Source organism: Coturnix japonica, chromosome 1, assembly GCF_054131305.1.
Source record: "Coturnix japonica strain WE chromosome 1, WE-NBRP24, whole genome shotgun sequence".
Classification (NCBI taxonomy): Eukaryota; Metazoa; Chordata; class Aves; order Galliformes; family Phasianidae; genus Coturnix; species Coturnix japonica.
The window spans coordinates 13,401,536-13,657,966 of NC_140663.1; the positions used below are offsets into that span (position 1 = coordinate 13,401,536).

The 256,431-nt window shown below is 40.1% G+C and overlaps 3 protein-coding genes across 23 annotated transcripts; all 3 read left to right on the plus strand.

Annotated features, from left to right (window-relative positions):
• The first annotated feature begins 16,340 nt into the window (after nucleotides 1-16,340).
• On the plus strand, nucleotides 16,341-90,399 carry KIF21A (kinesin family member 21A). Of its 20 annotated transcripts, XM_015851680.3 has the most exons (37): nucleotides 16,341-16,477; nucleotides 42,327-42,549; nucleotides 43,903-44,085; nucleotides 45,781-45,930; nucleotides 46,759-46,893; nucleotides 47,477-47,644; nucleotides 49,695-49,810; nucleotides 52,337-52,532; nucleotides 53,281-53,470; nucleotides 53,920-53,983; nucleotides 54,556-54,753; nucleotides 58,010-58,048; nucleotides 60,370-60,454; nucleotides 60,637-60,754; nucleotides 62,023-62,211; nucleotides 62,778-62,977; nucleotides 63,383-63,490; nucleotides 63,996-64,064; nucleotides 64,175-64,386; nucleotides 65,063-65,216; nucleotides 65,581-65,781; nucleotides 67,083-67,184; nucleotides 67,785-67,950; nucleotides 68,467-68,487; nucleotides 71,827-71,887; nucleotides 72,100-72,154; nucleotides 73,741-73,958; nucleotides 77,876-77,986; nucleotides 78,571-78,699; nucleotides 80,287-80,325; nucleotides 82,346-82,482; nucleotides 83,985-84,165; nucleotides 84,513-84,677; nucleotides 85,343-85,460; nucleotides 86,187-86,357; nucleotides 88,180-88,379; nucleotides 89,115-90,399. In XM_015851680.3, the coding sequence occupies exons 1-37, from the start codon at nucleotides 16,434-16,436 to the stop codon at nucleotides 89,206-89,208; spliced, it is 5,010 nt and encodes a 1,669-aa protein (XP_015707166.2). In that variant the 5' UTR covers nucleotides 16,341-16,433; the 3' UTR covers nucleotides 89,209-90,399. The 20 variants fall into 20 exon arrangements, 19 of the variants coding, with proteins under 19 accessions (XP_015707166.2, XP_015707112.2, XP_015707139.2 ...); XM_015851626.3 differs by lacking the exon at nucleotides 80,287-80,325; XM_015851653.3 differs by lacking the exon at nucleotides 78,571-78,699.
• Nucleotides 90,400-91,353: 954 nt separating this feature from the next.
• Nucleotides 91,354-137,928, plus strand: LOC107308092 (sucrase-isomaltase, intestinal-like). The gene is made up of 23 exons (XM_015851689.3): nucleotides 91,354-91,399; nucleotides 93,590-93,815; nucleotides 94,257-94,359; nucleotides 94,434-94,579; nucleotides 101,246-101,414; nucleotides 102,086-102,182; nucleotides 102,985-103,097; nucleotides 108,552-108,677; nucleotides 109,239-109,370; nucleotides 114,438-114,551; nucleotides 114,674-114,790; nucleotides 114,872-114,956; nucleotides 117,875-117,992; nucleotides 120,904-121,072; nucleotides 121,603-121,719; nucleotides 124,147-124,295; nucleotides 127,188-127,272; nucleotides 128,969-129,025; nucleotides 130,690-130,820; nucleotides 131,325-131,413; nucleotides 131,988-132,037; nucleotides 134,892-135,050; nucleotides 137,768-137,928. Exons 1-23 carry the CDS (start codon nucleotides 91,354-91,356, stop codon nucleotides 137,825-137,827), a joined length of 2,658 nt encoding a protein of 885 aa, XP_015707175.2. The 3' UTR covers nucleotides 137,828-137,928.
• A 14,427-nt stretch (nucleotides 137,929-152,355) lies between these two features.
• On the plus strand, nucleotides 152,356-234,589 carry CPNE8 (copine 8). Of its 2 annotated transcripts, none has more exons than XM_015851701.3 (20): nucleotides 152,356-152,793; nucleotides 164,430-164,470; nucleotides 170,945-170,991; nucleotides 180,539-180,642; nucleotides 182,819-182,858; nucleotides 183,630-183,706; nucleotides 192,585-192,648; nucleotides 196,591-196,694; nucleotides 197,592-197,696; nucleotides 200,290-200,331; nucleotides 205,878-205,953; nucleotides 210,816-210,869; nucleotides 212,950-213,011; nucleotides 220,876-220,922; nucleotides 221,646-221,827; nucleotides 222,699-222,826; nucleotides 223,868-223,970; nucleotides 226,237-226,294; nucleotides 228,276-228,349; nucleotides 232,591-234,589. In XM_015851701.3, exons 1-20 carry the CDS (start codon nucleotides 152,654-152,656, stop codon nucleotides 232,777-232,779), a joined length of 1,737 nt encoding a protein of 578 aa, XP_015707187.1. In that variant the 5' UTR covers nucleotides 152,356-152,653; the 3' UTR covers nucleotides 232,780-234,589. The 2 variants fall into 2 exon arrangements, with proteins under 2 accessions (XP_015707187.1, XP_085368126.1); XM_085512000.1 differs by having other exon boundaries at nucleotides 152,391-152,793; nucleotides 181,104-182,858.
• The last annotated feature ends 21,842 nt before the right edge of the window (nucleotides 234,590-256,431 follow it).

Sequence of the window (256,431 nt, forward strand, 5' to 3'; positions counted from 1 at the left end):
AGGATGATGTAAGCTTCCCAGGTGTGGATGAAAGCCAAAAGCCTTTAGTTATTCCTTGTTGTGTAGGACTGACATGACTGATAAGCAGAGGGGAAAGAACTATTGGGGAAAAAAAAAGAGAAAAAAAAAAAGAAACACATCTAAGTTTCCTTCTAGTCAACCCCAGCAGTCAAACCGAAGCTGTCTGCCTTTGCAGAAACCAGATGCAGTCAGCTGGGAAGCTCTCTCATGTTGCCTAGGGCATAGCTTTGATCAACCAACCTCAGCTTGCCTCTCACAAAGCTTTCTTCATGCACCTGATATAGGATCCTGCCTGAGATAATGAATCATGATGTATTTAAAAGAAATTAAAGGATTCGTGTTGAGCTCTGTGCCTAACCCAAGCCAGCAGCCTGATCACTCTTCCCATGCTCAGTGTGCAGGACAGTGACAATCCTGATCACGGACAGAGCACCCACAAATGTAGGTCACTGCAATCCGAGAGGAGGAATCAATATTTCAGGGTGCACTGCTCCCTCTAGCTTACAAGCTTAATTGAAGGGGAAGGAGAGGTAAAATGAATTTTTAAACAACCTGTCTAGAGGGCAAAATCATCTTAATTAAATCTCATTCATTCTTCCTCTAATCCAGCAGGCAGATGGTGTTTCCCTGCTGCACTTTGAAGAGGTTGGCCCAGAAAGGCTTCCAGAGAAAACAGATCTAAGGCCGACAGAGCTCCCCTTCAGACAGATTTCCACTGCGGGGATCACTGGCGCTGCCTGTCTGTCCCCAGACTGGCGGATTTGAAGACGGCCAGAATTAGAAGGAAAAGGTTCCTGATGCTCCCAGCCCGATTCTTCCACGGCAAAGGACAGAAATACAGGGGGGCAGCTATTTTGGGAACATATTTTTTCCCATTATGCGCAGTTGTTTGTTCTTCTTTTTACTGACTGAGTTTTGAGTCCCACTGCTCACATCCAGGCTGGTTTTCTTGAGAGAGGAAGTGCTACAAAAGGTGCCCCTAACAGGAGGCTGCACCAAAACAGCGGCAACACGCACCCACCTCACCATGCTGCGTTGGTTTCATGCTTTCAATCTTTACTCTCTGGCCATGAACACAGGCTGCTTTTTTGCTCTTTATTTACTTCCACAGAACTGGAATTCCAGGAAAAAAAAAAAAAAATCCAATCATCACCAAATTTGAGATCAAAGAGTTGAGAACTGGCTCTGCTCTCAGCCTGGCCTCTCGCTGACTGCCCTGTCCTCTTGTCCCCAGCAAAGAACAGGGCAGAGGCCAGCAGTGGTAGCGGGTTGTCCTTCTGCAAGACCCCTGAGAGCTGAGGGCTGCCAGTGTCCCCTGCTGCCTGCTGGGGCTCTCTGCCAAGATGGAAGCAGCCAGCAAAGGAGAAATACATGGGTCCCAGTTCTGCGCTGGTGAGGTTAAAGAATGAGCACCCAAAAGGGGATCAGAGGAGAGGAGAGAAAAGAAAGTGAAGAGGCTGAGGGAAGGGAAAGGTGAAGGAGGGAAGCCAGGGAATGCCAGCCCTCTGGGGGCAGCAGCAACGTCTTTCTGAAGGCCAGAAGCAGTGCATCTTTGAAGTTGTTTCAAGCTGAGTACATAAGAGCTCTGGGGGTGTTCACATAACAGAGATGCCTGGCAGTGCTGCCAGGGATTGTGTAAGGGTTGCCATAAAGTCAAGCAAGAATGGGATAAAGGAGCCACTCCCCAGCTAGTAGAGAAGTGAGACTGCCAGGCAGGGCTCCACTTGCTAACCAACTGCAGAGGTGTGGTAGAACAGCTGGAAATCCGCTCCTCTGGCCATGGGGAGATCTTGTTTCTACCCTACATCAAGCCTGTCCACCACCTGCAAATCATTAGAACAAGGCTGAATTCAAGATGCTGATCCACAGAGCAGTCATCAGTATTGCTCAGGCCAAAAATAGTTTAAATGTCTGCTTTTGAACCCATGTGTGGAGCACATTTAAAGCTCTGGTCCTTATGGGGACACCAGACACCCCCTGAGAACTTCTGCCCACATCTGACCATGACCATGGAAACACCATTCTGAGGTGCTATTGTAATGCTTCCAGCATGCTCACATCGTGTTAGAAAACAACTGTTCCAGGCCTGCCTCCTGATCCAGCCACAAAAACACAGAACCATAACATGTCTGAGGCTGGCATGGCCCTCTGTGTCCCTCTGTCCAACCCCTGCCCCAGCAGGGACACCCAGAGCTGAGTGCCCAGGGCACTAACAGGCTACAGCAGCTTCTGGATCTCCAAGGAGAATATCCACAGCCTCTGAGCAGTCTCTCTGCACAACCAGCCATGAGTGTGGTGTGTGTGGGGCATGGGGACCAGCCACCCTGACCATCCTCAGCAGCTTGCTCCTCTCTGCCCTGAGGAGACTGCCCCCAGAGCAGGACATCAGCTAAGCTAATAGGTGGTGCAAAGAGGGCTCCTGGTGCATTGACCACTATCTCAAACTGATGTGAAATTACTTTTCATTTGTCCTACAATAAGGCATTTTGAGATGTACTGTTATGCCTCATGTGGACACAGCACCACTCAGCAATGAATTACACCTGTATAAATCTTTACGAATGTCCCATGTTATTAAACATGTATCCTGAATGCAATGGCAAGACAGGAATGTTCCTACAGTGCTGCTTGCTGCAGCCTGGGAAAGAGGCAAGTGAAGTTCTTTGGTGTCTGTCTTTTTGGCAGAGCCTGCCTCATGCATCCAGCAGACACAATTGTACACAGGACAATGAAGAGGATAAAGGAGCACTTGGCACGACTGCTGAGACGTGTCACCTGTCCTGCATCCAAAAGCTCCCAAGGCATGTCTTTCAGAGCAGTGCTGCCACATGTACAGTCATCTGGCCGTGCGACTGATGGGACGTGATGTAATGTTTCCCTGCATATCCTTACCCAGGTGTATTTTGATGCCATTTCCCTGGTGATTCAAAACCTGTTTCTTCATGCTTCACAACTAGGTGCTACTTGGGGACGACTTGCATCATCTGTTTCCATTTGTGATACTGAGGTGAGGAGGAATGTAGTAAGATTTCAGGTTTGCTAACACCACACTTCAAAAATCTCTGCTTGAAAATAGCAATCTACATCCAAAACAACAAAGATTGGATATTTTTAGCTGTGTATTTTAGATTTCTGAGCCTTCAAAATATGTTTCCAAATATATTTCCACTTTGTGAATATGAGTATTGGATACTTTCTTTTCCAAAAATCAAAGATTCACAGAATGGCCTGGTTTGGAAGGGAGCTTAAGGATCTCCAAGCCCCCCGCCACAGGCAGGGCACCAATCTCCACGTTTAATACTATTCCAGGCTGCCCAGGGCCCCATCCAGCCTGTCCTTGAACACCTCCAGGGATGGATGGGGCATCCACAGCCTCTCAGGGCAGCCTGTGCCAGCACCTCACCACTCTCATAGTAAGGAACTTAAACACAGAATGGATTTACTCTTGTGTAATTATGAGCATGCAGGAGCTGAGGCATTATAAAAAACATCAGATCTTTGGCTTTCTTGATAAAATTACAAGAATGGCAATGCTGACATTTAATAGAATAGGAAAACCTTTATCTGTATCTATGTCATTTAACAGTGACAATATATCTTTGAACTGAGCCAAGACCGGCAAATTTCAGTCTTCTTGAAGAGATTTTTCAAGATTTTGCTGGTAATTAAGAAGGGGGCTGTGTCGTAGCACATAAATCACAGTGCTTGCTACCCACAAATCAGTTTATAAAGCATGCTGGGCAACAGAAGATAGCAAAAGGGCTGAAGATAGCAACACAGATAAAAGTTCAGATTCATCTGAAAGAACATGATGGATGGGTTAAAATAAATGCTATGAGTTCAGGCAGAAAATCTACAGGGAGGGCAGGCCACATAACGGAGTATCCTGCAGAAATACGTGGTTGTGCTTAAGTCTGAGTTGCAAACTGGGCAGTGGTGTGCAGTCTGCATTTGGGTGCCAGGCCCACAAGCACAAAGCACAACACTTTCGTCACCTCCTAACTTAAGGGTTAGGCAGAAAAGGCTTTACAAAGGCTATCATGGCAAAGGGGCTTAGAGGCAGGCACTGCCCTCCAGGTGAAGGGCAGCACGCCCTGGGTTCCTTTGGCTCCCATAGCACTCAGGGTTTGCTCAGTGCACGAGGGGCTGCACTTTGTTGGTGTCTGAGGGGTTTGAATGGACTCTGAATGGCTGGTCAGAGGCTGCCTTAGCTGACACCCTGTTGACAGTTACATCAAAATTTGCCCATAGGGGACATTTTCTATGATGGCAGTTATTGGCTACGCAGCTTGGACTTTGGCATCTGTATTTATTTATCACCGTTAATTATTACTCTGCACTGCAAAGTACAGGCAAGTAGCAGCTCAGCCGCTTACCTAACCCAGCGGGAGTACCTTGCACAGGAAGTCCTTGTCGTCTTCTGAATATTACTTTGGATTTTGGTCTGAGGAATATCTCACAGCAAGGGACCTCTGTGGTTCAGAGAAAAAGCAAGATGTTTCCCATTCCCAGGCCTTCCTGTCATACATTTCATCATGAAGAAAGCGGCAGGTGAGGCAGAACTTTGCCCCACAGTTCACCCAGCAGTAAAATGTGGTCAGTTTTCCCAGGTAAATTGGTTAGTTCAGTGTTCAAATACTGACTTAAGGCCTTCAGTCTAGAAACCTTAAATCCTGTAGTGAAAGGTAGTGGAACTGAAATGGGTATGGAAATATCCTTTATAGAGCCTTGGGGCTTCATCGTGTCCCACACCCATCAACCATCCCTGCAAACGTCTGCATAGAGAGCAGGTTTAATTCTCTGCAGTTTGCTTTGTCAGCCAGAAGCACAAGCACTAAGAGGTTCTCAAAATAATTTCTACATCACTGTTGTTGTATTATCCTACCTGCAAAATTAGATCTCTGCTGAAATAAGTAATTTGGAAGGCGAAATGTCAACATATATTGCCTACGTATTTTATTGCCATAAATAATGGGTCTTATTATCCAGTGATAATGAGCTACCTCTTATTTTTGGCTGGAGCAGCAGCAGCAGTTCCCAACCAGATGGGCTGTGTGACTGCCTGCCAGCACTCTCTGCTGCTGAGCATTCAGCCACAGGTTTGGTCTGTGCTTCAGCATTTGTCAGCATCATCATTTTGAAATCCCCTGTGTGCTGAGCTTCAGGAAGCCTAGGACGCTTCCTGAAGGCTTCTAATGAATGAAAGGCTTCTGCCACAGGACAATCTAAGGCCAAAATTGAGATACCATCCTGGCTCAACATCTGCAAGATGGGTATTTTCCCTGCCCAAACATGAAAAGAAGGATTTAACAGGCATACGCTAATTGTCAGCAAGTGTTACTGTCTTATTTAATATTGTTGTAATGTGTGAGCTTTAATGTTTCTACGTGCACTTCCGGGCTCATGAAAGAGCCATGGTGTGCACTGTCAGTGCCACCAGGGGTACAATATGCCACTTGGATCAGTTTTAAAGCAGCCCAGCTTTCTGCACAGGCCTCCCAGACTGTGTTTCAAAGCCACACTTGGGAACCTGAGCTGCTCCAGTCATTGCTCAAGCCAATGAGAACCAGCTTGTTCGAGGTGTGGTTACACACACCCTGTTCTGCTCTATAATTCATGGTAATTATATGCCAGCTGAAAACACAGAACAAAACCATAACTAGAAACAGATAGTCTGGGAACAAAAAAATCTTTGGTCTATCACAGTTTTTAAATAGATGTCACTTGTTTCCTCCTGCAAAAGCTGTGGCTAAAGCACAGCTGGACTCCAATTACTTGACTGCAAAGGGCCTCACCCTTGCAGAACCTCCCCCATAGTTGGCACAGGGAAAGAAAGAGGTGTCCTGGGAACCCAGCCCTTCCAGGCTGACATTAACACAGCTGCTCTGTTTTAAGAGACAGAGGTTTCTTTCCCCAGCCCCTGGTGATGCCTCTGGTTTATGTGTGGAGCCAGCAGACCCAACCAGGCAGCAGGACCACTCAGTCTGAAGGGCAGGGGTGGTGGCTTTGGTTTCCTTGTAAACCCAAACCTTGGTGTCAGGCTGTGGAAGGCAGTGCTGAACCCTTGGTGCCAGCGGGGACCTTGCCTGCTCCTGGCTACACACTCTGCACCCTGAATGAGGCCATAAACCCAACCTTTGTGCAGTTGCCAGTCCCTTATTGCCCCTGGTTTAGTCATAGCAGGATATGAATTGGCTTCGAATTGCTGCTTTGGTTTTTATTTCCCAGGTGTTTGATTCCTAAGGAGAAAAGCATGAACTCATAACTCTCCCAGAAAGAAGTACACAGGCTACTTCATTTAGTGTAGCTGCAATACAGTATTTTTAACAATTAGTCCTTACTAATTAGCTAATTATGTTGTCACTAGTGCAACAATGAATAGATGTTAAATTCTATTGCTCAGTGCAATGACAGAATCAAACCCACGTGCAATGAGATAACAGTCCCTGCAGTCACTCCCAATTTCCCCACAGTTGTTACTACATGAAAGATGCAAAACCGGAGCCAGCCTTTTCCAACATATTTCATCCCATGACATCAAGTAGACACTATATCCCTTACAGAGCCACAGTGTCAACCACTGCTCACCCACAGACTTCAGCACAGCCACAGTGGATGGAGCTTCTTGGACATGTTGGGTCAGAAGTGTATATTTGGTGATCTGGACATGTGTTCAGCTCTGTATGTGTCCCATGTCAGCTCAGTGTGAGCTCTTGGGAGCCCATTTCACATGTGCTGCATGCATGGAAGGAGCAGTGCATCCTTGGGAATGCAGTGCAGTATGCCTGGCTTGTAGTTCCCATTAACCAGTAACTGGTAAATGCAGCTACAGACACCAGCCATATGTATATGTGCTCTAATGAACATATATCCATGACATGACATGTCTTTGTTCTAGAGCCAAGGAGTCCTGACACAATGAGAATGTCCTTCATGTAATATCACACACATATTTTCAAGAGATAAACCTGCCCAGTAGGATGGTTACAGACATCCTGCATCCACGGGGTCCAAGCAGTAACTGGACACTATATGGTCACGAACCATTATTTCATAACAACTCACACTTCATACAACTCTCATTTAACAGTCTTCATCATCTTCCAGTTGGAATGTATGCTGCAATGCTGAATGATTGCATAGGTAGAAGGCATAATCCCATCACTAGATAATTGAATCTAGCCATGGTAGCCTGGGTCATGAAGATCACTTAGGAAACTCAAAACTGTAAATGGAAGAAGACATTTAAATGACATTTTACTATAGACATACTGATGTAAATTAACCCACGTAGCCAATGCTGCAAGTATCTTCAAGTCTGGATCTATTTGCATAATACATAACGACAGCTGATGCAGAATCATTCTGAGTTGATTTACCTGTTTCTTCCCTCCTTGTGATATTTTAATTACACTGTGACAGAAAACGTGAAGCTGTGAGTCAGAATGGAAGGTGTTCAATGTTAAACATATGAATGCAAACATTATACGGATTAATAACCAAAAGACATAAACAAAGGCAGCAAGGTGGATTTTAACACTAAATGCAGAAGGAGAAGAATTAAGGTTACATGGGATCCATCTTAATGACAGCAAAGGTAACTCTCGTGCAAAGAAATGTTGCCATTGAAGATCTCCCTCCTGTGGATTTTGATTTAAAATAAGGCAATAAGAAAGCATAGAGCTTTCACCTGCACAAAGGCAAGCTTAGAAGCTTGCACGAGTGTAGAATCAGAAGGTAAAGGCAAAGAACACCACCTATTTTTCAAGGTGCAGGAATCTGGTCATCTGCTTTCCCAAGCCTGCTCTGTGAGCATTGATTGATGTTTTCAGTCCAGTGAAAGCAGCGGCGCCCATCAGTGAGGCACAGATCTCCTCTGTGTGAGTAAGGGCGGTAGAATCTGGCCTGAATGAATCAGACCAGCCACCATAATTATGCTAACCGGGTGCCCGAGGCACTGCCTTATTCAGGCTGCACAGAACGGAGAGATGCCGGGCTCTGGGCAAACCAGCTGCTCTCCTCTCGGGAGCTGGGATGCTCCTTGCTGCAGAGCAGAACAAGGTGGGAGAACGCTGAAATCTGAAGGAAGAAGGGCATAGGACACCGCAGCATCACCAAACAGCGCATAGCACTAGGTGGTGCTCTTTTCTCTACTAATTTGCTCCTCAGTGGGTGTGAGAAGAATGGGCTTTTTTGGTACTCTTTCTTTATTATTATTATTATTATTTTAGTGACGTTGTGCCCCATTTACTCCAGCAGGACCTGACTCAAACAAGTGAAAACCCATAAGCAGAAATATAAAGTGGAAACCAATGCATTTCTGTGTTTATTAGTCATCTCCTGTAAGCCTGGAGACATCCATCAGGCCGTGCAGTCAGGTTGCTTCAGGTTATTTGTTCCCAATGCTGTTTGTAGTGTCCTGGCAGTGGAGGAATCTTACTTCTGTGGAGAGATTCTCTCCTATTTGCACTGTTAAGAAAGCTGTTCCTGGGTCCTACATGTTGCCTTTCCCTTTATTCTCTTCTCAGCCATGGTCTGCGTTCCACCCTAACCCACCCTTTGTTCCCTCCCTCCATATGTTTGTCTATTTAGTTGTGTTCTCTCTGGCTGTTATTTAGTTGGGTATGCCTATATATATAAAGTTATTCTAAGTCTTTTCCCTTGTCATTACAATGCTTCCTCATTCCTGCTGGCTTATTATAGGCAGCCTCTGGTTTGTCAGTGTACAGATCTGTCAGTGCTGTTATCAGCAGCCTCATGAGAATCTTTGCTGAAATCTGTAGTTTCCACGAGAAGGCAGACAAAGGGATAATGACTCCAGCAGCGACAAAAAGATGTAGAAAGATCTCCTAAGACAGAGCAACCCATGGATAGCAAGCAGTAAATATCCATGGTGCACCTCATCAACACTGAGCTGGAAAAGCTGCTGAGAAGAGCCATAGAAATGTTCAGAAATGATGAGAGGAGAAGTTAAATGGCATCAGACCCTTCTGCTGGAGAAAGGTTGCTGCAATGTCATGGCTGGTTGAATGACTGCTCTTTTTTTTAGTGTCAAATAAAGGAGTATCTGATTTTGTGCACTTTTTGGAATGAGCCCTTTTGGTGTTGTTCCAAATTGTCCATCCAAATAATTATTTAACTCCTAATGTAGCAAAGTATCTTCTGTTTTTCTCCATCCCTTGGTATCAATTATTTTTCTGAGCCTTATGGTTTGTTAAAGCCAGTTTCCTTTCAAGCACATTGTGGCTGCATGAGACTTTGGTGGGAAGAGCAGCATTAGGACCAGCCAAACCACAGCAGATGGATGTCCTGCTGGGTCAGAACAGAACCCAAAAATGCCACCCGTGCCCAGCACTGGTGATGGTCCTGGCACAGCTGCACAACAGCCTGCACAGATCTGGCTGAGGCACAGATCTAAGGACCCAGATAGGCCTGTGAGGTCCCTTCACATGCACCTGACCTCTTCCTCTGGCCCAGACTGTGGAGATCACAGGCATTGACCTGTCTGTTCCTTTTATTAGCTGGTAATGGAGATGTTGTTCACAAATCTTGTCTAATCCCTTCTGATGCCTGCTAATAGTCTGCTTCCCCAACCTCCTGTGGCAATGGATTCCAGAAGTTCATTGCTGCAGCGCAGGGACATGTATCATTTCAGCAGCAAACCGTACACTTGCATCTTGTCCAAGAGAACAAACTGAAATAAGATTCAGCCTAATACCATTTCGCCCAAGCATTCCCAAACGATACATATGCAGTGAGTGATATGAAAACTACTTTGAATAAGCATTAAGGAAAGCAAAGCTCAACATGTTGCATTCTTCCAGAGGAAGGTGATGCCTCACCTCTGCCTTGGGTAGGAGAGCCCAGCACAGAGCTGGAAGCACAGATTTTCCTGGCAAGTAGAGGTGAGCTTTGCAGGCTGCCACAGAGCTTGGAGCAGTGGCTTCTGTTGCTGCCGCACCACAACACAGTTCTTTCCTTACAGCAGTGGTCCCTCCATAGCAAGCTCTACCTGGAAACTCCTTTATGAAGCTTGTCACACCTCTGTTGCAACTACTTATTTTAATTTCATGAGTTTGTGAGTGTGCCAAGCTGGGCTGCATACATATGGAGAATAAAACAACTTGTGCCATGCTTAATTTACAGCTGTCATCCCTTAATTTATAAATTCCATGATGCTATCAAGCTGAGGACTCTCAGTTTGTTCTCGCAAGACCCATTCTTTGCCTGCCCAACCCTCTGTTTTGCAGGTGACACACCACCCACTTGCTCTACGCCAAGCTCCTGTGCTGCCTCTGGCTTGTGGTCCCAGTATTGTGCAGGCAATTAGGCATTTCTTCACCCGCCTTCCCTCATTTTTTGTTATTACTATTTATTGTTTTTATTGTGATAATTCTTAAGGAGGCCAATTAAGGAAATGGGATTTCATCTTTAAAAAATAAGGTAAAACAAGCCCAAGCCCAAGGAACTCACAACTTAGGGCTTAGACACACTGTGTCTTCGGAGTGCATAAAGGAGGAGGTCTGTGAGAGCAACTCAGAAGGCCAGGGCGATGCTAAATATGCCCACTGAGCTCCCTCTGCTAGTAGCCATCAGCAGGCTCTGCAGGAAAATGGAAACATTCCTGACCTCATTGGAACTAATTTCATCAGAGCATTTTCCCAGAGGTGGAGAACTTCAAATTGATTTAATCTGGAATGTGCCAGTGTTTTGATGCTTGCTATTTAAACACGTGAGCTATTTTTTTCCATCTTATCTAGAGCAGACTGGCACAGCTGTTGACAGGAGGCCTCCTTGCCACCACAGATACTGTGTGTATGGGACCTTTTGGTACCTTCTGCAAGTGCCGTCTGAACCCCAACCTGACAGCGTGGTGATGATGGGGGAAGGGTGAAGGGCAGAGGAAAGATGAGGATACTGTTGGGAGGGACATTATGAAAAGCCCATCATGTTGGGTAACTGTATCCTAAAGGCAAGATTGGTATTGTGCAACTCTGACACATTCAAGTCTGAACAGCTGGCTCTGGTGAGAGGCAGCAGAAATGAATTTCCCGTGCAGCTTTTGTATTAATAATTCATCTCATTAAGGTGTGGTCTAACAACACAAGCACAGGCCCCTGAATCAGCCCTGATACTGGTTCTGACAACCATTTCTTCTATGGATATCTCCAGTTCTCCTTTTCTTCTTGCCTCAGTTTCCCCGTGCAAGGAATGAGAAGAACTCTACTTGCTTTGGCTCAAACCTGTAAGACAGTTGGCCTAATATGCTGTTCCTCAGAGATTTTTTTAGACTTTCCCATTAGCACAAAGAAAGCACAACACTGTCATCTTGATCTAGCAGAGTTTGGGCTTCTGACGAGACATCAGTGAGTCAGGCCCAAGTATCAGGCTTAGAAACACAAATTTCTGACCCATGGTACAGAGTCCTCTGCAGGGACTGGTAACACACTGGAAGGTGTTTAATAGCCCAGAACCACAGTGAGAGCTCATCCTTCTCAGACTTGGGCTATAACCCTCCTAATATTGTGCCAGATTTGAATAGTGCTATCATAAATCATTAAAATGAATTACATTATTATATACACAAATGTCTGATCTATTTTTTTCTCTCCTCCATCATTTACATCCTTTCTGTATTACCTGAAAGAACTTCCAATCAACAGGGTGAATTTACAGGATTTTGCTGTCAAAAGGTGATTCCAACCTTCAGTTAACAAACAAATCCTTTAAACACTGTGACACTGAAGGCAAATTCACCCTAGACAAACCCATGTTGGTGAGCCATGTATCTGTTATGATCCCTCCTGAGGAGGATTTTCTCAGAGATGTATTTCAGCCTTCTTCCGTTTTTATCTAGTCTAGCAGTGGTGATACATGTGTGCTACACAGCTACATGCAATGCATACATTTATATCAAAATATTTACCTTGGTATAAGCATCTTAGTGTAGACTACAGTTGCACTAGTGCAAGCTACCTCAATATTGAGGTCCTGGAGAAAGAAAAACAAGTGTGTATCAGCACATCTTTGTTACACAGGGCAAACACAGTGAGCTGCAAAGAGAATGACTGTTTTGTTACAGTTTCGTACTGTTTTGTTAGCAGTGGTATGGTGATACAGTGCAGTTTTTGTGCACAGAAAGCACTGAATCATGAAGAAATTCTTACTTCTTCATTGAACACAGCTGTACAGCTGGCAAGTCTGTTCCCACTGAATCTCCTTCTCAGCCTGATATGCTCCCTTAGCCATGTTTCTTTCTGTCATATTTTCTCTTTTCCTGTTTATTTAGTTTCTGGAAGGTAGATAGGAAAGATCCATCTCCTTTTTTCCTGCTCTGGAGGTTCCTACTGCTTCCTGAGCTCCAGGAACAACCCTGCAGAGCCATCACTTGGCTTTGACTCCAGAGATCCCTCTTCCTTCTCCAACCCATCCCTTCTATTTTCTCTACTACCCTCTATCCAGAGTTGTCTATGCTAAACCAGCTTGTTTCCTTTCCTTATCTGCTGCTTCTCTGATTATGCAAACATGATCTTGCACTCCCTCCTTCCTTCTCAACTCTGAATGTACCTTCCCCCATCCCATCGTGAGCCAAGAAACATTTTTCTTCAGCAGTTTGTTTTCAGCAGTTACTGGAACCAAAGGCCCACATGGTACCTTCCTGCTTATCACTTCAGAGTGGCTTCTTTCCTCTGTGCTTTACCAAAAAATCTCTGTGAGTGATGAGAAGGAAACAGAAAACATTTGAGATGTCTTTGATAAGATTAAATACTTTTAAAGACCTGCACTTTGAAATAAGGAAGGCAGTGAAGAAGAACCTACTTCAAGGAAATCCATCAAAATCAAGTTGCAACAGTTTCTAGAAGTTCATTTTAGCATGGGGAGAAGATCTTTGAAGAGCTGGCTGTGGAAAAGCTTCAGTTTCATGAAACCCTGAGGCATCACATGGGAAATGCAAACAGAGGTTTGACTTTGCCAAGAATTAACCTGGAAGCACTGTATTCTTCAATGTTAAAGAGCTTAATGTTCATTAAAATAGAGTGATTACTGCTAGAGAGTGAATATTGCTGACTTGATTTCAATCAGCAACACCTGTTGAAACCCAGTTTCATGAGAGTCCAGTCAGCCCTCCTGTATCAGATCATGATGGAATAACCTCTAATTGTTGGGTCATAGGGTTTGTAGGATTATGACAGACTTGGGCAAGGAAAAACCTACAGAGAAAATCTATGATCACTTACATGAGGAATAAAATATCTTCATTTATTAATTTTTTCCCCCCCACTATCATATGAATGTGGAAAAAAAAAAAAAAAAAGCTCATTAAAATGCATATTTTCTGTAGGGTTTGCATATACATTTAAGCTCCACAGTATGTGCTTCCAAAATTATGGAACACATTGTGGGTGGTGAGCAGTTAGTTTATTTATCATACAAGTTCAAGAAGAGAATATTCATTAACAAGATGACATCCTAGTCATTTCCACTGCTTAGGAGAAAAAGCATCAGAAGACACGACAGCTATATAATGAACGTGAGGCTGTTATCTGATACAGTTTTCATAGAATCACAGAATGGCCTGGGTTGAAAGGGACAACAATGATCATCTGGTTTCAACCCCCCTGCTATGTGCAGGGCCACCAACCACCAGACCAGGCTGCCTAGAGCCACATCCAGCCTGGCCTTGAATGCCTCCAGGGATGGGGCATCCACAACCTCCTTGGGCAACCTGTTCCAGTGCGTCACCACCCTCTGTGTGAAAAACTTCCTCCTAATATCTAACCTGAACCTCCCATCTCAGTTTAAGGCCATTCCCCCTTGTCCTATCACTATCCACCCTTGTGAACAGATGTTCCCTTCCTGTTTACACACTCCAAGTACCAGAAGGCCACAATGAGGTTTCCACAGAGCCTTCTCTTCTCCAAGCTGAACAAGCCCAGTTCCCTCAACATTTCCTCATAGGAGAAGTGCTCCAGCCCTCTGATCATCTTAGTGTCCCTCCTCAGGACCCGCTCCAAGAGCTCCATGTCCTTCCTGTACTGGGGGCCCCAGGCCTGGACGCAGTACTGCAGATGGGGCCTCACAAGAGCTGAGTAGAGAAGGACAATCACCTCCCTCTCCCTGCTGGCCACCCCTTTTCTAATACAGCCCAGAACACAGTTGGCCTTCTGGGCTGCAAGCACACACTGCTGGCTCATGCCCAGCTTCTCATCCACTAGGACCCCATGTCCTTTTCTTTTTGTACAATTAAATCTTAAATAAAAACAAAACAATATTGAAGTATTATGAAATAGATCCTCATGGTTGTGAAACGTCAGGACAAACTTCTCTGACACATTCTAGTACTTCCACTGATGGAATCTCTTCTCAGAACTAAATGGTACTTTCAGTGGGTGAAAGCAGATACTGTTAACCCCCTTAGCATGGCCCTAACTAAACTCCTAAACTGGCTTAGTGAGCACTAGAAAACTGTCACAGCTGGAATACTTAAAGTGAAGGCTCTACTATTTCAAGTGGATTTATGGTACTCTAATTAGGTTGTTTCAGAGTTAACTGGTACAGTGTTGACGTGGCCTAGACAAGTAATCCACAAACATGACATAGTTCAAGACAGACCTTGGACATGTAGGTGGGATCTGTTTGGCATCAGGGTGGCTGATTGCACTGCAGTCTATTGAGCTGCTCTTTGAGGTCATGTACAGCTCACAATTTAGGCTCTACAGTTCTGATGCTTGCTTGAGGAACAACATGAGGAAACTCGGCATCTGGGCAGTGTGTGTGTATGTGTGTGTGTGTGTGTCAGTCATAGCCCTTGCCCTCCCAAATGCAGCTCTTTCTTTGGCTGCCCCAGTGAATGGCACGTGGCACTGAGTCATGTGGCAGCAGAATGGAGGGGGTGAAAGTGCACCAGCTGTGCCACAGTGCTGCTGCCAGGAGGGCCGGCCCTCACTGTCCTCTGAGCAGGGATCACAAACAGAAACTCTCCTGCTACTCCCTGGCACTGCAGTTTGTGCCCTTTATGGGAACAGCTGATCTGGAGGTGAACAGATGCACGGGACCCATTGTGGGCATGGCAAGGAGAACCAGGAAACGGGATTTCCACAGCTCTTCCTTTTGCTTTGAGATTTTACAAGTCTGTAAGCATTATGATACAGCTTTATTAAAGATAAACAAGACAATGCTGATATGGCTGTATACTTACACAGTGAAAGAATGGGACTGATTGTGTCTTATTTATCGGGGTCAGTCCTTCAGTGAGGTAAATCAGGTGCTGGAGAGCAGAGGGCACACACACAATTTAGAAGTGTTTTACCACCCAAACTAGCTCCTATAGCCACCTGCATCACTTTCCCTTTAATCGCTATGTGGACAACAAATCCTCGTCATGAGGTTAAATCCTTTATCACAGAATCACAGAATTATCAAGGTTGGAAAAGACCTAGAAGCTCATCTAGTCCAACCATTACCAATACTTCCCATCCCAGTTAAATCATATTCATCAACACAACATCCAAACGCATGTGGTTTATGGTCCGTTTGAGGTCACTGACCCACCCGTAGTAACGCTAAGCTTAGGAGGAGCTCTGCCAGACTCAGCTTAGTACATTCGTTTCCAATGCAGAACACAGAGGAAGGGATGCGGTCAGGCTGAGATAAGCGACCAGAGCCACGTGTGCTCAGGGCGAGGCTTCACCGTGCCGGGGCCTACCCGGCAGGAGATGCAGGAGATGCTGCCCTATTGCAAATGTGACTTTAATGCCTTTGTTACATTAGAGCTGTGTCAGCAGAAAAGCAGCATCAGATACATTTGGATAAGAAAGTATCCACTTTACTAAAGCCGTGAGAGCCAAAGCGTGATAACCTTCGCGCTTGTCGTGTTTCCTTAAGAGTTATTTTAATCCTGATTTGTAAACGCGATGTAAATCATCGCTAAGAGCCCAACGACGCCGCTCACCGGGACGGGCCGCAGCGGCTGTGGGCAGCTCAGCCCCACACCGGAGCGCACGGCCGGGCTCCTCCCCAGCATTCCCGGCAGGGATGCTATTGCATTAGGAACGAACGCTGCCCTCCCACCCGGCTCGCAGGGTCCCGGCAGCCCCCACCCGCACTGCCTGCTGCCTGCTGCCGGCTGGCGGCCCGGGGCGGGGCCGTGACGCATTGCGGCTGGAGCGGGCCCGGGGCTGGGGCCGGAGCCCGGGGCTCGTCCCCCGGCCGTCGGACCGTAGGAACGAGTGGCGGAGCGCCGGAGCTCCCCGCCCAGGGACGGGCGGGGGCAGAGGAGCGGCGGTCCCGCCCCGAGCTCCGCGGCTCTCTCTACCTTTAGCCATTCCGGCACCTAAAATGGCTGGAGCGAGGCGCTGCGGGAGGTGAGCGGGAGCCGCGGCCGCTGCCCTCAGCTCCTCTCGCTCGGCACCATGTCGGCCGGCCAGGACGAGAGCTCGGTGCGGGTGGCCGTCAGGTAAGCGGGGAGCTGCGGCTGGGGGAGCGGGGCGGCGCTCCGCGGTGCCGCGTCCGCCCGGAGCTCATTGCGGGGCCTCCGTCTGGCTTCTTTTTTCCCTTGGAAGCGGCAGAAAGGCGGACAAACGCTTCCCGGGGCCGCCTGACCCGTCTAGTCATTCTCGGCCTCTCGTTCTCGGCCGTGTCTCTGCACTCATTCCCGCTAATGACAGCCCCGGAGCCGCTCCGCACTCCGATCCGTGCGGCCGCTGGCAGCAAACGGGAATTAGTGTAGGAGCCCTGCTGGGAACGGAGCTTCCATCGTATTATCCCATTCAAATGACGCTTTTTATATCGGAGATAAAAATCTGGTGTTCGGCAGCGAGCTCCTGGCTCTCCTCGGCTTTCTACGTGAAGATGTTACGTTTGAAGAACTTCCAGATTAGCCCACGGATGTCTTAAGTTTCAGGATGCCTTTACATAATTCAAATATAAGAGGAAACAGAGCTGCACGCATGCACACGTACAGCGGAATGCGCATGGTTGGGTTTGGGTCGTGGTACTGAATGGGGATTGTGGGGTTTTGCCCCCCTCTAATGAAGGTTCTCAGCGTTATGTGATGCTCTGATGCCACACGTGGTCACACCTTGGGCGAGCTCTGTCTCTCCCTTTTGGGTTTTGCAGCCACCGCATGCGCTTCACCTTATGGGATTATTGTAGGGTGCTGCGCAGGAGGACAAAGCAAGGCAGGTGGTTGTGCTGTACAGGGCGTAGGAATAAGCCATGCTGCTGAGAGCTGCTGCTGGTGGGTGTGTTGGGGGGGAACAGCTCAATAACAGTTTTGGTAAACAGGCACCGCCCCTATGTGATAACATGGATGTAGGCTGCAGTTGTGCTGCCTGTGCACAGAGATGCTGCTGTGGGACTGGTTTTCTGCCTGAGCCTTTTTCACACGGAATTCAGGGAGGTATTAGATAAAACAGGCTGTGTATTTAAAGAGGAAAATATGAGATAGGTGTGATCCCCAGAATGGAGCGTGTTGCAGGTTTGCAGGCTGCTCTGTCATCTGAAGAAAATATAAAATAGCCTCCAAGCCAAGAAAAATAGTGGCGTTCATTTGAAATACAAAGGGTGGTTGTTACTGGGAATAGACTAAAAGCTGCTGGTGCAAATAGGTTTGTGGTTGTGGACGTGTGATGATAAATAGGTTAGAAATAATCTATGGCAAAGTGTTGATAAAAGTGAGTGAACGTGGCTCAGCTGCATTACAGTAGATCACAGTAGCTCTTGAAAACAAATCCCCAGTGTTACAAGGCGTATTTCTGTAACATAACTGGATAGCTGAGGTCCTACAGCTGGGTACAGCTTGCTAGGAATGAGCTGCAAGACCAATTGTATCAGCACAGCACTGTGCATTATGACAACTACCGAACTCTGTTTCCTTCTTGTTTTGATTCTTCAGTTCTTTTGGGGGACTTGAGCTGAGTTCAGCGTCAGTCTGTGCTGTTATAATGAATTAGTCTGTTTTTACGTGTATGTTTTCTGATCAGGGCTTGCCCAGCAGGGTCCCTGGCTTTTAGGTTGCGACCCACATGGTAGTAACTCAACTTTGATGTTTCCAAAGCATTTTGCCCTGAGCTTTCTGAAGAGCTGCCTTAGCTTAAGCCTTAATCACAAGCTGTAGAACAGACATTACTGAAATGATTTAGCAAATTGTTTTGGTTTTTTTTTCCCCAGAACCTGGTTATTTCACCTAATCGTAGACAACACTATTCAAAAACACTTCTTTCTTTCCAACCAGCACCACCTCTAAGCTATCATTTCGTATGTTAATTGCTCCCCATTTTCTTTAGTGTAATAATGGGTTTGTGAGCAGTGAGCTAAATACTGTTTAGCCAAGCATGAAAGCTGAAAAGAATTTGGCAGGTAATCCCGTAACTAAGGTTAAATTCCCCAGTTAAGAAAAAAAGTTCTTTCTGTATTGCAGCCTCCACTGAAAGACCAGTGGACTCAAGATTTTGGTAGCAGAGTGGATCTTCAACACAGAGCTTTGTTGTGTAGTGTCTGTTTTCAGATGGAGTTGGGGAGCCCTTGTGATGGCTGTCTGATCTCCGTTTTCTTTTACACATGGAAAGCTGCTCTTTTGGTAAAGCTGAAATGACTGCCTGCCTTCTGTCCATGCCTTTGCACCAGATGAAGATTCACTTTTGCTGGGGAAGCTGTGAAATGCTGCAGGCCATCAGATGGGTAGATCTGGAATCGAGTTTACAAAGGGATGTCAGTTATGGTTTAAGTATTTTTGAGTGTCTTGCCACGTGAGTGCTGTCCACAGTCACGATGTAGTGTACAGGCTTCTTATGGGTTGGGTAGATGAGGTTCTCACTGACTGCAATCCTTCCTAGCCACAGCATGTGTTGGTGTTGCATTTAGTTATTGTGTGAGCTATATGGGGCTTGGTTGGGGTCACAGGACTTGAAATGTCTCCAGCAGGAGAGGTGGCAGTGCCTGTCCTTGCTCTGTATGGCTTGTTGCAGCATTCCAGGGCTTGGAGCACCTGGTCTAATGGGTGGTGTCCTTGCCTAAAGCAGAGGGTTTGGAATGAAATGATAGAGGCCCCTCCCAACCTAAACCATTCTGTGATCCTACCAAGGGTGATCTAAGCATGCAGAAAGTTGGATTTAGGTCCTTTGCCTTTTTGAACACAAGCTAAATGAGGGAACTCTTGAAGAGAGTAATAATGAATGGATGGAGCTCCTCAGAAGGCTTGCTGGAGGAACTTGCCACTGCTGGAGTGTGAAACAATGTCTGTTACTTGTATCCTGTTATAAAGAAAACAGCAAAATGATGGAAAATGGAAATAAGTGTCGGTCTTCTAGTCCTCCATAGAAGGATGGCCTTAATTCATGCTGAGTCACTGAGAGTCTGAGACATGAAGATGATAAGCTTCAGTGTTGATTGGTAATGCAGCCTTGATGCTGTGTGAAAACAGAAGGGGAAATAATAGAGTTTTGTGAAAGGATGAATTGCTCTGGAAGCTGACCAGCAGCCAAGTACAGGTTACAGCCCTGAAGCAAAGAGAAGCTGTGGGATATGGCCACCCACATTTCCCTGAGTCATCTCAGATGTGCCCTTCTTGTACCCGTCCTGGGTCTCTGCCATGCACTGTAATGCTGCTTCACCACGGTGAAATCTGATGTCTGCCAAGTATGGCAATTGTGTGCACAAAATATAAGGCATCTGTCAGGAAACTTTTTAAGTACCAGTTAAAGTAATAACTGTACCTTATGAATTAAATTTTCTATTTCTGGTTTTCCAAGAGGGGAAGTATGTTGATTAATAATTCAATTTCAGCATGTTTACTTATTTAGTTACTTAGTTATTTCCCCAATAATCGAGCTGCTTGTGGCCTGAAATCAGGATTCACTGTGAACTTCTGATAAGGCAAATAGGATGTGTTCATCCCTTGTAACCTCAGCCTTCTGCTGCACAGATTTCTTCTGGGTGCAATGGGTTTGTTCCACCCCTGTTCCTGAGCTACACAGTTGGCCCTCTTCTGCACTTACTGCTCCTTTGCTTCTGTGTTTGTTTTCCTCCTCATCTACTGTTTGAGCACCTTCCCATCTTTCACATTCCTCTTCTCAACAGTTATTTCTAATAGCTTTTGCACAGAAGCTCTTGGATCCAGCTATTGTAACCAGGAAAGATGGAGCTGAGTGGAACAGGCTGCCCAGGGAGGTGGTGGAGTCTCCTTCTCTAGAGATATTCAAGACCCGCCTGGACGCCGAGCTGTGTGACCTGGTGTAGGGAGCCTGCTTTGGCAGGGGGGTTGGACTCGATAATCTCTAGATGTCCCTTCCAACCCCTACAATTCTGTGATTCTGTGGAAGGAACCTGCCTTTCTTATAGGTGTGCTTTGAAGCACTTTCTCTGTTGAAATTCATTTTCTTTCTTAGGCTGCTGATCTGCAAGCACTTTCTGTTGTGTTTAGGCTTCCTACCATGAATAGCTCCACAAATGTCAGCTGAATATCCGTGCCTGCTGTGTTATATATTGCAGGCTCTGGAGGGCAGAGGTACTGGTTTCATGCTTCCCGTACAGTGCTAAGCATCTCTTGCTATTTAAATCGTTCTGTAAGTAGATAAGCAACAGAATAGATTACAGTACTATCCACTGGATCCTAAAAATGAACCAAGATTTTCTTCATTTACAGTCCATCTGTACTGATGTAAGGATGTGAAAGAGCAATATCTGAGAAAGTGAAGTATGAATGAAGTTCAGCAGCCCAGCAGGATGCAATTATGCCCCAGCGAGGGCAAGAAGTACAGTTGCTTGGCAGTATTAAATAGTGATTTTTATGGGGTCAAATGTTGGGAAATATTTCTGTTGGAGCGTCTGTTAGTGGAAGGATACCAAAGAGTTTTTGGAGAGCTCACATTGCATGTCTTTTGTAAGTTTTCATGTTACTCTTTGCACCGTGACTTAAACAAACATTCCCTTGTCCTTAGCTGAAACTTTATGCCACCCCATCCATATGTTTTGCATTTTAGCTGGGGAAAAAAAACAAAAAACAACACAGCACCATCTGCTGCTGAATTAATTCAAGTTTCATCATATCTGACTCGATCATCCGTAACTGATATTGCTTGGGGCAGGCTGGGATCTGTGATCTTGCTTTCTAGGAAATAAACTTGCCTTTCCACTGCTCGTGAGGTAACCACAAACTCATTCTTTCGTGGAGGGGAAAGAAAGCCTAGTCAGGCGTTTCCCTTCACGTTATGTATTCCTTGCCAAAAGATGAATGTGTCTTGAATTATAACAAAACAAAACCCAACCAAAAGTGGTATTGGTTTGTCTGTGCTTGCAGGTGGATTGTATTTTGAACTCGAGTAAAGCTTATAGACTTGGGAATTTAGTTCACTTGGAAAATCTGGTTTCCATTTGGTGGCGTTTTCTTTGCTGTGCTCTTAGTAGAGACTTAAAGGAATGTCTGTGCGACAATATAAACCCTGTGTCTGAGCTCAAGGCTTCACCTTTTCCTTTTTTCTGTGCCACTCCTGTGAGTTCTTCTACAGCAGCTGAATGACCCTTGTGCTTGGGATGGGGGGAGCCTTGCTCCCCCCCTCTGCTTTCTCTTTTGCTCCAAGTGCTTCATAGGCCCTTGCTGAGATGGCTGCTGGAGTTCTCAGTTTTCTCTTAAGTCACGTGATTATTGATAGGAAATAAAGCTATTTTAGGTGCATTTTTTTTTTAGCTGCTTGAGGAGAAGATTCTTGATTCTGTCCTATCTGGGTCTGCTGGAGCAGAGCATTTTTTTGTTACTCTAATTTAATTCCTGTGCAAAGTACTTACGAGAACTTAAAAGTATTGTTTGAACTGGAGAACAAAAAAACTTAATTAGAAATCAAACACAACCTGAACGAGTCCAGCAAGAGCAACTACATGATCCGTGCCTTTTTCTTGTGTGCTCTTTCCCTTCTTCTCTAAAATTATTTTAAATCTGTGCTCATTTTCTTTCTGTTATTACTTTTTTTCTTGTAGTTCTCTGTGTTACTTTCCAGTTTTCCCTGGTGAAACTTGGCTGGGATAAATGTCTGCTTCATTGTGACTAAAGGCAAAAACTCAACCTTATTTTTTTTTTTTTCCTCCAACAAGTTCTGTAGTTTGGTGCATTTACCATAGCAACAACATGCAAATAGAGACCAGTGGATGAGTTTTAGGGTCAGTGACTTTGATGTGTAGAGAAGGTCTCTCCAGTATATTTTTAAATGTTTAAAATGTGAACTTGCTTGCATTGCCTTTGAAAATTCATGAAGGGACAGATGTGTCTGAAACCTTTCCATCCTTGAAGTTGTTCTTATTAATTCTGAAAATAGTAACTTTTTTCAACATATTCATTTCTTGTGTGATGAAAACAAATTGTGGTTATTTTGTTTATTTTTACTTATTTTTCTTTACTTTATGACCTACAAGAACCTCCCCGTATGCTGCAGGATCTGTTCTGAAGTGCTTACTGTGGAGTGTATGCAATTGAGATGGGTGATAGTTGTTTATGGTGCTCATCTGGTGTTGTTTACATCCATACTAAATGTCCCATGTTCAGTCTCTGGCCATAAGCATTGCTGTCTACTCAGCATCAACCACAGCATGATTTTAACAAGATTTTTAAGTGTAAGATTAGTACTGCTGGAAATGGACCAGTTAAGCTGCTGATTCAGAGCTAGCCACTAGGTTAATGTAAAATCCAGTCTATCTCTTGGATAGACTTCGGGAATCAGGAGTGAGGAGCGGGTACCATTTGGTCCTTTTTGTTGTTGCCTTCAACAGATTTGATTGTACGTTTAAGGCAGATTCTATATACTTCAAGTACTCCAGGTTTCCTGAAATGCTATACAGTAGATTGAAGGATGCTGATTCTTTTTTTTCCCTTCCCCCTTCATTTATTTTCAACATAATCAGTCCTTTAAAACCATCAGTAAGACACAGTTCTTGAGGTGGATAAGAGTTAAAGGACTGCTGTAGAGTGATGGTTTTGCTACAAGAGCTGATATAAAAGGATGTGACTGGTAGGACCGTGGAGAAAATGTTTTTCTTTCATGGATCATCTCAAAGTCTGCTGAAATCTCTTCTGCTGTAGCTTCTATTAATAATGGAAAATGTTGATCAAACAAACTTCTCTTTGACTGATCAAATCTAGGCTGGGGTCTTGAACGGAAGTCTTCCACACCATGGGTTGATGCTGTACCACTTGGTTTTTGTCTCTGTCAAGATCTTGCGGCTGCTCATCTTTCATTCAGTTGTATTGACCAAATAGTTCTACCAGCTGCAGCAGTTCCTCATCTTTAGTTCGTGCTTGATTCTGTCTGGAATCTCTGTGCCTCTGTCTTTACCCTTATGAGTTTGAGTGGTATGAAGGTATGTAGTGAGCCTTTCTTTTATTTCACTTTTTCTTCTTTCTAATTTCCCTGAGCTCTGCTGGTGCTTCCTATTTTGTCACCTCAAAATTGTCTTAAGTTCCTCAGGCCAAAGCTACAGCTTTAAAGCGTAGTAAGCACTTACAGAGTGATATAAATAATACATAATGTAGTCTAATGAGGAAAACAGCTGCTAGTAAAATGCCTTAGTCATTACCTCCTGTGAAAAGTGTTACAATCAAAAACTTCTGTTTTGCTGAAGCACCCATATGGCTTTGTTTCCAGAACCCTTTCCTCATCCCTCCCCAGATTTATTATTATTTTAATGTGAAGAGAATAGAATCTAAAAAGCTAATTTGAGACACTGATCCATAGGAAATGGCTGACTGGTCCTAAGCAAACAATGCTTTTCGTTGGTTTTTGCTCTGTAGCAGTTGTCCAGGTGAGGTGTCTTTCAGTCCTTGGTCTCAGATGTGTTCCTTTTGAAGTTTAAATGTAAAGCCTTTATCTGTAGGCTCTGGCTCTGTAATGTGATGCCTTTGAATATTGTGTTTTGTTTTTGTTGTTTTTTTCCCCCTAAGTATGACCCATAAATGTTAATTTGTAGACTGGTATTACTGATATTTCCCATGCTTCCTCTTTTTCTAGCTATATCACTAGAGAATGATCTGTGCATTTAAGAAAGGTTGATTTGTTTAATGAGAAAATGATGTGAAATACATTGAGAACCATAGAATATTTTCGTGTAGGGCTGAGGAAGAGCAAATATCAGAATGTATCTTTTTTTATGCATATGAGGAAAGAGAAGGGCTAACATACTTACAGTTTGGAGTGGTGGCAGGTCAGAAAAAGGGCCACCTGTTCAATCTGCATTACCTATAGTGAGATTTACTCTTCTGTCTGATCTAATCACCCAGCCCATCACTCAGGAACAATACAGATCTGGGGTAGGAGTGAACTGCTATTGACAGGTAAGCCATTTGGCACTGAAGTACACTGATTCTTAATATATATATATGTTTTAATACTCATAAAAGTTGATTCCTCCCTTCTGGCCCACGTGATGTTGGCTGGTCATCTGGTAAAACTGCTGTTTTGGTTCTGAATTTTGAAGCTACCTGTAGATCTGTTTCGTTATAGTTGCTAGCAAAGCCTTTGGGGAACAGATGGGCTTTCATTGTTCATTAAATGTCAACGAGTAAAGCCTTGCTAGGCCCAAAATAGGAATAAACATTCTACAGTTGAGAGCCTCAGATGAAAGTGCTTTGTTCTGTGCTGCCAGGCCTGAAAGCAGGGCTGGCCCATGCCAGGCTGATTCTTCTGTTGATTTTTAACCCTTGTGCCTGTTGAACACCAAGAAGTTTTTTAGAAGGTAGAGAGGGGTCTTACATCAAATGGTGTTAGCCTACATCTTGGATGATGGTTGACTGAAAGTAAAGGGCAAGTGCATTCTGTGCTGTTGTTATAGGCAAGTGATTTTGAATGATATATAAAAATTAATCATGAAATGGAAGTATTGTGGCAAAAAAAAAAAAAAAAAGAAGAAAATTAAACTTTAGAGAAAATGGAGTTTTTATGCAAGGCACAAAGTAATCCATACCCTGATAATGTCTTGGCTGATATCCAGTGTTCCGTTTCAGTTCAGTTCAAGAAAAATGCAGACTAATTAGAGGGAATTGAGGAGAGAAGGGTGATGACTGGGCATCTAAAAGCAGGACTGGTGAGACATGAGAAGTGAAGGTTGCTAACAGCTGTGTTTTGAAATACCTAGTGCAAATGCAAAGTAGAAGGGAATAAATTGTTCTTTATGTTCTAGCCAGGTTAACAGGCTTAACCTCCAGTAAGAAAAGAGAGGAAGGAAGTATTTATCTGTAGTTAGGATGGATGTCCTGGAGCAGTTTGCGGAGATGGGAAATCATCCATGGGAGAGACTTCTAAAAACAAATCAAACTGATATCTGTCAGTAATGTTTTGGACATAGATGATAATGGTACAGAAAGGTAGAGTGGGTAAGTAATCTCTATGACATTTCCATGTCTCTTCCATCCCTATTGCCTGCAGTTCCATGAAGTTGCATGCCTGTTGTCAAGGCTTGAATTCAGCACAGTTGAACCACAGAATGGCTTGAGTTGGAAGAGATCTCAAAGGTCGTCTAGTCCCAGTCCCCTTGCCACAACCAGGATTGCTGACTGCTAGATCTAGCTCTAGACCAGGCTACCCAGGGCCCCATCCAACCTGGCCTTGAACACCTCCAGGGACAGGGCATTCACAGCCTCTCTGGGCAGCCTTGGTAATATTCTCAAGTATTTGGAAGAGAGCAAGCAAGGTCTAAGAGCTAGCAAGTTATTGTAGGGTCTGTGTCGACAGTCTGTTGGGAAGGGTGAGCTGCGTGGGAGAGCTTCAGCAAAGGGACCACAACCTCTTTGGATGGGTTCTGAATGTGACGAGCATAGCGAGGTGGTAATATGGCTGCTGTTGGGAGGTAATGTGTTGAAAGAAGACTCAGCATGGAATACTGGAGGGTTTTGTTTTGTTTTATGTGGCTAATGGATTCTTTTTGTTCTGAAGTCTATTTCCCACCCACCACCGTTGCACCCCTGATCCTGAAGATCACTTGGTGATAGATGTAGTGTTGCTGCTGTGGAAGCCTTTGGAATGTGATTCAGCAAAGGGTAACAACGTGCTTCTCTCTCCTCTCTGCAAGAACACTTGGCAGTCATCTTTTGCCTGTTTTCCTTTGCCACAGTTTAAGCTCATTTATTTTTTGGCCAAGCTGACTAACAAGAATAATTAACCTCCAGCGCTGTTACTGATTCCTTGCTTCTTAGATATTCATGCTCTCCTTAACCATCTCATAGAATAATTGTATCACTTTCCCTCTCCTGCCTGTGACAGTTTGTGTTTTAGAATTCTGGTTTGTTTGGCAGTATATATTCTTTAAGTCATAAAGAAATGCATGTAGTTAATCATTGCTTTATCACGTGAAGCGTGTGATAACCTTGTGAATACAACCCAAAGCATCAGTTACTTATCTTGGAACAGCTTCCTTTGACTCTTAGGGAATTAGTTATAGTTTGTGCCCTATTAGGTTTTGTTTTGTCTCTGGACAAATGGATTCTAATATCTTCAGGAGTATGATTTAGTCACTTATTTTCTTTCCCTCATTCCTCTGGATCTGTGTTCCACGTAATGAATGTGGAACACTAGATAGTTAACGTTCAGTTTGCTTTATGTTGTTGATATCCACCTTGTATCTGTGCAAGTGTTTTCTGGTTGAAGTTCAATCTATTTAAAACAGGAATATGTTGTTAGACAGAGGGAAGTATCTCGAAGGTTGTATCATCTGCATCTTTTCTTGACCGTATCTAATGCTCAGGATTTCTCAGACTGCAACTAGGGAATGTTACTGCCTCCCAAATTGTATCACACGTGTCAAGGAAATTTTACAAACTGTAGTTGGGCCACTACAATGTTTGTAAGTTCTTAATATATAGGTATGTATATATATATATTTTTTTTTTTATTTTTTAAAATTTTTTAATGTGAATTCTGTAATTTATACTTGCTTTCTTCTTCTCAAATTAAAACTACAGAATCACAGAATTATCAAGGTTGGAAAAGACCTAGAAGATCATCTAGTCCAACCATTACCAATACTTCCCAGCTAAATCATATTCATCAACACAACATCTGAATGTTTCTTGAACACCCCCATGGTCGGTGACTCTACCACCTCCCTGGGCAGTGCATTCAAATACCCTTTCCGAGAAGTAATAATTCCTAATATCCAGCCTGAATTTCCCCTGGCGCAGCTTAAAACCATTCCCTCTAGTTCTACCTGAGGGTAGGCTGTATATCTAATCAACGGGCCAGTGGCACAGAGCACTTGTAGCGTATTGCTTGACATCATTGTAATGGAAACAGCTCTCCTGTTTTGTTGCCTGTTTTGTTGTCTCTTAGCTTCTGAATCCCACATCGCTTAGAATTGCTCTTGTGGGGGGTGACGTTCAAAACTAATCAGTTTAAGGCATGATTTTAAGGTATTGCCATAGCCCAGGATTTATGCATTCAATTGACTGTAGGACATTTTCCCTGAGTCACTCTTCTTCTAGTGCAGTATACAAATTAGATCATGGAGGTTTATTTTCATTATCTGTTGTTCGAGGCTGGAAAGTTGATCTCTGGAGATCTTAGAATTAGATGAGGGGAACATCAGAAGAAAATCTGGTAGGCAAAACCAAACATCAGTGGAATGATTAACATGTGGGCACTACCGCTGGCTGACTTAAAGTGATACTGGATGTAGAACATACAATGTGCTGCTGGGATAAATAGCTGAAAGAGCTTTTGTTTTCAAGAGAGAGATGTGCTGTAGTCGTTACCAATACTCGGAATTGTCTGGCTGTATTATTTGTCTGGGTAGTGATGCCCCTGGTACAACCTATATACAACAGTGTCCCGTGTTCTGTGTGCCAGCATGAGCAGTAGTCACAGGCTGTCTCTCTTGTCTCTCTTTTTCCTCTTTTCCTTCTGCTGCTGCTTCATTCAGTGCAGGACTGAGCTGTCAGGCCTTGGAAACCTGCTGCTGTTTGTAGGGTCAGCTCTGTCATTAAAATATCAATATACTCATCTCCTGAGTGTTCATTCAGTATGAATGCTTGGGAGAATCCATTTACCTACTGAGTTAGGTATTATTGGGGCACAAATGCAAGGAATGTGGTCAGGTAGTTTGGAGAGTTACAGACTAAGAGGGGACATCTCTTATGTAGGATGTAGGTTTGTTGTTATTTTTTGTCTTAATTATTTTCTTTTTGTCAAGTTTTCCTCATTTGTGAGCCCTGGTGAAGTTCAATTTAAATTGTTGACTGAGGCATGTCGTGCTGTGACAGCAGGTTTGCGGTGCTGTGTCACTGCTGTGCCGTTTTCCAGCTGCTGAGGCTGTGTTGCTGCATTTGTGCTGCCTCTGCAAGACCCCTCTGCCAACAGTGCTGCTGTGGATTGGAAGTCAGCAACCCAAATGTGCTGCTTTGCAGTGTCTGCTTGGAAACGCAAGGCTTAACTTATTAATACAAATACAGTTTGTGGTTGCGGGACCTCATGACATGACAACAGTGTTGAGCGGTAAAGACACAAATTGTGTACATTTTAGATTCATGGACTCTGATAAGATTATCTGGCATATTGTATAACACAAGGCAACAGGATTTAATTGAGAATCCTATTACGTGTTTAGTTACAAACATGATTGTAACCAATCCTGACCTCAAACTTTGAGGCAGGGAAATCTCATTTTATTAGTTCCAGATAATCCTGCTCCCTCTTTTGAATCTGTGGCTCGTTAGTTTCAATTTATCTTGCTAACTCTCAATGGCCATTGGTTTTTAATTCAGTGGTCAAGTAATAGTTAACTCCTAAGTATGGTTGGGAAATAATCCATCTATAGTTTCCTTTGGGCCTTGCTAATTATTCATGTGATGAGGCTTATATAAGGGCTGCACTGCAGCTGTACTTCGTTTGATGTCAGTGTTCTGTATTTCTGTGCAAACAAAAGTCAGGTGATAAGGCATGGGCAAGCAAAGTCTATAGTTGAAATCAGGGAGAAAGCAAACTTTTCTGTGAGGATCTTAAAGTGGTACCATCTGCTGAACTGTCACGTTTCTCTTTCAGTAAGTTAGATTTCAGTTGGCTTTTAGAGGGAAGTAGATTTCAGATTGGGAATGCAGAGTTGGATTTCAGATAGGCCTTTGTCGTATCTATATGACTTTTTTGTGTTTGTTGAGATTCATGATGAGGGCAGTGGTTAGAATGTGGTCAAAGCCGAGAGCACCCACTGAGTGGAAATGATGTTCTTTGTGTAGGTGTGGGAGGCAATTGGCTGATTCACAGCAATTAGTGATGCGAGGTTTGTAGTTTGCTGTAACATCACGTGGTCTGACTTTGTGCTAGTAAGGAAATAGCTTGAAATGGCTCTAATAAAGTATGTGTGACCCTTTCTGGAAACCTGGTGTAGGCCTTAGCATTCTGCAAGGCTCAATAAGGCAGGTTGATGGTTGCCAGTAAGCCAGTACCACATTGTTTCTTGTGAATGCCTGTAGTTTCTCTACTCTCAGCCAAGTATTTGTTATATTTGGTGTTGATCCTGGCAAACTTTGTGTCCACCTCCCTTTCTACACTGACCAACCAAGTCCAATTTAAGCCAAAGAACTCTTTATCTTACTCAGTGTTAAAGGCTCTTTGGTCCCGAGTGTTGTGGCAGGGCTGTAGCAAGCTAAATTGGTTTAACTGATGCCCTGTTGTAAGGGAAATGAACACCTTACATTTTTAAGGCCATTTGGAAGAGTGGAAGAGTTTGTATCAAAACACTTGTGCTGAAAGTATCTGTGCTACCTTCAGTGCATGCGGCCACTACAAACTCTTAGGCTGACAGACCACAAATAACTCACATCAATAGTTTCTGAGAGCAGCTGGGACATGTGTGGTGCCAGAAGTATTGTGTGCCTTTAAAAAAGCTGATTGAATTCAGGGAAGACAAAGAAATGGGCTCTGATCCTGGAGCAGTGTGTCTGCACAGACCTTTCTTTCGGTCCCCCAGGAGCCACAGTGAAGCGTTGGGCAGACAGAAGGGATCACGGGATCAGGTGCTGCTGCTTTGTGTGTGAGGGGCTGAGGGTGCCCGGCGGCTGTGTACAAAGGGGAGGTCTATAGCCAAAGGCTGAGCCTCCCCTGTGTGCAGTGTGAGTGAAGGGAGCTGGTTTTAATGTGTTTGAGGTTTGTCAGCACACGATTATTTGTTTTGAAAAGTGACTTTGCATTTGGAGTTCTGTTTGGAATTGTAATCTAATCTGAGCCTTAATGAAAAATTAAGCATCCAGCTAGAACATAAAGGAGAAAGCACTCAGCCTCACTGTTAGGCTTGCATCCATGTTAGTTGTTTAAAGGAGACACGAGTGACTAGTTCTTTTTAGACTTTACTCGTAATGTGTATTTGAGCTGAGGACGTAGCTGACTTGTGAACCTGTCAGTTTGCGTTGCAGTGCAGTACCATGGTGCACTCATTTCTAGGACATGCTGTATCCTGGAGCTGAAACTTTGCTGAAACAATGTTACCGGTATTATTTTTAATAGTGGTAATTCTGTACACTGTAAGTGCAGTGAGGTGTGTATGCTAACGGCAATTAAACCAGGGCAATGACTGCATTTGCACAATGATTTCCACACTAAATTTGCACAGCCAGCGAGGACTATCTGGCTGTCTGTGTAACTTAACCAGCAGAAGACTGAGCAGCCTTTTCTATTTTATTTTACCAAAAGTCAGGAATGTGAAATTAGCCCATGCTTTCCTGGTGAGGTAGAAGAGCATGTGCTGTCACTTTCTGATGCCTCAAAATCTCTACTGCCCACTCAAGAGGTACGTTGGGTATTACAGTCAGTGAGTCACTTGGATGGCTCTAACTCTTAGTGAAGACCTGAGAGATGTAATAGCAAAGCATTGTATTTTTAACCTCAGTCAGGTGATGAGCGTCAGCCGGTTTTTAAATGATGTAACAGTTTTCTTAATCTAGTCTGTAGTATGAGTGTGTTTCCATAGCTTTATTTAGAGGATGCTCTCTGCTGACAGTGGGGAAATGTAATACTGCAATGTACAGGCAGCTGAAGTGGCTCCAGCTTTTTGCCTACTGTAAAAATGCTAGCCCCAGTCAGGCAAATAAAACACTGAAATGTTCAAATTATTTCTATGTTTAATAAAATATGAAAAGTTAAAAAATATTTAGAAAATATTTCTGGTTTATCCCACCAGCTCAGGCTGCCCAGGGCCCCATCCAACCTGGCCCTGAGTGCCTCCAGGGATGGGGCACCCACAGCTCTATGGGCAGCTGTGCCAGAGCCCCACTGCTTTCTTGAGTGAACAATTTCCCCTCACATCTAATTTAAATCCTCCCTCCTTTAGTTTAAAGCCATTCCCCCTTGTCCTCCATGTAAAAAGTTGCCCTCCCTTCAGTTTATAGTCTTCCTTCAAGTACTGGAATACCACAGCGGGATCTCCCTGCAGCCTTTCTTCTCTAAGCTGAATGAGGCCAACTCCCTCAGTGTTCCTTCATAGGAGAGGTGCTCCAGCCCTCTATTTTGTTATTAAAATAGATTTTCCATTTTTCCCCCTCTCCTCTCTCTGCCACATAGGAAAAACTGTGCAATCAACAGAAAAAAAAGATTATAGTTAGTCCCAATTTTTTGCCTGGTTGAAACCATGAGGTTTCATGCGGATTGTTGTTAGAATTAATACCAGGAGATTCCAAACTACCTCAGCTTTTGGAGAAGATAAAAGGCTTGGGTCAGTTCATGTTTGCCTGAAATGCTTGCTTGCAGTAAAAGAGCATCCAGCATTGTATTGAGCGATCAGTTTAGAGCATGGCTTAGAGTGGAAAATGCTACCTAATGCATTTCTAGCATAGTTTCTTGAATTGCTGACTTCTAACTAACTTTAGAGGTCTTCTGAAGTGTCATCTGAAGCCGCCCAAGAGCAGCAAGGTGGTGAAGTTTTCATAGGGGTGGCTGAATGCAGTACCACTGCACAGGGGAATGAGGATGGAGGATCTCTAATTCTTTGTTCTTGCAGCCAACATGGATTTGTTCTGCAGTCGTGCAAATAGATGTGAAGGAAATACTTGAGATTTGGGATTTGAAATTCAGACTTATGAAGATGTATAGTTGAACCAGAAGGACTGAAGGAAGTGCATAGCATTGTTCCTTTCTGTCTTGCAGGTTTTAAAACAGGTAGTACTAAATAACGTGAGTGGGTATTTTTCCCTTACCACACTGTTAGGATTTACCAGCTCAGAGCTTTCAGTCATTGCATGGAACAGTCTACCTTCTGTTTTGAAACAGAGCAACTTCTGTTCATTGGAAACAGTCAACAATAAATATGAAGAAATTTTCTGTAGTTTGCTTTGGAATGTAGTGTATTGGGTGTTGTGGATACAACACTGGTGGCTTAGTTACTTATTTTTAAATAAGGAGTGGCATGGAAGTCACACAGTGTTTTTTGTTCCAAGAATGCTGCGCTGAGAAATGAAGAATGAAGGCCTTATTCAGAACAGATTATTAAAACACTGTTTTTTAGCTGTCCTGTCCCATTGTGAAGTTTGTGGTTGTTATTTTAATGGTGTTAGCTAAGCAGTCATTTCAGTAATAATTAATGACAACTAAATTTTCTTTTAATTGACCCAATCCTCCTTTTCTTTAATGGTGTTATTTGACTGTAATTTGAGGTAAGTGAAGTTGATGAAATGTAACTCTTGGAGCTGCTGTTCTGCCTGTAGGACAAGGAACCGCCCTAAGTGCGTATAACTGAGGCGATATTTGTCGTTATACAGAGAAATAATTTTCTTTTAAAATAGATTTCTAAGTCTTCTGTATTCCTGGCATAAACATGTCATGATTTCTGTACTTTAGCTCTAAAAGCTGGGAAAGTAAGGGCGTGTGGGTGTGTGTGTGTAGGTGGGTATTTGTGAGAAGGAAAAGCAAATCTGAGTAAAGGAGTCTATAAGTAAGAGTAACATCTGCATCTTTGTTGCAGATGTTGGAAGCCTTTTAACTTAAATTAAAATGATAGATGCTCTACTTCTAAGAATTTAGCTATTTTGATGAAATAGAGGAATTAAAAAGTGGGCTTGCATTTAACAGGAAGAAATTGGACAAAGCCTGGTGTTGGCATGACTGATAGGTTGGTTCTTTTGGTCATCTCGCCTTACATCAGTTTGTATTGTTTATATTCAAACCTGTAGTGAGTAACTATTGCTTTGTTTGCTGCTTGTTACTGAAGTTACTTGTGGCACTCATTCCTGATCTGCCTGGAAGCATTGGTAAACTGGAATATTGGGATTGTCCTGAATGTATACACTTATTTTCTTTCTTTAAACTAATTCATTTAATTTCTTTGAGTATATGTTTTGTTCTCAAGTTATTCCTTTGGCTTTACATGCAAACACACTGGTTGGTTTTTTTTTTGGGGGGGGGAGGGCAGGAGTTGAAAGGGGGATTAGTGCAGACATGATGTCATTGCCCTGAATGCAGGAGAGTCCAGCTTTTGAAGCAGAAAGCTGCAGTTGGTTCTGTACCTTTAATAAAAAATACTGTGTGGGCACTACTAGTTTATTTATCCCTGTTACTGTGATGCTGTGGGCAATGTTTTTGAAACCAGAGTGTCGCAAAATTATATCTTTATTAAAGTTTGACGCTGGTAATTATACCATAGCTACAAATGTGCCGTATAAAGAGCTGACAACATTAACACTGGTGTTGTGACTCAAATACTGTTTATAGCTTTGTATTTAGATGTTGGGCCCCAGCTTACAAGAAGTGCCTGAATTACCGCCTGATCCCTGAACTCGAAATGAGGCTGACTTTAGGTTCTTTGGCATTCAGACTGTGCTTTTGCATCCCTGTCTCTTCTTCCCCTATGCCTAAATAAATGCTGTGCTGTAGCTTGGTAAAGCAGAAGTGACAGTGCTTCTTATTATTATGCCTCATTTTGGGGCAAGGCAGTGCATTCTTCAGCAAGGTTACCTTGAACTCTTTCAGCTAAGCTTTTCATCTTAAGTTACATAACATTTGTTTAGCAGATTTGATCTCTATTAAGTGTTCAGCTGTACACCAGAAAGATGCAACAAAAAGTGTACTCCTTTTCCTGATACTGACCTAATTACTTAATACCAAGGCTCTGGTTTGACAGCAGCATGACTTGATGTTAGATGTTAACTAAAATGAGCCAGTGCTGTCTACGTTTTTGCTGTTTTTAAAAGGTGAAAAGTATAGTTTAAAGGTTAAACCCTTCTGTTGGAGTTGTTTGTGGGTGTGTGACTAGTTTGGGTTTGTGCTCACATTCTGTATGGCATGGTCCCCAGACCTGCTAATGCCAACTGAGCTTTGTGTCTTACTGCATTGTAACAACAGAGATGCTTACTCATGCATCTCGTTTTCTAAATTTACTCATTTGTGCTTCCTGATGAGGAGAGACAGCCTCTTCGGGCTAATGAGCTGTGTGGGCATTAGGTGTCTGTAATCCTTTCAGTACCAGAGTATGTTTAATTGATTATAGGAAGGACCAGGGTCCTTTGCGACTTTATTGTGTGGTGCAGAAGTACATGTATTCCTGTCTGTTATGACATTAATTGAGGTTTAGGAAGACAGAACTCTGTTTCATTTCTTGGTAACAAACCATAGCTACTTCAGGTCTTAATTCATACAGCTTTGCCTGATTTGCTTAGATCTAATTCTTTCTAATGCATTATTATTTCACTTTCTCAGACTGGTGAGACAGGTGTAATACTGAACGTTCAGGAAAAGAAACCAAGACAAGTGCTACTGTAAAATAGTTTTTTTTGAAGTCTGTTTGCCTTAGAAATGTCATTTCCATGATCAGTTTAGCCGTAATCAAATTGCACTTGGAGCTCTGCCAGGTGTGCGCTTGGCAGGCATGGGGAGGCTTATGGTCATGCTGCTTTTCCAGCACTGCTGACCTTGTCTTGAACCAGAAATAACCGAGGCCTGTACAAATCCTGCAGTACGGTCCTTCTCTATCTCACTCAAAAGTCAAATTGTTCTCAAAAGCTGTGGATTTCTAAGCTCCCTGGAGAGTAAATGAGTGCGGGAGAAGGTTTGGATGAAAGAATTCATTCATGTTGTAACAAAATATGTCAGAGGCCTGCCAGTCTTTTATGAGGGTCTCTCATCCCTGCTGTGGGAGTCAGGTGTGGGGAGGGAACAGCAGGGTAGCAGGACTGCATGAAGCAGGCCTGGCCTTTTCCTTCCCTGTGTTTTCTGATCTGTGCAGCAGCTTATGATGGCATCCTCACATTGACAGGCAATCTGTGCCGCGTGGCCAGCTCGCTCCTTACAGAACCGCACAAGAATTAACATGAAATCATACTGCTGCACTGTTTTCTGGCAAGCAGAAGTGAGTGCCCACAGATGCAGCTGTTGTGCTGTGCTCCATGAGACAGGCATAGCAGCGGCCTGTGGGTCTGCCATGGCCTGGTACAGTGAGCGTCATGCCTGGCACCAATAGCTTTTGGTGTGGCAAGCTGCTGGGAAAGGCACTTGTCCTGTGAAAATAAAGTGGTGTGTAAACAGAGGAAAAAAAGATGTAGCTGATGAGGTAGATTGAATGCAGAGTGGAAGAATTGGCCTAATCTGCTTACAGCCATGGTGTACTTCCTCAGCTAAATCTAATTCCAGCCCTCCATTTGCTGTCATCTTGTTATTTACAAGTTGGTCATGACAGTTTGCAGCACAGAAAAAAGTATTCTGTCTTCATGTTTATAAAGAGATTTCCTTATGTTTTATCTGTAGTGAAATAACAGCTATTAATAACATGGCATCTTGGAGTTTTGCTGGGCGCTTTAAGCTAATGGTTTAGAGGTCATGCTTAATGGGTACATGTGGATGGAAGGGATGCTGATTCCTTATCAGCATCTTATTAAGACATTGGAATAAAATCTTGTCCAGTCTTGCATCTGATGCGGTTCTTAACCCTTGGAAGTAATCATTTGTTTTGTGGGATGTTTTTATACTCTGGTACTGCCAAACTTGCATCTGCAGCCTACCTGACATGCCTGAGCACTTTCTGATGCCTCAAGGCAGGAACCACTGGTGCACACATAGAACATCTGCTTCGCTCAGTGCAAGTTTCTGCTGAGTTACATCTAGACCTTGGACTTTTGTGAGCTCCAGGCACATGTAAGACGAGCTCCATGTAGGCCACAGCAGCCATAGCAACTTTGCAGAGAAACACTGATGGGAGCGGTGCCCAAGCCTTACATAAGACTGATAGGGTTACCATCGTCTGAGCTGCTGCTTGTTGCCCAGGCTGGGAGTGGGTGCATGGCTCAGGGGTGCACAGGCTTGTGGGGTTCCAGATGGTCCCTTTACCTTGGGGGTGACCTGGGGCTGTGCCAGGTGTTTGGCTGCCGTAGCTTTGCTGCTGGACAGCATAGTACTAAATCCTTGTAACTTCCTTATTTGTTACTGCATTAGCTTGTCCTTTTTACATCTTAATAGCAGTAGTTGTAGTAGCAGCAGTTGGTGCAACTCCACATTACTGGTATGATTAGCCAAAGCCACTGAATACTAATAGTTAAGCATTCAGAAACAGTTACTTTCAGCAGAGACAGCACTGTGTTACGAGGGCCCTCTGAGTCTGCCGTATGCTTTGTTTGCCTTTGTTTATAAGGCGGGCTGTCATTCATCATGCATTCAGTAGTTAAAGTGCTTCATGAAGGCTTGGTTTTTCTGCCATTGTAAGCACCAGAGACAGGCAGACAGGGTTTCACTCATCGAGGGCTACCAAAGCTACAGTGCATTTATGGCTTGATCTGAGAAAGCCACCTCACTGGCACAAGACAGTTGCCTGGGGCTTCACCTCCAGGTTCCCCTGGCTGGCCTTGATGGGAGGTTGCTGTGCAATAGTAGCTGTGGGCTTTGGGTTTGAATTAGGTTTTTCTTTTGTGTTATTCTTAAGTAGTTAAAAAAAATATATGTATAAAAAAAAGTTATTTCCTCAAAGAGAGGTATTGCCTTGTAATACTTCTTTTCCTTTTAACAAAATGTTGGAGTGTAGATACATGCGTATGTTTCTTTGGGTAAAAATGCAAGGCAAAATCTCTCTAAAATACTTCTTGGACTTCTCATACTTGTTTCGTTGGCTACCAGCAACTTCTTTGGAAATGCTGAGAAAGACATTATGGAGCTATATCTGCACCAAAGATTAGTGAATGACAGCTCGCCAAATAAAAGCATTTTTACACATGCTCGTTACTTAGCACCATGGTGTTTACACAGGAAATGGAAATGTGTTGGTGTTGTGCTCAAATGTGCTGGCAGCTGGAATGGAAACTCAGAACTGGTGCTGGTGGGAGGTGGAAGGTTTGTTCCTGGGTCCTTATTGCTGTGGTAACGAGATAGACCTGGCATTTGACATGAGACAGCTTTTTTCATGCCTGTAAACTTCATTGAGATGTAAAGGATGGATATACTGCTAGACTGGTTCAGATGAATCACTTGGAGGCTATGGTTGTGGCCTCATTCTGAAGTTCTGATAAACACAGCAACAAGCAAGCCTTCTGTGTGTGCCAACAAAAATAGTGAAAAGGAGAAGTATTTACATGTCTTTGGGATGAAATCTCTTCAGCTTTCTTTACTACTTCCATGTTGAAGGAGTATTTTTAATACGAATGATTTAATGAGTGTAAATCATAGAATCATTAGAATGGTTTGAATTGGAAGGGACCTTTAGGATCGTATAGTTCCAAGCCCCCTGCTACAGGCAGAGACACCTCCCTCCAGACCAGGTTGCTCAGAGCCCCATCCAGGCTTTGGATGTAGTGTAATAGAAAGGGCAGGGAATTGTGAGGCTGAAATAATGGCAGGAAGCCGTTTTCTCTTTTTCTGGTTCTGGAGAGGTTTTGTTTCTCCATCCATATTGGCTGCCACACCTCATTAAGTGTTTTATTTGGTGCTCCTGTGTTTAATATTTCATATGCTTGCAGGTGAAACTTAATGTGTGACATTTAGTAAGCTCCACTTATTAAGAGATGAGTGTTGGAGAGTCTTGGGTGTAAAGTTGGTCAGTTGGTTTCCTGCATAGAACCCTGTGATTGGATCTATATGTGCAGTTATGTTTTCCAGACCAAGGCAAAAATTGTTCCTCCCCCACCACAGTGTTTAATAAAAAGAAACTTCAGTGGACATCTTCAGCATCTTTTCTCCTTTCCAGCACTTAACTTTTGGCTTTTAAAACAAGAATAATTTGATTCTTTGCTTTTTCTATGTCACTGATAGAGGTTCTTTTTAGGTTATTGGTATTATATTCTTGTGCTGAGGAAGTGTGTGGTATCTGTGGTTATCACCCTTAGTTACAATAGAGTAAAGTTTATAGTACTTAACACAGTGATGCAAGATTTAAAAAAAAAAAAAAGTCAGTTTCTTTAGTATATGAAAGAAGAGATTACAGGAGGGTTTGATCACAGATCATTAGTTCTGTGACGGCTTCTAGGGGGAAAAACAGATAACAAGGAGATTCTTCACTGAACAGGCAGAGAAGATTGTTCAGTAGTTGAAATATGTGTCTCTATCTGAAACAAAATACATATGTATGAGATCTGTGATGGTGTGTGTATATAATATTGTGTGTATTATAATTTTATACATAACTCTAAATCACTGTGATTATTTTGATCACTGAAAATAAACTAAGACAGGATAGTTTCAAAAAATATTATGGTGTTATCTAATTTAAACAGGAATTGATAATGGAAAGTTTGATGGCTTGCATAACACGGGGTATTGACCCCCTGAACTGTATAATCCGAGTCAGTTCCAGCTGATGATACTTTTTAGGAGAGGCATTATGCACCTATTCTACTGAGAGATTAGTTCCAGGACAATGCAGTGCCTTACCATGCCATCACTGGATATTTTAACCCTCTGTAATTAGGCAGCTTGTCCCAATGTGCTGAGGCAGAATAGATTTAGGGGATTAAGTTTCATGTGTGTGGCCTGGAGGCTCTGCAAAAGTACATAAAAACAAGGGTTGGGTGCATTCATGCTTTGGAGAGGAGGTGAGGAAAGGATGTGCAGTAAAATGTTGTTTGGGAAGTTGCCACATCTAAGGAGGTGTGATTGGAAATAGGCAGAAAACCTCTGATTGTATACAATTAAGGGAGTAGCCTGAAAAACAGGCGGAGTGGGGTCATACAGAAGACAAAATGAGCCAAGTCGTATTGGTCCTGGAGAAAATCCTAGTGGCAGACTGCCAGGCTGGGATCTGGGCAGGGAGAAGTGACCAAAATAAACTCATTCACATCTTAAAGTGTGGGCACTGCCTGCTTTGCAAGCAGAAGTGACCACATTAAGACATGAGAGTAGGAAAGGTCTGGTTGTAAGCAGAAAAAGAAAAGTTTTCCTATTTGATGTGTTGGGCTGGGAAGGGAGGAGGAGATTTTTCTGTAGGCTGTGCTAGAGCAGAAATCGACTTGCACGGGGACTGAGACTCCCTGGACCACACACTTAGTGCAGATGGAAAGACTCTGAGGGCTATGGATTTCAGGTAATCCACTTGGGTGATTCATAAGTCAGGTTGAAAGTGAGGCATTTGTTGCTCACTCATTAAGCTCATCATGCTATAGCTTGATGCTGAACTTATCAATAACATTACGATCAAGAAGTGTCCCTCGAACACATTGCAGGTTGGCTGGCGAAGGTCTCAACTGCACATCGGTTTTGGAAAGACATCTCATAATTGCATGAATCCCTCTGTGCAGAAAATTAATTTTGAAACTTAAAGCACCAGAAAAGAGTGAAAATATAAAGAAAATGTATTTATTATTTATCAATCTTCATTCTACAAGATGGTACTAAAAGCTTTTTGGAACTATGGGTCAAGTTGGATTTTTAGGGTGCAGAGAAGGTTGCGTGATTTCGAGAACACGCTTTCCATCTTCATCTTCTGCAAAAGCCATTTAGGCTTTATTGTAGTAGAAGGCAGGGTGAGAAGCATGTCTGGAACTTCAGAAACCCTCAAGCTTCATGCTTGGAGGAACAATCCTGCTAATCCAGGGCAGGCAGCACAGAGGCAAAAGAATGAGCATTTAATTGCTCTCTGGCTGACATAAAGGCATCAAAATAAGGCATAACCCACCCAGCTGGTATTTGCTAAACATTGTTTGCTATAGGTGATGTGCTATAATGTATTTTGCTCTGCTTTCCAGTTGCGTAGGATGCTTTTTGGAAAGGTGTATGATGAACATCACCTTGAAGACTGTCGCTTTTTACTTCAAAGTAAAAACTACTTTACTTACAGAACGTTTGTTAATTTAGAAGCAAGTAACTTTATCACAAGCTTATGCACTCATATGCTAGCCAGGTTTTGTGATAAGTGTATGCTGCTGCTAGTGGATCGAGTTTGTTAGCAAAGGAGCTGTGTAATTCCTGAATTATTTTTCTTATTTTGCTTCAAGAAAAAAAGGATGATTGTGTATTAGAGAGAGAATCTGTGACCTGTTTTATTCGCTCCTCATCCTTAAATGCAAATACTATCTCTAAAGTATTTATATCTGTTTTACACATCCTATAGTCATTCCTCTAATGATGTTTTTCAAAGGTTTGCTTGATTCCCACTCCATACCAGAGGGTATGCTGACAAGGGAGACATTTTCTGCTGCTAATGAACTTTCTGTAAAGGAATTAATGTGTAGAAGGCCTTAGGATTGAATTAGGGCTGTTCTCTGGAGTGTCACATTGTGGGATATAATGAAGCCTTTAGCATAAAATATCTGAGAAATACTCCTAACAGCGATGCACATCCCTGAGTTGAAAAGCTCCTTATCAGCAATAAAAAGCTGATAGTGCTTTGTGCTGGATGTTCTTAACCTGAATCAGAATATGTTTCTTGTGATATAATTTGAATGGGCTGTGGCTGTCCAATCCGTTTCAGAGTCTCTCAACAACCAGCAGGCACTGGCATGGTCACAGTGGATCAGTAGGCAGTGTTTGGACCCTTGTGTTTCCATTAGCTTCTGGAACAAGTTTCATGTGCCTGCAGAGGAGTGTTTTGGCTTAGTTTCCTCTGAAAGGGGTATAATTTGAGCACGCTGCGGGTGCTCCGTGATCCAAACCAACATGTGCCAGGTGAAGATATTGTGGCAATTTTCTTCAAAACAATGCAGCTTCTCCAAACCAAACACTACTGTAGATGTGGCCTGTAAAGCTTCAGGTACAAAATATGCTGCCTGAAGTGCACTATGCTTATACAGATCTTCAGTGTGGCATAAATGAAAGTGGCAACAGTGAAGGAAACAGATTCCTAAAGTTCGATTTGAATGGAGAACCTATATACACAGTTCCCTGCATGTTGCTATACTGGTAATGCCTTCCCACCCTTACGTATAGCCTTACTTTTCCACTGTCTTTAAGGCTGTGTGTGTTGAAATTATGTATTTCTTTGAGAACCTGGAAGCGCTTATATCTTGAGAAGTCGATTCAGCAAACAAATTATTAGTTAATTACAGCTGGAATAATATGCTACTATGTTGGCCACAGGTTTTTCTTCCTTGTAGTTAACTATTAAACAAATTGAGTCACAAATTTCCACAGTCTGCTTTAGTCATAGAGCTAGTTCATGAATTCAGTTCTGACAGCGCTGTGGGGCTGTGGATGCAGGGAACCAACACATTTGTAGTACAAAAGAAGGCTGGGCCAGCTGCGCTCCTCAAACTAGTTTATCAGAAACTGAGCAAACTGAAATAAAAGCTGGAATTTCTCAGTAAGGAATTAATGAGGAATTAGGACAGTCTTACTTTTGTAACTTGTTAAAAATTGTTCTTTCTTGGAGGATGTGCTTAGGTAAAATCAAGTATTACACAGAACTGTTCTTTTTCTGTGATAAGAAGGCTCTTGTTTCTTCCTTTACTTTCTACCATAGCAAAGGGGCTTTCCTTTCAGATAGTATGTGGGCTTTGGGTTCACTGCTGCCAAATTACTACTTACAGGGGTGGGTGTTTTTTTTTTTTTTTATCTGTATTTTTGTTGCTTTAAAAAAGTCGTGTTACAATCAATACAAGAAGTCATCAGAGTAAACTAGAAAGTCTGATTTCAAGGTGTGAAACAAATCGTGCAAGTTACTCTTGTGCACCCTGTATGTACAGAAACATCCAAGGTTACAGGCTGGTTGTCAGGTTGAAGTTAAGAGGTGAACCTTCAGGTTAGGTGCTGTTGTTTGCATAAATGTTTGTGTGAGTGGGGCTGTGTCACTGTACTCTGGCTCAGACAGCAGGAATTTTCCTGTTTTCCAGAAAAATGAGAATTTTTCAGTCAGTAAAGAATTAATTTCAGATCTCTTATGTTGTTTGTACGCTCTTCTTTCTAATGATGAACTTTTAATGACTCTTTTTGTCTCTTTTAAAACAGAATTAGACCACAGCTAGCCAAAGAGAAGATTGAAGGATGCCATATTTGTACGTCTGTTACGCCTGGTGAGCCTCAAGTGTTCTTGGGAAAAGATAAAGCCTTCACTTTTGATTATGTGTTTAACATTGACTCACAGCAAGAAGAAATCTATGTACAGTGTATAGAAAAACTGATTGAAGGTTGCTTCGAAGGCTATAATGCAACTGTCTTTGCTTATGGCCAGGTAAGCTTTGCAATTTTACTGTAACTATTTATTTTGAAATAAACACAAACTGTTCCTTGTAATTGATCTTTCTCTTAAGTTTCACAGCACACGAACCTGTTTTTAGTGGCTTGGTTTTAATGTGAACAAGATATTCCTTAGAATACTGTTTAGGAATCTCTGTGCTTAATGCTTTAGGAGACTCTGTCCTTAATGGCAACTGGAATGCAGCAGACATGTATAAGTAGTAGGCCTGAATTAATAGTAGTAGTAAAAATAGTGTGGGTCCAGATAATTCCTGAATTCACCCTTTAATGCAGGAATACAAATTAATGACTTAATCTATTGATTTATAGAAGTAGGCTTTACTGAAATTCTTCCTGAGTGGTTTTCAATCTATCTACAGTTTCAGATGCTTTGGGGAAGGGGATGTTTGGTATCTGTTAATATATCCTGGAGAACTCCAGGCCTCTCTTCCTCTCTTTTTATAGGGATCAGAATCCAAAGTCTTTTCCTAGAGAACGGATACCTCCCCATCAGTAAACTGGGCACAATTTCTTAGCTCAAATGTCATTTCTTAGCTGAAGTGTCCTTGAGCACAGAGAATACAGTGTTGTCCTCTGAATTGTCCTTAAGGAATTTATTAAATGGAAGTTGATCTTAGCTGAATTTCAGTACTGTTAAATGTCTTATCTCAATTTAGCTAGGTGAAGTCTAGTGCTGGTGAAACAAAGCAGTTGGTAGATCCAGCTTAGTAGATTATGTCTGACAACATGATGTTATCTTGTCTTGGACGTGACCTGCTAATTAAATAAAAACCCCACGCTATCTTGTTTTCTATAGGACTTTGCTTTTAATTAAGCTATTTTCCTGGTCAGGGTACAACTTGTATTCTTAGATGCTGTGTCTAGGTTGAGAACAGTGGTAATATTTCTTCTGAGTGATATTCAGACATCATAATTAAGAGAACTGTTTAATTTACTTCAGTAGAGAACTACAGATGCTGATTTTACTATTAAAAAAAAAAAGAAAAAGATTTAATTAGCAGTCTCATTTGAAAACATGAACTATTCTTTTGACCTCAAATGATAACTCAAGGCTGATGTAAGCAGCTTAGGGAAAGCTTGTAGGAGAAAGGTTATTAAATTTTGAACTGGTCCCCATCTCTGTTGTATTTGATCCATAGATCAGCCATTCATTGAATTCTTCCAACATCTACAGTCTACACATTTTGCAAAGTGGCATTTTTGTTGTACATAGTATTGTAAAAATGACAAAAACTGTCTTTGTAATCTCTATTTAGTACCAATGTTCAGAAATCATGTTTCACTGTGATAATCCATATGTTCTAGTGAGTATTACTTGTGTATTTAGACAGGCGCTGGCAAAACATACACCATGGGCACTGGATTTGATGTCAACATAACAGAAGAGGAACAGGGCATTATATCACGTGCTGTTAAGCATCTTTTTAGATGTATTGAAGAAAAGAAACAAGCTGCTATTAAACAAGGACTTCCACCTCCAGATTTTAAAGTAAACGCACAGTTCCTTGAGGTAAGTGTGATCTGTGCATATGTATGTGTTGGTGTGTAAAACTTCATGTATTTTGCAAAACAAATGAAATGCTTTTTTTTGGTTACTAGTTTGACCCCTCTTTTCTTTTCCCACAAGATGTTCTGAATTAATTTTCAAGATTTCAAAAGGAAATTCTATATAGTTTGTTTGCTTTGTTGTTGTGTTTTGTTTTTCTTTAATTTATGAACAGATCCTTTTTATCTTATTCTAATTATCATAGCAGCTTTCTTTACAGGGCTATTTTGAAGTGTAGAAATAATTATGGTAGCTGTCATTTATCCTGTTCTATAGCACACATTTACTCATGGGGGCTACTGCTGTTGCTTGTCTATTATTCTTCATGAAGTTTTCAAAGCAAGAAATCAGTAATGCTTTACATCTTGAACCATGCTTAGCCTGTTTGTGTAACTTTCCCATAGCCTTCTTCAGCCTTCAAAATATGTTCTTGGTCAATTCCTTTAATGAAACAAGAAACTTAGCATAAAATACTTTGTGATTCTCAGCAGCTTAGAACTGGGCTTCTGAGTCACTGCTGCTTCTTCCAATAGGCTCAGAGAAATCCCAAGTCAGTGCTGCAGAAAAGCAGTTCCCTTTGTTCTGGTAGACACAGCTACTAATGAGTGGCTGTAACTCATGATCGTACTTTTGCAGCAGCCATTGGTTTAAGTTCAAGGAAAGACTCGATGTTGTGTTGAGGGACATGGTTTAGTGGGAGCTATTGGTAATAGGTGATCGGTTGGACTGGATGATCTTTTAGGTCTTTTCCAGCCTTGGTGATTCTATGATTCTAAGTCTTACAGCTTTTGTTTCGTGACTTCTTCCAATATATCTATCTTCTAGGTTGATTGCTTTGAATATAACATTTATGTTCTCTGCCAGTGTATAAAATCTGACACTTAAATGATATTGACAGGGAGAATCGATTTCAGGAAAAGTTTGTTTAAATGTGAAGTATTTACTTCAGTATTTCACAACTTTATCAGCTGTGGGGGGGAAAAAAGCACCACCACATAATCTTTTGTATAACCTAAGAGACAAGCTGTAGGTTTTATTATTGCTGAAGTAAACTAGGTCTTCCAGTATTCTGTACCTGTAGGTGTTCTAAAGATTAACAAACTGCACTGATTCGTCTCTGTTAACCTTAAGCAGAGATTTTAGTCCCTCTAGTTACTGTTTGCCTAGAGAGAATTCTGAGCTTGGGAAAGGCAGTGGAAATGCTGTTCTGTTATGTTCTCTCTCAATTTGAACACGAGGAACTGCAATGTTGTTTCTTCTTAGGCAGCTGCAGTAGTAGTAGTGTAAGGGATAACAACAGTACCATTTAAGTGTTGTTTCTGAATTCTTTCTGGATGTCTGTATTATGTCTTAAAAAGAAAACAATGAATCATTGCAAATGTGACTGCAGAAGTCCCCAAATACAGACTGGTAGTTGAATATTACAGTGTAAAGGTACAAGTTGCTGCAGTGCTGTAATCCTGATTTGCAACCATGCCAACACTTTTCAGATGAAATGTATGTGCCTGTGCCAGGAACAGTCCTGTTTCTCTTAAATAGAGAGATTCAGTGACACACAGACATGTACACACTGTATGTGAAAGGGACATGGGGTTATTATGGTAAAAGGAATTCTTTTCTAACTTACTTTTTTTTTCTTTTGCCTTTTTTTCTCCTCAGCTTTACAATGAAGAAATTCTTGATCTCTTTGATACCACTCGGGATATTGATGCAAAGAATAAAAAATCAAATATTAAAATACATGAAGATTCAGCTGGAGGAATTTATACAGTGGGAGTTACAACCAGGACTGTGAATGGAGAATCAGAGGTGACCACTGAAAATAAAGTTCTCTGTAGCATCCTGAATGTGTTCTAAAAGTGTTACCTGTATGTTTTGCTAAACATCATTATATCTTTCACGTTTCATTCTTTCTTTTGATCCTGATGCAGTAGCGGTTGTAACACTGTACTAAACTTAATTCTGAAGAAACCTTCAAAAACAAAAAGGAAGCAAATATAATTACGTTCTGTTCAATGAACAAATAAAATAGGGATTACACTTGCTAACATCAACTTTCTGCCTCTTAGACAATTTGGGTACAAACTGAGTTGAAATTTTCCTTTTGTTCTCTGTAGACTCTAATATAATGTCTAATATCAGTGTTCCCTTAATTCCAGAAACAGACATTTCCCAGTGGAATAACACTGTTTGCAACAAAGTTTTGAGTTATGTAAATCTAATCTCCCAAATCTTATATGTTACTTTTTCCCATGGCAGGAAATCTTTGCATGATGACTGATGTGAGGTAAACTGCCATTCAAAAGTGTCCATGCATTGCAAATCTGGTATAGTGTCATTGTACTGTATGTTTTTGTACAGAAGTTGTATATTTTTGCCAGAGATTAATGGAAGATTGCCATGTTATTACCAGGAGGCAGTAAAAAGAGGAGCACGAATATTTAAATGGTTTCTTTTAAAACGAAACAACATCAAAAACCCCTTATTTAAAAATCTTACTATTTTTTGCATATGGGAATTGAAATGATAGCAGGGAGAAAAAGCTTACTTGTATTTAAACCAGTGTCATGGGTGTTACAGAAGCATGTTCTGTTTAAATTGCAAGCCATGCAATGTCCTTCTTTGTCTGTTTTCCAGATGATGCAGTGCTTGAAGCTGGGGGCTTTGTCTCGAACCACGGCCAGTACTCAGATGAATGTTCAGAGCTCACGGTCGCATGCTATCTTTACTATACATCTATGTCAAACCAGAGTTTGTCCTGCTTTTAACACTGTATGTGTCTTTGCTGTGATTATATTTTTTGCTGGCTTCACTTTAACTATTTTTCAGAATGTGAATATTCTTTTGGCAGCAATTGACATTTGAATTGCACTGACTAAAGACGCTATAGTCATCATCGTGCTCAATGAATTTGTTAAGCATTATAATAATTTGATTTAATCTGTGCATATGTAACCATCTTCTAGCCAGAGGCAACAATAAATTGCAGCCTCTTACATGAACCTGCCCATTCTCCTCTAGCATTTTCTTCACTATTTTGTTGCAACATACCCCAGACACCAAGTTAAAATATAATTTGTTTTTAATTGGAAAAGTGTTTTCAAGTATCTGAGCAGTTAGTGGGCTGAAGGTTGTAGTCAGCTAACAGAAAGTGCTGGGAATCCCAGCTGAAATGCTGGAGCAAGGAAAAGCATAGGATTCTGATTATTAGTGTTTTTATTTTAGATATATCTGTTCATTGTTTAGATGCATTGTAACGTTATGCAGTTATTCCTGTAAATAATTGTTGGTTGAACTTTGTGGTAGACTAATGTAAAGAATCTTACCAAGCTTTGTGGATTCTCCTTCATTTCAGGACAACACCACTGATAACAGGATATTATCTGAATCTTCTGAAATGAATGAGTTTGAGACTCTTACTGCTAAGTTCCATTTTGTTGACCTAGCAGGATCTGAAAGGTTAAAGCGAACAGGAGCTACGGGAGAAAGGGCAAAAGAAGGCATTTCCATCAACTGTGGACTAGTAAGCATTTGCAGTTTGTTTCCATGGGTTGTTGCTACAGTCTCTATTTCTCAAATGCTTGTGATAATACCTTAAGTTAGAAATGCTCCAAGTGCAGAATGAGGCCTAAGATGTAACAGTACATATTGATTCTTACCAAGTTCCAGCTTGCTCACTTTTCTGGGTTGCACTAGACCCTAAATAGAAACTTATAGTGCTTACAGTTGTTGTGTAATATATATAGTTACTCCAACTTTTAAAATACCTTGTGGAGTTCCTTCCACTTTTTAATTCTTTAAAGTCCATTAAGACTCAAACAATTGAAGAAAATTGCAAGTTGTTTGCAAGCAGCACAGACATGGAAAGCATGGACGATGGACAAGTTTAACTGATGACTAAATGCAGTTTCTATGTTACTGTTATGGAATGTAGTTTAAAACAACCCTAGGCAAAACATTTCCAAGTGGAAATAAAATGTTTCAATTGATAGCATCACTTCATATTTATTTATTTATTTATATCTGCATGCTGGCTCTTTATGCCTTTTTTTTTTTTAATTAGCTATTAAATGTTGTACTTAATTATGCGTACATTAGAAAAGTAGAACTTGTGATTATCAGTGAAGATTGTGGTGTTGCACCTTTGTTTTTAGCTACGTGGCTGTGTGTAGGCTCTGTGCAGTTCCTCTTTGAAGACTCAATAACACAATTGAGTGTGTTCAATTGTTTGTTTCATGTTTGGAAACATATTTAAATTTATTTCTTTTTTTCCTGGTCTAGTGGAAACTTTCAGGGATGCAACAGGAACTTCATTGGTGATTCTCTTACTATGGGGATAGTGGTTATATTTTGTAACCAGTGGAAGAGAATTCCCTTCAGTTTCATCCTTGGCATAAGCACGGAGTCGATAGAAATTTAGGGTCTTATTGAAATAAACGTATCCTCAAGAAACTGAGATACAGAATGTCCAAGGGTGAAAATGGAAGTGGCTGAAGTAGTGTTTTACATAGGCACAAAACCTTCATTTTCCCTGAATTCCACCCCTCAGATTTGGGAAATACAGGAAAAAGTGGTTTAAACAGTTCTGAACATTTATAGAAAGTGGAGTATATGCGTTTCTGTCATCATTGGATGCAGTAAAACCATTTTCAAGACTGTATTTAGAATCGATTGTGCAGGTTGCCATCTAGAGGAGTGTGTTTTAATTTGCATTGTGAATAATCCTGTTAAAATATGTGGAGCTGAGCGTTAAAAATAACTTTACAGGCAGATGTTTGGCTGTTTGTAAATATGAAGTAACCCATTTTTAGTAGTGCGATTGCCATTGACTACATAATTTAAAGCCTTAAATACTTGAACTAATTTGCATTTGAAGATTTATATCCATAGAGCAGTAAATTGTGTCTATCATAGTAATGCTCTGTATATTATTCTAAACTATCATAGAGCAGCTTGGTAAAAATCATTTTTGAAAAAAATATGGCTACTGTTAGAGGCATAGATGAGCTTTAATAGTCACTGAAACAAAATGTTTGTTACGTGGAATCCTAGGATCCTTAGAGATGTACGGAACCTTTAAAGGTCATCTAGTCCCACTCCCTTGCAATGCAGGGACAGCTACAGCTCAGTCAGTTCTCAGAGCCCCATCCAGCCTGACCTTGCAAGTCTCCAGGGATGGGCTTCCACCACATCTGTGGGCAACCTGTGCCAGTGCTTCACTGCTCTCACTATAAAAGACTTTTCCCTTATATCTAACCTAAATCTACCCTCTTTCTTCAAGTAGTTCTAACTTTAGTTTGTGACTGATGTGAGATATCCACAGACAATGCACGCTATTGTGCTAAGCTCTTTTCTCCTGAGGATACAAGACTGCGAGTCATTTGATTCACTGTTAGCATGGAATTTGTAAAGTGTACAACATAAAAAGCATTCAGAAATATTTGTTTAGTATGTTAACTTTCATGGGTGTCCTTTTTCTTTCAGTTTATGATCTCAGCTTTTAACTTATTTTAAAACAAATCTACTCAGGAATTGGGTCTGACTTCTGTGTTATGTGATTTGGTGTTTTATAGCTGGCACTTGGCAATGTGATAAGTGCGCTGGGAGATAAAAGTAAGAAGGCAACTCATGTACCATACAGAGATTCAAAGCTTACAAGACTACTTCAAGATTCTCTTGGGGGAAACAGGTATGAAAATGATTCGTGGTGTAGGGAACCTGCTTTGGCAGGGGGGTTGGACAAGGCAGCTCAGCACATGTGCTGTCATCTCTTACCATGGCCGCCTATCTCAGGATATTATGTACATGTCCAATTGTCTGATGGTGAATTAGCACCTTATAATAATATAATAATAATCGCTAGAACTGTTCTTGTGAAGCTGCTCCATGTGTGTGCTCTACAGAGATGAGGAAGAGAGGCTTTGCTCTGGAAAGTTTGAGCAAACGTGCAGAATGAGCACGTAGAAATACAAAATCTAGCGCGGCTGAATACGTTTTAATAAGATAGTATGCTTATTCATCTATTTAGTGTGATAAGGCTGATTGCTGTCTTTAAGAGGGTGAAAGTGTTCTGTTACACAGAAGAACAGGGAGAAAAAGAATAGAGGAGTGATTTAACTTCAGTTAACTTCAACAGCCTGCAGCATTGCAGTGTGAGAATCGCAGAGACAGCCAAAGTGATTAAAATAAGGGCTGTGATGTTCATTAGTGTTTAAGGGAGGACAAAACCCAGTAGTATGGGGGAAGAAATAATCAGGAAAGATTAAGTATGTATCTCTAAGCCATTTCTGGAATTAATTATTGACTAATATCTTGATTAATTATATATGAAATACAGTAGTTAATGGTCATTTTTGTAACACGTTTTTACTAAAACACTACTTTGACTCAAACCATTTTCCTGTTTTCTAGCTCAATTGCTCCCTCTCCTGTGTTTCAGGAGAAATCACAGTTTACTGTAAAAGCTCAGTTAGCAAATGCTGTCCCAGAGCATTTACAAGAATATTAAGAAATATTTTTTGTCTGTTCCTGACTGATGTTAAATTTTTTCTCTACTCCCACTCTTCCAACCTCATTTTTATTATTTAGCTATTATAAGTAAGGTTGAATTAGCAGTTTGCTCTTAAGAAGATGTTATATAGCACAATTTAAATAATTTCATATCCACGCTTTAGCAAACAAAAACTGTGGGAGAGCTCAATTTTAATAAATATGCAATTTTTCCTCTGGGAAATCAAGTTAGATTAATAGAAATGTGTTCCTTTGCTTTCCAAATCCCACTGTAGATATTATAGTGAACATTATTCTTTCTCTTTTGCAAGCATTTACTGGTTATGATTCAAGTTACCTTGCAGTCAATCCTGAGCGAATGATGGTGAAAGGATTGTATCAGTCTACTATTCTCACTGTAATCCTGATTTAATTATAATTCTGTAGGAATTGTGAAGGTGCATTTAAACAATGATTATAAGTTACTTTAGTAACCTAATTCCCTTAGGTTGAGAGGAGGCATTCTAAGGAAATGCTAAAATTAAAAGTGTAGAAGTGTTTAAAAATGAGTCTCCTATAAAATACAGTTCAGGAAGTAGAGTTCAGATTAATCAGTTTTCAAGGTATATAGCAGAACCAGTTGTCTGAGGTCTGGAAAAGTAATCACATTCTAAACTGATGGCACAATAGTCTTAGTCCTGTACATTCTTATCTTTAGAACTAAACCTCAGCAGTCTGTGGAGCTGACACAATGATGTACAGGAGGTATGAGGAAGACTTGCTGAAATTCATTCTTCTGCACTGAGTTTTTCCCATATCCGCAGGCTAGTTGCTCTTTCCAGTTTAGGTTCCAGTGGTGAATATAATCACCTGGCTTGGAAGGATTGCAAGGAGTAATTTGTTTGTCTAGGCTGAAATTACAGGAGATGAAGATCAGAACCCAGTTTGTCTAATGCAGTCTGTGTACTCCTACCACAACACCTAAGCTTTCATATACAACAAAGGAAAGCGTGTTCCTCTAGAGCCTGATGGGGACAATTCAGTCTACCCAAATATAGGTGTTTCCCCGTCTGCAGAGAATTTAGGGCGTATTGGCACCCTTGGGTTGTGATCTACAGGTGGAATGCTGTTTTTGACCCCTCTGAATTGTTCTCTCTTGATGTGAAATGAGCGCGAGCTCCAGGGATTAAGGGTAGGGTGGGACCTTGTTCCTCCTCCTCACAGCTGATTAACTAAAACATTAAGTTGGTAAGAAGGTTTTTGTTTGTTTTCTATTGTAGTTGCCCTGGTTCTTGCTGCTCTGTCTGCTCCATCTCTTACTTGGAGTATGCCGTGTGTACTCCCCCTGTCCTGATGACTGTATGATCCAAATCACTATTTGAGGCTTCAGCTTGGCTTTAAGAATTTAAATCTCAGATCATATTAAATTACAAATTATTTAACTACTAGGAAAACATTTCTAGGAACATCCATTAATTGCTTTTGTAACTTTACACGTAGAACAATTAATGATCTAACAACTCCTATGCTATACTAGAGTGATTTAACAGTTCTGGAACTTTGTGGTAGACAGTCTTCTACAGTACTTTGTGTTATGTCTAGAATCTTTACACAAATGTTATAAAGTCAAAAGCTCTTGTTTCACCTTCTACTTGAAGACCTGTTAGCCTGTCTGTTCTCGTTTGGTTCTTGATTTGTAAAGCTAACCTGAGTTTGTAACTTGCAGTCAAACACTCATGATAGCGTGTGTGAGCCCTTCAGATCGAGACTTCATGGAAACCTTGAACACATTGAAGTATGCAAATCGAGCACGAAACATCAAGAACAAGGTGATGGTTAATCAGGATAGGGCTAGTCAGCAAATAAATGCTTTGCGCAATGAGATTACGCGGCTACAGATGGAACTTATGGAATACAAAACAGTAAGTGTATTCTTTTAGGATGTCTTCTGCTTTTAAATGATTATAGTTCTACCGCTGGTTTTCTTTCAGCTAGCTCTGCTTTACAAGCACTTAAATATATATATATAATAATAATGCTAATCTGTAAAAAACTTCCAGTTATTTCCAGATATTCTCATGGTCATCTATGAGAAATAGTCACTTCCAAAGTGAAAAATGATTGCAATTTAGATTGTTCACGTGTTCAATCATGTACCAGTTAATGTATGGTGCTTTTAAATACTGATTGAGAGCTAAAACCATTGTGCTTTAAAAATGGGTTTTCAGCTATACAGGCCAGATACTCGTACTACACAATGCCTATTTCTTACTGAAATTTTAATCAAGGGATACTGTTTTTAGCAATAAATGTGTCTACCATTGTTATCTCTCTTTTTTTTGAGGCAGTATCCTGATCTAATAAAGAATGGCCTTCTCATTTCTAAATCTCTCCAAGAACTTGTATTTCAGGCTCATGTGGAACTGTGCAGGGAGGACCAAAATACTAGGATCAGTTCTTGCAGACATCAGTGCTTTGACAACTTTCTGTACTGCTTTGAAATCTCTGTAAGAATGAAATCTTTGAAAGAATTATCTTTTGCAGTGAGCATCTATGTGGAATTATGAGCAGTTTGTGCATCATCTTTGCTAGATTTGAAAAATAATACCGAAAATGCTTTTCTACAATTTTTTTTTTTATTACTAGTAATAATTTATGTATTTACTTAAGGGTAAAAGGATTATAGATGAAGAAGGCGTTGAAAGCATCAACGACATGTTTCATGAAAATGCTATGCTGCAAACAGAAAACAATAATCTGCGTGTTAGAATTAAAGCCATGCAAGAGACTATTGATGCACTGAGAGCCAGAGTAACGCAACTTGTGAGTGATCAGGCCAACCAAGTTCTAGCCAGAGCAGGTATGCTGTGGGTGCATTGCCCTTACTTAGGAATTACTTGTGTACTTAGTTATACGTGTACTTATATATTTAGCATTGGGTGAGGCCCCAGAGATGGGCGACTGTTTGCTTTTCTCTTCATAAAATAATCAACTGATAGAAATACCATACGTATGCTGTTCTTCTAGTCCATTTTGTTAGCATCTTTTTTGATTTATGATGTGTCTGTTATTAAAAGTTATTTATGTTGGGGGTGGAGGGGGGAATAGAATAGAAGACATTACTTATAATAGTCCTGATCACAGAACACAACGAGGAAGCAAGCTCATAATTCAGGTTAAAGAAAAACACATTTCATGAATCAGATAAGATCTAAATGAGTAGCCCATCTGTTTGTTTCTCTTTGCTGGTCCGTTGTGCCAAGTATCTGTATGGAAATATTAAATGTTATGATTCCCCTCTCTCCCCAGGAGAAGGAAATGAAGAAATTAGCAACATGATTCATAATTATATCAAGGAAATTGAAGATCTCAGGTATTTATGTAAAATGTCTTTGAATCATTTTCATTTAAAACAAATACTGGTAATGTTAGCGGCTGAATAATTCACTTGACTGATCATTGTGCAAAACTTGACACTGTTGTTTTGTGATAATATCATAACCTGTTATAAATTATAGTACTGAGAAATTACTCTTAAAAAAGTTAAAGATATTTAATACTGTAGACACTTGTCTGTCTTTTATGGAGCTACAGTGTTGCAAAAAAAAAAAAAGAATATATATATATATATAGCTTCCCCACTTAGTATTAATGCTATGCTATACATTAGCTCTTGTGTTATGAACATACATATGTACATGCATTGTATATATCTGTTAATATAGTGTGTCTCTGTATATTTGTAGTTGTTCAATAATTGTTCATTTAGAATTTATGTTGATGAAATGTGTACAGCTTCATAGCCATTGTGTAAAGTCATATGACCAGGAAATTGACCATACTTGCATTTCATATGATTTCACCTTGTATTGTATTTTCTTCTTAAACTGAAGATAACGCATTACAATTGCAGATACTAAAGAGGTGTATTTGCTTTTTTTTAAGGGCAAAACTATTAGAAAGTGAAGCAGTTAATGAAAACCTTCGGCGTAACTTGTCAAGAGCTTCAACAAGATCCACGTACTTTGGTGGACCATCAGCATTTTCTATGCTTTCTTCAGAAAAAGAGACACTGGAAATTCTAGATATAGCCAAGAAAGATCTAGAAAAGCTGAAAAAAAAAGAGAGAAAAAAGAAAAAAAGGTGGTGTATGAATAATAGTTTTATTTTTTTTGTATTAGTATGGAAGTGCATGTTTTATTTTTAGTTGTTAAATTTTGATAATTCAGAACACATCTTTGCTGTTTGTGTTTGGTTCCTAAACTAGTGTTTCCACAAACCCTTTTCACATCAAAGGAATAGCTGTTTTTCATCTTTTCTTCCAAAGGGATATATGTTATTTGTAGAATGAATGTTCCTTATTTAAGAGTTCTTTTTCTTATGTCATAGTTATGCACAACTGTAAAAGCACAGGTAAAAAAAAAAAAAAAAAAAAAAAAAAGCCCTAAATTTTAAGCATCTGAAATTCAAAAAGAGTTTTCAAGAACAAAAATTAGGTTTTTTTCCTTCTGTGTGTCAAAAAAAGATATTCTGAATAGCTGGGAATTCTTTGGTAGTTCCTGGAATGGCTTCTTTTGCTTTCTCTACCTTCTGCTTCTATGAATGTTTTTGATTTGAGATTTCCTACTTTTTTTGCAACGTCACGCTTAGCCATTTTTTGTTGTCCAATTTCTCATCTACTAAAATGCTCATATACATTGATATAAATGCCTGTTCAGATAGCAGCTAGTACAGCAGGAATCTGTGCACTCCAAGACTTTGATTCTATTACAGATCTTCTTCCTTCCAATTCTCTGTGCTTCTGATCTATTATCTACAAATTAACAGTAAATTTAACAAACCTAAAATGTGGTAGAACTATAAACTATCTTTGTGTTGGTGAGATCTGCAGCTTGGAATCTTATCCATAAATCCATACATTATACACGTCTGATACTTGTGGAAAAGACCCCTTTTAATGATAATCAAATTCTTTGTTGCATCTCATTTTATCAGGACGCTCTTCCATGAGTATTTAAGTTGATTTTGTGTGTTACATTTGTAGGAATTTGAAGAGAGGGTGGAAGTATTAAATGCAAGCAGCAGAATCTTCTGGCCTCGCTTCAGACAAACACTTCAATATGTTCTTAACATATTGAAGAAAATGATCTGCTTTTGTATGATTTTAAAATTAAGCATGCATTAAATACATGCTTAGAGCCCCAGTTGTTTAGTTGGTGTCTGAGTATTTGGTGATTGTTGACAGGGTTGTGACCAGAAAACTGATAAAAGTTACTACACATACTGAGTAATAGATGTTGCTGTAGTAGATGTTTACTTCTAAAAGAAACACCCAAACCAAAAAAAGGGGCACCAAAGGAAGTTACCCATAAGAAAAACAAAACAAAACCATTTAGACGTTTTTTACAGCAGTAAATAAAAGAGGTAGGTGTTAATTTCGGTCTTTTTCTGGAAGATGTGTCTATGAGCAGTGATGCTTACACCAAGATGATAATCTTGTCAGTGGGATAGCCTAGTGGTCTGACCCAAGGGCGACTAGTTGCAATAAACTTTGCATCGTAGAATTGGAGAACCAAAAGAGAATTTAAGTTCAAAGAGCCCTTTTGAAAGCCCAGCCTACATTTCAAAATGGGTCTTATGATCCCATTGTATAGTGTCTTTTTCCATTTTATAATCTAAAATACTGGTAAGGATTGGCCCATCTGCAGGCTGCTAAATGGTTCTATATTTCTGAGTTGCGTGTATCAGTGAAGTAATTCCATAAATGCTAAGAATTAGAATTTGAGAGACTGCACATTTGCAGATTATATTTCATCAGTTAGATAGAAGCAAAATCTGTTTTTGGGATACATCATTGTTAGTTTTTATTCTGTGAAAATTTCAGGTGTTGGAAATAAATATACTGATGTATTGCAAAGGGACCATTTACTCTGTAGTTTGGCAGGGATTCTTTGCTCTGCTTCTGTTTCCTACAGGTATTTACCTGCTTTACTGTACTACTCCTTTATAGGGTTGATATTATCTTAAAGTTGTCTAACTTGTGTTTTCTTGTAAAAACAGGATTTGCAAAACTAGTTAGTAGCTCTGCTCCTACTACCTTTCTTGAGTTGCTCATTTCCTGTGTAAGGATCAGTGTGATTGATTAAAGGTGCACAGTTTTAAGTACATGCAACTTACACAAATTGTTCTGAAGTAGCCTGAAGATCTAAGAGTTAGTTTTGAATGAACAGCAGGTATGTGCTGCTTCACATCTGTAGCCTTTAACAAGCATGCATCATAAAGATTGTTGGAAACAGTTTACACCCCAGTAATGTTTTAACTACCCAAATACTGACATATACTTCCACAAACTGTGTGACCTGCTCGCTACAAGACCCACAGCAAATCTCCTGTGCCTCTTTCAGTTGTTCGTCAACATTACACATCTTGTAACCTTTTCTGACTGTTGTCTTTTGACTTCCTAAAGCTTTATTAAACTGAATCAGTGATAACATTACATGGGGTTCAGCATGTTAGCACCTAGCTGGCACTGAAGGAAGGTAGCAGGCAGCGTTAAGCAGAAGGGCTCACACTCTCAAAGCTTGCTTACAATAGGAATGTGAAGAATATAATTTAGGCCATCTCTTCACTTAACTTAAGTTATCCAGGCACTTCTTCACAGCTACATTGCCTTTTGTTAAGGATGATAAAGTACAAGTAAAAATACTAACTTTTTGTCCATCTCATTGCTTTTGATGCTTTTTTTTTTTTTCTTTTTTAATAATAACACTGGAATGCACTTCTGAATCCCAGGAAAAATAAACAGCTACAATTCTCTTCTTAAAAACAGATAAGAAGACTCTAAACAAAAGAAATAATTGCAATTCAAAGAGAGTTTGAATTATATTCAGAATATATGACTCAGAATATTATTGCTAAAGAAAAAGATCTTGTCTTTGTCCTGAGATGTTTCTGAAGATAGATAACGTCAGTTCAGTGGCTATTGGATTTTTCAGCATTTTACTTTCCAAGTTTAACAGGAAAAAGTATAGAGGATTTCTTTGGTTTTGTTTCTGTGGGTTTTTTTTTAGAACTAAGAGATTTTTGAACCCACGTTAGAAATACTTCTCAGAGTGAAATATATTTCTTCACTGCTGTAACTTGAATTTCTAATCGTTGACAGTGACAGATCAGTTAACCAACAAATGCTACTGCTTTGTTTTCTATTTACTTTCCAAGTGTTCACAATGTATTGCCTTTTTACTACTTGTTGTCTTTTGACAGTGTTTTTTAAAATTTTGTTTTAAAACTCCACAAGCTCATATATCATTTTTTTACCTTCTTATCACTTTCGCTTTTCACTGTCTGGTTTGTCCTTCATTGACTTGGCCTTCCAATACTGTACCTCGTGCTTTTGAAGGCTACAGAAACTTGAGGAAAGCAGTCAAGAAGAAAGAAGGTTGGAATATTTCCCAGGTTTTTAATTAACTGTCATTTCAATTAACTGGTTGTCATACAAGGAAAGAAGTAGGGTAGATTCTTAACCCCAAGAGTAGTTCATTCGGCTCTTCTAAATTCTGTCCTGTGTTTTGGCTTTTGGCAAGTGCTTTAATAGGAAGAAATCTCTATTGTGGAACTGAGGTTGACTTTGGGATTGCAAGCAGTTGTGGGACGGTGATGCCTTTGGGAATCGCTGTAGATTTTGGTAGTTTTCTTTCTTGCATGGCCTGGCCTGTATGGGATGAAAGGCAGGAGGAAGCACTGTAGCTCATGTAATATAAAATATTATAGCAGGCAGTATAGCAACTTAATAATTATAGCCTGTGAGTTTGGGCCTTCACACTTCAGTTAAGTATTCACAGTCCCTTTAGTTTTATTTATTTATTGAAATTGCATTTCTGAAACCTTGACCATTCTTTCAGTTCAATTTCAGCCAAGGTAGTAGATATATTTGATAGTCACAGAGAGCAGTCACACTGAAGGCTCTGAAAGAGAAATATGCTGTTAAAAGCACGTGGTGGAGCTTTTGTTTTTCAGCTATCTGCTTCAATCCCCAAACCCCACATTGGATTCATGTAAAGTGATGATATGAACCTACAGAGCAGTAGAACACCCATCAGGCAATGTGGTTTTGCCTAGAGGAGCTGCTGGCTTTTCTTCCTCCTGCCTTCTTCCATTCATTAGGCAGAACACAAGTTCTCTAGTGGTGAGCTCTGTAGTGCCTGCAGGAGAAGGGAATTTTATTGTCATTGTGCATGAAGATTGCAACTACAACTAGGATCTGTTAGCATTTAGGCTTGCTGTCCAACATAAACCAGAACATGTGAGCTGAGTGAGATAAGAATCTGTGGAAATGAGATTGCATGGTTCAGTGTTCCTTGCCTGGTATTTGTTTTCTGCTCTAATCGAGGCAGGCTGCTGCCCAAGTGAAGGCACTCTGCCTGCTTGTGGTCTCTGTGTAACTGCTGGGGAGTGGGGCGGGGGAGCCATCTAGCGTTGATCCGCTTAAAAAGCGGTAAAAAGAGAAAAAAATAGTAAACACTGGGGCACTCTCTCTTAATTAGCACTGTTCAGAGTAGAGCTCTTTTATTTAAAAGTGACTTTTAGGTTTGAGTAGTTTCTCAAATCTTCTGAACGTTTCTTGTCGCTGCACTGAGTACTGGATTTATCAGTTATATCTCTCATCTGAGCTCCTCTTGGTGTCAGTAGAGAAAGATGAATGTGCCTGGTCAGTGACAGCACATACTTGTGCCACCATTATGCAATGGAAATTGGGTAAAGTAGAGTCCACCTTATGAGATCAAAACCGCATTTTTCGTTATTACTCCTTATTGTGTCCAGAGCTGCTCTGTCGCAATTTCCTTTCTATTGAGAATCGTTTCCATTTTGCATGTGTAGTTCTAGAAGGATTGATAGTTTGTCCTGGACAATTTGCAGAGTGCTGTCAGTGTTAGAGTTTTAACATTTGCATGTTGCATCTCAGCTGTGCACTTAAAAGTTAAGAAGCCATCCTAATGGCTAAAACACCAAATCAAAACTGCTGCAATTAACACAAGCCCTCACTATGGTTACAGTCCAAGTCCTCAAGAGAGGAAAGAATGTAAAAGTACTTGTCAGTTACATAAGTTTTGAATCATACTCGGAAAAACAGAAACATAGATGTATACTGAAATATAATTTTGATTGTTGGGAAAGTGTCTTTTTGAAACATATCCTTATTGCAACAATTCTGTTTTTCTAAACTATTTTTGTTATATTAATGCCTTATTTTGAGCTTGATGTCTAAGTAGACAATTGATCCAAAAACTAGTTATAATATGGTAAGTTAGGAAATGTGCATAAACCTTAAAAGAAAATGTAGGCATGGTAGATTCTCTTATAGCTTGAGGGCATGTATCTATAACATGTATTGTACTTGTGCATAATATTCTTTCTTTGTTTAGTAAAAGCTATTTTGGGTATGCTACAACTTCCATGCAAAAAGAATACAGCCGTGGTTTACAAACATTTATATTTTGATTGTCCCAGTTCATGTGATATGGTGAAAACATTGTAATACTCATTAATGTTACTGTGCAAACTAAGATTAAGAGCAAAAAAGCATTATTTTTGTTGTCTGTAGGAGCTTGGAAGTTGTGTTTTACCCATGCACAACGTGTATACTTTGTTTACACACACTTTGGTTTCATCTTTATTTTGAATTAAAACTTACTGTTTTGGGGGATGGGAAGTACTTGCTATTTCAGTCTGTGAATATTTTGCCTGTGCCTTTTCTACTAGTGTTAAAGATGACAACACAGATAATGAGCAGGAGAAGAGAGATGAAAAAGGCACTTCGGAGAGAGCAAATAATGAATTGGAAGCAGTAAGTATTTACAAGTACTTGTGTTGATTTGTTTATTGCCTGTGTACTGGTTTATATGGTTGTTGTAAGAAAATTAGGAATGAATGAAGTGAATATTGCTGCTTCCCAATGATTGTAGGAAGTGAATGGAACATGGAAAAGTGTGGATGCATTTTAATGTCTTTCCGCTCCACATTTTGTAGGAGGAAATTCAGGAAGTAAGTGATCATGAAGATGAAGAAGAGGAAGATGATGAGGATGAAGATGACATGGAAGTTGTTGAAAGCTCAGATGAGTCAGATTCTGACTCTGATGAAAAAGGTGATGTCAGTTCAATATTTCTGCAGGTTTTTTATATAAGGACTGCGTGCCATTCTTGGTTTTGTGTGTGTTCATATTTTTCTCTTTTGTTTGGCAGAGAAGATGGCACGTTGTCAGTGCTGTTCATAATGCTTTGTTTATTGCATGTCCAGTGAATTCTTTGTGAGAGATGGTGCTAAAACATACATCTGATCAAGTGTCTCTTTGATGGCTTTAAGATTAAACAGAAGCTATCAAGTGCTTAATAAGGCATTTCTTCTTTAGTTAAAATATATGAAGCAAAAGTACTAGGTTGTTTTTGTATCTCAAGACTAATCGCCAATTGACAGCTCCCATTTGGCTAATTTGGAAGAGGGTGAAGTTTAATTTCAAAATGCTGGAAGTCCATCAACCTTCGTCACTTTGCAGATGTTGTGGCTATTCATGTAGAAGCATCAACAGCTGGTGTACTTGTGGCATGCAAATTAGGATTGTTAGAGTGAGAGTGAGCATTACCAGCAATTCACTCGTGAGTTGGGCCAAATAGGCAAATCAGGGCTGTTGATTCCTGCTTGTTTGAGAGTCACATAAGCAATTAGCAACAGTTGCAGAACCTGGAATAAATCCACAATTTACAAATTAGTTCTGGAGCACGTAATCTTAAACAAAAAAACCCAAAACAAAACGAAGAAACCTGATTGAACAAAGCAATTAATTAAACATTTATGAATTTTGTGCGGGGATTAATTCTTTTCCTTTTCCCTCTAACTCTTCTCATTCCTCCCCTCATTCCACTTTCATGAATACTGCAGCTTCTCTTATGATTTTGACTTCATTTTTCCAAATAGTAGAGAAAGGAAGTTCTCCCATTGGAGTCTGCCAGTAGCCAAATTTTCCTTTTATAACCTGCTGGGTTTCTGAATGAGAGCTATTCTGCAGCCCTGAGGTGACTGAAGTATCACAGCCTGTATAACTTTTAATGGGGAAAGACAAATAGCTGTTGTTGAGATTTAAATGTAAGGAATTATAGAAGCAGAGCAACTATGCTCCAGTGAAAGATATCTCTTCTTCCTTCTTTCCCATTCATGGAATGGGGAGTGTTTAGAGGAGATTGATTTGCAGATAGTGGTTTTGGTTGCTGCATTGTATTTTGTGTGAAGTTCTCATGTGTAAAATTACATGCCAGGAAATGGCCCTAACATTGCAGGAGGAATCCATAGTTATGTGGTTCTCACTGTTACGTTAGCAGAAATCTTCATTTTTTAATTATCCAAATCTTTTTATTTCAGAAAATTATCAAGCTGACTTGGCAAATATCACCTGTGAAATAGCCATTAAGCAGAAACTGATAGATGAGCTAGAGAACAGCCAGCGAAGATTGCAGACACTGAAAAAACAATATGAGGAGAAACTGATGATGCTACAACATAAGATTCGAGACACTCAACTTGAAAGAGATCAAGTTCTTCAAAACTTGGGTAAGAATTATGAATTTATTCAAATTGAAATGTTTAAGATCTGCTAGTTGAATTGTTTCTAACATCCTGGCTTCCTTTTGCAAGCTTTTTAATATGAGGTGGTGTTAAGATGAAAAGTGAACTGTGGCACTGGAAGTTGTGAGCCACAAAAGTTCAAGTTTTGGGAGAGTGCTGGACGAAGGGCTTTTTTGATTTGTTTTGACTGTTTCACACTAGAAATGTAGTACATATGCTTTATTGTTGTGCATTTAATATGCTTCCACTACTCCCTTATTCTTCCTTAGACTTTCCTTTTCGGTCAACTCAGAAGGTGATACTAGGCTTGATGGCTCTTGAGATCTGATTTGAGTAATCTTATTAGCTTGTGCACATATGTAAACATGCATGTGTGTGTCTGTCTTCAGATATTTGGGCATTGAAACAGTGCAGGCGACAAAAGAAAGAATATACAAAAGAAAATTTTCAAGCATATTGCAAAAAATGCTAAGAGCAGAGGGAAGTTGTTTGATGTCGCAAAGTAAAAATCTCTTAAACAAAAGCAGATTAAGAATTCTCTTTGGCTCTAGGTTCTGTAGAGACATATTCAGAAGAAAAGGCAAAAAAAATCAAGTCAGAATATGAAAAGAAACTCCAAGCCATGAATAAAGAACTTCAGAGACTTCAAACAGCTCAGAAAGAACATGCACGACTGCTTAAAAATCAATCTCAGTATGAAAAGCAACTGAAGAAACTGCAGCAGGAGGTGACAGAGATGAAGAAAACCAAGGTATATCTCAGTATGTTGGAGTGTCAGGCAGTGACTGTTCACTGGAAAATAAGTTAAGATCACCTGCGCATTTATCCACTGGATAACCCTGTTCATGCTGTCAGCTGCTCAAAGGACTGAAAACAGGAATAGCCTCGTCTTCATAATTTCTCTGTGTGCATGAATGTGTGGGGAGCCCTTTTAGGTTTAATTAATGGAAATTACTGCATGAAACATGCAGAGCTGCTTGTGCTGCTTATTACCTGTTACTCAGCTCTGAGTGAAGAAGACATTAGATAGAAGTAAATTGCTAAAAGCATGTAATATGCTGCAAGATGGCAGTTTGGAGAAAACTCTTTAGATAAATGGGGGCAGGGAATAGCACTTCAGTGCAAATGGCTTTTCTAAGTGATGACTTCTTTACAGGTTCGCTTGATGAAACAAATGAAAGAAGAGCAGGAGAAAGCTAGAATGACTGAATCAAGAAGAAATAGAGAGATTGCACAGCTTAAAAAGGAGCAACGCAAACGAGAGGTGATTTCACAGATAACCTGCTTTTGGGATAAATGGCTGTCATTCAGATTGGCATGAAATTGAAGGCATGTGCCCTATGTATATGCATTGAGGCACATACCCGGTTATTTTTGCAAATCAAATACGTGTAATTTGGTTTGACTTCTGTGATCACGCAGCTCCTAGTTTCAAATGCTTAGTGTAGCAGAAAACAAAAGACTTACTGATTATGTGTATCAATATTATTTTATCACTGAATCTTTACAATACCATTGCTACTGCCTTACTTTCCTGCGAGTGTTCTTTTTGGTAGAGTAACTTTATTGAAACTCTCATTTTCATTCTGTCCTAGAAAGACCGAGAGAGAGCTGCAACGTGTCGAGTCATTTCACAAGAGTTCTGCAAACTTAATTTACTGTGCAAAGTTGTTTTGTTGTTATTTTTTAATTTATATATATATATATGGTAAATTTCTTGTAACAGAAAATGGAGGAAATACTATGTGCTGTTTATGTTTCTTCCACAGCACCAGCTCAAGCTTCTGGAAGCTCAGAAAAGAAATCAGGAAGTTATCTTACGTCGCAAAACTGAGGAGGTATTGTCATAAAACAGTAATGCATCTTAGACAATAGAAGATATTATATTGCTGCAACTTTGAACGTAGGTTCAGGGAGAGGTAACCGTGTCTTTGCATTCTTGTTTCAGGTCACAGCCCTTCGTCGGCAAGTCAGGCCTCTGTCTGATAAAGTGGCAGGAAAAGTGAGTCGAAAGCTGAGTCTGCCTGAACATCCTATTCAAGAACCGAGTTCTAGCTCATCACTGGAGCATGATGGTTCAAGGACAGCAGCGCAGCAGAAAATGAGAATTCCTGTTGCAAGGGTTCAAGCGTTGTCTGTTACTGCAACAAATGGAACAGGGTAAGGATTAAAACTCATTAGAAATTGTTAAGAGAACTGAAAATTGCATGAACTTTATAGCAGATATTCTTTTCATGATACTTATTTCACTTGTTGGTATTTCTCAAACTACAGTCGGGTAATGCTCGTAAAATGGATTTTTTTACCATTATCAAATGTAATTTCAATGTTGTGGGCTTCATTGTGGAAGAATGTAAAGCAACGTTGAAGGGCAAATTGCACCAAAGTTTCAAAATCCAGTTAATCTGGTTTTAAAGAAAGGTCCTTATTGATCCAAGACCTGTGATGTTTAAATTCAAATAAAATCTTGTTGCAAAACATAGTTTAATATATTAATTTTACCGATGATTTTCCTCTGCAGTTTCAAGTGCATTTCTTTGTTAAGCGGGGAATGATTCTTAGCTGTCATTTTAGTTCAGTTGTGCATCATAGAAGATGCCAGGGTTTGATACCTTTTTTCGAACGCTATATATTAGCGTATAGTAGAATTTGGTGTGGGAGTGCAGATAGGTGTCCAGTGCCATGACAAACTGCACAACATTTTGCAAGATTTATTTATTTATTTATTTGTTTATTTATTGAACTTATCCATTTAAAAATACTCTGGCCTGATTGTTTCCACATTCAAATCTGAACTACTTTAGCTTTATGTATGTTTCTCCTGAATTTATCACAGAAAGAAATATCAGCGGAAAGCGGTGACAAGCAGAGTTTACTCCTCAAGGGCAGCCAGGATGAAGTGGCAGTTACTTGAACGCAGAGTCACTGATATCATTATGCAGAGGATGACCATTTCCAATATGGAGGCAGATATGAATAGGTTACTTACGGTGGGTGAGCTGCTATGGACTATGAGCTATGTGGTCATATTGACTATAAAGAGATCACTGTGTTTGTGTTTATTATAAATGTGTTGCCGTGATGGTAGCATAAGCAGTGACTTTGAATCCCTTGCTGTCAATGAAGTTTTAACTTCAGTACACATTTGGTTGATGGGATTTCTGTGCTTAGCAAGGAATAAAAACACATAATGGGTTAATGTGTAAATATATTAATATACTTAAGTGTAGAATTTCTTTCTTCCTGTGGAAATAACGTGTTAGCTAAATTTTAAAAAGGAAAGGAAAACAAAATGAAGGCCTTAAGTTTTTACTAATTACTTTTTATGTAATATTTTGTCCTTGGGAAAAATAGCAACGTGAAGAACTTACAAGAAGAAGAGAGAAGCTTTCAAAGAAAAGGGAGAAGCTCATCAAGGATGGGGGTGGCAGTGAAGCAGATAGAAATGTCCAGAACATAAATGAAGAAATGGAATCACTAACTGCAAATATAGACTACATTAATGACAGCATTTCTGACTGCCAAGCAAATATTATGCAAATGGAAGAAGCAAAGGTAGGTGAAATATTAAATTAAATAATAGAATGGCAGAAAAGAAGCAGCCTTGAAAATGTGCTTATTTAGAAATGAATTTTATTTTGATTGTAGTTACTGAACTTGGAACTAGAAATAAGTTTCTACAACTGGACTTCTAGATATGAATCGTGGTGTTAATGTTGTTGTGCAATTTAAATACTGAAGGGTGCTTAAACATCAAAATTGATGCTTTCTGTTCTGCTGGTGTCAAACTGAGTTACTGGGATCAAAGGTTGCCAGGTAGCGCTCTCTTTCTGCAGCTGTTGATATACTTCTACTCTGTTGTATTGTTTTTGTATGCTTTAAATATATGTAAGCAATTTTGTATGTCATCACCTACGTAAATTCTTTTTATTACATTGCATTTTTGTAAATTTTCAATTATGGAACAGTCACTATCTGTAATCAAGGAGGCTTTTCAGGGAAAGTTGCTTGAGGTGAACTTTTTAAACAGACAGTTTCCCATTAAATTGCTATTGTGATTGATGTAGAAACTTGGGTGTTATCAAAAACAGTGAAATTCAGATGTGAAAACTTCATGTGCGTCATACTGTACATGATCCAGCATGAAGAACACACCAGACGGTCTTTTAGATCTCTCAGTGCATGGTGGTATAAAGTCTGAACTGTAACACCAACTCTTTTTGTTATATAGCAGTTTTTGAGTTCTCCCTCTGCCACACTGGGCTAATTTGTGCCTTAATGCATGTTACATTGCCAGCAGCTTTTACTGTTTTAATCGCATCAGGGTTCCTTGAATTTTAGACAGCATGGTGTGAGGTTACTGGACTTTACACTACCAGTAAAATGGTAGCGAACACAAAAGATTATTCCTAAGGGTACCAGAGTGCTTAATACTAACTGAGAGTAATCAGAAGAATGTTGAAAAGACTGCTGGGAGAAATCTTCAAATATACAAAGGCTGCAGAGATTAAAGAAATGCACTTAATTCTGTATGCACTGTGAATAGCTCGGCCTGTAGAAAGAAGGACTCTGAGTTAGAGATTGTAAGAATGTTCCAATAGGAAAGAAACAGAAGGACTGCAAGAGACTTGGAAGGATGTGGAATATGTACCATGAGGTAGTTTGGGGATAGTTTGGAAGGAAAAAAAAACAGACACAAAAACCCAACAAGATGAAACTGTGTGGCATAGTGTAGTGGTGCCTGAGGGAATAATTGGGTGATGTTGCATTCTCTTACTGTTTCTGTTTTCAGTGATTATGGTTAGAAAAAAAACTTTTATTTTTCCCCAAATCTGTTTTTATTGGTGAATATGTAGGAAGAAGGAGAGACCTTGGATGTAACAGCAGTGATAAATGCTTGCACTTTGACAGAAGCTCGATATCTGCTTGATCACTTCCTCACAATGGGCATTAATAAGGTAATGCTGAATATGTGTGTGCAACAAGACTATTCCATGCATCATGAGCAGAACTGATAAAGGCTGGTAAAGGTTGGCTGATTTGAATTTGTGGCTATAGAAAGTAAACACAAACAAAGCAAAGCAGGTCAGCACTAATGAGTTGCACTGGTTCAGAGTGGAGACCCTTGAGATCCTTTGTACCATTCCAGCTGTTATCTGTTTTTCAATCCACTGAGGAATCCACTGAACTCTATGACAAACTAGTGCTGTTTTAAGAACAATATGAGATAATTAGCAATCAAATTCATACTGTCTTTCCCTAGTTTTTAACAAGCTCCAAGGTGCTGCTCAGGGTGGTTTTCTCTATTCCTTTTTTTTTCTTGTTTTTAATTTATTTAATAGGAATGGCACAGCAGCTTTCTTGAAAATACAGTGCATTTTTAATATTACTTTCAAGATAGAATAATATTGTTGCATGTCATGCTTTGGTCAGACTTTGGCTTTTGAGAAGAGCAAGATGGGCTTTTTATGAAACTTTGGGATGTCACGTTTTCAAAACGAGTATTTGGCACCTCATAACAACGCACATATGTATCACATACTTGTTTTCTCTTGTAGGGGCTCCAAGCAGCTCAGAAAGAAGCTCAGATTAAAGTTCTTGAGGGGCGCCTTAAGCAGACAGAAATTACTAGCGCTACTCAAAACCAGCTGCTGTTTCATATGCTAAAAGAGAAAGCAGAGTTGAATCCTGAGCTCGATGCTTTGCTGGGTCATGCTTTGCAAGGTAATTTTGTCATCTTGTATTCCAGATAGTCAGCTGCATGTCACGTTGCCTTTCACGCATGCTGTACTGGGCATTCTAGGTTGTTTCTTTTCTGAATAGATGCTGTATTTTAGCATATTAAATTTTAATTATTTCACAATTGATATGCATGTATGTCACATTTAAGTATATCCACTCAGCAGTGAAATGTAGGGAATTCAGAAGCTTTTTGTTATTGAGGCTTTGAAATTCAAATATTTCACCTATTACTTTTATAAAAGACTGCTTTTACAGCTTCATATGATTTTAATTTTTTGAACATGAAATTCTAACCGTGTGATTCTGTTCAATCATCATTTGTTAGTGGCTTCCAAAGTGTCATTGTATATCTGCTACGGCATCTATTCCGCTTCTTATGAGATAGTATTAAGGAAAAGTATAGGATACATTTGGGTACTTTTGTTTTATTTCTCTTTATAACTGGATATGTTTTGATTGGAGTGTTGCTTTTGTTTCCTTGTTGCTGTTATTACACAGACCTAGATAGCATACCACTGGGTAAGTATGTTTAGCTTTCTGTGTACTGTACAGCTGCATGAGTTACTAATTCATTCATGTTCACTAACTGGTATATCTTAGAGTTTGTGTGTGTGTGTGAAGTTTGCATGAACTATGCTGTAAATGTACTCATTTATCATGAGCTTAATGAGCATTTCTTCCTTTCTGAAACCACCTATAGCCTCATGTTATCTCTGTTAGACATGAATTTGACTGAGGAAAAAGAAATAATTCTTAAATGCGGTTCATTTTTGGTAAACAAATTATTTTGTAAGGTAAATAATTTACAGAATGCGGATACCTCACTTTTTCAATTGGATTTAGTTGCTGACCACTCATTTTGAGGAGATGAATCTTTTGTTGCTTCTAAATGATTTTCAAGTAGATGACACGTTTTCTCATCTCCGTGGACTCCTGGTCACAAAATTGACTATTTGAAACCTGAAATATTCCTAATGTCAGTAACAGATTGTTTTATGCCATCTCCTGTTCCTTCTAAGCCCATGAAGCTTTCCAGGAACATATCATATATAAGACTTTCTCTTGAAGCATGTGGGTCATTGCCTGATGTGAGCTGGTGAGAACAGTTACAGCTGTGCAATGTCCTGACAGGTGACACCTGATGAAGGTGCCAGGGCATGCTGTTGCATTTGCTGAGTATTTCTTCAGATGCACCAGTGGTTGTTAGTATTGTAGCTTGTCTAAAATAGCTTCTGTATTGTATACATGTGCATGTGTGTGCCTGTTCACCCCCGCTGGAGTGAAAACAAGGCTTCTCTAGCCAGGATCCTAATGTTAGCATTTCCTGTTAGCTCTAGACAGGCCTTTACTTGTTAACAGCATCTAAAACAATCTTTTGAAAATACTTTTGTTAAATGCATGGAAACAGTAGCACTGTTGTAAAAATAACAATAATGATACATATTTTCCACATTTTTTGTAATTTTTATGTTAAAGAAGCTTTTCAATACTCTGCAAGCCTGAGCTTTTAGAACATGTCGCTCAGGACAGTGTTATCACTTGATAGGATGGAAGCTTCACCGTGAGCGTATCTAAATGGAATATGCCATATAAACCTCAGTCCACACAGAAATTCAGCCTTTTGGTAGTTTGCATTTTATAGATCACTTGTGGGTAAAGCTTTTTAGCTGAGACTGCCAGCTGCGTGGCTGGGGCTCTCTGGGTGCGCAGGGCTCCCTGGTAAATCAGTTATCTCAACAAGCTGCCTGGAAGCTCAGGGGCGGTACTGAGCTCCATCCCAAACAGTAACCGTACCTGCAGAGTGCTGGTCATTAGCTGCTCTTGCCTTTGCCATCTTGCAGCTCCGTGGTCTGTATGTTTTTAGCAGTCTGAACACACTTGGCTTGGAGAAGTACAGGAGTTCCCCAAGGTAGCTGTACACCTGTGTTCAAATGTAGAATGAAGAAAAGGTTTCAGTCTGCAAATTACATCACAGGCTCAGGTGTTTATCTTCAGAACAGGCTTCTTATGCATGCCTACCTTGTGTGCGGATGAACTCTTCACACTTGTGAAACATTAATGTGACCACAAAGTTGGGTCTTGAAGTCACTCCTTTCTGAAGCACCTTCCCACTCATGACATCTGGGTGTGCCTGGTTGTGACTCACAGCTTTGTATGTGCAGATCCTGAATGAGCAGACCAAATGTCATCTCCCTTAGATGAAATTGCTGGTTTGTTGCACTGTGCTGGCACTGTTCTTTATTCTCTGTGCGAGGATGAAGACCTCATCATGAAGTCATCAGAAAAGCTCTCCACTGGTCGTTGATCGCTGGTTTATTAGCAGTTATGTCTTCTGCTCCTCACAAGCAGTACTGCCTTTCACTGGCTTAGTTGTTTATCTCCTCTTGCTCAGGACTTCTTGCAGAATCTTGTTCTCTTCTCCCTTCTCGTCTCTTTTTGTTGGTTCTCTGTGCTGTTTTCTACCTGGGAGCTTCTCACAGGTTTCCTGTGATCCATTGCAGATAAACTCAAGAAAAATATTGATGCAGCATGTCAGGTCATGTTAGGAAGAATCCACAAGTGAAATCCCATCTTTTTCAGCCATACTGCCATTTTTACCTTTCACAGGTACAGCGGAGTTGCCAGAGTTGATGACAAGTCCTTTATGAGAAGGCCATGACTTTTCTAGGAAATGTTTTTTTAGAGATAGCATAGACAAGAAGGCAGCATTTCCCCTTTTTTCATTTCTTTGGACAATTCAGCTGGGGAATATATTTACCTTCCCCCCCTTTACTTTCTGGCAGAGCTATTTAAATAATCTTAAAGTGCTCAAGCAATAAGGAAGAGGCTTTGAGAAAAGACATGAGAATATTATTTAATCCCTAATATTTAATACATATGTTCAAAAATATGGAACCTGTAGAAGTTTAATATCTATATCTTTAAACTATGCATAGGATATATTATATTATACTAACATGCAAGTAAGATAATTGGTTTTCCCAGCAGTTTGGAATTGTTGTACATATGTCCTGGACTGATCCTCTTAGCTTAATGTTTTGCACCATTTGCATGCAGACATGCATCGATCTGATGTTTGATAGCATTACAGTGTGTGACGTGCATGCTGGGTTTGTCTGTTTGTGAACAGCGTTGTGTACCCATTTTTCTTCAGGATCGTTTTATGCTGAACAACTTTCTGCAATTAGCTTCAATGCAATCAATATTGTTTAGAAGCAGTTCCAAAGTATTACATGGTAGCATCATCCTGTTTTGAAACAGGAAATGTGTTAGTGAAGTGCTTGTTTCTTGTCAGGCTGATGTTGCAATTCTTTATTAACTGAGTCTGAGACTCAACTCACTTGCGAGTTAAAAATGCCTTATTTCTTTCATTGTAAAAGATTTGATGCAGTATTGGAGCAAGATGAAAAAGGAGTCAGAACAGAGATCCTCACTGTCCGTTGATTTACATATTCTCTTTCATGTCTTGCAGATAATGTCTTTTGCTTTGTCTTCTTTCTTTCTTCCAGATTTCATTCTACAGTTTATTTCTCTTTCTCTGTCATCCATGTTGCTCCACTACAATGAATAGAGGACAACATCCGGCACTGTATGCTAAGGTCTATGATTTCTGTAGGCTGTGTGTAAGAACTCAGGAAACTTATGAGTGAAAAGATTGAAGAAAAAATACATAGAGAAAACCAGGAAAATTCCATGAGAAATGACTAGCAAATAGTGAAATGTATTTGTAAATCCTTACTTTTCACGTGCTGGTCATCTACATTCAATGCTGTCTGAATTGTTTTGCACAGTATGCAAACCCCAAGTGTCCTTTTGTAGTTGGGCAGGCTAACAGTATTCTTTTGGTATTTTTTCTAGAACATTTGGAAGATAGTACTGATGAGGATGCTCCGTTGCATAGCCCTGGGACAGAAGGAAGGTGAGCGATCTTTGTTAACAGGTAACTGGGTCTGGCTCTAGAAAAATTAACATCATTTCTTCTTTTTGTAACACATTACATGTCCATCAGAAGATACCTGGGATGTGTTTTCCTTTCAATTTGCCTATCAATTCAATAGGAAGAAATCTTAAAATATGCATTCTGAAAATATGTCTGTTTTCTTACTAACTGTGCTGCAATTTTTCTCCTAGTGCATTATCTTCAGATCTTTTGAAGCTTTGTGGTGAAGTCAAACCCAAAAGCAAGGTATGCTATAGGATAATTATAATTCATACTTTAATGGCATCTTCTAGAGGATGCTATTGCTTTGCTCTAGAGCCATAAGCGAGCAAAGACATACAGAAGGTGAACTGAGATAATGTTTGTATGATTTGTATGCAGTGTATTTTTTGTGTAATACTCCTCTCTGTGAAGTAATAATAAAAATGCATTGTTCTTCACTATCTTGTGGCTGAATTTTCACACTTACAGATGGTTTCATAAATTAATAGAATTCCAAACTGAGTAAATTGGCAATTTAGTATTAATTAACATAATGAAGGGTAGGAGTTCAGGGTATATTCAAGTTGGAGATTAGGAAGAGATATGTCACGAAGGGATAACTGGGCATAGAACAGACTGTGCAGGGCAGTGGCATGGCCCCAGGCTGCCAGAGTTTAAAGAGTGTTTGGACGACACTCTCAGACACATAAAGTGCTGTGTGAAGCAAGGTGTTTGGACTTGATGATCATTGTGGATCTCTTCCAATTCTAAATATTCTGTAATTCTACAATTAATGAGGCTGCTGTTTAATATCAATATCAGTGGGAAGAGAAAATGTGTTTTTTTTCCTTTTTTTTTTTTTTCTTTTTAATTTGCTTCTGTGGTCATAGGAATTTAAGGAGTTTATAAGATAAAGTTTGACCTTTGGGTTCTAAATGAAAGTTATCATTGCAGGTAGGTAGGCTGCAGTTTAATATTAATGGCAGTGGGAACAAGAAATGTGTACCGTTTATGATTTGCTCCTGTGGTCATAGGAGCATAAAGCAGTATTGTAAAGTTAGTAGAAGTTCTAGCCTCTATGCTTTGAACTACAGTTGACTCTGGAGGACTATATCTAAGTTGGCTGTTGCATTATTGATAGTGTTATTTGGCTGCACAGCTCTTTGGGCAGGTAAACCGAAGGAGTTTAATCTGAAAATGTTGGCATGAAGTAAACGTCATTTTTGTGAGGTCTGTGTTCATGCTGGGTCTTTCCCAGAGGTGTTTCTTTCCTTAAGGAATAGATTTTAAGTTTGCAGCAGCTGAACTCCTAATATGCATGACCAGTTTTCTAGCAATGACAGTGCTGCACAGAGTTTGGCTTCTTTGTGAGGCTTTCTGCTGTTTCCTAACTGTTGAAATTCTGAGAGAATCTTAATTGATCTTAGCTTTTGTCAATTTAGAAGTAGTTTAAGCCAAGTAGTAGCTATTTTTACATCAGAAGAAGCATCATTGTAGGAAGTTACTTCAATGTAATTGTTTTAATTTAAATTCACACTTTGTATTACTCTTCTGCTTTATAACATTTCATTTAGATAAATCTTTGGGAGTAATAGATGCTTATAGTTGGTTTCCAAGGGCATCCTTTCAAACGATTGCCAAGTCAATGTTTTCTGGTGTTGAACTTGACTTACCTTCTCTAAAATCATTTCCAAGGAGTATAGATGAGCTTCCTAATTTAGTTTCTAAAGGAAGCTGCCGAGTGTTTTGAGGAGAATGCCATTTACAAGCTAATGATAATCTTAAATGTAATACTCTTGAAACTTTCTAGGAAGTGATTAAGTAGCATCTTGCTTTTTGTTTGTCTGCAGGCCCGCCGGAGGACCACTACACAGATGGAATTGCTGTATGCAGATAGCAGTGATTTAGTCTCTGACGTTAGTGCTGCAGAATCTACTTTGCCTGGCCTTCTTGCATCTGCTGCAGAAACCCAAGAAAGTGGGATGACTGCTGACACAAATGATACTTCTGCTAGGGACAGAGAGTTTATTCCCCCACCATCTGGCTTACCTTCTAAGATAGGCAGCATGTAAGTTTGGCCATGCTGTACTAATTGTGCTTTGCTTTTTAAAAATGCATGTTGCCAGTTTCCTGTAATCTATTATTTTAACTTTACAAAGGAGGTTAATACACTTGAAGCTTACTAAATAATACTGACAAAACCTTTCTTTCTTCTCTGCTATCACCACTCTAGACATTAGAAACACACTGCTGAAAAGAATGTGCTGCTTATTGGGGGTCCAAACTTCTCTTGTGTTTTGTCATAGTGAAATCGTTGCCTTTTCTCTAAATAGTGGGAGAAAAATCCATCTGCTACCTCAGATATTCTGTTTCAATAGTGCTGTGGGAAATTTGCTTTCTTGGAATGCAGCAAAAATATGCTTAGAACAGCAGAGAGACCAAAATAAAACCAATGCAAAACAAATAGCTGGCAACAAGAAAAAATGAAATCGTGTGTACCAGCAGTACCCGTGTGTGGTCCTTGCTGTCAGGTAAAGTGTTTGTGGGAGACTTTGTGCAGACCACACTTAACCTGAAGAAATCTTTACACTTGCATGCTCAATTAATGTAAAGCTTATACAGACACAATTAATACTAGGAATCCTCAGAGATCCTCTCCAGATGCAGACTGTGCTTACCAGCTGATCAGTTTTACATATTGAAAGTATTACTTGATGCCAAATTAAGCTCAAAAAATTGTTTTCATTTTTTTTATGATGAGGCCAATAGTTGTCTGTCGTGTACTCCAATGTGTTTTCATTTGATCATGATGTTCTTTTTATATCTTGTGATATTACTGGTGGTTATTAGCCATTCACTGCTAGAGATGCTAGAGGCCTGTATTGTGAAGTACTAGCTCCTGTGTTCCATGAACTCTTGAATAAACTGCACATATTGTATTCAGTGATATGGAAAAGCCATACCCCATAGCCATCTTCATGTCACAAATGCTGGAATTAGGCATCTTTCACTATTCACTTGTCCTGTTTGTGTAATATTTTTATAGTGGTTTCCATCTAATGTACACTTGCAATTTTGCGTTATTTCTACCGCGTGTTTCTGGCATGTGCTTGAAGTGGCAAACATGAACCGTAAAACACTGCTGACAGCAATTATTAACCCATACTGATGGCTTCAGTGCATTTCACATGTTCAGTCTGCTTGAAAATAATGCTCTCGGGGGGTTAGGATATGTGGGGAAACCCACCTATTTTAGCAGTTAGCCTGAGTTCGCTAGAGATTCTTGAAGCTTCAAGATTTAAAACATCAAGTGTTATGGCCTGACATCCAGGACTCAGGTAATAGCAACTTTTGCTTAGCTCTGTCTGCTTTGTGAAAGTCATCTAGCATGTAGCAAAACAGCATTTTTCTACAGAACTGTATTCTGGGAGTATTAGATAGTTGTCAGTAAATCAGTTCAGTCAGCAGCAGGCCTCACTTCTAGTGTTTTGTTATTGGTCAAAATTGCCACAATCAGCCTGACCTATACTGATGTCCTTGTTGTAAGTGAAAGGGTGTTTTTCTGGCTTCTTTTCTTACTTCCTTTTTTTAACAATTACAGCTCAGTATACTTTCTACAGCATGGCTGCTTTTGCAGGTCGTTTTTGAAGAAAGGTTTTCTTTGTGAGCCACCTGGCCTTCCCGTTTGAGCCTGTAGTGCTCATAGCTATTGTAATAAATGACATTCTACTGAAGCAGAGTGTAATCTTACCCACAATGATCATTAACTTCCTTGTGCCACTGAAGTGGCATTCAGAGATGTGGAAGTAATAAAAGTAATCCAAAATATGCATCCTCTGGAAGTAATAGTTATTTTATGCTGAGATGTAAAGTTAAGTGTCTGCTTATGCACAAACGTTGCCGTGGAAACTCAGTTCTGTGATGATTCCAAGAGGCACCTAAATGTTCATGGCTAACACTGAGCCCCAACAGTCAGTTTAGTTGGAGTTCTGTTTTACAGGCACAGATGATTCTGTTGTCCTTTGATACTCCCTCTTTATTTCAGTAGCATCTGCAGAGCACAGTGGTCTCCTGTAGGTCGTGTCTGGTTTCCCAGCTCTGTTCAGATGTCTCTGATATTGTGGAAGGCTTAAAGGATGTTAAAAACCTATAATTAGATGCATCTTGCACTTTTTTGTTCAGCTGATCAATAGGGATGCATCAGATCAGGGGTTTTTTGTTCTTACATCTGTACTTAGGAAGTTCACTCTGGTAAGAATGCTCCATTTCTATAATACCTGCATTTCCAGGTTTTCAAAATGGATTCTCAATATAATAGTGCTCTTTATACCTTCTGAGGATGCATCACTTTGGAGCCAGAGGTGGGAGACTCAAGGGAGATGTAGAGAGTAAGCAAGAGGGAGCTGGCTCTACACCCGACTGTGCAGCATTGTGGTGTGAGGCAGAGGAGTCTGGATTCTGATTATGGTGAGGCTTATTTATTTAGCAACTACGCAGGATACGTGTAGGCAACCAAAGCAGGAAAGTCTAGCTCAAGTTTTTCTTCCTTGCTGAGAAATCTGTCTATTGGGCTGATCATAGGACTTCCTTGTATTCAGAACTTCTTCATTCTTAAATACATACTGGCCTGATGTAAAAAGAGGGGAGAGAGTGTGTTCTGTTCCCCCTTCATTTGTGTCCTTTGCAGAATCTGTTTAGAGGTAAGTAACATGGAGTGGATTGAACCTATCTGTCCTTGTTCATGCTCTTTAATTGCTAGTCTTATACGCAAAGCTGTAATAGTTGCTGTTACCTCTCTTCATTCACCTGCCTTGTGAAGGCCCCGTTTGTTTGCAGCTGGGGGGCAGTAAGGCCTGCATGCAGCCTTTGGCACTAAGCTCTACAGGTGGGACCTTCCCCTTGCTGTGAGTGCTTGTGTTCAGTGTACATGTGCTCACTCAGGACAGTTTGGTCAAGTAGTTATTCTTGGTTATGTTTTCCATTTTAAATTATGTTACCTTGCACGCCAGTCCCCAGATGGATTTTATATGATACTGACTTCCTCTCAAGGAAGTAGCTTTTCTCATGGAGAAGTTGCAGATAAGTAGATTCAGAGACTATAGAACAATGTTATTATCTATGTCAAGATGGTTGCCTGTCCACTTGACCTTGTCTGCTTAGAAGCACCTTTGTAATCCACAGAATTGTTTTCTTCCTTTTAGTAATAATTTCTGATCATTACACTGGTAGAAACAACCTCTAAACACACCAAGAAAACATGAATCAAAGCACATATGGCTTTTCTGTTTGCCCAGCTGGTGAGAAACAGGAGTAGAGACCTTCCAGATTCTGTTTTTCATTTGTGCTGAAATGATGACACTTGAATGGTAGCATTAGTGATGCGCACTTGATCATTTGCTGTTTTTAATGGGGAGTGAACATTGAGATGAAGACCACAGTGACTGGGATTATTTTGGAGAAAGTGGTAGAGGGGCAAACAGAAGGGAGAGTAGGAAAAAAGGGCCATAATGGTAGACTCTCAATGGAAAATGCTGGGTTGTTTTTTTGTTTGTTTGTTTGTTGCTTTTTTTTTTTTTCTTGCTGATTGTGAATTTAGTATCACTTCTTGAATACATTTGTGAACAGCTGAATTCATTCTGAAGAGCCATTATGGTTTCTCTCCGTGTCCATTTTAGGTCTCTCTCTGTGATCCGAATTTGAAATACATGCTCCAGCTATCATTATCTCTTTTTTTTTTAGTCAATCTCTTTTATTGTTGAATTATTAGATCTACTGTTTGTTTTCAGTATCTTCTCTTGATATGTCGATGAACTGTGAAGGTTAATAAATTTGGTATATTTTTGTATTAAAATGTGAGAGCAGATATAGACTCGGTAGTCTCAGGAGATGCAATAATTACTTGCTTCTGAGAGAAAGAATGACAGTTAATATAGGAAAAGCAATTTTGTCAAGAGTAAAGTAAGGTGACAACTCCTCTGTCTTTAGTTCTAGACAGCCGTCTTTGTCAGAGAAGAAGATACCTGAGCCTTCACCTTTAGCCAAGAGAAAAACATACGAGAAAACAATGGAAAAGGCAAAGGCAAAAGATCCCAAACTGTAAGATTTCTCTAGAATTTACTTTCTCTGAAATAATTTAAATATATATTTTTGAAAAATAAATCTGTATTTTCTGTTTCTTCAATTTTAGGGCAATTTTGTATTGTTGGTGGTAAAATTGTTATTTATTGTTCAATGTCTATGTGTGTGTTTTTTGTTTGTGTTGCTTGTTTTCCCCCAGAGTATCCTTCTATACACAAATAACTCTGGGCTAGAGCTCTAACAAAACATCCTTTGGAGCATTTGGAAATGATTTGTTGTATTTTTTACTAAAGGGAAATTATCAGTTTCTCCATGAAACTGCGGTTCTGTTGTCACTTTTCCATTTTACATGTCTGATATATTATTTTTTTTTTCGCTGCACAGAGCTTCCACTGTTAGCAAGTAATCTTTGACCATTTTGCCACCTTGCAATCTGCAGCAGTTTGTAGCCTTAAGTTTATTGCCTTCTTTGTGAAACATCTGTACCAAGCGTAATAATTTTATTTGCTTAAAAAAGAGGATCTAACATTTTGAGGCATGTTGCATTTAACCTCTCTAACCATTCACAATCTGTTAAAGAAGATGTTCTTTTTTTCTTGTAGCTCAGATTCTGGAGCCCCAGAGGCTAGTCTGTCACCTCCTACTTCCCCACCAAGCCGGCCCCGTAATGAAATGAATGTTTTTAGTCGTCTTACTGTTTCTCAGGGAAACACATCAGTTCAGCAGGATAAGTAAGTCACTGAGGGAAGCCTCAGCCCCCAACCAGGGAACTGCAAAGCACTCTTAAGTTACCAGTGTAGTATCTGTTAGATATTCCGTCTTTCATCACCTACAAAGCAGGAGGAAATGCTTCTCCTGTTTTTATGTAATTTTTTTGTTTTCCAAGTAAAATACTCGAAACTTTCATGAAAGTGCAGAAAAAAAATTCAAGAAAAGCAATTTCCTGCTGAACCTTGTTTCCTCTTTTCTAGGTTATGTCTGGTATCTGTAGTTGTAAAGCTTTCAGATGTGACAGAAAAGAGATGTAGAATTCTTAGATACGTGTTTTTGTGTGTGTTTGCACTTGAAAGTAGGATTTAGTTAATGTAGGAAATCATGCTTTTGACATTTTTCCCAGTTATCCCATCTCTGAGCGCTGTCACAATAGCAGTCTGGATGGTGGAGTGCTGAAATATCTAGAACAGTTGCTTAGGGATGATCCAAATTATTGAACAGACCAACATTCTGGGGTGGTTTGGAGGAGCAGGTGGTGCTGATATCCTGTTTAAAAGAAGTAGAGCTCAGTTTCCTACCATGATAGGCATCTGTTTCTGTAGAAGCTGTAGTCCAAATTGCAGCAGCCTTGAATTGAACAGAGTCTTTACTGCAGGTTTCACTACTGACAATAGTGCCATGCAGCTCTTAGTGACTGCAACTCAAACTCAGGATAAACCTCTGGCTTGGACAAAAGAGACAAAACAGGTCTCTCTATGCTACTTTTTTTCTCTTTTATAAAGCTTTGCTCTTTTTTGGTGGTCTGCAGAATCATCAAATGCTAAGCAATAGCTTACAAGGCCTCCAATAACTTAACCGTGCCTCTAACTTCTGTATCTTAGCTGCGTTATCTTATTGCTAACTCTCACTTAACTTTTTTCATTTTCTCTGGACTGACTTTGAAATAAAATGGAAACTGCTGAATCTGATTTGGGTTAGAAATGAAGGATCTCTTAGGACGCTGCAAATGTTTGTGTCTTTTCTTCTTGTGTGTTTTCTGTGTTTTTATTGTCATTTTTAAACCCTTTTCGAAAAGGAGAGGTAAAGTATTTTGAAGTAAGAATAATTTTCAAATTGCTGTTCCTATTTTAGGGTCCTATCAATATATTTAATACATACATCATTTCCAGAATAACAATTTATGTTTCTTCTACACTTAGCAGGCATTGATCTTTTTATTTTTCTTTTTTTCCTTTCCATACTTTCATTAGTAATTATATCGCAAAGGTTAAATTTTGTTCCCATCTTCTCCTTTTGTTTTGTTGTCTCCACTTTGTAAGAAAAAGTGGGGGAAATAAGATAAGGCTTAGCAGGTGTTATTCAGCTTCTTGGTTTGAGATAGCTCTCTGGGCAGTAAGTTACATTCCTAGACTATTTTATGACTTCCTATTTTCCCTAATATTATTATGAGCTTATGGTATATCCTGAGCAATACTGCCTACTGTGAGTTTGCATTGCTCTTCTGAATTGGCCATGCTGTTGTTTGTTCTTCTTGTATGGAGGCTTTACTTTGCTGCTGATACCTATATTCTTTCTCCTCACAATTCCACCACTGTTGATTGTAGGTCTGATGAAAGTGATTCCTCTCTGTCGGAGGTACACAGGTACTCTCTTTCTCTTTTCTGTATTCCCGGCATCTCTCACTGAAGTTAAACCAGCTGTTAGGAAATTTCATTTTGCTGCATGAATTTTCCTGATCTTGTGCACCATAAAAAAAAAATATATATATATTGTTTTGCTTTTGCCAGAGGGTTAACAATGTGAAATTTTGCTCAAGCATGTCTTCCCTGCCTTTGCCCCATCTTCCTTTATTTATTTATTTTTTGCTGTTCTTCTCCTTGAGCATGTCAGGTGTTTCTGTCATTGTGTTTTAACTGAAGGAGGCCGTACAACTTTCCCCAGTCATATTCTTTCAGTCTACTTTATTTTTGAAAAAGAGATAAATGTTTTCTTGCTTTTTCAATGCCTCTATTTAATTCCTCCTTGTTCAGTTGTATGCTTTGGTCACTAGAAATCAAATTCTAATGCAAATAAAAAATAGATAGGTTCTACCATGTCTTTTCTGATAGGATCCATAGTTGATCCAGAGACTAAAGGAATGTCTCTATTCCTGTTCCTAAACTGCAACTTAGCATGTTGGCACTCAGTGAAAAATTGGACTTTATCAAGAAAAGGGCAGTCAAAGGGCTAATAATAACATGATGGTGGCTTTGTGTAGTCATAGTAGCATCTGCAACATATTTTGTCTGCAGATTTCAAAACACTGCACACGGGTAGATAAATAGCTTTGGGACATGTGTTTTTTGCCTCTTGTCAAGGGAGAGAGTGGATAAGAACAGCAGTAGGAGTAAGTTTCAGCACAATCCACTGGAGAATATTATAGAGAAAAAATGTTAGTTCTGTATGGTGTCAGAAAACAAAAGCACAGAGACCTAGAATAGTAATGGTAAAAAGAAAGTAAACTACCTATTCTGTAATTCTTGAAAACACTGTATAAAGGTACAGATCGGAGTACAGCCTTCTTATCCCAAAATGCAAAGTTAGGAACTCTGAATGAAGATGTCCTGTGCAGTAAAGATGTAGTAAAATCATAATTTCTAAGACTGTACCAGATGAACAAGCTAATTGCCACAAAGTTGGCTCTTAGCAGTAGAGGCTTTTGTCTTCTTGTAGCAAGCTTCTGTGGGGAAGTATTATTATTATGATTATTATTATATATATATATATATATATATTTACGTTTTCCTAAAGGTGATAATTTTTGTGAGTTAGGGTCATGACATCGTGGCTATTTCTTGTAATTACGAATGCAGTCCCCAGCAGAGCGTGGCAGTGAGTCCTAACTGTGAGCTGGTCAGGTCACAGCGTTCTGTTGCGTGTTTGTGGCCATTTCTAGGGCCAACAAGGCAGGCTTTTCTGCACTTCACAAAAATAGATGAGCTCCCTCTGTGCATGCAGTAGCGTGCATAGGACTTTAGACTGCTTAATAATTATGATTTGATGATGAATCATTCAAATTTCTTTTTTTTCTTTTTTTTTCCTTTTCTTCCAGGCTGAGTTACAGCCTTTTTGTGCCATTACAGAGTTAGCTACAAATGACCTGGGAAGATTCCACTGGGGTATCTGTATTCCCACCTTGCTCTTTTATAGCCACTGGAGTTTGGCAGTGGGTACAAGGTGCAGTAGGGACCCTTACTCAGGTGCACAAGTTAGCAGTTTTCTCGGCTTACCTTTAGAAGGAAGGTAGTGCCAAATGGCTTCTGAGTTTGGAACTGGCTGTGTCCATTACACTGACTACATTTTTCAGGCATGCTGTTTGGACTAAGTTGTTTCTGCAGTTTGCAATGTTACGTTTCTCCCAGTGAATTCAGGAGCTTTAAGTATCTTGCATGTACCCAGCGCTCAGCATCTTGTCTCTTTGTATTTCATTATTGTTGTATGTGATTTCCTGTAGCCCAATTTTGACACTTATTAAAGCTAAATAGTAAAAACCCTTAAATAGTTCATGAAAGGCGTTCAGCTGTTCTACCCTCATGTAAGACAATGAAATTTACCTTAATGTAGGGGAAGAATTGGTTAACGTGAACTGTCTATTACTCACACTTCCTTTTTTTTTTTCTTTAGGGGGATAATTAACCCATTTCCTGCTTCAAAATACATCCGAACTTCCCCACTGCAGTGTATCTATACAGCTGAAGGACATGCCAAGCCTGTGCTTTGTGTTGATGCAACAGATGACCTTCTTTTCACTGGATCCAAAGGTTGGGCAGTTCTTATGTACCTGTGCATATGTAGGCTGCTTTTTCGTCTTTGGTTATTGCGAAATTCCAAATTTTTGCTTACTACAGTGAATGAAGTGGAAAATTGTGAGGGCCTATTATGCAGCATAAGCTGAAGAAGGATTTACTGCAATTATGTACAGGTTTTTAGTCTTACTGTTTAGTTTTTAGATATTTATTTGTAGCGGAAAAAGTAGCTCTCAAGAACAACATTAATACTTGTTGAATGATGTGGTAACAGGTGCTCATGTGATGTGCAATGCAATGTAGGATCTTAGAACAGAATCATGGAATTACCAAGGTTGGAAAAGACCTCTAAGATCATCCAGTCCAACTGTCTATCACCAATATTTCCTACTACCATGTCCCTCTGGTGGTGGCTGTGAAGAAGTTAATGCCTCTAACAGAGGGACTCTTCTTCACACTAGTGCACATAATGTATAAGTTCTGAAACTACGGAGCATCCTTATTTACTCCTATATTAACACAGAGAGCACTGTCAGAGTAGATCTTCCACTGCTAACATTCAGATGGTGTGGTGGTTTGTAGCTATCCTACTACCTGTATATCAAGTATACCAAGACACATTGTTACGGTAAATTGGCAAACTTTTGGCCTTCTAAGTTTTTAGCCAAGGTTTTAGCATTTTGTGGCTACAGGGGAGAAAAGGCTGTAATATATTTATTTTTTTAGCACAGGAATGCTTGCAGATGTTGTAAATATTTGCTTTCTGGTCATATGGTAGCTTCTCATGCTTGCTCTGTGGAAGCATGGGAAGCTTCACAAACTACACTTGTGGTTAAGAGCAGAAGAGTGTAGACAGCTGTTTAATTATATAAGACTAAATCTTTTGGAAATTATTGCTGAAGCAGAAAGCTGCAGCTGATTGACAGCATTATAACACTATCAGTAGTGCCCATTCAGGAATGCTGATAAGCTGCCTGGTGCATTACAGATACTGAACTTTGATCTTGGCAATTGAGATTTTTAAAGCAGCTGACCAGTTCTTGGTGTGCTTACCTTCTTCCTGCTGCTGTCACAACTGCTAACACATGAAGTTTGCTCTTCGTGCTATCAGTATTTATTCCAGTAAAAATCTACTCCCAAAATATAGACAGTGATTCTGACGTGGTGTAACAAGGAGGGTTTCAGGTGTGGGCTCTGTTCATGTTGCAAAATTCTTAAACTTCCATGTGTTTTTACATATTATTGGAGCTAGTGTGTATATATCTTGAACTTGACATATAAGGTTTAATCTTGCTTTGTTTTGATGGTGGTGGATGATGCCCTTGTATACTATTTAAGACCAATTTAGTACAGCCATTTTGTGCAGTGCATATCAAAAGAGGGCAATATATTTGAGTGCAAATGGATGTATGGATTTTTTTGTTTATTTTAATTACTAACCTTTGGAAAAACATGACTTCTTTTTAATTCCCTCCTCCTTTTTTTTGTTTTGTTTTGTTTTTCTTGACTTTATGTAGACCGTACCTGTAAAGTATGGAATCTTGTAACTGGACAAGAGATTATGTCTCTCGGTGGTCATCCAAACAATGTTGTTTCTATAAAATACTGTAACTACACAAGTTTGGTCTTCACAGTCTCAACCTCCTATATCAAAGTGTGGGACATCAGAGATTCTGCTAAGTGTGTTCGGACATTGACGTAAGTATGTTAAACTTTGAATACCAGGAGCTCAAACGACTTTTAATCTAAAATTAAATTAGATTAAATTCAGTAGTGCATAGTGCAACTCAAATATGCTGTTGGGGCCACAGGCTTTCTTTGCATATCTGAGTTAAGTCTGTGTGGGGTGTTGATATGAAAACATGAAAGAGTTTGCTTGTATGCATGCCTGTAGTGTTTTAGAAGCTCTTTGGCATTTGTTATTGGCTTTATAGTCTTTTAGCTCAGGTAAATGGGTTTATTTTAAACAAATATGTAAAGTAATGAGAACATCATGTAGTTGTCTTACTAATTTCTATTTTTTTCTGCTCCCTCCCTTTGTTTAGGTCTTCGGGCCAGGCAATGCCTGGTGATGTGTGTTCGGGAAGTACTAACAGAACGGTCACTATCCCAGCTGGAGAGAATCAGATTAATCAGATTGCACTGAATCCGACTGGTACATTCCTCTATGCAGCTGCTGGAAATTCAGTGAGGATGTGGGACCTGAAAAGGTACTGAACACCAGTGGTAGAGCATGTTCCTTGAGAGGTCACATGCACATACGAAGTAAAGTCAGTGAGATATTTCCTGTGTGTGGTAATATCCATATCCATGAAATATAGCCAAGAAATAGATCAGCTAATTTTTGCTACAGTTGTTACTGAGATAATGGTGGAAGAGCTCTTTATTCCCTGGTGTGGTAAGGTTATGATGAATTGTTTAAGTAAAAATTAGTGGGGGGAAAAAAGAAGTACTGAAGAATGGTGTGATAAATGTATGTGTCTGCCAATGAGATTATGAGAAGCTAGAATCGTAGAATCACTCAGGTTGGAAAAGACCTTAAAGATCATCAAGTTTATCTACTGATGTAATGCAATATAACATATGGCTATGATCATTACTAGATAGCTTTTTTCCAAACAGAACCTGCACCCAAAGAATGCATTCAAAATATAGTGGATTCTTTAGGGGATCTGATGTGTTTGTTTGTTTTATAACATAGAAGCTTTGGTTTCCACTTAATGTTGATTTAGCATTTTTATGTGGGTATAAGGAGTAGAGTATGTAGCCAGAGGATAAGTTTGAAGATCCATTCTAGCAGAAACTGTGTTATGGCTTGTGTTGGATACACAGAAAAGAAGAAAATTCTCAGTCATTTCTTCTCTTGTTCTTGAAGGTTTCAGTCTACAGGGAAGCTAACTGGTCACCTGGGTCCTGTCATGTGCCTTACTGTGGATCGAATTTCCAATGGACAGGATCTTATTGTCACTGGTTCAAAGGACCATTATATAAAGGTAACCCATTAGTATTTGCCTTTGTACTTTAACTCCTAACATCAGTATGAGTTGCAGGCTTCAGCAGAAGTGATCCATATCTGAAATCTGCTAACCAAGACGGAAATTCTTCTATTATAGGTTATGAATAATGTTTAGTCTTAAGAACCACCACTTAAGTGATTTTTTTTTTTACCATGTGATGGATCATTCTTGAAAACATTGTGGATCAGATTGTCTTTAGTTCATCTTTTTTGTTATCACACCTGAGGTGGACTTCAGATGTGTGAGCTCTTAGAGAAAGATTTGTAACACTTACTCCTTAAGTGCTTTAGCAGGCTCAAAGTTACTTCAATGAATGCCTGTGTTTTAGGGTGCAGACATAGTTCCCTTGGCAGAGATGTTCTGTATACTCCCTGTAGATTTTTGCTTAAGCATTACCCAAGCTGTGAAGTGGGAATGGAAAGAGAGGTGTGTGCACCTCAGTCTGTGTGTTTAAGTCTTTTATGTGATTCATTAGCATGTACTTCTTGATTGCTCTGAGTTGTGTTAAAGCACAGTGTAGTGAGATTATGATGCTTTCTTGCATGATTAATTTCATTCATGTTAAGGAGTTTGTTCTTTGTAGCCTTTTTTCAGTACTTCAGCCAGAGTGTATCTGAACCCACAAGCTCCACTGCACATCTCCAAGCTGATTAGATAGTAGATAATTTTGCTTGTCATATTTCAACATTTATTTTGTTTTAGATGTTTGATGTAACTGAAGGGGCTCTTGGAAGTGTAAGTCCTACACACAATTTTGAACCTCCTCACTACGATGGCATTGAAGCACTTGCTATTATGGGAGACAACCTTTTCAGTGGATCCAGAGATAATGGGATTAAGAAATGGGACTTGGCTCAGAAAGACCTTCTGCAGGTAGTATAAAAATCACTACTAATGTGACAGTCGTGTTTAGTACGTTTTCTCAGGCTGTGTAAATGTTCAAGTTTAGATAACAGCTAAGGATTTAATGTTCAAGTTTAGATAACAGCTATTAAAAGGACAAGAAGGTGATGGGGAGGTAGTCAGCATAGGTTCATGAAGGAGGATAGGTTCATGAAATTATACCCAGTCAGACCAAAGCCTTTTCTGACTGGCTTGATGGATGAGGGCGAGAGTCTCATGTTGTTTATCCAGACTTAAGGCATTTTATGCTGTCTGTGATAACACACTTATTCACAGACTTGTTAAGCCTGTGAAATACTGGAGAAGTGCACTGTGAGATGAGCTAGAAACTGTCTGAACTTCAGAGCTAAAAAGATTATGACTGGCAGCACAAAGCCCAGTCACTAGTGGTGTATCCCAGGTGTCAATATTGGGAGCGATTCTCTTTAATATTTTCACTGATGCCCTGGATAATGCAACAGAGTGTAGTCTGAGCATGATTTCTGGTGATACAAAACCATGAGGAACGGCTGGTAGAGCAGATGGTTGTGCTGCCCTTCATAAGGGCTTCGGCAGGCTGATACAGAAGAGCTTCATGAAGTTCAACAGATGTCAATGCCAAGTCTTGCATTCCATAAGGAGCAACTCCAAACACCAGTAGTAGAGGCTGCTGGCCAGCCAGCTGCGAAGTGCTCCTGCAGCAAGTGTACTCCCGGACTGCATTAGGATGAGAGTTGATGGGGTGCTGATCCTTCCCATCTGCTCTGCGCTGGAGAGATGCATCAGTCCAGTGCTCCCCAGTAGAAGAGAGATGTGGACAAACTGGAGCAAGTTCAACAAAGTCCTGAAGCTGAGCTTTGTGCTGAAAGAGCTTTAAGAGGATTAAGGAACTGGAGCCTTTCTCATGAGGAAATACCATGAGAGCTGGGTCTCTTCAGCCTGGAGAAGAGGAGGCAGAAGGGGATATTGTCAGTATGTATAAATACCTAAAATAGGTGTGAGAAAAGATGATTCTGCTCAGTAGTATCCAGTGGAACTAAAATAAACTGGGCACAAACTGAAATGCAGGAATGTCAGTGGGCTCTCACTAGAGAAGAGTAGAAGGGCAGAATCGCCTCCCTTGACCTGTTGGCTGAAGACATCTGTAGTTCAGTTATTTTTCAGTAAATGTAGATATAATTTTGATTTGATCATGTACATGGTAACATAGTAGAATGCAATACTGCAGCTTTCATCTGTATTCCTGGTATTCCTGCACATGACTGTTTTAGATAAGGATCAGACCCTGAAATACAGCTGAATCTGCTTCAGAATATCAATAGTAACATTCTAAGAGAAAATAAGAAAGGAGGAAGACAAATGGTTTTCTGCTTCCCTGGTATATTTTTTGAGCAGTGTGTTGGACTTTCTTTCGCTTTCTAAGATTTACAGAAAGACTTGAAAATCACACAGAAACCATATGTGCAAATATGCATTCAAATATGCATTTGAACATATGTAGATTTAGCATTATCCCAAAGTAATTTTCTGTTCCACCTCATGGCATCTGTGCATATTGGGTTTTCTTGTTCTGTAACACTGATTATCAAAGGGGAAGAAACCCAAAGTGACTCATATAGAAGTAGCCTCATGGAAAAAAGGCAGCTCCTTACTCTGAAGAAGTAGCAGGCAAGGCTTAATGTAGGTAATTGACCACAGGATGGGAATTGGGCTTAGAACTCGGGATTTATTTTTTTTTTAGTTTCTGCTTCTGTGCTTGATCATCTATAATTCTTTTTCAGCCTATGAGAGTCACCTGCTTTCTGTTTTTCAGCAAGTTCCTAACGCTCATAAGGACTGGGTGTGTGCTCTGGGCCTGGTGCCTGGTGCTCCAGTTCTGCTCAGTGGCTGCAGAGGAGGAACCCTCAAGCTCTGGAACGTGGATACCTTTGCACCAATTGGGGAGATGAAGGGACACGACAGTCCTATAAATGCAATCTGCACCAACTCCAGTCAGATTTTTACAGCATCAGAGTGAGTTTTTCTTACCCAAAAATCTTTATTTAGTAGATCCCCCTATGGTTTTGCCCATGCAAACGCATTTAGATCTTCAACTGTGTTAGTCACTAGAAGAAGTGAGAAGGGTCCTTGCCTTTAAGTGTCAGTAACCTACAGCTATGGTGTCTGAAGTGTGGTTTGTACACTGCATGGGATTAGAAAGGTGATCCGTTGGGATGGGAGAAGAAAATGTTGGAACTTTGGTGCATATGTGTAGTTGATATATTGTTATATGAATAACAGTAACAATGCAACAGTAAAAATTAGGCCATGTGCAAATGAAATTTATTACTAGCAGAAAATTCCATCCTGTTGGGACTTGTAATACTGTGCTGAAGGCCTCCAGAACTTGCGGTATTTGAGTCAAAAGAATTCTGTGCTGTCTGAAGCTCTGGTCTGAGTGCTGCATCCTGACGTATTTCTTTGTTCTATTTCTTATTTCCTTCTCCAAAAACAAACAACAGGAGTTGCCATTTGAGGCAGTCTTCTCAATAGTAAGCACCTGAGCGAGTGCTTATGCTTCATAGTGTTTACTTCACCTTCACAGCATATATTGCTATTTAAGGAGACAAATTCCTCGGTTTTCCATCAATGCCTTTCTGAATAAGGCACCTGAATCTTTTTTAAGGAGCCTTTTTCCTCCTGCCTCACTCCCTCCTTCCCCAACTTAATCACCTAACTAGAGTGCTGTTTTGGTTTCTTGTTTTTCAGTGACAGAACTGTGAGGATCTGGAAAGCTCGAAATGTGATGGATGGTCAGATCTCTGACGCGGGAGATGCAAGCGAAGATTTGGCCAGTAACTGAGATGATGGGCATAAACAAATATGTTGATGAAGTGCACTCTATGCGGTTTGCTGCATACTTACTAAGTGAATGCTGATGACTGTAATAAGCTGGAAATAAGAGTGAACTCTTCTATTAGACCTGCTGTCCTTAAAGTATGTACTGTATGTAGGGGACAAAAACCCAAGGGTAGCATTCTTGTATCTCAGTGATCGTGTATGTATGTCTATATATAATGGCGGAATTTGTGTGCACTTGTGTAACACTTGCAGTTTGAGTTAACTGGAAGTCAGTCTTCTTTAATGACCATCTCAAAATTATAACCAGGAATATATTCAAAGAGTGCTCTGCTGTATTTCACTCACAAGTATGATCAGCTGTGTCGCATTTTAGGGTACCAGGGGACTGATGATGTCCTACTAATAAGCCTTTGATTATGACAGACGTATTTTCAAGATTTTAAAGGTCACTTACCCTGTTGTTAGGGAAGTGAAGTGAATAAAAGATGGGAGGAAGCTGTTAGGGCAGATCGCTCTGATATAACTGTCCTGCTAACAGCGAACGCTATATGATTTGTGTTAATGTTAGCATATAATCCGTGTTGACCAAAGCTGTGCAGCTGTGTATACTCCGTGCTCAGGACTAGAACTAAAATGCTCATAGACTGGTATGTTTAATTAGTGTTTGGCCTATAATCTGTAATGACTAGATGTTCTTAACGTCATCACAGAAGTTTACCTTAATCTATTTTTCTTATGGATTTGTTTCTATCATCTCACTTTTCTTTACTTTTTTTTTAATTTTAAAGCAAAATATCTTTCCTTTTTATCTAATTTTATATGCTGCTAAATGTATTTTAAATACACTGTTTTGCAAACCTTGGCAGTTACTTTGAGAACTGAACCACGTGTATTGGAAAAGCTATGTAAATAGACGGTTGTATAAAGAAAATATCTTATCATGTGCCTGTATGACTTTTAAAGTTCCTAGAATGTGGATATTGAGGGAGGATGTATAATTTAGCCAACTGCTCTGAATATTAATTTGTAAATTCTGCAGATTTTGAAAACTTGTGTAGATTCAGATGCAGTGTTTGGATGTCGGGGCTTTTTGTTGTGTGTCGTTTTTGTTTTGTTTTTTTCCCCAGAAAAATAAGAAGTCTGTAAATGACAGCTTGTGTAGGTAACACTTAAATAAAGATGTGAATGTGAACTATTTCTCCTTGTGGTTTTCTTCATGGTTTCTTCTAAACAATTCAGTTCACTTCCAAAGGCCCCTCACGTAAGCATGCGCAATGTTACGTGATGCAGTAGAATACCTTGCTGGGTAATTCAGCCCACGGGTTGGTATCCCAGCCCTGTCTTCTAGTTAGCCATTGTTTCTGTTTCAGTGGTACTCTGGAACCTTAGCAGGATTCCCTTGTACCAAGTACAGTACAGACTTCAAATGGAGTAGATATGTCCTGTTCTCAATAGATCATTTCCTACCTTATTACACAATGTCAAGCAAAAAAACCTCTGAAGCTCCTAACTCAGCTTTGAGAAGTTATTTCCCCCTCAGCTCAGCTGGAAAGCAGATGAAACTACGTACTGCTTGTGATTGGAGTCTGATTTAGCCCAGGTTTTGGCGGAAATAAGTAATGATCTCTATTGTTAAGCAACATACAAGTTAGGAATTCAAACAGTCACTGTTTGGTATTGCTGCTCTTTACCTCTCATACTTTTGAGGAATTTAAAGGGTGCCTGCACATGTGTTAATTGGGACATCACACCACCTGAGGAAATGGAGAGTGGATTAAGGCTGTTCTGCCTTAATGGACTGTATGGTTGAAGGCCTGTTGTTGCAGCAGTCTGAGTTACAGACACTTCTCTCTTGTAATGCTCGGTAACAGACATTTTGTTTTATGAGGCTATCTTGTGGGTAGCACCAATATATGGAGGGGGTTGGAGTTGAGAAGTTTATCAAGGTTTGTGGACAAATTTGTCACCAGCCCTATCTTATCTGCTTCTTCACAACAGGAAGGCCATGTGTTACAGTAACCTGAATTTCTTGGGTTAGATTTGAGAAATGTCTCATTAATAATCTGAGCAAGATAATTGAGGTGCATGTTGTGCTTTGGTCTGGTATAAAAGGCTGCAGGCTGCAGCCAGGCGTCAGCATTCAGCCATGGATGGGGTCAGGCGGCTCTGGCTCTTGGTCGCGGTGCTGGCAGGTATGTGTGTGGGACTTCTGTTTGTCACGGCACTTAAAAGTGAGATCTAAACGTGGTGAGAATAGAAGAGCTATTGGGGTGGGAGCTCTTCTTTTCACACAGAAAAGGAGAGGACAGGCATAGGCTGAACTCCACCTAAGGTGACTCTATGGGAAGGCAGCAGTGCTGGCTTGTTTTATAAGTCCAATGGTGTGTTCTGCTCTTGAGTGCCAGAGCAGATGGACTGAGGTCGCTCAGCTGCTGAAAGGTAATGTTACCTGGGATAATTTGCTTCCTGGGATTTCTTTTACCCATGTATAGTTTGGTGAATCAGTCTGGGGTCTAATAAAGAGAGAATAGAGCTAATTCTCATTGTGTTGAGAGATAAAGACAGAGGGAAGCAGCAAACGAGAAGGTGATCCCTAAATGCAAGGACTTGTGAGTTAGAAGGAGTGTGGTGATGTTTTAACTCCTCACTTAGTCCTTATTGCAGCACCCTCCAAAAATGCTGCAGAATTAAAGCCAGGGTTGCCAAAAACAAACAGGGATGCTTTTTCATTTCTATCTTTCAAGCTTCCCCTCTTTAGTTTCTGTTCCCATGGAAATTATCAGGGAAAAGGAGCACGTAGCCCCAGCTATTGAGTTTGGCTGCTCTTTTGCATTTCATTTCAACACATACTTACAAACACAGGGAGTAAACATGAGGGGAATACAATGCAAAGGCTTTAAAATAAAAATAAGAGGGGGGAAAAATAAGAGTAGAAGAAGGAATTTGCACTTTTTCCCTTGCCATTACATGCTATGGATAGGAGAAATTTGGGGAACAAGAGGTGAAGGAGGCTTCAGCCCGGGTCAGCTGCTCAGACCTGAGCTTGTTACCAAAACTTCCAGGAAAGCTTCAACTTCACACAGAAGGGGGAGGTGGGGGGGATTTCCTTGGCTCTACAGAAGCAGTTATTTTTCCCCATCAAACTTTCAGTTTGCAATATCCTTAAGAAGTGTTTTGAAGGCATTTCATGATAGAGATAAGTTGATAAGAGTCTCCCGTGAGGTGTTAATAACCTGCTCTGGCGTGTTCAGTCGTGTTGTAAGTAATGAAAAGAGCGATGCTGCATTTTATTCCTGTTGGGGAAAAAATAATAGCAAAATGTGGTGGTCTTTCTCTCCTCTGTGCTCCATCCACCCTGATGTTAACTGGCATGTGTGGGCCAATTCCACACTTTGGCTTCATACGCACCACTGTATCACACCATTGTGTCAGAGAGCCCCTCTGCTGCCATCTGTCACACACAAAATGTAATGAAATATTGGTGGGAAGGTTCAACCTCTACTGCTGTACCACCAACATCTGCCTCTGATGCTGCGGGCAAAGATGTGTCATTGAAATGCTCCTTGCAGAAAAAATGGCATCAATGCTGGTGCAGACTGTTATGAGCGAGGCATGCAGGCTCTTGTTCATTGCTTGTGATAGTGGGTGCTAATGGGGGTGGCTCTGTTGAAAAATAGAGTTTTATAACTGAGAATTTGCTCTATCAAACAGTGTTATTGTGCTTTTTGTAACTGTTGTAGTCTCCGTGGAAATAAATAGGATGCATTACTTTCAGAGCGACCTCCAAAAGCTCTGACATCACCAAGTGATGCAATTTCCTAGAGAAGCCATAGTTTTTTGTCGTAGTTTTTTTCAGTATATGCAATAATTGCTTGTGCACATTTTCTTGTGGACTTCCTTCTATGGGAAAACTCCAGACTGTGTCAGCAATCACATTTTAAGCTTCTGGGTATGCACCAGTCCATATAAAAAATGTGTGATATGAAGGTGTCTGTCATTTTATGGAACAGGGCAATTATTTTTCAAGTAGTTTTAATCTCTTGAGTTTTCATAGTATTATTAAGGTTGGAAAAGACCACTAAAATCACCTAACCCAACTGTTAACCCATCCCCGCCAATACTGCCCGCTAACCCACATCCCTCGGTGTCACATCTCCGCATTTCTGTCCTGCATGGGGACAGAACCTCTTGTTTTGCTCTTGTTTTGTTCACCAGTAGGCATGCAGCTCTGAGGACATCTCAGCTAAGGGAGTTGTAGTGTTGGCCCCAGGGTGAGGCAAATAAATCTTGGCCAAAGAAAAAGAACTGCAGAAGGTCTCACTGCTTGTTCTGTAGCTCTCTGTGTGTCATCCCATGCTCTCTGACTGCTGTTCCACTCTCAGCCTTAGGCCACAGCTATGGCTCCAGCACAGAGCAGTGCACGGTGCCAGTAGCGAGACGAGTCGACTGCCACCCCCAGCCTGGTGCAACCCAGGAGAACTGCGAGGCACGCGGCTGCACCTGGTGTGCCACTGACATCCCCAATGCTCCATCGTGCTTCTTCTCTGAGGACGGTGGCTATGGCTACTCCTTGTCCAGGAGCATAGAGAAGACAGCGAAAGGCTGGAGGTAAGCTGGCAGCGAGCTGTTGTGCCTGAGTCTGGTGTAGGAGGGGTGGCAAGTGTGTTTCTGCCCCATCTCTGGAGGCTCTCAGGGCCAGGTTGGATGGGGCCTTGGCAGCCTGAGCTGGTGGGGGACAGCCAGCCCATGGCAGGGGGTGGGGCTGGGTGGGCTTTGAGGTCCTATCCAACCCAAACCATTCCATGATTCTGTGATTCCGTGATCCACAACAACTGTGCTGGGAGCTCAGGCTTCTACTGCAACCAGCAGTCCAGTGCCACCAACTTCACCATGAGGAGGTTGATCTCAGCAAATGGGAGATTAATCTCAGGTTTTCTCTCTCTCCAAATCAGTGCTCGGTGTATTATTTCTAAGAACTGATGTAGAAATGCTGGGCTGTTTCCCTGCACCAAGAGGTGACAGTGGGACTGAGGCAGGTTTCTGTCACAGGGTGACGCTGGACAAGCGCAGCACAGTGTCACTGTTTGGCGATGACATCTCTCCCATTGTTATGGATGTGGAGTTCCAGACGAAGGACAGGCTCAGGTTTAAGGTGAGTATTTTGGGGGAGGATGCCGTTATAAGGCCAACCCCACACTAGCCAACCATCGCCCTTTCGCTGCCCAGGTGTACGACCCCAGCCGGGAGCGCTTTGAGGTGCCCCTCAGCATTGATGCTCCAGGGGTGGCCATCGAGGATGCCAACTATGATGTGGAATTCTCACCTGACTCCTCGCGCTTCCAAGTGAAGAGGAAGAGCACCGGCACAGTGCTGTGAGTACAGAGTGCTGCCAGCTCCGCGCTCTGGAGGCAGTAGGAGCGACAGGCCAAGTGCTGGCTGCTTCCTCGGGCTTTGCTGTGTGACACTGCCTCAAGCACAAACCAGCATAAACCCAGTTGTCCTCCCTGAAAATCCTCATTATTAGTAGGATATCTGTCTGTCTAATGAGTGATTATCCACAGGCATGCAGGAATGATTATCTGTTAAGCCAAATTAGCTTTAAGACCGCTAGTTTCTGGGCACACGGCTTGAAGCATTGCTGTTCTGAGGCTGTGGAAGCACTGAAGCACTGTTTTCTGAGATACGGGGTCCTGTAACACACCAGAAGCTTAGCATGAGCTCATGTGCCACTCTCCAGCTGTAGGCCTGAGAAACTGAAGCTCAGGTCCTCGGGGGCCTGCAGGCTCCAGCTACCATTGGTTTCAATGGAAGCAGGAGATGGTGCAGGTGGGTCTGGTCTGTCGCTCTGTGAGAGATCACTTCTGCATCACTCAGGTCAGCAGAACAGAGGCACAGGGCATTGAAATGTGGGCACCATTTGAATCAGAACCTTGCGAGAGTGGAGCAAATTGTGCTCTGCCCATGGGAGGCTGTTGGTATACCTGTATTAGTACTTTAGTTCAGATCAACAGCAGATGTTGAGGCAAAGTTCCTGACTACACCCACCCCTTTGTGCCTTTGTTCCTTGGCACCAACTCTACCAGTGCTGGAGCAGATGAGCCTTTTGCAAATTGCACTCCCAGGGGGTCCTTAATGTCCAAGTGCAACACCAGATGTGAACAAAGCAGGTCACATCATTGGTACGTGGTTTGTTTTTTTCCCAGGAAGGGAAAAAAAGGAACTCTTTATTAAACAGGTTCAAAAGATAAGCATTATCTGTGCATTAAATGTAAGGATGGCTTCATATGTGTGATGCGATGCAGCCTCTGGATGGCTGCAGATGGAACCACTGCACTGGGTTTTAATTAGCTGTCTGTCCTTTTAGCTGCAGCCGCATGCCGTCTCTTTTTGGGCACTGCAGCCAATGCTGTAAAGTTTTCCTCTTGCAGGCTGTTATAGAGGAATGTGTTATGCATTGCCCGATAACAAAAATAATTTAATTCCTTGTTAGACTTTATGAACAGCTTTGTGAAAGCGGTGAGCTTAAGCTGAAGACCCAGTTCTCTTTGTAATGAGAGATTTTGGCAGAGGCTCATTAATTAAAAGGGAGAGGTGCCTGCACAACGACTAGGGCTGGCACAGAGCTCAGTCCTTGTGGTGACCCCAGGTCTCAGGGTTAGCCTCTGAGCAGCACTGCTAAGAAAAGATCCTCGACAGCAGAGAGGTTGAGTGTTTTGCTTAGAGAAGGGGAAATTCTGTGCTTCTGGGGTCTTTTGTTTCACTCAAATGGCACTGGTGGTGGTTATAGGATGAAGAGTCACCCTGGCAGGAGTGCTGAGTAGCTCAAGTGAGCACAGAGAAGAGCAGTGAGGCTGGTGGAAGGGCTGGACAACATGAGTTATGAGCAGTGACAGAAAGATGTGGGGCTGAATAGTCTGGAGGAAAGGAAGCTGAATGGAGACCTCATCGCTCTTTACAGCTATCCAACAGGAGTCTGCAGTGAGGAGGGTATCAGTCTCTTTTCTCTGGTGACAAGCGATAGGATGTGAGGCAGTGATCACAAGTTGCCCCCGAAAAGGCTTATAATTTCTTCATGGAGAAGGTGGTCAGCTGTTGGAATGGGCTGCCCAGGGAAATGGCAGAGTTCCCATCCGTGGAGGTGTTTAAGAGATGTGTGGGCATGGCACTGAGGGATGTGGTTCAGAGATGGGCCTCATTAGGTCAGGTTGATGATTGGATTTTATGATCCTGAAGGTATTTTTCCATCCTAGATGATTTTGTAATTCTAAGCTGCAGACGCAGGAGCTGTAGGATGGCAGGACAGCTGGTGGCAAGCTCCCACTCCATCTGCTTGACATAAAAGCCCATCCCAGCTCTGCCACTTGTGCTCCCACTGCCTCGTCCTTTGAGGAGCAATTTATCACTGTATCCACAGCATTGCAGAGGAGAGCAGTGGAGACTTGGAGTCTGCAGAGATTCCTGAATGTGATTTACAGGCATTCCTCCCAGCTGCACATAAGGAGCCCCTGTGATAGCTGAGCCACCTGAGTGCTGGCTTCAGGAGGGCAGGATAAACCCAGAGCTTTGTAATCATGACAAGAGGGGAGAGGAATGAATTATGTCAGGGGAGAGCCATTAGTAGCTGATTGCAAACCTCATGCGGAGTCCAGATCAGGAATAAAACACCAAGTACAGCCACATTTTCAGGTAATCAAAGATAGGCTCTGCTTTGTCTGCATGGACTGAGGATCAGATGGGGTCAAGCAGGGAAATGATCCAGGTGCTGCTGGTGGGCAGCTCTTGTGCTGCCTTCGTTTCTTTTCCTTGTCTTTCCTCCCACTTACCTCTCATCTTCTCATTCACTGCTTTCATTTCTCTGTCCCATTGTTTTTACCCTCTTTTGCTTTCCTGCTGTGCTATTAGTGGTGAGGGCACGTCCTCCCCGTGCCAAGAGCAATCAGAAGCTGTGGGAGGGAGAGGTGCTGTCTCTGTCTGCCAGGTTGGATGAGACCTATTCCTATGCAGGTGGCAGATGTTCTCCATCTTGCTGGAGATGTGACCCAAAGCTGCAACAAAATGGAGGGCTACAAGTCCTAGACCTGAACCATGATGCACAGGGACTGGGGCCAGGTCTTCTGCCCCGAAGGTGAAGTTCCCAAACCTGCTCCTGTTAGCTGGCAAAACACCTATCTCGGCAGAGTGGCCCAAACAGGCCAAAAATTAGCAGTCACCATTAGTTGCATAAAGCACTGCTCATGCTATCCTAGCTGATCTTGCAGCTCTGCTAGGAAACTGGGCTGTTGTTGGCCAGGGCTCTTTGCAAATGAAAACAGGAGAGAAAATGCTGGGCTGTAATAAGACAGGTGAGGGAATGGATAGGAGCCTCTGTATTGTTAGTGGCACGCTCTCCCAAGCTGAACGCTCTTCTCCTTTCCACTCCTGCCACAAACAAGAACAGTCGCTGTTGGTGGTGGTATGAGGCATGAGGCTTAAAGAAAGCTCTGATTTCTGTAAGAACAGAGAGTAAAAGGCCACAAACTGCTTTAAAGCAGCAAAACATAACAAAGACATTCTAATTTTGCAGTGTGTGATTCCTCTGCGGGACTCGTTGCCCCAGGGCTGTGCTGACACGGGAGAGTTAGCAGGATGCACATTGATGCATAATAGAAAAATCATCAGTACAAAAAAAACCCGTTTCTGTCTCCGTGTCTCACAACATAAGTTAATTCTATGAAAACAGCCAGAAACTTCCCCTGTAAGCAGATTATTGCAGGGCTGTCTCTGAGTGACATCTTACGCCTCTGTGATACCTGGCACGGGCTGTTGCTGAGAGCAGGCTGCAGGAGGATGGGGCATTGATTTGATTCTGCACTTTAATATCTGCTCTTCGAGTGAGTTTTTCTTCATGATGTCACATGAATAATGGAGGGCAGAGCATTTTCCCCAAGCCACGTGAACACTCCCTTCTCTCTATTAAAAGTTAGGAGTATTTCGTTTGCACTTGGGAGGACATGGCACAAATAACAAAAATCTAATCAAGATTTTCCTTCATTTCCAAAAAGGCTGCTGTAGAGTTCAGCTGCTTTCTTTATTGATTGTGGTAGTAAGCATGGATGCCACTTACCGTGAAGATGTTTTTACATAGGCAAGGCTATTAGAATGATTTATAATGCTATTGTCTTAAGCTGAAGTTTTGCTGAAAGCAAAAGGAGCAAATTGTACGTGTCATGGGTAACTTGGATTTGATCCTGCTTTGCAAGAGCCGTTATTTTACTCTTCTAATCATTAAGATTTATGCTATGTAGGTGAGAAATATTGCAGGCATATCACTTATTCAAGTGTTTTTCAGAACAAAAATGAAGCATTATATATCCAGCCACTTACAGAAGATGCCCTGATACCATGACGATGAATTCAGTAGAAGAAGTAGAGCAGAGCTATGTCAGTAACAGTAAATATACCCTGCAACTTGTTTTTTACAATGTCACACTTGTGGAAGATCTGTTGCTGGCACTGCCTTTCTCCTACTCATCTTAAAAGTAAGATAAACATAAAAAATATATATTCTTGGCATACCTTCTGCAGGCCAGTGAGTCTTCCCTGTAGTTAAGAAGTAACGTGGCTTTTGTGAAGCACTGGAAACATCTTTCAGAAATCTGAGTGCAGTTGAAAACTGGGGAAGCCTGGGCTCTGCACTGGTGCCCAGAAGTGTGAGTGGGGAGAGAGATTTGAGTATCACTATGTGCATTTCCTAATGAAGTATTGTGAATTTATTCCAAGGTTCTGGAGGTTTTGTAGGACATCCCAGCTTGTGCCAGCAGCTGTCTATCTCTGAGGAATGTGGCTCAGCCAAACCCTTCAGCCAGGCAAAGCACCTTAGTATCACCTAAGACCTGATGATTCCATTTCTAAAACCAATGTCTCGTAGTCATCTCCCTCCAGTGTTGTGAAAACAACCTCCAGTGCAGGCAGCGTGGGATGTTCTACCTGTGCCCTGCCCAACCTCCTCAAGCATAGTGCTGTTGTCCATCACAGCACTGCTACTGTTTGCAGAGCTGATGGAGGAGAATCATGCAGATACCTGCAGGCACAGTGTCATTTTATGCTCCCTCCTGTTTCATTCTTTCTGTCTGTGTTTAAAAAGCAAAGAGGGGAGGGGGGAGAAACCTAATATTTCCTTTTAGTAAATCCGAGTGCTTGAGGAATGTCAGACATTGTTTTTTCATATAAATGATTGGTCTTTGCCAGCAGAACATAAGCAAACATTGCAAGAAAATAACTGAACAGACAACCACAATGCACTGAGGGCAGAGGCTGGGGATGGGAGGCAGGAGAAATGCCAGGGAAAAACCTGACCACACTCTTTTAAATGGAGGAGATACGATGGTGCCTAGAAAAAATGCGAGAGCCATAACCTGTGTTTTTTATGTGTTTGTTAATGCTGTATTTAGTGTGTAGTGCTGTGTTGGACAGAGGTTGATAGGACCGTGCTGATGAAGAACCATGGCTGAAATGGGGCTGCAGGATGGGACCCAGTTCTGGGATCTCATGCAGACACTGAGCTCATGGCAGTGCCGTGGGGAAATGCATGGCATATATTAGGGTCTTTCCATACCATTGCAGATTTGCTGGGGCAGAGGGTTTGTTCACAGGGCTGTGGTTTGCAGCACTTCATACCTTCCTGTCCAGAGGAGGGGCTGGCAAAGGGGAAGGAGCACTTCTAATGCTATGGTAGCACTGTGCTTGGCGTGGGAAATGTCAGTGCCACAATGCAGTTGTCAGAAGCCTCTCACAGAAAGAACTGTTTTCCAGGGACTGGGCCTGGGTCTCAGGAATACTTTGTGTGCATTAGCCTTCCTATGAGAGAACAGCTTTATTTAGCGCTGTTCATGGATAGAGAAGGTGCTGGAAGGGAAGGGGAGTTGCTGCTGGTGAGCAACAAAGTCAAAAGTTAAATGCAAATAATTATTCTTCTTCCTTATCAAAGAGGCCATGTTTTACAGATGGCACACACCCTTCCGCACCGGTGTGTGACTTAGGGCTCATCTGGGATTATAGCAATAGATTGTGCCCACCTTTGGCAAGCAGAGACAGAGGGTCCCTAAGCAGGTTGGTGGGTGACAGGCAGGGCAGTGTGGTCCCCTCACAGCGTGGTGTGTCCTCTGCTACTCCGATTTACTGGTTAAATTGATCAAACATTTAATTTTGTCAAAGTCATTGACAAAAGATCATTAAAAGGAGAGTTATACCACTTCTACGCTCTGCCGCTTTGGCTCATTTATTTTAATTAGCTGTAACACATTCATGGTTAAACAAGGCTCGAGAGGGTGCTATCTAAATGTGGTACTCATGGCACACAGCACCATTAATGAAACACTTCTCCACAGCTTGACTATGCCCTCCCCCATCTAGATTTCTGCTCATTATAGCACTGGAGATAGGAAACAGAATGCAACACCTAATTAAAATGTGAGCCTGTGTCCACAGACGAGTCAATAGAAATAAAGGTACTAGGCTGGTGAGAGAAGCAAGGGAAGATCCATCACAATATAAACATCTTATTCGAGCAGAGTCTGGAAGGCACTGTCATTCTGCTGCACTCCACATAAAATTGGAGTAACAAAAGCATCTGGTCCTGATCAAGCAAGGCATTAAAAAGTTAAAGCAGATAACAACCAAGTGCCTGTTGTTCTCACTATGCATTCTGAAGCCCACTGTGTAATAACAATTTTTAGCCTGCCCCATTGGTTGTCATAGAAATAGCACAAGCAATGACTTATTTTGGTAATAGGATTATGGATAGTGTCTTCTCTTATTTCAGTTGTTCTTTTCAAAATTATACTGAGGCATTTTACTGTGTAAGTAGACAAGATGTCTGCAGCTGCTGCAAGGTGAATTTGATGTGTATTTGGTTAAGTACATCAGCACGCATAGAGCTCAACATTTTTCATATTGTTACTCTCCAAAGTACAGAAATATCATAAATAACTGGATGTGTGCTTAAAATGGTGCATACCAAGGATGAGCAAACTAACCATGTTTCCCTCCATTTGTCCCAGGTGGGACAGTCCCCTGGTTGATATGTTTTTCTCCAACCAGTACCTTCAGATTACCACAGCTGTGCCATCCACCTCGGTGTACGGGTTTGGTGAGCAGGAGCATGTGTCCTTCAAACACAACATGGACTTTGTTACCTACGGCATGTTCAGCAGGGACCAGGCACCCACGGTAATTCACTTCGGGCAGCGCTTTGTCCTGGGCTTCTATCACAACAAGGCAGAGCTGAGGCAGAGCTCTGCCCAGGGAGTGCATGATAACACTGCTGATGGGAGCTGATGGCTAAGACTGAATGTCGTGTGTACTGCAGGTGTCATAAGTTTTAATTAAATGACAAAATCATAAGTCGTTTTGAGGAGAATTTGATGCTTCTCATTCGAGTCTTTCTCGTGGTGCAGTACTTATCAGAAAAACAATGTTTTATGTATCAGAACCTTGAGTCAGGAAAGCATTTAATCTTGCTCCCTGATCGATCCCCATTCACCCAAACAAGTTGGGCTTCAGCAGGATTTATTAAAAGTTTGGCAAAACTGAGGTCAACGGATGATGAATAATGTCACTACAAGAGCATGTTTTCCCTTGTCTTTTCAGAGGGTTTAGCAGAACACAGAAGGTTGTGTTGAGAGGCTATTAAGGAGCACTGTATTGAGGCAGAAAAGCAGCTCTTGTTCTATCAGTTTGACTTCACACCAGTTTAGATGAAAAAAATCTCCAACCTTTTGAAACAAGTCTCTAACTATGAATGAATGAATTTTCTTGTCTTTGAATACGTACCTGGCTAACCAAAACTCTGTAAAAAATGGCAAAAAATAACTATACTTAACATGTTTCTTTTGTTTCAGCCGCTTGCCAATCTCTATGGCGTTCACCCTTTCTACATGTGTGTAGAGGACGACTCCAATGCTCACGGTGTTCTCCTTCTGAACTCCAACGCACAAGGTAGGCAGATGTGCAGATTCCCTATGCAGACTGCATATAGAAAGGCAGTAAATTAGTAAATACAGAATCAATAGATAAATAAATAAATAAGCTGTTTCGGAGATTGCTTTTTTCAATGTGGTACAGTACAACAGAATGCTGCATAATGGAGATTCCAGTAATTGCTACAAAGTTTTCAAAGAGATTCCATCAGAATGGCTGTGAAACGAGATAAGGCGTTTTCAGGGAAAATATATGATTATTTTTTTAAAAAATAGTTGCATATACAGGAAAGGGAGAAGGTAGAATAAATTTCCTCTGGGACTGGCATAACTGAATCAAATCAATTTAGGTTAGCCCTGTATTTTGTCTGCAGCAAGTATTTTGTGTGTTGCCATGGTCACCTTACTGTGTTAATCCAATAGTATAATTTCAGAAAAGGGGAATCTTCATTCAGTCTATAAAATCAGCTTCCCCTGGCAGGCAATGACTTCCAATAAGAAGATTAAAATAGCACAGAGGAACCCTAAACACAAGCTTGTGGTTCCTTGCGATATAAATGAAACAGACAAATGATTCTGAGCAATCTGTGTGGGTTTCTGTGATTTATTGCTGCATGAAGCCAATCAAAAGATGCAGATTGCAGAAAGTCTGGACAATTCCTAGCCCAGGTACAGGTCCTGTGTGCCTGTCTGGTCACATGGTAAAGTGTCAGGGAATGACCTCCATGCACCTCTACCTGGGGGGCACACTAATGCTTGGAAAAAAGCAGCGTGCTTATGCCAGGGTAAGTTTGTTCTGAGAACCTGTTTTTCCCTTTCAGATGTTTCTCTGAGTCCAAACCCATCCTTAACTTTCCGCACTATTGGAGGGATCCTTGACTTCTATGTCTTCCTTGGTCCAACTCCTGAAAACGTCATTCAGCAATACACAGAGGTTGGTAGGAAGTGCTTAGGGCCATGTGGGGCAGTGCCTTGGAAGGAGCTCCATCGGTGCTGGGTTAACAGCAGGCAACTCAGCCAAAGCTTGGTCCTGCCTCTCATACACAGTGACAGCTGATGTGAGGGCAAACAGCAGAAAAAAATCCTATCATACATCAGTATTAGAGGAAGACTAAGGAGAGCACAAACTGTTATCAGTAAGAAAATAACAGAGGATGGACTGAAATGCATTTTTGCTGAAGCCCCCCTTCTGCACAGTTGTGCTCAGCTACTAGGCATGAAACTTTAAACAGGGGAACAGTAGCAGGCTTCTTGTAGTGAGAATGGTGATTGCTTGCTCCTTGTTTCCACTGGGAATACGGCGCTACCTTAGTCTGCAGAAGATGAACATTTAGAGGCAGAGAAATCCTATAATAGGAACGGAATACTTGAACAGACCATCAAAGGAGGCTGGAAATGTCCCCTGCCAGAAACTGGTAAGAACAAGTTGGCCAAATATTGATCTGGATTTGCCTCAAAGCCAGATGTTGATGTTGTGTGACGGTGTGCTGATGTTCAGGTGCTCCTCAAACCTTCCTTTCATTGGTATAGTCTTATTATAATACATTCTTCTGCTCCATGATTCTCATTAATCAGTACATTGAAAAGTAATATGGAAAGGCTGATAGGCAGAACATTGTTAGGAACTGATAAAAAACCAATTGTAAACAAAAGCCTTCCCATCAGTACCTGGTCTACACTGTTCATTACTACAGCGGAGGTGTTTCCCTATTGCTCCACCTCTGGGATTTTTCCATAAGGGAAAGATAGTTGTGTATATCACTGGATTCTGATTGTGTTGCCCACTCTCACAACATATGAACACTATCTATGATATAACCATCCAAGCATGTGGCTGATAGTGTAGTTTTCTCCTTGTTTTTCATTTTGTATTCTGCTGAGGGTGGTGGACAGATTTTCCAGCCCTTTCCCTTTTGTTGTCTCCTTGATTTGCATGAATCAGAGAGCTTGTGAGAGGAGGAAACAACAATGAGGAGCTTAGTCTGCTCTATTAACATGATTAAAGCAGCTGTTTTTTCCCCTTAGTCTAAATCAGCCTTCTTCTTTTTATTATTATTTTTATTTTTGCTTCATTTGCATGCACAGAAAGAGCCCTCATGATTGTTTTGATCTGGTGCAACTTCTTCACTCTGGGGCTTCCAAAGGCTTCTTGATGACAGGGAGGTGTCTGGCAGCAGTCTGACTGCTAGAAGGCAGGATGAAGGAGATTGGGGGTGATTTGAGTTGCCCTTCCCTGGTCTGACACTGACTTTTACCAAATGTGTGGGCACCTTGTGTTTTAGAGCTCTTGGGTGAAAATGGCCAAAGTTTCAAACCCTGCTTGAAGAGGCTTCTGCACCAAGAGATGGTTTGTATTGCTCCTGCTCTGCTGCAGAACTGGGAGCAGGAGGCATTAAAAGGATGCTGAGCGCAGATGGGAATGTTTGGAAGCTTTATTGCTGCTGGACTACTGAGGTGTAGAATGAACTTCAAAGGCATCAAACCTGTGCTTAGCAGGAGAGCTGCGTATTGATTCTGGTCCAATTAGTCTGTGTTTCACTAATGAAAACTCATGTATCTGCATTTGAGAGCAGAGATGTGGAAAAACCTTATTTACTCCCGTCTCACAGAGTATAGCATAACTATTTGCTTTTCAGCTGCCCAGTGTTTTCCAAATAACTGAGAATACATGAGGAAATTGCTGGTTTGGGAGTGTATAAGCAGTTGTTACCCAGCGAGAGCTATCTGTACAAACATGGCAGGTGACAAGTTCCTCCTGGTCACCAAATGCAGCTGATGCATTAACTGGGACCATGCATTAACCAGCTCTGTTTTAAGCAAGGAAAGTGCTGCTTTACTTCCTCCTCTCAGACCTGTGAGACAGTTCTGGGTGAGGGGACCTCAGGAGCTCTCCAGTCCCACCTCCTGCTTGAGCAGTAACACGGAGACCTGCCTTTTACTATATGGCATTTATAATTTAGTTCACATCATCCATTTGAAATGCCCATAGTAATAATGTCATCTGTCCAACAGCCCAACACAGGGAGAGGGAATGCTGTTCACCTGCTTCCTGGGCACGGCTTTTAGCTGCTCACTGAGCTTTGCTCTCACTGAGGAGACCTCCTAGATGTATCTGCTCTCAAATACATCTGAGAGAGCTTCAGAAATTACATAAGGCTAAGTTATGCAAACCCGGGTAAACTGACAGTGAATTTATTAAACACCACTCAGTTATTTATGAACCAAGTGCAGGAGGAATGGTGGTATCAAAAATAGGATCTTTTTTTCTACTTCTGCACTGCTGTATCTTTTTTTTCCTCCCTTTTTGTCAGTTTGGATCCTCCATATGTTTGCTGTTTCTGCATTTCTCATGTTTTCCTCCCTCAGTTCCCCCTCTATACCTCATTTACCTTTTCTGATGCTTTGCAAGTCAGTTTTGCCTATCAGATTTTCTCTGTGCACTGCATTTTGTGTTCATTTGTATGCAGAATGCAATCTATATGAATTAACTAGATCCTAAATATGTAGCAAATCCAACCCAACTTTCAGGTTTGCAGAATCTCATCTCTGCCCCTGCCAATCCATCTGCACGTAGGTACCATATGCCACTTACTTTATCAGGAAGCTTCAGGGGGATCCATTAGAGAGAGTCCAAAGTATAATTAGAAGAAAGAACATTTGTTTTCCCAGCTGCCCTGTTTTCATCCTTCCTCTTCAGATGTTCTCTTCATTCCGATTACGCTTACCGTAGCTGCTTCAGCCTGGCCAACCTGGGGAACTAATTGCTTTAAAAGTTAATATCTTGCTTGCAAGGTAGATTTTCTTCCATTTGTTTAACTGTAATCCCGAACTCCTCAAGGGATGCTGTCACAAAATACCGCTTTGCTTCAGGGCAGCTCTGAGGTCTGAGGTCAGATCTTGGCTCTGCAGAGCCAAGGTGCAGCCAACCCACATCATTCCCCAGTGCTGGGGACAAGGCAGTGCCCCAGGGGAAGGCCCTGCCTGGTGTCTGGATGGCCACAGCCTCATCTCTGCCCAGCTGCCAGTTCAGCACATAGGGCACTCAGTGCAGCACAGGGTGGAAGTTAATCCCCATCCAGCTCTTGGATTTGGCATGGGAGATGTCCCAATCTCATCAGCACATCCAGGAGAGACCTGAGACATTGCAGGGCTCCCTCCAACTGTGTCTGGACTGATGGCAGCCAGCTCAGAGGATGACTGTGTGCTGGTCTCTGTGCCATGCAGGCATCTTGCCAGGGCACCGGGCTCTGCATCCAGTAGCAGGATTAATATTTATCAACTGTTTTTCCATCTTCCTCTTATCCGAGGGAAGAAGCCAGTACACAAACGGTTTTGTTTCATCAGGGAGTTCTTTTGTTTTGTTCTGCTTTTTTAACCTTTATTGGAGAGGTCATTCTCTGTTTACTGTCGAGAAAACATGGGCAGACTGTGCAGCTGTTTTTGGAGCACAATGGTGGGGTTCACAGGGATTATCTTGCAGCATGGCTGTGTTAAAACGAGTTCTGCTGCCTCCTCGGATGAATATGTCTGTGATATGGTGAGTGCAGTTGTGATAGAGGAGCAGACTTGCCCTGAAGGTGCTGTGCTGGATGCTATAGTGCTATGCTGCAGGTGCCCAGGGGATAATCCTAAGCCATTTCTTCTGCCCAGCTCTCCACAGGAAACACCAGCAGAGCTGGAAGGATGGTCTGAGGGATCAGGTGCATCTGGGGAGACTGCACTGCGGTGGCAATAGCACATCTCTGCCCATGGTGTCCCCATATGTGATTTGAGGCCACAGACATCTGTCCAGGGCCTCTCACGGCAATGGTGCAGTGCCAACCTGCTGGTAGCTGTGCTTACTTCTTCTCTTGGCTTCATTTCCAGCTGCACACAGGAGGCAAGGAGGCTGAAGAGGGTTGAATCTGGTGGAATGGGACAAGGAATAGGCACATGAGGGGTGCAGTGCTCAGCCAGGACTCAAACCATTAACCACCAGGCGTTCTGGCCGCTTACTGCTTGCCTTAGGCAAGAGATCCCAATCAGTGAACATATACTGTGCAGCCAAATCTGTAATGCTGAGTGTATGAAGTTGACCTGTCTGTTCACAAACCATCCTCAGTTACAAACATGTGACCCTCAGCGTTCTCCCCTGAAGTGCTCAGGGGCATTAAAACACCCACTGCTTTTCCTCGATTTATTTTTCTGTCCACTGCAGCTTGCAGTTCCCATCACCTCTACAGTCTGTGACATCTTCTAGAGCAATTTTAAGTCCAGCTGCCCCTGGTCAGATTCTGTACAAATTCATGAAGGAAGAGATATCTCTATGCATTGAAATATCTGGAAGGCTTAGCTATGCAACTGATAGGAATTGCTAGGAGTGTATCCTTTTATCTAATTAAAGTTGATGGATTTTAGCTGCCAATATTCAAGTTTTATTCTTTTCCACTTCCTAGCATAATTAGGTATGGAGATTCATAAGGAAACAAGGGAGGAATGGTTACTTAGCCAAAGGGAGTCAATAGCTGTGACTGATTAATAATCATGGGTGCTTACTAGCTACTAGACTTTCATGTGTTGCCTGCAAGGGTCTTAGAATCACCGAACAAAAGCTAATTTCATGGGACCTAACTGTTTAAAATGGGAATGTGGCTTTTGAAATATCTACCCCAGAAAACAGCAGTGTATAGCAATGAGACAAGGGAGGATTTCACTATCTTTCTCAAAGTGACCTGCAGTTGTTTGATGCCCCAGCAGCTTCCCTGGCAAGCAGACCAGGATACCTCGCACATCCCTACCTGCAAACAAGTTCACTCATGCAATTTGCAGCTGAATTACATGGAGCAGGTGGAAATCAAATATTTATGGAGTAGTTCTTAACTCATAACTGTGTTTCAGTTCAGAATTTTGATGGAGCAAATGGTAACTCTGACCTTGAGGGGATTTGTTGACACCTGGCAACCCATTGCTGTGGGCCAGCAATATCAGCAGTCAGTCATGAACAACTGGATTTCATCAGGGAGGTGTGCAAATATGATTAAAATTTCAGAGAGTTCAAATAAACATCAGATGAATTAGTTCAGCTGGATGTGGCAAGAGAAATCAGCAAAGCAGACATTGCGTGCAGTGCCAGAGATTTGCTGTCTGTTGACCAAAGGGTTAGGTCCACTAGGAGAAACTGCTTTAAAGCCCGTGTTAAAGCGAAGTATATTATACATTTTACAATGAATTATGTGGTGCAGTGAGTTGACTGAGAAAGTAAGGGGCATTTCAAGTGTGTGTGATACTTGTGTTCTGGTCTTTGTGGCTTAAATGAGCTGGGAGCCTCTCCTGGTCTTTCAGGATGATTAATCTCCCTAAAATCTTCACCTCAGCTTTTGAACTTCTGTATTCCTCATTCCTGCTCTAGGCCATTGGACGCCCGCACATGCCTGCCTACTGGTCTCTGGGATTTCATCTGTCCCGGTGGGGTTATCCCAGCCTTGATGTTGTAAAGGAAACTGTTGAACGCATGCACCAGTATGATATCCCCTTTGTAAGTAAGAATCTTTCTCCATTTGTGCTCATTTCGAAATCTGAAATGAGATGAATAAAATTATATTAGGGAAAATGTGATGATCCCATGAATAGAATCGTAGAACAAAAAGATGTTCATAATCTGTAGTGGATTCACAAGCCATTTCTGCACAATATCTTTACAAAGCTCAGAAGAATGTTTAGAATGGGCTTTAAATATGAGATTTAAGTGCTGCTTCTGGCTGTGTTGCAGGCAGGTTGGGCTTGGGTTTGCTTTAATGCTGTGATAACAATTTATTGGTGTATGGCAGTACAAGGTGCTGGTATTTTAAACACAAACTATGGCAGAGCAGACAGATATCACTGCCAAGTAATTGCTAACCTAGGACTTCCATGTATCCATTTTGTCCATTGCTGCCACAGAAATTTATAGGGGCTTAATTTGGCCTCAGTCAGTTACAGTGATTATAATCAGTCTCTTAGGTCTCATTTCATAGGTTAATTCCTCCCTAGGAACATGGTTGCACCCATTCTGATTTTCTTTTTAAAATACATCAACGTTTGCTTTTAAAATGCTTAGGATGTCCAGCACTTCGATATCGACTACATGGATCGTCGCCTGGACTTCACCTATGACAAAATGAATTATGCAGGTCTGCCAGAGTACATCAAAGAGCTGAAGACAGAAGGAATGCACAGTGTCATTATTCTGGTAAATTAAAAACATTGTTAATTATTTTTCCATTTATAAGAACTATTTGCATCACAGTGCTCATGGCGGTATCCAGGTGCTAACGCATACATGCTGTTGTGGAACATATTCTATTTTTGTCATTTATTGAGGAGAGCTGAACAACAATTTCTTGCAGACGTCACATTTAAATGTGCTGCATTTATCACATACCTGTGTGTGCCAGTATTATCTCTTTACCGTAACATCAATTTTCTTTCATTTATTCCACTCACCTACAAAAAAAAATTGCCTCTTTTCAGGTCTGAGTTGAGATAGCATTGCTTTAATGCAGTTCTTTTTCTGATAATGAACAAATGAATTTAACGTGCAGACAGAAATAGCTGAATAGTGGAAAAGATCTACTCACAATCAATGAGTATAGCTGGTAACTATAAATCACGTTGCCTTTATGTTTTCTTTTCATCTGAATTAATGTAAGAGAAATCTGTTTGCACAAAACAATTTTCCATCGAGGGAAACTCAAAAGAATTAATTTGAGCAGAAGTGAAAATCAGAAGTTTCCATTTTCCCTTGTCAGATTTTCCAGCAAGATTGCCATCTCCCCCCAGCAGCCCCCATACATGTCCTTGAACTGAAATCACTTTCCTTTCGAAGTAAATATAGAAAATGTTAGTGGTGGTAAAGAAACTAGAGGCGAGAAAATTAAATAATAGTCTTTGATGAGTCCATAAGACATTGCTCTGCAGGGCCCTAATGCAGCACAGTACTGCACAGCCTGGCTAAGTCAGGGGTGGTAGCATGACCTCCTATTTCTGTGATGGGAAAGTGCAGGGATGCTAAGACCCAGAGAAAGGAGCAAGTGGGCACAAAGTGCTGCTGAAGAGAACAGAATCATGATCTATTCACTGTGATCACTAGGGACAGGGTTAGAAAAAAAAGTAACTTAAATTGCAGCTATAAGTAAATAAATAAACATATATATATAATGTACAGTAGGTTGAAGTGACCCACAGGATGCAATGACCCTGCAGGGACATCTCCAGTTCTTTTCTGCTGCCATTCCCACCTTTTATTTTCCAGCCTAAGTGGTCAGCTTATACCTTTCATTAGGTTCTTATATAGCTCAAATTGCCAGTCTCACATCCTGCTGTTTGTGTTCTTGATATACTTATTTGCAGAAGCTTATTTTCCCTCAGCCCTTTTTCTCCAGTTTAAATGAACAACGCTATTTTACTCCATTTTCATGGGGTGTGAGCTTCAGATCTCTTTGTAGTGGCTCCTCCTCACTGGTGCCTGGGTTTGGACGCAGTCTGTCTAGTAAATACCTGGATTTCACTGTCTCCAGACAATGTTCCTCCAGTGTTTGGAGAATGGCAGTCATATTTCCCTAATTCTATCAAAAATGTCTCATATGACAAAGATCTGCATCACTTTTGCCTCCACTATATTGGTGGCTAATCTTTGTAATATTACCAGTTAATCCAGATGAATTGAGACAGATCACAGATGTTTAAGCCCTAAGCTGATCCAGCCTTTTAAAAATAAGGGTCATATTTCTCCCTTGATCAATGGTAGTGTCTTCAAAGGCTTGAGGGGACAATACACTGAACAGCAGAGTCCAAATCTGTGGGATTATGCCTTTATTACCGGTGGTGGTATGTTAAACCTTTCCTGAAGCTGAGGTAACCAGGAGCTTCTGCAGTTTCCCAATCTAAAAATCCCAATTTTCTGTCAAATAGCAAATCAGAAGTGTCTCCCTGGTCTTGTTTTCCCCCCTAGATTTGTTGGGAAGTTTAGCATACTGCAGAGGGTGGGCCAGGCATTCCATTCTTGGAGGAAGCTTCCATCCTTGGAGGTCTTAAACACTAACATTATTAAGTCACTTTGATGGAGACCAATTTCAATAAAAAAATAGCCCCAAATTAACTGGATACATCTTTGTAAGTAGCTTGAGAACATGTACTTGAGCACATACATAGACAGGAGTGAGTGCTTTCTCCAATTGCTCTGCAGTTTGGGCTCCCTCCATCTTTCAACACCTCTCTAAAGATCACCTAACCTCTTAGAGGTTAAACACCTCAACATTTAAACACTGCCTGCTTATTTAATGAGTTATCTTAAGTTTGTGAGACATGAATATAGAGTAAAACACTGAGTTTGAGGTAGCTCTTGCCCTTTGGTAAAGACATGGTAATCACTCCTTTCTCATCAAACTTAGGATGTCTCCAATTGTTTCACACTTTCTGCTGTGTAGGAAGCTACAAGGATGAAGTCACATTATAATGGGTGAGGTACATTATCTTCTTACTTGGTGAACTTCCACAGTGCTTTCAAAGCACTTTCAGTTCCTCAGAGCTTGCTGGAGCAGGGCAAGTAGGTGTTGTTATATAAATCTGAATTCAGTAGTTAGGCAGATACAACGAATGTAGTAATCATTCTTCAGTTATACAATATGTCCATGTGAATACTAACAGGAGCCCCTTCTCTCCCCCCTCAACTAATCTGTAAACAAGGAATGTCTTTTGCTCCATGTCTTTAGATACACTTGTCATAAAGAGCACAGGCAAGATCCAGTTTGCTGTCCATTTCTGAAAAGCTCCTGGGAAGTCCAGGTTGCACTCCTAGTGACATTTTTTGCCTTCACTTTATTATATACAACTACCATTACTTCTGTCAAATTTTGGCTGTTACTTTTGTTAGTGATCTCCATCATTCCCATTGGTTGAGTCAGGAGCTGAAACAATAGGAAAAGTTTTGTTCCCCAATGAGGAGAGCCATGCTAACCGCAATCAAGACAAGTATAATCGAGTCTGATACAGAAAGAACTATTTTCTGTTTAGATCCCCTTTGGCAGTGACAGTAATGAGTAAGTTGCCCAAGTGCAGCAGACTGTTGGCTACCTCATGTTGATTTCAAGAAATGTGCTCTGATTGCTGTCACTTCATGTCATGTAAAACCTCCAGTGAAAGAGCTGTGAATGGATTCCGCTCATCTCTATTTGGTCTGCAGCTGTTGCCTCACCATCCAGAAGCCTAGCCCTCATTGCATCCAGTGCTGAGAGCTCTCCATGCCTATGGCTACTTTGGTAGCAGCGGGGCTTCTCTCAGTGTAGCCCCTCAGCAGTTCTCTCTCCTTCTGTCTTTCAGAGGCAACCTGCATGTAAGGGAGATTTTGCACAAATGTCATTACTTTGTCATCATTGCTGTGCTGAATAAGGTGCATAATTTGGCTGTGACTTGTTCTGAGTCAGAAGAAACATTTAGAAACAAAGGAAAGTTCTGAAAGTAAAAAATTATTAGAATGAAAAATTATAAACATTATTAGTGGAGAGGAGCTCTAAATAAATACCTTCTATACCTTCCATTAAAACACACCAACAATGAAAACAGCTAGAGATGACATGAGTGAGAATTTCTTTTTTTCTTAAGAAAAGAAGTCAGTGCAAACATGATCATGATTCAAAATAAGACTTAATGGCTTTAACACTTTAAAATCCAGCTATATGTACCTATAGAGGCAAAAATTTCCAGAAATGAGATTTTATGGATATGCATTAAAGTCTATATTTGAGACCATAGGTGAAACTGTGCTGGTCTGGGTAAGTGCTAGGGGACGTACAGGTTTCAGAGCAGCCAGGCAGAGGTATGGTTGCTCAGCATCTCCTCTTTAAGAGCTGATAAAACATGAATTAGGGAAGGTTTAACAGATATGAACTTCCTTCTCCCATAAACAACCAATGGAATGCAAAACTAGGTCTGGGAGAGTTTATTTCTCTTTAGGACATAGCCAAACCTGCATAATATATTAGATTTATGCACAGGAATAACCTTTCGGCTGAAGGATACCAGAAGTTTGGATTAGGAGTAGCTAATTAAACTGATTTCTTCCAGCCTTTGAGTCTCTCGAGAGCCATATTTTCCACAATAATGAGATAATTACTGCAGATGGACACTTTTCTCTTTTCCAAAACTGAACTATTCAAAGAGTTAAAAACACTATAGACATTTACACTCTTTAATTATGGAAGTGATGTTGGAGCTACATAGTTAAAGCTGAACTTTATTTTGCAGTTAAAGTGAGGGTTTAGCAGGGGCTTTTGGTTTTGATACATGAAGAATACAATTTCCTGACCAGGGCAATAGCTGTTGTAGGGCTGACAAGTAAATCAGACAATTAATTTAGGCATTAAATTGAGTTTTAAAGCATGTCCTTAAAGGATGTTACCATTTGAGATCATATATTCTATGTCCCTCAGTTTTGTATTTAAACTCCAATAAATTTTTAATTAAAATTCCTTTGAATTATTGCTCAAGGAAGGGCTGTTTCAGTTGCATTTCTATCTCTTGTGTGTAGTAACTGAAAGTTTTTTTTGGTTTTGTTTTTTTTTTTTTGCCTTAAGCAGAACCTGAGGGGATAACATTTTCTAAGAGAAAGGGGAAGAATTCCCTTCTAAAATGGCTGCAATCTTCCTTCATTCTAAATAATACAAAGCAGATAGCTGCTCCCAATTAGGGGCATTCCACTAAGCACACTAACCTCCTTTTATTCACAGTTGGCTGCTGAGCAGAGTTCTTCACTGGCATCTCAGAGTTTTCCAGCTATTATTACTTCCTGGTATGGAAAGCCACCATTCTACCCAGGCACAGTTTAGGCCTCCCTTCATTGAGCTCAATGGCCATTGATGGCCATCCTGGGAATAGAAACTAGCAGTTTCCCTGTAACTGGCAGTGGTGGGATTACCTTTGGACCATGATGGTGGCAGGAGGGGTGGGCTGCAGGATGTGAGCTGCTGGTGATTTCACATCCACGGGGAACAGAGGAGTTTGGCCACTTGGTGAGGAGAACTTGAGCTACTTTGCACCAGGCTGACATAAAACATCCTCAGCTGACATTGGGTCTGAAGAGAGGACTAACAAGGTTGGATGTGTCCCAACTCTGGACTGGATGATCTTTTAGGTCCTTTCCAACCTTGTGATTCTATGATTCCAATGTTTTTGCAGTGTGCGTTAATAACATCAAATTGTTCTAAAATGTAGAAGTAGAAAACATAACATGAGATAAAGGAAGTGTAACCTCTGTTTTTAGGATCCGTTTATAAGCAAGGATGAAGAACCAGGTACTTACAGGCCATATGACCTCGGACAGGAAATGGGAGTCTGGATAAACAACTCCGACGGCGTAACTCCTGCTATTGGAAAGGTCAGTCTACTAAATTCTCTTAAGTGCTCTTAAGTGCTTAATCTGCTGTTGCTTGAAAGTGTTAAAGAAGAAGTATAGCAGAAATGAAAAAGTATCTGAACATTTGTACTTCTGTACTCTAGTCCTTGCCTCCTGGATACTCAGTGTTTCCTGACTACACCAACCCCAGGACAGTGGAATGGTGGACCCAGCTGTGTCTGGAGTTTAAGGATGTCCTTGACTACGACGGGATCTGGATTGTAAGTCTGAATATATTTGCCTTCCTTTCTTTTCAAAACAGAAAACATGGCTTTTGACGTGTCTTGCTCTCTTTATTAAAGGATATGAACGAACCATCCAATGACTTAACAGGCCAACTTCCTGGATGTGCTGCTAATGATATCAATAACCCTCCTTACATTCCTAGTGAGTAAAGTTTTTTTTGCAAATATCTTTCATAAACCCTTGGGAAAATTTTCTTTCTTTTCTTTTTCCAAGTGCATTGCTACAGATTCATTCAGGACACAATTGTCTCAGCTTCAGCAGAGTATCAAAAATACCTTCTTTGGTCACCAGGGCAGCCTTGCAACAGAACTAGAAGAACAGCCTTCCCTGATGAGCAACAGGTCTGCTCCATAGAAAGGGAGAGATAGCTATAGACTTAAATGGAGATTGATGGAAGGAGTAACTCCTCTGTCTTGCCATCATCTCTGCGGGTCCCAGGGCTGGGCAGGCCCTGACTTTTCTACAACTCGTGACAAGAAAGGTTGCATATCCCCAATGCCTTCATTATTTTTTCCTTCAGGAAAAAAAATTAAATAAATAAGTAAATCCAGTCCTTTATTAGACACGAGCTATAGGCTAAAATTAAATTTTAAAATGCCCAGGCCTATGGGAGTCTGTTAAGAAGGGAAACACCTCTTCCAGTAGCTGAGATAATGGCTCGCTCATTATCCCTCTGGAAGCCCTGAGTGCTTACAATTAGTGCCAGTGCTCCAGCCAACATTACTCCAAGAAAGCCCTGCTTCCTGATCAAGGCTAAAGTACAGCAGGAAGCTGGGACAGAAATGAGGTATTGACAGCGAAGTACAGGAAATGTCCTCTTTTCCTCTTCAGACTGTTGTAATGTCATGTGAATTCCTCCTGTAATTTATGAAAGCTCATTTCGCTCAGTGTACAAAAAAAACCTTAAACATAACAAAAGCATGACATAAAATAATAAAAACATCGTAAATTATTGAAACCAGAAGCAGAGCTTTGAAATACAAGTTTGATGTTTGTTCCCTTCTGGGGGAAGCTGTTGGTTGTAATGGCCATATTTCAGCACTGTAGGTCTTGATCAAGTTCTCTTGTGCAGATGCACCTCCTTCTTCTTGCAGTTCATAGTGTTGGTCTTCGTTCTGCAGACAGAAGCCTGAGGCATTTATTCCAAGGTGTAGGAGGGCTGTTACCTGATGTTTTCTATCAATACTTAAGTGCTTCCTATTGTTTTCCACTTTATGCCAACACTGTGTGTGCCCTCAGTTGTCCACACCTCTGTCTGGTGCAAGTGTACAGTGGTGGGACCTGGGCAGCTCAGCCCAACAAGAAGTTAGAAGCTCCCTAAGTGGGGCTTTTGGAGCTCACTGTTGTGGTGGGCACCTGACCTTGCAACAGTCCCACTCAGTGCCTCAGGTGTTTGGCAATGCAGCCTTCAGTTTCCTTTTCTATATCATAACCACAATCACTTGGACCCATGGTTTGACCTTCTGAAAACAAAAGTCCTTCAAATCAATTTTCTTTAAAACACTTCAAAGTGGAGCTTAATGTGCAGTCTGTGGTACTGAGGCAGAATGGAGAGTATTCAGAATAAGAAAGAAACACAAAGATATGACTTATGCGGCAGCATTTGCTTTCACATTCAGCCACCATTTTACAGGGCTCATAACTGAGTGTCACTAGGACATTAAGTGTAACTTTTGCTGGAATCTCAGTGTATTCTTTAATACTGTTCCAGTAAAGGATTCTTGGAAATTGCCTACAAATAAAAGTATTTCTGATGCAGATCAGCCACGCTGGAGCCTTTTTGTCTAAAGATCCAAGCACAAGGATTCCAGCATTGGTGGCCCAGCAGAGCAGACGGGCTAATGGGGTTTCAGGTGCAGAGAAATGCACTTTGTAGTAAAGAACTGCAAACATACAAAGTGTGATTTGGCATCAAAGTTTCCTGCTCATTGATAAGTATTTACCATAGTGCTTGCGCTCAGTTAAGTATGCAAAGGAGATCTATTTGACAACCTCTTATTTATTTATTTGTGTGGTAGAGGATTTTGTAACACTTGCAACCCCATCTCTAAAAATAAAGCCACTGTATGACCCAAACGTCTGACCTGCCCAATTCCTGCTGAATTGCATACGGCATTTTCAGGGTGGCTACCTGCAGAGATGAGAATCACATTTTCCACACCAAATGGGTATTGCCAGCATCTCCTTAATGTGGGATCAAAGACCTGGCAGAATCTGTGCAGGCAATTCATATTTCTTCCCTTTGGCTCAGCTGGATCGGAGCTGTGCCAGCGAGGTCAGGGCTGCCCCTGACTGTTACTGAAGGCAAAAAGCTGCTGCTGCCTCCAGTGTCTGTGATCTGCTGATGGAGAGTTACTGCATAACCCATCCATGTGTGAATACATTCATTATGATGTCCTTGCTCTCTTCTGTGCAGAGTATCAAACCATAGCAGATGGCCTCCCAGGGACTGCTGCATTTCATGCTATTCCCTCCCCTGACAGTCCCTGCTCATTGCTCACGTGCTGCCTGGTGCTGTGACATCAGTCCTGCTGCCTTCTAAGTCTTAAGGGAAAAAAGAGCCATGAGTTTTGCCACAGCAGGGCAGGGTCATGATGCCTACCTACATGTGCAGCTGAGCACTAATCCAAGCCTGGATGTCATGATTTTATGTGAACACACAAAGTTCTGTTGGCATCTGAATTTCTGTGATGATTTTGGTTTTTTAGTTATTTTTTTTTTCCTTGCTATTATGGAAAATCTGTAACCACGTGAAGAATATACATACATATTCTTACCTTAGCAATGCAGAAGTTTTCTCTCTGGCTATTACTGAGTACGTGATGCCTGTACAGATGTTCCAAATTACATAGAACATAGAATTCGAACCTCATTAGTAGGGGTTACTCCATACTGTCAGGTCACTTTTGCCTACAGCTGCGTGCTAACCTCCAATTGGTGAAGATCCCGCAGTTCTTCAGCTTTCCCTCTTTCCAGGTCCCTTGACATTTTCACTCCTAAAAGTGTAGAAACACAAAGAGATCTGAACTGTGACATGCAATGTTTTGTGTCCTTCTCAGGCATTACTGGTCGCTCCCTGTCTCAAAAGACTCTGTGCCCCGACTCCAAGACGTACCTGGGGGAGCACTACAACACGCACTCTCTGTTTGGCTGGTCACAGACTGCTCCAACTTTCCAGTAAGTTCTCTAAGTATTTCAGCGAGTGGGTTTCAGCTGATGGTGAGACATTTTAAAACCAGCTGCTGTTACCTGAGAAGTCTGTAATGGTAACTAGTAAGAAGCAGCTACACGTTTCACATGGCTGTTTGTCGTTAAGTATTTCAAGAAAAGAGACAGCAGAGGAAGTGGAATCTTTTCCACTTCTATTTTTCTCAGCTATAATCAGCTCTTCAATTGCTTCTTTCCTGCAAGGAAAGCAAGATGTTCCCATCCAGTGTTAGAGCTGTTCCCATCACAGAGCAGCACCAGGGAGATTCCTCCATCCCTTCACTACCGTGGCCCAAGCGGAGGAGCTTCGTGGCTGCTGGTGAAGGATCTGTACTCAGCTTCCCAGCTGCTGCTGGAGCCGCCTCTGATCTTGGCAGGCAGCATTTTGCATCTTGCCTGGGGCTCTGTGGTTACATGGCTGAGCTGCACTGCAGCAGGGTTGTTGTAGGCTACTGTAAAGCTGACCCTTTGCTACGGGGAAGCACGCAAAATGGGCTTGCACAGTCAGACTCCACTGCTGCCGGGCTGGAGTGACACGGAAACTGACTGATTAAATCAAATGGACAAATCACGCTTTTTCCAGCAGAGAGCTAAGACATGGATATATTTAATGACAGAATGTAAGTGCCAAAGCAGGGGTCCTTGGGCTGGTTTATTTTAGCACTTAGCGCACATTTGCACCAATTGTATTGTGGAGGCATCCAGGGGAGGTGGCTAAGTGAACCTATTTAAGGTGTTGATGCACTTGCAGCTCTGTGCCAAGCCTGGGGGAAGGAGACCTCTGGGAAGAAGCCAGAAACAATCTGCTGGCTCCTGTGCAGCCCAGCTTCACTGAGCAGAGCAGAAAGCTCTCAGCCCTTACCCTTGCTGGCCATGCAGCCCAGACTTCCCAACATCCAAAGAGGTTCTCCCATCACAGGAGCCTCCACCGGGGCTGTCTTTCAGCCTCTTCCAAGGTGGTGAATATTTCTTGTTCCTGTGCTGCTTATTTTATTCTGCCTTACTTCCTTCAGGAGCAGAGAAAGCCATGAAAAGCACCAGTAGAGACAGGATTTGCTGCAGAGCTATGGAAATCTGATGAAAAATATTACATATTCATCTGAGTTTCCTTTCACGGCTGGTTGTATACCATTTCTGTACGCACTCTTCACCAATAATATAGTAAATTAAATTACTGATAGGAATATTTAGCAAACCAGCATCAGCTGTAGGATATTGGCTGAGATAAATGACACATTCACAATTGTATACAAAACAATTCCAAGAATTATGCTAATGAAGCCAGAGAATAGGAAATGTGTCATCTCACCCATGTCTGCAGTCAAATGGCTTGAATTTGTATACAACAAACTAACTACAATCAGCCTGTGCATAGCTTAGGGCCAAGAGCTATTCACACATAATATCCTGTAAGTAATTTCAGTCCACAAATATATTTGAGAACATTAGAATCACTTCAGCAATAATTCATGATAGATTGAAAATTATCCAATCAATTACGCGCTTTAAATTGTTTTGCGCAGATCTGGGTCATAGTTGCATTGATCCAATATTACCCTCATTAGCACCTACTTTTGCAGGCAGAGCCAAATTTGTACTGTACAGACAGAGCAAAGGACTGGTATGCAGGACACCCTTAAAAAGGTTCAGGAGAGATTCCTGCCCCCGCAGTGCTTAAAAATGCAGTTTATGCACAACATGGAGTTTCATGCAGTCACTGGGCTCCGTGGTGGCCCTACAACACAAACCAAGCAGGTCCCACTTGGTCAAGAATTGGATCTCTTGCTGTACTCAGCCCATAAGTATCATCTTTGTAAGCCTATATGGAAGAAGTTGAGTTTAGTGTGGTTTTGTATATTATTTGTGTTCTTTTTTCCTATGGAAGCAAATATTGATACATTTTAAAGCCCCCGTGCCACTAAAGAAGCAAAGACAAATGTTGGCCATCACAAACACGGGTGAGAGCTCTTGCACAGATCTCATTAAGCAAAGTGAGAAGGAAGTGGATGGTGAGCAGCACGGTTAATATTCCAGACTGGGATTTCTCAGATGACCTGAGGAGTTTTGTTTCCCAAATCCTAATAAAGCAGAATTGAACCAGAGTTATGGCAATCTATAATATTGCAATATCTAATTCCATGCAAAGATTATCCTATCTTGATCAACTTTTAAATAGGTTTGTTAATAAGGCATATTTCACTTCATTCATCATCTGATAGTGCAGCAAAATCACTTCTAAAAGGTGAGGAAAAATTCATTCTGGCAGCAATTCTGTAATGAAACCTCATAAATCAAATGATGAAGGAAGTCAGAAGAAAAAGTACAAGAAAGGGATGACATTTTGAAAGATTATGTGTTTGCTTTCTGTATTGATTTTAAATGTTGGTTTGGTGATATTTCTTTCTTTTTCCCTCTAACTTTTAAGTCCAGGATATTAGGACTTTATTTGCCAATACAATTCTCAAGATAAATCTTATATTGGGAAAAAAAAAAAAAAAAAAAAAAAAAGTGTATATTTTACTTCTTAAGAAATGGTTGGTCACTAAATAAAATGAGTTAATATAGAAATAATTTCGATTTAAATTTTCACTTTGAGACAATACTGAGAATAATTGAAGTGCAAAATAGTTTTTGGGAAGCCCAGGCATATCTGACACAAAGCGTTTCATGGATCAGATAGATTTTAATTGTTTGGTCACTGAGTAAAACTTCTCGTTGTTTGCAGCTTTGGAGCCACACTTTCACATGACTCATGTTAGAGCAGTGAACGTTTCAAGAATAACACCATCTCAGATGAAACTGTGCTGGAAAGCTCAGGCTGATCATCTGACCTTTTGGTTACCGCTCTCATTTTTAACCACCTTGTTGCATTTTGTCACAGCGTTGTCCAGCAGGCAACTGGGAAGCGGGCGTTTGTCCTGAGTCGGTCTACCTTTGTCGGCAGCGGGAAGCACGCTGCTCACTGGCTGGGTGACAACAACTCGAAGTGGAAGGACATGCACTACTCCATCATCGGCATGCTGGAGTTCAACCTCTTTGGCATCCCCTTTGTGAGTCTGAAGTCCTTCAGGCAATTGCTGGCTCGTCCCCAATATCACTTTAAATTAACTCAAATGTTTTCTAAAATAAGCTGCTTGAGATGGCCAGCACTAACAGCCTGCGCGGCGTAAGGAACTGTGGATTAGGGAAAGCTAAATGTCATCAATCTTGGCTGCTTGAAGAGAAACAAAAATAGCACTGCCAGCTTCAGATTAAATCACCGTGTGCCACCCCAAACAGACCTCATTACATGAAGTGTTTTATCGCTGAGCTACCTCTGTAGGTTTTTGACTGTGCAAGCTGGGCTGGAGGATCTGTACAATTACTGAAATATTTCAGATCTTCCATGGCGATGTGATGGCTCAAGGAGCCACTGCAATCTCAGTCCCAGCAAAATTTGTCATCACATCCCAAAGCATTCTCAGGAAGTCATCAGAAATCAGTATCTCTTTCCAACACATTGTTTTTATTAAGAATCTTCTGTGGGTTCTCAGTTTGGGCCACAATTACAAACACTTACACGATGGTGTTTTCTCTTCAGGTTGGTGCCGACATCTGTGGGTTTAACTCCAACACAACCTACGAGCTCTGTTTGCGCTGGACGCAGCTTGGCTCCTTCTACCCATTTTCCAGAAACCATAACGCAGAGGGAAATGCTGTAAGTAAATGAAGTTACGCAGAGCTGTAGCCTATTATTGCTATACTGACAAAGATGATCTGTATTACTTTCTCAGAAATTAACCTGTCATTCATGGGTAAGCTTAACTGGGTTATAAGGAGTGCTGCAATGCAAAGAGGAACTACACAGTGAAGTACATTTTTCCTATCCATAATTCAAACATTAGTTAGGAATTCTGAGAAAATGTGTAGTATCTAACATCTGAAAGCCCTGTAGAGGTAAGATTTTAGTGGGAGCAATTAGTAATAGGTGAATGGTTGGACTGGATGATCTTTTAGGTCTTTTCCAACCTTGGTGATTCTATGATTCATCTTCTTCATCTTGTATGGCATGAAATAATGCAGCCTCAGACCTGAGCTGTGGCTTCAACTTATCATGGAGTCCTTTCAAGTCTTGTCTCAGACAGAAGTATTGTCTTGTTTCTAATGATGAACTTTATAAGCACACTGTGTTACATGCAGCCTTGATGGAAAGTCTGTGCTCATTCCATAACTGCCCTTTTATTATTATTTTTTCCTTCTGTAAACTGGTCTGTGCAATATTGGGGTTAAGGTTATTAGCTAACCTTCAGCTTTCTTTACAGTCCTATCATCAAAATGTTGTAAAATTTATACCTCCCAGAAAGATCTTTTCTGCGTGAAAGTATGATGTCCACCCAGAAACAGAGCAAAGCAGGAACAATAACTTACAGTGATGTCCTTAAGAGAATCAGAATTTACTCTGTTGTGGAGCAAAGGAAGGCAGGAGCAGTGCCTTCTGCTGGGGTATAAGCACTATGGAGTCAGGGAAGATGACAAAGGAAAAGGAGCTCACCCTTCCTGATGAGTTGTGACAACTCAAGAAGAGTGTAATCTCTATCCAGAGATGCTGCTGACTCCTAAATGAGAGTAAGGAGGGTTTAGCTCTGTGGGTGAGCCATGCCTCTCATGCTCAACCACTGGTTCAGGCCGTGACCTGGCAGTTCCAGTGCACCTGTCATCTGCAATAATTCCTGAGATGTGCTGGTATTTCTCTCTAGGAGGATGAGTGGCTGTAGGGCTTTAGGTGCTGTTACAGATAACTATTTTCTATTTACTGCTGTTTACTATAATCAAAGGACCCTTATCTGTGTAGGTCCACTTGTCCCTTTGGGCATGCAAACTGGGATGTGACCCGGGCGAGTGAGCGTTATTAACATTCGCAGGATTTAATAGGCAATTTAATAGGGAAAGTGAGGAGAGCTGCGACTCAGCTCTGACCTAATGACAGGAGTATCAGAGGATACATTGGGTTTTATTGGACCACTTAAAGCCATTTAAAACATCGTGTTCTCTGACAGAGATGAACACGGCGTTTTGGTGACTCAGCACCACCTCAGAAGTCTGTTTTTTTCCTGAACTTTGGCAATATTTGTACAGTGTCAGATTTGCTACAGCAAAAATACACTGGAAATTTGGAAAAAGCAGATGGGTGTTCCAGAGCTCGGAGACAGCAGGAAAGATAATTCCAATGCAAACGTAGTAATGGAGAAATTTAATCTAAATATTGAGTTTAATTAGCATTAAGTTGAATGTTAAAATCAAACTGTAAACATCTACTTTGTCTATTCCACTGGGGATTTCAAATGGTTAATATTTTCTTGACTGAAAGGCACTGGATAGTATAAAAAGCTCCAGTGCTTCTGTTCCTCTTCTGTTCCGTTATCCTTGGAATATGTTATACACTGTGTGATTTGGATGAGAAAACCAAATCTCATGGGAGAATTTTGTGCAGGCAAAAGGGAGCTTGATGCCTTATTGCTAAGGCCAATTTAGGGCTGGTAAACTTAAGACAAAGGGATTGGAAGAGATAAAGCCCCAGCACTACCATGGGCTGTGTGCTCCATGTCAAGTTGCAGGGGACAGACAGCTTGGCTTTGAAATGGATCCAAAATGTCTGCCTGATGGTGGGATCCAGCATGCACGCCCTTTCTGCTCCAGAGAGCATCTCCGTGCATGGGGGATGCAAAGTGATGGGCACAGGAGGAGATCCGAAGCTGAGGTTTGTGTGTTCAGAGAGGATTTTTCCCCATTGAAGGAAGCAGTTTTGGTCTTTCCTATTAACTTTTGCAAGGCCATGAGTTTACTCCCACTTTTCATCCTTGTATATACAAATATTTGTATATACAAATATTTATAAAATTATGATGTTTTTGCCTTTGTTTGCAGGCTCTCTTCCTTCTCTTTTTCCTCTGTTTCTCTTTCTCTGTACCAAAGGGCAGTTGTAGTTCCTAATGCATCTTCCAAATCATCATTTTTGCTTATATAAATATTCACTTTCATAGGATTATACCAGCAACAGCTTCCCTTTGAATGCACTCGGCTTCCTCTGTTGAATTTGCATCCATTGTTATAACTCTCACTGCAAATCAAAGCTTTTCCTTCACAGGCTCAAGATCCAGCAGTCTTTGGAGCACAGTTTGCCAAGATAGCTCGATCTGCGCTCCGGATCAGATACTCCCTGCTACCGTACCTCTACACCTTGTTCTTCGAGTCTCACGTCCATGGCAACACGGTGGTGCGGTCGCTGATGCATGAGTAAGTTTGGAGTCTCTCTTTCTTATCCCGTTTTACTCACAGTAGTTGAGCTTCTGTGAATTAACAACTCGACGCCTGCCTGATAATAATGATGGCAAGATCATTGCATGCTCTCTCTTAAAAAGAGCAATTTAGAAAGGAAATCTAATCTGAATATATGCAACAGAAATAACTTTTAATAGATGTGATGGGTATGAATTAAAATATTGCCTATATATGTTTCTACTGAAAAAGAGCTTAGTGAAATAGTAAGAAAGTTCTAGTTCTAGGCAGACATGCAGTCTTCTCTTTTAAAGTTAGGAGTCGCATACCTATATTTTCTGTACTTGAATCAGATCTGTGACATCTGTGTTCTGGCACAGAACATCAGGAAAGCCTCATGAAGAGAAGGCTCCATTTTCCAATCATCTTTCAGTTTCTCATTTGCATCTGCATGCTATGTGTGATACCTGCATCTGTGTCCACAAATGGCACAGGGAAAACAGAGACATTAAAACATAGAAGCAGGTGCACTGAGAAGATTAATAAACACGTGCTGAAAAAACACTGGGAAAATGCAACCTCAGTTTTTGGAACAGCCCTTTTTTTCCTTCTTCTTGGAAGAATGTGAGGTCTAGTTTTTCTCTTGGCACCTTTAATTGGTTTTCTACCTTCCTTTGGTAAATTTTCTATTTCAGAATATGTTATGCAAAATCGTGAGCAAAAGGAGTGCAAATAGTGCATGTGAAAGGCTACTGCCCAGAGCTCTGCCACAGTTCATTCGTATCGGTGCAAGTTACATCCTGATCTATTTAATGTTCCTTTTCCCTTTGGGTTAAAAACATTTTGGTTAAAGGGTAAGGCAGTTTTGCAAATTAAACTGAGATTACTCTAAAGTGCAGATCATGCTAATACAGAATGATAATGCACGAAATCTATTTTGCCTACTCAATGTAATTGCAAACTGATTGGTTTTAAAGTCAGAATCCTTCCTCTTTTCAGTCTGCTACCTTATTTGAGAGCGTAACATCTGAGAGCAGTTTGGTAGGGACTCCTGTCTTATGAGAGGTTTTATGTTCTTTCAAGGACTCATAATAGTATATTTGGTTAATCAGATTTATGTGAATATTGGGAATGACCACGTTACTTTGGGAATTGTATTAACTAATCTCTGCTAATAGTGCATGACTTCAGTGATGTTAAGGCTGCCCATCTGTCCATTCCCCGTCTATTTTATCTGTACTCTACTTGGGCTCATCTGAATTACTGAATTTATAAATGTGCTTTTATTTCCATTGTAGAACAGCCTCAGAGGCACCAGCTGAAACTCCTGTTGAGTGAGGCTAAGCCAGAAGATGCACTCCCACCATTAACTGACCATTAGCTGCCATTAGCTGTGGTACCAGACTGAGATTTTTACTGGAAGTAAAACCTCTAAAAGGCAGGAAGGGAGTGCAGAGATCATGAGATCAGTGCAGACCTGTCCTACCCAGGTCCCATCCTAGTGGCCGTATCACTTGCTGATGTTGCCATAGCTGGAACCTGAAATTGCTTAAAATATTTCCTACTGTAATTACTTAGTTGTGATTACTATTGTTACTTAGTAAGTATTTCTTACTATTTCTAATTAAGGCTCCTTGGTTTCGAGTGTCTGTTCAAGCAAAGAAAGTGACTGAGATGCTAACATGTGGAGAAATGTGGGCTTTAGAGAAACAGAATTGTTGAGGTCCAGGTGATGGAATTTTACATCAAATCTTTCTGTTTCTTGTAACAAACATAGAGGACAGCTAAGAAAACTGTATTAGCTCTTTGGGTAAAGCTGTAATGAGTTCACAGCCCTCACCACAAAAACAACTCTAGCCAGGCAGAGTCTCCGAGCAATACCTATTTCATGCGGTCATTTCAGACTTTTCATTTCATTTCAAACGTTTAGGTGTTCACTTCAAACAACAAACAGGAACAGAATCCCAGCAGATGCCTTTGTATGTTTTAAGTGTCTCATGCAGAGGTTTTCATTTGGTGAACCAGAGATGCTGGCAGCTTGGCTGTCCAAAAAGACCTGGGGGTAATAATCCATTATTGCGCTCCTGGAGGGGAGAGCTCTGCTTAATAGCCTACCAGGGGGGAAGTAAAACAGCAGAGAGGCTGCTATCTAACCGTGGGAAGCATGGAGATGGAATGCAGCGTCTTTCATAGATCACGAACACGCTGCGCTTAATGGCTTATGTTTTCAAAATGGGAGAATTCATTTGTTTGCTGAATTTGTGGTTGCTGTAATTGCAAAAGGAAGCAGCGCTTAGTGAGATGGTGAGATGCTTCTTCCCAAGCTCAAGTAAGATGATCGGCTTCCCTGCTGTCAGTATTTCTCAATCAGATTTTCCCCCGAAACCTCCCACAACAAAATGAATTGAAACAATATTCTGATTTTATTACAGTGAAATTAAAAATACTGGGAGAAGTTGATGAGAAGACAGAAAAACGAACATATTGCTTTTCAGATATCTGTAGTCCAGGCGACTTCTGAGCGCATCCCAGGAGGAGATCCACGTTCTCTGGGCAGCTGTGCTTCCCAGTGTTCAGGTGGCACCTCTGGGTGCCAGTGTGCGCCCCTGGGTTCTTGTCCTGACAGAATCCAAGCTGGTTGTTTCCACATGTGTTAGATCCTAGAGCAAAGTGTTCTGCCTCTTCTTTGTTCTCTCTCCTGGTTCCAGTCTGTGGCTTCCATGAGCCCAAATCCAGCCTTCCCCTACACAGTGTGCCAGCTGCATCCATGCATTGCATCCTCCCAGGCCCAGAAGAGGACACTGCATTAAGGAAGCAGATTTCTCGTGGCACACAGTAATAATGAGACATGTTGCAAGTTTGATAAAAATGAGATTTAACATTGTGTATTTATTTCTCTTTTGACACCAGATTTACCTCTGATCAGCAGACTCACGGGACAGATACTGCCTTCCTTTGGGGACCTGCCTTTATGGTGGCTCCTGTTCTTCAAGAGGCAAGTACCATAATTTAAAAATGCCATCACACAAGTATAAAAGCAATCTGCTTAGGGCATTCCATGACATTCAGGGATTGTTTCCTCATGTCTACCCATTTCTTCCTTGCTCTGTCAGCTTGCAGAAGGCATTTCAAGCCAAGCCTAAGTAATGTCGGGCTGCCTGGTGCTGGAAGTGGGAGGGCACAGGTGAGGGCACAGCATTTCCCTGCCGTATTTTTTTTAATATAACCCTTGCAGCTCTGTGAATTTAAAATGCAACTCTAGTTCCTTCATGTATAACCGTTCCAGCTCCTCTGTGGCACTTCATTCATCAGTCCTTCATCTTCAGGCTCCCCCAGGTTTCTAAAGCCTTATGACTAACATGGAGATTTCACAGGGTCTCAGACCAGCAAGGTGATGAAAAATGTGGGATAAATCTTCCCATGAAGAGAGGGTGATGAGCCAGAGGTTGCTTCCTGCAAGTTAATGAATGAAAAGGATCATTATAAGGAAACATAAAATGATAGAGAATCTAGATTAGGAGTTCTTCGTGTTTTTGGAGGACTGCAGCACAAAAGGAGGCAGCTGGTGGCCTTATGAGGAAGCAGTGTTTTGGGAGCAACACCTCGCTGGGTATATGGTGGCAGCCAGGGCTTGTGCCCACAAGCAGGGCACAGGGCAGAGGTGGCCTGCAGACCCCTTAACAAAGGTGCTTAACAAAGGTGCTTAAGACCCCTTAAAGGTGTTTAACAAATACGGTCAGCTGTCAGTTGCTCAGCAGACAGGGTACGCTACCCCACACTACTTGCTGCAGAGCTGAGACACTGTCCCTCAAACATCCAGCACTGCTGCTGTGGGAAGCAGGCCACAGGACAGGACACTCTTCAGTTTAGCAATTGCCATGTTCTGAGATTTGCATATATTGATAAATCATACACTTCTTGTCCTTCTGTTGGTTAATATGGAAAACAATCCCTATTGTGGTGAGCAGTGACTATCTCACAGCTCTTTTCCTTGACGCTTCATCTCCTCGCGGGGAATGACCATAACTCTGTAAAGCAGCATCTGCTTCAAGAAACAAAGCCAGTCTGTTTGTGAGAAAGAGCAGCTTGTGCCCACAGAAAAGAAATTTGCTTTGATTCTGACTTTTCCTAGAGCCATTAATTTAAAGTGCCTTCGGCATCATTTTATATCTGAAGACGATACCCTTCATGCAGCCAAATAAAGCGCGGCAATTGTGCAAATAGCAGTTTGTTCTCTAATATAATTTATCTACAACTTTAAATGGTTGCAAATAAGGAGAGCATCTGTGCGCCTTCCTTGTGGACCTTCCTCTCTGCCTACTCCTGCAGGCAATGGGCCTTGCTGCCACCCAGCCCTGCCCTGCAGAGCCTGCCGCAGGGCCTGCTGGCATTGCTCAGATCTTATGTCTGCAGGCCGTGGAGCTGTGTTCCAGGCCGAAATAACCCTCTAACACTGACTCATCCCACAGAACTGCAGTAAAACCCCCCAGACAGGATAAGGTCATCAATTTAGCATTATAGATTGGCCAGAAACCAGTCCATTGCTGCGATAATAATTCAGCCTTCATAGCCAAGATTTTATGTTATTAGAGGACTGAGTGTACATCTACCCATGCTCAAATATAATAAAGCTAATGTAATATCAGAAATGTAAAAAGAGACAGACTTCAATCATTTTATAACCATTACAGGGAGCGAGATCAGTGGATGTGTATTTCCCTGAGGCAACCTGGTTTGACTACTACACAGTAAGTATTCCTAAAATTCAGTTTCCTACATCTGTACAGAACTTTAGATGTCACAATTCCAGCCCAATAACTTTTAGCAATGCTCAGCGGTAATTTTACCTCAGCACCTGTGTTTAAGGAAACTAGAGCACAGAATCGGCACCAAGGTATCTGGGAGAGCAAATTGCACAGCTTTCAGTAGCGTTTTGTTTTCTATTTTTGGTTTTCGAAGCTCTGAAGACTCAGAGAGCTGACTTTTCAAGAACAGCCTAGAAATTCATGACACTGTCAAGGCTTCTTTTCTTTCTGTTCATCCTCAATTTATGCTGAAATTATTGTACCCAAATCCTCCCCTGTGTAGAAACAGACAGAAACCTGAGAAAGTGCTGCCAACAGTTTTGTGCACAGGATTTTGCACATGCATCATTCTTGACAGAAGGCATATTCACAGAGCAACATGGGGCTCCCTCCAGAAGATGCTTCAAGAGGTGCAGAATGAGCTGCTCCATAGAAGAAGCCCTTCTAGTTCCAGGGCCTGCACAGCTTGACCGCTCAAATGCCAACCTCAGTGCTGTGGTTCCCAAAGGGCTCAGTTCTGAGCTAACTGTGCTCTGCTGAAATCTGCAGGGTGAAAGCAGCACTGGACTCAGCAGTAGTTAGTTTGATGGTAAGAACTTTGGAAATCTGAGCCCAGGAGCATCAGGCTGCTGCTAGCTACCTTGAGCTGTGCTCCCAGAGATGTTCTGGGAGGAAATTCAGGCTTGTTTTTTAACGAGTGTTGCTTTGGGCATCTGCAGCATTTGGCTGGTGTCCTCATAGGGATGTTCATCCAACTCTTTCCCTTTTCTACTTTCATAAGGCCATGCTGCTGTAGGGTCAAGCAGTTTGCTCAGACCTCTTTGCTTTGTTCTCCCTGTGCTGGAGAGGGCATGGGGACATTGTCCTGATGTACTCCCCTGCCTGTGGGGCCTGCCCCACGTGTTATCAAAGTGCAATTCCCAGCACTTGGTACTTGTTTGCTGTACCCACCATTCTTGTCCAGAAGTAAGGCTGGATATAACCATAAGCTGTAAGTACCATCAACAGAGGGCAGGAGCCAAGTCCTCTTGTGACCTACTCTACCGACACCTGGTTTGGAGGGACTAAAACAGAAAGAAATTATGGAGAGAATTAATTCCAGTTGCCTACATCTATATGAGTTTCCATCTTTGAATGTAATAGTAAAGACTTGTCCTAAAAAGAAAAGCCTACAGTTTACATTCCCCAGTGATTATGAATCACTCACCTTACATTGAAATGTGACAGTTTCTGTATGCATAAAAAGAAGAAGCAAAGGTTTCTTTTGCTTTTTCCTTTGTGCCTTGATGAGTTTTTCCTTTTTTTTTTTTTTTTTTCCTTTCCACAGCATGCAGAGTAATGATACCATGTTTAAAGACGATTTGCTGTCTTTCATTCATGATGGTTGTGTCTTCATGCATATGCATCACTGCAGGGGCTAAATTCTCTTTCATGTTCAAAAAAAAGGAACTGGAATAACACTCCTGAAATCTCCTTTTGTCTCTATTTGAGACACACTGGTGTATTTGAGACGAAAATATATCCCTTGGTCTTTTTTTTTCCCAGCAAAATATGATAACATTATTGCCCAGTTTTGCATTTTTTAACTGTGTCAATTTTTATGGTAGGGAAAGAAGATACCAAGTTCCTGGCACAAGACCTACGCTACTGTCTATGCCCCACTGAGCAAGATCCCTCTGTTCATCCGTGGGGGCCATATTCTGCCAGAACAGGCTCCAGCCTCAACAACTACCAAGAGGTAAAGTCATGATCCTTGGAAACTTCAGACCCACAGCCAGCCAAAAGTGAGGCTATGTGCAACTTCCAGATGACCTCCCAGCTGATAAACATGGTATTTTTATCCCACTCCTTGCTCTGTTGGATTAAAGTCACCCTGTGAGTGATTCACGTCATCGCTTGCAAAGCTGATACTCTACAGCTTTGCTGGGAGGAGCTTTGCATCTCTTCCTGCTATACTGACCAGCTGTCAGCCATCCACAGGAAACATGCAAGGGGAAAATGTAAACCTCTTGCCCTCGGATGTAATTATCAAATGCCACAGGCAAGATGGAGATGTTCAAATCTGTCTTGAGGAAGATTGTTTCCCCACACCAATACTAGTGTTTTAGGTTATTTGTCTGTTCAGCCCTTTTTGTAACCTAGAAATTAGAGATAATTGTGTCAAGAAGTTTTTGTTAAATAACATGTAAATGATGGTGGTCAGAAGCTTGTACTGAAGTCTCTTCTATGTGTTTGCCAACAGCCGTCTGAACCCATTTGGGCTCATTATCGCCCTGGATGAGAATGGAGAAGCTTCTGGGTCCCTCTTCTGGGATGATGGTGATTCCATCGGTGAGTTTGATCTCCCATGAACAGAGCCTGCACACAGGGCTCCTCTTGGCTGCCTTCCCAGCTTTTCAAAAGCACTGACCACTGCTGCACACAGCCGGGGAGCTGTACTGGGGCTGAAAGTCCAGGGTGCCAGCAGAATGCTCCGGAAGGCTGAGATACAGTACATCACATAAAGGGAGGACCCAGGAAGTTCCACCTGAGCTTGAAAAACTTCCTTACTTTAAGGGAATGTAGCACAGGAACAAGCTTCCTGGAGAGGCTGTGGTCCCCTTGCCTGGAGATATTCAAACCCACCTGGACACTGACCTGCACAGCCTCCTGTAAGGAACCTGCTTTAGCAGGGGGTTGGAGTTGATGATCCCCAGAGGTTCCTTCCAACTCATATGATGTTTCAACACTGGAAATGGCTGCTGTGTTCAAAAGGGCAGCAAACCTGACAAGAAGATTAGAGGAGATTAAAAAACCCACAAGACCTCTTTGTGAGACATTAGACACTCACTACAATTAACGTGAAATGCTCATGGATTTTTCTCTCTTTCTTGATATCAATTTGTCTTGTTCTATGTTTTGACAGATACTATTGAAAACGAAAACTACTTCTTGGCTAAATACACATTCAGCGCAGTAAGTAGCAGCGCACATGGTACCTATGTACTTGTAGCTGCTGTAACGCACTGATATTTAACTTTCCTCTGAATAGCATTGTCCTTATAGCTCAGCCTTTTAAACTGGTAACCCACCTCATGTTCTCCTTTGCAGACAGCTACAACCACGAGGCTGCAGTTTTGTGTTTGCTTCATTGACTGTCCTAATGACACACCATTAACATCTTTGGTGTGATTTGAATTTGAAGATCTACTCTTTCAGCTCAGATACTTTTCTTGAGTTGTACCTTCTGGATGCGGGCAACCTTTTTCTTGTTTTCCTGCTGCCAGCACTTTTTATTTTATTGGTAGGAGAGGGCATCAATTGTTTACCTTCCATCACACCAAGCTTGTATTTTCTGTTGCACGGATTACCCCAGCAGCCTGCAGTGCTGGCAGATACTTCGTGAAGCCCATAGTCAGGGCAGCACTGCCTTCTGTGTATTGTTCACTTCTCAGACACATCCTGAGAAAGCTGAATAGAAAAACCCATCAGCCTGGGCTTCAATGCAGGAAAGCACTGTAAAATGAACCCTCTGGAAGCTCATTAGGTGCATGACAGCAAGTTGTGGGAGTTACTGAAGAAAATCTTAACCTACTGCAGCAATCTATACAAATTATATCTCATCTGCAACTCCAGTGTTTGCATACGCTGTGGCACAGTTTTCACCTAAGTAGTCTACAGGAAATCTTCAGAGGAGTAAAATCATGTAAATACTTATGATGATATTGCTCTTAGAACGTGTCTTCTCTGGGGGAGAGAACAAGTAGGAGTAAGCCAGTGGGTTTTGTTATGAAGTTTGGTAGGTACGTGAGGTATTTTTGGGGAAGTAATGCGGCTTGTTTGGAATTTAAATTTCATTTTTAATATCTATTTTCTTCTTGACTTAAAGTGAAAAAGCACTTCTTCCCCTTAAAAAAGAAAAGGGTGGGGGTGGATTTTTCAACTGCAAAAAGGAAGAAAAGTCACCAGCTTTCTGTAGTCTGTGTGTAGTAATTTATTGCAGGGAGGCTACAGAGAAAAAAAAAACCACAATATCCAGTTTTATATTAAATTCTGGTCTGTGCAAATTAGATTGTTGATTCACTGGCTTTCCCATTTCTCACTGCTCATATTTGACTTCTGTTGTAAATCCAAGACTGAAGTCCCCATCTGCATTCCAATCATCTCGAATGTCAATTTTTTATTATGTGTTTATAAAGAAAAAAGTCCATATGAAACACAAACTGCAGAAATAGGAGGAACGTGTGAGCATCTCACTGCATGTTGCACACTTCTATATTCTTAATAAATTATGGATGAATAGTTTAATGACCTCTCCTTTTAGAAAACCACAAGGTTTTGGTCCCTCAGAGATGAACTGATAAGGTCTGACTCGACAACATTTACTCTGGATTTGTTCAGCGTTTTGTGGGAAACAGCTGCAGGGTTAGAGCCTCTCTTTTGTATTTCCATTGAAACAATTGAGAAGTGCAAAGGAGAACTTGGGATTGGTGCAGGCACTTAAGCCTTAGAGAATGGCTCCAGCCTCCTGCTCTCATGTACTGCCTTGCTGGAGTAAGTGCTTTAACTCACTTGACTCCTTCCTTTCGATACACATGATGGCCAAGTGACCTGCGTCAGGCTGCCTCGTGTGTTAAAACTGCTGGCCCAGAAAAATACATCAGTTCTTTTTGAAAAACAGGTCCAATTTTAAGGGAAAAGAATGAATAGATAAGTAGATTTTATAGCACTAGAGCAAGATAGCAAGAAAAGAAGTCATGATTGGTGCTCAGAAGGGCAGGAGAAAGTCCTGGCTTCTGGCCTCAGCTCCAGGACTTGCTTGTGTTCTACATTTACAGGGCTTTGAGTGATGTCCACAAGGTTCCTTGCTCCAAATTGAAGCCAAGGCAATTGCTTTAATCATGCTTGGTGCTTAGGGAGGATAAAGTCACTAGATATCCTGGATTACCACCTCTCTGTCTTTCCAAGGCCTTGAAGGAGGGTAGACCTGGACCTGCTCACCCTTTCAACCATACATCACTGAAATTACACAAGCTATTTTATGCAAAAGATTCCATCATGGATTTCTCCTTGGCATGCTTTTAAAAAGTCATGATTGCATAGCGATTCTTCATTTCCTGACCAGTGCAGTTCATCTTTATTTCCTTAACAACTTTGACCATGTAACAAATGCAATGATTCCTCCTCATTGCTTGTATGGGAAATTACTGTCACTGGTGATCCAAATGAATTTGCTTAATAACTTTGTACATCCTCTTAGTTCATCCCTAAACACATGATATAAGCGAATTAGAAGCAGAACAAACAGAGCTCTGTGAACATGCTGTATTCTTTCAGTATCCTTAGGTCTGGAATATGTACATCAAAAATTCCTAGCAGGAACTGTGGAGATGTAGGACATAGAATAGAGGCAAAATAATCTAGTAAGTGATGTTTGTGGAAGATGGTAATCACTTAAAGCAGTTGCAGATGTTGATCAAATCTATCTCAAGGTCACAAATTGAATCTCTGTATCTGGATTTTGGCTTTGCATATGCTACAGTACCCTGTAATTGGGTACAAGAACCAAATTTGCATTGATTACAAGTAGGAAAACAGGCTGAAGAAGATTCCAAATGAATGCTGGAAATGCTATTTTGTTTCTTTCTTTGTTAGTTTACAATGATACACAAAACCCTTCTATGTGAAATTTTTCCTTCATGTTCTCAGACATCTTTCTCTATACCGGAAGACATTCTATACATTGGTTGGCAAAAGTGATACTGCAAGAGTAGTGGTTACCTCCAAGGAGGTGTGATGGTCCTGAAATGTTCTGTGTTATTTTCTGAAGGGACGCCTGACGACAGAAATACTTAAGAATGGTTACCGAGGGGCTGACTCTCTGAAGTACAACAAAATCACCATTCTTGGCCTGAAACTGAGACCTCATGCTGTTGCTGTGAACGGAAGGGCTGTCCGTGGTGATTCTTTCTCCTTTGAGCTGAATGGGGTAAGAGCTGTGCTGAGGAATTACGATCAATCTTAGGGGAGCGGGAATAGTCAATGCGTAGCAGTTTCTCATCAACAACTTTAAAATTCTCAAGTATAAGCGGAGATTAAGTAAAACAGTCTGAATTGTAGGGAAAAAAAAGAACCAATACAGAAAAAGTTGTTGTGGGAAACCTGAATCTTTGTTATTACATCTATGTTCCTTCTCATGTCTTTGAGCTAAAAAATAAGAAGAAGATATACTTCCACCAACTAGGAGAGATGTCACATTTTTTACTGGTTTTATTATCATTCTGATAAAATGGTTATTAACCAGTTACTGAAAAGAGCTGGCAGACATACCTTTGTACAAATACTTAGCATCCAAAAATGAATGCAGAGGGTCTGGCTCTAATGAGCACCTCCCTGCCACCAGAAGAAAGAAAGGGAAACATCTGCCATGTGTTTGAGTTCCTAAGGAAGTTATTACAGCTGTGAGACAACAGCTGCAGTTTCAGTGTCTGAAAGTGAGAAATTACCTGTCCAGCCTCAGCATCCCAGGTCAGTGTGCATGGTTTGCTTTTACTGTGACATTTCTGTAGTGTCAGCAACAAAATGCTGCAGAGGGGATGGGCAGGACAGAGCTAACACACAGTTCCATTTTCCTTTACCATGGAAAAATAGAGAAAAAGAGCAATCCCTGTCTCTGGTCACTTGTCTCCCATGTATCACCAGCTCTCAAGTTGAAATGCATGTGGTGCTCAGCTCTGAGCTTAGGGAACTCCCAGCACTAGCGCTGTGTATCACTGTCTCATCCCTGTAAGATGCAGAGCTGAGGCAACAAGCTGTATGGATATCACATCTTTTACTCTATTAGGCCTAACAATTCAAGTTTATTTGTAATCAAAGAGTGATCCTCATTATATGAACTTGGTTCTAGCATTTATTTTATTGAAGAAATCTGTAAAGGAGGAAAATTGCTGAATAAATTTCTGCCATGGAAAATGATAAAAAAACTCACTTTCAGAGACAATGCCATAAAATAAGTGTAATCAGTCTTACCTCCAGGGAAGAAACTGTTTAACAGCCAAACTGCCTCTAAGGAAGCTGAAAGCAACATAAATGTGGCAGGGTAAAGAAAACACTCCATTGAGACATGCTGGAAAGCACCAATCTCAGAGATCCAGATGATAACTGCACAGTAACAGCAGAACATAAAAAAGATGATTAAGAAAGAGCATAAAGCTTCTCACAGAAGTATCATTTAAAATTTGATTAAAGCACAAAAGGTGATCTTTGTGACATTGTGTGATTACTTTAAATACCACTGAAAAAAGCCACCAGGCTGCTGGAGCAGGAGAAGTCCAACCTGAACAAAGTTTAATACATTGAAATTAAACAGTAACTCAGATTAGTTCTCAGAGTTATAAGAGATGTAGTCAAACCTCTCCCATCATTCCTGTATAGCCATTGTAACGCTGCTGTCTACAGCCTCTCATATGAAATTCTCTCTCTCAAAAAAAAACCAAAACCCAACCAAAGAAACCCAAAGAGCATTAGCAGCCTGCATTTAGATATGAAAACTTACAACTCCTGAGATTAAAAAAAACCTCAATGAATTCTAAATGGCAAATTTGCCACTTTCTTACAGGCTTAATGAGATTACATGCTGCATAATAGTCTAACAAGCACAAAGACTGTACTGTTTGAAGGGGGATAGTAGGAAGTAGTGCTTCTGCTGTATTGCTTTTGCAGTACGGAAAGCAAATTTGCCTAAAAGCAGTGTTTAAGTGCATAATTGAGCCATAGTTTTTTGTATATAAATAGAAGCAGTTTGCTTAGTAATAAGCTGTTTCTTTCTCTCTGGTTCATGCAGTGCTACCCTGACATTTGTAATATCACGGAATCCTCCTATTATTAGGATTGTTTATCTTTTTTCCCCCTGGTAGTACTGTGCCCTGGAAGCCACAGGAACTCTCATATCACCACAGCAGTGATGCTGGAGGAGCAGCTCTGTGAATCAGTCTCCTGCCATAAACGAAAAGACCCTTGTATAGGAACACTGTTCTTTTTCTTCCATGTTTCACCTGCTGAGGAGCAGAAGCCCAGGCTGGGGCAGCCTTTCTGTCTTCCTGGTGCTTTTTTGGTTAAGGTTTGGATGGAGCTGCAGTATTTTTGTCTGAGATCTGGCTCTGAGTTTGAGTACAAGGTAAATAATTCAGGAAGGGGACTTCCTGCTGGCCAAGTAGGGGTGGAGGTCCATTCCTGAGGGAAGATGAAGATGCTGCACACTTTGAAGAAGTGATCTAAGCATGGGCTCTTAGGGTCATGTTAATGTGAACTTGTGGGCGGGCAAAGAAAGAGCTAAGAGGTTCAAATGGATATCGTGCATTTTAAGAGATTATTAATTGTGAAATGGAAGGATGAAAACTGGTGAAGAAGTGAAAATGGAAATCATGTGGGTAGCATAAAATACATCAAATTTAACACAGAACAGAGACAGGTATCATATACACAATTTAATAGCTAATTCATGTTACTAATTAATATTAAGCTGTTGCTGAATTTCTATAAGGGATGCTGGATTGGAAGCTGCCAACAGGTCAGAGTTTTGCCTATCAGATGCTGTTGAGGGAATCACAAAGGCCTAAGCCCAGTGTCTCTTCTTGTTTTTTGATGGTCTTTATTAAGTTAACCTAAGATTGTTCACTATTTTCTTTGTCTTTTTTTCTTCCACAGAAACTCATTTTGGGGATTTCTGCCCCACTTACTCAGGAACTGAACCTGGCGATTTATTAAAATGTTTAGAAAATGCTGACCATCTTTGGCCCTCAGATGCTGACCTTCGATTTTAATGTAAAGAAGCATTTGGCCATTAAAATGCAACTGATGCACCTCTTGTCTGCTGTTTTCCTGTGTCTCACTTGTATTTCAGTATTTATCAAATAAAATTTTTAATAGTGATTAGTGAGCATTGCCACAAACCAACAAAAACCCAAACAGCAGGACACCAGCTTAACTCACACAGCCCTGCCCTTGGGGAGGCCAAGGATGACTCTGTGAAACACATCTCTACTTGGGTTGGGGCACGTGGGTCTGCCTCGTGCCTCAGCTGTTTCTGGCTTGCTTGGGAACAATCTCCCAACATTGTGAGGACCCGTATTGTCATAAATGTTGCTTGGGTACGTCTTGGTACAATACAGACAGAATTGGTTGAAAACCTGGGGGATTTCTTTTGAGAATCTTGTTCTCTCTAGAGACTTTTTCCAGTACTGAGGTATCTTACCACACATATGGTTGCTGTCCCTTCAAGGTACACCTCCAACGTCATCTGACAGGGGATCCACACTGTGGCTGGGTCTGAGCTTCACAAACACCACTGTTGCAACACTTTTAGTCCGAAGTTAAAGTGTCATTTTTACCATTGTTGATATTTATTCAAGTAAACTCAAGTTTCACTTTGCAACGATTAGAGCTTTTACAGTGTGGGTAAAAGGTGACAAATGCTGGGAGAGGAGACCGGTGCAGGAACTCGAGCACTGATGTGGCTGAGAGAAGAGGTCAACTCCATTGAGATCCCTTGCAGCATAACTACATGACGGTAGCTGATGCTAGCTGGCTTTCTGAGAAACCAGTGACTAACCTAGCAATTTCATATACTTTTTAATGAAATAAGCACTGAAAAAAACACTCCTAGCAGCACCGATGTGCTATTCAGTCTTGTATTACAACCTGGATTTTATTCCTTTCTTGTTCTCTCACTCCTTGTAGCATCAGTGAACACATCAGGAAATCACCAGTTTATAAACCACCCACCTTGGGCACTGATTACACATGTTTATTTCATAAAAGTAGGCAAGACAGCAAATGGTTGGCATTTGATTTAGGACCTTCAGAGAAAAGTAGTGTTTGTGCATGTGTGCATGTGTTGATCTGCCTTTTTATGCTCTCAGAGCACTGAGCTGAAGGTGTAATTGTAGATCTTCTACATTTTATTTTTTTTGTAGTTCTGGTTGCATTTCATGTTCTTTCCCATCCCAACAATTTCTTCCTGCTTTTGAGAAAAGGATAAAGAATTTGACTAGAAAAAAGCAGAGTAGGTGTTACAAGTGACGTGAGCTGGATCCAAGAATCTGCAACCAAATATTTCATCATCCTTATAGATTAGATTAGATTAAAAATGAGCTTTCCCAAGTGTTGGCATGGAAGAGTTACATTTATCATCACGAGCTGTGGTGAATTTTCTCGTAGCAGAGATTTTTAAATGAGAAACAAATGCTTTTCTTAAAGAAATACTCTTGCTCAATAGTCCAGGGTCTGTGTCAGGTCAACTGATCGCAGCAACCACTCCTGGCTTTGCAGTTATGAATAATGAGAGGGCCATTTTGTAGGTCTTGGAAAAGCCTTCTAGGATTTCTGTGACAAGTCAGCACTTTCAGAGGCCTGTGCACAGTTATGAAGATGTTAAAATGCCCCTGGTATAATCAGCTGTTTGGTGAGTTCAGATGTGCGATGTATTTTGAATGCTTAATTCATTTTGAAGGTTCTCTTGCTTGGAGGATTGTGAAAGGAAGGTGAGGTGAGCACGTCTCTGAGGAAAGGAGACCCTCAGGGCTTTGTTTTTTGCTGGGAGCGCATGTATGGAGGGGTGATGGTGGAAATGTGCTCAAACTATACATGCCACTGACCTTGTACAAACTGCTGCAAATCCAGGGATAAGGATGAAGGAGCTCCTTCTGAAATGGGAAAATGTTGTGAAATTCAACATTCTCCTTCCCATCACTGTGCTTGCTGGCAGAGCAAGGCCCTCAGAGTGCTGCAGAGCGGGACATTCTGGGGTGCTATCAAACTCACACCTGGCTGCAGCAGAAAGACTGCTTATGTATGGGGGATTTCACCCCCCATACTTCTACTCTTTGGTGTCCCCTTGGTTCCTGGCTGAGCTTTTCATCTTCAGGAGGGATTAGATGACAACATCCATCAAGTGAGATGTTTCTTTCATGAGATACTTGTGATCTACAAATAGCCAACAACAAAACTGTCATGAGAAATGTCCTGCCAATTTCTAGCTGCCTTCTCCAGAGCCTGTCTTCATCCCTACATGATCACTGGCTTCTGCTCAGTCTTGCCATGGTTTCCTGCTCTATGTTTATCTGAGACAGTTCTCCACTCTTTGAATCGGTATTGATCATTTCTTTCATCATTCGTCATTGATGATGCATACTGGAGAATAGTTCTGAGAAAACCGGGATAAAAAGCATGATAATTGCTGTCTCTATATGTATACTTATAAAGCTTCCCACAGTAATTTTTAAGATACATGCAATAATCCCCTATATATTTTTTTCAATAGGAGAAGTCTGAAAGTATAACAGTTAGGAGCCACTGCCAAGTTGGTAAAGACAAAAGAGCTCTTCCTTGAGGCTGAAATGTTTTTAGATCACACATTTCTCGATCTGTTTCATGTGATGATAAAGGTTTAGAGGGTAGAAAAAGAGAAGGCGTTAGAGAAACTCCAACTCACAATGTGTACAATTACCGTGGAGATGAAAAGCCATGGAAGTAAAAACAGTGCTTACATGGAGATGCTGGCGTCTGCTGGCCTATCTCCATGAGCCCCTTTTGTTTTTCAGCATCTAAAGGGAAATTCAAACCATGAAACAACAATTTGAAGAGGACTGATATGTCTTCAAGAGCTCTTCTATAGATGGATAAACCTTCTTTCGTGTGCACTTACCAGACAACCGTATTTTTTATGTATTATAAGTGCTTCTGAATTTCCTTCATAGTGAATCACCCACAGCTACACATTTGAGCCTTGTTTTGAACAAGCAGCTATTTATATACTCATAAAATACACTTGCACATTAAATGTTCTTGTTAAGCTGGTCATAAAAATAGAATAACAGGAAGTTTTACATGGGATCTAAAAGGAATTATGAAACAGACATTATATAAAATGTTTGCCTGCATTGGTAACTTGGAATTGTCTGAAGGGTTAAATTCAATATTTTGAGTCACCCATTCAGTTTCAGTGACTTCTCTGCATGTGACGTTTGTGACGTAGGTTCACGTGTATCAGCATTTTGGTTCAGATGAGCTTTTGAAGTGAACCTCCTGCTGGTCCCCATTCACCACACTTGGGCCTGGCAGCGTATGAAGGGAATTTCTTTCACATGAAACTCAACCAGAGCAGGCACTCCAGGACAGCACACATTGCACTGCAGCCATCACAGAGCATTTGGGCTACATGGAAGTAAATCTGCCATGAAACCTACAGGGTAGATACTGGCTCTCAGCCCCGAGCCTCAACTCTTCAATTTGCTCCTGTTGCATTGTAATGATTTCAAAGGTAAACATCAGCTTCCAGGCTAAATTGAGCCCAGCAGCTCATACAGCTTGAAAAATTCGGTCTGCAGTTTTCCCTACACATTAATAAAAATGATAGGAGGGGGTGGGGAAGAAATCAGAAAAAAACATTTACAGAGAAGTTTGGGCTTCTTGATTTTGTCTGAGCAGCTGCTCATCCATTAGGAAGTACTAGCAAAATGCACCTCCTTGTTCCCTTCTGAAAACTCACTTCTGAAATCTGAACAACTTTCAGCCCCATTATGGGAGAGGTGAGGTGAACCCAGAGCTTCCAATAGAGTATTACATACTCCTGCTTCAAACAGTGCTTCTCCTTTATTAACTTAGCCTGCTAATTCTAATTTCCCTGGGATAGCATATCAAATTTTATGATTCCTAATGTTGCGTCTATAATATCACTACGGTACTTTGTTTTGAGAGGCAGAGGTCAAATCAGCAAGTATTGAGACACTGCTTTGTGAAGGATACCCTTTTAAACATGACTTATCTTATGCTTTAACAATGCTCACAGGTCTGCAAAGTATACAGTACCGTATGTGCTACAGGTACTGGTGACATAGTTTCATTAACCTACTTGAAATGCTCTTTAGCAGCCCTTTGTTTTACTGTGTTCAGCCTCCCAGTAGAGCAGTTTATCTCTCACTTTCGCCTACTCTGCCGTTCCTTCTTTTGCTGCTCCAGACTGCACCCTTTAGTTATACATCCTGTGAGGCAAGACACTGTTGTTTATCTGGCTCTGTGTTCTTAATAGAGCCATCATTAAGCACAATAAGTATATCTCCTGCTGAACCTTAAAAAGCAATAATTATCTTATTAGAAGTAGATCTCAAAATCCACCCCTTCAAGAACAAATGCTTTCTCCATGCTTTCTTCTTTTGCCACCTCTAGAAAATTGAAGATGCTAATTTAGAGACAGTAAGAAATTAATCTTCCATGTAGTTGTTATTATCACTGACATAATTACAATGACTTTTATGTTTAGTTCCTACGCAACAAATGCTTGTATGTGTTTAACAAGTCAAACCTATTACAGTTGCTTTTCTTAATGCTATTTGTTTTGCACCACTTAGGACTAGAAACTGCTATGAGTTTATTGGTGAGTGCTGTATTTTCTGTGGTCTTATTGAACATGGGAAATAAAGGTACAGGGAGTGAGATTCTTCCATCTCAAAAGATGCCATTGCCAGCATTTGCCCCAGGCACACAGCTGCTCTGTAGACAACCGTAGATGGGATGATGGGTTTGGGAACTAAACATGTAACAACATGTGATCCATTACACTAGTAGAGTGATGTCTGTCTTCTGAAGTTTCCTTTGAAAAGAAATTGTTAAGTAGAAGTGATCTGAAGAAGAGTAAGGCATTAAAATTGATGGGGGAGGTCCTCACATCCTAGATATATGACAGCAATGCCGGTCTGCCTGGTTTGGTTCAGCTAAAGGCTCCCTAAGACAGGAAGGGATCCACAGAGTGCAGATTAAAGGTAATGTATATAATGTCTTGTGGGCAAACTGGCTCCTTAATCTTGCTCTGACAACTAAAAAGCCAAAAATAGGCAAGTGATCAGTCTTACTGATGCAGCCTAACACGGTTGCTCCTTCCCTGTTGCTTTATTCCTGCAGTGGGTGCAACACACAGGAATGCTCTGAAGCTTTAGCTATTTCCTTGATGCTTCAGGAAAACCACCTATCTGTGAGTGTTCCTTGCAGAGAGAATATTTCACATGAGAAAAATTCTGTAATCTGAAGCAATATCCTTGCTGTTTGTTGTTATATACATACATAAGGACACATCACCTGCCACAGTGCTTGGATAAGCCTGAAGCTGTTCAAAGCAGAGAGGCCATACATGGGAGCAGCAGGATTTTGTGCAGGATGTGCCCACTCTGAGCACCTGTGAAGAAACAGGAGTTGATGAATATGACAGACAACATGTCATGAATTAACAGATTTAAAATTTCAAACTATTTTTTTGTGATATTTAGAGAATTTCTGTTAAAATCAGCTAAGGCACAGGGAAACAAAAAGCCTGGGAAACCTCCACATTTACAGTAAATTGCTTAAGAGGGAGACTTGACAGAAACCCAAGGAGAGGGATTGAAGCTTTCACTAAGGCAGTAATTGAGAAATCTCCCCTCAGTGGCAATGGCTTTATTGCATCCCCACGCACCGCTGAGCCTTTCCTAAGAGCTGAGACACTTCAGGGAATTCTCTGTGAAATAATCCAGAGAGACACCAGAGCAGCCCACTGCTGGCGGAGCTGCTGTGCCAGCTGGTGGCAGGGAGGAGCAACCCGTACGCGGCACAGCTGGCAGAGCACAGCTGGCAGAGCAGCAACCAGCTGTACAAAGTGCAGGGCGCGAGGGTACTTTATGGCTTCTCCCAAATCAGAGAGATGACACTGCAAAGTCCTTTTTGGCAGGTGATGCTGCAAGCTAACATGGCACCAGCCAGGCTGAGGACACCAGTTCCAGCACTGTAAGGTGGGCTGAAAGTAGATGATCTTAAATGTACCTTCCAGCCCAAACCGTTCTATGATTCTGATTATACAGTGAGATGTGGGCATGACTAAGGGAAGGAGGGCTGTGGCTGGTGTGCAGCCAGTGTATTGCTTGCTGCAAATTATTTCTCTCTCGGCCCTTTAAAGCTTTCTATTATTAAAACTACTGTGTGCAAAATACTGCTTACCAAGTGGAAACATTTTCCCATTTTAAGTGCTTGGGGCTGCGTTCACCTTCTCCTCCTACTCTACCACACCATACATTCTTTTCAGCTGCAGTCTCTGTTTCCACATCTGAAATTCTGCCCTGCAGAACAGAGCTCTGCACATCATGTGTGTAATCTGTACCTTTGAGTCCTAGAGGAACACGTTTACATTCAGTTATTACATCGTTACTCTAGGGAACCTGTTCTACCATAACATCCCGATCATTTGATAGAACAATCACTTGACAGAATTACTTATTTTCCTTACTAATGGTCTCCATTACATTGTATCTGTGAAGTTTCCCAGTAAATGAGAAACGCATTGAACAGAACTGATCCCAAACCATGCCATTAGAAATGCTCTTTAGCATTATTTTCTGAGCTAAAATCTTTTTAGCACGTGCAGCGTTCACTTTGTATAGCGCTACTTTTTAACCAGCATATCATTTGATGAGGAATTAGACCAATCTCCTTAGTAAAATCTAGAAGAATTACTTTGCATCGTCCCTGTTTGCTGATTTTTATCAACAGAAGCAATTATCTGCTGTTATTTGCTTGCTGTGTGCTCTTTGTTGCCCATACTCTGCAGTTATCTTTAAAATCCACATGTTGAACCTTAGCCTAATTTAATCCCTTTGAGGCAGGAATGATTTCAGCGCTAAGACAGAGTAGAGCACAAAGGGAATTCAGAGAATTACTAATAATAACTATATGCTGGTTTCTCCAGCCCTCTGCTGTGATCTAGTTGTTTCACACTACTTTAGTCAGGACAGATTTTTATGTACCAGATCCTGAAAAGCCTTTGACACCTAAAACTTACCTCTTAAAGTGCCCACATGGTAGGATTCTGTCCCTAAAAAGAGTTTTAAAGCCTGCACTAGAAGTCCACCCTTTTTAAATGGAGCACACAGACACCTGGAAAAGACTGCTATTTAGAGTCAGCTTGTAAGAAACACTCAAATCCACATCTCACATGTCACACGGTTGTGTTGTGACATCCAGCTGCTTTTAGAGAGGCAAGCAGTGGCTGCGTGCTGAGAGCAGGAGGCTGGGCTGCATGAAAAGCAGAGGTCACTTCCAACCTAAACGACCCCATAATTCTGTGATAAAACCAGCGGGTCGCCACTCTTTGGATAACAGGAAATAATGATTTTCCTGCTAGGTTGGCTGACATGCTGAGATGGCCTTGTGACGTAAAGTTATATTTCAGATTTGTGTTAGGTTATATTTGGACACGCTTCTGCAGCAGTAAGTAACAAAAGTTAGCGAGTTCTACCTGTTATATATTATAATATGAACATCACTTAGATTCTTGAGAGGGAAGGATTCTTAATTCAAGGCCATGAATAGATTAGGGTTAGCACAGCAATGTGTTAGAATCGTAGAATACTGAGGTAAGATATTTTTTCCTTCATTTAAAAAGAGGTGGTAAGTTTTGAAGCATGACTCCTAGCATTTCCTTGCCATACTGAATGTCTCTGTTCAGAGAGGCTTAGTGGGCAATGCTAACTCAAGGCAAGGTCTTGTAGAAGGTAAATTTGAGGTTTCTGACATCACTGTGACCTTCAAGTACTTTAACAGGAAGCTTACGAACTGGTGGGAGACCATCTCTTTTCACAGTCTGACAGTGATAGGGCAAAGGGGAATGGTTTTAAGCTAGGAGAGGAGAACATTTGTATAGATGTTAGGGAGAAATTTTCTCAGTGTTGTTTACTTTTCTTAGGAAATGCATAAATGAGAGTAAAAGTACAGTTTGTAATTAGTCTTCTTCTAAACGTACTATATAATTATGCAACTATGCTAACTATATTACAATGAAAATCTACAGGAAAAATGTAAAGGCCTAAGCACCTGAAGTTAATATTCAAAGTAAAACACTAATTTGTACTGAAGCATCTGTTAAATTTATGAAGGTTAATTAATTCATTGTTCACTTTTGTTCTGCTGAGCTCCTATAAGGATGAATTTGACCTATAATGGTTAATTTACTGCAATGATTTATGCATCCGATACATCTATGAATGAATCTTTCACTAATTTTCCTCTTAAACATACAAAGTAACATTCATTTACATTTTTAGAGCTTCAGAATTCACAAACTTCATTTTCAGTGTTTGCAGTTAATTCCTGATACACGTATCTAATACATAAATATGAAACAAGCCACTACTCCACAAATAAATTATATATAGTTTTATTTTATGGAGTTTTGAGCTTAGCTCTGAGCAAAATTAATAATGCAATCCATGTGAATATTTTAAATTCAGCCAGTTATTTTTGCTTTGCATTTTTTCACAAAGAAGAGAAGTGTTCGTGATGTTACTGCCTCAGCTTTGACAAATGCTGGTTATCCTGGCAGCTGGATAATATTTTTTTTGCAGAATAGCTTCACACAAGTATACTGCGGTTACCTAAATGGTGTCCCTCTCTGCTCTGCCCTTGTGAGGCCCCATCTGGATGGAGTACAGCATCCAGGTTGGGGGCCCCCAGTACAAGAAAGACAAGGAGCTGTTGGAGAGGGTCCAGAGGGCCACAAAGATGATCAGAGGGCTGGAACACCTCCTGTATGAAGACAGGCTGAGGGAGCTGGGCTTGTTCAGCCCGGAGAAGGCTGAGAGATGACTTCACTGCAGACTTCTAGTACCTGAAGGGAGCCTACAAACAGCAGGGCAGTCAACTCTTTACAAGGGTAGATAATGGCAGGACAAGGGGAAATGATTTTAAGTTGAAGGAGGGAAGATTTAGGCTGGATATCAGGGGAAAGTTCTTTACCAAGAGAGTGGTGATGTGCTGGAACAGGCTGCCCATCCCCGGAGGTGTTCAACACCAGGTTGGATGGGGCCCTCGACAACCTGGTCGAATATAAAATGTGAAGGCTGGCAGCCCTGCCTGTGGCAGGGGGGTTGGAGCTTGATGTTCCTCAATGTCCCTTCCAACCCAAGCCATTCTATGATTCTATGAATCCTTGCTACTGTGAAACTGGATTGTGTACTGCTGATATCTGGTCATTACCCCATACTAATAAGTTGCCTGAAGATGAATGTTTATTCCACAGTTAGATAAACAATGTATATGGTGTCACTTCAGGAAGAAGCATATTTTTACCAGAAGACAATCTTTATGAAGAGAAACAAAAGGTTCTCATTAATTGCAGATGCACAATTAGAAGGTGTAACAGTAAACAGCACAATTTAGACTATGGTACTGTTTAATATTTCATATTCTGTTAAGTAATAGAATCTAATTTACCTCCCTTTTGAAAAGCACTGTGCAAATTTAAGTGATATTTTGAAAAAGAAAACAAGTAATGTATCAGGGCTCATTTGAATAATTTGTGAATAGTAGTTTGAGATAATAGGAAGCAACATGAGGAAACAAATATCAAATTAGTACTCTTCATACAGGCAATGAAATAATAGAAGAAATCATAGAATCATAGAATTACTCATGTTAGAAAAGACCTTGAAGATCATCAAGTCCAACCACAGCCTAACCAGTACCCTAACTCTAAAAACCCTACACTAAATCATATCCCTGAGCACCACATCCAAACGGCTCTTAAACACATCCAGGGATGGCGATTCAACCACCTCCCTGGGGAGCCTATTCCAGTACCTAATTATCCTTTCTGTAAAGAAGTGTTTCCTAACATCCAACCTAAACTTGCCCTGGCGCAACTTGAGGCCATTTCCCCTCGTCCTGTCACTTGTCACTAGTGAGAAGAGACCTGCCCCACTCTCACTGTAAGAACCTTTCAGGTACTGGAAGAGGGCGATAAATCATTCAAACTCAGAAAATGTGGGCTTATACTTTAGTCATGAGGATGGGTACTGCCCAACATCAGTCATGAATTTTAAGCATATGGTTAAATGCATTCCTACATTATGCCATAGTTGTTCTGGAAGATAGTCAAACTCTTTACACTGTTAGAGCTACAAATTTTCAGCCTCATTAAAATCCTAATTGCTTGAACATTGCCATGAAATTAGGAAACTCTGACGGACAGCGTTTTCAGAAGTCGGTCCACATGCTGCCAGCTGTTTGTTTTAGGTATTTCAATGTCATGGAAAATAATACAATTCATGGAAGATGAAGTAAATGGCAATGGGGAATAAGTAATATTGTAAAAAATGTCATTTTGTCCATCTTAGATGCTTTTTGTTTTCCACGGAAGAAAGAGAAATAACTCTTTGAAGTTCTCCCTTATTTCCTCTCCAGATACTTCAGTGAGTTGCTGAAACTACCCTAAGTCACAATGTCTTTTTGACCATTCGTTAACACTGCAAAATCTTTCCTAATGCAGTTTCTTCCCTCCCCAGGCTCCAGATGACAGCATCCCATAGCGTGGGGGTGGTGTGAGCTTTCTGGTTCCACGTCTAACAGTGGACTATCAAATATGACAAAGGACCTAAAGAAGCTGTGAAGTTTTCCTCTAAGAAAGTGGCAGGTGAGGATGTTCTATTTAAGCAAAAATTGCATATGTTGGTTTTCTTCCCCCCACAGACAAAAAAAAAGTTTTATCTTGGGAAGAAAAGAATCAAGAAGGGAATGAGGGGATAAATACAAAATTGCAGTAAAGCTTTCAAGATGAATTTGTGACAGACCTTTACTGTAAGCCCAAGTACTTGAAAAATAAGAGGGACTTGGCAACAAGCTTAAATTCCATTTTATTTTATTTTTTTATTATTATTTCCCCCCCAAATGATGAAGCAATAAATACTGCACGAGCCAGTAGGGCAGGAGGTATTTTAAAAAAATCCACTGTGTTGGTTTACAGAAGAAATTCATGAGAGAAAGTGTTAAAAAGCACTTGTCATAAAAGTTTGGTTTTGCTTCTCTCTCTGTATGTCGAATATACATTGCTATCCTGAATGAGATCCTTGTCGGAAGCAGAAATGATGTGCAATCTGATTTATAACCCTGATTATCTGTTTGTGTGTGAGTATTGATAAGTAGTGGATACAACTTAACCTGGGTTAGGTTATCACCCTCACTTTGCATACATTTGTCTGAATATTTGCTCAGCGATATGATTTAGCAGAGCATTGTTAAGAGTTAGGGTACTATGGTTAGACTGTGGTTGGACTTGATGATCTTTCAGGTCTTTTCCAACCTGTTTAATTCTATGATAAGAAGGTAACAGACCAGCAGCCAGTGCTCCCTGATGAAATCTATAGCAGAGTCTATACTCAAAGACACAGATAGTGCCAGTTTTGGCAGAGATACTGTTTTCTTCAGTGTAAGCTGAGGTCTTATCAACAGTATTAGGAAATACGTGAAGTTCTGTGCATGATTAATAAAAGGCAGGACCTGAAGTTTTAATGTAGCACTTTCGGTATTGCTGCTTCTGGGCTCAGAATAACCACACTGATTTTTTGAAATTATTATTATATTTATTTTTGTCTAGAAATGACCGCATTTCTATTTAGTTTCAGTGAATAAAATAACTGGAGAACACACTGGTTAGCTGTAGAGGCTAAGTGTGCTAATTTCTTCTGAATAAGTTAATTCTCAGAGCAAGTGTTACATACAAAGGCTTTGCCTCCAAAATCATGTTTCCTAATGGTGGCAGTGATTTTATGAATACCCTGGGAGCAATCTGAGGGAAAAATGTGAGTAGAGATTAAGCAGAGGAAGAAATTATGAAGTATATTATTATTAAAAGATCTGCAGTGCTCACATGCGTTCTGCAAACCCAGCTGATATTTCTTTGAAATATGAAAGGTCTGTAAGTGAGTGGGCATGGCACAGAAGGGTGGAAAAACAGAATTCCAGTCTTTCAAGGGTAGTTTGAGAATAAGGCGACCATAGAGGAAGAAGCGGGTTTCCTCTTCTGGAGTCAAGATACTCAGTTGTGCTCAGTTGATCTTGTGATAAATACACCGAGATATCATTTTGGCACTACCTGATTTTATTGAAAGAAATGCATTTGACTGTTATTTAGACCTCAAAAGACAAACTGGTTAATTTTAGAGTATATCAATGTATTTTTTAATTAAAAAAGACTTAATCAGTATACTTACTCATCCTTTATGTCACAATCTAAACAGTAACCTGACCTTACTGGCTACTAAAAACTGGTAATAAAAGTACTCCAAAGCACATTATTAGAACTTGAGATGCACAGTGCATGCTTCATTCTGAGATGAGATCCCGAAAATGTGCTTTCTAGACCTGAAATTCACATACAGAGAGATGACTACTCAGTACCAAGTGAAAGATATTAAATGGTTTACACAACTACTCCTAGATGATTGTGAGAGTGCTTCAGAGGCCTTTGCTCTTTTGAAGAGCTTTTTAACAGACTGAAAGCTGTGACAGGAGCTGATATTACTGCTATTAAACAAAGCATGACTATGCTAATTCTATGGAAGAATGCTTTCCTCAGGATGTGGAAGGAAGGAGCTTTAGATTGGATATCAGGATTAATTTATTCACAGAGAGGATGGTCAAAAACACTGGAATGAGCTGCCCAAGGAGATGGTGGACTTCTCATTACTGCAGGCATTTAAGAGATGTGGATGAGGTGCTCTGGGACATGGTTTACTGGTGGACCAGTAGTGTTACCTGTAATGGTACAGTGATGTCAAATTATGAATCTCCAAGGCAGGATGATGAGGAAGTAGAGGGGAGCAGTCAACATTTGCATCCTGTTACAGTGCTGAAACCTGGAAACAGCAATGCTCTAAAGCAATTACTCAGTGTTACACATCCGAGTTACTTTGCAATCTCTATCTTGTTCATCATGTAATTACCTCAAGTAAGTTCCTTATTCCTAAAATTAGGTTGCATGTATTGAAACAAGATATGTAGCTGTCTGATAATAAGCAATGGCTGACAGCAATGAATTGATGATTACAAAAGAGGAAAATGTCCTGCTTTCCACTCCAAAATGCTCAGAATCAATAACCTTATTAAAATGTAGCATAATATATGCAACAAACAGCCCTAAAGGTTTTTAGGAACTGCTCTTTAGTTCTTAGTCACCTGGCACCCTGTTCCTATTTGACATTAGTCTCTCAGAGTATCAGTAATCCTTCAACAATCCCTTGGGCGAAGGAAAAAAGAGTGAGATAAATTTGCTTTGTTTCTTGGCAGTTTTGGCTTTCGTCTTGCTGGCACAGCTGACTGTAGACACACCTAGCATACGTGTGAAAGTGTGTGGCTTCTTTTCTGCACTGAATACCTTCAACAGACTGATCTATGAGGAAATAACCGTGGTGATATCTGATGAGCAATGCTTTGCATTCAACAAATGGACAAGAGAAGGAAGAGGAAGACATGAAATTCAGCTCACACCTTCCTGAAAGCAAAAAGGCAGAAGACTGAGAAGGGTGTGGAGATGTCTGTGGTAACTTCCTTGGGTTTCTGCCATCAGATGCGTCCTGTGAAGAGGACTGTGTTACTGCTTTCTGTGCTCACTGTTCTGTCAGTTGGCTGGGAAATGAGGAGGTGTCTAGGCTAAAGGTTTGCCTTTAATTGTTTTTTTCATGTCCTCACAGCTCGGTTGTCCTTCTCAGGACACACTCCAGGACCTCAATGTCTTTCTTTCAGCAAGGGGCCCAGAACTGAATACAGCAGGTGAGGTGTGGCCTCATCAGAACTGAATAGAGGGGGAAAGAAATGTTTGTGGCTTCAGAGTAACCCACTGCCTTTTACAAATAAACATACAAAACTCCCTTTTTTCTATGCATAGAGCCACAAACAGCCAAGGTAGGTAACATTTGTACAGGGTTTGAGCTGATATCCTGTGACCTCTGACTTGACCTACACATCATGTAGCTGCAGATGTTGTAGTTCTGCAGTCATGTTGTGTAAATATGACATATCATCTAATTACAACACGTGCATGTCTGTTGTGTAAATACAGGTGACTGCAACACAGAAGTTCCCATGCCCGTGCCTTACCTTCCACCTGAGGTGGGGATGGTACCACTTCTTTCCCATAGAAGTGCCGTGAGAAATGAGTGTTTGGAGCCACTTATGTACCATGGAACTGAAAGCAAACCAAACATAAAGTGATGTGAGGCATATGGGAATTGAACTTTTACAATTATTTTAAACAGCAATGTAAACAGTAGGGTGAAATTAATGCCTTTTAAGGAAAGACAGAGGCACGAGAAGACAACGTTCACATCTTAGTGTATATAATGGCCAAGGCATTAACACACCTTCCCACTCTGGAGTCTTAAAACACCGGTTTTTTGGCACAAACCCGACACTTTCCCTCCCGCCTGAGGGCGGCGCGTAGCGCTGAGGGGCAGCGCCGGGCGGGGAGGCGCCTCCTGGCGGTGTGGAGCGCTCTGAGGGGGCGGGCGCTCCTTGTAGGAGAGGGCTTCGCCTTTTAAGTTGGTTTGGCTGCGTTGAGCCAAGAGTTCGGGCTGGTAGCGCGTTAAGGCGAGCGGAGGAGCCGGCTGGGCAGGGAGAGGTCTGCTGTGCGGAGCTGCTGTGAAGCGGGGATCTTCTCCCTGGATCCCGGGATTGTGAGCGGCTGCGGGGCTCCTCCCCTCCGTCCCTCCCTTCTTCAGTGCCTGCCGCCCTCCGAGCTGCCTCATGTTCGGGCTGGAGAAGCCGCCGGGGCAGCAAAAGCTGGACAGGAGCGGTGGGTTCCCGAATATGGCGTCTGTGGGGGATTTTAACGTGCTCAGCTCCAGTATCCCGGCCACCAAGGTGGAGCTCTCCGTGTCCTGCAGGTGAGGCGGGGGCGCGCTGTGGGGCTCCGCTGTAGCTGCGCTGCCCGCCCGGGCTGTGGGCAGCACCCGGCGGTGGAGCCGTGTCCGAGCAGCGGGCGTTTAACTTCTGGAGCTGTCCCAAGTACCGCGGGAGGGGAAGGAAAATAACTCCCATCCGGAGTAATCCTTCAATATATTTTTAAAGCTCTCTTGCAAAACTCTTAGGAAACCTGGCGCGGAGCCTCGTCGCGTTTTACCCGACCGCTGCTGCTGCTAAAAATGCCGACCCGTAACACGGGATGCAGTGTGTGCAGTTCTGCTCTTCCACCTTTATTTGGCCCCTGTTTGTTTGCTGGGATTTCAGAAATAATCCTTTCCCTCTCTGTGAAACACGGGGATATTTCCATTAGCGGTATGGAATTATTATTGTTGTGAATTGCTACGTTTGTTTTCACTCTGCCACAGCAGTTGAAGAGCAGTGGTTCCTCTGGCCAGCAGAGCTGACAGCTTCTGGCACATAACTCAAACTGTCGATGTTATTTGCTGATGGGAAATGAGACAAAGTTTGTGCCACGCTGCTCCATTTTCTGCTGTGGTTGCTGGGGAGTTACTGCTGTTAGCACTGCTTCTATAAGGGCAGACATACAGGGCTTGGAACTTCAGTCAGACCACTCCTTCTCTTCCCTTTGTGTATTTACTAAGGGATTTGTGTTTGTTTGTAGTAAATATACTAAATATATTCCCTTCGTAAGTATCTTTTGGTGTTTTAACACTAAGAAAAGCTGACACAGTGACAAATATAGTAGGGTTGAATTTGCATTACTGGAGCTGCCAGTAGCTGAGATGTGAAGGTGCTGATGTTCAGCCCATCTGCACAGTTTACCTGCAGCAAGCATAGAACCTGTGTTTGCAGAATGGAAGCTGTGAGGTGTTAAAGCAAACGTGACATTAGGTTCTATAGATAACCTACCAAAATTACAGATGTTGCAAGTCTTCATTCTGCTTTTGACCCAGTTCGTGTATAAAGGCAGCTTTCTTTTTATTCCAAGGGCTGTTTGGATCAGCCTGCAGTGCCTTCTTCAAGCCTAAGTTACTCAAAAATACATCCAATAGTTAATAACTGCGGGTGTATGGCATAGATGATCATATCTGCCATTAGTTATAGCTAACCTTAGGACATCGTTTGCATGTTAATTTCTTTGTATGTGTTTTGGATATATTTTCAAAAGCCACATCTGTTTTGCTTAAACAAGGGGGGAAAAAAGCCCCAAACTTTTAGAAATGTTTTCTCATCCTGGTAACTCTTGATGTCAAGTGTAGGGTAGGAATTTCCAAGGCGATTCCCTTCTTGATGTGCTGCACTGACAGCTTTCGATTGCAAAATCGTGCTTCAGATCTGAGTGTGAGATGATTGGGGCAGAGATTAATCGTTAACACATGGTTGTGATTCATCTGTAAAAACATTCCTAGGCTAAAGCTCTGGGGAAGCAAGGATACGCTAAATTGTGAAATACAGTGAGAGTCAAGAGTGCAGAGTTCAGCAAATGATGAAATTCTTCCTGTTTATTTTCATATGTATGCAGAGAAATGCTTTAAAAACACTTTGAGCCATTGATCTTCCCTTGGTACCTACAGAGTTGTAGAGCCAATTTGGTTGCTAGTTTACATCAGTAGTTGTCAGGTGACTGTCAGTCTTCTGTATGTAAAGGAAGAACTTCTTTACAGAAAGGGTAGTTAGGTACTGGAATAGGCTCCCCAGGGAGGTAGTTGAATCGCCATCCCTGGGTGTGTTTAAGAGCCGTTTGGATGTGGAACTCAGGGATATGATTTAGTGCAGGGTTTTTAGAGTTAGGGTTCTGGTTAGGCTGTGGTTGGACTTGATGATCTTCAAGGTCTTTTCCAACCTGGGTAATTCTATGATTCTAAAGAAAAAGTTCAGTGTTTTTCCAGCTCTTCTAAGGTATAGATGTGTGAAGGGGTGACAGAGAAGCAGGTAGGAAGGCTGTCACCTTGGGAGGCAGTAAGGCAGAACCCCAGGCTAGAAACCGTGGTACAATTGGGAAAGTGTGACTTGTTATCACAGAGACATGGTGGGATGAATCCTACGATTGGAATATCCCAATTGAGGACTACAGGCTTTTCAGAAGGGACAGACAGGGTAGGAGAGGTGGTGGAGTTGCTGTGTACGTTAGGAAGTGGATAGATTGAGAAGGGCTGTGTGTGAGGAACAGCCGCGATCAGGTTGAGAACTTGAAGGTAGAAATCAAGGATAGATCCAGTAAAGGGCATCAAGTGGTTGAGGTCTGTTACAGGCCACCTGAATGGGGGTGCCTGTTGACAAGGCCTTCTTGCTTCAGCTGCAGGAGGTGTTGAGCTCATGGGCTCTTGTCCTGATGGGGGATTTCAACCAGCTGGATGTGTGCTGGGATAGTGGCACGGCGGGTGGCAGACAATCCAGGAGATTCCTTAAGTCTGTCACGGACAACTTCCTGCTCCAGGTAATAGATGGACCAACCTGAGGTGAAGCCTTACTGGATCTGGTGCCAGTGTGCAAACAGAGCTGAACTTGGTGAGGGATGTGAAAGATGACAGTCACAGAATGACCTGGGTTGGAAGGGACCTCAAGGATCATGAAGTTCCAGCCCCCTGCCTGGCAGGGCCACCAGACTTCCACATTTACTAGATCAGGTTGCCCAGGGCCGCATCCAACCTGTTCTTGAACACCTCCAAGGATGGGGCATCCACAACCTCCCTGGACAGCCTGTTCCAGGACCTCACCAAGAAAGGGTTCTATAGGTACATATGTAGGAGGAGACAGGCCAAGGAGAGTGTTCCCCCTCTGCTGAAAGGTAATGGGGAGTTGGCTTCCTCAGACAGAGAAAAAGCTGAGGTACTCAGTTAGTGCTTTGCTTCATTCTTCATGGTTGGTCAGGCTTCTTGTGTCTGCCAGGACCATGAGCCTTTAAGTGAGGGTGTGGGGAGTGGTTTCTGTCCCACTGTAACAGTGAAACAAGTCCGAGTCCTCCTCATGAAACTGAATGTGTGTAAGTCTGTGGGGCTGATTGATATCCATCCTAGGGTTCTGATAGAGATGGCTGATGTGGTTGCCGAGCCACCCTCCATCATATTTGAACAATCATGGCTGTCTGGTGAAGTCCCTGGTGACTGGAAAGAGGGAAACATTACTCCTCAACAAGTTTGCAGATGACACCAGGCTGAGTGGTGCAGTTGATACATTGGAAGGAAGGGAAACCATCCAGGGAGACCTGGATAGGCTGGAGAAGTGGGCCCATGAAAACCTAATGAGGTTCACTAAGGCCAAGTGCAGGGTGCTGCACTTAGGTCAGGGCAGTCCCAGGTATTTATACAAACTGGAGGAAGATCTTGAGAGCAGCCCTGCCAAAGGGGACTTGTGGATCCTGATGGATGAGAACCTGGCCATGAGCCAGCAGTGTGCGCTTGCAGCCCAAAAGGCCAATTGTGTTCTGGGCTGCATTAGAAAAAGAGTGGCCAGCAGGGAGAGGGAGGTGATTGTCCTTCTCTACTCAGCTCTTGTGAGGCCCCATCTGCAGTACTGCGTCCAGGTCTGGGGCCCCCAGTACAGGAAGGACATGGAGCTCTTGGGGCGGATCCAGAGGAGGGCCACTAAGATGATCAGAGGGCTGGAGCATCTCTGCTGTGTACAAAGGTTCAGTGAACTGGGTTTGTTTAGCTTGGAGAAGAGAAGGCTCCAGGGAGATCTCATTGCAGTCTTCCAGTACTTGAAAGGAGCATGTAATCAGGAAGGGGAATGACTGTTTATGAGGGTAGGACAAGGGGGAATGGTTTTAAACTGAGACAGGGGAGGTTTAGGTTAGATACTAGGAGGAAGTTTTTCACACAGAGGGTGGTGACACACTGGAACAGGTTGCCCAAGGAGGTTGTGGATGCTCCATCCCTGGAGGCATCGAAGGCCAGGCTGGATGTGGCTCTGGTGGTTGGCGACCCAACACATAGCAGGGGGGTTGAAACCAGATGATCATCGAGGTCCTTTTCAACCCAGGCCATTCTGTGATTATATGATTTATAAGCCAGTAAGATTACTTGATCAGGGATCTGTATTTTTTGGCTCAAGGGCCAGATTTAATGTAGCAGAACAACTTAAACGTGACACCTGGAAGGATCCTGTGGTGTTGGCAGAAATACAGGGTTGTGTGGTCAGTTCTTGCAGCCATCTCCCTCTGTACCCACCAACTCCCTCCACCTGTTCCCACGGTCAGACCTGCTTTTACCTTTTACTCTACTATTGTTTTCCAGCCAAAAAGTTTCTCTTACTCCAGTGTGCACAGCGCACTGATGATAGGCCTGTGCCTAGACTTGAATCTACACTTACCAGCTGCAGGTAGAAACTTGTGGTCTCATGTAAGCTTGAGGTCAGCTACCGGCTGTGTTAAAGGGAAGAAAGTAACAGGAACATTTGAGATTGCTCATCTTGTGTCTGGGCCTGCCCTCATGCATCTGCTAGAACGTGATCCTGCCTGGTCATATTCTTCATTGACTACAATCAAGTTAAACACTGGAGAAGTATCACAGTCTGTTCTCATCTTCTCTGTTATCAGTGAAATTACGTACACAGTGGGATCTTGAGCTTTTCAGTTTTAGTCGTGATCAATGTAGTGGTTATCTCTGCTCCTAGTGGTTACTAGGTGCACTGATCTGGAGTTTCCTGATTAAACCACAGCCTTTATGAAACCTTATCTTGCAAGGAAGAAAGGAGTTTCACTGTGCCTTGTGTTAGTGTTTATTTACCTACTGAGGAGGTGTCAAACAATTATCTTCCTAAGGGTAAATTCTGCATATCTGTAGGAAAGTGAAGAAGAATTTTAATCACTTTATGACTTCCTGTCATAAAGCAAAGTATCAAGTCAAAATATGGCATCATAGCAGGCACTGTGAAGCAAACAAGCTCTGTCCCAGCCGAAACCAGGATGTGTGTCAGTGATGCTATAGTTATCTGAGAGATGGTCAAATCATTGTAAAACACTGACACAGGTCTGCTATGCTTTATGCAGGATCAGGTGGACTGTCCTCATCATTCCATGTTGATTCTGCACTTTTGGTATTCCCATGCCAGGCATAATGTGCAGGAAGGCAGCATTGACTCCTTGGGATTGGCTCAGAAGTAGCTGGTCGCCTGTGCCTGGTTTGGATCAGTTCTATACAGGTTCACAATTCGTACAGAAAATTAATATTAACAAATGGGATGAATGGAATTAAACCAATCCTATTCTCATTTATGAGAATAATCTAATTTCAGGTTTCTTGCATGGAGGAACAAAATGTTCTGCATCAGATTTTTCGCTTTTCCATTTGTTTGACAGTTTGAAAGTCCTAAGGAGTTCCATTCTAGTGGTTGTGGTATCCAAAGCATGTTTAACTTTATCTTTGATGGTTGTAAGGACTGATTTCTAGTAAGCTCTCTTCTTTCCAGCCAGTACATTTACCTTCTTGTTTTCTCTTAGAAATCTGTGTGGCAGAAAGATACAATGATAAAAGATACGGTAAATTGTTTGAGCTTGTAACTCTGTATAGTTACAATATATAGTTTGATTTTCCTGTGCATGCAGGTGTTATTTGAACTTTAGGCAAGCACCCATTAACTACAAAATCTAAAGCAGATCTGTGGCCCTGCAGGTGCAGCCTGGTCACTGTTAGGAACAGTTAGGGAGTTTTGAATCATATGAAGTCTCAGGACTTGTCAGGTTTTGTCTGAACTTGTCTTTGCCTGCTTGGTGCTTTGTGTGGATTTCCTTGGCTACAAAAGCAGTTTTTCTAAAGATCATGCAGCTACTGCTTAGATAGTTTATTTCTGGCTTGTGAAGTGGTGTGATACAGCTATTATTCTTCTATAGATAGCAGTATCAAGTAGTTCAGTGCAGAATAAGGTGTCTGGGACCCTCACAGAATGGTGTTGTGCAGAGGAGCGCCGTGGAAGCACAGGGGGCAAGGCAGAGTAGCAGAGGCAGAGGATGGAACAGAGGGGATATGGGATACCAGTGGTTTGTAAAGAAGAGCAGACTTGGGATATGGGCACAGCTTATTCAATTATTTGAAATAATGGAACCGAAGAGCAAGAACCGAACAGGTTCTTAGACAGCTGCCCTTAGACTGAGCTGACAGAGCTTTGGACTGCCAGGGGTCCTCCGTGCCATCCCCCACAATGTGTCTCTGGAAGCTCAGAGCCAGGCTGTTTAAATGCTGAGCCTTAGAAATATAAACATAGCAGGTTCATTCTGTTGTTTTCAAGTAATAATCGATGTGGTGCTGAAGGAGAGTTCAGCCAGTTTGTGATGTGAGCTGTTTGCTCACTCCAGCCAAAACTAGGGCTGCTCATAAATGGACTTTCATTTATTTAAAATGGAACAACTCAGCTTTCACATAGGCCTGCTTCATCTGCACGAGTATTTCTTTGTTCCTGTCAGCTTCCACAGACAGCAAAACCACTGTTACTGTATACGTAAGTATAGAAATCTGGCAATTCCATTTTTGTTGCTGGCTTAACCCCTGAGAGCAGTCAGCAGTTTAATAGAGGTATTGTCCTAACACTGTTTTTATGCATCTATTCAGATAATATTTTTTGTGTGTAGTCCTAAAAACGTAGAGAAGCTGTGCTGCTTTAGCTGTGCTCCTTTCTTCCCTCTTTCTCCAAAGAGAAAGACTCCTGAATCAGTATATTTGTAACTTGATTAATGTTACTCCGGAGGCTGACAATTATTTCTTCATCTTCTTGTGAACGAGAAGAGTCAGATATTTCTCCAGAGGAGTACAGTGGATGTTTTCTTGCCTCTCAGAGATGTGTTTGCTTTCTTCACAGACCTTCACGTGCCCCAATGAGTGGAGGTAATCAGAACAGCTCATCCTAACTGCCTTAGTCTGGAGAGCCACCATTTTCTCTCCTCTGAGCTTTTCCTAAAGAATCAGTCATTCTGACAAGGAGATAAAATTCTGAGAAATTGTCTAATCTACATGTAGGTCCAGGGCATTTTGAATCTAGAGGCTAATAGCTTCTTTCTTATTGTGTTCTGACAGAATATAGGAGAATATAAATAGCTGGGGAAGGATGATTACTCAAGCTAGTGTTACAACTGAAAAAAAAAACGTTCAGTAAATTACCCTGCAAGAAGTCAAGTGGACTCTTCACTCAAGTAGATTCTTTGGATTGTGTATCACCTTACGTAGGGCTGACCATTGGAAGTCCAGTGGTAGCAATTAAGGTTGAGAGACCTTGACTACTGTGATGTAAACCAGATTAAAATTAGCAGTGAAATAGATACAGTTCTGAACAACAACAAAAAGGGAATTTGTTTGTCAGGATGTTCTTTGCAAAAAAAAAGATATATGGGTCTGATATTAAAAGAAGGAAACAAAAATGAGTTTGTTTAATGAATTGTTGTGGTTTAAGCCTGGCTGGCAGCTCAGTACTGCACAGCTGCCCCTGACCCAGAGTGGGGGAGAGAGTTGGGAAGGCAGAAGTGAAACAACTTGTGGGTTGAGATAAAGGCCATTCATTAGGCAAAGTAAAAGCTGCACATGCAGGCAAAGCAGAACAAGGAATTGATTTGCTACTTCTGTTTGGCAGGCAGGTGTTCTCTGCTTATGGGGGAGCAAGGATCATCGTGTCTGGTGGTTCCTTGGGCAGACAAATGCCCAGCCTCCCTGTTGGCAGGGCAGTGTGAGAAGTTTTTGGCTGTGTGCAAGCACTGCTCAGCAACAAACCATGGGTGTGTTATCACCACAGCTTTCATTAAAATTCCCAAACACAGCATCATACAAGCTTCCCCATGGAGTAATTCAAGTGAAAAAGAAAAGTGATGTATGCTCACATAAGAGCATGTGATATTTGAAATATATGCTTTCTAAAAATTAAACATCAGTCTTCTATGGGTAACTAAATGTTGTGCTTGCAAACCACCGAATGCTGTATTTCCCGGCAGGCAGCATAGCACCACACAGCTGCTCACTTCCTCTACCTCCCAGTGGGATGTGGGGGGAGTGAGGTGGAAGTGGGAGAATTGGTGGGTGGAGATAAAGGCAGTTTAATAGACAAAGCAAAAGCTGCACACGCAAGCAAAGCAAAATAAAGAATTCATTCACCACGTCCCATCTGGAGGAAGGCGTTTCCAGGAAAACAGGGCTGGTCACGCATCATGGTTACATGGGTGGGGATTGAGGTGGAGGAAAAAGAAGCAAAACAAAAAAGTGCCTTGTGGGTTTGAGACAGGAGCATTTCAGAGGAAAAAGAAAGCAAAAGTTGCATGTGAGCAAAAGAAAAAGTTTTTCTGTACTTCCAGTCAGTAAAGATTAGTCACTTCTTGTGAAGCAGGGCCTCAGGATGTGCACTGATTTCTTGGAAAGATGAATGCTTTCGTAACTAGAGTCCTTAATTCTCCTTTCCCACCTCCCCCCAGCTGTTATTGCTGAGCGTGATATCAGGGGGTATGGAAAATCCCTTCGATAGATTTGGGTAAGATCCTGTGGCCGTGTGCCCTCCCCACCTCTCGGCCATCTGCAACCTATGGCTTTGAGTTGGAGCCAGCCCTGATGCACGGCCAGCACTGCTCAGTGGTAGCCAAAACATCTCTATGGTGTCACTGCTGCTCTGGCGACAAATGCAGAGCACAGAACTACATGAGCTCCTTAAGCAACGCCAGCCCCTCACTGGCAGGCAGCACAAGAAGCTGAAAAATAAGTTTCATCTTGTGCAAGCACTGCCCAGCAGCAAACCATGAGTATGTTATCACCATTATTCTATGAAAAATCCAAAGTACAGCACCATGCAAGGCTCTGTGAAGGCAACTAACTCCATCCTGGCTGCCCACCCAGGGCACTTTGTTTTCTTATATATAATCTGAAAATGAAGAGAAACAAAACGTTAGCACCTGGAGAGATTAACAAATCCATCTGAAGTAAATCTTCATTTTATCATCAGGGGTTTCAGTTTAAGACAGTGTGTGAACATGTGTTTGTCCAGTAATAGAAATAGTTTTTTGAAGCTAAAGGAACACACATTTAAGTATTCACTTCTGTAGTTTCTGTGGTCTGTTCTTCAGTGCCAAATTTCTGTAATTTCGGGTGGAGGAATTGAATTCACTTCTGCTTAGCAGTTAAGTATAACAAAGGGTTCAATGTAAAAGCTTACAGGACAGGAAGGTAGTATATTGATCATGTAAAGAGGTCGGATTTGAAGCAAATTATATGTGAATGAGGTGAGTAAATACTGTAGTGTTTTAAGGTAGTTCTGTCTTTCTCAACAAATACAGTATATGTATATTACATTCAGATCATACAACGCCACATAGTAATGATTTCTGTCCAGCAAGCAGTGCTACCTAGACTGGTGGATCTTAAAGAGTTGGTTATATAAATGAGATCTTCAGGTTTTACACTGAACATAGTACAGAGTTTTTTGAAGGTGTCACAGACATCCTGATATGTTTATGGAGTTCATGAAGCTGTATGAACAAAGTGATTCCACACAAGGCATTTTAACTTTTCTTCTTTACTGATTACCTTTTTTTTTCCCCCTGGGAAATTGCTCTCATTATACAGATAAAGAAATCTTTATTCCAGTATTTCTAATCTCCTCTGTACTTTCCATTGCAGACTAAGTAGGTGTTATTGCCATGGCTCCTATTGTTTTTTCTTCCCTTAGTCATCTGTTCTCCTGCAAGTGTTTTGGAAGGTGTAAGATGAATTCCTTCAGGAGCTCTGACTGTAGGACAGCACTTTCTGCACAGATATTCCCAGTCTTCTTTGCTGTAGGTGTAGGGTCAAATTATCATAGAATCATAGACTCACAGAGTCACAAGGTTGGAAAGGACTCACAAGATCATCAAGTCCAACCATCCTCCCATTAGCACTGCTACCAAAAACCACTAAACCGTATCTCATTGCTCCTCATCCAGACGCCTCTTGACCACTGCCAGGGACGGCGACTCCACCACCTCCCTTGACAGACTATTCCAGTGCCTGACCACTCTCTGAGAGAAAAGGTTTTTCCTTAAATTGAAGATGATACAAGCTATATCAGTTGAAAACCACGTACTATTGATGCTTACTGACCTGAATTGTGATGTCAGACTTTGGTGTTTCAATCCTTACAGTCCTTTCAGGGATGCTGACTTTGTGGAAGTGTTCTTAGTTCATCAGGTCCCTGACAACAAACGCTTGGTGGCTCAGAGAAGTGTGAGCATGGGAGGCCTATCCTATAAGCTGAAGTGCTGTTTTTTCCATGTAACTTAAGCCTGAAATTTTCTAGGTTTATAGGAATTCAGTTTTGGATAATACAGAAAATTCCAGTTAACATGAATTAATAACATAAATAGTTAGTATAAATTAAAAAGAAATAAAAGGAAATTTTTGTTTGAGATTGGCAATTCTGATATTGCAAAACTTCCTCTACTGTATTTTGAAGCTGTTTGCAGCGGTCACTATGAAAACCTGCATTTACCGATATGTTTGTATGCATTTCTGCACTGTGCAGTGGCATGAAAATAATGTGATTTAGATCTGAATGAGAGTAATAAATGGTGACCTTTAGAGAGGCTCACTAATTATTAAAAATAGTAAGTTGTAAGTGATGTAACCTGGTTATTTAATCTGTCTCTTGCTCCAGGGTAAGATCAAAGAACTGTTAGGACTTATAGCTTCCTAACTTGTTCCTAAAGATACACAGTGATAGAGATCTCATGTCTGGCTACCTATAACCAAGAAAGATGATAAAGCAATGGAATGAAGTTCAACTTATGCACTTGAAGTGCAGAGAATTCAGTTTATGGTCAAGCCTGTTTCTACGTGTTCTGTCCACGTGGGGGTCAGCGTCAATATGTAGCAGTGTTTTCTTCATAGGTATATTCCAGATTTCTCATTATTTCTGCCTAAAACTTAATTATGTCATTGCTTAAATTGAGCATTGAGTATCAAGAAGGCAAGGTAACTAGACTGAGAAGTTTCCAAAGTGCAGTTTTCATTTGTTTATTCCTTTTTTCCTTGCAGAGGCACAAGATTTTTCACTTGCATTCAATTCGTGGCCTGTTGTGATACCTAGAACCATGTCAACATTGCTGCTGTATTTCCACCTTTTCTTCATTCATTTTCTTTTGTTCTTAAGTAATACCAAACCTAAACTAGCTGTCTAAGCTTAATAGATATTTCTTGTTCAATGGTCTCCTGTTTTCAGGCCAGTTTTTGGCTTGTCAAAATAATTTAATATTTATTTATTTACATTTTTTAGATGTTTGATAATGGCTCTGAGATTTCATAACCATTCTTTTAAATAAAGCACACAGATTTTTAGTTCAGCTACCATGTTAGTCAGTGTTAGAAGTTTTTGCTCTGTAGTTATTTTTGTTTCTGATGTATCTTATAGATGTTAATGTGCTTGTTATGTATTGCTTTGTACTTCAAGACACCACAGTACATAAGCTAAGCTTTGCTCAAATCTGAACTACATAACAAAAAGAAAGGTGAGAAGACTCAACTAGTAGTACTGGTAGACTTTAAGGAAAGGTTGTGAATTAGAAGGGTGGAAAACTGAGCAGATTCTTGATTGATATCATTAAAATATCTTCATTAGTATCTGATTTTTTTAATAAGATTTTTTTCTCTCTTTTGAACAGAAATCTTTTGGACAGAGATACATTTTCTAAATCTGATCCAAGTAAGTATGGAGCATTTTACTGTTTATTCCTCATCATATATTTCAAATAAAATGAGATTAGTGCATTAGTTTGATGTCTGCTGGGTTTACATTGTCTTTGTGACAGTTCTTTAATGCAGTGCTGGCTGTGCTTATAGCTCCTCTTACAGGAACTGGAATTTTAAAGACTCTGTGATCACTGCTGCATTCCTGAACTGTGCTGCCCCTTAGTCAAGCAGTCCAGCTACATTTTCTCAAAGTCAATGACTGCAGAAAAGTCTTCCAATGAATTTAGCTGTGGGGGGGACTTTTGATTTAAAATCGATGCCTTCCCATACCAAACATTTTATAACAGCTTATCAAGGAACTGAGACCACAGAATATTTACATGTTTCTTTCTTTTTCCTTTTTTCCCTGATAGCGGTGAATCAAAGTACTCCTGTATTGTTTATCGATTAATGCTTAGATTATGTTGTCTTGTGTCAATTTGGCCCCCTCTACAACTCTCCGTATCTTTTTATCTGTAGATTTATTTTCTTTTTTGTAAGCCTAATCTTTTTTTTTTCCTTAGAATACCATGTACTGTACTCAGTGGCACTGGAAATAAGCCCTGAGACAGACATGCTTCCATCATGTGTTTGGGCACGTAACCGTGTCCTGGTGGGATATACTTGAATACTGAATTGTGAGGCAGTATGAAATATAAAAGTACTTTTCTGAGTGTTTATTTGTTGGATCTTAATCAAATGTTTCTCAAGAGAGGTTTCACAGTAGACCTTTGATTACTTCTGCTTCCTGGGGAGTAGATGCATGAAGGTAGGAGTGCCTTTGAAATTCTTAAGCTATAAAGGTGTTGTTGTTGTTTTTCAAATGAAGACATAGGTAATATCATGTCTCTGATACAGGGAGTTTTTGAAGAAGCAGAGTATGTTGTGTACTGCAAACTGTTTTTAAGCAATTTAGAAGAGTGTTCAGTGGTCTGTTACCCCTGATGGCTTAAATTCAGGGATTTCTGTGTTGAATTAAGACATCTTTAAACAAAATTGATGAGATGTCCCTAACAGCATTTAAGCTTAAAAACTAGGCAAGCCCGTCAGGTTTTTATCAGATAGGAAACTGTATTAGGCATAAATTTCAAGATGTGACTTGTGTAGAAGGAGGCCATGATCCATTCTGACTGTCGCAGCTTCTTCCAGGCAGCCCTGAAAGCTACATAAATAACCAGCACTAGTTAGAGCTTCTGCCAGCCAGGGGAGCACACAAGGCCCTGCCAAACACATTTCAGAAGGAAAGTGTTAGCAGCTAGGAGCTAGAAACACAGCTGCTGAAGGTACTCCTGGAACTACGCTTCTGGAATGCAACCTGTAAAGGCAACACTCCATGCAAAAGACTTCCAAAGAGGATGTGGTCTGTGGGCAAACCATGCTGGGGCAGGGTTGTTGCGTGGCCCACAGCAGGGAAGGGACAGGAAAACCTGAAGAAATCTTGCTGTTTATCTTTATAATATCATTGAGATGTAAGGCGGTGATATTTTTATAGAATTAAATTAAGTTACTTGGATATACTTTTTAAAGTGTTATAACCTTGTCTGTCAGTTCAAAACACAGTGTTTTCTTGTTTCTTGTAAACGGTTTATTTAAAGCATTCAAATTGGTGATGTACTTCAGAGTTGGGGTTCCCATTGTGAACGTCCAGTTATTGTGCCAGTCAGGCCTATATAAAAACATGGAATACAGTATTACATCACTTGGTAAAGAAAGAAAGGGAAAACTTACCTCTAGAAATGCTCATACTTGTGTTTGCACTTAGGAAATGATTTGGCAAAGTGGCTTTGATGGTGGATGCAAGCAGTGCAGATTTTGTATTCTGAAGGCTACTTATTAGCTAATTAGTTTGATGCCAGTGTCCTTTGTTTGAATGCAGATACATGGCTATAATATAACTGTGGAAGTTAGAAGGGTGTAATGTGAAAAATGCTATTTTTTATGTACTTGGAAGTGTAGCAGCATGTCTTTCCTCAGTTTCTGTTTGGACAAAGACCATTCTTGCACTAGTTTTGAATACAGGAACTTTACCCTGTTAGCTAAAAAAGGTGTCAAATCCAAAACCACACTGCTTTCAGACAATCTACTTTTAGGCCAACTGGATTTACAGCCACCAGATCTCATAAAAGATAGGACTACCCCAAGTTGCTGTGTATATTAAGATCTCACTGGCTTTGAGGCCATTTCTGATATGCATTTCAAACCCTAGCAAAATTTTCGAGAAAATCCACTTATGTATTTATTTATTTATTTATTATATTTCTCATAGAGTCTGAGCTAAAGCAGTGATTACATGATGAGGCAGAGAGAAGACCTTCTGCCATGGAGCTACAGATTTGTTAGTGTGGTCTTTCTTTAGGCAGTTGGGCAAAATTATTTTCCCATACACTGACTGACCAAACAGCCACTCCAAACCACTGTACACTGTGGCAGCATCACCAATTAGGATGGAATGTTCTCTTGTGTAACTACTCAGTAGTGTAATAGAAATTAGAGTGTCTTACAAAAAACTGGAAAGGTAGAATCGAGATCCTCCTGGGGGGGATGGACCCATATAAGAAAGTAACGAGAAGAATCTCATGGCACTTGGAGTAAAAGGACTTTCAGGAAAGCTCTGCCTAAAAGGTGTAGAAGCTGGTCAGCAAAGAGCCTGCTGGAACTGGGTACAAGTTCGTGGGAGGATTACCATGGAGAAAGGGCCAGCTTTACTGTGGGTGTCACTTTCTTGTGAGGGAATGGAGGTTTTTATGCTTGGAAGAACTGAGGTGAAGAGTTAGTGTAATTTCCAGGTTAAAGGATAAGTGTATAAGAATTCAGTGAGAGAGGACTAGAGTAAGGTAAGGGATGCTCAAACTATATAGGAAAATAAGAAGTGGGAGACTGCTGTGTTTTGTGAACTGAATCTGTAACCATTGAAACATCTGCTCTCTTCTTTAGTGAAACTTTGATCTATCTAGAATTTGACACTATCTTAAATGCTCCAATTACTAAATGTTAATTAAATTACTAAATGTTAACATTTTTGAGTATTGGTATCTTCCCTTGGAAGAGCTCATTTGGAAAAGCACATCTCTCCAGTTGGAAATGACTTTGAGAAGGTTGTTTAGGAGGATTACTGTAATTAGTATAATACCGGGATCTTTATGAAACCTCTCCTAAAGCTATCAGAGTAATAAATCATACCACCAGTGGAGATCAGTAACTTGGACAAATACGTGACAATCTGGGGGGCAATCATTTTTATAAGAAAGAAAGAAGAACCTTTTAAATTATTCTAAATTTGCAAAGTTTTTATGAGAAAGTATGTGACTTTCATGAGCCTTTTTCTTTACAGCTAAGTCTTTTGTTGTTGTTGTTGTTGTTTATTAGATCATAGAATCATAGAATTACCCAGGTTGGAAAAGACCTTGAAGATCACGTCCAACCACAGCCTAACCATAGCACCCTCTGCTAAATCATATCCCTGAGCACCACATCCAAACGGGTCTTAAACACATCCAGGGATGGTGACTCAACCACCTCCCTGGGGAGCATATTCCAGTACTTAACTACCCTTTCTGTAAAGAATTGTTTCCTAACATTCAACCTAAACTTACCTTGGCGCAACTTGAGGCCATTTCCCCTCATCCTGTCACTTGTCACCAGTGAGAAGAGATTTGCCCCACTCTCACTGTAAGCACCTTTCAGATACTGGAAGAGAGCGATAAGGTCTCCCCTCAGCCTTCTTTTCCCCAGACTAAAAAGCCCCAGCTCCCTCAGCCTCTCCTCATAGGGCTGATTCTCTAAGCCCTTCACAAGCCTCGTTGCCCTTCTCTGGACCTGCTCCAGTACCTCCATGTCTTTCCTGGTCGGAGGTGCCCAAAACTGAACACAGTACTTGAGGCGAGGCCTCACCTTTGCTTCATATGTACTTCCATGTCAGACACCATTCTGTCAGGCTGCCTCTTTACTGACAGCAGCAGAATGTAATGGAATATTGGGCAGAAGGCTCAGCCTCCACTGCCATACCACCAACATCCACCTCTGATGTTGCAGGCCAGTGTAATAAATTAAGAGGCATTACTTTCAGAGCAGCCCTCATGTGTCGTATATACAACCAGCTAAATAGCAGAAAATTGCAAGTCAAACTATTGATTCTTAGCTTTTTTTCCTCCTGCCTTAAGTTTATAAACATATGTATAATATATATAAGTGGTTCTTATATTAGAGATGTGGTCCCAGTACTGAAATGTCCTTTCGGAAGCACTGGGAAGCCACTGAGAATGGAGGGGAAAAGAAGCCCACTAATGACTCAGCAAGGAAAAGGTGAGAAGGATGGCACTGCTTACTCTATATCCTCTAAAGAGAAAAACCCAAATTATAGTGAACTGACTACAGAGAAACTCATACTAGCAGAGGTGTGAGCAGCCTTCTAAAAAGTAGAAAAAGAATTAGAGACTGAATTAGGCTTAAGGCGGAGCTTTACCGATTTTTTTATTTTGCATGACTTCCATCTTATTCAACCACAGTAGAAGACTAAAATTATTTAACAGTTATCTTCTTTTAGCCTTTTTGTTCATAACTCTTTCATTTGGTTTCATAAACTGAGGAGATAAAGTAGTGCCAAAATGCCTTTTTTCTGAAACTTTGATAGTAACGGGTATTTTACAGTTGTTTTGTTGCTTTCTTCTCCTTAACATTAAATTTCTCATCTTTTATATTCCTTTTTTTGTTTCACAGCAATGGTGCACAGTTGTTACCGTAATTTACTTTTGAAATTAGTAAGATATTTGCCTTCTCAGAAACCACTACTGAAGACAGAAAATGTTTCTCATTGCTGGATTCATGGTATTCAGTTAAAAAAGAGTTGCCAGTGGAGAAAGTGGAAGGGAAATGTGAGAGAGTGCATGATTTCATGTTAGCACCAGGAGTATTTCCAGATAATATTTCTTAGTTTGTTTTTATATGTGGAAACTTCCTTTGACAACATTTCCCACATCTGCCAGGATTAACTTGGCACAGATCTCAATAGATACGAAGGTTAGTTGGAAATTTAGTAACCTTTAGATGTCTCCATAGCTGATTTTGTAGCTTCCATTTCACTCTTATTTTTCTGTTTAGCTTCGTTCTTCATATATGATATATTTCAGCAATCTTCTCCAAAGAGTGCTGTAAAAATAGGCTCGTTGCTTTGGATTCATCCTACTATAATCAGGAACCAAAGCCAGTAGTGTGATTGTCCGAGGTTTCATTTAGAGTGAATGAAGGAAGACAGAGATTGATTTCGATTTATTTTTTGTATAAAAGCTTTTTCTTCTACAAGTATCTTCTTGGGAAAAAATAAAGTTGAACTGTTAAGTTCTGTGTCAAGCTGAAATGTTGAACTTGCTTTTTTTTTGCTCTTCCTAATGTGTTTTTTGTGTGTATTACCTTCCAAGTAAGAAGAAAGCATAATTTGAAGCATGACTTCATTTCTGCTTAGATCAGTTGATGATTCTGACTTGGTTGAGAACAAAACCAGCCTTATACCTTCTACTCAAAATAGTGGTATTTTTGTCTTCTGTTGGGAAGTAATGATTGGTACAGGAGAAGAATTTGACAGACAGAAATGTTTGTGCATCTGTATTTCCCTTATTTAGGAAATGGTGAGAGTTTCAGGATATCATTGCTTTACAGTTGTTAGGTACAGTAGTTCAAAACTGTTGAAGTTTGCAGTACTCATTCAGTGCAAATGATTTATGCTTATACTCGTAGTATGGGAGACCTAATTAACTGTACCTCTGTGATGAAAGCTGAAGATTCATGTGAAGTAGATTCTGTATTAGAAGAACAAATCTGTAAGCACAGTGAAACCAGGGAGGTGATGCTTCTTGATGTTTTAAACACAGATTACATAGGCAGATGTAATTGATTCAATTTGTATTAGGTTTTAATACAGAGAGATATGTATGCAATATACTTAAGTACGTGAGAAGAACTTACAGCAGAACAAAGAAAGAATACCTGACAATTTTTTTCCTTTTTCCACTTCTACTTCCTGTCTCACTGCAGTGGGGACCTCATTTGTTTTTATTTTAATTCTCTCATCTCCTGAAAGAAGAAGAAATTTAGTGTAATTATGCACTGGGTTAACTAGGATAGTTAAGACTATCCACATTTAATGAAAACCTGCTTTTATCCAGTTTTGCTCCTAAGGATTGTAGGTGATTTTCTGGAGGCCAGTTTTAGTTGTTGCCTCCCATTTTAGAACCACTCTATTTCATAATTCATTGTGTCAACAACCAGACTATCTTGTCACTTATATGGGGGGACATACTCAAAACTGAGGGGAAACACTAATACCTGATTTTCCAAGTTAGTAGTTTTGACAGCAAAATGGACTACAAAATCAACATATTTAATTAAAATAAAACAACATTCAATTCTCAAAATGATCTTTTTTTTTTTTTTCTCTTTTTTTTTCCTTTCACAGTCTGCGTTTTGTACACACAAGCCATTGGAAACAAAGAATGGAGAGAGGTAAGATGTACATATATATACACATGTGTATAAACTTTTGTAGTATATAATGCTTGCCATTTGCCCCGAAGAGAGAATGTCATTGCCTCTTGATTGCCATGCTAAACAGTAGGAACCCTATATTCCAGTGAGGAATACCTAGTCACATTATTCTCATGTTTCATATCTGTATCCCATTTTTTCATCAAAAGGTGAAGTAAAATAAAATATGCAGTTATTCTGTTTTACACCCTTTGTGAGGTATATGAAGTCAAACTGTCAGTCGGAGCACGGTTTGTGTATATCAGGAGAGAAGGAAACTCAAGCAGTACAAGATCTGTGGAAAGATACAGCTGTTGTGATGTCTAGGATCAGCAAAAGTAACCTACAGGTGTGGTGGCATAGTGTTGGTACAGGGTTTGAGAGAAGTTAGGTCCTACTGAAAATGTGTTCATCAGACAAAAAGGGAGGAAGAGTGATGTGCATAGGTTGTACTATATCTTAGCCTATCCATGTAAATTTTGCAGGCATATGTCATATCTTAAGAAAGTAAATCAAATATCTCTCAATTAGATAAACACAGCATGTCAGCATGGATATCCTATAGCTGTCTCCCTGTACATAGTTATCAAATTCTTTTTCCTTTAATGTTATTCTTTGAAAGAAGTGAAAGCATTGGAGGAAGGGTCGTCATCTTTCCTTTCTCTGGATGGAATGTGCTTTTTAGCTGCCTTAAATGGAGGATTGATGGTTACTTGAAAAGCCACGAGAGGAATTAACTGTCTTGCTGTTGCTCACTGTAAGAAAGAGCAGCTGTGATATTCTTGTTTTCAGAACTGATATTCTTTGTGTTTACTACTGTCTGAAGGGGCTCAGGGTACAGAAATCAAACCTCTTCATTTATTTTTGGCATTCTTGTTAGTTGTTTGGAGAAACATAATTTGGGATGAAACAGTGGATGTGGATTTCCATTCTGTCAGCCTTAGAGAACTGAATTTGTCTCTGTCCTGGACAAAAGCTCATCATTTGTAGTTAACTTACTGCTCTCTCTAGTTCTGTACTGTGTACCTGACATGCTTTCAGTATGCCTACGGGATCTCACATTCCTCTCATGATTTCTGTAAAAAAATGTCAGACTGAAGATCTAAGTGGGAACTGTCTAATCTTAACTAAATTGTCAGAAGTAATGGATGTGCACAGAGTTCTGTATGTCTGGATAGCTAACTCTGAAAATGGAGGAGCCTTTAGGCATTCAAGTGCCTATAAGCAGTTCAGTGCAGTTATGTAGTGAAGTCATTAAGTTATTCGGGTAGTTTCTTGATCTAGCATTTATCTGTGAGAAATTCTGTTGTTGTTGTCTAAGGTTGATGTATGATTCTGTGGAATTTTCATTCTGTTCTGTTGTTAACTGTTAATTTTTTAATGGGTAATAGGTATTAATCATTTTATTTACTGTAATTGTGCTGACAGTCAAATTATAACATTATCACCTTACTTAACAAAAATTTGTTAAGTGGTTTGTAATGGCTGAAGTGTGCTACCATCTTACAGCTTTGTATTGTTTTATGCAATTTCATTTTCCTAATTAAAGCAAAATAGGATGGTGTGCTTGTATTGTACCTTCTCAGTGATGAGGGAGTGCATGCGGTTATGGTATCATGTGCCAGTTTAGGAATTACATCATTTAAAACAGACTTTCAACAAGACAGTTGATAGAGAATCTTACCTTCTTTTTTTTCCACACTTAAAACATAATTATCTTGTCTATCATTTAGGTATAGCTATTTACACATCCTTTGACTGTTTAAAGTATTTATAGTTAGTGAAAGAAGATAACTTCCCTAGGGCAGTTAATCGTATCTAATTTAGATGTCCACAGTAGATAAGATGAATCATTCTTTCATAATGCCTCCAAGTGATAATCAAAAGCCAACACTTCTACTACATTGGATGTAAAGTTCAGTGAATAGAATTCTGTTCCTAGTAGCTGTTAAGACAGTCAAAATTCAGAGGTTGTCACAGTAGAAGAGCCGTTTCAGGATTGCATTTTGTATGTTATGGTGTATGGTATGTATACCAGTGGTACAGAATATAGCAGTAGGCAGAAAATTAGTTGATAATGTACGTTGGATGGATTACCACGTATCTTTATTTCTGTGTTTTTTCTGTCTGCTGTGGTGAGCACAGTAATGCTGTTTTCAGTGTCTGTATGTGTCATACTGTTACGTTAAAACACTTGTTTAGTATTTCATTAGCTCATGGATGTGGGAACCACCTGGAAATATACAGAGAAGAGAAAACTACAAGACAAATAATAAGACCCTAATGATATATGTGGACATGAAAGGATGGTGTTCAGTCATGTCAGCATTCTTTACTTTTTCTCCATTCTTTATCCTTTTATTCAAGTTATCTTGCTTCTTTTGCCTAATGATTTTCTTTCAAAGACTGCAGAAGATGCCTGGGGATCATAAACTTACTAAATCATTTCAGAATCTCTGTTGATTTCTGTAGTGCTCTATTTCACCAATGTGCTTTTTTCCCCCTCAACTGCTCTGAATATTGGATCTGAATTGATCCAATAGAGTAGTTAAATCAAGTCCTCAGTTTAATTTCTGAGTAGATGTTTGCTGGGATCAACTCCTGTTTGCCTATTGTACAGATTCCAGTGTTTTACTCACTTTTATTCTTGTACACCAAATCTTCAGCAAACAAAATATTTACTTCTCAATTTTATAGGCTGTTATTTTTTAAACAGCTTTTCTGTTGTTACTTGAAATGTGATCATCAGGTATTCCCACTCCTAGAATTAGTAACAAATGCATGATCAGAATCTAATCTTCAAGTTTAAAAACACCCACTTTACCTTATTTTGTGAGGACACATTCGAAATATGGCAAAGTATAACTTACTGCTGTCTATAAAATGCTTTAATAATATTTTGGAAGAATGTGAATTTCTTCACTTCCAAGAGGATGTTAATTGTGAAAAGCAGAGCATTTTAAAGTTAAATGTTAAGTAAATGATAGAAATTGGTGAAATATTTTAGCAATGGAAACTTGTTGGGACCTTGCAAGAGGTTTTCATCCACAAAATTGAGTCTTATTTTTATGTTTCCTTCCCTATATAATTTCAATGCAGTAAATTATTGGAATAATATAAATAATTATTTATTAGTAAATGCCCATTAAACCATTATGTTAATAAATTGATCTTTAGGATACATATATTCTCCCCTTGTACCATATGATTTTATGTGATCTTTTGATTGTGCTCAAAGTGGACAATTAGTCATATGTTTAGTAACTATGTATTTCACTGTAGCATCTACAGTTTCATTACTGTTTTCACCTTAATAACGTACACTTTTGAGTCTTCCATGAGTAGAAGTCAGAGGCTGTCTTAATGGAAAGAATAGACCAGATGCTTTATGATCAACATTTATTGGGATTATTTATTTATTTATTTATTTAAAGAGTACCAGTGAAAGTTTCTTTGCAACAAGAATTTGTATCCTCTTCAGGAGCCAAAGTATAAATGGGAATGTGGTTTTTAGAAGCCCCATAGAAAAAGTCTTAGTACATAGAAGCAAGCAATAGAGAGCATTGGAGCAGACTACTCTATCCCAATAAAGAAGAAAGAATAAGTTCTTCTTTTGTGTGATATTCAGTTCACTGAAAAACTTTCTTGGGCAGATTTCTAGAAGGAAGCAGCTGTCTGAGGGAATAAAAGAAGTAATCTTTTCAAGAAAGACGTGTGTCCTTTCAAGGCAAACTGTTCATTTAAATAAGCCAAGGCACAGAAAAATAAGGATCGGTTCTATGTTCTATATGCTTACAGTTGCATGACAATAGGTTAAGAAGTGTTACTTAGAAACCACTTAGATGAAAGACTAGACAGAAAAGTAATGAATTATCAAAGGACTGGATACAATACACTAAAAAATTCAAATTATTTCCCCAATGAAGGAGTAGATGATTTAATCTATTATTAATAGAATAATGTAAACTATTAATATAAACACTTAATTTCATTAAGGAAAACATTTTCATCTGTAAAAGAAATAAAAGATCGAAGAAACAGGAAAAGAAATGAGATAAAATCAGGAGGAAAAAAATACACATGGAATTTTTCAGCATAGATGTAATTATTAAATCAACTTTATTGCAATTGTAGTGAAACTTAATTAATCTTTAAGAATGAAATAAAAGATGTCTTAAGAAATGTTATCCTCAAGTTCAGTTACAGCCATAAGGTTGAAGTAAGAATGGATTCTGACTTCTTACAGAAAGTGGTTGCCAGTGTCTGGATTAGGTCATTGTAGTTCCTTCATATCTTCTGATTGGGAAATAGAGAATAGATACTGGTTTTAACACTCACTGGCCTCTGTAAGTCTGATATCAAAATGAAGCTTACGGTTTTCCGTTAATTTCAAAGCCCTTTCGGATGGATCACTAAATTGAGATGGTATAAAAATTAAGATGACTAAATAAATAAAATCCCTTTGTACATGGAGAACTTGCATTAGGAGGGGGCAGAGAATCTTCATCTTTCATATTTCCTAATACAAAAAGTGAATGCTTTTATTTATTTATTTCACTTTCCCCACCCCACCCCCATTTAATTAGTTAAATTGATTTTCTTACTCTCCTGAATGATGTTTCTGAAGTTATTTGCTTGTTGGCCATGTTAAGATTTCAGATCTGCACAACTGTTAATGGGGAAACTAGGCCATGAAGGCAACTAATTAATTAGCTGCTATGCTAGTAGTTGTAAGTTACTGGATTATAGAAATAACCTGTTCTGCTTTAAAAAGCCATCGTTAATTTGGAAAAGAGATCTAAAAAGATGATGCTTTCTTTATCTTATTAAAAACACAGCCTGATGGTTTTTAGAGGCCAGTATTTTGATGTCATCTACAAGATAAATTTTAATAGCCATCCTACAAGTAATTAATTATATTAGTTTAATATGACAGAACCATTTAAGTAGCCCATGGAAGAAAAGTAAACAGTTGAAAAAACTGAAGCCTAATATAAGAAAATTAATTTAAAATTAGTAGCAAGTTAGCTGTGGTACTGAATTCAATCTTCTGAGAACTGTAAGAATTTCATTGTAAAGGCAGTTGCATAACACACATTGTCAGCCCTCCTCTAGTCTCAGTGGTTTAATCAGCAGCATGTTGCATATTTATCTTCTTTCCTCTTTTCCTTATAGGCTTCTGTCGTGTCTCTCAAATGAAGACCAAAGCATTTCCCAGATATAACAGGAGTATTGGTTTAAATGGAATATTGTTTTCTAGAAGGAAAAGAAAAAAAATCAAATTTGAAGGGACTGAAACTACTCATATATTTTTTATATTATCTTGTTTTTAAAAATGAACTGCCATTGCCACTTTATAAGTAATAAGTATTTTTCCTTTTGAAGTAACTTTTCTTTCAGATTCATACATAGAGCTATTTCTAATGGAACTATAAAACTTAGCAACCCGATACAGGAAATATGACATAGTCATGAAATATTTTAGGTGAAAATAACCCTTGTGTTATTTAGCCTTCAAATCATCTACTGTGTTTAGTTCAGCCTCCTGATTAAAGGAAAGCCATCTTCATGATTATGTCAGGGCCTTTCCCAAATCATGTTTGAAAAACTTAAATGGCAGAGACTACACAAGTCTCTGGGTAACCTATTCCAGAGCTTAATCACTCATTTTGGAGGCTTGTTTCACTATATCCCATAATTTTCTTTGGTTTCACTTGTCATACGAGCGTCTTTTTGTTATGTTCTTCGAACTTTATGGCTTTGTCTTCTACGATGCTGCCTAGGTATGGCAGTGGCAATAGAACTTCCTTAATCCTTTTCGTTTCCAAGCTGAACAAGCCAAGCTCCATTAGCTTTTTCTCATGGAATACGTTCCAGCTTACTGATCAGTTTTCTTAGCATCCAGTAAGTGGTAGAGTAGCTAGCAGAGCTTTGCATTAAAGCCTGAGGCTCATCTCTCTTAAGTGTTTAACAAGCATTGTAAGAACATTGTATGCCATTTCTTGATGAGTGAAACTTGGGTCTCCAAAGTAGAGTCTTGAAGCTTGGAGCAGTGTGGAATATGCTTGAGGATTGCAGCTTTTGGTGAAGAACAACCCTAAGTTTGAGAGTTGAATGTTCAGAATGGACAGTCTGTCTACAGACAGTGAAAGTCCATGCATTTTAACACGTCTTTTTCCATTCTTTTGTTCTATGAGTCCATTTACTATCCCCCAAGTGAATGACATATTCTGAAATTCTTGAGAGCAGTTTTTTATGGAGTTAGTCAGATAAAGAATTGTTTACCTCCTACTATTTCTCTTAAGAGTTCTCTGTAAGAGAACTCAGTGTCCTTTGGGGTGCATTAAACATAGCATAGACAGCCAGTCAAAACAGATGGTGCTGCATCCTGACACTGTATTTAGCCATTGGTGTGGCCTCACCTTCAATATTCTGTACAGTTCTGAGCTCTACAATGAAAACAGGATGTTAATGTCCTTGAAAGCAGCAAAGCTGGTAAAAGGGCTGGAAGGTATGTCCTGTGAGGAGAGGCTAAGGATGCTTGGGTTGTCAAGTCTGGAGGAAAAAAGGCTAAGAGGTGACCTTGTTATTTTCTTAAACTTCACAAGGAGGGAGAATTTTGAGAAAATTTTACTGAAATGGGCTTTCGAGAGGTGGTTGATGTTCCACATATGTCAGTATTCGAGAGGCACGATCAGTTTCTGAAGGTACCACTTTTCTACTTGGTGATTTTGGAATTTTCTAGGACAGTTTACTACTTCAATCCACACATACTGGGAGATGTTTTCATTTATATTTTTGCATATGTGCATCTCATTCTGTTGGACATAACGTGATAGTTTTATTGTAATAAATAAGCTCATTAATTTACCTGGTGAGCCTCAGGTAGCTTTGCTAGTTACAGCGTAGTCATCCTAGGACCTTGAATGCCCAGAGTTCTTTCCTTCTTGAGTAAACATCAGATTTCAGTTTGAGTTTCTTCCACTTGCAGCTGATTCCCATTTTTGAGAGTATTTGTCTAACTTGCTCTGAGAGTGCAAATGCAAGAAAGTAGGAAACCTGAAGTGGAAAAAACACACCTCCGGTGAGATCTACTCCTGCTCAGAATGGAAAAAGTGATGGTCCTCATGCCCCAGTGTTTTCATTTCTCATTCCTGCTTTGAAGCTTGTGTCAGAGTGGCTTCTCATTCTCAGTGCACACCTTCAGATACTGCTGCATATTTCATTTAGCCAGCCATCCTGGCTTCCAGTTTTTCCTGGCCTCCAGTACTGTTGAATGCTCTAAAGCATGCAGTTGACAGGGAGTGGTTTTCTGTATAAATATTGAGATTTTTTTCACCTGAAAACTGATGAGAAACTTCATCTTACATAAATACAAATTGAATCAAAGTGGACTTTAGCCCAGATGTGTATCCTAGCCATACTTGTTCCCACAGAAATGCCAACTTTCTGGTACTACTTTCATTTCTCATTCATTGATACTTAGCATTTCAAAGAATACCTTGAGTATTCTCAAGAGACTGACTTTTTCCCGATGAAGCAAACTGTATAAAAGTATTTGTTCTTGTTCTGATCTGTTTCCAGGATCCTGAGCAGAAATGCCAATCCATTTTTAAGAGATTCTGGGTGTTCCAGTTGAATATCTGGTATCTTCACCACTCTGGAGATTTTATTGACACACTTCCAAACAGGGCCTTACCCCTTTCATAACAATTGCTTTGGCTTACAAGAGTTGAAGAAATACAGTGTTTGCTCTTAATGCTGCTTTCGAAATGGTGCTGTAGGACTTAGAAGCCTTTTTGCAGGGGCTCTCAAGTTTCCAGTGAGATCAGGAAATCATTTTATCTGTCTTTTAAGAACTGAGGTAAAGTGCTGGCAGAAGGGAATGCTATTTGACACTGTGTGTTATGCTTCCTTCATCTGTTAATTTTGAGAGGGTATTGCTTGTAGTAAAGATAGTTTTACATCTTTGTCTTTCATGGGAAGTGCTGGAATATTAATCTTTCTGAATAATACTGTCACGACTGAACATCTCATAGCATAACAAAGTGAACTTAAATGAGAGAATATGAACGCGCTATTGAAAGATGCAAATCACCACCGTGCCACTTCTGAGGGTTGTTCCTGTTTCTGAGACTTCATAATGCTATGTCTTGAAGATGTGTCAGCTTCTGTTGCATATTTCATTGTACCAGAGGTGGGTGATTGCTTTTCACAAGGCAGTCATGCTCTTGGATACAGACTCACTTCTCCAGATGGCCAGTCTGGATGAGTGGTGTTGGAAGAATGTTGGGGGGCATTATAGGAGGAAAAATAATTCCTGAAAGTAATTGAATCTATTTAAATCACAGAAATAATGTGTCTGGAGTTCTCTACTATTCTGTTTTAATGAGAATCAAGTAATAAAAGGAAAATCCTGAGTTTTGAGAGGAAGCGACCGCAGAGTATGCTCTTGTTCTTTCATACCATGTAGATGTTAATTTAAATATTCAGGGCTCCAGTTAGGAACTTGGGCTCTGTGTGGTGGCTACATTCACACCTGTGACAAGGAAGCTTCAAAACAAATTCTCAAAACCTTCAGTTAGTTAGAAGAAAATAATTGACTTTATTCCTTCCTTGTCTCTGCTTCTGAGTTTAATTCAGTCCTGTCAATTAAGCAATTGGCAGTCATTGACTAGCTGGAAGATTGGAGTCACAGATTGTAGTTTTAGAAGTCAGTAATGATGATCTTTCAGGAAAGTGTCATGACCTTTTCAGTAGGCTCTATTAGAATGTCTTGATATATTTAATGTGTAGGACAAAATGAAATGCTCATGTCATTATCTCACTCTTTTTTGTTTTGCTTTCTGTTTCAAAAATGCGAAGTCTTGGAAGAACGGCTACAACACAGAACTGTAATTTAATGATCAGTTATTTATATCTGTGACGCTTATGAACTGAAGTCAATCAGAAGTTATTTTCTTCATCTAAAATATTTTCAGCTCATCACAAACTTGGTGCAAACACCACGGGGAAAAAAAAAGCATTTTCCAGAAAGCTTAGAGATTAGTTGTAAAAGGAGAACTAAAGAAAGGTGAAATTGGAGTAGGATAGTGCAAAACTGCTATGCTTCTAACAGAGGAACTCTAATGTTCTCTAATATTTAGATCTACCTAAAATAAGCAGTCTGCATAAGCTTTTACTCACTGTTGTCTTTTCTGAGGGAAAAGTGGGTTTTTGTGCTACTGAATTCCTTACTCCATTTTTTGTGGATTCTGGTTGACTCTTAGAAGCTGACGTTTATAAAGTTTTTACCATATAACACAGGGCATGCAGCACCCTTCATGTTGATCTATGAGTTATTCTGCCAGTCTGTCTTCATCCATGGATAACTGGTCCATTTGTGTGAATGCAATCATTTTCTTTGTTGACATTTGGTTATGAAAAAAATTTATAGGCTTTTCCATATCACAGTGCAGGTTTTGGAAGTCTGTTTAATTATAGCACCTTAAATTACTTGCCTTAAACTGAGACTTTTCTTTTACAGTTTGGAAGAACAGAAGTAATTGATAATACTTTAAATCCAGACTTTGTAAGAAAATTTATAATGGACTACTTTTTTGAAGAAAGAGAGAATCTGCGATTTGATTTGTAAGTCAACAGTCTTCGACTCTCATATTACAATATCTGTAAACATACTGAGTTTTATAAAGCACAAAGTTAACTTGAAAAGAAATAGTGCCCCTTGACACTGAATAAATTAATAAACACAATTTAGCATTTCTTCAACTGTTGAAGGAGTTAAGTGAATACCAAGATAGTTTGCAGGATGCTTCTAGGTGGCCAGGTGTGGTTGTTTTCATCTTCACTGTGAAAACCTCATGTTGGGTTCCCCCCTCCCCTCCCCTTTTTAAATTGCTTTTAAGAATTGGGATGCAGTATAATTAAATCTGCTGAGTATAACTTTCCTGCTGTTTATATTTTCTTTCAGTATGAATTAGTCACTGTGAAACAGAGGTTTCCCCTCCAAACTCAGATGAAGCATTTCAGAAATGAAGAGACAGCTGGGGCTGTGTAGGAATCCTGATTTGGCTATCTGTTGTTCTTTGTAGGCTGCATGTGTGTTATGGGAGGAGAAAGTGCAATAAAAGAGCAAAAGAAATGAACTAAGGAAAAGAATGTTTGGCTCAGTCGAAACAAAGAAAGAGAAATCTATGAAGAACTCCTAGATAAGTGTAGTCTGAAAAAGTACTTGGAGCTGACAGGGGAAAGTTAATCTCCTATTTGATTCTTCTTGTACTCAGAGAAGTGGACTTCTGTTTGTTTCTTACAAAAAGCTGTAAACATCATATTCTGCACTTACAAGAAAGACCTGCCTGCTTTCTACTGTTGACAGGCACAAGTCTGAACTCAAAGCCAAATAATGTTTTTTAATGCTTGTCTTACTGTATAGCCAGCCTGTGATTACACTTCAAAGTCCTATAACAGACTGGAAATGAATTAATGTAGTTAAAAATGTGACTCATAACTGTTGATGGATTAGAACTTCAGTATAGATCAAGACAGAAGCATCTTTAGAAAACTTCTTTTTAAAATTCCTCAATAAAATTGTATACTACAGTTGGCCAAAATGTTATTTTCTTGATAGATTTTGGGTTCTGGGAGCAAAAAAAGAAAAGGCAGGCGTATCTCTGATTCTTGTTCTTAGGAGGGTACTGATAAATGAGTATGAGCCCCTGCATACATCATATAGGACCAATGTCTTGGCCTTCTTTCCATTGCTTTTTGATGGTTTGTTACTGATTTTGCCAGTGAAGTGGGTTTTTTTTGTTCCAGTAGCATAGCTACCCTGAGGTCAGGTTCACAGATATTTTTTTTTGTTGTTTGGTTGTTTGTTTCTCTTCAGTTTCACCAGACAGTGTGCAGTTATTATTATTTTTCAAAAACCATCTGTTAGTGATTCCTGTAGTCATTCTTTTTATTGCATTTCTTCTTGTTTAAAAATATGTTTGTAAAACTGGTTGCACTGCACCACAGTCCTCCTGATTTCTGATCTGGTCCACGGTGCATCCCGATAAGCAGTTCTGGCAGCCCAAATGGCTGGTGTACTAACAGTGGGGGGAGTTGAAATGTGCAGTGGGGACTGAGAATACTCTTTCAATTCTGTTACTGAGTCAAATGGTACAGCTACTAATGAGTATTATCTGACGTTGAGGAAAGACTGTTAGTATAAAGATTGGTATTTCCAAGAGCACTTACTGTATTAAATATTTTTAAAATTTTCTTGAATTTGCAGTGTAATTTATTTATTTTTTTAAATCTGACATGATAATGAAAAGAAGACAATGACATTTTCTAGCTGGAGGAAGAAGATTATAGTAAAAGTTGAAAAGAGCAAGTCAAACGCTTGCTAAAAGTGATTTGATTTATTGTCAGTTATTTTTATTTAGTTAGGTAGTTTTTCAATTCATTTGACTAAGAAAGTAGTTCACAGTGCAGTTTGATTTCTGTTAAAAAGATTAGTTTTGAAATTTTGTTCTGGTTTTTCTTCTAGCTTCCATTGTTCAAACAGGAGTACTGAAATAATTTCTCTTACTAAACTGTACTCTGAAAACGATTTTATTTTAGATCGCTAATGAACAGTAGTCTTGTAATCGGTAATGATTCGATTTGCCTTTCTTACTGGTGAGACTTCCATTCATGGATCTTTTTGTGTAAATTTCACGCTGAAATAGGTGAAGGAATTGTTTGATTTTCATTTTTTCTACATTGTCCTCAGATCTGTCATCTGGCAAGTTGGATATAACTTTCTTTTTTGTTTTTAAAGCTACGATGTTGACTCCAAGAGTCCTAATCTATCAAAACATGTAAGTTCATTTCCTGGTTATTACAATTTCTTCTGCTGAAATGCTTTAGCTTTCTTAATTTATTTACTTTTGAGTGTAATTAATACCAGATGCTTAGAGAGAATTACAGAGCTTGTCCTGTTGTTGATAACAAGAATAATGCTCATAACTTTAATGGAATATATTACTATAAAGGGCACATTTAAGCACGTGTTTACCTTCTCAGGAGTTGGACAGCAACACAATGTTTTTTCAGTATCCATCCAACGCTTTGAAAATCCATTTGTATTAAGGTGCTACTTATGTAACAAGGAGACAGGATATGAAAATTACTTGATAGAGTGAATTGTAAAAACTAAAAAATAATGTCTGTCATTAAAGCAATCGTGGATTGTCAATCCAGGATTCTCACAAAGATCCTGTGCAGGCTTGAACTGCTGCCAACATAATTAACTTTCAAGAAATTGGTGGAATCATTGTACAGTCCTTCATAGAAGAGCAATCTATTGAAATGCTCCAGTTTATTGCAGAAGGCTTTATAATGTCTTTGAAGATTCTTAAGATTCTTAAAACCTTCTTTGAAGAGAAGAGTTTAGTTTTTTTTTCCATCTCAGTTTCATTTTTGTTGATGAAAAAGGCAACGTAAGAACAATATTATTACACAATTACTAATTAGACACAATATTCAGTAGAATGTATTTTACTCTAAAGAAAAACCTAAATAAATGGGAAGACTTTTGTTTCTCAAAGTCGAAAACACAGTTTCTGAGTTCTCTTGTTAATGCTTTTCAGGATTTTTTGGGACAAATGTTCTGTACACTTGGAGAAATAGTTGGATCACAGGGGAGCAGACTGGAAAAACCAATTACGTAAGTGTCATTCTTCAGTGTTGTTTGAACATGTTGCTTCATGAGGTGACAGGGTTGTTTTTTTAACTGTGAGTTCTCACTGACTAATGCAGAATTTTTTGTCAAATAGGTTATGTTGTGCATGGGAGATAGTTTGAGTATAATGATCTTAAAAATGTTTTCTTTTTTGGTGTTGTAAATAGTTTATTCTTGTCAGTCTATGCTTAGGAATGATGGTTGACGTAGAAGAAGTTTTTATTTAGTTCATATAATTGATAAGATTAAATAATTGATTTCTGCTTCTTAAGGAAACATTTCCAGTGTTTTACTATCAACACTTATTCTCTGGATATCCTTATATTTTATGTCATAATCTTTAATAGTTATAATTCTTTATGATACAAAGCTCAAGCTCAAAGAGGGTAGATTTATGTTAGATATAAGGAAAAAAATGTATGGTGAGGGTTCTGAGGCACTGGATCAGGTTGCCTAGAGCTGTGGTAGATGCCCCATCCCCAGAGACTTTCAAGGTAAGGCTGGATAAGGCGCCAGGCAACCTGACCTATCTGTGATTGTTCACGTTCATTGCAGGGGAGCTGGATTAGATGGCCTCCAGAAGTTTCTTCCAAATCTAACAATTCTGTGATTCTGTAATTCTGTACATCACCTTTCTTTAAAAATGTGAAATGTCTGGTAACCCCGATGTTCCTTTAATTTTACGTTCTGCTTCTGTCTCCTTTCTTAAATGATGTTTACTTTCCTTTGTTTTCTGAGGGATGTTACCAATATGTTTATAAATGTCTACCAGATACCCATACCTTTTCATAATCATCTTTATTTTATATAAATAGCTATAACTATAGTTCAGTGCCAGATGAAATAATAACTGCGAAGAATTTCTGTTTCTGAAATCCACTGAGTGTTGAGTCCTTTGTAGGACTTTTACTAAGCACGTGTCCTGTCCATGGATATGAAACTGCCATGTTGCATAAATCTGCAAAGAACCCTTCTTTAGGTGTGCCCATTTATAATCCAGGTAATAAAACTTACCTTTTCATAGAATCAGAATTTTAACAACTATAATACAAGCATAGCACCTTATTGCATTGATTTAAGCATGGATTTAATGTTGGCTATCACTCAGCATTTACAGAATCATTTGTGCTTAATGAATCTCATCAGAATCCTTTTGATAGCATGGAACAGTGTTATCAGAGCAATAAAAGACATTATAAAACTACCAAAGCACTAAGATACCATATCAGAATGTCCTCATAACCCAACCAAAAGATCACCTAGCCTGCAGATTAACACATCATAAATCTGTATTGCCTTTTGTTCAAGCATCAGGGAAGAAAACCCTGTGTTTCAAAGCAGGACTTTCCTATTTCCATTTTTATTAATTGCAGTAATACAGTTTCCAAACAACAAGACAAATATTTGCTATTTACCCGATAATATTTGTCAAAAACGTTATGCGATCTATGGATTTTTCTGCAGCTGAGAGGATTTTATGTTTACAAACCACTATTCATAGGGATATAGAGATACTTAAGGTGCAAAAGATTTGAGGAATAACTGCACTATTTATTCCTAAAAAAACTATGCTGTAGGAATTGAAAAGAACAGGTTTTTTTCCTAATGTAAATTGCAAATTCAGGTATGTGACAAACTAGAAGCAAATATTTTATGGTATAACTGGACACTTTACATGATTAATATTTTTTTAATTTAGTATATTTGTTCATTTTGTTCTGTTTTTTGTTTTGTTTTTTTTTTTTGTTTTTTTAAACAGTAGTTGCACTGCTGTGAATGGTCACAAATTTGTTTTTTGTGCTGTAGTGCTCTTATCTCATTTTACTGGATTCAGTATGAATAATTTCCTCAGTGCATGTTTCCTTGTAAATGTAAGTGAAGTTTCTAGGTTTAGGAAACCTTACATATAAATAATGACAAACTGTGTGGGTTGAGTTGTTTCTGTGTGATTCCTTAGGGAAGAGATCACATTTGTACATTGAAGATATTGTGTCTGACATCTTTCAATTATGGAAAACTATTGGTCTGGATCAAACTTTGCTAAAAGCACCACAAATGGCAACTTAATTCTGACTTTGTATTCAGATACCAAGAATCAGAATCATCATGAAGTACAGTTCACATCAATTGTAGCCTTTTCCCTTAGATTCTGCTAATGTGAAGAGCTTAATGCCATTAATAAAATACTAAGGAAAACGCGCATTTCTGTAAAATGTATCGAAGGATCCTGTTGACATTGTATGGAGCGGATCCTGAATTTTTCAGCTTCATGAAAACAGTGACCAGCTTCAAGGAGAATTGCATATGATAGCCATGATTTTCTTTAAATAACTTCGAAGTACTGAAGTATGCCATGCCCCAAACCTTCTCAGTACTTGAATCCAATTAAACTGTCAAGTTTTTACAATTCCAACACAGATGTAAGCTTGGAAATAAACTTGAGGTTTCGTATCATGTACAAAAAAATAATTTTGTTGTGCCTAAAGTTAATTTCTGTCTGTCTCTGGAAGCACTTCTGGATGAAATAACACGTGAGAGGTTGGCTAGCAATGCATTGTAGGTAGGCACTCCCGATATGCTCTTCCAGCCCATGAGCCTTGACTCATTTTTTTCTGTAAAGGTCTTACTTCCAATTGTTTGTTGGTTTTTTTTTTAACAAAGGCAGATATCAGCTGTTCAGCAGCTCTCCCTGTATTGTTGGCACTTAGAAATTGAGTGACAATGAAAACCTTGAAAAGTGTTTGCAAGACATTTTCACATAGTATTTTTTTCAAAGTAAGCCTTTGGTTTAGCTTCCCTAATTTACAGCCAACTGCAGCTGATTCAAATTGATTTATTGTAAGCTGTTAGTTCTCTTGCTAAAATCCACGAGCACTGTTATCATTAGTGCTGTAACATCCTTTAGCAATATAATTCACATTCTCTTCAGTGCTTGGAAATTGAGTTCACAAATGTGTTTCTGTTGAATTTCAAGGGGTTCCAAATATGCATAGCTCAATCAGTCAACAGCTATATTGAAAGACTTGATTTTTATGACTAGTCCCTCTTAAACTCCTACTCTGAAACCTCTCCTGTACCCCTTGCCCTCCCACCCAAGGACAATGGCAGTATTTATACACAGTTTATTTTTAAATCAGGGCTTAATTTACCTGTACCTAAACAGTTCCACTAGTGTCGCTACACATTTGTGATTATTTCATTTATCCGTAGAAATAGGATTGTGCACACTGAAAAGTACTTAAAGAGTAATGAGAATATTCAGCTCCTCAAATCACCTCTTCAAGGTGTGGAAGGTTTCAGTGTCTGCATTAAAATTCTGGGTAACTCCTACAAACGTATTGTTTAAACTTAAAAACAGACCTGCACACACAGCAACACAATATATGTTCACTTGACTGTTTCCCTAAGTAACTTGAAAAACTACCCAGAAAAAGCAACTTATATGAGGTGGTTTACCATAGCAGCCATTTTGGTTATTTGACAACAAGGGCTTGCTATTCAACCATCCTGGATATGAAACTTTTAAGCACCTGTCCAAGATGTAGCCTTGAGGATGAGTATGTGAAGTTGAGATCAGACTACTCTCAAACCCTTCCCAGGTGATCTCTTACCCTGTCAGAGGTGGGGAAACTGGGTGGTTGTGCAGTCTGCTTGTCTTTTCACTTGAACACTACCCTGTGTTTGAGACAAGGGGTTTGCCTTAATTTGTTTCCTTGTACTAGAACAAATATTCTCAGACTTATGCTAACAGCTGTGGTAATTTAGTTTAACTTATGGTATGAATTTGTGAGTTACATCACATGCTGCATTCTGAATGCCATTAACTGTTTGCACTAGATGTCACTTGGGAGGGAGGGAGCCTGCGGTGACTTGGTCAGAGGCAGCGGCTGACTTTGAAGACACCCATATTTACTAAGGGAAATCTTTCTGATTTCTTGAAGGTCTTTCTAATTCATTCTGTCTTAAATGTGGTAAATTCTTCAGTACACTGTAACATTTTTCTGAGTAAGCTCCTGAATTTTATTTTAAACATTTAGGTTAAAAAGAATTTGTTCAGTGGTTTGTCAAGACTGAAGTGAGCAGCAGATAAAATTTAAAGTTTGAAATTGGCTATCAGAAAGAATCTTCACTGATATCTTTCTCTGTCTTATCATTATTTCATGGTTGTGTTACATTCTTTCTTGGCTAAACAAGTGTTGTTTAGGTCTCCCTTTTGTATAAATGGTGTGCATATGTATTTGTTAATATTGACTTTTTTACGTCTCTTCTCAGTGTTGGTGTTTTATTTTGTTGGAGTTTTTGACAGTGCCATAGACAGCTGTGGCTAATTGATTTCTGGCTCTAGACTTTCTGGAGTCTGGTTACAATGATGTCTGGAGACATTTGTTGTCTTATTTTGTTCATTACGTTTCTTTTTATGGTTGTTTGCTTATACAGGTGTGGTTAATGTCTCAGTGCTCTTGAATCTAATGATCTTACAGGTCTTTTCTAATCTAAATGATTCTGTGATTCTTTTGACAATACTGCATGTCTTTCCTTCCTAAGGATATCTTCTGCTTTGAATTTATAGTTCTCTTTACAAAGTCAAGTCCACATTTACATATTTTGAACATTCTTTACAATCTTTCACTTGAGATCAAAGAGCTTTTTCTCTTACAGAATTGCTGAAGCTCATTAAAATTCTTCCTCTTCTGTTCTCTACAAAGAAGAGAATGCGCAGTGCTGTTACAGTTCCAGTCAGCTGCCCTACAGAAGTACCACTTTCTGTAGTTAAGCAGCTTGAGAAGGTTGAATTCCATCCTCTTACTGACATTCAAGTAAACTCTGACATTTTTCCAAAATGAAAGTTAGAAGGATTTGAAGATTGCACTTTGAACATCTACAAAAACCTTACGGGATTTGAGAACCCATGGCTCCCATGAAGGCTAAGTCAGACTGCTCATCACAAGGAAAAGTTCCCTTTGGTGCCTTTTCAGGGTAAAATACCTCTGCTCTCCACCTCATCAAGATGAAAGTATAGATCTCCAGCTGAGAGGGTTACTTATTACAGTGATCTGTCCGGCAGGTTGAAATGCATATCTTGGTACTGTCCTTCATGGTGAGAGCAAAAATGAAGATAAACATACACACTTTTCTTCTTTGGCTTCATCACAGGCATGACTTGCAATTCTGTTGGTTTTATGAGCTCCAGTGAATTATGCCATGAAGTGAATTTAATAGTATTTGCTATTGGCAAGAATGAGGATATGTCCTCAACCTCCCTTTCTGTTTCTCGAAGCCCATTAATACCTGTCAGTAGCAGAGCGCTCTCGTTTCCAGTATGGTAGTGTCCTACCCTGTTGCACCTGTGACTGTCTATGAGCCTTTCAGTTCACAAACAGTTCTTTATTGCTGCACTTTGTTTTACAAACTGGACAAGAACAAATGTGAACATTTCCTCTGGCTCGTTTCTCCTGGGAAATAAATCTAGTCTCACAAGGCAGGTGAAATGCGTAATTTGTCATCTTCACAGTAATTTTTACTCCCTTTAACTTTTGGGTTTCTCAATTCATTAAATGCTTTCTCAATTCAAGCTCTGTGTAAGAATTACTCAGACTGACCTTGTGTGCCCCATTTGTATGAATATGAAAGAATGAGATGCAAGTATATCTACTTCAGAATTGGTGCAGCTTTATTTTTCCCTCAAGTGACCATTGCTTTCCTCGAAATTTTTCACAAATTGATATTTGGACATTCTATCTTCCCAGAGAGAAGATTTGTACTAACTATATTTATAATTCTGAGAAATGTTCCTTCCAGGACCTACAAAGTGCACTCCTGTCAGGATTCCCTTTAACGATGAGGCAGAGCCGCTGCAAAGCTTAATGAGCACTGTACACTAGTTATTCACATCTGAGTGCCGCTGCTTGTTAATGAAGCTGTACTGGATCCGGCTGGCCTGTTTGGGGAAGTTCTTTCTCTTGTCATCTTGCTGTCAACATAATTGATAGAAAAAATGTACTTGAGCCCTGGGATAGGTACTTCCTATATATCTGTCCTATACTCTTATCTGTAGCAGTTACGGCCACGGGGTTTAGGTTCTGTGAATTCAGGAAGAGGACGGTGAACACTTTTCAGATCACTAAAAAATTTAATCTTCTGCCTCACTGCTGTTTCAGCTGGCCAAATTTAAGGCTCTGTTTATTCTCAGATGTTCAGATTCCAAAATTAATTGTCATCTTTCTCTGACTTTTCCACCGACTCTAGCTAGATCCTCCCTTTCAGTTCGTTTAAAATCAGAGTGTCTTTTCAAGCTTATTTTGGTGCTGCTAATACAGTGTCTCGGTCATGGAATCACTTCTTCCAGGGAGACAGTAGCTTTTCAAGGCTGTACCCAGTTGATAGATGTACAGGCATTGTTGAGGACTTTATTTTTGGTACAGAATGGCACAAAATTCTCCTATATCATTGTACAGTTATCAGTTTGTTAGAAAAAGAAGTTGCTTATCAGCAGTTTGCTTTAGTCCTCCAGCTCTTCAGGAAGTGGTCAAAATTTTATTTCTTATGATCTAGGATGTGACACAACAACCTTTTCAGACTGGAATAAACCTGTTGGTCTTTTCGCACCAAAAGACTTGCATATTGCTTTTGTTCATAAGCACTGTCGCTGTGTGGACTACCTGTCAAATTAATCCCTAACACTGCTTCGAGTCCATCCTGAACCCAGGTCTCTGTGTAGCAAGAGTTCTGCTTCAGGTAATGCTACTTCTGATAATGGTTCTTTCTATTTGAGTAACATAGCCTACAGAATTCTGGTACTGGGACCTTCTGGATTTTTAGTTATACTTCTGAGATTTCTGTTTCTTCTTACCCATCAGAACATGGGTCATGGTCATTTGTTCCTTGAAACATTTTTCCATGTAATTTCAGCATCACTCTTATAACTTAAGTCATTTCTGCTGCTTCTCTTACTACCAAATTTCAAATGTATTGGAGGTACCCTTCCAAAGTAACCAACACAAGTTTTTTTATCTTTAGAAAGTCTGAGACTACAAGTTAATATCCCTTAGTTTTCAGGCACTGAGCCATTGGAGGGTGGCAGATTTAAAACCAAATCATTACAAGAAGTGGATTGAACTATAAATCATACTGTGTAACATTTGCAGTGGGTTTGTTGAAAATTTTCATGCTTGGTGTTAGATTGTATTGTATTGTATTGTACTTTATAAATCAAGCCACGTTACATGGAAGTCTCTCAGGGTTTAAAATAGAAGAGAATGGATTTAGACTAAATATTAGAAAGACTTTCTTTTTTTTTTATAGTGAGAGTGATAAGATACTGGAACAGGTTGCCCAGTGAGGTTGCAGATATTCCCACCCTGGAGGCAATCAAGGCCAGGCTGGATGGGGCTTTGAGCTACCTGATCTGGAAGGAGGTGTCCCTGCCTATAGCAGGGAGTTGGAACTTCATGATCTCAAGGGTCCCTTCCAACCCAAACCAGTCTAAGATTCTGTGATGATTTGTATGTACTTAAAGTGTCAGTTAAAATTTATTATCAAGAACTTGCATAGCTTCCCTATCTACTATATTGTCTGTGAAATCAGACTTACCTTGTTGCACTGAGGGTGAGGAGTCACACATTTCTGTGATTACCGGTCAATGGCTGCAGTGGCATAAGAGCAGCATTCCCTGATGTATTCCTTATAGACGTAAGCATCACATTCTACAAAGGACTTTCAGTGAGCTTTCAAGATCTTTACACAGTGTTTGCGTCAATCTTTGTTCCCGTATTCATAATTTCTAAACTTTGATCTGCTTGTGAGAACTTTTTTCCCACCATTTCTCTCTTTTTATTTCCTCCCTGTCCTCCCTCTTTTCCCTCCTCCCCCCTCCTGTTCCTGTGTCTGTTTCTCTTCCAGGTCTGTCCCTTGCTCTCTCCCATCTCCCATTTCTGCCGCTTGCAGATACAGCATAGTGTTGCCTAGAAGATAAAATGATGTTGTTCTCTTTTCATCATTGTACTTGTTTCTGCAAAGCAGTGCTGTACCAGTCCTGCTGCACTATTTAAGGCTTTAGAGCACTGTGAAAGATTTCAAAAGGGCTAAGGAAGAAAGATAGAAGTAACAACTAGAAATTAAGTCAGCATAAGCATCAACAGTCAATTTGGGGAAAAAAAATCCAGTAGTATTTACCAGGGCATGTGCTAATGGACACATTATTAGATGCTAGGATGTGGCAGCAAAGTTGTACTTAAATCTATGTACTTCTTTTTCCTGCAAAACAAATACTATCAGATTATGTGACTTTTCTGTTCCTGTATTGCTCTTTATGCTGAGGATTTGTTTTGTACTTTCTGATGTTGCAACAGCATATGCTTAATTGCTGCTTGTGTGAATTACGATTTATTGCATAACCATCTAATATTATGGGGAAATTGTTACATGTCTTCATAAACATTCCAGTTTTAGTATGGTTGTAAAAATGAGGCTCATGTGTAGCTTTAAATTTATTATAGGCGTTTTCTTTAAGGCAAATCTGTGACAGGATCATTTTTGTGAATTTATAAGTTTTGCAGTCATCATCTCTAAATGAAATATTAATGAAAACAATTTCTGGTATTGTCATTTCATCCCACTTAAACTTTTTATGTTACTTCCATTAAAACCAAAACTATTCTGTTTAAAGCAAATCAGAAGGAATATACCATTCGCTTAAGTTAACCAACTTTTTTAGTCAGGCAGGTGAGTCCTTCTCGCTGAGGAGTGAAATTTCATGGCATGACATCAGTTTTGTCACTTGAAAATGTGTTTATCTGTGTCAGCTGTAAGCTTCTTAAATGTACCATTCACACTATTGAGGTGATGTGGTTTCGTTTTCTTGTAGAGGCATTCCTGGGAAAAAGTGTGGAACTGTCATTGTAACGGCAGAGGAACTGGGCTGTTGTCGAGTAAGTGTGTGTTCATTGCTTTATGAAAAATTAAATGAAAATAGTTGATTTGCACTGCACCAGATTGTTGTAACTAAGATGCATAAATTTCCATTTTATGACTTCTATAAGAAGTTAGGTTATTTTTTTTCTCAATCAGTTACACTTTATGTAGTAAAGAAGCAAAAGACAATTTGAAACATAAAGTTTTTATTCTTGTGTCTTAATCTAGTCTTTAAAAAAAAACATGCTAATAGTGAGCCATATTATTTATAAAATGTGATGTTAATGTTTATTGAAAAAGGCTACGTAGATATTTAAAAGAATTTCCATTAAAAAAAAGGGTTCAGACAGATTCCTTTAAAGTGGAGGCTGCCTGGGGAAATGCAAATACTAATGGCAAATGCCTATTTATTTAGTAGAAAGCAAAACAATTTCACGGTGTGGAGTAGACAGTGGGGAATTTGTCTGGTTAAGGGGAGAGACCTGGTGTGATCATGACCCTCCCAAACTATATCACCACTTTTCCTCCTCTTAGGGGATCATGGAGTAGATTGGACAGAGGAGAAGTCGTATTGGTCAGGAAGTACCTGGAGCCAGGCCAGCTATTTTGCTTCCCATCACTGAATGAGCCAGCAGCAAGCAGAAATCATGCAGAAACAGAGACTGGAAGGAAGAATAAGGAAGGATTGTATATAGGGTGATAAAGAAGGGATGGAATCTGAAGGTGAGGGAGTTAGTTAAAGCATGGGTATATTGATTGGGGCTGTAGTATGTATCTTAGAAGAGTTTATGTTGACAAGATATGAAATCTTAAATGAGGAAAGAAATAATATCAGGTATTTGGTGAGATCCAGGGGATCTGGGCAGTATTAGATTAGATATGTAAACCTAAAGAAATACCTTAAGGCTTGAAGAGATATGATTCTGAGGCTCAGTTTTAACAGCTGTTGAAGTTAATGCTTCACATTTTGTGTAACTTCTAACTTTCATACTGGGCAATAAGCTGTTAATTATTCTATTTGTATTGTAATAATTCTATTTCTCTCTCATTACAAATATATCCAGTAGCTAGTCTGTTTAGGTCTTATTTTCTTAAGTTCATTCAAAGAAATACCTTCTTATAAGAAAGCAATCCTTAATTTTCTGCCTTATTTCTAGCTTAGTTAAGTTTGTATCATTTCTCTGCAGATTTGGTGTATTTGTACAGCACACAAACTAAAATCTTATTTGTCAGACAACCTACCAGTCCTGCACAGCTATGTTAATAGGGTGCTCCAGCTCAGTTTCATGTTAACTGCCATTAACAGCATCTGTGGGAGTTCTCTTGTACAAAATACCTTTTCTCTGCTAATAATGAGTGTTGGAACAATAGATTTATTAAAAGTGTGCCTTTTTTTTTTTTTCTTTTTTTTCTGAGATTCTGAAAGAAGCAGTGGACACTTAATTTTCTTTCAGATTTGATAGCAAGTAGAACCAGAAAAAATTATGTCCTTGAGATGGAATTTGTTAGACTAAATTATTCCTAAGTCTGTCACTTTTAGTTAGGCTTTGTGTATTGTTTTTGTCCTTCGCTAAGGAGTATCCTAATGTTTTTCTTTCTTATCTGTCAGATTTAAATGGAAGAAAAATCTAATTAAATTCAAGAGATTGGCTTCTTGCTCTGGCTTTTTTTTTTTTTTGTACATGAATGTCTGACCTACTTGGGAGTGGGTACTAACTTTGTAATTGCTCTACGCAGTGACTTTGTCTTTCAGCCTGCGTTCACAACTCTCCTTCCATTGCCATAGAATAAATCAGTAAACACTAAGTGTTGTCAAACCTGATGATACGAAAGATGCTAGTAAGCGATAGCTCTCTTATATACTAACAGGAGATTCTTGTGTTACTAGCACAAGTGATGTACAGTCATGGAAAATGCCTGTCTATTGTTTTACTTTGGCTCAAAGTTTTGGTAGTACCTGATCAAAACCATCAGAGACAAAATGGACATATCGTGTTCACCTCACTCAAAGTCTGCATATATTATGACTTCTGTGTGAAATCACTGAAGGGACCTTACAGTGAATTTGGGAATCAGTCTCTCCTCCTCTTGTAGTCTCTTCTCCATTCTCCATCATTTCACCTCAGACACAATCTCTTGCTCTCCCTCATGAACTGTCACATCCTTCCTTTGGGATATATTCATGTCTAAGGTTATTCATTATTTAGATTAATTCTTAAGTGATCTGAGATTTTCTTTTTATTTTTTTGATAGCTTATGTTTAAAATGGCAAAGATTTTTAGAATCATTGAATTGCTGAGGTTGAAAGGAGCCTTGGGAGACTGTCTAGTCCAGCCCTCCTGTTTTTCTCAGAGCAGGTTACTCAGCCACTGAACCACCTTCTCTCCAGACAAAGAGAATCTCATTTCTCTTAGCTACTCCTAATATGAGAGGCAGTCCAATCCCTCAATCAGTCATCTTAGTATACCTCTTTCTGGGATTAATGCCATCTGTCCTTATCATTCCTGTACTGGGAAGTTCAGAACTGAACACCATGCTCCAGGTATGCCATCACTAGTACTGAGTCATTTCCCTAAGCTTGCTTCCTTTCAACACTCTACTCAGTGCAGCACAAGAGGCTGTTGGCCTTCTTAGTTGTGTATGCATTGATGGCTCATGATCCATGTCCATTAAGCCCACCCAGTTCTTTTCTGCAAAACTACTCTCAAGATGTTTGTCCTACTACTTGTATTTGTGCCCTCAAATTCCATTTCCCATAGTTGAACTTCATGGCGTTCATGTTGTCCTGTTTTTTCAGCTCCTGCAGGTCCCTCTGAATAGTGTCACAAGCAACTGATGGAAAAGACACTATATCTAGCTTTGTGTTGTTTGCAGACTTGCTGAGGGTCTGCTCTGTTTCATTAACAAAGGTGGTAGTTGTTACTCACCCCATTACTGACTGCGCTACATACTCATCCTCAGCTGAACTTCATATGTTAATCCCAGTTCCTTGAAGATCAGCAGTTCGGAGCTTTATAAAGATGTGGCCTCACAGCCACGCTGCCAACTCCACCAGCACTTACAAATTTCAGGACTTGTGTGTGTCCAGTCTGTTTAAATGTTCCCTCACTTGGTCCTCTTCTCCCCAGGGGAGTCATCCTTGTTCTAGACTTTCCCACTGGTCTCAAGTGCCCAAGATTCTCAGTGTCAGGTCTTAGCAGTAAAGACCAAGACAGAAGAGTCTGAGGAAACAAATTTTCCATTTCCTTTGCCACCTGCTGCCCTGCCCCATACAATGGTGGACCATGTTTTCTCTAATCTTCATCTTGCTTTTTGTACACATGTAGGCCTGATAATGGAATATAGTCATCCAGTAGGCCCTGCCTCAGTCAACTCATGAGTCTGCAGGTTTATCTTTGCATTGTAATCCTTCTGGCACTCTTGACTCTACCTGAAGACATGACAGTGTGTGATCTATCAATTTGCCTGGCCGCAACAGCATGAGAATGGTTTTATTTAGTTCCTTCTAATCTCATTTTCTGGAAACTTCTGGCATCTTAGTAGCAACTTGCTAAGCTATTTGCTTTATGGACAGCAGGAGCAGAAAGTTACAGGTTTCAGTCACTGAAGGAACAAGACTTAGTTGTGTGACATTGCAGCTTTTAAAATTAATGTGTTCCTTAGCTGTGCATCTACTTCGTAGAAAATGCAGCGCTGGCTGTCAGAAAGTATTTGAAACATTGTGAGGTATTTAGCATAGAACTTCATTTGCACGCTTCTGTGGATGAATTCTTTGTTTTAGCAGTTCAAGCTGCACTGTAAGGACATTTGCAAGAATATGATAAGTAGAAAGCATCTAGAAGCCAGACACATCACATTCATTTTGTTTTCAGTTGGTATGGTTATAGTCAATTATATTCTTAATTTTCCTTAAGCAAACTGCATGCTGTTTTTAATTTTTTCTGTATTATCAATTTCAGGATTCAGTTTTAATGCAGTTTTGTGCGAACAAACTAGACAAGAAGGACTTCTTTGGGAAATCTGACCCTTTCCTGGTATTTCATCGAAGCAATGAAGATGGCAGGTAGATACCTGCTAAATATTTCTGCTCCTAAGCAGTAGCAGCTTATTGCTTTGCAGATAGTACAATAGTTTTCTTTTCCTAATATTTGTCAGATTAAGGTGTATTTCTTTTACATGTATTGAATTTTAATTTATGCAACACAGAAATAAAACAAAGGTTAAATACCTTCTCAGTAATAGCTCAGATAAGCATATACATCTTCAGAACTTGAGAAACATTCTTTCAAAGGGCAACTTGAGTTGCATCTGTGTGTGGAATTTCAATATTGATTTCAACAGTGACCTTGCCTCCTATTTTCTTCTGCACAATTCACTATCCAAAATGAGGATTCAAAAGAAGTATTTTCATTTTGCATCATTTAGAGAAAGCATAATATAGTAAAACATACTATCTTTCATATAAATTGCATGTATATTTCATTCGAGAGAAGGGAATCATAGAATCTCACGGAGGTTTATATGTTTTGTCTGAGACAACCCTGGTTAAAAAAAAAAAATATATATATATATATATATTTAAAAAATACATAAAATAGTGAACAAGCATGAGAAGGTCACGACTCTTTTGACTGAGTTTCTTACCTGTTAAGCAGGAATCATATCCTGCTCTTCTCTGAACTAGCTCACTGAATGACTGTAATTCTTCTAAGGTAAAAAAATTTTAGGTGTAAAATTATATAGCGCCTTTATCTATAGTCACACACAAATAGATCTGTTCTCATCAGTTCCCCTTGCCTCTCTTCTCCTGGGCTTGTTTTCTTAGCTTAAACTTTATACAGACATTGCACCAGTGCAGACACTATAGATCTTTTTATTCCCTATTTGGTTACTCAAAATAAAAAGTAAATAATGCAAATTATGCAAATTATATCTTTTTTTTTTTTTTTTTTAATTGCAGTTTTACAATCTGCCACAAAACAGAAGTCGTAAAAAATACATTAAATCCAGTGTGGCAGGCATTCAAGATTTCTGTCAGAGCCCTGTGTAACGGAGACTATGACCGGTAAGCTACAGGTTAAGTTTTCCTAGCATACATTTTCAGTGATCCAATACTAAAGGGTGCATCTCTGAAAAACATGGTCATAAACTGTGTTTTTACCAGTGCTTTACTAGCAAGTTAGGTGGTTAAGCTGAGGAATTGTGGATGGTTTTAGGGTCCTTAAAAATTGACTCGTTAACTTCTAACGGTGTCAGTGAAGTAAGTGTTTAAGTCACTGATGATGACTTGTTATTCTGTCATCACTACTCATATTTTTGATATGAATCAAGATAATGCTGTTATAATTATATGGCCAAATAAATATCTAGTAAACTGTCTATCCCTATCATCCGAAATCTGGAGTATTTTTGGAGTATACTTTGGAGTACTCAAAGGAAGTATAGGCATAGCATTAGTCGTATTCTTCTAGAATAGTATAGTATAATACTTAGATTAAAATAATGAAGGAAATATGAAATATGAGGATTAGAAGAACAGTATGAGTAGTAGATAAAATGTGCATAGTATGTAGGTTGCTCTGAAAGTAATGTCTCTTATTTATTTTCATGGAAACTACAACAGTAATTATTCAAGGAAATGTATGGAGTAAAGCTAGTGTAATCTGTTACCATGAAGGCAAGCCTTTTGGGAAGCAAATCAAGTTATGATTTACTAGCTAATACCAGGTTATAAACAGAAACCATTGCTTGTACTGGTCTGTGTTTCGCTTGACTAAATCCAAGTAGTTAAGACTGAAGAAGTAGGAGAGTAAGAAGTGCTTATATTCACTAAAATGCTTGCATAGTAATAAAGTTCTGTTATGAACCACTTACTAAAAACTGAAAGTTCAAAAGCTAATTCAGATTTTTTGCTAGGGAAATGGGACTTTTTTTTATCAATCTTTTTGAGAATTTCCATTCTTAGCATTTCATATTGGATCACAGTTACTTTATTCTGTCTGTCATGCATTTCCAGTACTCGGTATCATCCCGCTTCAAATTTAAGGAAAAAGGGTTCTCCTGCATTCCTAATACTGTCCTAGAGAAATACTTGTTGCAGTTATTATCATTTGTGTTTCTTTTTCAATTAGATGGGAAAAGTTGCATTGATTTCATATAGTCAGGTATAATTTTTACCTTGTATGTGGATTTATATGCGTAATGCAAAGCAAAGTAATGCTCATGTTGCTAGTCTCTGTACACTGCAGTGTTTATCATATAAATTAAAAGTCTTTTATAATAATGCTATAAAAGAGATGTATTAAATGCAATACTAAAACAACTCCAGCATTCTGAAAGAGAATTTAAAAATATAATGGCATGCCTCAGATTGTTGTGCAGCTACTTTCCCATTTTGATCATGTTTTCAATTCTTTCTACATAATGTGCTCTGTGAATGCCTTACAAACAAATTACTCGATGGAACTTTACAGTCCTCCCTATAATAATCATATTTGACACCAGGAAATATACTTTAGGTATCAAATTCAAAATAGTATTGGCTGACGATTCAGCAAAAGCTTCCAAAGTTTGTTTCTGTTGTTTGCTTTTTTAAATATGAAAACTTTTCCTTCCAAAGGTGAGGATTAGTTTCCTACGATCAGCTTGGTTTCTTTCAGATAGTGATAGTTTCACAGATCAGATTATGGTACTCTCAGTTATGTGAAAGGTGTTGAAAAGTGAGAGTAATGTAATTGGTTAGAATATATGCCACACTAAACATCTGTTCTAGTTTTAGGTAGAGTAATTTCTCTGCAGCTAATGCAACTGAGTGAACTCTGTCCCTGTACACACCCATGCCCTCACCCAATTTCCTCTTTGGTCAGATATCCAAGCAGCATCTTCCTCTGTTGTGGAATAAGAGTGAGCTCACGGGTTGAAAGCACAACAGATTTCTTTTGTCATCAGCCACATATAGAGCCTCTGCCAAATCTTGGGTGAATAACACGGTTTCCATTTTTCACTATTGCAGAATGTTTAGCAGAGATTAATGCCATACAGAGTTGAAGTTTTCTTTTATTCTGGTGTTGTTACTTTCTTTTAATAACCAAAATGTATGGAGCAGAATTGTAGGAGTTTGCTTTATTTGGTAATGTACTGTTTTTAACCTGCTCTATGCTATCAAAGAGTTTGTGTTATATAATGACCTGCTTGAGTTCTCTTCTCAAAAGAAGACCTTCTTCTCAAATATAGGCATATTTTTTGTTTATTCATTTATTTCTGGAAGGCGTCACTATTTCACATTAGATATCCCTTTCCCACATAGCAGCATACACCAATAGCTGTCACAATGAGTCTCATTTCATTAACCTTCTTAAAAAGGTTGATAGCACTTTAAGGTTTAAAAAATCAATTAAAAACACGAACAACAACAACAGAACCCCCAGATATAGTTGTTCCGTTAGCTTTCACTGCATTTTACTATTCATTTATGAATTTATATTGAGTAACCTGAGTGACTTGCTGTCTTCTTCACAATAAGAAATGACTGGAGAATTTCATCTTCTAGCTTTGCCATAGCTGAGGTATCATGTTGCACTTAAATATAAGTATTAAATGCAATTTTGTACATTTGAATATGAATTTTAATAGTTTAATAATTTTCTCACATTTCTTAGGACAATTAAAGTAGAGGTGTATGATTGGGATAGAGATGGAAGGTAAGACATAATTTCTATTGTTTTCTATTTATTTTTAAAAGTTGCTCTATTACAGTTCTGTTGTTTTGCAATCGAGATAAGTGCTGATACACCAACATATTTCAAACATGAGGTTCATACCTGGGACAAGATGGAATGTTTTGTGAATCTCCTTAGGGCTAATGTTACTGTATACATATGAAATGAGGGGGGGGGGGGGTAGAGGGGGGGGGTTGTATTTGGTGTGTTTTTGGTTTAGTGGGTTTTTTTGTTTTTTTTCTTCAGTTAAAAGGGTTTTAAATATCATCAAGAGGAGGATGGTGGAATAAATAGATGTGGATTTTCTGTAGCTAATTTCAAATTGGGCACTATGTAATTGTTCAGCCTTACTGACTTTACTTAGCATGCCCTCTTTATGGTCAGACTGAGTTGAGTCCTCTTCTTTAAAAAATGCTTGAGTTTCTGTCTTCATACTTTTGAGAGAAAGTTTATTTATAAATCATGGTTCTAGCACTTGCATGTAATACAAAAATACGCTGATCTCTTTCTCAGTTGACCTGCCTTAATAGTTTCTTATTATTTTATATTTTTAAAATATATGAATATGTAGTTACATTTGAGTACTTAAGAGTATATTATTTATTATATGATGTCTAATAATACTAAAGGTATTTGTTTCTAGTTTTTCTGTGGCCAGAATAGATCTTGCATTAGTAATAGGGAAATTTACCCTGTGCTGTCATTAAAAGTTTACACTTTTCTCTTTTTTATTTCATCATGAAATCTGTTGATTTATAAGCATTCTTAACGCATACTTATGATCTGCAATTATCACCCAGTAGAAAAAATTCATCCTTCTTGATTAGATAATTCCTAGAGACAGAAAAAAACATATTAATTGCTTATAGCGTAAGCAGTTAAAAATATGATTAAAATTATTAGAAAAAAAGTTGCTGCATCACCATAAAGATTTAATTACATTAACATCCTCTAGTTTATGCTTAAATTTGCCTTATCTTAAAAATGTGACATACTTTCAATTTGCAGGCAAGATAGAATATTTTGTGAAATTATTCTGAAAATGAAAAATTAGGCAATATTTCCCAGTTAATAAAAAAGAAGGATCTTATTTTATTAATCTTTGTTAAACCCCGTGTGCTGACTCACTTCCTTCAAAATCTGAATCTGAAATATGATTAAAAGAAAGGAAGAAATCTGACCAATAATAATTGTATAGATGTGATTTTGAGTGCAGATGTCACCAGGCTGTGGAATTCAGGCCATCATTAGCCTTTGCTGTCCCAGACACTGAAAGATTGTCTGCTTTTGCTTACGTCTCATTCTGAATACCTGTCAAATGAGTATCTAAAGGAAAAAAAGAAAAAAAAGGTGAAGAATATTACTTACATGTATTCCTTCTTACTCTAACCGTATGGTTTTTTGCCTCTTGTTTTCCACCTTATTTAAATTTAGAAGCACACAAAGCACTGACTTCTTACACGTTCAATTCCTCGAAGATGAGACAGCACTCATCTCATGTAACTTCAGACAATTTAAAAATCAAGCTGCTAGATTGAGCTAATCATTTAAGCTATTTCAGTATCAAACCAAGGAAAATGGTATTCTGCATTCTGATTGAATCTGTCTCAATAGAAAGAAATTGTCATTTGGTGACGCTTATGACTTACTAGTGATCATAGCAAGAGCATTCATTTTTAATTTGACTTGGAGTTAGCAAAATGGATCTGAAGTGAGTCCTATTCAGACTGGCTTAATTTGTCTATCAAGGTTTTGTACAATGCCACTGTTAAACAGATTACATTAATTTTCGTTTCTCTTGAAATCTTTGTTAATTATCAGTTGATACAGTAGCTGATTACCTCACTGGACTGCCTGTTTGTGCTCCAGAGATGTGCAGTCCTGGGAAGAACAACCTTTGAAAGATCATCAGGGAGCCTGCTAGGGAGCATAGCAAATTACACTGAATGTTGCAGGTTGTTCTGCAGTCAGTAAAACAACATTACCGTACATATGCTTGATTTGTGATTTAGTGTTCTTTTGTTCAACAGCCTTGAGTTAGAGATTTTTTTTCTTAACTGGACCATCTTAACATGAACATTAATTGTTTAGAAGATTTGCTTCTTTTTGTGTATTTTAGGTGAGCTAACATTTCTAACTTAAATAATTTGTTTTTCCATGGTTTTAATCAAGCAGTGCAAAAAGGTTTTCTATGGATAGTTAACTGTACTGGATTCTTCTTTTATATTTCATGCACCTCCAACAGAAATATTGGCTTGGTGCTATTTGCAGTGCTGATTTCTTGTGTCATTTATTTCTGAAGACATTTGGAAGATTCTGTATCAGGATATGTGGCACTGATATAAATCCATGGCATAAAAACTGGAGTACTAAAGTAGTCTAATGGATGTAGAATGCAACTAATAGTTCAATAAACAAATGAATAAATAAATAAATAGATCTGCAGATAATTCTTTTATTTTCCTTCACTTGAAGAAATCATCTGAGAGGGAATAACTCAACTGTTCACAATTTCTGGTTAAGGAGTTTAATAGTGTAGGTGTGCATTTCTTGAAGTATCATTATTTTATCAAGAAAGACATGTTCTCATAAACTCTAGCACTGGAGCAGCTCAATTGTACATATGCAAAGTCTGAGGAAGAAACCTGGGATTTGAGGTGCAACCACAGATTGCTCTTCACTGAAATGTAGTAAGAATTTAGTGGGCATATCTGCTTTATCTGATTTACAGCCTGTGTGAACACAAATGAAGGGCATCAGCAATGCTCGGGTGTTTGTATTTCTTTCTGAAGGCTTTTTCCGTAACTTCAGAGAAATTGTTACCTTGTGGTGCAAAAGCCATTCCACAACCTTGGCTTTTACAGTCTGTTTTACAGAATAAAATGCTTGTTTGTTTGTTTGTTTGTTTTTCTCATAATATAAAACAATAAGTAGCACCATGCTAAACTGGGGGCTCCAAAACAAGCATTGGAGAATCTAACCACAGCAAGAGGTAAAAATTTGTCTGAGAATCTGAAGACTGCAAGAGAGGCTGTAAATCTCATATCCCAGCTGCTTTCCTCTTTCTTCCTGTCCTCCACCTCTGACCTCTTTCTCCAGCTGCTTAGTTGATTTTTAAATTGTTGGACTTCTCATCTTTCCCAATGATATATTTTAGGGGTGATGATTGACATTTTCTCCATTGTTTGTTTTTTTTTTCCTTTAGATTATTAAAAAAAAAAAAAAAAAGAAAAAGAAAGAAAAACAACAAAGCTAATGACATTTCTGAAAGTGATTTTCAGCACTTCAAAGCACAGTACCAGAAGTGGCACTTTTAGTGAGTTGGGATTCAAGTGATTGTTTGACGTACTGAGAGTCTCTGATTCACAGTTCTGACATGCAGTTCATGGACAGAAGTGTCTAAGTCTAGGAATGGTTGGTGTTAGGAGCCAAAGGTCTATCAAAGACAACTCCTTCTGGTTCTCTGTTCAGACACTAATAAGGAAATCTATAGGGTGATGTGCAATCATGAATGTTTGGAAGGATTGATGTTATATTTTTCTAAATGAATTATACTTCCAGCAAAGGCAAATGTCCAGCAGTCACTCATCTTTCAGAGCCAGTCTATTGAAAGGCATGCATCCATTTCAATAGGGACTGCTCATGTCTAAGCTGATGGTCTTTTAAATGCAGAGAGCTGGGAGACTGATTATTTATGTCCACACCTTTTTAATAAGATTACTTAGAGGAATTAAATCTTTCTGGCTCAGTTCTTACCAGTCCATGTATATTGCCACAAGGAAAAGGAAGCATTCCAGTGTCTTTCGGAATTATAGAAATAGTTACTTTTAAGCAGTACAAATTTCAAAGTAATTTTCCTAGAGAAAAACCCTATCTGAAATTGCTTATCCTCTCCTATGGCATATTCATATGTAGTCAATGAGCAGTTGATTGATTTTCTGCTTTAAAAAAAAAAAACAAACAGATGACTTGAAAATTAACAGTTGTTATTAGAAATTGTTATAAAAGGTAAAAATTCATCTTTTAACAAAGGTGCATTTTTTTCCAGAACTGTGGTGACTCAAAATTAAATGTATTTTATGTGCCGCGGTCTCTATAGCTCTCAAGTTCTATTGCTGGTATGCTGCCTTCTTTTATTCCCCTGGTAGAGCAGTTGTCGCAATCCAGGGAGTGTTTAGAAAAAGGAGACAATATCTTTAAAATGTGTTCCTTAAGAAAAGTCTTAGTGTCTCAGAAGCAATTTTCCAGTTTCCAGGTGGAAGGCGGTTGTTTCTCAACTCTGAATCAGAGTAGTCGGTAATAGGTTCACTATATAGTATTTCTCAAGCCTTCTTTGGGATGCTTTACTTGACTCACTGGCATTGCTGTGACGACTGAACCTTTTAATTGCATGGCTTACAGATATTTTTGAATTCCTGCTGGTTTGAGATAGGGAGATTTTAACTTTGTGTTTGTTTTGTTGTTTTGTTATTAAAAAAGTAAGAAATTTCATGTTGCTTTGGATTGTTTCTATTTTTCCTTTCCTTGCGCTTCTCAGGAATTTCTAACTTTGCTTTTATTGGAAACAGCTTAATTGGAAATGCATTGTAATTCTTAAAAGCAAGTTTTACAAGCAATAAAATCATAAAACTGACATTCTATTCTCATTCATGCTTGAAGGAAAGATTAAAAAAATGGTTATTACCGTATCTCACTGGTTGGGAAAGCAGAGTGTAGAGGAGGTACGGTGCTTTGCTTGGGAAGAGCTGTGAAAACAGGGGGAGTGAGGATCAGGAGGGAGTGGGAGTTGGATCAGCAGTGAGAAAAGTTTAGCTGGCAAGGCCAGAGATGGGCACAGAAGGTCTCATGACACCTGGAAGTTGTGTAGCAGGCTGCTAGGCAGTCAGCTCTGTGCTTGCTGCCCATTCCAGATGTTTCATTCACTCCCATCTGGCAGCCATGTGGTTTCTCTCGTCCTGCTCCCTGACCTCAGAAGCCATTCACAGTGGAGCATCATCCAGTGCTTTCCCTCTGTCCACCCTGCCCATAGTGGTTACTTTGCAGTGTGATCTCCCCTGGCTAAGAGCTGACAAAGCAGTTTTTAAAATGTGAGTGACAGAGCATGGAAACGTGGAATTTATTCTTAGAACAGAAGTAGTATTCAGGAAGGAAAAGCTTGTAGCCACTAATTCAGTGTTAGAGCAAGATGCCAGTGGTGATGCAGTGAGAAAGTAGTGATAATATTTTATAACTATTTCTGTTTTAAATTCTTCCGTGATCTGTCTCACATGTAAACAATTTACAACTTAGCCTTCATTGTGTAGTTAGGCTAAGCAGAAGCTATCAGAAAGATTTAACCTGATAAATCAAGTCTTCGTTGTTATCGCTACAGACACAGCAGAATGAAAATAGATTTTTTAAGCAGATTCATGTTTTGCTGTTGCTGCTTTCTTGAGTGTTTGTTCATACTGGTTGTGCTTCTCTTTTTTACAAATATGTGTACTAGATGTTTAAAGTAGTAATACTGTCTCTTTGATTTTCTTATACAGTCATGATTTCATTGGAGAATTCACAACAAGTTACAGGGAGTTATCGAGAGGGCAATCTCAGTTCAACGTGTATGAGGTAGGTGTTCTGAGTCTTATTTGTTCACCTTCAGAAAATAAGTGAAAAAACTTCCAGTGTTCATGGTAAACTGGTTAAATCTGCACAGTGCTTGTCAAAATTAAAACTTTGGAATTAGTTCACATTTCTCCTTTTTGAAGAGTAGAAAATCTGAAAGTGTTGCTCCATAAACGCATTTAAGAGCTAGTAGGTATGTGTGCATGTATATATACACTGGGTGACAAGAGAACTTCAGACGCAGATGGCTGGGTTGTTAGACATAATCTGGAGCAACTACTGGGTTGTAAACCATTTCTGTGTATGCAATTTGTCATTTATTTCTTTATTTACCAACCATAACACATGTTGTATGTTGGATGCTAGTTTCTCTTGCCTAAATAAGCAACAATTCCTACTTCAGATGCAGAGACACGTGTTTGGCCTCTGGTGCAGATGTGAGAATTTTTAGAGATTTTATGCTAGGACTACAAACAACAGTGAATTTACCTTCTTTCTTTGTTTGCTGTTGCCTTTTGTCAGTTACCATCTTTGCTTAAAAATACACTTCTTATTTGCAGTTTGGGATTAATTTATCCACCAGCTGTTGGGATTGTCAGGCAGTCAATTCAAGTACTTCTAACTGCTGTATGACTTTCCCTTATATTGTAGGCAAATGTAGGCCACATCTACAGTCACTGTCCTATCAGGGCCCCATTGCTGAAATTGTACAGGTTTGTGTATCTCAAAGCTGGTAAATCTCTGATTAAACACTTCTTTCCTAATTATGTCTGAGATTACTAAGTTTTGGAAAACAGAATAGATTTTTTCTCCTTACCATTTTTGTCTAGCCAGTTCTGTGAAAGCTTTTCAGCATCCTCCATTTCACATAAGCTTATAGACAAAGTGGACAGATTGTGCCCAATGCTTTCTGTAAACTGAAGTGCTGAATTTGAAGGTTTTCCTCTGTAGGCCTTTCATAGACTGACTTTCAGAGATTTTCAATGAACATTCTTTTTAATTTTATGCTTGCTGTTTGTTCTCTTCCTTGGTCAGTTCTATTCTCATTCTTACTGTCTTTCATTTATGAATATAAGCATTTGTACAACACAAGAAAACTGTTCACAGTCTGTGCTTTGTTTATTGCTCCATGGTGGGTATATATTGGGGACAGAGGAACATCAGAAAGTGCTGAGTGTGCTTGCATGACATGGAGTCACAAAGGACCCAAAGAACAGTGTTTAAGGTTGACATTTTTATGTGCATTCTTTTTTTCAGTTTCCAGGTGTATCTTTCTGCTAATTTTTCAACATATCATTTATGAAGATTAACTGATGATAAAATAGGAGTTTTTCATAGCTTATAAATACTGCTAACCACAAGAACGGTCCATTCTCTTTTTTTAGTTTAGTTGTTTTCCTTTCATAGAGGCTGCAGTCTCCTCTCTCATGAACTTAGAAGATGTTTATATCAACTGAGTAATGAACGTAACTCAGAAAGATGCCCTGAATTCCATCTGCCAGAATTCCTGGGGGAAATACAGGAAAGGCAACCATGCATCCTCCTGGAAATTGCCTTTATTTTGTCTCAATTTGTGGAGCCTTGATCATTTGGATCAAACCTTGACTCAATATATTGCTGTCACCACACTGCAGTAATGCATCCCCTTCCTGGGTCTGCTTACCAGCAGGATTATTCTTATTAAAAACAGTCTTCTAATGGAAAATGTTGGTGAGAATTCCCATTTTCTAAAAGAGTTGTGGTGTCATGAAATGAGTCAGCAAACGCTAGTCCACGGAAACCATGTATAGGAACTGAATTAAAAATAAGTAAGTTACTTATTTTTTTCCACTTATGTTTCTGTTGTTTTGGAAGTGCCTGAAAGTATTTGTCTTCTTGTTTCTGGAGTTCTTTCCTGACTGAGATATGTGACCTTGTGTGTGATCCTTTTCTTGGTATTTCTTCAGTACCTATATCCTTGGCCTCCATTTGTTACCAAAAGCCAAGCTTTTGATCTTCCCAGGAGGAAGCAGTATCTAAAGCTCCCTAGCATCAATATCACAGGTCATAGGTGCCATTCAGAAAACAGAAATACTGTTTTTCAACCAAATCTCCTTTAGTGTAGTCTTAATACTGAGCATCTCCTCTTTCAATTACGTTGCCTTCAAATTAAAATACAGGTAATTCAGGCACTTCTGTGTGATGCCACATGACAACTTGTGGGGTCAAATGCGCTGTTGTTGCTTTTAGAATGGTTCCACAATGAGCTGCCTCAAAGACTGTTCTCTTGTTCTCTCTTTGTCCATTCTGATAGCAGAGGCTTTTCCTGCATTTAGACTCTCATGCATCCACATTGGTGAAACTCATGAGCAGCCTGTCTGTAAGATTTTCTTGAACTCAGTCTTAATCCCATGATGAAAACTTTCTCATTTCTGTTTCACCCAAGAGTGCTTTAGAAGTAAAACAAATCTAATTGAATCATAGTCTTACTAATAGACTTCTTAATTTCAAGAACTCTTCTGTCCCTCAGCATGAGTACTTGAGACTTTCCAGGTTTTAAGTACACTTTTTGAAAGATTTAGGTTAGCTTCTCCATTTACACCGTGAGTTACAACATCTTTAGGTTTGCTTCCTTAGTGTGTCTCAAAATTAAAATGTGTTATTTCTTCTCTGTGAAAAGATAGCTTTGCTAATAATGAGAAGGCAAACCTATGCCACTATAGGCTGGCTGTTTTTTACTCTTTTGTTGTTGTTTTCTGTGTGGAATGCAGATCTTTGCTATTCTTTAAGCCATCCTTTGGTCTTGGTCTGCTGCCATTAAACCAGTATTTTGTAATGTACCATATTCCTTAAAATGCTGACATGATGGTTTGTGCAAGCGCTAATGCAAAGTAGGGAAGGAGTGTGCTCCAATTATGTTCTGCACTTTTATTTTGAAGACGAGCACTGATGCTGCTGTGTGAAACAGGACAAAGATAACTTACAGCCATGTTTTTCTTATTTAGATCCAGAATCTACCCTATAGAGTGACTGTAATTTGCAGCAGCTTTCTACAGTGTCACAGTGCAGAGTACTGTGTGCAGTGAAACTGTCCTTTCTTATTGTATCACTGACATGACTCCTACCCTACCAGGAATGTTCTGTCATAACTTCTTACAGTGATTTTGTAGTTACTTAAATACAATGTCAATATCTTATTCCCAGCATTAGCATACATTTTCTGAACAGCCAGTGTTTCCCTCCCCATATGACAATCCTCTGTGCTTTCCCACTGCTTCCACATGATCAGTCTGTGCAATATCAGAACAAAGGAGACTGAACAAATTCTTTTTAATTGTGTTACAGCTAGACTGCCCCAAGGCAGATAGAGAAATTTTTGTTTGAGTGTTTTTGAATTAGAAACATTGATATAACAAGCTCTCTTCAATAGACTTTTTTTTTTAAACACATAAGAGCTCAAGTAGCTTCCTTGGTTATTGCAGGAGTATAAAGCTTTTGGAGGCCTTTTTACATTTACCTGAAATTTGAGCAAAACCTACACATTGTTGTTACTATGATAGTACCTGGAATTGTGAGAGAGAGAGAGAAGCTGTGATTTAATTGACATTTGATCCCTAGAAGATACCTTGTTTCCCATGACATTTCATTCCAAGTGCTAGTGCATTTCCCAGCAATTCCTAAGGTGCCCATTGTCAGGTTATGTGAAACAGAAGATTCTTATGAATCTTCTTTTGGGCACTTAGCAGCATATTTCTTGTCTGTAGTCATTAACTCAGGCCAGTTTGGGAAGATCTTCAATGACAGTTGTCTCTTTCTGATCTGCATTTCAGAGCTGTTGTGTGCTGTGAAATGAATGCAGTTTTTGAATGTGATTTCATTTTGGTTGGGGGTGAATTTTTGGAAGATGGTTTGCTCTGTTTCCCATTTTCTGGAATTACTGTTGCAATGTTTTATAGCAGTTAAGTCGCTGAGATTTCAGTTGGGAATGTTTGCATTCATTCATGGAACATCTGTGCATAGTTTACAGTAGAACTTGGCAGTAAGATGAATTTGAGTTTTCCTGGTCATATAGGAGACGGCTGATCAACATAATTAGCAAAATAATGTTTTGCTTCCAGTCCTGTGTGCAGTAATAAATAGGAGTACTTTTTTTTTATGTGCACTTAGTGAAACCGTCTGAGACTTACCTTCAGGTACTGAGAAGGGAAACAACCTTTTTTTAGATGTCTGCAGAGGGAGTTTGTGTGAATGTAGGTTCAAGATATTTGAGAGAATGATTTAATACTTTGTAGTCCAGTTCTCTGAAGATTCTTGTGCCCTGAGAGTGTTTGCCATCTGGTTGATGGTCTATGCCAGATTTCATGAAATAACAAGCTAGTTTTGAGACTCTATGACCTTGGCCTTTCTTTCATTGTAATTGCCATACCTGCCATTGCACCAAATACAAAAACTAGGAGTAGGATAACTCCTGTTTTTCATAGGTAATACTATGAAGATGGGAGCAGATTAATTGAAGAGGTGCACTGTTAGACAAAGAAGTGATGGCCCAGAACACTGGAACACTGGAATCAGGAGTACAGAAAAATGCAGAATTTTGTGTAGATTCAAATCCACTGTGCACTCAGATGTAATGAACGCTCTCGCCTTTGTTGTTTCAGTCCCTTATTTATTGAATATGAGTAACAACACTGCCTTACCTAGCACTGTGAAAATAAATCACTGGTTTTGAAATCTGTGTATATCCCAGCTTTGAGGTGCATAAGTAGAAAGCATGCTGAATTAATTTAGATGCTACGGATTCTGTTTTGTGCATTGAAAATATCTTAACAATTATCTTTGTGTTTGCTAAAATGATTGTGCGTTAATTCTTTTGTCTGTGTTTCTAGGTAATAAATCCAAAGAAAAAGGGAAAAAAGAAGAAATATGTTAACTCTGGAACAGTAAGTAGATATAATTTATAATATTACTGTATGCTTTTCTCTTGAAATACAGAGCAGTTGACGTGACATATAACAGAGCTGAAATAGAACCATCTGTGAAAGCTACAATAATAAACTACTTACTGTACTACAGCATTTATTTTCTGATGTTTCTGTTGTTATTTTTCTAAGTTGATAGAAGTTGTTTTCAAGTGTGCTCTTAAGTTGCCAATGGTCTTAAAAATGAGTTATACCAATCTGGAGGCAGATTCTTGAAATTATTTGATTGGACACTGTTCGATTTTGTCTGAAACATATTTTCAAAAGTCAATTTTATGTTTAAATTTAACCACTCACCTAGCATCAATAAAAGCTGCTAAGTCATACCTTTCATGCTAAAACAGGAGGAGTCATAAATTTTTATTACCAACAGCTTTTTGTAAATTTTCCTTGAAAATTCTGTTAAGGCTATTTTGGGAAGAGAATATTATGTCCTTTTGTTCATATTCTGCTATGAAACATTTGTTAGCAACGCAAATAATTCCCTTCAGCGTTTTCTCATCTTCTGTGTTCTGGCACCCATGATACTCAGATCATCTATGAGAAAATGAAGATAAATGTTGAAGAGCTGTATACTGAAAAATCAAAACAAGTTTTAGATATATTCTTTTGAAAACATCCAGCATTTTTGCTCATGGGAAGTCCCAGTGAATTCAGGAGGACTACTTTCACTCTGAACTTGTATGGCTTTGAAGAAACGATTTGTCAGACTCTCATTCTTGTATAAGTCTGTTCATCAGTAGGGAAACTATCACTTATTTTGTACTTCTGTGTTAAAACATAAAAAGTAGTTTGTGAAAATTTACCTTGCAAGATCTGATTAATTCATTATTTATTTATTTATTTATTTATTGCTAATTAAAGTGTTAGAATAAAAAGTTCTTTCAGGCTTTCTGTACATGAAAGAACATTTTTTACTCATGTTTAGGCAGACAGAATCAACTGTGGGTTTTTTATTTTTTGCCTGAAATTAACAGAAAATCTACAACAAGTGGTTTGGTGTTGGTAATTTTCTTCCCTCTTTCTTCTTTACTGGTGTTTTTTGTAATTGCTTTTATATTGATTCCTTTTAGTCCCATTTGCCCTTCTATGTGCAGGCTTCCTTTAAGCTTCTGTGAATAGTCGCTTTCCTGTATGTTTACCTGCAGTTTTGTTTTTACTTCTTTCTGTCATTCATCCAAGATATTTGGTGTCCCAACAGATTTCTCCATTTCCAAATAATCTAAGACCATCATTCTCACTAATGGAAAGTTGCCATCTGAGGAAAAGTTAGCAAAGTGGGTGCTGGTCATTGATTGCTATCTCACTGCTGTTTTAAATAAATACACTGATAGAGTAGCTGTTTCCATTCATTACTACTTAGGAGGTCATTTTAAGTTCAGGAATATGGATGGCATAATTTGTAAATAAGCCAAAAGTAATATGGAGTGAATCTGTATGAAAATCTTGACTACCAAATCTTTTCCACTTGAGTTAAAACTTCTGTAACTTGAGTGCTCAAAATGCCACACTTTAAGCTGCTGCTTACGTTTAGGACTACCAAAATTCCTGAGTGATCAGAACGGATAGTGAAGAAATTTCTCATCTCCTCATTTTTCTATGTGTTCTACTTTAAGTATTTTTCTGTATTCGTACATATGTGTGTTTATCAACACTCAGTACAACTGCTGATATGAGAAATGGCATGAAAAATTGTAGTTGAGTTCTTTAAACAAAGCTGAAGTACTCAGTAAGTACTTCAAAAAGAATAAGCGTATGTTTGCGTGCCCTGGATAGTGATCTTTCACCCATTCTCTCTTACTTCAAAAAAAGGAAGAAGCCACCCATACCAAAACAGAACAAAACAGAACAACCACCAAAAAAAAAAATTGTAGCAGACTTCCAAACTTGTCTTTTCCTTTCAAAAACTGGTTTCTGAAACGTTTACGTTGTTTTCTACATCTTCTTTAGTTTTAGCTCCAAAAATGTTGTGGATGAGTCTCTACTTGTATAACTGGGAAAGGACAATTCACATCTGACTCTTCTTTTTGTTTGCTTTCAGGTTACACTGCTTTCCTTCCTCATTGAAACAGAAGTTTCCTTCCTTGACTACATTAAAGGCGGGTATGTGATAGTCAGCGAAGTTTTCTTCTTTGTAATAGTTTGTATTTGCACATTGCATATGGTTACTTTTAGTTAATACAGTAAGAACTGTATTATTTCCTCATGCAGAGGTTATACTTTCTTAAGTTACTGATGTCATTTAAGTTACGGAACTTCATGTATACTGTTGGAATAGGTAGTGGTACAGAAATAATGACCTTTGATTTATTTAAGATTAGCATTTATTTAGAACCTTTCCTCATGGAAGGCATTTTTTTTCAAGACTAATTATATACAATTTATGACGATTTCAATTTCTCATTTATCATCATTCCAAAAGGGAAGTAGAGACAGAGGCATCAAATGGCTTACCCTAGAACATACCTGAAATGGGATCAAACATCAGGAATTCTCGATTCTTAACCTCTGCACCAGAAAGTGATATTCTCTAAAAAAAAAAGTAGAAATTATTTATTACACATTTCTAGGCACTTAGTACGAGTTTTTGAGGCATATTCCCTATTTTTCTATAGCTATTTTAGATCACTATTTACTTTAGAGAAACAAGTTCCCAGCTTTTTTTTCTAGCAGTCTTTAACCAAGTTTCAGCTGAGATAAAAAGTCTGTGTTGTGTTTAGCCATTTGCAATACACCGCTTCATCTTTGTTTCTAGCTGTGATAATCCCACAGATGAGAATGTGCTGAAGATTTATTCCTAACTCATTTATCACTGAAGTTTGTTCTGTTAAGATGATACCACCAAGTTATATTCTAGTTACAGAGAAACAGTCAGTAAGCTGGCTATATTACCATTATTATCAAGGTTTTTAGAAATATAGCCAAAAATTATACGCTATACCAAACTCATAACTGGTAGAGGGAATGAGTCACTGCTAAGTGGTCCATATTATTGACCTAAGTCATGTGCTGCAGCAGAGAGTAATTTTTTTTTCTTTTTTCTCTCAAGGAGTAACAAATGCTCTGATGTTTAAATTCTCCCAAAAAGTTAAATTTCAAATTGGGATATCCAAATTTATAGCTGTTTGTTCTCCATCCAATAAAATAAGTATTTTTACTAAGGGTGAATTCATAGTGTCTTATGTGTATCAAAAAACAGTGTCTTTTAGCTCCTTAAGTTTAAATGCAATGAGAACATTTCCATAGACAATACTTGCAAATGTGAATATTTATTATTTTAAACATGGATGTAGTCAAACCACAGATAAGGGGCAGGATCAGTTTCAGGGATTGTCAGGTGGACCTGTGATAAGAGTTCAAGGAGGTGAAGCCATGAGCTATGTGGGCATAGCTGAGCTGTACGTTATATTCCTCTTACATAAGTCTGAAGGCTGAGCTGAAATGGGGCTCCTGTGCCCATGAGAGTGTGGTCAGAGGGCCGAGGTGAGGCTGGTTAGGGCCACTAAGACTTTTTACTATCCTCAAAGTTCCTGCATTTTGTTCCTGGATTCTTCTGGACAAAAAAGTGATCTAGGTCTTCTAGAGTTGCAATCATTAATTTCAGTTCAGTTATCTGGAAACAGTTCTGATGGAATATTTATCATCTCTTTGTTTCCACTCTCTAGGTCCTCCTGTTTATCCTCAAAATGGATTCAATTCATTTGTTGACTGTGTTAGAATCTGTTAAGTTTTATATCTAAATTTGGAAAGACAAGAAGACTGCATACATGTATAAACTTTTCAGATTGAGTTATCATATTTCCCATGGGGCTGTTTACAGTGCCAGTTAAATATCTGTATTCCATAGATGATTAATAGAAATCCTGAATACGATCAACAATTCCTACTGATATTTTGTGCTAAGTGCAAAGCAAAGAAGTCTTGCAGTATTAATAATTACTACTTTGAAGATCACCCCTCTTTTTGTATGAGTGGACTATAATTCAGTAGACTGCTCTGTGCTTGTAAGTCTGAGCACTAATTCTAATCATTTAATTATTTTATCTAAATCTTGTTTACTGATTCATACATCTGTTTTTAAGCACATGCTAGTGAAAACTGTGAAGGTTGTTTTTTTTATATATAAAATGTCACTACCTTTTACCACCTTTAATTTTCTTCTTTGGAAACATAACCAGGAGTTTTGCAGCCATTTTCCTCAATCCTGTCTTATTCTTACTTCATCTCATTTAATACTACTACACATCAGTTTTAGTCCAGTTAACGAGTTTTGGGGGAAGGGTGATGTGAAGTTTTCCTCATTTGTCAGTCTGTTTCCCCATCAATTATGTCCTCCACAATTTTGGTTTTAGATCCCCGTTATTCTTCCATTTGGTTCGGCAAGGGGAAGAAAACACTGATTCTGCAGAAGGCACAATATTGGCTCTTCTATAAATGGATGCTTGTGAAACATTTCATGTTCCAAACTTTATTGTAATTGATTTGAAGTGTCTAGAATGAATAGTGATTTAAGGGAAAGCTTGACAGAATTAACTGTAATTAATTGGGACTGCAGTATTGATTTGATTTGTATTTTGAATCTGCATATTTTTAATTGGAATATTTCATTATAAATATAATCAGTGATTTTTTTAAAAAAGCCATAAAAATGAAACAGGAATTTGTTCATACATTCTAATTTATTTTTAATAACACTGAATATTATTGTAGTATGAAAGTAGTAGGAAAGAGATGGATATCTCTTTTACATCTGTTGTGCATCAAGTAGTATCATCTTAGCTGCTAACTTTTCCTTGTATCTTGATGCTAAATCACCTGTTACGACACTGACCCTACCTTAAGATAGGGTACTTTGTACTAAAAATTAATGTATATTTCAAAAGTGGATTTCTCCTTCCACTTACTAGCATGTTTTCTTATAAAAATCACCTCCCAAGTTGTATAGGAGGAAGATACTGTGGAACTTTTATGAGGAAAATGTTGTTTGTTTTGATACTGCATTTGCAAAGAGGAAATGAAAAAAATACTGTCACTGGAGACTTTGGAGTAAATACCATTGAGATGATACAGCCGCTTGTTAGTTACTCGATTAGATCAGTTATAGATTGCTGCACAATAAGTGATTCTTAAACCTCCGCCAACTCCCCCCTGCAACCAGACCAGCTGGTTTTCACCCTAAAGATGCAGAGGAAATTTATACGTTCTTCCAGTGTACTGTTAAAAAAACTCACACTGTCAGCCCTGGTCAACAGCTACATCCAGGCTTAGCTTGTTCCCATGTGTGCATCAATTCTGATTGAAAGCAGTTAGTTTTACCTTGCTCTCCCAAAGTCCCAAACTGTGTGCTCTGTGGTAAAGGTTACTGCTGCTGGTGAGATGCTTTTGTTACTGCTAGTGACGAGTTCACCCTGAGAGGTCATGTCTTCCTCTAGCAGCTCCAAGCCCACAATGCATGTTGCTGTGCTTGGACGTTCTGTCTGAGCCCTCCCCTGAGTCAGGACACTCAGTGACCCAGCCTGCCTAGCCAGACGGCAGTGTTGTGGCAGCTTTTGTGCACAGCTTTGTGACCTTACAACCTCACTTGAAGCTGTGAGCTTCTCATTTAGCTCCTTGGGGAATGTGCATCTGGGAAAGCAGAAAAACAACCTCAGCAAATGAATTTCCTGATCAGAAAAACCTTACTTTTGAAAAATCTGGGGAACAAGAAATATTTTAAAAGAACAGCAAAAAAGCCTTGACCCTTAGCCTCAAGTACTTTGTCTCTCCCATTTCTCTGAGCCTTCTTGCCTCTCCCAGTAGGAAGTTCTGCTAGTCTTACTGTTCTGTGTTCTTTAAGTATTTCACAGAATCATAGAATTATTTGAGGTGGAGGAGATCTTCAAAGGTTGTCTAGTCCATGTCCTATGCAAAGAACAGGGCACCTTCAGCTAGATCAGGTTGCTCAGAATGTGGTCCAGCTTGGTCTTGAATGTCTCCAGAGATGGGGTATCCAACACCTCTCTGGGCATCCTGTTCCAGTGCCTCATAAAACAACTCAAAGCACGACTTAGTGCAGCAGGCTTCACTGTCAGCCACATCCAGAACAGGCCAGCTCCTCCCCTGCCTTCATCCACCTCTGCATCTTACAAAGCCCGGAGCCCATGCTGCCCAGCCAGCCCAGGACTTACGGGCAGCCCTTAGGCGGGCCCTGCCTTTAGCCCTGTGCCCAGAACTGTGCTGACAAACACTGTAAAAGACCCTCACAGTAAAAAAAACTGTTTCTTTATACCCAACTTGATAATTTGGGGTTGAATTCAGGAACTTGATAATTTTTGAATTCTTACATACACTACTTTTCCAGCCTTGTTTTTTTAAAAAATTATTAGCGTTATTTTATTTTGATTCTTTATGGATGAAACAACAAATCAGTACAGTGGTTTTGTCCTTACACCAAGTGGTGCATTCCATAGTTAACACTGTACATCATTGTACCTAACCAGAGAGTGTGGCTTTAACACAAATTCCAGCATAGTTAGATTGACTTAAGTTTTCTGTGGTTTGTAAATACAAAATTATTGTCTTGCATGTTGGAATTTTCTGTAGCTTAGTACGGTGTACATTCTGTGGTTCTCTAAACTAAAATCTAACCTACGTTGTGCCACTCAGTTTGGAAAAGTCCCTGTATTTGGATTCCATATTGCATCTTAAGTGCGTTACTGTGGCATTTTGGAGTATTAGAGACGCATACAGGGATAACAGTAGAACGTTCATATGTTGCTCTGTAAAAAAGGATTTTTAATTTTCAGGATTTTCTATCTATGGGTATTTACCTTATGCTTGCTTTGTGTGTTGAAAACCTTAGTTTTTCTTACTCGTTTGGTCTTGCATTGAAGTATGGTTCTAGCTTAGTCACTGGTTCATTTATTTTCTGATGTTCTACATACAGGTAGTACACAAATCATACAGTTTATTCTTGCGTGTGTAATTTTGAGCACCATTCTGACTTTCTTGCTGTTTAAAGTAACACTTCATGTCCCTTCTAAGAGCATTCAGTTAATCTTGAAAACACCCCAGACTTCACTTACAGGTTTCACACGAATGCTTGTTTAGTTTTCCTCAGCATCATAATAAACTTCTCTGTGTATAAAAGTCTAAACTAGATTGTCTACCACTTAATTTATTTTCACCTGAGTTAAGCACAAAGGTAGTTCAGCATATCCTTCCTAATTAAGCATTATGCAGATAGGTGCTTTACTGCAGTGTTTTTTCTTAGTTCAGATACAGCTCTAAGCTTTGAGGACTTTTTAAAAAACAAGCAGTAAAGGATCTTACGTGAAGCTTCCATTTTATTGATGTATTTTAAAATTGGGATTATTTAATCATGCATCTGAGTTTGTCTCGAAGGCTGTGATTTCAGATGCTTCTTAAAATTGTAGGCATCCACACTGAATTAATGTTTTTTTTCAGCTATAGTCCCTTACATAAAATACAGTAGCCAAAAGATCTTATCAAAAATATGTTACTGTTGATGAACAAGTCATTAATATGTTAATAGCAACAGTAACCTAAGAGTGTGCACTGGATAGAACCTAAAAGTTACTCTGTTGAAAAGAAATAAAACATGGTAGAAATAAAAACAGGGCAGTGAGCTGTCAGATATATTCATTACTTTTAATTTGTTTCCAGAATAGCATGTATTACTGTGAAAGCATTTCTTAAAATATCATTCAGATTAATTTTCTACTCATCTGACTTGACTTCCAAATGAGTTGTGTTTGATGTTTCCACAACACACAGCTTCTAAATTAGCCTTCCCAAATTATTTTTTGTTTTGTTTTTTTTTTTTAATTATGGACAGTTTGTTGGTTTGGGTTTTTTTTTTTTCAGTCCTGGGAAGCAGTAGCAAAATTAATACCTTTCAAATTAATCTTTCACACAAAATATGTGTTCACATCAGTGCAGCGGCTTTTGAAAATATTTTCTTCTGTGGTACTTATTTGAAGTTAAGTTGTTTGAACTTCAGATACCTGGTGCTCAAAAAAAGATTTAATTGCATTTTGATAGTTTTGACTACAAGGGTCGATATTCATTTTGTACCTTCCTGTAGTTGTCATTCCTTTTGCTGTAGGACGTCAGTACCTTGTGTGAGCTGGTCTCCCCTGTCTCTTTTGCACATGATCATACTTAGAGGGACATTTGAAGTATGCTATATATGTATGTATAAAATGGTCATTGAAAACACAGGGCAGTCAAAGCACGTTTGTGCTAATTGAGTTTCTTCCATTTTTCCCAGTCTTCTGTACGGCTTAAATAATAAATAGTCTGTGTGGAGACATACTCTTCTTAGAGAAAAATTGTAGTTCAGGCTATTGTGAATAGTAAGTACAGGAAGATGACTGTCCAAGACCAGTTGTGTTTAGCAGAGCTAGTAAGAACTCTAAGCATAAAACTAGAGAGCATTGTATTAGTCTTTTGTTTTTGGTTGATCTTCCTATCCTGTTAATGCCTGAGGAGGACAGCCGTACTGCACACTGTAGTGATGGTGATAAAAACTAGTTGACATGCACTTCTTATGATGTTTATTCTTGTCACTTACTGTTGGTGTAGAAGTATGTTTTGGCTAATAAGCCACAAGCACTGACATTCAGGTAGCAACCAAACAAAATCTGACTTCTCATACCATTAACAATAGTGTATTTTGGATGAAAGTGAATAAAGCAGAATGCAGAATTATTAGTGGGATGCATATCTCATAAATCCTAGGTCTCAGAACTCTTCAGTCTGCAGCTGCTTTCACTGTTCTTCATTCAAGTTTATTTTGATGCATTTTTAGACATATTCTGGGCTGACAGCATTCCAAGGAACCACAAAGTCTCTTCTTGATACTGTGGTTGTTGGTAGGGTTTTGCTGCCTTTTAAGGATGGTGTCCACTCATGCCTAGCTTAGTTTGTGTGGGCCTTGGTCAATGTAATAATACGATTCCATGTGATTTTTTGTGTGAACATAGGTTTTCATGACAGTAATAGCGTTTTCTCTGGGTGAAAAGGTTATTTGAGCAGTAAATCTTCTACTGCAAGGTCAGGTGTCAGATCACTGATGTTTGACCTAGGTGTGCATGAGCTAAGTATGTGCAATAACTTTCAAAGAGCTGTAATCTTTGGCAGTTTGGTCAATAAGTTCATAGTGGCGCACACTGAGAGGCAGAAGTTTGAAGGAATGTGTAAAAAATGTTGTCTGAGTAAAAAGTCAGTTTTCAGATTCCTGATGAGAGTTGAGATTATCTCCAGAATGACAGTACTTTGTGCGGAGGGAAGTTTCAGAACAGGACTGCGTTAATTGGATTGTCACTCCATAAGTGCATTAGTGGCTACTTTTTCAGACAATAATGGTATGCTGACAATTGTTTCATGCACAGTAATGCCTTTACTTAGCTACTGCTCTAATTGCTCATCTTTATATTCCTGTTTCCATATTTTACTTTTATCTTACACAGTTTTCCTTGATAGTAAAAGAAACTAATCCTTAAAGTATTAAATTAAAATCTTTAAAGTATTGTGTTCCCATGAATGATATTGCCAGCCAAAAACTATGCTGTCTTCTCCAAAGATTTTGCATATAGTGTGATTTCAAACACATTCTGACTGAAGACATGGTTTTAGTGTTAAGAGCATATCAGTAAAACCCTAATTGTCCTGTCAGTTGCCTTCCTTGTCAAAGGAAATATCAGTATTACTGTTAAACATAATAATACACAGAGAACATAATAACCTAAATGTAGAATGAGGATTTTTCATAAGCAATGAGAAAGGAGGGATGTAATAAAGTAAATGTTTTTTGTGTGTTCATGAAATGGTATTTTCAGTGTGTGTTACTTGAATTAGAAAGTCAGTTTCCTATATTTTATCCAAAAACATTATCATATATCTTGTTTATTTTTCCACATAGCAGTAAAGCTATTAGTAAGAGCTGTGTTTCTTCATTTTACAGAACGCAAATCAACTTCACAGTAGCTATTGACTTCACAGCCTCAAATGGTAAGAATAAAAATAAGCTTTCATATTCTTGTGCTGTGTTTAGTTTTAAAACACTTTTAAAAACAATTTTTAGAAGTAGTTTATGTGTGTGTACCATGTCAGGATTCTGCTTAACTACTTTGTATTACAAATTGTTTGTATACCTGGCACCACCTGGAATCAGCGGAGCAACAACAGACTAGAAACCAATTCCTGTCAAGAAAAGCTGGTCAAGCAGAGCAGATAGAAGTTCTCTATTAAAAACATTCATACTGAATTCCATAAATAGTTGCAATGTGTGGTTGTTTACATCCTTTTTTCACGTGCATTTATTCTTGCTGTGAGCAAATTGGCTAACTTAGAGGACTCTGTTAAGAGGTACAAAATAGAAGAATTTCAAGTAGAGTGAGGTTGAAGAATGGTGAAACAGATTAGTTTTGATTCTTCTACAAAGTAAATTTCCTAATAGGAGTGTGTATCACATTATAAAGATGGCACGAATATACAAGTTAAGTCACAATTTCTTGCTATAGTTTCATTGATGAAAAAGCTAATAGCTACTACTATTGACCTATTAAAGATGTATTAAGAATGTTGCATTTTCACATGTTTTAACCACAGTTGTGTACATAGGAACTAGGTTTGTTACCTTTTCAATTTCTTCTTTCCTAGATTTCTGTCAGTTTTAGGAGGGAAAATGGGAGTGATTAATTTGTAAAGTAAACCTGACTCTTGCTTCAACAGGTAACCCTTCACAACCTACTTCACTGCACTATATGAATCCCTATCAGCTGAATGCATACGGCATGGCACTGAAAGCAGTAGGTGAAATTATTCAGGACTATGACAGTGATAAAATGTTCCCAGCTCTAGGTTTTGGAGCTAGACTGCCTCCAGATGGAAGAGTATCGCATGAATTTGCATTGGTAAGCAAATATATATAGAATCATATACAATTTTGTTTATATTTCTGTACCACAACCTAATTTGGGCAAGTAAGATATGTCTTAAGTAGTTAATAGGAAATGTAAATACAGAACATGTTCTAATTCTTAGGTCTAAAAGACTCATTTCAAAATTTCTCATAGTAGTGAAATTGCTGATAGACATCCAGAGTGAGGAAGTCCCTGTGGGCCAAAAACAGTAATAAAGAAACCTCATCTATAGCAGCATGAGAAACAGGTGTTTGAAATACTTCAGTTTGAAGCTAATGCTACCTTGATAAGTAATTGAATCATGACCCAATTTTTTTTTTGTTATTGTTGTTGCTCTCTGTCATTTTCTGTGGCCTGTCTTTACAGGCTGCTGGTTTAGAGTTGTCCGGAGATAACTTAGTGGAGTATAGGATGAGGTTACAGGAATCAATCTAAGATTTTGTACACATGCCAGTTAAATTACAAAACAAAAATGTGGAAATTATTGAGCCAGAACTGTGCTCCTAAATGTGATTCTAGTTTATCATCTGCCCTATAATTTGTACCTTAAATGCACACCAAGAAATGCCTTTTACTGTTCCATGTAAGGACTGCTTAATTCCATTTAAGATGGCGTTTATGTCTGGGAACCTGTTTTGGTGGTCCAGACTGCATACAGTATGAGGCTGCAAAAACTTCTTCCCTAGGCTGTTAACAGTCAGAACCAACCATGGCACTTATGATATTGGTAGCAAACTTTGAACAGATCCTTAAATTCTTGGGTCATTCCCATTTAAAAATGTGCACTGGGTGGTATTCACTAAAATGCATCATTCTGTTTCATAATTATTTTTAGTGATTAATCTCTTCTTATTTTCTTTAGAATGGGAACCCTCAAAATCCATACTGCCATGGCATTGATGGTGTAATGGAGGCATATTATAGAAGTCTAAAATCAGTTCAGCTTTATGGACCAACGAACTTTGCCCCTGTAATTAATCATGTAGCCAGGTAAGCATAACAAGTACTTTGCAGAAACTTTTTATTTTCAGTACAGCTTTGCGCTATTAAAGATCAACAGTTACATGCTGCCAAAACGTAGAAAAAGGTATTTACAGTGTGTTTTTTTTCTCATTTTAAAGTGATTAACTTGTATTCGTTAGTATTCTGAATACTGTGTGCTAGTATTATGCATTAAATTCTTACTGCTTGTGTACAAACAAGTGTTCAACAAGTTGAAGGACTATGGGGTTTTTCTACCTATCTGTATCTAGGGGATGGCTTTCTCTGAGTTGCAGATTCCATTTCACTCAGTCTTCCAGACTCTTGCAAATGTTGTTGTTAAAGCATTTTATTTATAGGCAGCACTCGCTTGCAAATTTACTGTTAATATATTCTGAGTAACATCATGAGCATCATTAGAACATACGCTGTCCAGCGACCAGTGAGGTAATGAATATTCTGTACTTGAGCATGCATTTATTTTTTCCCTGTTCTCAACTCTGCTCATGACCACTTCTATTATGAAGTTCTGCTTAGCCTTCACAGCACTAAGAGCCTTCTTGGAAGGCAGTAACTACACTGGTTTCTGTCAAATAAAGAAGCAAATGGAACAGCATGCTCCATGCCAAAAATGTTCTTCACCAACTATATAGGACACTAGGAGCAAACTAACTCTAGTCTTGGTTTCTGATGTGCAGGCCATAGAGTTCAGTGGAACTGTTGCAGACTCACTATCTTTCAGAACTTTTCAGATCTTCAAGAGCTGCTCATTTTCAAAAGATGGTTGCTTGGTTCTTGCATCCTTTGATTGAGGCAAGACTGGAATGGTGCTGGGTGTGTTTGGTCTTATATTTAGGTATAGCACAGGGAGAAGATTGAGTTTCAAGAATATACAAGTGTATCATGGTGTACTGTGGATCGTGCTATCACAGTTAATTATTTGGAATAGTCCTTCATTGAATTTAAAACATACAGCTCCTTCTCATGTAAATTGCTCTTGTACAAAGGTTTGTTTTACTATTGTAAATATTCCTTTTTTTCCCCCCACAGATATGCTGCTTCAGTTAAAGATGGCTCCCAGTATTTTGTTCTTCTCATTATTACAGATGGAGTTATTTCAGATATGGCTCAGACGAAAGAATCCATAGTGAATGTAGGTTTTGCTGAAAATGCTGAAATATAAAATATCTTTCAGATGTAAACTGAATCAATACAATAAGATAAAGCCACTCTCACTTGTAAAGGAGATAAACAAACATTCATCTTAAAAGTTCATCCTCTGGTCTAACTTAGAAGTTTGGAATAGAGCCCTTTTTTAGGTATCAGAAGGTCTCCATGGGGAAGAAAGAGCAACTTTTGATTTAACTCCCCTTCAGTCCCAAGTCTGTATGAGGGATGGGTATGAGAACAGCAGGTATCTGGGTAATACTTTGTAAGATTAAGTCTTTGGACACTAAGAAATACAGAGAACCCTTGTTTCAAGAAGTAATTAATTTCCAGGAGTAATAGCTGAGGTTCTGCAAACATCTGGAGGTACAGAAGATGTTTTGTTTGCCTACAGTGAGCAAAAGTTCAGGAATTTTGAATACCTTTGATGAAGATTCATTAATTTTTCTGCATGGCTCTTGAAATGTAAGCACATTATACCATAACAGCACTAATTAAATGCTGCCTGGTAGTATTTTCCAGTAATAATAATATTTGGAATTATGAAAAAAAGGGGTAGTAATGTTAAATACAGGCTGATGTGTATAAAACTGGGGAAGAGTATGTTTCATTTCTTAACACTGTGCTTTATGCATCCTTCTTGTTACAGCGTATGTGTCAGATATGTTCTGCTTTATCAAACTGTTCAAAGGTTATACTGTCACTCAGAAAATGCCAACACCAAGTTTATATTCTAAAGCTGAACTCTGCCTTTTCACTGACCTTGCTCCTTATGGTTTCATATACATTGTATGATGTAGTACTGTGTCTACCTAATTAGGAATATTTTTTGAGGAATGCTGTCTTTAAATTTAAACTCTAAGATTCTCAAAACCATCTGAAAACCAGGAGATGTTCTGTGCCTTTATAGTGCCTTCATATCCAAAAACTACTTTGCACTCACTATCAATGATTTATACAGCATTCTGCAACACAGTTACAGTTATGCTTTATTTATTGTCCTTTATCACAGAATAGCTGAAGTTTTTAGGGACCTTTTGAGTCCATCCAGTCCAATCTCTTCTCAAGCAGAGACATACAGAGCTGCTTGCTTAGGACCAGAGGGTGGTGATCCACTGGAACAGGTTGCCCAAAGAGGTTGTGGATGCCCCATCCCTGGAGGCCAGGCTGGATGTGGCTCTGGGCAGCCTGGTCTGGTGGTTGGCGATCCTGCACATAGCAGGAGGGTTGAAACCAAATGATCGTTGTGGTCCTTTTCAGTCCCGGCCATTCTATGATTCTATGATATAACAGATCAAGAATGGAAAGCGGGAATGGTGCATTTAAAAAGCGAATATATTTTAGATGAGGCAGAATAACGCCTTTTATATTCCAGAGGAAAACTGTAAGTCTGCTCTAAAGCCAGTTTACTTGAAACTTCAGTTGAGCTGATTTTAATTTAGCAGAAAGTGTTCATCTATGATTTTTGGCCAGAGTAGCCTCCTGTTTAAAATGACTGTATATATTTCATGGTTCAGTGTAATGTTACCAGATAGTCATCAGAATATCAAAATATCAAAAAATCATTTACAGTGAGTGTGTTGAGGCACTGGAACAGGTAACCAAGTGTTGTGGTAGATGCCCTGTCCCTGGAGACTTTAAAGGCGAGGCTGGATTAGGCCCTGGGCAACCTGACATAGCTGTGGTGCCCCTGTTCATTGCAGAGGAGGTGGACTGGATGGCCCTCAGAGGTTTCTTCCAACTCAAAGGATTCTACGATTCTGTGATCGCAGTAAGAAGCATTTCTCAGCCCTGACATTTGTTAGATGTTTTATTTTTTTGTTGTGACTCTCCTCAAAAGAGCCAGTTTCAGAAGATTTCTGTAGTGGATTTCCAGTGCTGTCAGGGCAGGAGAATCCAGTATTTATGATGCTGTCTTCATAATTTTAAAGGCTTTACAGAGAATTCATTCAGGGAAAGCCATATCTTCCTTTATTCACTGAATGAAAAACGTTGAGTAAAATTAACATTCTTAACACAGTTTGATATCTTGTTTGCTTTGTGACTTGGAAGACTAACTTGAATAAAAAATTTCATTCATGGAAGAAACAGAAGATACGTATTGCTCAAATTGATCATTTATTCTCCTCATTTTAGGAGGTTAGGATAAGAATTCTTTAAACTTCACTTCTCTATGTTTTTTATTCATATTGTCTTTGCATCCTACTGGGGTTATGTAATGTATCAAACCTCTTTTTCTTATTCTTTCAAAGGCTTCAAAGCTTCCAATGTCAATAATTATAGTGGGAGTAGGGCCAGCAGAGTTTGATGGTAAGTGTTCTGGTGGTTTTTTTTCTACAGTGTTTTATATTTGTTTACATATCTGTAATATGTGGCTTTTGAAACACATACTGTTCTTCACATAATATAGAACAAGCAGTAAGTACTGTTGACGTTTCCAGCTGGATTGATTGATAACTCAGTATGATTACAAGCTACCGTGTTGAGCCCCTCAGGCTCTCTCTTCAAGTCACAGAACCATATGGGGGCTGAGCATTTACAGTGCTCAAGGGAGGGGGGAGGGGAGAAGGGGGTAAGAATAAAATAAGTAATTTCGAATTTCTGAAACATCAATATTTAATTGCATTGTGATGTATCAGTTGACTGCAAATATTGATCACCTCTTCTTACCGCAGTAGTAAAATACAAAGGAAAATGAATTTGAGGCAGTGATCTGGGTTAAACCAGGTTTCACTTTATAAGAGAAGTGAACCTTAGTGTCTAGCAGCAGTGGGAGAATGTTACAGCAGGAAATAAATCACCAAGGTTATTTCCATATTCTTTCATTTATACACATTCTTTCTCAGATAGCACTCTCTATTCCGGTGATTTAGTCGCTTCAGTTATTGGAACTAATTTATCATTTGGCATCTTGTGTATCACCACAACATGAAATGCAGACTCTCCATGTATATTTGATCTTCAAAGTTATACATCCTTTTTTTCCCATTTGAGTGCTTCTGTTTAGATGGTATGTCTTTACATGTGCAGATATTTAATGTGAACAGTCATTAATGACTGTACATTTTAATTCTAACACAGATATTCTAGGAGTATGGCAAGTGGTATGTTAGTGATTAAGTACTGTATTCCTTGCAGACATTGTCCAGGCTGGCATTTATTCTTCAGATGATTGTATGCTGCAAGCAAAGGGAAGAGACCATTTGTCTTCATAAATGCATAGATGGGAAATTTGCAAGCTTTATGTTTCCCCAAAGAGAATTCATACTCTAGTCCCATATTACTTACTTTTCTCTCATCCTTCTTTTGCCTTTTTCCCTTTCTCTTTGTTTTTCCCATCCTTGGGTATGGCCAGACTCCTCTTGATTCATTCTGGATATGAAGGTTCTATCTTCCTTTTACTTCTGGAGGTTGTATTTATAGAGTTCTTGGGGCTTTTCTTAAAGCAGGATTCTGTGTTACTTCAGGATATAGTTTCCATCTTCTGGGAGGAACTGTCAATCTGTTTTGGGGTAGGAAAGCCCTACAGAGGGTTCTGGACAACTGCATCTCTGGGCTGAGGCCAATGGGATTAAGTTTAACAAGTCCAAGTTCCGGGTCCTACGCTTTGGCCACAACAACCCCAGGCAGTGCTACAGGCTTGGGGGGCAGAGTGACTGAAAGACTGTAGAGGAAGTGGACCTGGGTTATTGGTTGACACTCGGCTGAACATGAGCAAGCAGTGTGCCCAGGTGGCCAAGAAGGCCAGTGGCATCCTGGCTTGTGTAAGAAAGTCTCGCTAGCAGGAGTAGGGAAATGATCATCCCTCTGTACTCAGCCCTGGTGAGGATGCAAGAGGTAGCCAAAAAAGTTAATAATGTTCTTTTAAAAGCACCTAATTCCTATATCATTACAGTCATTACATTCCCAATACGACTGAAAAAAAACATGTTCTTTGATATCTTTTGTAACAATAATTTTTGAAGATGAATTTTTATCCACTTATGAAAGTATAAACATAGACTTACAGAAAAGAAATACTTCTTGGTTTGGGAGTCAGAAGGATATGGTGGACCGTATTGTGATGTGTTTTGTTCTGAAGATGGTAATAAAGACAGAATGTGGGTATTGTCAGCATGAAAAAATGCAAAATAGCTACAATGCATGATGTAAATGGTCTTATGATTTACCTAAAGATAGTAGTTGTTGATTCTGTTGCACTGAAGTGTAGATTGACTAAAATTTTTCTCAGTAATGTTTTTTTGAGGGGAGTAGATTAACTCATAGATAAATTCATTTTTTTTTTTTTAAGCTATGGAAGAACTGGATGGTGATGTAGTCAGGATTTCTTCAAGAGGAAAGTTTGCAGAAAGAGACATTGTGCAGGTGGGAGAGAAAAATTTCTCTAATAATTATACTTTACTGTTCCTGTTTGCCATGAATTCATGTTCTGTCTATCCTCCTTCCTTTCGTTTTACCATAGCACTGATGAACTTTATCTTGGGATGTTTATAAGAGCTTCAGAAACACTTTGTGGTGCTTCATAAGTCTTTATATAACACAAGATACTGAATGTATGTTCATTAGGAAATGACCCCTTACCAGCAGCACAGAAATAAAGCCTTAGGGTTATACAGCAACAGGAGAAAAGTTAGTTTCCTTTGTATTCCAGGTATTGCAATCTTACTGTGAGTCTGTAAAGAAGAATTGCAACATTCTTGGAAATCAGCAATACCTAGGCCTCTAACAAATGTATTTGAAATGCCTAGAATATCTTTCCATTCCTCTAACTGCCAGCCCAGAACACTATGGTTGTCTCCCATTTCCTATGACCTGGCTGCTACATATGACCGTGCAGATGCCTCATGCTTTAATGTACCCCAAACGATAGCAGACGTCTCTGTTTAGGTGACTGAACCAAACCCTAATAGCGCTGCTCTTACCTGCATTCCATGTGCTGCTCCACTTCTCTGCTCTGGTTCTGTTCCTGTTCTGTTCTTTACAATCACTCAGTCAGCCCTGTGCTTGTCATAGATGCCTAAGCAGTCACACTCAGGGTGGTATGGTAGCTTTGTGTGCACTTATCCACCATAATTATCCTTCTTCCTAAGGGCAGTACATTTCTAGAAGTCCACAGGTTTTCCAAAACATTTAATCTGTGCTCTGGCATCCTTTCTTCCTACCTCATTATGTACCACCTGGACAGACTTGATTTTGTCTTTTTCTTTTCTTTAATTAAAAAAAATTGCATCAGAAACTATGCTATGTCTGGGCTTTTAAAGCTAATTCAGATACTTCTAACATGAGCAGCACTATGCACTTTTAATATATGCTAGGCAGTTATACATAATTCCTCCTAACAAACAACAGCAGCTCCAAAAGCTGCCACTTTTACACTAAGAGAGCATAAATAATGGGTTCTTCAAATGTTCTTCAGATGTTCTTCAAAACTTCTTCAAACTCTATAAAAAAGATTAGCGAAAATGTTATGCATCAGAAACATTCTGTTTTCTTCTGAGACAAAAAAAAAATAATAAAGCTAAATAATATTATTCATTTTTTTTAGAATTCACTGCATCTCAGAAATGCAATAAAACATTTACTTGCTATGAACATCTTTCATTCAGAACTTTGCCTCAAGTCATACCAGATTAGCTGAAGGCAGTACTATTTTGTGCTCTATCTGTCTAAATAATAACAAATACATTATGTGCTGGCTACATAAATAAAAAGGGATAATGTCAAACCCTTTAAGTTTAGTGTGACCTTTATTTTGTATATGGTAGGTTGAAAATGACTTGCTTTTATGAAATTAAGTACCCAAATGTAAAAAGATCACCTTTTTTTTTTTTGCTTTTTTTAGGTTAGTTAAATTAGTTTGTAAAGCTAATTTTAGTAGGGTATCTATTGCATTTACTACTGATTACAGTTCAAGGAAAGATTTGGTCTTCGCTTTTTCTTCCTTCATAACAAACACGGGTATTGTAGGGACTCTGAATTATACGCCTATCAGTTCTTCCTCAGTTTACTGAATTTCTGCTTCATTATCCACCTTCTGTTTAATAAGTTTTGACAAAATACTTAACTCGTGGTAATGTGCATGTAGTTTCTGTTGAGAATTTTGTATATTAAAATCATAAGTTAAACTATCAAGCTAAAGGCAAAGCATTTTGCATTCTTTCCATTTCCCTTTGATCTTTCTTATATCTTTCATTATATTCCTCTACCACTCCTACTTGTTCTGTGCAGTAGCTCTAGGCCTTGTAGTGCATATGCGTATCTGTACGTACATTTCTGGCTGTAGTTCCTCAGACTCTTCTAATCTCTATATCCCATAAGGAAAGGGTAGAAATAATTTAGGCCACTCTTACTGTGTGACTACATTTCAACAACTGCACTGTTGAAATAGCCTCCCTTTGCTGCAGAAATTGTGTTCTGGGTTTTCATGTCTGTAAGTACGGTGATCTCTTGAAATGGAATACTTTCTGATTCTTAACCCAGACTGCATATGCTTTTTACAAGACTGCCACTGCATTAGGAAATGAAAAAATGTGAGAGAAATAGACGCTAAGCTTTTCCCTTCACAGCTCAGTTTGTAAGCCTACAGGCTACAGAGGTTTTTCCATTTGTTTGTTACTCTTCTAACTTCATGCTTCTGGGGACAGTTAGATTTATTCTTGCCAATACGTTGATGGAGTTTAAGAAGGAGCAAGTAGTTGAAACTGAGCAGTACTTTACTGACTTCTGAAAACTGGTGATGGGATTGTGTGAGAGAGAGAGAGAGAAACAAAGGAGTCAGTGCTAGAAAATGTCACAGTATCTACTTGTTTCTTATATTGAGAAGTCACTGAATAATCATAGAAGGGCTGTTACAGTTAATTAATTACAGAATCTCAGATGCTTTGCTTCATACCCTAAAATCATGTTCCTTTTTGCCAGTTGTTCTCCCAGCTGTATAGTTACATGGTCTTGCTGCTTGGGTTTCAGTCTAACGCAGCATAGTGCAAATACGTAAGATCGAAGCTGTTTTTTCTTTCAATTTGCAGCACTCCATCATCTGTGGAGATAGGCAGAGTCAGCTGAGTTGAATCCCTGCATAATCTGTAGTGATACTGTCTGCTCAGAACGATTTTTGTTTTTCAGCTATTTTAATTTAGATGAGCAAGCTGTGTTTTTCATACGCTGCTTCTTTTAAGCGTTTTTTAAATATCAGCTCCACTGAAAATACAGAAGTTCATTGCAAAAAGAAAGAAAGAAAGAAAACCAACACTGTTCCTGAATAATAGCAATAAACATCCAGTTTCATAAGTCCAGGGTGAGAATTGCTTTTCAAAGCTGAGGAAAAAATAATTCAATTAAGTTCTTTATTGATAAAATGTTGTCTTCATCTTCCCTTCCCCCAAGAGTTTCTTGATTTGTTTAATATATTGAATAGATTTCTTTTGTTCCTGGAAAACTGTCAGGCTCTCAGGAAGCTGAACTTCCACTGTAATTCAGAGGTCCCCTAATCTTGGAAGCTTCATTGCTTTCTAGAAAAACAAAAATTAATATAAAACCTTGGCTGGTGTGCATCCAAGAAGACAAAATGTTTCAGGCTGGGATAATGTGCAGAAGAGTCTGCTTATTTTAGAGTTCAACCAAGAGGTTAGAGATCTCTGGGTTTGGCTTCTCAATCAGTTCTAGTTATATTGTGGAGTATTATGTGCAAAAAGTTTACATTCAAGTCTTCACTGTTTCCCTAGAGAAAAAGGACTCCATTAGGGTTTGTATTCAAGCATAGTCTAATATATCAGTACCAGATGGAACTTTGGACATTGAATCCTGGTTTTGAAAAGTCACCCAGCTGCATTCCCAAGATAGGCTCCAAAATCGGAGCAAGGAATAGAATTCCTAATAAACTTTACTTTTGGCACAACACATTACATAGCTTAACCCACTGCATCTCTGCATGCTGTCTGCTGTGAATAAAAATCAAGGAGCCTAGATGGTTTCTTTTTTCCTTACCAGCAGCATGAGCAGCTTATTAGTTTGAACTCCAAGGCACAGCTGGTAGCTGCCTTTTTGGTGTTGCACATTTGGGTATGACATAACAACTTCTTTTTGGAAATCAAATCTTTTTTTGCTTAGTGTGTTTAATGGTGTTAGGTTAAAAAAAAAAAAGGAAGTGTTCTCAGTGGTGGTTCCCAATCCTACTAAGTATAATGAAAAACGATCGACGTTATAAAGTCATCCTTTCTGTTTTGTTCACTTAGCAAACATTCTTCCTGCAAATTCTGGTAGGTGAGGCCCATGAATAAGACATGTAAGCCAAAAATTGCTTTGTATGGAAGAGGTTGAGAGAGATTCCAGATATGTCAGTAAAGCACGTAGCTGATAATCTGAGCCAGTCATGGTTTGAGAATATGTTTCTATTAGAAAATTGATTTTTTTGAGGTATAATATGTATAAAAATAATATATATGTATAAAAATAATATATGTGTATATAAATATATTTATAATATAAAGTGTGTAAGGTAGAATATTATTGTACCTTTACTGCCTAGATTAAACTTTCTCATTTTTGTATTTTAAGACGTATTTTGCATCCACATCATGACCTTTGTGAACGTATCTTTTCTTTTGTAGTTTGTGCCATTCCGGGATTACATTGATAGAAGTGGAAACCACGTGTTAAGCATGGCGAGACTTGCTAAGGATGTTCTGGCTGAGATTCCAGAACAGTTTCTGTCCTACATGAGAGTCAGAGGAATAAAGCCATCACCTGCACCACCACCCTATACACCTCCTATTCATGTGTTACAGACTCAAATATGAGCACTCCAAAGCGCTCAGCATTTGTCACAATTCAAGAGTCTCTGGATGCAGCAGTAGCTTTTTGGAGCTAGAAAAATTTTCTTCACATACCAAAATTCTTCATATGGTTGCATGAGCAACTGGAAAGCTTTTAAATGCTAGGATCAAAATGTTGATGTTCTGAGTCTTTTAATTTTGACAGAAGCCCTACTTTTTTGATCTATTTACTGGAGGGGAAAGCACAAGTCAGGATTTCAACTCAGAAGATAAGTCCTCTCTGAATACTGTGTGTATATAAATGTATAGGAATGCTATTCCTCTGTATCAATGTTTACATGTTACTATTTTTAAATTTCAGTACTTTTATAAATATTCTTAAGAATAAAAGTTTGGAATATTGATTCACACATCTTCAAGCTTGCAATAGTTTGTCACAAGATCACAGGAGAAGCAATATCTCTTTGAATGTTTGTCCAGGCAAATAGGGATGGAAGCTAAGAAAAGGACACATAGGTGTGTTTTCCAATACCCGAGTCGCTTCAGTTGGTTCTCAGTAGTCTGCCCATTTTACAGTCTGAGAATAAGCTCCTAAAATGAGAGTGTCATAATTACATATGACTTCTGACTAGGGCCAGATTTGAAGGGGGAGGGACGTGTATTTTTTCAGAGATTCTCCAGTTTCTAAGTTTATCTGAGTTTACAGTTTTTTAAACTAGATACTGAAGCAAATTAGAAGAGTTACTTGCTATAAGTAATTAAAGAAAATTACCTCAAATCAGAACTTTGAGTGTTACAGTTGACTCACTGAGCTCATTAAATCTAACCATGCATTCCTTAAAGCAGTGGAAATTTTGCATCAGAAAAGTCTTTGGGAGTGATTACAGCAGATGTTTTATAATGGATCATTTTAAACTTAATTTAAAATTACAACATTTTGTCTAGATTGCCCATTCAAAGGGATGCTGGCTCTTAATATTTGGGTTTATATTGTCATTTAATCACATTTCCATTCAGGATGCATGAATGATAATGTTAATTAACTGGTTTAAAAATTGCACAACCGTGTCGCTTTGTGCACAATTTTGTGTACTGAACTACCCAAAAATTTTATTATATGCCTGTTCATATATAATTATGAAATGATTTTGCATGTACAGTTTTTACAAAATACACAGTTTTGTGAGTTTGCGTCAGATATATTTTATTTAGAACTGATGGCCTTAAATTTCACAGAACTCCTGAAATGATTGTGAGTTGCCTTCAAATCCTGTTCAAACAGAACATTTCCAATCTTCTGTGTGTCACGGCTGTAACTGTCCTGTAATGTGACTTCTTTTATTCGCATATAACCCGTTTACTACTTCTGTTTCTTACTGCCGTATGTGGTAATGTACACTATGAAACTACGGTGCGTTTTTTAAGCATGAAAAGGTTTTTTTTCCACAAAGTGTATCTTCAATATTAACGACATATAACTATGGAAATGCAGAATCTTCCATTTTTAAATATATTGAAATTCCTTCAGTCTCATGCAGGAAATTCCTTTTATTTTTTCTTTCTTTCTTTTTTTTTTTTTCCCAAGATAATTATCTGTTAGTAAAAAAAATTATAAATGTAAAAAAAAAAATTAAAAAGTGTTTTTTGGGTAAAAAAAAATAAAATTAAATTAATATTGTTTTATTTTTTATTTCAAGATGGTTTTTACATAAATATGGACTTTTAATTTTCTCACCAAAATATGTATTTCTTAGTGGATTGATGTTGCATGGGTGACATTTGATACCTGACAAATTTTGATGAAAGTGCATCATAAAGAATAAGTTTAAATCTACTGAATGGCGCTGGTGGTTCTTCTGCTTCTATTTTTCATACTGACGTTGCTGGCATTTTATAAAGAGCTGAATTGATACTGTGCTTCTGTTCCTTCACACTGTTAGATAGATCTTTATGCTGCCATTTTTATTTATTCTCAGCAGCCCATATATTAAGCTGCTTTTTATTCTAAAGCCAAAACAACCAACTTCTTCTTCTTGCATTCCTGTTCTTCCCACTTTTTCTTTCTCCACCTTTCTCTAGTGCTTAGATATCTATCAGTTGTCTCACTTCAGACAAAGGTGGGCAGAAATAGGAAGAGTAAGTTCATTAGCTGTCATTTAATCAGCACCTCTTGTTAATGCAAAGATTGGTCTTGTAAGTAATTAACAAGTGAAGGAGCTTGTAAAGAGAGGTGTGATTTAATCAGTTTAATTAATAATTTAAGGATTGATCAGAATGTTTTTTTTCTATCTAGCCCAAGTACCAACCTGCTGTATTCTATACTGCTGTTTTTCCTTCTGTTTGGCATCAGAGAGCAAACCTAAGTTAAGTTATGTAAACAAAAGGTGAAGTCAGAGGACTCTGTGTTTTGAAAGGAAAAGGAGACTTTCCAGACTGGTGACGTTGCCCTGTATGTTTGACATCTTCATTCTGTAATGTGTACGAGACTGTTTCATAGGCTCGCAGGGTAACCTCAGTCATGCCCATAGTAAGGTTGACAGTAAATGGTTGTCATTTTCATTTCTTTGGAATACCAGTTGCATCTTGCCCTCCCACTGGCCGTAACAGAGAAGCAGCTGTTGGACAGACAGCAGAGCACGGAGGCTCTTGCCAATTTAAGGTAATACTGCCCAGGCTGGGCTGTTCTGTTTTACCACTTCATATTCCATGCATTCCATAATTCTCTTCTTATTCTGTATGTAAAACTGTGGCTATTAAAGGCCTCAGAAAAGATGTGTAATACCTCTGTCACAAACACTGAAACAAAACAACATAGAGCATTCAGGAGGCTGAGGCTAATGGTGGGAATTACTGCATCAGATAGGAAGCTTTGTGAGATCAAAGAGAAGTGTTTAAACGAGTGTTGAATTTTAGATGCACTGGAACAGGTTGCCCAAGGAGGTTGTGGATGCCCCATCCCTGGAGGCATTCAGTGCCAGGCTGGATGTGGCTCTGGGCAGCCTGGTCTGGTAGTTGGTGACTCTGCACATAGCAGGGGGTTGAAACCAGATGGTCATTGTGGTCCTTTTCAGCCCAGGCCATAACAGAATTGTCTGTGTGAGAACTGTAAACATAATGAAATGCTGTCACATGAAGTCATAAGCATGCTACCAAAGCTCGGTTATACTGTGACTGGGATAGCAGAGTTCTTGTCTTTAATCAAGGTAAAATATGATAAATTAGGTAACAAAATGAGTTACCCTGACAGGGAAGCTCTGTGAGGAGAGCGTGTGTCCTTTGCTATCCATCTTTGACCAGTTGTTTTCCTTGTAATCAATGCAGGAAATGTTGTGGCAGAGTGTGAACTGTACCGATGTTCTGCCAATTAAGAAGGATGCTGCCTTGCAGAGGATGGAATTTGAGAGTGGCTTTTAGGCTTGATTCAGATTAGTCTGGAATTGTTTCCTAGTCTGGAAGGAGAAATTAGTTTGATTTTAGTTTCATAAACAGAATTTTGTCATTGTAGGGAAAGGTGACGTCCTGTACAACAGAATCCACATGGACTTCAGCTTACTTCTGTACACAAAGAGGTTTGTTAAGTGTAGTCCCCTGAGAAGTACTTGAAAGAGAAGAGAGGTATTCTCTGAGAAGATGCACTTTGATAAGCTGGAGATTCAAAGCTAAATAGGGTCAGATTCAATTCACTCCAGAATACTCCAGAAATGGTTGAAACAATCAGAATGACACATGATTGTCATCGTTGGGAGGTAATAAAAGGACACGAAGTGACAAATTATGCCAATGCAGCAGGAAACCAGGGAGCATAGTAAGAGGTTATTACGACTCTGCTGGAAGTTTTACACAGAGACGTCAAAAAGAATCTAAAAGGAGAACATGTTGCTGTAGGTAAATGTAAAAGATACAGGAAAAAGAGGAATAATAATTAAAGGGTCAGTTCCAAATGATGGCCATCATTGCTTAAACCTTGTTTTGCAGCTACCAATGAAAAAGCCTGTTTTTTGGAAGAGCGATGTAATGAGCTTTAGGATAAAGGAGCAAACAGCCGCCGTGTCACTTTATTAACACTTTAAGTTGACATTTTAAAGACAGAGCAGGAGGTGACAGCTTCATTTGAAGTGTTACATAATCCCAAATTGGTTAGACTGTGTTCAGAGAAATGCTAGCAGTCTTTCATCATCAAAAAGGAAACTGTACCCATTGATATTCCATAGGGACCTTAGGAACCTGTCTTGCTTTTGGTACTGTTTGGTGACTGCCATTGATGGCGTGATATATGCAAAGTTCTTATTAATTTAGCATGTTATATTAACTGTAGGTAATTCTTTCAAACATAGAATCGTGGAATGGCCTGGGCTGAAAAGGACCATGAAGATCACTTGGTTTCAACCCCCCTGCTATATGCAGGGTCAGCAACCACCAACCATGCACCTGGGAGAGTGCATGGAGCCAGGAAGGGTTTATCAGTAGTGGGACAGCAGATAGAAAGTGGCCAAAGGCATGTCTTGTACCATTGCATGGGGGTGGCCTCCCTGCCAGAGGTTGGCTCTAACTCTTCTAAGATCACAGTGGACTTCCACAGCAAGGGTCAGCATGAGATCGAAACTTGCCCTGTGGATGTGGAGAGAAGAGGGGTATTATCATGGCAGACATACTTCCAGGAAGGCTGACCATGCCCATGTAGAGCATTAGGCCGTTGCTTCGTACTGCTCTCTTTTTTTTTCCACATCAGGTGTGCTCTTTCTTGCTTTCACAGCGCTTTACAGCAGTAGTACAAATTCCCTTCATCTCTGCATAACAGATTATTGTTTCTTTGCCTCTAACTTGATATGGCATGATTTCAGGTTTAATTTCAAGCTGGGGTGTTGATGCTCATTGCTATTAGTGTGTGTCTTCTGTCATCTGATTGCAGATGACTGCTATTTTCAGGGTGGATTTCTAAACAGAGGGCACAGAGCACTGTATTTCTGAACATGCACTTGCCACTGAACACTAGACAGAATTCAGGCACTGTTGGGGCTCTTATTGGATGAATTCATTTTGCAAATACATCAAAGGCATTGAGCCAACTGTGTGTTCATATCTGTACCCCATGCCACAGAATGCTCTGAAATGCGAATGGTGTGACTTACCTGCCTCCATGTGCCACAAGGTGCCACTGCCTCGTGCCACACAGATGTCACAGCAGCCCTCTAAAGCCACCGCTCTGCTGAGTGATTTCATCACTTCAATACTGGTCCATTCTCCAGGGAGCAAAATCTCACCCGGCCTGAAGAAGAGCACCGTTGTTATAATAACAGGGCAGACATGTGCGTGCCCTTGCCTCAGGCTCTTATGTGTTTTGGTTTTTGGGGGGCTGATCATGAAGTCAAAGCAATTGACTGCATGTGTAAAGTGATTAGCAATGAAGGCTGCCTTCAGCTGAGTGGGCCATCAGGAAGCAATCACCAGGGAGAGGGAAGGTCCTGAAAAGCCGATCTTTCCGTGAGCACTGAGATACTGTAGGCTGGAGAACTTCTCTGCCGAGTGGAACAGAGTAAATAATCCCCTCACCATGTCATTAAATACTTCCATTGGCAAAAAGCATCCAAAAAATACAGAATTGAGTGCACAGCCTTGACTAATTGTTTTCTGTGAGCAAGAGGAAGGGAAAATACCAATAGATTGTCAAATCTGGAGGAAAGAAAGGGAGTTCTGCAGGAGTCTCTCATGTCTATTGCTGCTAAATATTGTCATTAATGCTATTAACAAAGAATTAGAGGTTACGTTTATAAAACCAATGAATATGTCAGCTCACTGGGGTTACAGGCTGGGAGGCCTGATTAGAATTCAAGAATGTTTTAGATAAGTGGGAGGGAAGGTCAGGAACCAGTGAGATAAACTGCTGTGAAAAAAAAACTAGGGAGGGCTGCATTCAAGAGGGGAATAAATAAGTATGAGTGGAATGAAAAATACCTGGATAAACAGCATTCTGGAGTTAATTATCTTCAGATTGCAGTTGCACTCTGAACTTAATGTGAATCAAATTGTGATTCTGTTAGATAAAAAGCAAAGATCACCCTGGATGATGTTATCAGTGGTAGTTTGCGCCAAGCAGTGCTGAGCCTTAGCCTGGTGCTGTGTCTGGACCTCACCATAATATAAAAGTCCAGGAGAGAACAGAGCAGGCTGTGTTCAGTCATGGAGGAAAAAAACTTAAAGCACTTGGGTATGTTTCATATGCAAAAGACCAGAGGGACCATGATAAATGTGTGTGCTTGTGCAAAGGTCAGAGATGACAGGCGAAGCTATCATTTTTGGCAGCCAGAAAGGCTTATATGGGACGACAGACAAAAACTAACTGCTACTCCTGCATATGCAGGCAACCTAATTAAGAGAAAATAAAGAATATTGCATGTGGAGAGGAAACAGAGGGTTGGAGTGAGAGATAAGAGATGCACTTTGGGGTTAATGATGATTTCCCTTGCTAAATCAGTTTTTCATCTGGAAAACAGCAACAGGAGAAAATGTCATCTACCACAAAGTACTTGGGCAGAAGGTGTGGTCATGGAAAAGGGAAGATGGGACCTTGGAGTGACAATGCTGGGGTAGCTTGATTAGGTTGTAGGAAGGTGCCAGGAGAGCCATGGAGGGCCCTAATGAGGTTTCATCTGAAGTGTGTGTGCTTGTAAGTGTATCCATCATCCAGCTCCAGAGAGATGGATTTACCACGGGCTGGTGAGGACTTAGGAAGTGTGTTAGATCTGCAGGATTCATAATGCTGGGTGATACTGAAACACTGCTCCTTCTGTACCAACAAATGGCGTTTTCCTCATATCTCTAATTCACTCACTTGCGATAGAGGATTAGCTTCTCTGATAAAAGAATTGCAGCAGCCTTTAAGAGGCGTTGGAACAGAGCTATAATTGGACTAACATTATCAGATGCCCTTAACTCTGTGCTTTGCATGTTGGTCACATAAAGCTTCAGAGATAAATGCCTTCTTCACTTGGAGGGAAAATCATTTTATGATGGAAGTGACTGGTTAATAACACTCTTCTCCCACTGACCTCTTTTGGAGCTAATGGTTTGCTCCTCTGGCTGGAGTTGCAGACATTCTTTTGTTGCAACCATGACAAGTATTTGACAAAAGAAACCCCACCGGCTTTAAAACTGATTCATCCTCATTTTATGCTCTCTAGACCTCCTCAGAATGTGTCACCTTTTTGTAAGTCAGATCCATACGAGCCTCCTTTGCAGGTGTCACTTTTTGGTTGCCCTTCACGAAGCTTAGAATAGAATTCAATCTTTTTTTTTAGCATTTTACTCAGTAGAATTCACACTATGGAGAAATCACACCTGCTAATGAAATTAGCTATTTACCCCTCACTGAATTCCCTTCAGCATAAGAATAGGTGTTGAAGCAGATAAAGCCTTGAAACACACACACACACACACACACACACACACACAAAGAACCAGAAGTGAATTGCAGACATACAGCAATTGCTTCTGAAGTTATTTTCCTCGTCTTGCTAAGCCTCTTGGTGGAATACAAATGGGAAGAAGATGATGCTTTTGTGAGTGAGGGAAAGCACTGAATCGCAGCATTTCATTACCTGAGAGAGGCTGTCAGCTGCACAGCAACATTTCCCTCTGCCCTGGAAGAATTAACAAGAACAGAGAGACACGTTTTCCACACACCCACAGAATTAGCAAAGTTCCTTCTGGCACTGTTAGATATTTAACAGTACAGAGGGATTTAAATGCTTGTTGATGCATGCGCTGTGCTGTTATCAATAGACATGTCCATTATCTGTCATTGCAAGGAAGTACCAGGCTTCCAAAAGCTCTTTTTAACAAAGGCAAAACAAACCGAAATGGTGCTGTATTTTTAACCTGTTAAACTGAAATAGGAACAGAAGGATATTTAAAGGGTTGTTGTACTCAGGGGGCAAATGCTGCCTCATAGATTCATAAAATCACACAATGGTTTGAATTGGAAGGAGCCATAAAGCCCACCCAGCCCCACCCCCTGCCGTGGGCTGGCTGCCCCCCACCAGCTCAGGCTGCACAGGGCCCCATCCAACCCAGCCCTGAGAACCTCCAGGGATGGGGAACCACAGCTCTATGGGCAGCTGTGCCAGGGCCTCACTGCCCTTCCTCCTTCTCCCTCCATTTCCTCCATAACCTGTCTCAGAGCTCCTGCCCCCAGCTGGCTCCATGTTGGTGCTTATCCTTACTAGGGCCAAAAGCCCATTTGATGCCACAAACACCACTTTCCCTCATTTCACAGCTTGGTGTGTGCAGAGCAGCAATTGCCTCGCATACGTGTGCCGGCATCCTGCACTGGTATGGCTCTGCTTTGGGAAGAGAAATACAATGCTCAGATCTGAGGATATTCACCTGAGTATCACAGCAATAAGGTGAAAGCTGACTATTCAGGACTATTCCCATCCCAGGACCTCTCATTGAGGGAGAGAATGCATCTTCCTCTGCCTGTGCTTGCTTGTGTACCTAAACAAACCTCCTGCTGTGTTTCACAGCTTGCTGAACTTCTCCAGTCGCTACAGAACTAGAAATAACCACTGGAGAAAGGGGAGACAGAGGGAAAAGGCACAGGAATGCAGCTTACACAGAGACATTTCTGAGAGAGCTTTAAAAGTGTGTGCGTTAGGGGGAAGGTGACAGCAGCTGAATACAAAATTAATGTAGATTCTGGAGGAAAAGAAGACAAGGCAGGGTTGTCCTTGGGCTCTGCTCCACCAATGATGCTATGTTTGCAAAAGAAATGCAAACACACTGGTCAATACAGTGTAGAAGGAATTTTCTCTGTTTTTATAGTGAGAGTTGCGGGTAAACCTACCTGTAAAATAGGAAAGCGGTGCTCTCAGCCCCACGCTTTCAGTGTGTGGATAACATTTCCAAGCTTGAATGCAGCACTGAAAGCAAGATGGGTGTTACCAAGCTGTGCCTGGTGCATGCAATGAGAGATGCTTTGATGTTTAGTGGCTGCTGGCTGTCTGGTCCCTTGCAGCTTTCAGCACATTCTGGACTGCTGTGCCCCACGAGATGGGCTAGGGCCAAACAAGAAGGTTTAATGACAAGATATGATTGATGAGCTGAATTTCTGAGGTGTCCAGACAGGGCAGGGCCTGCCTGGCGAACTCGGGTCTCATGTTGGGTCTGAGAAGCTGGTGAGCCACTCCAATTGCTGTTCTCTTTCCTTTCTGATTGTGGAATATCCAAACTGTGAGTGCTGTTAAGGAAGCTGAACGACCCCGTCCTCCAGCAGTCTCATTACAGAAAGCACCCTTTGACAAATGGAGCAATCTCCACTGCTTTCTCATATTTTCATGGGCATCATTAGAGTGTGGGTGGAGGCAATGCTGCAACAATTTCCCTGACCCTACAGGAGGCAAGAGATGGTCTCCAAACTGCTGGTGCCAAAACCCCTATGGAGAGCAATGTCCAGCACCCCTGGCTGCTGTACTACCTCCTGGGAGACAGCAGCATCTAGCAGAGAAATTGGTGGGATGGGATGAGCTGCAGCGCTGAGTGAGTCACACACAGCTCTATTTCTGAGTTATACCTGCAGAGCTGCTGACAAAACTTCAATTAACCCCATGAAAAACCTGAATTTCAGGTTGCCCAGGGGCTGTGGATCTCCTCCTTGGAGATCTCCAGAAGCCGCCTGGCCATGTCCCTGGGCACCCTGCTCTGGGTGTCCCTGCTGGGGTTGGGCAGAGGGACACAGAGGGGCCCACCAGCCTCATCTGTTCTGTGGCATTGTGAATGGAATGAGGGCAGACTCAGAGCCTTGATGGTCTTTGGAAAGTCACTTCTATCACAAGGAAGACACCAGCTTCTGGACAGGAGAAGATGCAATAATAACACATTGCTGTGCCATGCCAAAGGATGGGAGACTCCTCATCATCTCCATGGCCCTCCTCTAGACCTGCTCAAAAAGCACTGCATCCTTCTTGTGCTGGAGGCCCCAAGCCTTCAATTAAGTTTCTTCAGAGCACTGCAGTGAAGCAGAGGACATATGCAGACTGCCTAAAGTTCTTGCATGAAGGAACAGTGATGCCAGTAAACTTGGGATGTGGGGGAGAACAGGTAGGGAAGGAGGGTGTTAACTGATGGAGCCTCAAAGCTGTGCACCCCAGCAAGGGGTAACCAGGCATTTTGGAAGCATCATGAACTCCCTGTGACAGGAGGCTGTGCCTGGAGCCTCCACTGACATCTGGGTGTCCCTGAAGGATACAGAACCAATTTCACAAGGGACTCTGATCTCCAAGGAGCCTCTTCAAGGAAGTCTCTGGGGTTAAATTCAATAGAAACACTCAATACCTCAGTGCTGTGATTGACAGAGTTTAGTAAAGCTCATGAAAATCCCTTCTCATGGGATCACGGAGTGACTGAGGCTGGCAAGGACCTTTGTATCCTTCTGGCCAGCTGGAGGAGCATCGGGCTTCAGGTGTCTGCATGATGGGAGAGATGTGGTGGTAAGTGCAAGGGTAGGGATGTGGAATGGATGCCCTGGGGTGCAGGAATTGGTACAGCACGAAGAGTGCAGTTAAAGGGGTTCCCTTCGAGGAGCTGCAGAAGAATTAGTGTCTAATTCTATGTAGTGACAGGGAAAGAAATAAGAGTACAGCACCAGTTCCCAAAAGGGATAACGGTGCCACGGAAAGCTGTGAAGAGAATATTAAAGTGTGAAAACTGATGAGCTGTTGCTGACCAAAAAGCAGTAGTGGGAAAACCACTGTAAAATTAGATCTTTCTAGTGGTGCCTGATGTCCAGCCAGGGCTGTGTTCCTGCTGCAATGCAGAGCTCACCCCAGCTGGGAAGCAGATGGTCTGGGAGGTACAAGGAGCACTTCAAGGGGATATTTATTATTTTATTTATACTTTAACCGTAGCTTTTGTGTTTCACATTTCTCTCTTTCAACATGCTAATGCTTTGCTGAAATCAATACTGGTCTCAAAGAAGTCTCGGTGCATTAATGGCATATAGCTTATGTATTTGTCTATAAAAGAGAACAGTGATAAGCTGTTCTAATAAGTGCAATTTCAGTTTCAGCAAGTCAGCAGTTGACATTTATCACATTGGTCATGTCAGTGCCACTTATCTTTTATAACCAGATCTGAAAGGAAGATTGTGTGCGAGACATTTCCCCTGGCAGCACTGCCTGCTCCTGCCTGGGAGCTACAAGGCTGTGCTGCTCTTGAACAACAAGTTTAGGCATCTTCTTAGTTAAGAACAAATAATATTAAAAAAAAAAAAAAAAAAAAAAAAGGAAGAAGAACAAAAAGGAAGAAAGAAAAAAGCACCTTATTTCATGTGATTAAGTAGATAATAAAAATACAGACTACCCTCAAGCACAACCACTGATAAAACATTTGGACACTGAACAAACAGGCCAAAGAAAATGTTAATATAGAAATGAAAGACATCTGAGCAGCCAAAAACCTGTCACTATCCAGGAAGAGTGCACAAGGGAGAACAGAGACCAAAGGGAAGATTCATCTTTTCCCACAAGCAGCAGCTGCTGTGAGAGCGCAGGGCTGGGCCACGTATGGTGGCTGGATGTGAGCGCAGGTCACGGCACTGTGGGGCCCTTTGGGCTGCAGGACCTCCAGGTGAGGTGAGGGAGGCTCCACACAGCTGATTAGCCCCATAGTGCAGCGTGTGTTTTTGGGGAGTGCCACAGGGTTTCCAGCTGAAGAGACACTCTAAACCCTACAAACAGATCTCTGTAGTATCATCTACTTGCAGCATTTCCAGTCAAGAAGTGCTCGGCTTGGATGCACCAACAAGGCCTTTGTCTTGCTTCTAATGGTGTTGCTTAGTTTCCTAGCTCTGGTTCTCACTCCTGCCCTGCTTCAGGTCCTGCTGCTCTGTTTTCAAAAAGCACAAGTGGTGACAGATGTTCCTGGCACCTGCAATCACCATCATGGTGCAGATGTCAGTAATTGCAGCACTGAGGGCACTGCAGAACTGGATCCCAGCCTGCAACAGCATGGCTATGTGTCATGCAGGACAGTGATGAATCTGAGAGCAGCCACCTCGGTGCCCTGGCCAGAGTGGTGCAGCTAAAAATTTCCAGCATAGAATGATAAATTCATTAAGGTTGTAAAAGACCTCTAAGATCATCTAGTCCAACTGTCAGCCCATTCTTCCATACCCACTGAACCACATCCCTCAGTGCCACATCCATATGTTTCTTGAAAACCTCCAGGGACAGTGATTCCACCACCCCCCTGGGCAGCCTGTTCCAGTGCCTCACCTCTCTTTCTCAGTAGAAATGTTTCCTAACATACAATCTGAACCTCCTCTGGCACAACTCAAGGCCTCTCATGCTATCATCTACATATGCACTGCTGGTGGAGACAAGGTTCAGCGCGGGCTGAATGCAAGGCAGCTCCCTGTGTTACCAAGGGCTGGGAGCACAGCATTATATTTCCTCTCAATCACTAAGTATATTTTTTATTCTTCTAATGACTGAGCTTAAAAAGGAAAAGTCCGGGAGGGTGTGGGGTAACTGAGCAGATACAAACCCAAGCCAATTATTTTGCTTAATTTATTCTACAGCATGTCTACATGGACATTAGCCAGGACAGATCAGCTGGGAAAACTTTATTTGTCACCTGGGCAACTGCTAAGAAAATGCTGTCTTGTTCTCCTCTGTGTATTATATCTCTTAATTAGCATAATCTATTTAATCATCTCTGTTTGATATTTTTGCTGATGGAGACTGAGAAGCACTGGCTCTTAATCTTGGCCTTGCCATTGTCTCCTCTCTCCTGTATTTAAGCACTTCAGAGATTTTCTGTTAACCAGAGGTTGTGTCAGCATCGAAGACAAGAAGGTGCTCTGCCAACACCTGCAACCTGCTCTGTTGCTGTTCTTTGTGTCCTGAAGCACCACTGCCATCCCCAGTTGATCTGCACCTAGTCCCTACTGGTACAGGGTACTTCAGCCAAAGGAAACAACCTGGAAGTAAACTCCCTTCCCTAGTCAGCTCTTCAGCAGGGGTCTGGGCTTGCTGAATGCACAGATGTCACCACCACAATACGAATGAGGGCTGAGCTGGTGGTGGCTTTGTAATAACAACACTGTGATTCTGCAGAGCAGGCTCCAGCTGTGCTTGTTCAGAGTGAAATGACAGAATCAGAATCATTAAGGTTGGAAAACACCACAAGCCCAACCATCAACTCATCATTGTGGGGGTGATCAATGCCCTACAGCCTCTGGCCCCGAAAACTGAGTGATTCCAGTGATTCAGTGTGTGTGTCTGCATGTCATGCTGGTACAGTACAGCATGGACCCCTGGTGCTTGTGGTCACTGCCATAGAATGTACGCTAAGCAAAGGGTAATCTGATATCTGCAGTGGGATCTCCTTACCTGATCCAAACATTCAGTTCCGCTGCCTGTCTTCTCCAGTGTTGTAACTACGCTAAAACAGATCTTCAGTATTTCACCTACTGAAACTCACAGTTAGAAATTAGGGATTGCATTTTTCGGTATATATGACAAAATTCACATCCTAAGGTGTATGTTTTTCAGTTTTAACTGGGATGAAAGATTTATCAATTCATCAAATCTGGGAGGCAAAGATGCTTAAAAATTGAATTCCTTGTTCACCCAGATGATGGAGATGAGGTGCAGCAGGTGCCACGGGGCCTTTGTTGGGTTTCAAGGGCAATCCAGAGTCACTGGAGTGAGGCTGGTTTCTTTTACGGTTAGGAGACTGAATTTCATACAAATTTCTCCTCTTTTCTTCTAAATCCCTAATACCTGCAAGCATGCTCCCAAATGCTTTTGAGGTGATTGCAGGCCTGTTTGTGCATTATTTATTTAGAAAGTGACTATGGGAAAATAAAATAGAAGTGAGACTGCTTGAGCGGTAACACTTCAAACGTCTCAGCTGTCATCTTTGGATTTGGTGTTTCTTTTTTTTTGTTTTCTTTTGTCTTGTTTTTTTTTTTAACATTATTAAAATGTTTTCCTGTTGTTTTGCCCTTCTGTTCCCTCCTTGTCAAGTTTACTTGCATTACAAGCTAAAACAAGCCTTTTCTTCTATTCTGTAGCATAGACTTACCGTCAGAGAAGGATAGGACTTTTCCTCTGTTATAAATGTAATAGACAAAAGACAGCTCGTAATAAACCATGTTCCATTTCCAGTGAATTACTGGAGTGATGAGAGCTCATAGATCTGCCTGAAGAACCAGGAGTCAGCTGGGAATGGAAAGGTTTCAAATGAGAAATCTCACTTTGCTGTGCTGGTTTTGGTCATCACCATACATTTGAGTTGACAGCTGGTTCTTGGCTCATTTGCCAAGCCTTGTGGTGTTGCTCAGATTCCACCATGCAGCTTTTTAATCTAAACAGATTTTCCTCAGAAAACAGAAAGGATTTTGGGAGCTCTCAAAGTAGGCTCAATCCAGTCCCCATGTCTTAGTGACCCAGGTATGGAAGCAAATCAGATCACCTTGCTCTTAAAACTATGAAAGAATTGGGCTGGATACAGTTTCAGGAAGCCATCAGGATGGTGGCCTTTGTTTCAGCCACTTCCAGAAGAGGTTTGTCTAATCTGTCAGCAGTGTTAATTAATGTCTGGGTCTGCTCCATGTCATTCATCTCAAATTGCAGGGAGAGAAAGGCCCCAGGCTCAGTCTATGTTCGCTGGGGCGCTCCTATTTCTCCAGCATGAGCTTGTCAAACACCAGGTGAGCTCTCTGTGGTTACTGACAAACATACTTCCTCTGAGTATGTGGGTCACTAATGCGTTTAAGTCCTGAGCTCTCATCTGCCTCCCTGCCCAAAATGTTGGGTGGCTCCTGCACCAGCACTGCCCAAGTTTAGCAGCACACAGGGCAAGTAGGAATGCGCTTCCATCAATATGTGATCATGCAGATGGGCCTTCAATTCCAGCTACCTGTTCCATACGTATCTGTCGACATCAAACTCTTTCTAAGGCCTTCGCTGCTGCTGAAACCCACAATACAAACTTCACCTTACTCACACTGTGAGGGAATGGTATCACTTGGGACACATCTGCTGCGCACACACTGCGCACAACATGGCAGCAGAGCAGCAGAGTGGATTCAGGGAAGAGGACAGACTTGAAACTGGTCATATAAGTCTGAGAGAGAAATACCAACCACTCAGACTTCTCTTGGGCATGATCCATGCTACAGGACTTCCCTGTGCACTTCCCTGTCCTAATTTCTGTTTGAACAGAAAGGAACCTTTCCTGAAGTACACAAATCTGAAGGAAAAAAGAAACAGTAAAGGGGAATTGCCCAGCAAATTTAAAGTCCAGAAGAGAAATTAAAGTATTTCACGCCTCTGGAGGGGAACACTTGATCTTCATTGTATACAATGTATTCCACAGTCCCATTCATTTTACCTATGAATTACTCTGCTGGAAGTCCTTATGTTCCTGCTACCTTAAATTTATCTAGGATCAGATATTTGTCACTAGAGTTCCATTTTAATATCATTGTACAAATTGATATATGTGTTCTAGATTATTGTACCATGGTCCTCCCCCTGGATCTCAAAGCTTTCATCCCAATATGTAATTTGTTCTCATTAGCAATATCTTGGGACTGCTATGTGAAGGAACCAAGTTAGGCTTTAGCTAAGACAAATACGGGAGGTGCAGTGGTAGGCAGAAAGCAGTAAATGCTGGAAGAAAGATAAATGTGGTGCTTCTCTGAGTCTTTTCCCCAAAGAACAAGGCGATACAGTGAAAGAGCGCAATGTAACTCCTCTGTACATTAAAACTGATGAAAGAAAATAGGCCTTATAGGATAGATAATAAATCTTTGCAGCTCACTGTTCCCAAAGTGCTATCAAGACTCTCTGCAGCCTGGGATAACCACTGTCCCCAGCAGGTGATGCAGGTCTTTGAGCACCACTGGCTGCTGATGGCCCCATGCACAGGAGTCCTTTATCTCAGACTTTGTTCTGCAGGCTGCAAGTTTTGGTCCTACATCCCGTCAGGCTTCAAGTACTGCACTAAATGATCTATTCCATCCTACCTCCATTCCACTAGTCAACTGTAAACACAATTTTCTTGCTTGTGGTCAGTCATGGGCAAGGTGGCTTTTCCTTCATCTCTCAAGTCTATCCTTAATTACTGATGGAATCTACTTTTATTCTCTGTTCTGTGATCACAAATGTCTTTGAAGTTTTCTTCCAATTGTCATGGATCAAGGAGCATAGACTGCTTCTTCTGAGTGATAACTGTTAAGCTGTTTTCTGAGGAGCTTAGATCACACTATGTATTTTGTTCTCTCTCACGGCTTTAAGCCCCCTCATGTCAAACCATTCTCACCAGCAGCCCAGCATCTGGGAGAAAGGCCCCCAGAGCCTCTGCAAAACCATAGGCCACAATTCCCTTAATTAATATCCTTTTGGACAAAGCTAAAAGGCAACAAACAGTGAAGGAATCAGAAATACACAGCAGAGCTTGTGTAAGCAGAATAATCTTCTGTACTGGGACACTGCCTCCTTAAAGGTAAGTTGTTCTCTGGGATTTCAAAGCATGAACACTTTCAAAAGACTATTAATACCAGTCTGAGTGTTCATTAGGCTCCAGCCCCCAGAGGTGGCAAAGCCTGCTGCTGCTGCTGCTTGAGTGGACTCCACTTTTGGGGGGGTCAACAAGTTTTGTGGAGTGCACCCCTCCAAAGATCAATTTCTTTGATCACAAAGCCATTTGCATGTCTGAAGCACAGCAGAAATCAATGACTGCTAATAACAGGAGCAAGGGGCCACTTCTGGACTCTGCAGCAGGAGACAGGCTGCAAATTAGCACAGCTATGCCAAAATTATCCATTTATATGGCCTCTAAATATTGACAGATTTTCATCTCCTCTTATTTCATCTCAGTCTATTTACTTTATCTAGAGGGTATAGTTCATTTTTGATCAATTTTGTTTGTTCTTTTCCTGAGGAAGCTTATCTTATAAGTCACACAATACTTCTGAAGACAAGAAAAAATACACAGAGAGGCAGCTGTTGGAACAGAAGCCAGCTACAGAGAAATCAAAGGATTCATCTGCCTTCATATCAGACGTCTGCAGTGCAAATATCTATGGATGATCCTATCACCCCGAGCTCCCTGTCTAGTGAGGAGTGAGAAACAGGCTCTTGCAGAGTGCAACTTAGCAGTGCTGTTTTAGGCATCATCGTTAGGATGAAACGAATTTCCACACAGCCTGTGCCAGTTTCCCTGCTGCCTCTGAAGGAGGTCCAGCTCAGGCGTGGGTATCTGCACACACATACTGCTGTGGCCCTCTGGTATCTTGGGGCCTTTCAACCCCGCTGAGACAGCCAGTCCCATTCTTTTTCATCTCCCCTCCTTGTGCAGAAGCAGTACTCCATGAACCCACCAGCCCAGTAATATAGGGTGGGGGATGCTCTACCCTTTCCCATGGGTGCACAGGGAAGCAGGCGGTGCTGCTGGGGGCGCTGTCCATGCCGGTGGTGCTGCTGGGGGAGCTGTCCATGCCGTTGGTGCTGAACCCCCTTGACTCAGCCACTGGGGTTCTGTCCCTACCTGCAGCTGCCCTGTGCAAAGAGTGAGGTGGAAGTCACAGAAAATAGTCAAATAGTGTTGTTTAACTCCAAACTTCTTCTGCTCCCCATGCCTTTCTCTTTTCCTATCAGCAGCTCTCCAGTTCTGCAGTAAAATATGGCTTACATGATCCGATTATACGTGCGCACGCCAGAGAGGACACACATGCCTTGTGAAAATTAATTACAAATCTCCAAAGGACAACGAAGAACTAAAAATAGCAAAGACTACAGGAAGTGTGGGTGACATTAAAATAAATAAGATGCTGAGTTGATAATGAAGCAGCAGAAATATGGCTTCTTTTTCTTCCAGGCCATCTTTAAAGATGTGCTAAATTGAATTAGTTCTGTTTAATCAGTTGAAATTGAATGAGGTCACAGATTCAAGCAAGAAAATATGCTGTGTTGGGGACCTTAATGGGAGATAATTATTTAATATAGGAGTCAGAAGTTTGCAATATTTTTCCAATATATCTCCTTTTTAACCATGGCTGAATCTAGAACTTTTCCTGAGTTTTGCTTTTCTTATGTGTTACTTCCATTTACCCATTCTCTCACACAACCTTTGCATCTGTGCTTCCCATTTTGCTGTGCTTTGTTGATGGTTTTCAGACACCAGAATCTCTGTTTTTCAATTGGAACATCATTGTGGAAACTGCCACATCTTTCTCTGCTGCAGATGGGCCCTGGGGGTGGGGAGCTGCTGAAGAACGTATATATTCCTGGGGCAGGACAGTGTTCCTACACAGTCCTCCTGTGCTTCCACTACCAAAGTAACTGACGTCCAGACTTGGTCATGTAAATGCATGACTTGAGTCATTGCAAAGTACAAGCTTAAAATCTTCTAAACAGATCATATCGTTCAAATACAGAATAGCTGTATGAAAGGGGCCTATAAAAATGTTAATATTCTTAAAAGCATTTGGATGTAATTTGACATATTTCTAATGAAAACCAGCAGTGTTATCACATAAGCATCAGAGAAGGTAAGGTAAGATATTTTGCCACAGTTACAAATACAGGGAAAATAAATACGTCTAATCCTCTTCCAAGAAAACAGGAGAAAAATAACTGGAAAGATGCCTGCATGGTAATTTAAATGTATAAAGGTGTCTGCAAAGAGAGTCCTGAACATTACACTGCCAGGCAGGGAGAGGGTGAAATGATTCCTGGAAGCAAGAGGCACTGGAAGTGTAACCAGCAATAAAATACTACTTCCTTCTGAACTTCTGAGGAGTGAGACCAGCCCAATAGAACTTATAATGTCCTTTCTGGTCTCAGAATCCAGTATGCCAGACAGCTACTTTCTTCTTGTTGATGGCAGGATGGACACAGAGAATGCAACCAATGGATTAAGTATGTAGAGTAGATATAGCACTTCAGGGAATATTTCACTCAAATCTCCAAACCACATTTTGTAACAATGGCAAATTCCATTGCAGCCACTGGGAGTGTCTTTGCTACTGTAGTGATCTGGGAATTGTGACTTCAGTTCCTCCATTCCCTCCTGCCCTGGAGTAGAAGGATGACCTGGAGAACACTTTCTTATATGTTCCCTGATGCCTCCCTGTAATGGCTGTAGTAGTCCCTCAGGCATTCAGTCCTCTTTGTCTCAGTGTGTTAGGAACTATTCCATACACTTACTGCCGAGGAGGGAGCAGGACAGCCTCTCCTTCTCTGCTCAGCTTTTTGCCAGATGGCAGTACCCAAAATCTAGTGCCCTACAAGTGAATGTGCTGGGCAGCACCCAGACAGATGAGTAGCCAAAGTCCACATCCACTGACATGCTCAGGAGGCACTGGAAATGGGAACAAATACTGAATACTAATTCAGCATTTGTTGCCACAAATATTATTCTCATCATATTTAGATGGTGGATTGCAACTCTTTACACATGAGTTTCCCATCAGCAGATTTGCTGGATTGCACAGCACATCTGGGCTGAGATTGATCATCTACTGTGTGACAAGGAAGAGGCTCCCAGGACTGTCTGTCAAAGTGCCATATACCAGTGTAGGTGGGAACAGAAGCTACAGTTACCTGTATACACTCTTCCGTGCTGGTGAATTGTGCAGTATTTGGAAGCAGTCCAGGATGGAATTGCAGTGGGGCAGTCACTGCACTGCTCAGCTTTAGTGGCACAGTGATGCTGTCAGTGCCTTGAGCAGCCAGGACAAGAAATGCTACAATTACTCTGCAAGTGAGAGCTCACCAGTCCCTCTCCTTTCCTGTTATCTGCAGATCTTAAATGCCTTGTGCATCTGACCCTATTTACATATGCATCTCTCCCTGCAACAATTCCCTAACAGTGAGCGTGAGATTGTGTTTTCTGAGGTCAAGAGAAGCAAGATAGTAATTACAGAGATAATTGCTTTTAATGGATTTTTCACCTACAGAGCCCCATTAAAATGTTCTTTGAAGGAGAACAAGAAAGGGAAGATGTTTTAATGTTAGTCAAAGAATGGCTTACAAGAAACACTTTCTTTCTCTTTTATTGTACCCAAGTTCCTTGACAGTGATCATGAATTAATTTTCACACAGCATAGACCGATTTGTGTGGAGCAGGCTCTGCTAGTTGCATCTGAGCAAAGAAACTTGGAAGGAACTGACTGTGTTTGATAATATTTAAGATTGGCTGAAGGACACTGATCTCTAGCCAGGGTTAAAATTACTGAGGTGTCTCTAAAAGATCTACTAGGAGAAAGCCAAAGTGTCAAGATCTGTTGGAGCAGGGTGCGTGTAAACTGTGTTTCCCTCCATCATCGCACTGATAGTGCTTGACAATGATTTGAATTAATCCCTATACATCCTGCAACACCTTCTGGCTCAACATCCCCAGCTTCCACGCTGGACTGCTCATATTTTGCTTATCTTGTTTAGCACCTTCAGGTAGGGGGTGCACCAGCAGGGCAGTAGCCCCTTTGAAATCCCTCGCACATCAGCTGGTAAAGAGATCAAATAGCAGCCCCAAGCCCTGACTATTGCCCAAGCCCATTCCCACAACTTCTGGCAGTCTGGGGCATACAGCAGGGCATGATGCTAATGCAAGCCATTGTCATCACTCTCAGTGATGGTCTCACATCCCCAGCAGCCTCCTCTGCTTGGTTCATCTCAGCCCTGTACCCTTTTCTGTGGGACTGCCACGTGCCCTGAAGCATCCCCCATCCATCTGTGCATTTGGATGGATCTACTCATACAAAAGACTTCCCATTTTTTTTTATTCTTTTTTTAAATTGAATTCCAAATTTGATGTTGTTATCACAATTTGCCCTGTAAACACCAAGCCCTGCTCCCTTCCTTTTGGTGTGTTTGTATCTCCTCCAACATTGTGCAGCTTTTAAAATCTAGTGTGCAAACTCTCCAGTCACTCAAGTCATGGGTGAAAATGCTGATGGGGCCCTGGTCCTGGTGAGGAGCCCCAAACAAACAGCTGGCCCACTCACAGTCACTGGTCTTTACTCCAGACCTGTGATCATCCTTCACACTTTCCTAGGAATTATCTACCTTGATCACTAATGAAAATCCCATGTGAGATGGCATCAAAACTTCATTATAGCTCAGCTGTGTGTTGTATGTTGTTAATCACCCATCACAGAAACAGATTAGACTACCTTCACATTAGAATATAACAAATCTATAGAGGCCATTACTTGTATATTTGTTATCTTTAAAATGCTTGCAAACTGGAAATCTGTTTGTTACCGTACTTCTTCTGGAGGTCAGAACTGAGCTGAACAATGTTAATTTACCAGACCCCCTTCTGCCTCTCTGTAGAGAGAAATAATATTTCCTTTTTTTGGAGTTTCTTGGTTCCTCAGATCTTACACTCCAGAACTGCTCAACCAGCTCCCAACATGCCATCGGACAGCATCAGATTTCCAAATTTCATCAGGCTCCAACAATTTCAAAACTCTTTGAGTATTTCTGTACTTTCTAACGTATTTCAATTTCCTGTACTTTCTTTTTAGCCTGAGTTTGTACCATTTCCCTTTGCTTGATCTCTACAGATGTCATGGTGAAAAGTGAGCCAAAAAAAGGCATTTTGCCGTTCAGCCTCCTCAGTATCATTTGCCTTTATCTTTTCTTCTGCGCTGAGTAGAGAACCAGTGTGTCTTCTGATATTTCTCTTTCCATTAATGCCTCCTGTGTGGCTTTTTTTTTCTATACTTTATTTCTTTTCCACTTGAATTTGATTTTTTCCCCTCCAGCAAATGCTGTCCTTTGATATTCATCCTCACTCACTTGACCTCATGACCATTTTCTCTGTACTTCTCTCTGTATGAGTTCACTCAAGCCCAGGAATTTATCCAGACTAGTCTCTTTCTGCAATTTCCAGCCTGCCTACATTCTGTTAGATTCAGCATCCAAAACATTATCCTGAATGATGAACTGACTGGTATTCTGAACTATTTCTGCTTTTAAACCATTTTCCAGCAACCTATGTTGTGCTGTGTGTCCCTCATTACTGAAATCTGTTTCTTAATTCTGAAGGGTTGATTTGGTTTTGTTTAATTCTCCCACTTTTTTTTCTAAGAGCTATTAACTCTACTATTTTTCAGTCTCTGTCATCAAACATTGCCCTCATATCATTTTCTTCTGCAATCTCATGCCATTCTTTGATCATCCTCTTTAATTACTTGACCTATTATACAATCGTTGTTCTTCATTGCATCTCAGATTATCTTTTTCACCTTTTATCATTATCCAGACTTTCACCTTATCTCTCTTTTCTCTCTGGAAATCAGGGCATATACCCTTGATAAATAGGGGAGCAGTCCCTTTCTCTCTCTCTCTGCTCTTGCTGAACAAGTTTTGGGTTTGATGTTTCAGCTGGTATAGATCATGTCAGTAAGCCATTGCTTCGGTCATTTACTCAGACTCCATTCTCCTTCACTGGTCACTTCTGAAGAAACTAGGGACCTGAAGAAATGCCTCTTGGGACACTGGTGTGCTGAGTTTGAGCCTATCCTGTCTATTGATATCATCAGTTGCAAATAATTTCCATAGGAATTAACAAAAGGACATCATGAGAAGACCTCCTATACTTCTGTCTGCTTCCAGGTCACAAGACTGTGACAAATAATATTTCGATATAAAAACCCTGCAAAATGCCCAGGAGAAATCTGCCATATAATATCTTTATATGTGTGTGTGTGCATGGCTGGAGAGCCAGACAAACTGCAGAGCAAAAATAAAACCCTGTTAGGGCGTGGTTGAAATACTCTGTTTGATACACTCTGTGGAACATAATTAGTCTGATTGCAGAAGTATCTCTGTAGTGATAGGACTGTTTGATGTCATCTTCACAGTGCGTGTGAGAAGGTATCACTAGCCAAAACTGCTCCATAGCAGCAGGAGTCTGTGCAGTTTGGCTTACACCGTGTGGGGAGAACAGGGTAACACAGAGACTTAATAGCCTGTGATTAGCAGTTAGCATCAGACTAGCAGTGGTACTCTGAGGATGCCTTCAGAGCTCTAGGAAAGAATCAAAACCACAGTAAGAAGATAAAATCAGCCCTGAAACAGTATTAATTTGAATTCTAAAAAGAAAAGCTAAAATTTTTCAAAAGGCTCTGAACCATTAGCTGATTTCCCACATCTATCTTGGCTCTATGGTGGTGCTTCATAATGCACTTTCTCTTCTTGACATTTCACCGACACAGCAGGAGCTAAATTAAAACTTAACCTACCTGCACAAGAGATATATTCAGGTAATTAATGGTAAAAACTGCAACTTTAGCTTCTACCAGCATTAAGAAAACAGAATATTAGCTCTAGACCATCCCTTCTCCATGGAGAAGCTCTGTCCTCAAAGAGGAGTGAGAATGGGAGCCTTCCCCCACCTCTCCAAAAGCAAGGCAAAAACTTCTCCTTTCCTTACCTTTAAAACCACCCTCCAAAGACATTCCTCAACTGCCATGGGCAATTTTGTCCCCGCCTCTTATCAGCTAAACCAATTTCTATATCAGACAGCAGACAGAACTGCTTCTTCGAAGAGCTCTGCCATTAACTCACTGAATATTAAATGGCATCAAAGCTCTGTAGATATAATTATTTCAAGGACTAATTACTATCAACCCTTCTGGCTTTAATTCTAGACCTG

Bases quoted from the DNA above. Each gene is read 5' to 3' on its own strand.
- KIF21A (XM_015851680.3), top strand. From the start codon at position 16,434: ATGTCGGCCGGCCAGGACGAGAGCTCGGTGCGGGTGGCCGTCAG. The intron at 42,550-43,902 runs GTAAGCTTTGCA...TTGTGTATTTAG, and splicing joins CTGTCTTTGCTTATGGCCAG to ACAGGCGCTGGCAAAACATA. The intron at 78,700-80,286 runs GTAAGTCACTGA...TGTTGATTGTAG, and splicing joins ACATCAGTTCAGCAGGATAA to GTCTGATGAAAGTGATTCCT.
- LOC107308092 (XM_015851689.3), top strand. From the start codon at position 91,354: ATGGATGGGGTCAGGCGGCTCTGGCTCTTGGTCGCGGTGCTGGCAG. The intron at 94,360-94,433 runs GTGAGTATTTTG...TTCGCTGCCCAG, and splicing joins AGGACAGGCTCAGGTTTAAG to GTGTACGACCCCAGCCGGGA. The intron at 109,371-114,437 runs GTAAATTAAAAA...CTCTGTTTTTAG, and splicing joins TGCACAGTGTCATTATTCTG to GATCCGTTTATAAGCAAGGA.
- CPNE8 (XM_015851701.3), top strand. From the start codon at position 152,654: ATGTTCGGGCTGGAGAAGCCGCCGGGGCAGCAAAAGCTGGACAGGAGC. The intron at 200,332-205,877 runs GTAAGACATAAT...TTTCTTATACAG, and splicing joins GATTGGGATAGAGATGGAAG to TCATGATTTCATTGGAGAAT. The intron at 221,828-222,698 runs GTAAGCAAATAT...TATTTTCTTTAG, and splicing joins TATCGCATGAATTTGCATTG to AATGGGAACCCTCAAAATCC.